The sequence below is a fragment of the Sciurus vulgaris genome, assembly GCF_902686455.1.
Source record: "Sciurus vulgaris genome assembly, chromosome: 1".
Classification (NCBI taxonomy): Eukaryota; Metazoa; Chordata; class Mammalia; order Rodentia; family Sciuridae; genus Sciurus; species Sciurus vulgaris.
In genome coordinates this window covers 43,193,016-43,457,540 of record NC_136461.1, presented here as the reverse complement: position 1 = coordinate 43,457,540, position 264,525 = coordinate 43,193,016, and the positions used below count along the sequence as shown (strand labels likewise).

Below are 264,525 nucleotides of genomic sequence, written 5' to 3'. Positions count from 1 at the left end.
CCCTTTGGTATTTTTTATTATGCTGATTTCTTGTTAACTGTCCTCCATCATCTGTGTAGCCATTCCTCCTCGTCCTTCAAGACCCACCCAAGCAAGTCCTTCCCCTGCCAGTTTTTCTAAAATAAAATGCTCGTTCTTTTATGCCACATAATATATCTTTTTGTCTTTGTTCTCATAATTCCCTACTAAATATTTTTTTGGGAGAATTGGGAATTGAATGCACAGGTGATCTACCACTGAGCTACGTTCCTAGACTTTTTTATTTTGAAACAGGGTCTCACTAAGTTGCAGAGCCTGGCCTTGAACTGGTGACTCTCCTGCCTCAGCCTCCTGAGTAGCTGGGATTACAGGTGTGCATCGCTGTGCCTGACTCCTAGTAAACTTTCTTCTTGTGCCTAAAAGCTTTGTTAGACTTGGATCTCCCGAAGGCACAGATATCTAATATCCAGGCTCAGTTAACGCCCACGGAATGAAAAAATGGGCACATTGGCCTGTCTCCACTCTACTGATTTGTCTTTATGTGCTGAGATATCTTTTCTCCCTTTTCTTCACGGTTTCCTAAAAATGACACCTGATAAGTGACTGTGGACATCATCTCTGTGGAAGAAAGCCAGCCAGGCATCAAGCATGCTACATGCGCATGTGAGCACACACATGCTCACTCAGTCAGTTCTAAGTCTCACGGTGTGATACTACCCTGTGCCCGTGAACTCAGGACACCTCCCCCATCCCCCAGGGTCAAGAGCATACCCCGAACTAAACAGACTCACTTTTAGATGCTGTACATCTTTGGCTTGGTGGAGGACACTTGTCCCAGGCTTTGGATGAGAATATAGGAATGCCTTGGTGATGTCAGACAGGAGCCTGGTGATGAAGGCTTGAGTAGCTAGACACACTCCATGTAAGGTCCCAAGTGTTCCAGTCAAGCGCAGTGGCACACGCCTGTCATCCCAGTGACTCAGGAGACCAAGGCAGGAGGATCAAAGTTTGAGCATGGGTGAAAAAAAAAGCTGCCTCAAAATAAAAATAGAAGGGGCTGGGGGTGTCTCCGTGGTAAAGTGCTTCCCTATCGGGGAAGGCTGAGTTCAATCCTCCCTCTAGAGAAAAATAGGAAGGAAGGAAGGAAGAGGGGGAGAGGAAGGGGGACTGGGGAGGAAGGAAGGAAAGAAGGAAGAAAGGACGAAGGGAGGGAGGGAGGGACAGAAGGAAGGAAGGAAGGAAGGAGGGAGGGACAGAAGGAAGGAAGGAAGGAAGGAGGGAGGGAAGGAAGGAAAGAAAGAAAGACTAACCATAGGTCTAGAGCCTATGAGGGATATGCCTATAGGCCCAGCTGAGACTCAGGAGACTAAGGCAGGAGTATCATTTGAACCCTGGAGTTTGAGACCAACCTGGGCAACATAGTGAGACCTTGCCTACAAAAATTTTAAATAAATAAGTAAAGCTTTACTCAAGGCATGGTGGCGCACGCCTGTAATCCCAGCAGCTTGGAAAGTTGAAGCAGGAGGATTCAAAGACAGTCTCAGCAATTTAGCAAGGTCCTAAGCAATTTAGTAAGAACTTGTCTCAAAATAAAATATAAAAAGTACCGGGGATGTGGCTCAGTGTTAAAGCATCCCTGGTTCAATCCCCGGCACACACAGACATACATAAAGTTAATCTTTAAACAAACAAAATAATATGAAAATGTTTTATTTGGTTTGCTCCCAGCTATTTATTTATTGGTGCTGAAGACCATCCCACACATGCCAGGCACACACTCTAACACTGAGCTACCTCCTAGCTACTCCCAACAGTTTTGAGTTCAGTCTCTAGGATGTCATGAACTGCATCCATTAGGGGTTTTGGTCATAAGCAACAAAAATTGACCATGGCTATTTTGACCCCAAAAGGAATCCACTGAATGGTGGTGGTCTAGCTTGCTCTTAATAAAACTGAGAGAAAGGCTGAACCATTAGGGTTTGGAAAGGAAGAGCTCTGGAGATAAGGCAGCAAAATATTTTTTAGTTGTAGGTAGACACAATACCTTTATTTATTTTATTTTTTAACGTCGTGCTAAGGATCGAACCCAGGGCCTCAAGCACACTAGGCGAGCACTCCACCACTGAGCCACAACCCAGCCCGTGGAGATAAGGCAGTAGCCCTTTTTGAGGCCAGTGTCAGAAGTCCTCCACCCTCTCAGCACCCCCACCCCTGCTTTTACCATGGTCTTTTCTTTTAGTTTGGGTTTGATGGGATGGGTACTAACAGCACTTCATCTCAAAATGAGAAGTATGGCTCCCTCTTGCTGCACCCAAGGTGCCTGTGGGTACCTACTGGGCACCCGTTTGTGGGCAATCCAGAGAAATGGTGTGTGCACCCTCCCCCCGGGGGGAAAAGAACCAAGTGGTGCAGGCCTCGCCCTCCCACCTGCTCCAAGAGTGCTGTTCTGACCCTCAGCTCCACTCTGCAGGAGGCTCCAGGGTTGCTGGAGCATCCAGCTTCATGATGCTGTGTTACAGTTCTCTTCCCTCTCTTTTCCCTGTTCTCTTTCTCCGACTTCCTGGAATCACTACCCAAATGCACTTCCTGTACATGAGTCCTTGCTCAAGCTCTAAAATTTGGGGAGCCAAGACTAAGACAAAACCCCACCTTGAGGATGAATGGATTGTCTTGTAAGATTCACAGCCCAAGGGAAAGCATCTTATTGATCAAGCTCAGAGCATGATCCACCCTTTGACCAGACAGATAACAGTCCTCCAAGACCTCGCTATCCAGTGGTAGGGGGATTGTTTCCCCAAACCAATCAATATAGTTACCAGAAGAATGGCCCCAGATGCTCATCAGCAGGGTTTCTCTGTGTCAGTGAGGGGTTGGGACACCTCCACGCATCATACCTAGACTAAACTCTGTTTCCTACAAAATCCCCTGGCATTCCCCGCTCAGGTCATGGTGCCTCTGTCCTCCCAATGCCCAAGCCTGAAACCCAGGAAGGAAACTCACCTCCTCTCTTCCCCATCATAGCCAGCTGATCACTCAGTTTGGCAACCCGGCCAACTTAATATTTCTTGACTCTCTGCTACTGTCCATCTCACTGTCATTGGCCCATCATCTCTCCCTGTGATAACCAATCTTCTAGCTGGCCTTCCTGAACTTCATCACTCTCTCTCTCTCTCTTCAAATTGTTCCCAGCTAGCAGAGTGATTTTCCTAAGAGACAAATTTGAACAAATCACTTTGTTGCTTAGAACTCTTAACCAACTCCCTATTTCCCTCCAGGTAAAGCCTTGGCATCTTAATGACATAATCTTGTTGTGCCCTGGCCCTACTGGCCTCTCCACTAGCAGTTCTCCACATTCCTCCTCCCCTGCCCAGCTTCTTCCTTACCCTGCTGTGCACAGGACACTCTTTCATTCCTTTTTGGACTTGGAATGCTCTTCTGTAAAAGTTAGGATGCTTTCATCTGCAAGGAACAGACCTGCCTGACTCAAACTGGTTAAAACAATCAGGAAACGAATTATCTTGCTTGGTGAGGCAACCAGATGGGCCCCAGGCACTAGACAATCAGCCCCTCAAAAATGCTGAGGAACCAGCTCTTTCTTGTTCCTTTTCTCTGCCATTCTTGGGAGCAGATTAATTTTAAAGTTGATTCCTCTCTGAGTTGAAAGAATATGGCAGCAGATTCGAACTTCACCCCAGACATGACAAAGTCCATAGGAAGAAAAATGGACCTTGTCTGACACCTACCACATGCTCAGAAACTTTTCTCAGAGCCCCCTACAACTTCCCCTCACCTCAATGGGCCAGGATTGGTCACATGCCCATTGCTAAACCAATGTGACGCAACTGAGATTATGGTTGGTGAAAGGGTTGCTGGGGTCCACCACCAGCCCTCTTCATTGTCTGGCTAATTTTTTTCAAAACTCAAGTCTATCTCCTTTGGAAAGTTGCCAAAGAGCAACATCCCTCCCACCAGACTGTCAGCAAGGGGCTGGTTCACTCTGACTTTGTGTCCCCAAGGCCTAGCTCGGGGCTGACACAAAGGAGGAGCTTACTGATTTTTTTTTTTTTTTTTTTTTTTTTAATAGTACTGGGGATCAAACACCAGGACTTCATGCATGCTAGACAAGTGCTCTGCCACTGAACTACACTCCCAGCCCAGTTTATTGTATATATTTGCAATTTAAAAAAATACTTGGGGGAACTGGGAATGAAATTCAGTAGTAGAGCATTTGCCTAGCATGTGCTGGGCCCTGGGTTCAATTTCCAGCACTGCAAAAAATAAGATAAATTAGATTGTATACAATTTCAATGTGTCTAGTGAGGCCTAACTAGCCCAGCCACAGGTTCAGAAAAAAACAAAAAACAACAATGAAAAAAAACCCTGAAACCAACAACTCTGGGGCCTGAGAGTGTGGCTCAGTGGTAGGGGACTTACCAAGCATGCGGGAGGGCCTGGGTTCCAAAAAACAAAAATTAAAAAATCTTTATGATGTCATATCATCTTTTTAAAGACTACATGATAAACTGGGCATGGTGGCACACACCTGTAAACTCAGTAGCTTGGGAGGCTAAGGTAGGAGGATCACAAGTTCAAGATCAGTCTCAGCAACTTAGTGAGACCCTAAGCAACTCAGCGAGACCCTGTCTCTAAATAAAATATTTTAATAAAGGACTGTGAATGTGGTTCAGTGGGTAAGTTCCCTGGGTTCAATTTCCAGTACCAAAAAAACAAAAATAAAAACTAAATAGTGGCTGGGTGCAGTGGTACATGCCTATAATCCAAGTGACTTGGGCAGCTGAGGCAGGAGGATTACAAGTTTGAGGCCAGCCTCAGCAATTTAGCCAGACCCCGTGTCAAAAGAAAAAAATTAAAAGGTCTGAGTATGTAGCTCAATGGTAAAGTGCCCCTGGGTTCAATCCCTAGCATCAAAAAAACAGAACAAAACAAAAACAAACAAAAAACCCAACATAGTACATATACATATATACTCTATACTCTATGTATACACTATAGGTATATATTGACACATTGTGCCAAAAATCATTCAACCCCTAATGATTGTCGCCATTTAGATTATTTTTCGTTTCTAAGCATCCTAAACAATGTTAGGTAGTGCTAATGCGGAGGGTGAGGCAGGAGTGTAACTTGAGCCTAGGAGTTCCGGGCCAGCCTGGGCAACAAGAGACACCATCTCGAAATAAATAAATAAACTTTAAAATAGCAGATGGCTGCAAATTCTTTGATGTGTCTTCCCTCAAGAGGTGTGGTCTGTAGGCTGGGCTTGTAGCTCAGTATAGAGCACAAAGCTAGCATAGGTGAAGCCCCGGGTTCAATCCCCAGCACCTTAAAAAGAAAGAAAGACCAGGCACACACCTGTAATCCCAGCAGTTCAAGAGGCTGAGGCAGGAGGAATTGCAAGTTCTAGACCAGTTTCAGCAATTTAACAAGGCTCTAAGCAACTTAGGGAGACCCTGTCACAAAATCAAATTGAAAAGGGATGTGGCTCAGTGGTTGAGTACCCCTAGGTTCAATCCCCAGCACCCCTGCCCCCTGCAAAATGTTGAAGGTGCCCCCTTTCCTGAAATTTGGTTCAAGCGATGCTGCTTTGTCCACTAAAATATGGCAGAGGTGGCAACATGTGATTTCTGAGGCCAGGCCGTAGAAGTTCATGCTATTTCCATCTCCTGGGTTTCTTGGAATACTGCCTCTCAGCACTCTTCCTATTTCCCACCCAAGGGTTCCATTGTACCACTTAGCTACATCCCCACACCTTTTTATTTTGAGACAGGGTCTCACTATGTTTCTGAGGTTGGCCTTGAACTCGTGATTCTCCTGCCTCAGACTCCCAAGTCATTGGGATTGCACCTGTGTGACACTGTATGCCTGGTTAGATTCTTCCTTTTGAATTGCCCCAACCGCCTGCAAAAGACACAATCCCAGCTGAGTCCAACTTTCAAATCATCCCCAGACCAGGCCCCAGATAGGTAAGAGCTAAAACCTCCAGGAGATTCTGGCTCTAAGCTCTTGGGGTCTTCCCAGCTGAGGCCCCAGCCAGCATGGATCAGAGAATTTCCATCCTTGCCATGCCCTGTTCAAGATCCATGGGATCTCTGAGCATAATCATATAGTTGTTGTTTACACCACTAAATTTGGGGTGCATGGTCATGTGATAATAGTATCTGTAACAATATCAAAGTAAACTACCTTTTAGGTAGAATAAAGAGAATTTCTTTTATGGAAACTATATACATTTTAAGCCTTTTGTTTCTTAATCAAATGCTAGTTAAAATGTTACAGCTTAATCCAAGAAAATGTTCGTCAGCTTTGGGAAATTACTCCCAGAACACAGTAGAGAAAGTGTGTGCCTGGGCTGTTACCTTGACTATTTCTTTTTGAACCTAGGGACTTGTTTTTTATCATTTATTTATTTATTTCCGGTACTGGGGATTGCACTCAGGGGCACTCTATACTGAACTGTATCCCCAGATCTTTTTTAATTTTACCTTTGAGGCAGGTTCTCACTACATTGCTCAGGCTGGCCTTGAACTTGTGATGCTCTTGCCTTAGCCTCCTGAGTCCCTGGGATTACAGGCATGTGTCACCACACCCTGGGCTATTACTTTGAACAAGCTTACTAACAAATCTGCTTTAGATCAGGTTCCTTGGAAACTAACCCTGATTTTGAGAGTTGCAGCCCAACGTTTACTGAAAGATGCGCCCCACAGGGTGTCCTCACCCTGTCACAGTAGCACCAGAGGATACCACAGTGGCTCACCTGAGCATGACAAGTGTTCTTTTCTGTTCTTGTATGTGTGTGTGTGTGTGTGTGTGTGTGTGTGTGTGTGTGTTTTACTGGGGCCACTGTGCTGGACTCTTTCTGCTATTATTTAGCCATACACCCTACCACCTGCTGAGGGCAAGGAGTAATCACTTCTGCCAGTGATTTCTTCCCTTGCCGAGAGTCTTTTAGCTCAAAGAGTTCAAAATAACCAGGCGAGCTAGGAATGGTAATGCACACCTGTAATCTCAGAGACTGGGGAGGCTAAGGCAGGAGGATTGCAAGTTTGAGGTCAGCCTCAGCAACTTGGCGAGACAGTTGCAAAACAAAAATAAAAAGCACCCCTGGGTCCAATTCCAAGTACCATAAATAAATAATAAAATAACCAGGCAATAGTCATAAGGTTCAATGGAACTCTTACTGGATCCGTAAACAGGAAGCTCCATTTTTTTTTTTTTTTTTTTTTTTTTTTTTTTTGGTACCAGTGATTGAACTCAGGGACACTTAACCTCTGAGCCATATCCCCAGCTCTTTTTTGTATTTTATTTAGAGAAATGGTCTCACTGAGTTGCTGAGGGCCTTACTAAGTTGCTGAGGCTGGCTTTGAACTCTGGATCCTCCTGCCTCAGCCTCCTGAGCTGCTGGGATTATAGGCATGTGACACCATGCCTGGCCAGGAAGCTCATCTTAAAGCACATACGACACTGAATGAAGTATGGTATTTCCTGGAAACCAAAGGCATCCCCAGGGAGGAATTCCTCTGTGAACTGTCAGCAGACAAGATTCCTAGAAGCCGATGGGTGTGTTCGATAGCGTCATGATGAAGTACCACTACCGTGTCCGCTGCAACATCTGAGACTCATTTTCCTTCCACATGGTGGGAATAGCAATGGCTTCCTGGCATGGACGTGGATATGGGAAGGAAGTGAAAGTGTATGTTAAAAATCCTGAAATGGGACTGGGCCCGTGGCGCACACCTGTGATCCCAGCAACTCAGGAGACTGAGGCAGGAGGATCAAAGCCAGCCACAGCAACTCAGTGAGGTACTAAGCAACTCAGTGAAACCCTGTCTCAAAATAAAAGAATAAAAAGGGCTGGGGATGTAGCTCAGTGGTAAAGCTCCCCAGGGTTCAATACCCAGTACCAAAAAAAGAGAAAAAAAATCCTGAAATAGTACTCAACATACGTTAGTTTCCATTCCCTTTGTGTTGACAGCTCTACACATGATCACATTTCCCTTTATGCCTTGGCCAGCAGGGAGCTTATAGCTTCATTTGGTCGCTCATTCACTGCAGACGCATTGTTCACTTTCATTCTATTCTTTTGTCCTTGGTCGGCCAGCCTGCCTGCCTGCCTGTCTTCCTTCCTTCTTTCCTTCCTTCCTTCCTTCCATCCTTCCTTCTTTCCTCCAGGGGTTGAACCCAGGGGCACTTTACTGTTGAGCTACATCTCCAGCCCCTTTTATTTTTATTTTGAGACAGGGTCTTGCTAAGTTGCTAAGTCACTGAGGGCCTCACTTACTTGTTGAACTTGCCAATTCTCCTGCTTCAGCCTCCTGAGTCACTGAAATTACAGGCATGTTCCAATGCTCTGGATCCCTCCTGATTTCCTTCCTTCCTTCCTTCCTTCCTTCTTTCCTTCCTTCCTTCCTTTCTTTCTTTCCTTCCTTTCTGCCTTCCTTCCTTCCTTCCTTCCTTCCTTCCCTTCCTCCCTCCCTTCCTTCTTTCCTTCTTAATTTCTTTCCTTCCTTTCCTTCCTTCCTTCCTTCCTTTCTTCCTTCCTTCCCTCCTTCCCTCCCTTCCTTCCTCCTTTCCATCCTTTCTTTTTTCTTTCTTTCCTTCTCTCCTATAGTAATGCTGAGCACAATCCCTTTGTTGCTCGCTCTCTGACTGGAATCATGTTTGCAGAGTGCTGAGAGTAAACACAGGCATAGGAGGAACTCGCTGCCCAAAGACAACTCATTTTCTGAGAAGTGACAGAGCCTCACCTGGCATGCGGGCCCAGCACCTTGCTTCACTTCACTTCTGGGTCTCGATTTGTTTGGGCACGAATCAACCAACTGGCCCTTGGTGTGGGACTCCTCTGTTGGAGGGTGACTCACAGCTCTAACAGGCTGGTGACATACCAAGCAGGCAGGCAGTGGAGCAGTCAGTGTTGGCTCGGCCACTAGCTGGGGGTACCACTGCTGATCTTACTCCTGCCCTCTTCCCAGAAGACTCCTAGCCTTCCACCCACCCCAGATGGCTTTAGCAGTCCCGCCCTGCTATTGGAATGCAGCCGTTTAGGGAACAGAACAGAGCATTTGTGGTCCAGATGCTATGACTGAGTCGGGTCCTCCCATTGCAGGCTGCCCATCAAATTTGGCCCCCACCCCAGGGCATGGACAGCTTAGTCATGGAGTCAGCAGACTCCAGGTGGCTGGGCTGGCTGCTCTGCCTGGAGATCCCTTCACTGACTGCAGGATAATCCTATGAGCTTTGGCCTCCACCTCCTCCCTCCCTCCACGAGAGGCCTCTGAGGGCCAATGGGGTGCAGTACCCCCTATTCCTGTTTCCAGGGTGATGTATCAGATGCACCTCACTCATGGACAACGCTTCCTGGGAAATATGTTAGCAGACACTCGTTGAAGAATTTCAATTGTCCCACTATTTGTGGTTCTTGGTCTCTCCATCCTTCTCCTATCATTTGTGGTTCCACATCAAGTTCAGGGACCAGAGGGTTAGAGATGTCTTGGATGAGCCCAGGAAGGCAGCCTGCCAGGCAAGGGACTTGCTCCCACGAAGGGCTTTCCCCTCCACCACGTCAATGCCCACCAAGAGTCTGCACGTGCTGGTCTTCAGAGAAGACTACCGGCTCGGGCTTGGCTTCTGGGCTTCAGGAAGGCTCTGGGAGGGAAAGAGAAGTTGAAAACAGTGATGGAGTCGAGTAAGGGATCGGACTCGGGATGTCCAGATTCCATCCTAACCCTGCCACCCACTGGCTGGTGACCTGGTAAGTCACTCTTCCTCTCTGAGCCTCAGCATCCTCCCTGGGAAATGGGTAAAATGGTGCCTACTTTTAGGATTGTCGAGAGATAGCCTTGAGAAAACTACCACCATCTACCTTTTCCTCTCACACCAGACCAGGCACTTAACTAGGCACGCTGGACAGCTATTATCTCACTTAATCCACCAAAAAGCCTAAAGAATTGGTGGGATGACCCTCGTTTTATAGATAAGGAAGCCAAGGTCCAAGAACAATGACATGGCAGTAAATGGCAGGACCAGACCTACACACTCAGGCTTATCTAATCCCAAGTTTGAGTGCTCAACCCCTATGTAAAACCAGCCTTTGGTCCTCGTACAGAGCCTGGCACATGACAGGCACTTAATTATCTGGACTCCGCTTCCCCTGGTAAACCCTGTGCACTGACAGAGAACTTGAAATGATCATCTGCTGCTCCACATTTTCCCCCAGAAGAATGGCATGATGATCCCCACTTTACAGATGAGGAAACTGGGGCTCAGAGAAGGTGAATACCTTGCCGAAGGCCACACAGTGAATAAGGGGTGGAGCTGCTGGATTCCCTATCTGTGTCCACACCATACTATACAGTCTCTCAGTTAGAGGGTTGTCTACAGGTTGGTACCTGGGCGTGTGGCATCCCTTGTACTCTTTCTCTGAACTTCCCAAATATTGCTACTTATTTTTTTTTTTTCCCAGTATGGGGAATTGAACCCAGGGACACTGTACCACCGAGCTACACTCCTGGCCCATTTATTTTTATTCTGAGTCAAGGTCTCACTGTGCTGCTGAAGTTGGCCTAGTATTTGTGATCCTTCCACCCTCAGTCTCCCGAGTAGCTGGAATTAAAGGTATGTGCCCCGCACCCAGCCCACCTCATCTAGGAACCTGAAATTCCTCTGCCTGGGGATAAGCCCATCATCCCCTCCCCCACACCAGAATAATCTGAGGTCCAGTGGTGGCTAGGGTCAACCGGCAGAGAGAGGCTGGCCTCAGGACCTTTTCCCAGGGCAGGTTATTGGAAGGGGCAGTTCTTTGGCCCTGGGCTCTGCTCTTCATGGCAGGGCACCGGGCAGAGGAAGCCAGTGACTCTGGAGACATAGAAAAAGCTGCTGACTTCCCAGTTTCACTGGGGCTTCCCAGTGCCAGGTCCGTCTGCAGTGGTGATGCGGGTGGCTAGGCGGCTGTCTGAGGGCTGGAGAGGAAGGCTTGAAGGTAGGTTTCCTAAACCCACGTCAGCCTGGGACACATTATGGAAAAGAATGCCAGAGATGGTTTCGTGTGTGCAGGCAAGTGTGAGCGGGCCCTGCAGAGAGGCAGAGCTGGGAGGCCAGAGATGGAGTGAAAGAGGCAAGAGACAAAAAAGAGGAGGAGAGAGAGAAGCACACGTCAGAAGACACACAGGGCAGCAGATGAGGCCAAGAGGGTCAGAGAGAAGGACGGTAGGCAGGAAGGGGAAAGAGAGGGGAAGGGAGGGAGAAAAACAGACAAAAAGAGAATTTGCCCCGCACATGCTCTTTGAGCATGCACAGTGGGTCAGGTGCACCCCAGGCACTGGAGATGTGACAATGGACAAAACAGAACCTCTGCCCTCAAGGGTCTTTCTGGAGAGAGAAGACAGAAACCCAGAGACAGGTGAAATCACAGAGAGAAGTGCACAGAAGAGTCAGAGAGGGAACAAAGGCGGGTCAGGGTAGAGAGGTAAAGAGAGCAGATGTAGATGACAGAGGTGAGGCCCAGGAGCAGAAGCACAGGGGCTGCATTCTGGCCGTGGGGAAAGGCACCGCTCAGCCACCGTCAACCTGCAGAAGCTCTTTTCCTCTGAGCCTGCCCTGTGCCACTAGACCAGTGCTGGTGAGTGGCCAAGCCCTCTCATTCTCTCCTCTCGACGTCTTCTGAGAGAGGACCCAGTCCTCAGTGACAAAGAAGTGGGTCTTGGGTTCCAGGGACATGAGCCTTGGAGGAGGTCGACTTCAAGATGGTGGGTGATGCTAGATGTTCCTGCCACTCCAGAGACACACTGTTCTGGGCTTATGGCCCTAAGCCTGCAGGATCCTGAGGGACTCACCAAGACTTGTTGACTTCGGGGCTGGGGATATAGCTCAGTGGGTAGAGTGCTTGCCTTGCGTGCACAAGGCCCTGGGTTCAATTCCCAGCACACACACACAAAAAAAGACGTTGACTTCGGGGACCACCGCCTTATTCTATGGGGGGCGGTGAGCCCAGGCCCACTAACGAGTGAGGATAGCTACCTGGGCCTTCCAGGTTGGGGTCAGCCTTGAAAAAGGACATGGCACTGAAGTGGAAGCTGGGACCCGTTGGCTCGGTGGAGGAGGGGACCTTCTCTAAGGCTCCCGCAGCCCCAACAATTGTGTTGTCTAGGGATCACGTGACAGTAAGTTTTGGAAGAGACTTGTGTTTGAAAGCTGGGACTGTGACGTTTGCCGATGTCTGTTTCCGTGGAAACAGGAATCGGAATCAGAGAACGAGCCTGCGAGCCGTGCTCTGGGTGCCCCAGATAGCGAGGGTGAGAGGGCTGGCAGCTGGCACGCTCCTCCAGCGGTGGTCTCTGGAGTCCTCAGCCCCACCGGGATCTGATGGGGAGGGAGGGGTTGGAGGCCCTGCCAGAGGCACAGCCAGAAAAGAGGTTTGGAACATGGGCCCCCCAGGGTCATACCCAAACTTTACAAAGTGGTGCCAGGTGCTGACCTTGGTGTCCCCACCCCTGCAGCACGCAGATGGAGTGGAAGGAGTGACTCAGTTGAAACCTTGCTATTTCCAGAACATTCATCCTCAGGATAGAATGATTCACTCAGGTTTTGTTACAAAACCTGCATCCTCCATTTCTTCTGCAGACATGGAAGCCAGTCCAGGGCAACAGAGGTGAACAGGAAGAATCTGCAGTTTCCCTCAGCATCCACAGGTGGCCAGGCTGGACCATAGGCCACGCAATGCCCATACAGAAGCTGCAAGGCACTCTCCAGTTGGATCTTCAGCCTTCCTGTCCCTCATACTTCCTGTGCCCATGTGCCACTCCCTGGACCCATGATGGGGGCTGTGACATGCGAGCCATCTCCTGCCTCTGGGCCTTTGCCCATGCTGTTCCCCTGCCTGGCTTCTCTGCCTGGTGCTCGCTCCTTCTTCAGTGCCGCAGCCCTGAGACACAGGCAGAGTCTCCTCCTCTCTGTGTGCCAGCTCCATCAGGGTCCCTTCCCTTGCCATCTTCTTGGGGCTTTGTGTTGAGGTTGTCCTCTCCCTGTCTACTGGCTCCTTCCAATCAGCCTATACGCAGGTTCCAGTCTCTCCTATCTTTAGCCACTGCACGGCAGAGCTGTCTCTCATGTTCACCTGTCCTCCACCCTCCCAGCCACACTGCTTGGAGGAGTTATCTGCACTTGCTGTCCCCTTTTGTCGACCCTCCACCACCGCGATCTGGCTTCTGCCACAGTGGTTCTCCCAAAACTTCTTCCACCAGGCCAACCATGCCCTTCACAGAGTTCTTTCCAAAAGCCATCTTACGTAAGCCTTCACTTGGCCACTCTCTTCCTGCAGTGCTGTCTTCCCTGGGCTGCCTCTCCCAGGATTCCTCTCCAAGTACCCTTCTGGGAAGTCCTGATCCTTCTTCTCCTTCACTGGCTCCTCCTGCATCAGACTTACTGCTCCTGCAGACCTGTCTCCAGCTTCTCCCATTACAATCTAGGGAAGGCTACCTCCTCCAGGCCCCTTCCCCGACACCGGGTCCAGCTTAGCACCCCACACCATGCCCACAGGGGCCTGTGCACTCCATCACAGCCCTGTCACATTAGACCAGAAGCCCTGGAGGAGCTGTCTTCTTCTCCCGTAATCTGCAGGGACCAGGGAGCAGGGCCCATGGCTCTCTGGTTCACACATCCATCCCCATTATCCAGAACAACCCCTGGAAAGCAAAGGAGAACCTTGAACTTTTATGCTGCGGAGCTTGGGCTTTACCCTGGGTGAGATGGGGAACCACCACTGAAGAGTTTCAAGCAATCACATGCCCAGGTTAAATCTGTGCCTTAAACACATCCCTCTGGCTGGCAAGGGAGGGTGGAGGAGCACATCTGTGGCAATCCAGGGCTGGACGGCAGCAGTAAGAGGAGAGGAGAGGGAATGTGGCCTGCTTACTAGGTCCAGCTGACTAACCTGGACACTGATTGGGGTGAAGAAGAGGAGGAGCAGGGACTGACTCCCAGGTTTCTGGTAGGTGGCTAGGGAGGGGTTGGTGCCACATGCAGAGATGGGGGAAAGACCTGGATGGGGAGAAAGAATGAGTTCACTTCCAGATGCATGAATTTTGGGACTGTGACGGGACATCCAATGGAAATGCCCTGTCACAAAACAGACACGGTGCTGGTGCCAGAGGAATGGATTCGCGAATCTCTGTTGTCGAGGTTCAGGAGTGATGTCCATGGGAAGATGCCCAAAGAGAGACATAGGAGCAAGGCGGAGCCTGAGAGAAGCCCATGTGTGGCAGATCGCATTTACTGTTCTGCAAACCTTTGACCCTCTTCCTGCCCTATTGATGTTGGACTTGGACATGTTACATGGAAGTGAGTGTGAGGCTTGGCTGGATTGGTTCTGCCTCTGGTACTCCTTTTATTCCTTCCTTTTTTTGTGGGGGTGGTACTGAGGAATGAACTCGGAGGTGTGTTTACCACTGAGCTATATCCCCTGCCATTTTTATTTTTTATTTGAAGACAAGGTCTCACTAAGTTGGTTAGGGCCTCCCTAAGTTGCTGCGGCTGGTCTCAAACTTGCAATCCTCCTGCCTCAGCCTCTCGAGCCACTGGGATTAGAGGTGTGCGCCACTGTGCCTGGCCTGATGCTCCTTTTAGTCAGAGAGGAACATGCCAGCCAGGCGTGGTGGTGCATGCCTGTAATCCCAGCCGTTCTGGAGGCTGAGGCAGGAGGATTGTGAATTCAAAGCCAGCCTCAGCAAAAGCAAGATGCTAAGCAGTTCAGTGAGACCCTGTCTCTAAATAAAATACAAAATAGGGCTGGGGATGTGACTCTGTGGTTGAGTGCCACTGAGTTCAATCCCCGGTACCCCCAGAATAAAATAAAATAAAAATGAAAGGAAGGGGCTGGGGAGATAGCTCAGTCGGTAGAGTGCATGCCTTATAAGTACAAGGCCCTGGGTTCGATCCCCAGCACCCAAAAAAAAAAAAAAGGAAAAAAAAAAAAAAAAAGGAAAGGAAAATGCCAGGCAGCCTCTGCCCTTGAGTGTGGAGACCCACGGGTCAAACTCCTGTTGCACCCTGAGGTGGGAGCTGCTCAGTTGACTACAGACCTGTGGAGGAGAGCTTAATGGTTTTTATTACAAGCCTCTGAGATTTGGGGGCAGTATGTTATATAACATTGTATCAACAGTAGCTTGACTGATAAAAATTTAAGAGGAAGCTGGAGAAAAGGAATCCTTTAGCCAGGCATGAGGGTCATGCCTGTAGTCCCAGCATCTTGGGAGGCTGAGGCAGAAGGATTGTAAGTTTGAGACTAACCTCAGTAATTTAGCCAGGTCCTAAGGACTTAGTGAGACTGTCTCAAAATGAAAATAAAAAGGGCTGGGGATGTGGCTTCGTGGTTAAGCACCCCTGGGTTCAAAAACCGGGAGAGGTGGAGCCCCCGGTGCAGTGGGAGGAGAGGGTTTGAGGGGCATGGGACCCGTAAAGCTCGGACAGAGGTGACGCGCACCGCGCTGCACAGGGCCTGAGCTCTGCAGATTCAATCTCACTAGCTAGGCTGGGGTCCTCTGAGCGGCTCCCCTGGGCTGGACTCTAAATGGCACTTGTTGGCAGCTGAGTCCTTAGGCGAGACTTCTCTTCAGTGTTGCAGACTCATCTACTGCCTGTCTTTGGGCTGTGTCCCCTGGGACAGCCCATGGGCTTCCAAACTCAGCCATTCACCCTGTCCCAGTCACCCTCCCCGCCAGACCTGCTCCCCTCCTGGGTTCTCTGGCTCAGCGAATGACCACCAGCATGGGCGGTCCCCCCACGACTGACCGCCTACCTCGCCCAGGACGGCTCATTCCTCTGTAGGTCTCCACACCGCCGCATGGCCCCCAAGCACACCTGCCAGGGGCTCCCTCCGGGCCGCCGTCTTCCACAGACCCTGTCTCGAAATAAGAATGGAGCTCTTGCCTAGCACGTGGAGCGGTCCTGGGATAGAGCCTTAGCATTAGAAAAGAAATTCTGGTAAAATATACATAACATAAAACTTAAAAGTGTAACCATTTTAAGTTTACAGTTCAATGGCATTGAGTGGCTTCACTGTTGTGTAACCATCCCCACCATCCCTGCAGAACTCCCAATTCCCTTCTGCCCCCAGTCTCTGGCAATCTCCTTCCTTCCTTCCTCCCTTCCTCCCTTCCTCCCTTCCTCCCTTCCTCCCTTCCTCCCTCCCTTCCTCCCTCCCTCCTTTCCCTCCCTCCCTCCCTCTCTTACCAGGGATTGAACTCAGGGGCACTCAACCACTGAGCCACATTCCCAGCCCTATTTTGTATTTTATTTAGAGACAGGGTCTCTTTATTTAGAGTTGCTGAGCACCTCGCTTTTGTTGAGGTTGGCTTTGAATTCTGGATCCTCCTTCCTCAGCCTCCGGAGCCCCTGGGATTACAGGCATGCACCACTGTGCCCAGTTACCATTCTATTTCCTGTCTCTCTGAATCTGACTACTCTAGGGGCCTCAGATGAATAGAATCATACAGTATTTGTCCTTTTGGGTTTGGCTTGTTTTATTTAGCATAACTCAAGGTTCATCCATGTTGTAGCAAATATCAAAACTGCATTCCTTTTTAGGGCTGAATAATATTTCATGGTATGCATACCACATTTTATTTATCCATCTATCTGTTAATGGACAGTGGGGATGTTTGCATCTTTTGGCTGTTGTGAATAATGTTGCTATAAACATTATTACACAAATATCTGGGTCCCTTCTCTCTCTCTTTTTTTTTTTTTTTTGTTGCTGGGTATTGAACCCAGGGCCTTGTGTATGTGAGGCAAGCACTCTACCAACTGATCTATATCCCCAGCCCTATCTGGGTCCTTTCTTTCAATTCTTATGTGTATGTGCCTGAAGTAAAGTTGATGGATCTTACGATAATTGTGTGGTTTTTTTCAGGAAGCTCCATCCTGTTTTCCACAGTGACTTTACCATTTTACGTTCCCACCAATAGTGTAAAGGGTTTCCAGTTTCTCCACATCCTCACCAGCAATTGTTGTTTCTTACTTTTGCTTGTTTTGTCTTGCTTTTTGGTAATAGCCATCCTAATGGGTGTGAAGTGATGGGCCCCCGCTGCCTCCAGCCATTGCTGTAGGGATTTGCCTCCTGCTGTGTTACCTGGCAGCCTCTCCACACTGAGCTCTTGTCTTCTGCCTTGGGGTTTCTCTGGTACGTTGGCAAGGGAACTTTCAGACATTCTGCTCCTGTCACAAGCATCAACTGTCAGTAACTCCGCCTGGCAGGGCTCCTCCCTAGACTGCTCTCCTGTGCCCAGAACGTTTCCCCTTCTCTATGAAGGTTCACTCCACTTCCTTCCTTTTCAGCTCAGATGTCACCTCCTCAGAGAAGCCCGTTCCCACCAGGCCTCCCCCACCAGATCAGCACCGTGTTATTTGTTTTAGTGCATTGCATATGGGAATGTAAAAGTGATAGCCTCTCTACAGTGGGGGAGAGGCCTCCTCTACAGATTGTTCTGAGCACCGGGCAGTCTGCACTGCTCATGCAGCTACATGCCTATAAAATTAACCGCCTTGCCAGGCGTGGTGGTGCACACTGGTAATCCCAGTGACTTGGGAGGCTGAGGCAGGAGGATTGCAAGTTCAAAGCCAGCCTCAGCAACTTACTGGGGCCCTCAGCAACTTAGTGAGACCTTGTCTCAAAATAAAAAATAGAAAGAACTGGGGATGTGGCTCAGAGTTTAAGCGCCCCTGGATTCAATCACCAGTAGAAAAAAATAAATAAATAAAAAAGAATTAACTGCCTTTTGCTGGGCGGTCAGTACCACATGGAAGGAGGCCTTGCTTGTCTTGTATCCTCAGCACCGACCATGATGCCCAACCCAAACCAGATGTTCAGAAAGCCCTTGCTGAACAGATTGTTTTATCAACGTGTAACAATTTAAAAAATGAGTACCTGTTTAAAAGGTGAAGATAAAACCCCCAGAGTGTTTAAATCCTAATGAGGGAAATAGGTAAGAAAAAATAAATACATACCATGTCAGGTGGTGACGGTTGCTATGGAGAAAAGCAGAACAGGACGGGGCAGCTGTCTTTCTCCAGAGGTTCCTTTGGGAGGGGCTGTGGTGAAGCCGACCTGGAGGAAGGCAGGGAGGGGAAAGAGAAGCTTCTAGCAGAGGGCCAGCAGCACCAACGGTGTGGGCCAGTGAGCACACGGCCTGCTGGCCCAAGGCAGGCTCTGGACTTGCCCTGTGAAGGGCACAGCTGCAAAGGGAACAGAAGAAGGAACAGCACCTGGGTGCTATGACACTCCGGAGGGCCTCCCAGTGGGGCATACAGGGAAGTCAAAGGACAGGACGTGGGAGGCGAGGTGGGGCAGCCAAAGGCAGCATCTCCCCCGCAGGTGCCAGTACATGGCCTGGCTTTGTACTTCCTGATACGTCCCCAGACCCCTGGCTCAGGGCTGAGCACACAGTAGGTGTTTTCAAGATCATACTAAACCCATTTTATCCATTGCCTAAAACCTGTTTTGCCAGGACACCAGTTCAGAACACATACGTGTCCAGCAGAAGACTTCTTTTTTGATACAGGGTGCTCTGCTGCTGAACTACATCCCAGTCCCAGTCCTTTCTATTTTATTTATTTATTTAGTACCAGGGATTAAACCCAGGGACGCTTAATCAGTGAGCCACATCTCTAACCTTTTTTTTTTTAGACAGGGTCTCACTAAGTGGCCCAGGCTGGTCTTGAATCTGTGATTCCCCCTGCCTCAGCCTCCCCGGTGGCTGAGATTACAGGCATGTGCCACCCACCCAGCTCTTAAACACGTTTGCTCTTAGACTTAAGTCCATCCGCCTGCTCTTGGCACCTCCATTTGCTGGCTTGCTGTGCCCGGAGTAATCATCTTTTGCAATTTATGGAACATTTCCCCAAACATGATCTCTGCTTAGTCCCAAACCACCTTCTAAAGTGGCTACTCTCCCATGTCCAGAGGTCGGCAGGACCGAGGGCTCAGCCAGGTTGATTGGCCTGCCGGGGATTCCCCATCAGTCCCATCCGACCCTTACTGCCTACGGTCAGTGGGGTATTAACACCCTCCCAGGACCCTCTGAGGCTCAGAAGCGCAACGTCACTGAGCCAAAATCTGCCAGCAAGGCAGTGAGGCCAGGCATCGAAGCCAGGTTGTTGGGTCCAGAGAGTCCCCTGATCCCGTTGGGGAAACTTCTGCTAAAACCAAGGTTGACCAGCCTGGCCTGAGCCTCCATGGGGAGCAGCCCAAGATTTTGGTCTGAAATCTTCTGCAATTCCAAGAAGGAGCCTGCTGGAGGGAGAAGGGGATGGGTGGGATGCTTAGCTTCCCCAGATAAAGCCTGCAGAGTGGGTGAGGGGAAGGCCAGGCCTCTCAGCAGCTGGGAGCAACTCTGAAATGGAGCTGGGAACCAGGCGGAGAAAACAAGATCCCCAGCATCACTGGCAGGCACAGACTCCTGGGTTAAGCCCACTAGCCTGAAGTCCCTCTCCTTCAACTGCTACCTTCTGGAAGCCTGGCCTCCACCAACCTGGCCCCAGGGACCAGGGTATCTGCTGCCCCAGTTTCTAGCAGCTGGGAGAGGAAGGAGTGGCCATCCTAGCCGAGGCTTGGCATTCGCCTCTCCTCCCTCCCAGCTCCCACCTTGCCTGCTGGTCCCTCCAATTTGTCCTTCTGTCCCTTTTACTATGTTGCTGAATACTAGAGGTCCCTAGAGGAATGACAATCATTCCCTGACCCCAAGGAGTCATATCCTCTTGGGGGAAATGCATAATGAACCACACTCATGTAGTGTGGCCAGGGCAACCAGCCCTGGTCAGGGAAGGCAAGACTGATCCCAGACTAGGAGCCCAGAAGGGGTCCCAGGAAGACCCTCTGGAAGTGAGGATGATGCTACTTGTTGGTTCCATTTTGGAAGTATTAGGAGGAGTGTTACAGGAAGAGGTCTGTGGCAGAGGAGTTGACAAGTGTAAGCTCTATGTGCTAAGGATTTCTGGTTTATTACTCAGGACCTAGACAGGGCTTGGTACATAGTAGGTGTTCACTAAACAGGTCCTAAAAGAAAGAAAGAGAAAAAGAAAGGGACACACACACACACACACACACACACACACACACACGGAGGAGAAAGGGAGAAACAGACAGGGAATCTGAGTCTAGGGTGGCTATGTGAAATGACTTGGTCATTCTGGGAACTGAAAATGCAGTGGTTCCAGGTGGTTGTGGCTCAGACGGGTGGGGCTGAGTGGAGGTAGTGACCTTATCTAATCCTGTTGAGGGTGGTATCTCTTTCTTATCTCCCCACAATGACCAGAGCTACTTGGGGGATGGGATGATTCCCTCCCCCTCGCCCCCCAAGTCCCCTCCCTGGGACTCCTAGTACCTGTGAGTGTCAATATGCACACAGGTATCGAACCCTTGCTGGGTGTGGGAGACACACGGATGACTCAGACTTAGATCCTGCTATCCTCTGTGGTGGGGGAGACAGACAGTAAACAGCTGGCTACATAATTGGTAGAATGGATGGACTGCTACTATGTAGGTTCAGGCACAATGAGACAAAAGCAGAGGTGACAGAGGAATGAATTTTGCTCTAGGAGCATGGGGGATTTTAGAAGATGGCTTTGGAGGGGGTCTGAGCCTTAAAGAATGATGTAGAGCTGGGCCTGGTGGCACATGCAAAACGCAGGAGGCTGAGGCAGGAGGACTGCAAGTTTGAGGTCAGCCTTGGTAACTTAGTGAGACCCTGTTTCAAAATTTAAAAAGGGACTGGGGATGTAGCTCAGTGATAAAGTGCCCCTGCATTCAATCCCCAGGACCTGGAAAACAAAATGATGGAACCGTGAGGGAAGGGGTTGGGACCAGACATCCCGGGACTAAGACTGAGTTCTGGGGAAGTGGGGATGGGGGGGGTTCTAGCAGGGTGGGGTTGGCTGGGGTCTGGAACATCATCCACCGATGCTTGGACTGACTGACTTACTTTTGATCCCACCACCATTTTGGATAACTGTGCCAGCAACCACACATCTAGTTGGGGTTGCCCAGTGGCCCCCGCTTTCAGAGAACCCATCAGTTTTCTCAGGTCAGTAGGCAGGGTGGTTAAGACACCGACCGCCTTGCTCCCTCTGCTTGGGTCCTCCCCGCATCTTTTTTAGCTCCACCAAGAACCCACATGGGGCCTCATTCTGTGTCAAGGCCTAGCAAAGGGCAGACCACAGGAATTAAGTGCCTGGCACAGGGTCCCCCAACCCCCATCCTTCCCTCTCCTCATACATGCTCTGGAAGGAGGGGTTAGTTCTTTTGCAGGAAAGGGCCAAAGAAAAAGAAAGAAGGGAAATCTTAGCACCACAGAACCTTTGTCACTTGACTGGCCCGCTTTGCTGCAGCCCCCACCCTGATAAGAATTGGCCAACCTGGGAGAGACTGGCAGTGCTTTCCCTCAGTCAGAACCCCATGGATCCTCAATCATCTGTGGGCCTTGCAGACACAAGATGAGTCAGGCATCTTGTGAGTCAGTGTGTTGACAAGCCATCCCCGGCCATTTCTAGTCCATCAAAAACAGGAGGTCCAGGGACAGGGTATGAGCAGGCCGATTTCATTAGTGTGGACTCTCAGGCACCTTAAGTTGGCTCTATTAAATTAAACCGCCTAAGGGAAAAATAACTGTAATTATTTCCTTCTCTCCCCTATCATGGTATTTCAACTCCTGATCTCCATGCTTCTTCCCTCATTGATAAAACAACCTTTAAACTAGGGGCTAGAACAGAGACACCCAAAAACTAGGGTTCAGTTTTCCCTTTTTTCCCCCCTTCCCTTGTGAGCTCTGGGTCCTTGGCTGAGCGGAGTGAATTCAGAGGAGTTCATAGGGCCCGGCTGTATTTTAATTTAGGGAGGCTGTTAGACTGAGCAGAACATTATTCCAAAAATGTACCCAGAGTCTCCTTCGTGAACCAATGCAGATCAGTTTGCTGCGGGGCATTTCTTTTAAAAGCCCCTTTTCTCTCTTCTACAGAGCAAAATAAGCAAACTTTAATGGTAGGGAATTATTGTTTATTTTGTTGAAATCTAGTTCTGAGTTTTTCTACTTGAAACGTGTTTTCCCCAGGACACTGACCTATCCTTTAATTGTTTGGTGCGAGGCATGTTAGGGGGAGGGGCGTTACTTGTTTATTGGAACAGCGCAGTTAAAAAAAAAAAAAAAAAAAATCAACCTAGGCTAACAGTTTCAAGGCTCCCCTAAAGATGTATCCAAACAGGCAGCCAATCAGCGCTTACACAGCTTTTTCTGCTTGACTCTTTTAAAGAGACAGTGCCGATAGTGTTTTATCACATTTAAAGAGAACCGCGCTCTAAAAACAGCCCGAAAATGGGGGAGCCTTCCCCTATTTCGCCGGTTTCTGGTTTTAAGGGTCTCCAATGAGGGTCACTCAGCGTATTCTCAAGGATCTTGGCGTGGACAGAAAGGAGTCAGTAGCAAATAGCTGGGTCACTCTGCCAGCCCCCCTCTCAATTTCCCATTGTACACCTGGGTCACTGACAATGGAAGCTTCCCCTCCCCCCACGCCTGACTCTCACCCCCCCACTCCCCAATTTGGCTTCATTTATTTGAAGTTTGCAGATCTCTGCGGCAAGCATTCGGAGTCGCGGGGCCCTCAGGTGACGCCCCCCTCGTTCCCCCAGCCCCGATCAGCACCCTTCCGGGTGGAGAAGGCGAGGAGCTAACTTGCCTGGGCTGGCAAACCTTGGAAATTTGGGAGAAATCACTCAGCCTCCCTTTAGATCAAGCCCCCCGTCCCCTCCCCCAAGGATCCCCAAAGCACGCTTAGGGCCATTTTCGCGCGGCTCCACTTTGGGGTTTTCCAAAGTATTTTAATGATCTAGTAAAGGAGCAGCCGCGCGTCTCGGCGCCGGCTTGAGCGCCCAGCTCTCAGCGTGGAGCCGGACCCGGCGCTCCAAAGCCAGGCTAGGCGCAAGGGGCCGGGGGGCCGGGGGGCCGGGCGGGGCGGCGGGCCGCGCTGGGTCTGAGGAGGGGTCGGGGTCGGACCTGGTGGGGGGGGTGAGATAAGGGTTGGGCGGGCGCCGGCCGCGGCGGGGTGGCGAGGCCGATAAGCAAAGGGCTGCGCAGGAGGGGAGAGCCCGCTCCGCTGGGGTCCGCGCCCCCTCCCCTCGGACGCCGCCGCAGCGCCCCCTGCCCCCGGGGTCCGCGGGGGGAGCGCTGGCCAGACTCCCAGCGCCCCCGCCCGACCCGCATCGCCCCCGCTGGTCCACAGAGCCTTCGCCCCCGTACACCCCCGGCCGGGCGCTGGAGCGGCCGCGGCTCGTGGAGGCGGCGCAGCGGGACTGCCGCGGCCGGCGCTGACAGGGCGTCCCTGCCGGCCGCCCGGGCCCACCCCCGCGCGCCGATTGGCCGAGGCGGCCGTCCGTCGCGGGGCGTTGCCGCCCGCCGCGCTCCCTGCCCGGGCAGCCACGTTCGGTTGAGCTCCAACTAGACCAGCGGCGGCGGCGGCGGCGGCAGCGGTGCCGGAGGCGCAGAGGGCGGCGCAGGCGGAGCCGGGCGGCGGGCGCGCGGGCGGTTGGGCGAGCGAGCGAGCGAGCGGCAGGCAGCCGGGCGGCGGCGGCACAGCGCAGGCCGAGCCGGCGCGGGAGGAGTTCCAGGGCGATGGGGCCGCGGCCGGGGCTGACGCTTTGACAGCTGGAAAGAGCGCGGAGCCAGCGCCGGGGGGGAGGGAGGGAGCGCGGCGAGCGGAGCGCGAGCGAGCGAGCGAGCGCCGGGAGGGGGCCAGGAGCAGGGCAGCTCGGCAGAACCGGACGGTAGCGGCGGCGGCGGCGGGGCTCGGCGCCCTCTTCTCTGCAAACCATGTTTGCCAAAGGCAAAGGCTCGGCGGTGCCCTCGGACGGGCAGGCTCGGGAAAAGTAAGCCTCCTTGCGAGTGGCGGCCGCGCGCCGCCAGGCTGCGGGCGGGCGGGTGGTGGGAGGCAGGTGGGCGGGCGGGGGACTGGGGGCTGCTTGTCCTCCGGCCGCGGGGCTTCGCCCGCCTGCTCGGCCCCTTCTCCTGGCCGCAGCGTGGGAGAGCCCATTGTTGGGAACCGGCGGAGGCTGGGGCACCAGGGAAGGGGCGGCGGGGTAGCCGCTGGCCAGGGGCACTAGGTGGCCTCGCGGCCGTCGGGGCGCCTGTGGTGAGGGGTGGGCGAGGTCCCGCAGCGAGCGGGTGCGGTGCGCTCGCCCCAGCCCAGGCTCTTGTCGCGGAGGCTGCACTTTGCCCACCCGGATCGGGCCGGGGGCGCGTGGCTTCTGCAGCCCCGAAGACTCCTTTTGTCCGCCCGCGGCGTGAGAAGTGCGTGCCGGGGGCTTTGTTCGACCGGGAGCGCTCTCCCTTCCCTGCCCGCGGCCTTGGAGGCTCCGGAGGGCGCAGACTGGGCAGGGACGGCGGCGCCGGTTTGGCCCCAGGCTTTGGGGATAGTTGTTTGGGGGTTAGTGGTGAGGGCGGCCCTTTGCTGCCCTCTCCAGAGCGTGCCGAGCACCCGGACCAGGACTGAGTCTGACCGGACCCCAAAGCTTGGGCGAGGGTGCCAGCAGGAGTGCGTACGGAAACGGAGGTTGGGTCGGGTGTCCTGCGAGTTTGAGACTTAGATGGGTTTGGCCCTGACACCACTTGGAAGTTCAAGTTTGGGGGCCGCTCTCCAGCCCCTGTGGCTTCAGGCAGTCGGTCCATGGTATCCACCCCCTAACTGTTAGCCCCGAGGCCCTGTCTGGGGTGTTAACTGCTCACCTCTGGTCCGGGCCACAAGGGGACAGCGCAGTGGGGACTCAGAGCCTAAGTAGGCAAGGTCCAGAGCGAGTACCCGGTGTGTTTTGACCCATTCCTCTCACTTTACCCCCTTACAGGTTAGCTTTATACGTCTACGAATATTTACTGCACGTAGGAGCACAGAAATCTGCACAGACCTTCTTATCGGAGGTGAGTGGGACTCCCCCAGCATCCAGTTTCTTGACACCCCCTCCTCCCCACTATTCTTAGAGCCTTTGTTTTCAGGAGCAGCCACTGTGGCCACCATTTTGAATTTTTATCACCTTTTGGCATTTATTGTTGGTGGGTCTTCACAGCCTTTTGGCTCTGGGAAGCCCCCCACCTGCCCTCCTGTCTACTTCTCTAAGCTGCCTCTGCTTCCTCTTTTCCAGATTCGATGGGAAAAAAACATCACGCTGGGAGAACCGCCTGGGTTTTTGCACTCCTGGTGGTGGTAAGTTTGTGTGATAGTTTTGAGTGTGTGTGTTTTGTTCTGAGCCCTGGGTCCAAGCAAACAAAGGCCAGAGGCTTGAAACAGACCCTCCACCTCTGCTTTACACTGATCAGGGCACCTCTGGCTGCTTAGACCAGGTCTGGCCAAAGAGAAAAGGGAAGAAGAGGCTGCTGCCTAAAGTTTTTTCCTGGTGTTTCTCCTCCTATAGAAAACCAACTAATCTCATGGGCTGGGTAGAAACTTCTTGCTTTTCCATCTCAATCCGGGGCACTAGGCAGGGGCTTGAAAAATCCTTAAAGGGTTTTTGTCAGTCTTGCATGCTGCTTTAATTAGAGAGGAGTGGGGGCAGGGCTGAGTGGTAGGGACACCATGTCTGTTCTACAACTGGTCTGTCCCTTGCTTTTTCTTCTATAAGCTCCAAACCATGAGAGGGAACATCTCTTGGGTCTTTTCCACACACTCTGAGAAAAAGCAAGAAAGAGTTGCCACTTCCTGTAATGATACTGATTCAGACTGACTGGACCTTCCTGTCCTCTGTGCCATCCCCACCCCCAGCATCCCTGAACCCACAGAACTTTATTTTACCAAGAACTTAAAACTGCCTAGAGGTGACCTGGTGCTTGCGGTTTGTAGTTAGGGGTTGTCTCCTTATCTGTGACTTTCCCTCCAGGCCTGTGGGTCTTGCTGCTCTGCTACCACAGCAGTCTGGTCTCAGCATGGGATTTGTGGCAGGCAGGAGGGAGGATTAAGGGTCAAAATGAGCAAGTTGTCATGAGTGTTTGACCTGGGTGTTTTGTGGGACTGATTGGTGGAGTCTTTGACATCCTTTTGAAAAAGAAAAGAAAGCAGAGTCGCTTTTGATATTTTGGTGGAGTTCAGGAAAACGGAGTGCCTCGTGGTTGGGATCTTAGCACGTTTACCTGACCGCCGGCTCGGGTTACTGTTTCAAGTCTCTTTGAACAGTGGGAGGATGAAGTGTCTGTTCTAACTTGTGCAGAGAAAATGAGTTTTTAATTACTTCTGCCAACCTCCCAACTGCCGGTGTTGGAGGCGCCTGATGTGGCGTAAGGATTCCACCTGTAGGAGCCGGTGATAGGTTGGCTGCGGTTGTTTTGGAGGGATTGTGTGGATGGGGTTGGTGGGTCTGACTGCCTGGATCTTGTAGAAACTTAAGCTTTTGAGTGAAAGTTACTTAGAAAGGCCTGAAAAGTTGGGAGTCTGAAGACCTTTTATGCTTGGAGGAGTTAATCCAATGTGCAGTTCCAGAATGCAGGAAAGAACATTCTCTAGCTGCCACTCCTGCCCTGCAGCCATAGAAATCCCTGTTTTCCTGTTATATCCAGAATCCCTGAAGCTTCTCCATCCTTGTCTCAGGTTCAGGAATGTGGACTCTGTTGTGCTGGGCTCAGGTCATGGTAGCTCTGAGTGGCTGTGGTCTGGTTTGTTAAAAGTTGCCTCCTTCAATTTGACCCTGAGCAAAAGACCACAGCTTTCTGGAGCCAGAGGAAGCAGTGGAGCTGGTCTGATGGGGGCAGGCTGCATTTATTCACACACTGTAAGTGTGTCTTGTCTGTTGACTGGAGCTGGCTGTGGTGGGCACAGGAGCACTGAACGTGAGTCAGACCTGGTTCTGGTGCCCACTGTACCCTTCAAACTGGTTCTGTCCCAGGCATTGACTCCTGATCTAAAATGTTTCTAAGGCCCTTTGTTAATTCCACGGACTACTCCGTGTTCATATGGCCTCCCCTGGTTTGCAGAGAACTTGTGCATGTGTTCTCATTTCATACCAAGTATTGGAGTGATCATATAGCATCACAAGTGTCACAAGGCTGAGGTGGCCGTTCTGGGTCTGCTTTCCCTCCCCAGTCCTCACTGAATGGATGCTTTCTGAAGAGGGCCCTGTTTCAGTGAGATGTGTGGCAGACCACAGCCCCCCTTTAGTCTGATTGGCATGTGTTTTTGGTGGGTGGGGGAAGTAGGGGTGTGGGCTCTGGGATTAAGAACCTAAAGGTTCCCTGTGTTGCCATAATTGCAGATTGCTATGCATGTGTATTGTAGTTGTGTGTTTTGACAACTTAGCCTTTTTATAGTATGCAGCCATTTTGTTTTGGGGTGGTAAAAGGGACACAGATGGGACAGGCATGGATTCCCCAGATTCCTACCTTGCTACCTATGGGTGGATTGGTCTGATTCCTCCAAACTTCAGTGGCTCCAGTGGGGAGAGGATCACTTCATTCATAGTACATGGTAGCCATGGGCAGTATCATCAGTGTGAGGCATAGTAGGTGCTTGGTAGGTGGGAAGTGTTACTCTTATTACAAATGTCTGCCTTGCCAGAGAGGTTGGATCTGTTCTGTTTTCTAGGCTTGAGTTTGCCCCAGGAAAGCTGGAAGGTGCAGTATAGCCTCGAGGAAACCTGGAGCTGTTAGCATTGTGCATTGTGCACTTTCTGTTGTATACACAAGTAACAATTAGTAACCTGATCTTATTTTATTTTTCGACTTACAGCGTATTTTGGGACCTTTACTGTGCGGCTCCTGAAAGGAGAGACACTTGTGAACATTCGAGTGAAGCAAAAGCCTTTCATGATTACGTGAGTAACAAATCTTTAATCCTGGCAATAATTATAGGGTTGGATAGCTCTAACTTCTTCAGTACCAAAAGCAAATATACAGCCAGTTGGCAGTGGTCTTTATTTTCTCCTTGCCTTTCTTTCCGTTCTCCTGCCCACCCACCTCCTCACTGCCCTCCCCTCATACCCTCCTCCCGCAGTGTTCTAACTTGGTGAGTGGTATTTCATTATGTTGTAATTATGCAAAAGAATGTAGATACCTATCTGGAGAATTGAACGATGTTGTGCAGGGCTCAGAACCACGTGAGGTTTGTGTGAAGAGTGGACAGTTAGCTGGGAGGAAACTGAGCCTGTTTGATGTTGGCCTAAGAGAAAAGTGAACACAACCAAAATGTAAAAAGCGAATGTGCACTTGGAATGGAAGGGATGATTGAATGGGAATTTGGTGGAATGGACACTGGGCTCTACTTTCCAGAGAGTGATCTTTCAAATTATGGAGTGTGCAGGTATGTGTTTGGTGGGTGGGGCTCAGACTGTGTATACTAGGATGATGTGTAGTCTGGGGCACTCAGCTAGTCCATAATCCTGTGCCCAAAATATTCTTGTGAACTAGTTAATTTGATCAAGTTGTGGTGCCTTCTACCCTATCATTCATGTTTTACCTTGGATGAGTTTCTTCAGAGTTGTGAAATTATAAGAGAGATGTCTGCCTTTTGTCCATCTCCCATGGTACTCACCTTCAAAAAAATAAGAACTTCAAATCTGCTTTACAGTCTCATGAAACAAGTTAGGATCTGCTAGAAAACAGAAAAGGAAGTGTCTGAAGGTCTTCCATGACCTCCTTCCATTTCTTGACCTCCTTCCAGTTCTTTCCTCTGGCCACATGGATGGTTGAATATGCGTGTGCGTGCATGTGGGTGCACACAGTAGGGGATCTGTTGAATCTTGCTCTTTGGCATGAGGTGGGTGGGAATGGTTCCTGTGTGCTGAGCGTGGAAGCTGGTTTCTTGAAGGTCGTCAGGTCTCATCTGCTTGTCCATACCATCTGTATCCTCTGCATGCAGTTTGAAACTGGCATAAGAACAGATCCCATCTGGATGAGTTTCACAGGTGGTCAAATCCCAATGTCATGAATATTGTCATGGTGGAAATTTCTCCTGTAATAGAAGGAGTTAGGGACTGAGCTGGGGGCTTGCTAGTTTTTAGCATATTTGATGTGATGGAATTTGTTATGACTGAAAAGTTAATGCCTGTGGAGTGGAATGCTGAGAAAATTGACTCGTTCCTGTGTCCTCCTCAGGGCTTAGAAAGAGAAACCAGTGAGTGGTACTTCTGGCCTGGTGTACTTGTAGTAGTAAAAGGGAGAGGTGACTATTTCACTTGTGATGTGGTTCTTCTGGGAAAAATCTTGTGGTGATGATCATAGGGTTTCCTGAACTGGAGTTAGGGGAGGCTAAGAGGTAGAGCAACCATATAAAAAGAGTTGGTGAGTTTGACCTTTCTACCAAGTAAAAAAAAAAATCTTGCTTTTTTTTTTTTTTGTTGTTGTAGTTATAGTTTTTTTATTTTTTAAGGTACTGGGGATTGAACCCAGAGTCTTGTGCTTGCTGGGCAAGCATTCTATCACTGAGCTACATCTCCTGTCTTTTTCTTTTTTATTTTGAGATAGGGTCTCACTAATTGACTGAGGGCTTTGCTAATATGCTGAGGCTAGCCTCGAACTTGAATCATTCTGTCTCAGCCCCCTGTGTCACTGAGATTATGGGTATGAACCGTGACTGGCTTTTTATTTATTTTTTTTTAGTCTGTGGACAGCCACCCTATATTGCTTGTCTTTCACCACTTTGCAAATGGCTTCATTTAGAGTGGGTGGATGAGTAGGAAGGCCCATTTCAAGCAGTCTCTCGATATAAGAAATCTATGCTATCTTTTACAGGGTACCTTTCAGAGAAGTTAATGATTTTCAACTAAGTTAGGTGCTCTGGTAAAAAATGTGAGACTCTGACAATTTGTCATGGTCTCCCTCTTGAAGCAGTGTGGTGGCTGGGAAAGCTTGCACATGGGTTTGTCACCAGTAACTTCTTGAGTAGAATGGCAGAAGAATTGTGTGGGACTGCTGAGGTTGGCACTGGCATTGAGAAGATGCTACTAAAAGATGAGGTCACATTGATCATGGTCCATGCTTCAAAGCTTTCAGAATCAAAACCATTTTTCCTAGATTGGGACCTTCTGGTGTCCTATAGCTCAAGAGGCAGGTCAGGAATGGAGTGATAAATGGGGATTTTAAAGAAATTAAGGGGGGGTGGCAACAACAACAGAGATCCAACTGGAAAATGAAGAAATACTTGAACTGGGTCTGTAGCTCAGAGGTAGAGCACTTGCCTGGGATGGGTTCAATCTCTAGCACCATGCACAAAAGAAATATATAAGAAAAGGAACTGGGTGCCAGGGTGCACACTTGTAATCCAGCAATGTGGGAGGCTGAGGTAGGAGGATCACAAGTTTGAGGCCCTGGCAACTTAGTGAGACCCTGTCTCAAAATAAAAAATCGAAAGGTCTGGGGATGTAGATCAGTGATAAAGTGCCCCTGCATTCAATTCCCAGCACCCCACCCCCCCCAAAAAAAAAAAAAAAAAAAAAAAAAAATTAAGCAAAGGAATCTTGTTTTTTTTCCCCTTTGTCTTTCTCAAACCTTCATATGGTTTTTTCCATTTCCATGCCTACCATCTAGTTAGCCTTCATTCTTTCTGCTAAAGTTACTGTGATAGTTTCTGGATTTCCCCCTTCTTACCTGGAATGCATTTCTCTTTATCTTCTCAAATCCTGTCCATCTTGTTCCTCTTCTTGGAGGACTTTTCAGTTAGGTTTCTGCATGTGGTGAACCAGTCCACCTTGGTGTTGGTCAAAACCACCTTTGCCAAGCTTCTGTTGGCAGCCTTCCATGTACTGGACTGGGTGTCAGCTGCTGTAGCTTTAGTCCCTCATTTCACCTGCAGACCCTGTGAGAGAAGGCTTGTTGCCTACTCCATTTTGTAGATGAAATGGAGGCACAGAGAGATAAATCCTAGGGACAGAGTCAGATTCTGGGGTACCACCTTGCCTGGCCCTGCAGGCCTCCCAGCAGGTGTCGTTTGTCTGCACTCTTCTGGCTAACTTCTCCTTTGGGTGGGTCTTTCTGGCTACAGCTTATTAATTCATCCCATGGCAGAGACCATGAGCTATTCATTCTGTAACTTCCATAATACGTGGCACATAGTAGGCATATGTGCTGACGGAGCAAAGGAGTTAAGTAAGGGTAAAAACTAACAGATAACCTGGGGTCAGGGTGTAACCTGATCTGTAACAGCCAACAGAATAGTGGAAGATGTTCTTTCAGTGGCTTAAATTCTGTGGGCGATCTTGAACAAGGTGGTCTTAATGTTGGTTAACTAGTTGCCTTAAGTTCAGAAATCAAGGGGAGTGTGAATTGGAGTGTCAGCTGGCCTTGTGTTTTCTGTCAAGGAGTTTCAAAGATTTTTACAGTGTAGGGAGTCTGTGCAGTTAGATACCAGACCCTGTCTTTGGTGGGTAGTGGGTGCTTAGAAAGGTACAGGGAGGAGGACGGGTCCTGGTTCTGGCTCTTTTATAGAAATGATACCTTGATCTTGGCAACTTGTCTTCCTTTCTGATGTTTGGGTCAGGGGTTGTCAATCTCAGAGACCCCCTTCCAGACCAGGCTGCCAGGCCTTGGAGTGGGGAGGAATTTAAACTATCCTTAACTTTGTGAGTTTTTTAGCCACTATTTTCTCCCTTAAACTTGTCCGCTTGGCTTCTCTTGATTCATTGTTTTTAAGCCCAAAAGTCTTGACATTGACCACACGTAACATGGAGCTCTGGGGACTCAGCATCTGAAGTGGACTTTTCTCAGAATTGGTTTGCCTGAAATGAGGCGAGCACCTGTGGCTGCAGGAGGGTCCCCAGTCCCTGGAATGCTTTCCCTGCAGCTCCCTCAGGCTGGAGTGGAACTTCCCATCCTGTTGAGGAGAGCCCTTAGGGTCCCAGTGGGGGTTTCCTCTAGGTTCTCTTCCACACTGGTCTGGTCCTGTGCTTCTGAGGAAGGGACACTCCCAGCTGTGGGCCCAGGGCTGTCCTGGCCACCTTCTCCACTTGGTCCTCCTCCAGGGCGGGTCTGTGGAGTTAGTGTCTTTTTGGTGCCTTCTCAGGCTTCCAGCAATTCTTTTTCCTCCTTGCGCCTACTTTTGTGTTTTCCTTTTGGAGGCAAAAATGATTGGAGTAGGGCAGCCCATAGTGCCCTCGAGCTGACGGTGCTAGAGACACTGATAGGTTCTGTCTGCCCTACTTTTCAGGACACGCTTTGACATACTTGATTGTGGTTGGGCCTCCCAACTGCCCTGTTGGTTGGAATTTATTATTAAATCTCATCTCCACTTTACAGATGAAGAAACTGAGGCCTGAAGTTTCTGTGGCTGATCCAAGGGCAGATAGGGAGTTTAGGAAGTGGCAGAGCTGGAACTGAAAGCTTTTTTATGAGACAGGGCCTTGAACTTGGGATCCTACTGTCTCAGTCTCCCGAATCACTGGGATTTCAGGTGTGCACCATCATGCCCAGCAGTTTCCCATCTTTTACATTCCACCTTTTACTCTTTGACAACACTCATTATAATGAATGAATCCCTGCAGAACATGGTTGGCCCAGAGTGTGTCTGGTACCTGCTTGGTGTCCACGTGTTCCATTGAAGAAATGAATTTAACAGAATTAAATGATGCTCCTGTGAGGTGAACTCTAGAGTCACTGGCAGAGGTGCTACCTGACCTCTGGGGAAGTAGTTTTGGTGCAGTGGCTATTCACTTTTGGCAGGGAAAATGTGATAAAAGCTGTGGACTTTCTTTTCAGAAAATGCATGTATCCTCCTAAAGGAGACTTTGTGCAGTAGGTTCACGGATGACTGCTTCAAACCCCAGGCCCTCCTCTGATCCCCAGTGAAGATCTGGGGAGTGTAACGCACACGGATCCTGTGGCCTTGGGGAACTGTCCCTGCTTGCCTCAGTTTCCCTGCTTGAACACCTGAGGCTGCTTTCATCTGACTTGCTGTCTTGGCCCTGTGCTTTCACCCAGCAAGGCTCTGCCGATCCCTCTCTGCACCCCCAGCTGTGAGACTTTGTCTCCAGGAGGATTGGTTAACATAGGAAAGTGCCCCAGAGTCATGGGCGTGGGCGAGAGCTGAGGTATTTGTGGCACCGTGGCAGGGGTCCAGCGTCCTTGGTGGGTTTGAAATAGCAAAGTGATATTTGAGAGGGCTCTCCTTGGATGTGCTGAGCTGAGGTTCCTGCCAGGCAGGGAATGTCTGCGCCTGTGAGAGCCCTTTGGGAGGAGGGGGACCAGAGGGTGGCAGTGGGAGCAGGAATAGGAGAGGCCTGCAGCTGGGCTCCAAGCTGCTGGGGGGGTGTGGTCCCCCGCGATAAGCCATGCTAGCTATCTGCCCCAAGGTCCTGGCAAGTTCATCGCTTGCCTCTGGCTCTGACCCTTGGCACCCTTGTGTGGCAGATTAAAAAAACAAAACATACGCACTATTTTTTTCCTCCCCCCCATTCTCCTTGGCGCTTAGACTTGTATCGAGTCCCCTCTTTGGGCTACCACCCTCTTTTCTGCAGTTCCTCTTAACCCCAGAGGCTGCCAGACTCCTTCATCGGTAGCTAATTAAACATTAAATGAAGAACTGGAATTGCATTTTGCCAAAATCCAGGCCATGCAGCCACCTTAATGGGTTTCAAGTGGCAGCAAGACCCCAAATTGCAAATCCTTGCCCTTTATTTCAAGGAGGGAGGTGGGGCGGGGGAGCGGTGGGGACCCAAACAAAGTTTTTGGCAGTGGTCACTTCATTTGAACTCCCAGACCAGCACTGTGCACCAGCCTTTTGCATAATGCCATCTTTGTTAGCTAAGCATTTGCAAACTTGGACTGAGAGTTAGCTCTGTGCCAGCCAACACTTGGAGGGAGCTGGGAGACACCCAGCTCTCCCTGTCCCTTTGGTCAGCTCTGTTTTGTAAGGGAGGCAGACTCTGTAGTGGGGACCTCAGGCCAAGGTGTCTGGGCCCCGTCTCTGGTCCCTCCTGCCTCTCTGTGAAAGTGTGTGTGTTTAAGTCTTAAGAGGGAGAAGTGCTGGGGGTGTGTTTGAGGCCTGTCAGCCAAGATAACAAGTGTTCCACTAGTAGTAGCCTTCATAATAGTGTCTGAGGGTTTAGAGTGTTTAGAAAAATTAATCTTTTTTAGCTTGGTAATAATTCTGACCACGGCACAAGTGCATTAGATGATTCACATAAACTTCTTTAATACACATTGCTGGGAGCTTACAGCAAATAGACAATCACCATTGTTTGTTTTTGATTTACCAGAGTAGCAGGCTTTTCTGCAGCTTTGTGAGATGAGTTTTGGCCATGTGTCTCTCGATGTTATGCTTTTCCTGTGCCTTGAATCCTCTGAATTTTGAAGGGTTTGGGCTCTGACTTGCCCAAACTTGACTGGGTAGACTTTAGGATCCTGTTTCTGCATCTATAGAAGGTGAATGCAGATTCTCTTGCATGGCTGTCGTGGGGGTCAAGTAATAGAATATGTGTAAAACCCTTGCTCTTTACAGCCCTAATGTTTTTCCAGAAAACTCTTTTACAAGCATATTTTTCTGGGAAAGCAGGTTGAACCTAGGGAAAGGACACTTGATTTGCCAGTGATGCCCTCCTGTGCTGGGCTTCCCTGGTGCATCGTGGGGTGCTCTCCCTGTATCCTGGCAGTCTTGCCTCACCCCGCACCCTCACAAGGGGCATAGCTGGTGGTCCTGCCACAAGCTGGCACTGATAAACGCTTCCCCATGATGTCTGTCTGTGTTGGATAGAGTGGTCCTGTGCCATGCTTGTGCGTGTGGCCTCGGGTCTGGATGGCAAACCTCGAGGGCTGTGACTTGGCGTCAGCAGGGATCTGGATTTAAATTTCAACTTCATAGCCCTTGTTGTCTGTGGGGCCTTCACTTCTGAAGATCCATCTCTGCTGTACGTATGCACAAGGGGTGACCTTGTGTTGCCTTCTGTGGGGATGCAGTGAGGATGGCAGGGAACTGCCCCCAGGAGAGTTCCTTGGGCTGTGAGGTGCCATGTAAACGTTAACAGGAATAAATGGATTGAAGGTCCCTAGATTAGGGGTTCTGTGTCACCTTCTTTGCATACCTTGCTTTGGCAGGTGCTCAGGCCTCACCTGATTTTCTGCTTGTGTGAAAGAGTTCCAAAATGGAGCCTTAAGAAGATGAACTGGTGAAGGGCATCATCGGCCATTACAGGCCCCTGGAAAGCTAGTTTTGGCATCAGCCTCTTTCTCTGAGGCTTCCTGGGGGTGAGCATGAGGCCTTGGTTAGTGGGCTCCCAGACCCAGGAGCACAAGACTGCCAAGTCAGGTTACCAACCACCTCTTCTGATCACAGTCTGTTGAACAGCCAGATATAGCCTGGGATGTGATAAGTGCTTACAAATTGTTGTGTGGAATGATCAGCTTCTGGGAGACCAGCAGGTAGTGATGGGATAAGGGAAGCAGGTAAGCAGTGCCACCCCTGTGTGGTGCTGGATGTGTTCAATGCCAGTACAGATCGTAGGGTTGCAGGTGGTGGAACTGGTGGTTATCTAGTCATCTTATAGGTAGGTAAACTGAGGCCCAGAGGGAAGATGCCCTGCCTGAGGTAACCAGAAGGACTCAGACCTGCAAACCCAGCCAGGGTCCAGGGCCCTCCTTCTGTGCTGCCTTGTTGTACTTGCCGGTGACCATGGACAGACACCTTAGTTAACCTCCATGCCTTAGTGTCCTCAGCTGGGAAAGAGGGTTAATAAAATTTGCTTATTTACCTCATAGGGTTGTCATGAGGATTAAATGAGCTTGTGTACACACACACACACACACACACACACACAGTATGTACATAGTGGTGCCTGGCCAATGTAAGTGCTACATAAACTTGTGCTGTCAGTTTTTTGTTTTCCCTGAAGTGGCTGGGATGTGAACCCAGGGGTTTGGAAGTCTTGCTTTCTAATGACCGGTGTCCCAATAACTGACACAAGGGGGGCAGTAGTGGAAGGATCTCCCTGTGAGAGTGTGCAGGAGCAAAGTATGACCCATTGCTGGCTTGCTTACCTGTCGATCTGCTATCCAGGTGCCTGGGTTTCAGGCAGCCCCAAGTAGTGGGGGTGGAGAGGTCACAGATGCAGCCTTCATACCAACCTGCTTCTTGTGAGGATGAGATGGTGCATAGATGCCCTTGACCTGTGTCAGGCCTGTATGTGTTCCACCAGAGCCCACTGTCCCCTCTTTAAGCAGTTTCTCTTATTCTAGGGATCAGATTTGGGCTCTTTGCTCAGCTGCTTCTGGCTCTTCCCATTGGGTGCCTTTGGTACTGTATCACCTGAGAGGGTCATTTTTGCTCCTCTGCCAATGGTCCTTCTGTAAAGCAGATGCCAGCCTGGATCGAGGCTGCCTCTCCCTGGCCTGCTAAAAAAATCCCCCCCCCCCCCCCCCCCCCCCGGAACTCTGTAACTCTCTTATTCTTGTTACTTGCTTCCTAGACAAGGGTTATTTGAATCAAGGTTGAGTCTCTTCTCTTTCCCCTTCTGGACCCAAAGCTTCTTGAGGGCAGAAGCTTTATCTTCAGCCTCTCTGCAACCCCTCTTGCTGGGGCCTGTTGCAGATTCATGAATAATCCCTGAGGTCAGTGAGCAAAACTCCGTGCCCTGAGAAGTGAGAAGGATTTGATCCCTGCCCAGGCATCAAGCGTGTTAAAGACATGTTTTAATGAAGATAGACAAGTGGTAAATGATGAAGCATTGTTTTGCAAACTTGTGATTTGTGACCCATTAGTGCATCATGAAATCAACTTAGTGGGTCATGACTGGCAATTACAAAAAAAGAAATAACTGTATCGCACAGAATAAACATAAGTATTGTTTCCAGAAATGTTTATTTTCGGTGACATATGAGTGCATGTAAATGTATGCGTGCCCTTTGTTTGCCATGTAAAATTTTTCTCATTGTGGATCTCAGTCAAAGTTTGAAAGCCACTGGCCCAGAGAGAGCTGAGGCTGAATCTTGGTTCTGTAGGTCAGATGGCTTGGCCAAGTGAAAAAGCAATTGCTGAACCTCAGTTTGCAGATGTGTAATAAGGAAATGATTGCCACTTGGAGAGTTGTTGGGGGAATCGCTTCCTGGGTGGTGCTGGTGGCAATTGGGCCCTTCATCTTAGTGGTTTGCTATACCTAGCATGCTTGTTGAATGCTGAGCAAGTTTTAGTTCTCACTTGGAGGGGCAGGATCATGACTGGGTCACACTCCAGAGTCAGAGTGGGAGGAGAGGGCAGAGAGGGCACTAGCGGGGTCGACATGGCTTTCTAGGAAAGACCTAAGAAGGATGCAAGTTGCCTTGCTCCCTTGCTGGCTGCCTGCAGGTTGTGAGGCAGGGAAAGTCCCTCTGCCTGTGATTGACTCCCAGTCCCACCCTGTGCTGGGTGTTGATGAACAAGGCTCAGGCCATGCCTGCAGTGAGAATCCTGAGAATACATTGCAGGGCATCCTGTCTGACTGAGATTGGCCCAACCTCCCAAAGTCCCTGTCCCCTCCAGATGACAGCTGCTTGCACGGTTCCTGGGGGAGGAGGCTTTGTGTCCCTGCTCTTTGTGTGTTTGGGTGAAATGCTGACATTTCACTTGTGTTTCACAGTCCTCTGACCTTAAGAGGCACGCTGCTCCCAGGGTTGGCTGTCAAAGGTTTTCCTTTGCGCCTCCTTTCCCAATCATAGAAGGCTGCTCGAGAGTGGAGGTTGTGGGGTGGTGGCCTCCCCATGCTGGGATGTTGACTGCGGCTTTGCAGACTGGACAGGAATGGTTGTAGGTTTGTGGATAGTATTTCTTGGGTGCCTGCTGCCTACTGGGCTCTGTGCTGTTCAGTGCTGCAGACTTAATGCAGTGCCATGGACAGTACACAGGATTTGGACCAGGGTGATCAGGGCACAGTTCTGATTCCTTCAGGTGACCTTGGAAAAGTCACTGGACTCCATGAGCAAGCCTTGGTTTGGTCGTGTGTGATATGCAGTGACTTGAAACCAGGGCTGGCCTTCCTTGAGTTTCCAGGTTGTTGGGAGTCAGCCGAGAGTGTGTGTGTGTGCTTTGTAAATTACAGTCACCTTTTGAGAAGGCTGTGTTGAGTTTGGACTGACCATCAAAATCATGGAATGTATTTCAAGAAGGAGCCTCTCAGTTTCCAGATAGAGAAACCGAGGCCTGGAACCGGGTGGTGACATGGCCTGTCTGTGGCCTCAGGGCTCCTGATCGAGTAGTAGTCACTGGCTCTAGAAAACCTCCCCTGAGAGGTTGGCGTCTGTCCCTTGCCTGTGTCCATGCTGTCCTTCAGGAATTTTGCAGCTTTCTTTGGGAGAGGCTGAGCACTGCCTGTGGCTTTGGCCACCCGGCCTGTGCCGAGGGGCAGCCGGCCCAGTGGGCAGGCCTGGTGTGGGGCGTGTGCGCACTGCTGGTCTTTTCTCGATGTCTTTTAGAAAGCTTCCAGTAGAAAATGTTATCCTCTCTCTGGAGGCCCTTCCTCTTGGCAGCGCCGGCAGCCTGCCCGCCAGATCCCGCTCCGCCAGCCCACTTGGGTTACACGAGGCAGTTCTGGCCCGCAGCTCTGGGCGCAGGTTTCACTGTGGATCTGCGAGCCGGTGAGCCGCTTCAAAAGGGGATTTTACAGCATGACAGGGATTTCAGCCACCACGTTATCTCGGAATTGGCCAATTGATGGTTTCAGCAGAGCATTTCAGCATCGGGGAAGCCAATACAATTTGAGTTAGTTGTGATGGCTGCCACTTTAAATACCGCAGTGAATTTCTGTCAGCGAGCTAATGCGTGGAATAGGGAATTGCAGAAAACTTGATCACCAGAGTGCTTCAGTCGATTCTGACCCCAAGCTACAGAAAATGAACTTAAATCTAGTTGACTCTCGCCACATACTTTCTTTGGCATTATTTTGCTAGCAGCATTTTCATCAAAGGGAACTTGGAGAGGGGAGACCAGGTGGAAATCAGAATGCTTGCCTCTGGCCCCAGGATTCTAGGGAGTGGCCACCTTCCATAGGGTGTGTGAGCCATGGGGAGTCAGGCTGGTGGTTTCTTGTTGAGGGATAAATTTCTAAACGACAGCATTTTGGTTCAATAATAATTAATCTCATGTTTAATGAAGGAAACCAACGTTTCTTGAATATGTACTGTGGACCCAGGTCCTTACAAAAGGGTTCTTATTCACTTCTCTCCCTTTTGGAGAGTATAGGGGATAGGACATTGTTTCCATTTTATGAAGGAAGAAGTAGTAATAATAGTGAGCAATTATTGAATGCTAACTGTATTCCAGGTTTTTTTTTTTTTTTGGTAGTACCAGGGATTGAACTTAAGGCCTTGTGCATGCTAGGCAAGCGCTCTGCCACTGAGCTACATCCCTAGATCTTTTGTATTGTTTTGAGACAGGGTCTTGCTAGGTTGCCCAGGCTGGCCTTGATTCGTGATGCTCCTGCCTCAGCCTTCTTAGTAGCTGGGATTACAGGCATGAGCCACCATACCCATCTCAGACATTGTTCTAGGTGTTTTGGGTTTTATCCTATGTCATACTAAATAGCCCTGTGGATTAAGTTTTGTTTTTATCCCTATTTTGGTAGATAGGGAAATGGAGGTGCTTGAAGAAATTCAGTAATGCTGAAGGTAGAACTCAGTCAGGTTTGTCTGTTTCTAATGTGCTCTTCAGTACATTGGTGCCTTCAAGTTTGCCATCTTTTCTACCTAATTAAGTGATAACCCACTGCCAGCCTGGGGTAGGTCCATGCATGACTAAGTGGGAGCAGGTTCTGAGCAAGAAGGGCAGGCTGAAGCCCTGTCTGTGGGCCAGAGGGTTCCTTATGGTGCTGGGCTTCTTGACTTCTCCACTCCTCTGCATCAGGGGACGGACTCATCTGGGAAGAAAGCGTCTTGCTTTGGTCCTGTGTAACTTACAGAAAGGATTCCCATCTCTTCACTCACAGGGCCCCCTTTGATTGGTGCCACCCTCTGTGGACTCCATGCTCAAAAATATTTTATTTATGAAGAGGTTGTATGCATCAAGTCACCATTAATTTTAATGAAGAAATGTGAAAAATAAGAATGATGTAGTTGCTGATTAGAGATTCTCAGTTCCTCAGGGAAACCAGTGTGAGCTTATCAGATTGGTAGAATTTTAACCAACAGAAAACATTGGGAATTTTGCCTCCATTTCCATTGAGGTAGACTTGATTCTTGCTGTACTTTTAAAAGTGTCAATGATGCCTCAAGTATTTACAAGAAAGTTTTCCAGAGACCCTGTTTGAATCCTTAGTTTGGGGACCTTGGCTTGTGGGTGTGCTTCCCCCAGCCACTTAGCCATATTGGTGGTGATGTCTGACTTTATTCTGGCATGGTTGGCCTCTGGGGAATGAAATTCCTCCTGTTCCCCTGGAGAGCCAGGATGTCAGAAGGCAGAGTTGTCTCTGGTGGGAATACCAAAGCCCTTGGTCAAGGTCACTACTGCTCCCTGGACAGGTCAGCCACCTCTGCTTTCTAGGCAGTGCAAACGAGACTTGGCTGTTAGGGAAAACACTGCATTGGGAGGAGGGGTCAGCCCAGGAGACCATGATGGATAGTTCTCATCTGCTGATGAGAGAGAATGCTGCCAGGTCCTCTGTTCCCTATAGAATTGCAAAGATAAAAGTCCCTTGTTCCCTGCTATTCTGAGTTGGCATCTACTGGTATACATGGATCCAGGAATCTACGACCCTTTGACAAACCATTGCCTTCTTTCTGGTCCCCAGTTTTCTAATTTGTAGCACAGGGACAGTGAGGGATACGAGAATCATTTCTGAAACTACAGTGACTAGCATTTGCTGGGCCTGCACTGTGCTCAGGAAATGACAGTCAGTCCTTGTAACGCGCTACAAGGCAGGGGTTGTTTGGATCCCAGTTCTTGGATGAGGAGACTGAGGATCAGAGACATGAAGTCAGGAGCCCATGGTTATGAAATCATTAAATAAGGGACCTGGGATTTGAGCCCAGAACCCCACTCCTGACCTTGAGCAGCATTGCTGTTTGGACAAACTTTTGGTTGACTTTGGGAGCTGGAATCTTGGGGGGAAATCGTACTTTGAAAAGAATTGGATCATTCATTATAGAAACCTGTAAATGTGTGTCTTAAAAAAAAAAAAAGATGTCAGTGACAGTTTGCTTCCCAGTGAGATGAATGTAGATAAACCTATTTTGACTGTTAACTTATTTTGTTGTTTAAAAGCCAGTGACACGTAGCGTTGAATTTATTTTTCTTCACAACGTTTATGTGTTTGCCACTTCTTGAGTGACGTGTGTGAATTTGGGAATTGCCTGTTCTTTGGGAATGGAGGTCGCTGCTTGCCCTCAAGTTTTTGTCTTAAGAGGGGATGGCAGGAAGGTTTGATGGGGCGAGTGGTAGCCGAGAAGAGGCCCAAGAACAGCGTGGGTACCTGTCTCAGGATCGAAGGAGCCAGAGCTTGTTGCTCTGAAGTTGGGGTCATGGTAGAGAGCCCATCACCAGAGTCTTTGTGACTGGAAGCCTAAATATTTATTCTGTTCTGTCCCTAATGAAAACAAATTGTCAACAGTTGTTCAGTAACTGACTAAATTAAAATCTGTAATTAGTCAATTAGATTAAAGAGTTGGCACAACCTGATTGTATCATGCTGGTTAGGTTATTAAGAGAAAGGGTGTGATTTTTAATTACTGAATGCTGATTTTGACAGTTTCAAATAGAAACAGACGTGGTTTTTCCCCCTGTCCCTAATTCTGAATGGTTTGGAAAGTAAAGACACTCAGTGTGTAAACCGCATTCTTTTGAAGGAAAATGCTGGGAGAAGGCCTTCTGTGGAGTCAAGGGGCTTGAGTGGAGAGTGCGCTGGAGGTGGTTGGGTGGCCGTTGTCTTCAGAGAGGCCTGGCGTTGGGCAGCGTGGCTTTCCCTGTGAGCGAGAGGGTGGATTTCAGCTTGGAGCAGTGGAGACATGGTGCTCTTCTTTAGGGTCTCCTGCAGGATTGCCCCTTCAGGGGATTTTCTGACCAACACCCTGGAAACCATAAGTAATAGCAGATTGTCCAGCGAGGGCATGGCAGAGATGCACGTGGAAATGACATCTGGAGTCTGTACAGTCTTTTCTCCTACACTGGGTGTCCCAATGAGAGGACAGATGGAGGGAAATTCTCATTTTGTGGAGTATTCTTTTCTTCATGGAAAGTTCTGTATGGAACATGAGTTTTGCTTTCTGGCTGAGGAGAGTTGAGGATTGGGGGGAATGAGGTGCCCAGGTGTGGAGGGTCAGGGGCTGGGGAGAGGAAAAGGAAGGAGGGGGGCCTCTTGCCTGAGAGGAAGATGGGATGAGGAGCAGGGCCAGTCTATGGATTTAGAGGCATAGGAACCTAGTCAGGAAATTTAGGAGAAGTGTGGTCCATTTGCAAATAGAGTATGTCCTTCTTACTGGTCCTCCCTTGATGCACTAGAATATGGTATGAAAGCTGCCGTGGAACTGGGGACAAGATAACCTGAGCTCTCAGACCCCAACACAGCCTAGACCCCCTCATTATCCAGGGGAGTCATCATGTCCCCCTTTCTCTCCTTCCCAACTCCTGACAGCCATGAGGTGACCAGCTGGAGAAGCTGTAGGTGCTGTGCAGAAGCGTCACTTTATCTGAAGGACCTCAAGCCTTAGAAGAGGCTGGGGCAGGACTGCATTCAGGCCTCACTGCCCCCCCCCCCCCTTTTCTCTTTTTTCGTGTGGGAGTGGGTACCGAGGGTTGAACCCAGGGGGACTCTACCACTGAGCTACATCTCCAGCCTTAGGGTCTTACTAAGTTTTCCAGGCTGGCCTCAAACTTGTCATCCTCCTGCCTCAGCTTCCTGAGTAATTGGGGTTATAGGCACGAGCCCCTCTGCCTGCAGTCCTTGCTTCTCGATCAAAGACCCATGGGAAGCTAGGAATGGAGAGGAATGAATGTCAGGCCTCTGACTGCCCCTTGGGCAGCCTCCCTGTCTTGGGAAACACGCTGAACAAATGCCTGTGTCTCTGGAGCCACACTGCACCACACCCACAGGGTTGAAGGACAGGCTGGACTTTCTTTCTGGATGGTTTTCTCATGACCGTGTCTTCATGATGCTTTTTGAAACACCAGTTAAAATGGCTTTTAGCTTTCAGGATTTCATATTTAACAGCTGTTGCTGATCCAGAATGAGTCATTTTCCTTTGCTTTTTGTGTCTGATAGATATAGGATTCTGGGAAGCCAAGGCACGAACAACAGAGGGTTTTGAAGGGGGCAGCCTGGGTTCTCGTCCCCACCAGGGCCTGTGCTCATGGTGTAAACTGTGCCACTTGCATAACTTCTGAGCCTCAGTATCCTCATTCATGAAATGGAAACTGCACTCAACTTTCAGTGCCATTTTGAGACAATGATAAGAAGAACCTTAGAAGATGCTAGGAAATATTTCCAGAGTGAACTGAGCACAGTGCAATACACCTGTAATCCTAGTGACTTGGGTGGCTGAGGCAGGAGGACCACAAGTTCAAGGCCAGCATGGGCAACTTAGTGAGACCCTGTCTCAAAATGAAAAGTAAAAAGGGTTGGGGGTGTAGATCAGTGGTAGAGTGCCCCCTGGGTTCAATCACTAGCACACCCCCCCCCCCATGGAAAAAAAAAACAACAACAACAAAACGCCAAAAAAACCCCAAGGAAACCCAGAATGAAAGAATCAGAGACTTAATAGGTAGCCAGTGATCTTGGGACGGTATCCCTACTTAGGGAGCTATTCCAGGGTATGTTTGGAAACATGAGTAAATGACGGGAGTCGAGTGAAAAGCGGGAAGTATTTACATGGGGTGGATTGGTTTGTGTGCTGAATTTGGGATTCCTCTTTCTTACCCAGGATCCACAGCCAAGGTTAAAGAAACCCATAAGACGTTGTGTGTGTGTGTGTGTGTGTGTGTGTGTGTGTGTGTGTGTGTGTGTGTGTGTGTGTGTGTGTGGGTTGTGGGGTGGGGGGTGGTAAAGAGAAGAAAGGAAGTGACAGCTGCAGGAGAGAGTTTGTTTTAAAAGCTTCCCCACTGATAGATTTGTAGCCCTGGGTAAATAGGGAAGCTTGTAAAACTTGATCCATCTTCTTCCTGAAGTCTGTTTTTGGTGGAGAGTAGCGGGGGATGGAGACAGTCAAGGAGCCAGTGCTTTCAGGTTGGAAGTGTTTGCATGTCCCCAGCACATGCTGTGTCCTTCAGGAAGGGCCAGTCGAATTGTGCTTCTGCCCCCAAGCAGTTTTTCCTTACCAAAGTGCCAGCTGCCTGTCCTGTCTCGGGAGTGCCCCTGGCCTGATGCTGGGCCTGTTGCTCATCTCATCTAAGGGAGTGAGGATTTCTGCACTCGGGATCACTTCCTATTTCCTTCCTGGCCTGTAGTTTGTTCTTTTTTTTTGATTAGGAAACATGTCTTCCCTTGTCCCTGATCAACCTGCTCTAGAGACTGATCCTACAGGCAGCTGGGAGTGACCAGTGGCCAGTGAGGAGCTAGGTGTGTCCTAAACTAGAGGCCTTGTGAGCTGTTGAGGAATTGAAGCTCCTGCTCTGGGAAGACCACTGCAGAAATGGAAAGGTGGCCAACAGGGAGAGATGACGTGATGGATTTGTATGCTGGGGGCAAAAAAACTGAGGGACTTTTGGATTTTTTTTTTTTTTTTCGGTGCTGGGGATTGAACCCAGGGCCTTGTGCTTGTGGAATGTTTCTGGAAATAAAAATGTGGCTATGTATTTCTGTTGTTGGGGTGCAGTGTGAACTCTGAGACTTAGGTAGAAGGACCAGGCTCCCTGCCTTTGCACAAGGCTGTTCTTTCGGATCAGTTTTCCTTACCCTTTCTTCCCTGAAGGAGCCCTATTCATTTTTCATGTCTCAATTTAGACATCACTTAATTTTAAGAACTTCTTATAATCATCTTTGAGCTCCTGGGGCAGCACCCATGGTGGATCTCGGTGGGTTTGACATGGGATAGATACCTGATTCACATTTGTTGACTGAAAGAGTGGTCAGAAGTGTCTGGCGGCTACCCTGCTCCCAGGGCCACGTGTGGGCAGTAGTGTCTTTGCACAGCTCCCTAAGGTCTTGTTGCCCTCAGTACAAGTCTAAGTTTGGCTGCTCATTTCGAGCCCTGGCCTTGGTGTCTTTCTTTTCTGAAGTGGGTCTTTGACATATCGATGTAGCTTCAGACGTGAAGTGTCCTCAGAGATGTGTAGGAAAAGGCTCAGTCTTTAGTTAGCTAGCCTTCGCCAACTTCGGATGCCTCTCAGGGTGGAAGCCCTGTGATCATTCCCCTGCCTAGTTTTTGCTTTTCGTAGAGGGGGTAGAGGAGTGGGTGGACAGAACTTATGTGTTCTGGAGTCCAGAACACCATCAATGAGCCCATGTCTTGGTGGGGTGCTAACCTAGGGTGACAGAAAGTAGCCCAGTTCTGATTCAGCTAACTCCTGCATATCTGTGTAGAAATATTTTATTATTTGGCCCCCTGTAATTCAGGGTTGTTGGCGATTTTATCAGACCTTACAAGTGTACAGTTGACCTTTGCATTATCTGAGAAGACTCCTGTTTGCTTAGCCACGGATAAACAGGATTCTACGGGGTGGCTCAGGGCTTGCGCCCTGGGTCTTGGTGTGCAGCCGTTGCTTCTAATTGTGAGCCGCTCTTATCTGTTCTTCAGGGAGGGTCCCACCACACCCTGATGGAGGAGCTTCTTTATTTCTAGTCTGGCCATTCAGGCTTTCCAAGTGCCTGAAATGCACTTGGAAACAACCACTTTCTATTAAGACTCCCAGTAGTGTCAGTTCAGAAAGACATTTTATCCCAAAATGTACCTGTGGGTCATGACAGATATTTGTTTTTTCTCAGATATTCATCTAGCCCGTCTAGTCTTTCTTTCTTCAAATATTTGATGCCTCTGCTGTGTGGCTACAGACATGAAGGACACTGGCAAATCCTTTGCTCTCACAAAACTCACAGGCCATTCTTCCTCTTTGTCAGGGGTTTGTGCTTTCTAAAATACTAACTGTGTGTCTTTAAATGTTTCATTATATTGTGCAGGTTCAGCATTCAGGAATGCTTCCTTGCCTTCCCACATGACCTCTGTCTGTGCCTGGGAGGAGCCTGCAAAGTTGTCCTTCTCAGCCTGTCCTGGCCCCCTGGCTCCACGGAGGGCCAGCTCTGTGATTTTGGGCTAGTTGTTTAGGCTCAGTAACTAAATATTCACTTCCTTCTCGTGAAAGCGGCGGTGATGCCTCTGGCCACGGCAAAAGTGTGAGCTGGCCTAGCTAAGCCACTGGAGGGTCTTGACCAGGTACGGGTGAGAGTTTAGACAGGGTCTGACACGTTCAGGGTGGTGTGGCAGGTACAGGTGGGAGTCGAGAGAAATGGTGGAAATTTGGAGAAAGTGATGCCGAAGCTGGAGATGCCATGGGACAGAAATGTCCTCATAAGCTTGTCAGTGTAGCACCTTTTTTTTTTTAATTGGTTATTGGAAGCCGATCCACAAGGGCCTCAATGAAAAGGATGATAGGTGTACCACTCCAAAGGAGGCTTTCAGAGGCCCACGTTTTCTCAGACTTTGGTTAATTTTTCTAGGCTTTACCAAAAACACAAGATCCCCACCCCCTCCCCCATCCATGGTTGGGGGTTGGGCATTGCATTCAGGCCCATGGGGCCACCTCTGAGGCACAGGTGCTGGCCACAGCGCCACCCTTCCGGTGAGTCAGCGAGTTTGTCCTGGAATATCCCTCCTGGTGGGGTGATGGCCAGGGTCATAGCCTGGGCCCCTGCGGGCAGCTTCTCAGGAAGCTGGTGCTCCCATCTAGAGCTGCCTCGCAGACTTGAGATACGCAGATGGCTCCTTCCCCTCCTGCTTTCTCTTTGAAAGTGTTTTTAATGTGGAGCATGTGTTGCCATGCGTTCCTTTCATGAGGACAGAAGCTGTCGCTGCACGGGCAGAGAGACTGTTCTGATCCAGAGCCGACAACGGCCTGATCCTAGGTCTAATTATTTGGCTGGCCGGTGGTTGCTGGAGCCCCATGTAGAGTGTGATCAGGACCCAGGCATTTGGGCCTGGGGGTGAGGAGGAGCCCTGGGGAGGGGGAGGAAAGAGGCTTAGCCTGTCCCCTCTGGAACTGCCATCGGAGGGAGGATCCACAGTGACCTTATGTGGGAGCTGAGGCCACCACCAGCTGGGCCTTACAGAACCAGGCCCCATGGAGGGAGGGGCCAGAGCAGGCGCTTGGTTAGATTGGCCACCTTTCATTTTCCTTTTTCTTTCCAGAGTCACCCACCCCCTCCTCGGGGGTTTTCTGGCTCTTTCACCCCTCCGTCCACAAGCTTCCTCTGCTGGCTGTGACCCACAGCGCCCCTTCCCAGTCAAGCACAGGTTAGCCCTAGTGTTGGGCACAAGGCTGGTGCTCAGGGGAAGTCCTGTGCTTTACATGGGTGAGTGGGAAGGACTTGGTACATTAGGAGTTCTGCTCTAGCAGGGACCACTCTGCCCTGTGCTCTGCCTGGCACATTGTAGGGTCTCAGATACGAGACCGTGGTGTCCAGAAAAGCAGGCGTTTTTTTGAGCAGGGCGGGGGCGGGTGGCTGGAGAGAGGGCTGTGGTCTATTGGAGGAGGCCCCGATGGCTCTTGGCTTTCTTCTGCTGGTGCTGACAGTCGGTCTCCTGGCCTTACCCTTAAACTGTCCCTTTCTTGGCTTGGTCTTGGACATTGATGCCGAATTTGCTTTGTTAATGTAAAATGTAATAGGAACATGTCTCTCTCTTACTAAAATCAAAATCAGAATCCCAGTTCATGGTACAACAAATTAAGAACCTCAGTGAAGACAGCCATGGTGTACCCTGCCCCAGACTGGGGGCGTCTTGGCTTACCTCACCCACAGTTTAGATTTGCATGTGTCCTCAACGAAGGTCTGGGGCAGGGACCCGGCACTCTCTGCTTTGTGGAGATCAGTGTCACAGCCTCCAACGAGGAAGGCAGTGGTCTTAAGGAAAGAAAAACAAAACAAAGGGCCACGCGGGTAGGATTTTAGAGAACAGCAGAGGTGCAGAGGTGCCGAGTGTGTCGCTGGCGACCTTCACCACCCCCAGGCCAGAAAACCTGCACTTCACCCTTGTGCAGCAAGTGTCCTGTCTGTCACTGGCTGACACTTGGAGAGGCTTTCTTTTCTTCAAATAAATAATTCTTTGTTTCTCTTCAGGGTGGCAGATCAGGCTGGAGGCAGCCATCAAAGGCAGCCAGGCTGACTTTGAACCAGTGGGTGAGGAGAGTCCTGGACAGGCAGGAGGGGTCTAGGAGAGCCAATGTCCAGCCCAAGTTGGGAGGGGTGTAGAGACACCTGGAGCCACCTCTTAACATGTGTAATGGCACATTTCTTGCCCAGGGAGGTACAAGTGAAATATTAGACTGAACGAGGAATTCCTTCCTCAGAAGAGAAAGCAAGCGGGCTCTCTTTTCCTGTCCCTTTGTCTCTCGTCCCCTTTGTCCCAGCCCTCCAGCTCTGGGCCTCCCCTCCCCCAGCAGTTCCTTCCTTTGTGCCCCGCTGGCCACTCATAAGTGAAACTTGACTCAGCCAAGGCTCCCAGTGAGACAGAAAGTGAGACACAAGTAGCTCCTAGGTCCAGGCCTTCTTGTCAGAGCCATGGACTTAAATGTCACCCAGCCTCCAAAAGGTAGTGGTCTGTTTTGATGTTTGGTGCTTGGCTGTTGGTAGCCCCTACAGAGGGAACAATATTGTTGGGGGTTTTTGCCCAGCCCAGAGGAGTCCAAGGTTGCAGCTGAGGTGGGGGACATGGCCTCGTACCCCTTCTTTGGTTTAGGGCCATGGGTTCTCCATCAAAGCCTCTTGCCCTGAGTAATTCTGGGTCCTTTTTGGTTTCATCTTCCTTATGCAACGCCTAGAAGTATAGACGTGCTAAACTCTTAACAGAGCCCAGCTCATACTTGTTATAAGATATTATCTTAATCCTCTAAGTAAGGGTCAGCAGTCACTGGGGGGTTAAGAAAAAGTCAGAGGAGAAAAGCAAAGTTGGGGAAAATCTGTCTTGAACTTAAGTTGCTGAGACTATGAGATTGCTGGGTTTGACTCCGTTCTTCATGATGAAAATGGGAATTTGGGACTCAGTTTCTAACCTAATGGGCAGAGGTCTGCAGGGATCTGCTTCCTGGGCTGTGTGACCAAGCTTGTGGTGTGAGGCCGTGAGCCCCAACCTTACAGTGGTTCTGCAGAAGCTGTGGATTGCACTGGGCTGAGGCCTGGCAGAACTGTGGTCAGTTGGTATGGCTTCATTGTTGCCAGAGTATTTTCCCCTGCTTACCATATCTGATTTATTAATTTAACTGTACATGTTTAAAATCATATGTTACAGAGGATAACATGTAATTCTGGAAATATTATATTCCACCCTCAACTTACACAAAAATTTTTATTCTAGGACTTCATATGCATTTTTGGCATCAGTGTCTTAAATGCTATCACAAAAGCCACTTGTCTTTGCCACCTTTCTAGCACATAGAAAGCTAACACTCTGCCTGAGCTGTTTGAGTTGTATTGTTTTTCAATTTTGTGTATGTTGCTGTCTGTAGGAATTTTGTCCCCAGCCACAGGGACACATCATTAACTTTAAGACAGTTGACTTTGTAAGAATGTGTCTCACAGGTGTCCACTGCTGGAAATGCTCTAGCAAATCTGATCCCCTTTTCTGATTTTGGAAAGTGGGGGCATTGAGTGTCAGTAGCCTCCGTGCTAGAGTTCCTGTTCCTCACCTGAGTGACACTGATACTTTTCCAAGCCTTGTATCCTCATCTGTAAAAAGCAGACAGCAGGGTTGGGTTGTGGCTCAGTGTAGAGCACTTGTGTAGCATGCATGAGGCCCTGGGTTCGATCCTTAGCACCACACAAAAATAAAATAAAGGTGTTGTGTCCGCCTACAACTAAAACAAAATAAAAAAAAGAAAAGAAAAAGAAAAAAAAAGCAGACAGCAGTGCTCAGACTCACTTGTCAGAGTTGAGTTTGTGAAGACTGCAGGACAGGGCGCTGTATACAGTATGTGCTGGGCATCTTCACTGTTGGAGAATGGGCTGGTGGGAGCATTCCTGTTCTTGTGGTTTATGGAGTAACCTTGAGGACTCATCAGGCAAGGTCTGGAGGCAGAGCTCATGTGGAAATTAGGGACCCTGGTGGGTCTTGGTGTGGGTTTTGGAGTGGGGAAACATTGCAGGGGAAAGGGGGTGCGTACTTTCAGCTGATGAGCACCCAGTAATGGGATGAGTTGAGTCCGGTGGCCCTAGCCATTTATTGATTACCTGCCTTTTAAATGCAGTGCTTAGGACCCGTCTGCTGGCATTCCCAGAGTGGAATGTTTTAAATGCTCTTGCTTTGGGGATGTGTGCCCAGGAGGTGAGAGAAGACTTTACCAGTCTCTGGAAAGGACTCATAAGAAAACATTTAGGCTTTGTCTTATGACGACGGGCCTTCAGAGCTGGCAGAAAGCTTCACTGGAGCTGCACCAGAGGTGCCAGGTTCTGTGTGGCAGTCATCATTGTCATGGCATTATTTATTGGCTGCAGAGTGACAGATGGCTCACATGACTGGTCCTCGATTGGGATGGAAACTCCTGGGATGAACAGTGGCAGAGGTGTGTGTCAAGGGTGTCCAGAACTGACAGGACAGATTTGCATCGCCGTTTGTAAATAAGTGCTGCTTTGAATATCCACCTTGGTGCGCCTCTGGTGGAGAAGCTGGGATTCCCAATTTAGATGTTTGATGTAATTTGAAACTGAAACGATCAAAAGTATATCTCATGAGAAAAGAAGAGTAAGGGTCATAAGAGTCCCTGGGCTGGAAGTTGTCACCTGGCTGAGACTTTCCATGTGGTTTTCAGGAGACCAGACCGACCACATGTCAGGGGCGTGGCCTCAAAACTGGTTTTTCCTTCAAATTATTGTATTGCATTGAGAGAATTAGTGAATTGAAGGTGAAACAGGTGGTAGGTATGTTCACATACCTTCTGAAGTTTAAGTGCTGCCTCCTCCTTCTGACCATGAACTTCATTCCCTGATTAACCATTGCCGGGTTGCTTAGACCAAAGTGATCACTGCACAGTTAGTTGAGAAGCAGCAGTGGTAAAACTAGGTCAGATGCATTTAAAAAATGGAATTGTTGCAGCATGCCTAGGGCCGGAAATCCCAGCTGCCTGGAAGGCTGAGGCAGGAGTATCACAAGTTGGAGATTGGCCTGCACTATTTAGGGAGACCTTACTTCAAAATAAAAAGGACTTGGGGTATAGCTCAGTGGTGAGCCCCGCTGGGTTCAAGCGCCAGTACCAGACCCCCCCTCCCAAAAAAAAAAAAAAAAGTGAGACTGTGTAGACACAAGAACTTTAGGAAGGGGCTGGGGCCAGGAGTAGGTTTCTTTTCTGGATGTCAAGATCTCATAGTACCCATGTGTATGTCACCTTCAAGACGGGGAGGGGAGGTGGACAGACACTGACAGAGACATACAAACACAAGGTGGGGAAGACTGAGGGAGGTGGAGGAGTCACCACATGCATAACCGATTGTTCTCCAGGAGGTGGGGGAGGCTAGCACAAAGGCTCTTTCCCTCTTTCCTGCTCCGACTTCTGTCCTCCCCCTCCATCTTTCCTTTGCCTACCTCCCTCCCCTGCAGCCTGGTCAGCATTGCCTCCTGACCCCTCTGGCCAACTGCTGGCCCTTGGTGGCCTTGTCTTTGCCTCTCTGTAGAGAGTCCACCTTCTAGCCCATGACATTTGCCTGTCCTGTCAAGATGAAGTCCAGGGGAGGGCTGTGGCTATGTGTTTTTCTTTAAAATTTGGCACTTTATAAGAAAAGGTTTCTTTGTGTTCCCAGTTATTTGCTTCTGACCATCTCTTACTTGTGGAGACTGGAGGCTCCGGGACAGAGACTGGCTGGTGGTCCCTCTTTTCTTTGATACTAGGGATTGAACCTGGGACACTTTACTACTGAGCTACATACTCAGCCCTTTTTAAAAAAATATTTTGAGACAGGGTCTTTTTAAGTTTCTTAGGCCGGCCTAGAACTTGCAATATTCCTGCCTCAGCCTCCTGGGTTGCTAAAATTATAGTCGGGCTGGTGGCCTTCCTTTGAGGTAGTTTTCTAGAGCCTTTCCCTGGGCTCACAGCTTGATACTCTTGGAAGTCAGGTGCCAATGACAGCTGCTGGAAATGAAGTGCCTGCCATACCATCAGCTGGTTCTTAATAGGAGTGAGGCAGAGGTGTTGTTAGGCTGGCATGGGGGCAAGAGTGTCTTGTCATCATAGAGACCTAAACAGTACCATCTGGTGGGCTCATCATGTATCTGCTAAATAAATGAATGGATAGTTGCTTGTACGCTGTGTGGCCCCGAACAGGAATGAATACTCTAAGTGGTTTATCATCCTCCTCTGGGCATGTCTGCCCTCAAGTTTTTTCCTTGGTAAAATGATGGTAACTTTCCTTGGTCAGGCTCTCTCTGGTTATTGGCATTACACTGAGTGTGTTAAAGTTTTACCAGAGGGTCCTGCCCAGCACCTGGGGACACAGGGATAGAGCAGGCCCTGGAGTCTTCTGCCTCCTGGTGGAGAAGGAGGGTGGCAGTGTGCAGAGTCGGCTCTGCTGCTGTTCGGTTTGCCACAGGACAAGTTCATCTGTTTGGAGAAAAGTCCTACCAAGGAGGAGTGGGTTATAAAGCTGCTGTTTATGTCTTCCCAGAGGGGCTGTCTTGGCCGAGATATGTCTCTGGTCTCTAGCTTCCCATCTACCCAAGTTGTGCCTGTGATTAAACCGTGTGGTCTGTTCATAAAATGAAAAATAGAAAATATTTTTAAGCAAATTCATGCCCTCCTGATCAGTTCCTTGATACCTCAGGTTGGATTGAGTGGGGTTGGCATTTTAAATTTGTAATTGCTTTTGGGTTTCTAAGGGGCCAGGGGCAGGTGAGGTGGATTTGCTCTGTATTCTTTCTGCCAGGCGGGGTGGGAACAGAGGGAGTAAAGAAAAGCCTTTACCACCTGGTTCATGCTTTATTCATTGCCTCACTTCTGAGATTCAGCTTCTTCATCTGTGAAATGGGAACAAGGTCGGTATCTGTCATTAAATGTTTAAAGGTGGTTCATGAACAAATTTCACTCTGGAAAATGTTAGGTATTTAGTGTTGATAGTTCCAGAAAAGCATGGATCGATACAGGGCTTGTGGATGGGAGGAGCAGGGCCAGTGTGCCTGGAGGAATTGATGATGCCCCTCGGTGGCTTGCTGGAGAGATAATGACTAAGACAGGCTTCCAGGTGTGTTTGCTCAGTGTAGCTCTCTTCTTGGATCCTGTGCCCCCTTGTGAGCAGCTGTGAGAGCCATGCCTCCCGTCTGCCTGGCTGGTCTGTCCTCTAGCTCCAGACACGCTGTACTACCCACCACCCGGCCTCTGCATGGGTTCTTGATGATCCACCAGCATCTTGTCAGCACTCCTACTTTGCCAAGCCAGTGTCAGTCCTGCTTCTCCTCTGTAAGCCCTCTTCTAGCGGTGCTCACTCCGAGCCCTCCTCAGCTCCTTGTGTTCAGGCTCTGGAAGCATTGGAACAGGTGGGATGAAAGTCACAACCACTGCAGCCCCTGTGGTCCAGAACCCACAGTTCCCAGGGTCATCCTGGGCCCTCAGCTCAGACACCCTCCTGTTCAGCCCAGGTGAAAGTGGGGAGCAGTGGGGGATTCTGCTGAGCTAGGGTCTGAGAGGCATTCCTGTTTTTTAAAAATCAACTGTTTGCCACTGCTCTAAGGCACACACCTGTAACCTCAGCTTCTGGAGAGGCTGAGGAAGGAGGATCACAAGTTCAAGGCCAGGCTAGGCAATTTAGGAGGACTTTATCTCAAATAAAAAAGACTGGGGGTGTAGCTCAGAGGTGGAGCACCTGTGTAGCATGTTGTAAGGCCCAGGATGCTGTCCCCAACAGCAGGTGGGGGTGGGGAAGCAAAACATAAAAAATAACCCTTTGCTGACCCATCTAAGTCCATCCAGGGCACCACCAGAGGCTCCAAATGTCTGGATTAGTCCTTCAACTGGAATCATGAAGGGAGGGCAGCACCCATTGGTTCTTTTGTTTGTTTGTTTGTTTGTTTTTGTTTTCTTTTTAGATGCTGTTAGGGATTGAATCCAGGGCTCATACATATTAGGGAGATGTACTATGAGCTACATCCCCACTCCTTTCTGTTTTTTTGTTTTCAGACATAACTTTGCTGAGTTGCTGGGGCGTGGCCTCAAATTCATGATCTCCCTCCTGCTTCATTTTCTCCAGGAATTGGGATTATAGTCCTGTGACACCTTGCTTGTCTTTGCACTTTTTTTTTTTTTTTTTTTTTTTTGGTGTGTGTGTGTTACTAAAGATTGACCCAGGTACACTCTGCCACTGAGCTGCATTCCTAGTCCCTTTTCGGGGGGAGGGGGTGGGTATCAGGGATTGAACACAGGGGTGCTCAACCACTGAGCCACATCACCAGCCCTTTTATAAAATTTTTGAGACAGGGTCTCTCTAAGTTGCTTAGGGCCTTGCTAAGTTGTCGAGGCTAGTTTTAAACTTGGCGATCCTCCCACCTAGCCCTTTTATTTGTTTATTTTACCATTTTGAGACGGGGTCTCACTAAGTTTCCCAGGCTGGCCTTGCAGTTGTGATTCTGCTGCCTCAGCGTCCCAAGAAGCTGGGATTATAGGCTTGTGCTACCACACCTGGCAGCATCTCCTTTTTATAGATAAGGAAACAGAGTCCCAGGCTAGGAAGATCCACCCTGATTGACAAAAGGGGCTCCAGACACTGTTAAAAGTTTCTCATCAGCCTCAGTAACAGACTGGTAGGTCTCACCTTGCTCCTTGCTAGTAGCAACCTACTTCCCCTGTTCCTTCTGGGGCCCTTGAGGGGAAGAAGGAAGAAGGTGAAAGCTGGACTGTCAGGTGACAGTTGAGTGCCTGTGTTAGTTGGTGACAGTGGGAGATGGGTGTGGGCACATCAGAGAGCCATCCATGCACAGGCCTGTTGGTTTGCCATTAATTGTTCCCAGTCATGGGGAAATTGTATTGCAGGGACATCACACTCTGCAAAAGCCTGCTGTTGCCTCACGAATAGAAAGAAAGAAAAACAAAGGAGGAGGATGACAGGACAGTAAGGTCTATTGGAGTCAGGTAGGCTTTGTTTTGTCCTGGCCCAGTTGTTCTCTAGCTGTGTGGCCGTGACTTCATCATCAGGCCCCTCTGGGCCTCAGTTTACTCACCTCTACAAGAGAGGTGAAGGGAAAAGAGGCCACTAGTAGTACCACTGAGCAGTGCTCAGCACTGGGCCTGACACTGGTGAGGCCCAGGCAAGGATTGCTGGTGCAGGAAAAGTTGGGAACCTATGGCCAGTGGGTTCCCAGGCACTTAGATACCAGGTGCCAAAGGTTATACTCCAAGAGGATGGAAAGTTGAGTGAGGGTTATGTTGACATTTTTTGGAAGCATGGACGGACTAATTGACAAAGCAGGTTAGGGTTAGTTCTGAGAGGGAACATGAGCAGAATTAGAAGGGAGCCAGAGGGGAGTTGCTGGCTGCGTCAGGAACTGGGAGGGCTTCCTGGAGGGGGCATTGTACTTAAGTTGCAAAGAAGGGGTGGGGTAGAGAAAATGGACGGCTGAGGACATCCAGGCAGGTGCAGATCCTGGTCTTGGAGGATTTGACCTGTGTGCATTGATAGTGGCTGACATTTAAAGAACTCTTGGTCTGTAAATGTGCCAGGCTCTGCTCTGTTTTTTGCGTGTATATAGTTTAATCCACATAACTAACGCTGATAGGCAGCTCTTATCCTCTTGCATTTGGAAAACTGAGCCACAGAGAAGCGAGGTAATTCATCCAGGCTCCAATCCCCCACCCCAGAGACGAGGCACATGCATAACCATTTGAGTCACTGCCTGGCCTGACAGGAACCCAGGTCTGGTTGTTGGGAGATGGTCATTAACTAGTGGGTTGGGTGAGTAGGTGAGTCCTCCTTACCTCAGTTTCCTTACCTGTCAGTGAATGTAACCCCCATCCATAAAAGAAAGTGAAGTTCTTGGGGTGGAGTTTGCTCTGTGGGTTGTGCTGAGAGAGTTCTTTACGGTGTGGAGAACTGCAGCGCCCCCAGTTCCTTTTAACAGGTGATAGTTACAGGTAGAAAGGTGTTGGACTTTAAGGCAGCCATTCCCCAATTCCTGCCTTACTTTTTTTGGTAATGGGATTGAACCCAGGGGCTCTTAACCACTGAGCCACATCCCCAGCCCTTTTTAAAGCAGTTTATTTAGAGACAAGGTTGCTCGCCGAGTTGCTGAGGTTGGCTTTGAGCTTACGAGCCTCCTGCCTCAGCCTTCTGAGCTGCTGCGATTACAGGCCTGCAACACTGCACTGTCTTTATTTTAGAGGCCAAGAGCTTGTTGGGCTTGGGTAGGATTAGATAAAATGTGGGCAGAGTGCCCGGCATAGCACTGGCACGTGCACAGCCCCTGTCATTTTCATTTTCATTATTGTGTCTTATCTCCTGATATTAGTAATTATTATTAATGGTCCTCTTCAACATTCCTGCAGGTGATTTTAGCTTCACTTTATAGAAGTGGAAACAGCTTGGAGGGTAGATAGTGCCAAAGTCCAAAGTCACCATAATTGGTAGATAAATTGAAACACCAAACTGGTGTGTCTCCAATTCCTATCCTTTTGTGTCACATCACAGGAAGGCTCCATGCATCATAAAACAGGGCCTAAAATTGCCCCAGGCTTCCTCCGAGACAGTGCCGCAGAGCACACTCGTTGTGTCATGGTTGTGTAGTGGAAGTGTGCTCTTGCACAGGTGGAGTCCACACATGTTCTTTATCCCACTTGGGCCTTGAACTGGAGAGTGTCTGCTCCGCCAGCAGTGAAGTGTTCCTCAGTGCTCTGGGGTGTTAATACACTTGAAACCTGCTCTCGACTCTGAACTCCGTTTTGCAAAAATATGTCCTGTGCAAAAAATACGCATGGTGACCGGATATTTATAACAGCGATACAGTGCAGGAAGTATCTGTTGCCTTGGGGTTGCCTGGAGATTCTTCTCTGTGGCCCTTCAGCAACATCCCTTTGGGTGGTCTCCTGGCAGCAGTATCGCTGCTCTTCTCCCACCTAGTATCCTGTAAGAAGGTGGTTGGCCCTGCCATTTCACTTTCAGGGCCTATTTGGTGGCATCTGAGCATTCAGGTCTCTATATGTGTTCATGGCACTGTGCCGAGCAGCACTGGAAAGAACCACTGAAGATGCAGGGGTCTCTTTATCCTGTTTGACAGGGGATCAGAAAATCAGGCTGAGTCTGTTCCCAGGTTTAGAATTGAGCTGAGCTGCACTGAGGGCTGCCACCACTCACAACCACTGCGCTCTTGCTAATTCTTTGTTGATTTGGAAGCCTCTTCAGGATTGTGTAGTGCCTCAGGGCCACTCTTGTGGAGAAGGACTGTAATCCCTTAAATATAATAACCCCCTGCTCTGGACACTTTATAGAGCAGTCTCCTGTACACCAGCTCCTTGGCACCCTCCAGCAATCCTGGGGGAATGACAGACAAGCCTTATTACCGTGCTTTTTGTTTTGTTTTGTTTTGTTTTGTTTATGAAGAGGCAGGTGACTTTAGTGACTTTCTGAAGTCACATGTCCAGTCAGTGTATGATGAAGCTAAGAGTAAAAATTCAATCTGAAGGCTAGTCATGGTATATAAGACAGATGGTAACTGCTTGGCACATACTCTGGCATTCCTCCCTTGCTCTCATTAGACATTACAAGTTGATCAAAGTAACTCTTTTCCTGCTGAACAGAATTATTTTCAATGTAATATTCCATTCAGCCTTTATCAATCAAATAACATTAGCATGAAAGATGAGTTGTCATCAGTGTCATATATCAGGGTGGAAGCTGGCCAGTGACGTGTGAGTTTCCTGGTTGTTTGGATTTCCAGATAAGTGAAAGTTGGATGCATACTGTAAATGAATTTCAGTTGGAAGCCCTATACCTGTCTGACAAAGCAAATGTCATCTTCCAGGAAGGCCTTGGAGAATCTGAGTAAGATGTGTGATGTTTGATGGTAGAAGGGCCACTCAAATTGAAGTGCCAGATGGTGATCCAGAAGGGTATGGAAGGTGGGAGAAGCTATGCTGAAAAGTGATTGAACTCCCCTAGTTTAGGGAAGCACAGAGGGGAAAACATGAATACCCTGCTTTTCCATACACATTGAGTTCTACTCTGTATTTTGATTTCTCTTGGGATGTTCTAAGAATGGCTTCTCTCCCATCATACTAGACCCACATGGCATGCAGGGATCTCAAGAGATGGCAGAGTAGAAAAAATTGAGAAGTCTTGTGCCCAGGACTCTGTTGAGGGTATCATCCTAGGGAATCCCCTCTTGGCCAAAAGGACAAAGTCAGATTCTTGGACTGGTAGGGAGTCTGAGTGTCTGATCCTGTCCTAGGCATCTTCACATACCAGGTTTGAGCTGGAGGTTGGAAGTTCTCATTCAAGTTGAACCTTGAGTTCTGCACCTCTCTGTATCGCCAGAACAAGAACAGAGGACTGCAGGTCTTTTCCTCTAGTCTTTCCTCCACACGGAAACCCACACAGGAACCATCTGTCACACTTACCTAACTAGTGACTCTCTTTTTTTGATCACGAAACTCTTCAAACATCAGCCGTTTTCTTGCTGTCAGCCTCTGTGTGGCTATTCTTGACCTTGGATTTCAAGGTGCCTTTTCATCTGTTCACCTAGCTACATAGTCCCTCTCATTTCTCTAGCCAGGTCACTCTTGACTTTCTGCCCCTCTGCCCACAGGCAGGCCTTCCTGGTTCAGTCCCAGTCCTGAGCCCAAGGATCCTCTTTGGAACATGTTTAGCTCAAACCCTCATCTTCTCCAGGAATCCTGGCCCACCCCCGCACTTAAGAGGACTTTTCCCACTTGAAATACAGACAACTCTGCTCTACCAGTGAGGAGGGACCCTATAGATGTGGGCTTCAGTCGTTTCTGACTGTCTTTTTTTTCAGTGAGATGATCAAACATATTTCAGTGGCAGGTCTGAAGCCAGATCTCTGGGAAATGCTGGGCAAAGCGACTTCTTTCACGTTGTCCTTCTCAAGAGTTCTTAGTGCCTTGGAGTGCATAGCAGATCTCAGCAGTGGAGAAGGGTTAGGTGTGGAGTGGTTAACAGTATGAGAGGTAATAATTCTCAAACTTCTTTGACTGTGGCCCTCCACTGGTGGAGGAATCCTGAAACTGTTTCAGAAATGCACCATACCCAGAGGTGACTGGATTGTGAGTTGGTACCCCAATTTTTCTCAAAATGTGGAGAACCATAGGTCTGCTTGGTGGTCTAAGAATTAGTCCTTTTGGGCTGCAGCGTAGCATCTCCATTCTTCAGAGCCTTCTGTCTTCCTTCATTGAGCACCTGTTCTGGTGTCAGGTGAATGCTCCCGTGGGCCTTTCATGTCATTCAGCATTTTTCATCTTTTTTAGTGAATACCAATTAAGCCTGCTGGATGTGCCGTATGTAGCTCATTAGTCCCTTACTATTTATTGTTTACTCCATTTAACTTGTTTCACATTCAATTCATTTGCTTCACAGTTTTCTCATATTGTAAATAACACTGTGATGAACATCTTCGTGGCTAATGTTGTGCATGTAGACATGATGGCATTCTTAGATTGTTGGGTCACAGGACACACAGAGCACACTTTGGAAGTAAAAGTCCATCAGAACTGCCAGCACACTGTGTAAGAGAACGATTTGAGTGTTGTTCCTGGCCAAGGTACTAATAGGCAATATCAGAAGGTTCAGCTAACTGGGACCTGGGAAATCAGAGAAAGACCTGCAGTTTGTCGTGCCACCTTGTCTGGCACTGGAGGGCTGGAACCCTGCTCCTCCTCTCTTCTCCACTTTCTCTTGGAGTGCTCTGAGCAGTGGGCTCTATGGGGACTTAATACATTTTAATTGATTTAGATTCGGATGTTTTTCCCTGTGTACAAGCTTAGTAGTGGAGACCCATTTATCTGAATGCTTTTCATGTCCCTGAAACCTTGCACGAGAGGCACAGATTGGACTAAGTGATGATGGGGCATCAGGGACCTTGCTCACAAGGAGGTTTCTGTCTCTGCTTTTATTGCCTAGGCCCTTCCTGACTCCTCAGTGGCTGCTGGTGCCTCAGAGGCGGCTCCAGGGGCAGGCTTTATGGGCAAGAGTGGTAGGTGGCTTTTTTTCTTCCTTTCTCTTATCCAAGTAGATAATTTTAAAGGACTGACTCAAGGATATCGACTAGGATTAACCCTTAGAACCCACTTAGGCGCTGGCAGCAGAGGGTGGCAGCCCTGCTTCTGGTATGTGTGCAGAGCGCTGTGTCAAAACCTCGTGGGCTACTTTAGGTGATTCTCAGGAAAATCCACAAGGTAAACAATGTTGTGGTTCCCTTCCAGCGTGAGAAACTTGAGGCTCAGTTGTAAAGGGGAGGGGGCGCTTACTGAGACTGGAAGCAGGTTTGAAATCAAAGCCAGTTCCTATCAAGGTAATGGTGTTATGGCCCAGTATGTGGTTTGGCCAAGTTGCCTGTGACTCTGTCCCATGTTGCAGATGGGGACAGGGATCATTAGTACTCTGCCAGTGGAGTCTTGTGGGCAATAATGATAAAAATAGCTGTGAGCACAAATCAGCTGTAATGCCACCAGAGAGGTGTTAGCAGCAATTGGAGCTCCAGCGTTGGGCTGGGGGTGCATGGGGACAGTAAACCCATACAGGGAATTAGGGAAGACTTTCACGGGAAGTACGCTCCAAGGATGGGTGGAGACCTTGATGAACTCATCTGAGCCCTGACTTTGTGCCGCCAGTGTTCTAAGTGTAAATTGGTGCATTTCACTTATGCTGATAACTGTGAGGTCAGAACTGCCAGTAGCTCCCCAAGAGCAGGGCCTGAGACAGAGAGGCAGATAGCCAGCTCAGAAGCGTGCAGCTCTTCAAGTGTCTGAGCCAGGACTTGAGCACAGGCAGCGCGGTTCTGGAGTTGGTGCTGGGTTGTACGACCCACCAGAACGAGAGAAAGGCAGGGGAACCGTGTGTGTGAGCAAGGCTGGGCAGGGCTGGCTGTTGGGAGATGGCAGGGCGTCCAGCTGAAGGGGAGTGGGAGTTTGTGACAGCAGGAGGGGTGGTTGCCAGCAGGTACGGGGCTCCTGGAATCCCTAGTATCTCTGATAAGGAGGCCTCCCCCACCCTACTTCTGCCTTTGGATTGGGAGTGCACCTGCCCCCACTGGTACCCAGCGCTTGCCTTGCCCATTCATCTCCTGCCTTCCTCTCACAGGCTGCTCAGGAGTGCAGAGGTAATCTTTGCGCTTAGTTCCCCAGTGATGCCTTTCACGGAAGTTCTCAAATTGCAGAGTAGTTACTATTATCAGCATTTTTGTTGTTGCTTTTTTTGAAGTTAATTTAAGAAAATCTGAACACTAGTCATTGCATTGATACACACGGGCACACAAGGGCGCACATACCTTCCCGGCAGGGAGCCATACTGGCGACACGACAGAGCACGTCCTCACCTCTTGTACCTGGGCTGCCAAGGGCCTTTCGACATTGTGTGTGATGCCCTTGCTCTGATTGCTTCACTCCACAGCACAAAGGAGCCTCTGTCAACATGCCAGCTAATTAATTTTAACTCTGTATGTTGTTTCATCTCCATGCACTGTTCACGATGTCTGGTGTCTTCCTGGTGCATTCTCAGGGAAGCTCTTCCATGCCTTTGTCGTGCTGGAAACAGAGAAATTGGAGTCTGATCTTCTCCTGGGCCTTTCGTCCCTCCCTCCTGTCCCTTCTGAGAAGGACTGGGTCCTTTCCATCCGCATGTCCCTCTCAGCCTGATTTTCTTTGGCTGCTTTGAGGGAAGTGCTGGGCCACTACTTTTGGGAGAGGACTTAATTACTGGAGTGTTAAAGTTTAGCACAAGTCTCACTGATTTGGACTCCTCAAGGGCAGGGTTGCTTGAGCACCTGAAAAGCTGACATTGCAGACAACTGGTAAAGAAAGGCTGTTGGGTTCAGTACTGCCAAGTTCACCTTGCTGCTGAGATGGAGAGTGGCGGGGAGGGTGGCAGGACTTGTAATGAGCACACATGTTTCGGGGTGTGTGGAAAGGCCATTTGCAGAGGTAATAAAATAGTCTGTCCTTTTGGGTATTAGTTTGCTTAGACTATGGCCACCCCCATGCCCCTCTCAGTTTTCACATTTGTGATGTTAAACCTGGGCCAGGCGCTGAGGTGTTGTCTGTGGGGTTTGCTTTTCCTCTTTGCATTTCTCCTGCTTCTGGTATTTTGTTCTGAGAGCCTCATCCTGACTTTGGTTAAAGAGTGATGGGTTAGAAGGCAGTTGGGCCCTCAGTCTTTCTAGCTTTCTGACCCTGGTAGGTCACCTCTCCTGCTCTGTGCCTCAGTTTCTTCATCTGTAAAATGAAGGTGCAGAACTAGCTGTCCTCATTTTTTGACCGGTCCCTATAGCCTTTGAAATGGGGCCAGAGAAGGTGGTTTGCTGAGCAGGTCACCACCTTTTTCTGGAAAGGGCTGGATAGTAGATACTTCAGGCTCTGTGGACTGCGTGGAGCTGTGCCATTAGAACTCAGAATAAGCACAGACAATACAGAAATGAATGAATGTGGCTCTGTTTCAATAAAACTTTATTTACAAATAGTGGTGGTGAGCCAAATTTGTCCTGCAGGCCTTAGTTTGCTGACCCCAGCTCCGGAGGACCGCCATAATGTCGTTTTATATACCACCAGGCTGGTATGCAAGGAAGAATTTTTATTTTAATTAGGTACCAACACCTGGACTGTCCTGAGGCCTGGCCTTGCCACAAATTTGCTTGTGAGCTTCCCCCTCTAGTTGCTGGGGAGGTGGCCCATCCAGGCCTCTCTAAGAAGCAGGTGTGCCTAGCTCAGTGCAGATAACCCTAGAGAGTTGTTAAGATTTGGTAAATGCCATTTTAAGTCTGATTAAAGAAACACTCTGCCACAAAATGATACACCTTTCCCTACATTATACTTGTCCTTTATAGTGGAAGAGAAAAAAAATTTAAACCTTGGTTGCTTGTATCAACTTGGAGATTTCCTTGTCTTCTGTTTTCACATTGGAAAAAACTGGCGGTGTAGAGGGTAGTTTCAGGGATAGTAGTGCTGTTCTTCACACATAAACAAAATAACTTTTTGGTTTCTAAGAGACTTTCTTTTAGGGCCAGAGAAGACTGATGAGGGTGGGGTAGAGGAATAAAGTATAAATGAAGGGTGGTGTGAAGCCCTCTCTTGTATTTGTCTGTTGTGGCATCAGATTGATGAGAATCATCTCTCATTTCTTGGAATTGTGGTAATACTTTACTTCGGGTAAAGAAATTTTCATTATTCATACCATTGCTGAAGGTTGCTTGGCTGGTCCTCCTTTGAACTGGTTGGTAGGGAGAGGAAACATTTGTCCCCGTTTCCCAGATTGGCAAAAAAAGCCACTTGGCAGTTAAGAGGTTTGCAGTTATGGATTGAAAATCTCATGTGCCTGCACCGTGTGAAAACTGGGATGTGGCTTAGCTAGCAGGACCTGGGCCCATCAGAGTTCTGTGCTGGGGCCAGCTTTCCAAGGCCTGGTGCCTCCTCCCAGGAATACCCTCCAGACCATGGAGGCTGGGAGGATGACAGCTCTCTTTCCAAGACCACCCCCCTCCGCGTAAATCTGTAATCTGAGTGAGACAACAATGTGCGGTACACCGGCTTGGAGACCATTTGTTTTCTCCCTGACTCCTTCCAGTCGGGTTGCTCTCCTGGAAAGCACGTGGCTTTTACAGCGTGGCTCTTACCTGGGGGAGAAAGAGGACCCACTACTGAAAACAGAACTAGCTCCCAGGGCAGCCTGCCATGTGGCTCAGAGGCTCAGACAGATGTTTGGACAGCTTAAGAAGGTAAACTAGACCTTATAGAAATAAACCAACTACCTGGCCTATGAAGAAAGTCAGATTGAGGCCTGCTGTTTCCTGAAGCTTTCAGGGCCTTATAGGCTGGCGCCATGGGGTTTTCCTTCCTGGATGCTTCCTGCCCTGGCCTGCAGGAGCCCACACCTGTGTAGTGACCACTGAAGGAGCATGTCAGGGTTCTCACTCACCAAGTAGACTGCCACTGCCCATGGCCCTCGAGGGGGCTTGAGCCAGATGCCCTGCCCCTACTCGTTTCCTATCAGTCTATGGACAAGGCCACTGGTCCCCACTCTTTGCCAGGCTCTTTTTTGGGGAAAGAGAGGACTGCTGTGGAGGAAGTGACCTGGGGTGGGAAAATTGCTTTGCCTTGAAGGGTCAGATTAGTGCCATGAATTTTTTTTGTTTAGAAAAGTTTAATTTTTGGGGGGGGCGGGTACTGAGAATTGAACCCAAGTTGTTCTACCACTGAGCTATATACCCAGTTCTCTTAATTTTTATTTTGAGGCAGTGTCTTGCTTAGTTGCTGAGGCTGGTCTCAAACTTGCAATCTTCCTGAGTCTCTGAGATTACAGGTGTATGCCATCATGCCTAGTGAGGTTGTTGTTCTTTTTCTTTTTTTTTATTTTTATGTGGTGCTGAGAATCAAACCTAGTGCCTCACACTGCTAAGCAAATGCTCTACCACTGAGCTACAGACCCAGACCCTAGGCAGTTGTTCTTAAGTGAGCACCTACTTGGTGCTGGTGCAATCGGAATATAGTGCTGGCAACAACCATCTAGCATGTGCTTGTGACCTCCTAGTCCAGAGAGAGGGAATGAATAAGTGGTGAGAAAAGGGAGGATATTTTCCCGTTGTTTGTGGTCTCCTATGCTGTCCTTACCATGGAGGTGAAGATGGGGATGAAGACCATCAAGATGCCAGACTGTAGATGAGAGGATAGATATTCTGAATTTTACCTTCAGCTACCCAAGAACCTTTGACAGGTCATAATTCCTTCTTCTTTTTAAAGGAGCTCTTTTAAGATGAAGAGAAATCCTGAATCTCTGGGAGGACTTTCTAGCTGGATCCTCTTAAGCAGTGAACCCCTGAAGGAAGGAGAGTGTCAGGGTATCCAGCCAGAAAGATATCAGAATGTGGCTCTTACCTGCTCGTGGCAATGCACGTTGCCCGTCGGCATCAGCACGGCCGAGTTACCTGGCACATGCAGAAGGTCGCATGTCTTGATTTTTGGCCATCACTTCTGCTTCCTTCCTTGAGAACAGCCTCTGTACCTCTTCTCTCAGGCTGCAAGCTCAGGACCAGGGACTTCCAGAATTCCCTTCAGCCTGGCAGGGGCTGCTCTGCTGGGGGCAGCATTTTTTTTGCTTATCTCACACCCATGTGAGAGGTGGGGGTTGCAGCTTTGGAAGAACTCTTATTTTTTTCATGGTTGGTTGTTCAATTTTCCAAATATTTCCCTTTCTTCCCTTTAAACTTGTGCCCTTCAGTTTCCTGAGAAGGGAGCAAGAAATAAATTGAGCTATATCAAATATATGCCCTGTTTTTTTTTTTTTTTTTTTGGTGGTACTAGGGATCAAACCCAGGGCTTCATATGTAGTAGGTAAGTGCTCTACCACTGAACTACAACCCCAGCCATTTTTGTTTAATTTTTTTGCGTGGACCTGTTCTCACTGAGTTGTCCAGGCTGACCTTGAACTAACTTATGATCCTTCTACCTCAGCCTCCTAAAAAAAATTCCATCTTATAGTTAGGCCAAGTTAGAGAATGCGGGTTTCTGTATGTGTTGTGAACTGGTCTTGAGTTTGGAGTCTGCAGTTGTGGGTACTGTGATGGAGAGGGGAGAACTGGAGGTGAAGCAACTCTCTCCTGAGGGAAGACCAAGATGGGGGTGGGGAGTGGGGTGACAAGGGGGTAGGGTGTGTACTTGCTGGTGCTGCCTGCTGTTGCAAAGTGCTTTTACATGCATTAGCTCATCATAAGGTTAACTAGACATGATCCCCCATTTTGCAGACCAGGAAGTTGTGGTTTAAGAGGGAGGTTCAATGACCCTGGGGTCATGTGTCTCCAGCAGATCTGGGTCTCAGCCTTGGACTCCAGAGCCTTTGCTCTGTCTGTGGCACCACACTGCTTCCTAGCTTCTTCCCTGTGGAAACAGGGGATGGGGGGTAGGGCAGGTAGCACACAGACAAAGGTCAAAGCCATTCCCAGGCCACCTTACCCATGTCACATGTTTACCAACACACTTGAACCGGACAAAGACCCCTGAATTCCCCAGCATTATCATTTTATACTTGAGAAAAGATGACCTGAAGAAAGAAGTGACTTGGCTAAGATCATGCAGTGCATTTGCTGATTCTTTTTTTTTTTTTAATTTATTTTTATTGTAAACAAATGGGATACATGTTGTTTCAGTTTGTACATGGAGTAACAGCATACCATTTGCATAATCATATATTTACATAGAGTAATGATGTTTGATTCATTCCGTTATTTTTTTCCTTCCCCCCCACCTCTCCCACCTCTCTTTTCCCTCTGTACAGTCCCTCCTTCCTCCATTCTTGTCCCCCTCCCACCCCCCATTAAGTGTCATCATCCGCTTATCAGTGAGATCATTCCTCTTTTGGATTTTTGAGATTGACTTATCTCACTTAGCATGATATTCTCCAATTTCATCCATTTGCCTGCAAATGCCGTAATTTTATTATTCTTTATAGCTGAGTAATATTCCATTGTATATATATACCAGAGTTTCTTTATCCATTCATCAATTGAAGGGCATCTAGGTTGGTTCCATAGTCTGGCTATTGTGAATTGAGCAGCTATGAACATTGATGTGGCTGCATCTCTGTAGTATGCTGATTTTAAGTCCTTTGGGTATAGGCCGAGGAGTGGGATAGCTGGGTCAAATGGTAGGTCCATTCCAAGTTTTCTAAGGAATCTCCACACTGCTTTCCAGAGTGGCTGCACTAATTTGCAGTCCCACCAGCAATGTATGAGTGTACCTTTTTCCCCACATCCTCTCCAACACCTATTGTTGCTTGTATTCTTGATAATCGCCATTCTAATTGTAGTGAGATGGAATCTTAGTGTAGTTTTGATTTGCATTTCTCTTATTATTAAAGATGGTGAACATTTTTTCATATATCTGTTGATTGCTTGTACATCTTCTTCTGTGAAGTGTCTGTTCATTTCCTTAGCCCATTTGTTGATTGGGTTATTTGTATTCTTGGTGTAGAGTTTTTTGAGTTCTTTATATATTCTGGAAATTAGTGCTCTATCTGAAGTATGAGTGGCAAAGATATTCTCCCACTCTGTAGACTGTCTTCGCATTGCTGATAATTTCCTTTGCTGAGAGAAAAAGCTATTTAGTTTGAATCTATCCCAGTTATTGATTCTTGCTTTTATTTCTTGTGCTATGGGAGTCCTGTTAAGGAAGTCTGATCCTAAGCCAACAAGGTAAAGATTTGGACTTACTTTTTCTTCTATAAGATGCACGGTCTCTGGTCTGATTTCAAGGTCCTTGATCCATTTTGAGTTGAGTTTTGTGCAGGGTGAGAGATAGGGGTTTAGTTTCATTCTGTTGCATATGGATTTCCAGTTTTCCCAGCACCATTTGTTGAAGAGGCTATCTTTTCTGCATTGCATATTTTTGGCACCTTTGTCTAGTATGAGAAAATTGTATTTATTTGGGTTTGTGTCCGTGTCCTCTATTCTGTACCATTGATCTACCTGTCTATTTTGGTGCCAATACCATGCCGTTTTTGTTACTATTGCTTTGTAGTATAGTTGAAGATCTGGTATTGCGATACCCCCTGTTTCATTCTTCCTGCTAAGGATTGCTTTAGCTATTCTGGGTTTCTTATTCTTCCAGATGAATTTCATGATTGCTTGCTCTATTTCTGTGAGGTGCGTCATTGGGATTTTAATTGGAATTGCATTGAATCTTTTGGTAGTATGGCCATTTTGACAATATTAATTCTGCCTATCCAAGAACATGGGAGATCTTTCCATCTTCTAAGGTCTTCCTTAATTTCTTTCTTCAGTGTTTTGTAGTTTTCACTGTAGAGATCTTTTACCTCTTTGGTTAGATTGATGCCCAAGTATTTTATTTTTTTTGAGGCTATTGCAAATGGAGTTGTTTTCCTCATTTCCCTTTCAACTGTTTCGTCGCTTGTGTATAAAAATGCTGTAGATTTATGTGTGTTGATTTTATAGCCTGCTATTTTGCTGAATTCATTGATGAGGTCTAGAAGTTTTCTGGAGGAGGTTTTTGGATCCTCTAAATATAGAATTATGTCATCCGCAAATAGTGACAGCTTAAGTTCCTATTTTCCTATTTGTATCCCTTTAATCTCTTTAGTCTGCCTAATTGCTCTGGCTAGAGTTTCGAGGACAATGTTGAATAGAAGTGGTGAAAGAGGACATCCCTGTCTTGTTCCCGTTTTTAAAGGGAATGGTGTCAGTTTTTCTCCATTAAGAATGATGTTGGCCATGGGCTTAGCATAAATAGCCTTTACAATGTTCAGGTATGTTCCTACTGTCCCTATTTTTTCTAGTGTTTTGAGCATGAACGAGTGTTGTATTTTGTCAAATGCTTTTTCTGCGTCAATTGAAATAACCATATGATTCTTATCCTTAAGTCTATTGACATGATGGATTACGTTTATTGATTTACGAATGTTGAACCATCCTTGCATTCCAGGAATGAACCCCACTTGATCGTGGTGCACAATTTTCTTAATATGTTTTTGGATACGGTTTGCCAATATTTTGTTAAGGATCTTTGCATCTATATTCATCAAGGATATTGGTCTAAAATTTTCTTTCCTTGATGTGTCTTTTCTTGGTTTGGGTATGAGGGTGATATTAGCTTCATAGAATGAGTTTGGTAGGGTACCCTCCTTTTCTATTTCCTGGAATACTTTGAGAAGTATTGGAATGAGTTCTTCTTTGAAGGTCTTGTAGAACTCGGCTGAGAATCCATCTGGTCCTGGGCTTTTCTTGCTGATTCTTATTAGGTGTTTGTTGAGTACATATTATGTGCCAGTTAGGGATAAAGTGATGGGCACAACACAAAAATTCCTACCCTTGTGCAGTAACTGAATTTCCATGCTGTAACTTTTCTCACTAAGCCTTTTGACAGTTCTTCTACCCCTCTGTGGATTCAGGGAATACAAAATAATGTAATGTTTTGAGTTGACTGCAAGGACATAAGTAAATCAGTTGGGAAAAAGAAGTTGCACACTTTAGTCCAAAACAGAGAAAAGATACTTGGTTTGCTTCTTTGTTTTAAAGATCCATTCAAAAAGTATCACCCACCCCCATTCCCCTTTCTCTCTTGGGTTCTGGGGATTGAACCAGGATCTAGTAAATGCTAGACAAGTGTTCTACCACTGAGCTACATCCCTAACATCCCTAACCCCCCGCCCTTTTTTTTTTTTTTGAGACACGGTCTTGCAGGGTTGCCCAGATTTGCCTGAATATTGAAACTTGCTATTGCTATTCTTTCTTCTCAGGTTCCAGAGTAGCTGGGATTGTAGATTTGTCACTGTACCTAGCTATGCAAATGATTCTTTTCTTTCTTTCCTTCCTGCCTTTTTTTTTTTTCTGGTACTGGAGATTGAACCCAGGAGCACTTTACCACTGAACTACACCCTAAGCCCTTTTTATTTTTGCATTTGAAACAGGGTGTCACTTAGTTGTTTAGGGCCTTGCTAAATTGCTGAGACTGGCTTCGAACTTGTGATCCTCTTGGGACGCTGGAATTGTAGGCATGCGCCATGGTACAGGTACTTATTGAGCATGTGTGATGTGTGGGTACTGTTTAGGATCTCAGAATTCAACAAGTGAGCAAAACTCTGAAGGAGTTGGCAGTTAGGATGTACTTTGAGTTTCACTGAAATCCAGTTGAGACAGGAGATTCACATTTGACTTCCTGGTGATCTCTGAACGTTTCTCCAGTGTAGCTGGGACTGTTACCTAATCATGGTTTTCCTTACTCCATCCTCAGCCTGCTAGTCTGGGTGATGCTGGTGAGGTCTACCAATGGTAGCACATCTCCTAAAATGATAATGCCCACCTGCATTTCTTATACATGGTCTGCTCTCTGAAATTTGTTTCTGTTGTCTGCTCCGCAAAAGTACCTTAAACATTTACGTTTTTACATAATGGAACTTATTTATCCAGCATTTCAGTGACCACCTGCAGCTTTTTTCACAAAAACACAGCGACCTCTACATCCAGGAAGAAGGTGGGTGGAGTTTGGCCAAGGATGCCAGGGAAACCTGATGTTTATAAAAAGCTCTCTGTAGGTCAGTGAGAAGCAGGCAAAAACCTTTCTATGCTTGTGTTAGGAATCCTAGATTTTTTTTTTTTTTTTTTTTTAAAGGAAAGGCTATTTTAAAACATGAAGGGCCTGAATGTTCCCTTGTCCCTCCACCCCCAGCCCAGTATTATCAATTGATGACCTTTAAAGTCCTTTTTGGCTCTCAGAGACTCTGGCTGTGGTTCCTGCTACAGCCTTTACCTTACTACCTCTAGTGATAGGGAACTTGCCACCTGAAAATACTGGTAGTTCATTTCTGTTTTAGGATGATTTGAAGTCTGTGTTGTAGGAATTACTACCAACAACTGAAAAAAACCGCACCCCCCCTTTTTTTTTTTGGTATCAGGGGCACTTAAACACCGAGCCATATACCCAGTCCTTTTTATTTTGAGACAGGGTCTCACTAAATTGCCAAGGCTGGCTTTGAACTTGTGATCCTCCTGCCTCAGTCTCCTGAGCTGCTGGGATTACAGGCGTGCGCCACCACACTGGTCTGAAAAAAACTTCTAGCTGTGACAGCTTTTAGGGGAGAGGTGATTATAACAACCCACACGTGTCTGTCCTTCCCGTGAAACTCCTCTACCTCCACCCGTGGGTTTCCATTTCAAGTTGCCTCAGTTCTGGAAGTCTGAACTGAGGAAGTCATCTTTCTGGCTTCTGGTTTTCCAATGTTCCAAAAAAATGTGGCTCCCAAAACTGACCTTCAGCCCTCACTCTCTGGCTTGACACCCTTGAAGTGTCTGTCATTGCAAGAGGGAGAGGAGTGACAGGGGCGGAAGATGCTCTAGTCAGGAGCTGGCGGTGATCCGCTTTGCTCTGTGGTAGGTATTAACTGCGTTCCCAGGCCTGTTTCCTGCTCCCAAATGCCAACATCCCTGCCTCTTAAGTGAGGTTTAGCTTAATCCCCGACCTTACCTAAATGTTACTTCTATTATTATTCAGAACTGTGGGCAGAATTTCCCTGTGATGTTGAGAGTGTAGGTGGGGAAGCATCGGCGGGATGCCTACTCTGCCTGGGATCCTTTTGCCTCATCCTTTGTTCCCTTAGCCCCAGCCAGCCAGGATGATTCTGGTCTCCTGATGTTCATTAGGCTGTCTTTAGAGATCAGACTGGACAACCCCCTCTTTTTACCAGAAGGGGCAGCAGGCCCAGGCTTGGAGGTCAGCCTACCTCCCCTTCTCCTGTCTCACAGCTGAAGCCAGGCTTCTTGTCCCTTGTACTGGTGTTCTCTCTGACTTGGAGTGAGGCATGAACCACAGCCTCTGAGAAATGGTCTTTCACTTATTAGCAGGTGTGGAATTGCTCATGAAGCTTCCATTGGGCATTTGGTCAACAGAGATTTGCACGGCAGCCCTGAGGCTGTATCTTTGCCTTCCTGTTCACCTGTGCTGGGTGGGGGTACACCTTAAGAGAACCCTAGAGTCCATTATATCCAGATGCCGAGGGTCTGTATATTCAAGTCAGAAACGGAGAATTGTTCAGAGAACAACATTTAGTTGCCAAGGTAAGAGGTACTCCTTGAGGGCAGACAGGTGTGTTAGTCTTAACTTTTGTGTGCACAGTGCTTGGCACATTATAAATGCCCAATAAAGATTTGTTGAAGAAGCCAGAGGATTTGATTATAAATGAGACCAAATAATGGATACGCCTGGTGGCAGCCTGCCCATCTGGTGGGTTAAAATGGAAAAAACTCATTCCTTTTTATCTTGAAAATGTTCTTGGAGTTCCTGCCTTGTCCTGGACACCTGCAGAGGGATATGTATGTGTGGTCACAGCCTTGCCCTCGGGTGACTTAGGGAAGGGGACCCTACTCTAAGAACACCTCACCCCTGTGCCTGAATGGTGTGGTAGGTACTCTGTGAGTGCAGATTGCCTGCTAGCCTTGACTCTGGGGAGTCCTCCCCTAGGGGTTCCTCCAAAGCTGCCTTTGTCATGGGCTCATGGGCAACACATGGACCAGTGTCCAAAGGCCTATTAAGTGTACAGGCTGCACATGATAAAATCCCAACAGAAGTGACCAACTCCCTGTCCCAGGGGACAGGTCTGCCTGTCCTCATCTCCACCCAATAGCCTCACTTCAGCTATTTAATCTGACTGACCATTCTGCATGGTAAGGGCCTGGGTACTGGGTGAGCACACTAATAAACCTCGTCACCCTCTCTGGGCTCAGGGCTGTTGGTGGTCTGTGTGGTTATTTACTAGCAAAGAAAGTAATAGCACTTTAATTCACTACTAGACTGAGTTTCCTCCCAGCTATTCCTTGTGTACAAGGAGAGGGGCTGGCTGGGGAGCAAGAGGATGAGGTGGCAGGGAAGTGCAGGATTGGATTTTCCTCCTTCTTCACTAGTAGATGCCAAGCATCCTGATGGAGCACCTACTTCAAGAATAAAGCAGACTTGCTGAAGCGTAGCCCACCTGGGCATTGCCCTTCCCCCACACTTGGAAAGCGAGTCTTTAGCTTTCTGTCAGTGGGAGTGTTGATCTGCATCTAGCACAGCGGCCTCACTCATCAGTGCCCACTGTAGGCCACTGCGCCAGGCGCTCCCTGCCCACTGCAGAGCTGTGCTCATAGTGAGTCCCAGTTGCCAGCTCCCTTCCTTGCTTCCACTGAGCTTTTCCTTTCCTCCCTCTGATCCCTTCAGCTTTGTGTCTTCTCACTGATGACTCAGTCCTCTTTCCTCACGTTTTCTTGGTCCTCTGGGGAGGCCACGCAGTCCTCTTGGTGGTCACTCACTGAGGGGAACAGGAACTCTGCTTCCCCTGGTGAGCGCAGTGCCCTCCACCCAGAGAATGTGGTGCAGGGAGCTGAGCCTCCCCAGGTGGTGAGACCATGGAGGGCCTTTTCCTGCCACCGTGTAATTTTATGAAGTCTCCCCTGTCAAATCCGAGGGGCTTAGGAACTCTTGGAGGATCCTATGAACCCTGGTGGCTGAAAGTAACTTGGATGGGGGTGGGTCTAGGAAGGTGAACCCTGACATGCAGGGAGGGCCTGGCTGCAGCAGCCAGGGAGTGGACCCTGGGGATGACTTGCAGATGTGGGTGGAACGTGGTGAGGGAGAAGCCGCCCGCCTGCCCGCAACATGGGCCCGCTTCCCGTTGGAGCTGGAGCCGCTGCTCCCAAGCTCTGTGTTTGGGGTGGGAGTGCCTGCAGGGAGGTGGGGGGCCTGTTTGGCAGCAGGCGCCTATCAGACAACTGGAAAGTGCCAGTGCTTGCGTGGCCATCTGTCCCCTGCGCCTCGCTCCCGGCCGCCTTCTGCTTACCACAGAAGGGCCCGGCGCTGTTCCACAGCACAAGGGCACCGAGCCTGGCCGGGAGGGGCGGGCAGAGTTCCATCTTGCCTTTGTTTATTCCCATCTCCTTTGCAGCTCCTGTGCTTTGGAGTTGTCAGGCCTGTGAAAAGTTTGCACGCCGTGGCCACGGTGGTGGTTCTGAGTAGGGCTGGTGGGTAGGAAAGGGGGTGGTGCCGGCAGCTTGTTCCCTTTCACTGTTTGCCCAGCTGTGGCCTCTCACCCCTCCCCAGGTGCTGTTTTTCCTTTTTCTTGCTTTAATTTGTAAGAGCACAGCCAGAGCAGGTCAACTCTGTGAGATTCAAGATTCAAGATTCGGGTTCAACAGCACACCACTCTCACCCAGCTAGTTAAAGGGTTAAAAATTATGGGGAACTTCAGCCGGCACTTGCAAGATATGGTTGCCGTAGCAACAGGCCTTCTAATCTGGTAGGTGACCTGAGAGACTGGAGAAGATGTAGGGGTTGGTTTGGCATTTCATTATTTCATGAGGCTGCCTCTCCAGCTGGTTTCTCTGCTGAGCTAAAGCTTGCTGTTCCTGCCACTAGAATTACTGGCACATTCCAAAACAACAGTGTGGATGGCATGAGCTGTGCGTTAATGGGGGCCTGGCCAGGCAGGGTGGGTGGAGAGAGGAGCTGGGATCCACGGCCCTCACTGGGACTGTCCTCTCGCACAGAGACAGGAGTCCTGAGTAGAAGGTGCACTGGGGTCTGCTCTCTGGGGTCTGGCACACAGCAGCCACCTTCTTGCAATGCCACCTCAAGTAAATGGAATTCTGCTTTTTTTTTAATTTTCAGTGTTCTTTAGGAGGGCTTTATAAGGTCCCCTTGAACTTGCTAAGAATCCTCTTTAAATTTGGGGGGCCTGTTTAGAGCTGGGGGAGACCCTGATTGTAATGCCTGTGTTGGTGCCCCCCTCTTCTATTCACTGCAGGTGAATCTAGTCCAGACATTTGGTCCAGCTGAGCACATCAGCCTCATGTCTGTTGTGTGCCTGGCAGAGGCACAGGACAGAGTGCCTGGTCACATTGACTCTGCAGCCATTCGTTGGATGGTACAAGTGGCTGGCACTGCAGAGAAGAGGCAGGCCACACTCTGTCCTGGCCTGAGAGCCTCCTAGCTTGTGGGGGGCCTTTGAAGCAAGGGTAGCAGGGAGGGAAAGAGTAGCCCAGCCTAACCCTCCCCTTGCCTTTAGAGGGACCTTATAGCAGAGCAGCCAGTAGTCTTTCAGCCTTGGGAAGGCACAAGGTATTCAGTTTTCATCCCACCTTTCTCTTTGCTCCAAACCTTTTCCTCTTGGTTATGATCCCTGGGAAGCCACAGGCGGGTAAATGGCATGTCTGGATGGTGTGCTCTAAAGCCCGCCCTCCCTGAGCACCATGCCCTATGCAGAGTTCTGTATTAGGTCAGAATCAGCTTCAAAGAGCTTTCCAGTTGGTTGACTTCCAGGCTTTCTTGTCTTTCTGGATTTCTTCCCTCTGGAGAGCTTGATGTTCCTGGGATCTGTGAGGGAGGAGGGGTGCAGGGTGGAGAATGGTTGGTAGGTCTCACTGGGATTTTAGAGTGTTTATTCCCTTTCTGCATTGCATGCTCTAGGAGGAGAGTCCTGGTGTCAGAGGGCCAGCAGGTAGTTAACAGAGGTTCTTTGCTTCCATTTCATAGATGCAAATGCAGAGGAGCAGAGAGACAAGCATAGCGAAGGTGACAGTGTGTACACTCTGGGATCCCAGGCAGGGTCTTGCCCCACTATGTCGTTGTTGGCCTGTCCACCTGCTGTGTGTGTGGCAGGTGCCTGGGAAAGGTTGAGCTAGAAGGTGGTTTCCGGAGGTGGGGGGAGGTACACTGGCACTACAGAAAGTAGAGTGGGTGTGCTTGGGAGACCTGAGAGTCCCTGGAAAGTAAGATGTGCTGGTTCTAGGCTTCCAGATTCAGAGGATCCATCAGAGACAGTGGAGCGGGACTTCCATCGCTTGTTGTGCATCCCCGTGCAGCAGCATTGGGTTATGGGACTATTCTTGGGAGGACATGTGGTCAGCTACCTGCAACCCAGAGTCTGGATTCATTCAGCTCAGGTTCTAGCCCCCTTCGTAATTTGGAGTCAGTTCCCTCTGCAATGCAGTCTTCTGAAAAAAATGTTAAAATTGTAAAATGTAGGAATTAACTGATCATCCATCCATGGTCCCTCTCAGGCCCCTAAGTCCTCATCCATGGATGGAAAGAAGTATTTCTGTGCCACTGGCTTCTCAGTACAACAGTGCCTTCAGGTTTGTTTAGCTTGGGAGCAGTTCTGCCCATTTCAGTGCAGCTCTGCAAAGGTTTGTGGGGTGCACCTCCCTTGCCTTGGACTGCCATATGGGTGAGATGGGGTCAGACCACATGCCCTGGGTAGGCCTGGGGTCTTGCTTTGGTCTGCCTTCCCTGAAGCTCTGAGAGGTGGTCAGAAGTGGGTTCTGAGTGTGCCTGGAGTTCACTTGGATACTCAGAACACTTGGAGGCTGTCTGAGTGTGGAGGATACACAGGGTCTTTAAAAGTGGAAGCAGAGAAAATGTGTTCAAGGTAAAGCATCTGGGGCCCGGCATGTGGAAGACACAGGATGGGGTGGCAGGGAGGTGTTGAACGGAAGGTTTCTGGGACCTCTAGGATGTTAAAATAGAGGTGACTTTCCTGTTTCCCCCATTTAGCTTGGATTTAGCTGAAATCTCTTCTCATGGTGGGCCTGATTTCTGTGGGAAGAATGGCTCTGCCCTATTCTAATTATGGACCTGAGACCTGGTTCAATGCACAGTAAAATCCCAACTGGTAGGAAGGCTGAGGCAGGAGGATAATAAGTTTGAGGCCAGCCTGGGCAACTTGGCAAGACTGTGTCTCAAAGTTTGAAAAGGGGCTGGGGATATAGCATAAAGGTAGAACACTACTCGGTTTAACCCTAGTGCCCTAAACACACACAACTGTGGATCCAACCCTGAGTTGTCTGAGGCCCTCTGAGGAGTGCCCTTCTCCTAGCAGTGGTGTGTGGGGAATGGTCTGCCCAGCACCTGTTGTCAGAGCTCACAAGGGCCATGCAGGGAATGGAGTGACTGCCCAGGGACACTGCACAACCCTTGGTTGTGAGGCCAGCTCCCTCTCTCATCACTGCCTTGCTTTTCTCCTGTGATTTATCAGGTTTGCCTCTCTAGGCCTGCTGAGGCCCAGTGTTGTCTGATGTCTTGTGGGTGTTGGTGGGTTTGTGCTTTTTGGTAGGGCACCTTAGTTGTTGAGCCTCAGAGGTCTTGTTGAAGATTCTTTTGCCATTAGTCATCTTCTGGTTTGGAGTAGGGGAAAATAGGAAAAAAAAAAATTTACTAACCCTGTATTGAAATTTCAGAGCAGTTGACTTGAGATAGTATCCTCAAATCTTGTCTCTTGCACACATTTCTGTTAGGAAGGGTAGTGAGGACAGTGTCAATCATGCTAGACGCTCGGGTGGTCAGAAAGATGAGTAAGACCCAAGAGATGGCAACCACCCATGCTTTCTCTTTGCCTGTGTTAAAGTCACCATAGTAAGGCCTGAAGTGGATTGCTTTCTACTTGGAGGGTGGGAAGTGACAGAGAGGGAAGAAGGGTTAGGAGAAGGTGTGAGGCCTCAGAAGAGGTGGGGTGACCCAGTACAGTTTCTGACAAAGGTTTCCCAGGGCTACTTTGTGGAGAAGTTTGACTTATTTCCACAATTTCACTTGAAGAAGCCATTTTACTTTATCAGCCAGAAAGTTTGGACCCATTTAGCTTTTGTGAAGAATGCCACTTCCTGGTGACATAGGATGTGGATGAGTTTCCCTTAGGTTTCCTAAGGCATGCCTGCTGGTTGCAGGTGCTTGGCTTCTTCCTTTTATATACCTCAAGCCCTATCTAGTGCAGGGTTGCATAGGCTCAGGGCACTTGCTATGTCTGCCTTTGGTTGAATGAGAACCTTTCGCTCTGTTGGGTGCTCACACTGCTGCTTGGCTCACCATTTCCTTCACGAGTGTGAACTTAGGAGATTGAGCAGGTGACTGGACAGGTAGGTAAAGGAAAGTGATCTGGGTGGGCCATCTGTGCTGGCATTTGAGGGCTTCTCCACAGATGAGTGTACAGACAGCAAACAGGTCCCCACGGGGACTCCTGGGACCCAACCAAGTTTCTGATACCTCCCTTAGAAAATCCACCAGGGGCTCCTTCCTTTTAGGTTGACCTGATGAGGAACCCTGTCTCATGTGATTATTCTACCCACCAAAGGAATATGAAATGTTGAAGGAAGATTGTTTTTAAAGCTTAATTTATATTTAGATTATTATACCATTACCCTTGAGGTCTGTGAATTTTAACATTTGGGGGCCCAACAGTTCACAAGTGACCAGAGTAATTTATAACCTTCCTGAGAGTAACTATGATCCCTACCTGAGAGACAGGTGGGCCCCTGAGCCACTGAGCTGGTGGACCCACCTGGTGCGCTCTCTCTCTCTGGTGCCCTCGGCTCTCAGGCTGCTGTTTCATATGTAATTTCATTTCCTCTTTACAGTATTGCTGGGAAGTGAGTGTAATTGGCCATTCTACACCTGAGAAAACTGGGGAAGTTACATGCTCTGTGCAGGTTCATTTTGAAAAGTAGCAGAAGAGGTAAAGTTTTTATCATCCCACCACCAGAACTAACTTTGTGCTGGATTTTTGTGTATTTCCTTTCAGACTGTGTCCCCTCTCTTCCACCTTTTTACATACCATGTTCTGGTCAGAACATTCTCATGACGGAAACCAGCATTTAAGAAGCTGTGTAGACTCTGTTTCCAGGTTTGAGTTTTTTCTGCGGTATGGTTTTTGAAGGGTCTCCATCTGAGTTTCTCTTTGCCCTCCCCTGGGCTGCTGTAAGAACGTTCCTTTCAGCTCAGCATCCTGGGCTCAGGCATTCAGACCCAGGCAGGGCCCTTTGTGTCTAAAGTGTCGTTGATTGGAGTGCTAATGAATCAATTAGAAAATTACTTGCTGCTGAGATCCTCAGCCAAACCAGGGTTGTGCACGCGTCTTAGCAAACCATCCGAAGGCCATACGCGGATAAATCTCTCTTGGCTGTGGCCCTGGTAAGTCGCACCACAGCCTTTCTTGGACCTGTTAATCACTTGAGAAAAGCAGGACTACTTGTGCTTTGCAGGGCTGCCTTGCGTTTGGCATGGTTTTCTAGCTTGCGCCTGGTTCATTCCTGTGTGGCAGACAGGAGGCTGGGGTTCTTGGTAACAGCACTTTTCCGCGCTTCACAGAGGCCTTCCTCTTGATCTTGCCTTTCGTCCCTGCAACAGTCCTGTTAGGCAGTACTGTTATCTTGAGGTCTATTTTTGTGGGTGGCAGAACTGGGTCTCAGAAAGCATAAGCAGCTTATGGGTTAAGGAGAACAGTGCTGGAACCTCAGATTCCCAGGTCTTCAGGCTGCCCCTCTACTATGATTCCTTTCTAAGTGGAAGACCCCTCCCTCTTTTTAGGTGGCTTTCATTGTCCCAGGTGGGGAGTGGCAGGGGAGCATGACAGGTCGAGATGGAGATGGTAAAGGCATTTCTGGTTAAATACTCAGGGTTGGGATGGGTGCGTTCTGGGGAAGAGGGTCTCAGAGTGGCAGCCAACAGCTGAGGCTGAAGGGACCCTGAGTGAGTGAAGTCCCAGGGGGCTCCAGACAGCCGTCAGTTTGTGTTGTGCGTTCCAGGACACTTGCCAGGTGTGTTTGAACCTAAAGTGGGAATGGGTGGAGGAGGGAGGGTAAAAAGGATGAAATTGCCATGAGTCCCAACTGAGATGGAAGCTAACTCTTGAAAAGACATCTGCAAAATAATGATTTAGTATGCTTCTCTGGCTCTTTCACACCTGTTTACTCATTGGATTCGTGTCCTCCTTTTATAGGGAGGCCAAGCCTAAGCCTTTGCCTCCTTGTCTCAGCTTCTCTGAGTCTGAAGCCTGAGGCAGCTATTGGCTGGTCTCCTCTTTTAATTTGGTTTTGTTCAGGAGAATCACTGGCCCCCATCCATTTTCCTCAGTGTGTGGGGGGGCAACCCCAGATTCTGTCCTTTTGTCCCCAAGATGATTACGTGTGTCCTGCAGTCTTGGTGTTTCTACATCCAGCCAGTGATGGATAGCTCGCAATTATTTTTTTTCATGTAACAAACACTTGAGCTCCTGTTGTGCACCTGACACTGCCGCAGGGAACAGCACAGAACAGGTGAGAACTCACCTGCCCTTGTGGAACTGACACTGTACTGGGTGGTCTCAAGGTCTCAAGCTCTGGGTTGGCCCTGCGTCATGTGCCCCACATTGTGCTGGGCATTTTGTATTTGTCACCGTGTTCCATCCTCAGAAAAGCTTCTTCAAGGCAGGTATTGTCACACCATTTTTGCTGACGAGGGCACATAGTAGGTGCTCAGTAAATCCTTTTTGAATGGATATTTGGCAGCAGCTGGGTTTCTAGCACAGCCCAGGTTCCCAGCAGGATATCGGGTGCCTCTCCAGCACTGCACCTGTCACTTTGAGGCCTGCATTGGATGTGGGTGAGTGCCAAACCTAGGAAGATTGTGGTACACGTTCCTGATCTGGCCCATAACCACCTTGGTCTCTGTTAACCAGCATTGCCACTGTGGGAGGATTCCTTTGTTTTGGTGGTTGTAGGAGGGGAGAGGAGAGGAGACTGAGAGGCTGCTGGCTTCAGTGTGTCTCTGGCCTCACTGCTGCCCTCTGAGCTGTGAAGGTGGTGGGGATTAAAATGGAACACACCTGCTCACTGCCCCAGGACCCCAGATGACCCAGGCTGGCACAGGTGGGGCACTATGTAGAACCTCAAGCTCCATCCATCCATCTGCCCAGCAAGCAGCTTGGCCTTCCAGTGTTGACTTGGCCCTACCAAGTTCCAGGTATTGGAAATCCAAAACAAACAAAGCCCAACCCCTGGGCGGAAGTGGGTTTACTTTCTCTTTGTGGAAGCTCAAGGTGCAACAGCTGTGTGGGTAGACGGCTCCAGCCACAAACCTGTGTGGCAGGCTGTTGTAGTAAAGTTCTAAAGCTAGTCGGGGAGGGAGTTGGGGGCTCATGACTGGCCATGGGGGTAGGGCCAGGGGAGGCCTGCTGTCTGCCTTTTCCAGTCCCTTTGACCCTCAAGCTCCATTTTATACCTTCTTGTCTCTTCTGCCAACACTCCTGATTTCCACTTGTCTTCCCCCACCTGTCGCACATCTCTGTTTCCTGATACCTCGTGCATTGCCTGGGACGCTTGTTGTCTAGTCTCAATCGGCAGGCCAAGGGGCAGAGTCACCCAGTATAGATGCCTTTGAGTTGCTGTGATCCAGATGACGATGGGAACTCTGGTATTGGTGGAAGGTCAATGTTGACTGCACAAATGTTGAGGTGCAGCCATGTCATTTTGGGTCAGGACAGTGCAGAGGAGGAGGAAAGGGGCAGGCAGCTGGTTAGATGAATGTGTTTAGAGGATTGGCAAGGCTGCAGTGACAGAGTACCATAAACAAGTGGCTTTAAGGAACAGAAACTTGTTCTGTCACAGTTCTGGAGGCTGGAAGTCCAATATCAAGGGCCAGCAGGGCCAGGCACTCAGTCTCTTGTCTTCTAGTGTGGCTGGCAACTTTTAGTATTCCTTGGCTTGTGTCACTCCAGTCTCTACGTCTGCTACCACATGGCATTCTCCCTGTGCCTCTGTGCCCAAGGTTCCTCATTTTATAAGGACAGCAGTTGTTGGATTAGGGCTCACTCTAATCTTATGTTGACCCATTTTAGCTTGAATACATCTGCAAAGAATCTACTTCTAAATAAGTTCCTATCAACAGGTACTGGACATTAGGACTTGAGCATATCTTTTTTTGGGTGTGGGGAAGGGTGGGGGGTTATGGGTCAACCCAAAACATAGGGTGATAGTGCTAGCCCCCAATCCAAGGGCCATGTTCAAATTCCTTTATAAGGGGACTCAAAGATCCTACCTCACTGTCATGTTGGTCAGGTCAGTAAGCACGTTAAGAATCTGCAGTGTGCCAGGCCCAAGGGGTGAGACCCAGCTTTGCATTTGGGGTGAGAAACTGCTATTTCTGTGGGTACCAGGGATCACCCCACCCCATACCAGGGATTGAACTCAGGGACACTAAACCACTAAGCCACATCCTCAGCCCTTTTTAACTACTATTCTGAGACGGGGTCTTGCTGAGTTGCTCAGGACCTCAGCCTCCTGAGCCACTGGGATTCCAGGTGTGTAACACACCCAGCAGGGCCAGGGATTTTTTTTTTTTTTTTTTTTTTAAGTTGCTGGTGGACCTTTATTTTATTCTTTTATTTATATGCAGTGCTGAGGATCGAACCCAGTGCCTCACACATGCAAGGCAAGTGTTCTACCACTGAGCTACAACCCCAGTCCAGGGATTTTTAAAGAAAGTGTAAAAGAAACATTTATGCAAGTTCTTGGGCATGGCCTTGGAAATACAGATGGGAAAGGCCTGGACCCCTGGATTTGAAGGCTTTTAAAAGTGCCCATCTGCTCCCTGTGGGACTTGGATGGTTTCAAAGGTGTGGTCCTCGGGTTGTCTGTTGCAGGCAGCCATGGTAGCTAGTAACTGTTTTATTGGAAGGGCAAATACTGTGTAATGTCAATAAGGATGTTTTTTATAGGGCTTCTGTGTTTTTGCTGTGGATGAACATGAGGAAACCAAGTGTGGTTTGGTGTCTGATGGGGGACAGCCTTCTGTCTTGTTGCAGAAGTTTCCTATCTGAGCAGAAAGAGTGGAGACCAGGTCCATCTGCCAACATGAGACTGCTTCTTGTAACTTTGCAGGCTCCCTGCATCTGAGAAGAGTTTCCTCACAGGTGATGGGAATGGAGTAGAAAGTCTGTAGCTATTGTGTTGGTGAAAACCAATGTAATGTAAATAGGAAGCCTGGATTATACATATTCTCAAAATGCTGCGACTGAAAACCAGCCACGCCAAATGCAATTTACCACCATGTGTGCATGGACTTCATAGTGCTCTCTGTGGGTAGCAGGGTCTTAGGCGCTAAAAGGACCTTGTTTCATATCTTCATTCCTCATCTCATCTCTGCTCTCCCCACAACCCAACACAAAGAGAAGAAAATTATGTGTTTTCTTAAATTCTCCCCAGCTCTCCCTCACTCGCCTTTTTTTTTTGAGACAGAGTCTCACAGAGTTGCCCAGGGTGGCCTCAATCTCATGATCCTCCTGCCTCAGCCTCCTTAGTCACCGGGACTATAATTGTTCCCAGTGGTACATGGCAGTTCTTTCCCCTTTTTAAAACAGACCATCACCACACTGAAGATGCTGTGTGTAAGAGTCCATCAGAGTAGCCTCCCTTTCTGAAACAGCCACCACAGAGGCAGAGCACATTTTTATGCTGCTAAGAAACCAGCCACAGAGGATTCAATAAATGTCTTGTGCATACTTTAATTTCCCTTTACTCTATCCCCCAAAAGACACCTTAGTTGGGAATAGCTTGGATCATCCCTTCCAGGAAGGGGACCTTCAATATCTAAAGACTAACTATGTGCACCACATAGGTATTTTTGTAAGTAGCTTAGTTTCGTGTCTTATTTCCAAAATGTGTAAACATGTGTTCGTCATGAAGGAAGTTAGATAAAGCATAAACAAAACCTCTGGTAACTCCTTCACCTGATTTGCCTCTTGTTGGTGTGGCCTTTATTCTAAACATGTCCTGTCCAGGGAGAATGTTAGTCCACTTGGTCTAATCAGAGGCTCCTAAAGTCATCGTGACCTTCCCTGCTTTTCTGTTCCAGATGCCCTGCTCCCTGCCACCAGCAGCTCTCTTTTGCCTTCCAGTCTTAGAGCCTTTGGAAGTGCCAGTGACCCTTACTCGGTTTGCTGGCTTGCATGTCCTCTTCTGAAACATGAAAGCTTGCCATTGATTCAGGGCTCCCTCATGGGAGGCCTGGCCACACAATCCCCTGCCACTGGCTCTCCAGCCCCTCCCCAGTTGGAAGCTCCTCATAATTGATGCTGGTTTCTTTCTCTTGGGGTGAGGAGGTGGAGTGTAGTCCAGTCATCACTCCAAGTCCTAGAGCCAGGACTGCTATGTGGGGGGGCGCATGAAGGGGTGTGTGTGGGGGAGGGGAGCAGACAAGATCATATGAAGCTCTGGCTTTTGGATAGGACCATCGTAGATCCTTGAGACTGAGTAAATAAATCCCTCTCCCCCTTCTCCAAACACTGCACATTCACATGTACAAATAACTGTGTAGAGGCCCAGGGGTTTGGGTTTGCAGACCTTCTGAAACTTGTTGCTGAGGCCCTTCAGAGGCAGACACGCTCCTGGCCGCTGGGTGGCCTGGACAGCTGGTAAGGCCTTTAAAGTGTCCATTTTTGGCTCTGTAGGATAGCTACAATGAGAATTACCCTATAAATGTACTGTTGTGAGGACAATGACAGTTAAATAGTGGCTCATGTCTACTGAGCTCTGATGTTCACTCTGTCTTCACCATGACCCAGTGAGGGGAAGATGCTACCATCCTGTTTGCAGACCCATAACCTGTAGATCAGAGAGGTGAAATAATGTGCCCAGGGTCATACAGTAAGAGCCAGGATTGGGACCCAGGCAGTGTGGTTTCAGACCGTGTGCCAGACACCTGTCTTCAGCAAGGAAATAATAGTAGCTATATTAAAAGCCCCAGAGGGTTGGGGTATGGCCTCCCTTCCCCCACAGGACTGCACCTGTCCTAAGTGTCCTGGTGCGGAATTTGGCTCTGGAGTAGCTTGTAGGTGGGTGGAGGCAGGCACAGATCCGCCACTCCTGGGAAATGTGTAAAATCCTGTTCCTGAAAACCGGCCGGGTTCTCAGAGTGTCCCGGCTGGTGTGTTTTGCTAGTCACGAAACATGATCCATACGCTGTATTTTAGGACTCCCCATCTGTCAGCACCGGGGAGGGTTTTCCCTGAGGGGGCTCAAAGCATGCCAGCTCATGGGGGTGTGGGGAAGGGGAGGTGGATGGGGGGTCTTTGACAGGGTGATCTAAGGGATTGGGATATGGGAGACACGGACTAGGTTCCCACTCAGGCCCTTTTCCCATTATTTCACTCAATGTGTGGACAGATTCCCACTTTTTAGTCAGGAAAACAGAGATGCAAAGAGATTACATTTCTTCTCACGCAGGGTTTCAAGGTGCCTAGAGGCTGTCTGGGGTTCTTTCCCTATCCATTCTGTTCCTCCTGTTCCTCCACTTCGCCCTGGCACAGGGGCATGGAGATGGTGAGACCTTGCCTGAGACCAGGAGTGGGCAGAGTCCAGCTGTGAACCTTGCTCTCCTGCCCACCTGCCCCCACCTGCTCCTCTGGCTGATGTTAGTGGCCCAGGAAGAAACGAAAAGGACTATTGATCTACTGCCTCCTCCCCGGGAGAGAGGCCACAGCATTTTCAAGGCTTTCTTTTAAAAAATGTATTAACCTGACTGTAAGCAGGCTCTGGTTTAAAAATGAACAAGAAAAAGAAGACAAGCAAATAAGTGGAAGTGGGGGGCAGGTATGGAGCAAACCTTGGGCAATTGGAAGGTCCTGTGGGGAGGGTCCTTGCTTCTCTGAGCACCTTTGAGCTCAGAACAGGAGTCTGGGCCTGGGTTCTTGAGCCTCCCGGCAGCTCTGCTCCCTCTCTTGCACCCTGGGCCGTTGGTGTCCGCCTGGTTTGGTGCATGCAGAGAAACCCAAATACAGAGGTTTGGGAAGACACTCAGCATGGACTTGGCCTCACACAGGTGCAGGGACAGTCCATGTTTGAAAGCCTGCCTCTGCTGACTTGGGTCGTTTGGTCTTGCTCTTTGCCCTCCAGCCACACTGACCTTCTCTTGGTTTCTCAGAAGTGCCAGGTGCGGGCCTCTGTCCCTCTGCCTGGAAGGCACTTGCTTCCCTTCCTTCCCCCTGCTTTCCAGGTTAGTACCTGCCTACCTCTCAGGTCTCAGCCTAGAGGTTGCTTCCTGGGGAACTTGTCCCTTTGTCCCTACCTGGGTCAAGCCTCCTGCTGTACACCACCATGGCTCCCAGGACTTTGCTTTTGTGACTCTTCCAAAGGTATAATAAAAGAATCAGCTCATATTTTACAGTAGGTAGCAGTTAAACTCCAGGAGGTTTTGTCCTCTCCTCTGTCCTGTGTGCCTTTGTATTGACTACTGTCAACTAAATATCCATTGTCAAGCCCAACCTCTGCTATCTAGGATCTTGGGAAATCCTTGTAGACTACAGGGATGGCAAGTCAGGATCTAGTCTGTTTGGCCCATGGGTGTGGTGTGGGTGAAGGTGTAGGGAATGACATTGAAGTTAGAATTCACTGTGATTTCCTGAAGGGTCTTGAGATGTGGGCACACTGAGGTCAGAATGTTTGCAGGGTGGAGTCCCCAACCTGCTAAAGGAAGGCTTCTGCCAACATTCAGTAGTCCAGGGTGCTTGGCACAACCTGGAGCAGGCTTCTGCCTCAAAGGTGTTTCCATCAGCCTGATACTTTTTTGGGGGGGTAAGACTTGAAACCTATAGAACAGAAAAGACTTAGTGAAGACCACAGAGCAGGGTCTTTGAAGGTATTTTTTTTTTTTTTGGGGGGGGGTAACTGGGGATTGAGCCCAGGGGCACTTAACCTCTGAGTCACATCTGCAGCCCATTATAGTTTTTATTTTAAGACAAGGTCTCACTAAGTTGCTTTGGGCCTTACTGAGTTTTTCAGGCTAGCTTTGAACTTGCGATCCTCCTGCCTCAGCCTCCTGAGCTTACTGATGTGAATTACTGGTGTATGCCACTGTACCAGCCTCTGAAGGCCTTTAGTTGGAACCCAGCTTCGTTGTGAAAAGATAATTCGTCAAGTGCCAGGTGCCAGCCAGCTTCTGCTGCAGGCACGGATGCATTTTTGCTCACAGAGCAACACATGTTTAGGGAGCAGAGGAGGGAGCCTGGGGGCTTAGGTTGCTGACTCAGAGCACAGCAGAGGTGGGATTGGGATCTTTCCGATTCCATAGACTCGTTCTTCCCCTCCTCCCAGGAGGATGGGGTGGAGAGACAGTTCATTTCTTGGTTGGCTGTGGTGCGGACCCTCTGCCTTCTGTTAGCCTGTGGAATTGTAGCCACTCATAGAAACCTCTGTTGCTTCGAAGCTCTCTGGGCTGGGGTTCGTGGAGACCAGCTTTTCTCCCCTATCTGGTTTTCCCTCCATCTCTCTCTTCCCTTCTTACCTCTGAGAGAGCCCCAGAAATTCTCTCTACCTGCTGCTGCCATTTCCCTGGAAGCCATTGGGGATCCTGGAAAGGTATGAAGGGTGATGAAGCAAAATTTGCACTATTCTGAGAGTGACTGTCCCTCATTTGTAGCTAAAAATAAATTGCGTACTTGCTTCTCCCTGCACATAGATTTTCTTCTGGGGTTCATGGGAACCATTCCCTCATTCCACTCTCCATCAGCAGGTGTGGGAATTCCCACAACTTGGGGACATGGGTGGGCTTGATGCTGCTTAGCTCCCTGGAGCACAGAGCCCTGGGCCTCTACCCGGTACTTCTGGTTCTCTGCAGCAACAAAGTGCCACTGTGGTGGCTTTGGCACACGTGGGTCACCAACTCCCTTTGCAAATATAACTGCAGCTGAAAAAAGACAGGCCACCTTGAGAGGACTTGGTGTGCAGGCTGTTTCTTTTTGATATCTAGAATCACAGAGGTAAGGGAGATAAAATTAGCTTGTTCATTTAATTTTGTAAATAGTGGCTGAACAGAAGTTTTATGCCAAGTCACATGACAGGGACAAGAGTGCTTACCAAGAGCAACAAGACACTGCCCCTTCTTTAAGGTGCTTATCCTGGGGGTGGAGGAAGAAGGCTTTAAGTGTTAAGACAGAGGCAGAGTGCAGAGCCACGGGGTCCTGCGCCCACACCACCCTTCCTGTCCGAATCAGCTGATGAGGCCCAGGCGTGTGTGTTCTCTTTTCCCCTTGGTAAGGCACTTGAAGTTCCCTCCACCAGCAGTCTTTTGTTTTTGCATTTTTTTCCTCTTCATGCTTACTATATACTAGGCCAGGGCTAATTTACTTGCATTGATTTCATGAACCCTACGTGAGCCTATGAAGTAACTGCCACCATCCCTGTTTTCCAGTTGATGAAACCAAGGCCCAAAAAGGTTAATTAACTTGCTCAAAGCCCCACAGCTAAAATGTTGCAGTCTGGATTCAAATCTATGCAGATTAATCCCAGAGTTTACACTCCTAACTTCATGCTGTTTAGACACATCCATACTGAGAATGTGTGTCTGCTAAGAATTCATTGTCTGCCCAGTGTAAATTATCCTGAATAGGTGCTTTCTCTTAAAAAAATCTTCACTACGCTTTTCTTTGAAACTACTTTAATATTCCTAGTTAGGCTGGGGGATCAGAAACCTCCCTCCACCCCGTTTTCCATTCTTTTTTCAACAAATTGAACCAGATGGTGATAGGTGAAGTGGCTTATCCAAGATGTCTGTAGAGGTCAGTATACTTTGGAAGATGGGATTGAACCATGTTCTTTTTTAATTTTTGGAGACAGCATCATGCTATATTGCCTGGACTGATCTTGAACTCCTGGGCTAAAGTGACCCTCCTGCCTCAGCCTCCTGAGTAGTTGGGACTACAGATACATATCACCATGCCCAGCTTTGAAACATGTTGTCTGTATCTCTTTTTAAAATATTTTTTTATTTGCAGATGAACACAATATATTTAATTCATTTATTTGTTTGTTTATTATATGGTGCTAAGGATTGAACATAGTACCACACATGTGCCAGGCTAGTGCTCTACCACTGAGCCACAACACCAGCCCCTCTTAACTCAGAGCCTGTGGGAGAGGGAAGGCCCATGAAAACATCCTGTAAACTGTAAAGCACTGCACAAAATGAAAGACGTGTGAGAGAAGGTATTTAAAAGACTACCTTGTAACTTGGACCTCAGGCATCCTATTTGGAGATTTTATGCACCAGTGTTATGATCTGGTTTCAGGTACCTGTGAAGAATTAATGGTAATTAAAATGTAATTTGGAATTCCGTGTTGGCCTATAACAGCTGGTCCAGATGTAGAAGGCTGGGGCTGTCCGTGCTGGAACAAGCTGAGGCTTGTTAGGGGTGTCACTTTGTTCTGCCCTTTGTGTTGCTGGGGAGAAGGGTGGGGGCAAAGAGATAGAGGAGCTATTTTTACATTGTTCACGTCACGTTCAGAATTACTGGATGTCTGTGGTTGGGTCCCTGTTTGGCCTCCGCCGAGAAGAAAGGACTCCCTGTGTTGCCTAGATCTGTATGGAAACTTGAGCTCATCCCCCTTGGGAATACATATTGCTGTAAAGGTGGAGGGACCCAAAGTGACTGTGCAGTCACCTGGATAGTTTGGAGTTGACTTAGGGCTTAAATTTCCCAGAGCTGCTTCTGCTTCTGGGCCTGTGGGGTGAGTGTGGGAGGCATAAGCAAGAGGCCATGTACTCATCCGTGCCCTTATTTATTTGACAGTTTTTCAGTTTGAGACACATTGTATCTTTTTCTAGGTATTTGCAGATTAAAGTCAAGTAAGGTGTTGTCCCTCGAGGATTTTATAGTCTAGTTGGGATAATGGAAAATAAACCTTCAGCTGATGGGTGCAAGCCAGGCCCATGTGCCAGGCTCTGGGAGGTGCTGGTGGGGCAGGGTCCCCATAAGAGGAGCTCAGGGGCTGTGGGGTGATGAGAGGTGACTTCCTGGAGGAGGCGCTGAGTGGCAGGAGCGGACTTAAAAGAATGGGGATAAGAAGTTTCAAATATGGGTGGGATGTAGAGCTCACTAGTGGTAGAGCACTTGCCTAGCATGTACAAGGCCCCCTTGGATTAAAGCCCTAGTACCACCAAAAAAAGCTTCAAGTATATACTTTAGGGTTATTTGCTATTGAGCATCATTTGTATACATAGATGTTGTTATAGGTGATTATAGTCATTATATCTTATTTAATTACTCAATGAATATCCCAGGATTTTATTTTTATACCCCAAAAGCTCATATATTTGAAAATTTTGAGAAAAAACTTCTTTGTGCCAGTCCAGTTCCAGATGCGTCAGAGGTCAGAGATGGGTGCTGCCATGGCCTTGGCCACACACAGCCTGCCTGCGAAGTCCGTGCACTTTTTTCTTGCACAGCAGAGCGTAAGGAGACCATCTACTCTCACTGTGGGTCCTGGCCCAGCTTGCACACCCTACTGCCTGAGCGTGTGAGAGACTGGGACAGCACGGGACCTGCCTGCATGCCCTGCAGAACCATCAGGATGGATGTGAGTGTGTGACCAGGGTGGAGGGGTGGCTGGCAGCTTCCTGTTAAGCCTTAGAGTAGAGTCAGGGACTGTAATAAAGCAGAAGGCAGAGAGGACGACAGAAGCACAGAGAAACCCAGCATTTTTCCTGAGACGGCACAGCAAGTGCATGACAGCTTCAGGGAGGGGACTCAGTTGCCACACAGTAGTCCAGTGTTCCTTCCGCATCCACTTCTTGTATATCTGCTGTCATCCTGAGTATATGCTGCTTTTTTTTTTTTTTTTTTTTTTTCAGCCACACCCTGGGCAAGGTTTAAGGAATCCTGTGAGTTAGGCACAGCCCTGCCCTTTGGGTGGCTGACCATCTAGGGTGGTCACTACACAGTTTACCTTCTGGGACCTGCACTGGAGGGTCCCCACTGCCTTGTGAGCTGTGTGCTGATGCTGCAGCACAGCAGGCCCTGTCCTTGGCATGGGATTATTCATAGTGAGTATTCCAAATGTCAAGTTCCCCTTGACTTAAGCTGAGCAGACAAAACAAAATGGCAGACACATTAGAAGAGGCTTGAGAAGCCTTTTAGGACTTGGAAACCTTCCTCTGTTGACTTTGAAAAGCTTCAGAACCATACCCATCTGCACAGAGGTGGGGAGCCTGTCATCTCTGTGGTCTTGAGATGTTCTGGACAATGCTGGCTCTTTCTTCCCCAGCTCCAAGTGCATGGAAGCCAGGGTGCCCCCTGAGCATGGGCAGGAATTGAGCCCAGTTGCTCTGCATTAATCTTGTGAGAGCCAGAGGGAGTGGGCAGGAACAGAGGAGATGGGGTTCTCTCGAAGGCTTTAGGAGGAGTTCAGGTGGGTCTCCCAAGGAAGCGGCCATGCCAGTCAGTACCTATTTAATCCAGTTTCATATTTACCTTGCTTACTGGAAAGATCCAGTTGGTAAAAGGAAACAAGATGGCCTGTTGAATCATAGACTCTCTGGAACAGATTGGGAAAGGCATAAAATGTTAGGGGTCATCAAAGGCACAGAGGTCTTGGATGAAAACTTTGAGTGTCAGTAGGAGAACCTTAGGTATGATCCTGTTTATTCCCTTCTTTCTACAAATATAGTAGCTGAAGCTCAGAGAGGTTAATTCATGTTTCCTAAGCCACACAGGAAGCGATCAAGTTGGAATTCAAGCCAGTCTCTCTGGCTCCAGTGCCCATACTTGTCCCATGACATCACATTGGCTCCTGCTCTTAGTCCTCCTTTCTTGTAAGACTCATTTCTCCTGCCCTTCCCCCCAACTACTTCCTTTTCCTGCCTGGATTCCCCTGGAATCCCTCAGTGGGTGCTGCCTCATCCAGCCTGGGAGAAGCAGGAAGAGATGAATGTCTGAGGGAGAACCCAGACCCGTGACTGCTTCTGTAGTACTTTGCAGGGAACTGAGTGCCTGTCTTACAGCATTGTGTATGCACACCTGCTTCATAAGGGCAGACAGAGGCGAGCCTCAGACCTTGTTAGGCCTCTTGGGGTTCTAGGAAGAGTTTGTGGGATGACAAATCTGGGCTCTGGGGAGATACATTTTAGATGACATGTGAAATTACATAGCTGGTAGCAGTCAAGTTGCAGTTCCCAGCCCTAAATCTGCTTGTCCGGGCAGCCATGGTGGACCAGGTTACATAAAGCCTCTTGACATGTTCTGGGGTCTCTGGGGCCTAGAGGCTGGAGGTGGTTTTGTTTTGTCCCTCTTTCTCCCTGCCCGCCTCCCTCTCTCTCTCCCTCCCCGCCCTTCTCTCCCTCTCCCAGCACTAGGGAGGGAACCTGGGGCACTTCACCGCTGAGCTGCATCCCCAGCATCTCCCTAAGTTGCTGAGACTGGCCTTACACTTGCCACTTTCCTGCTTCAGCCTCCTAGGTTGCTGATACTGTAGGTGTGTGCTACCTTGCCCGGCTTCTGCCTTTTCATTGTACACTTATGCACAAGTGCCTTTTGTACCCATAAAATGCTTTCTGAATTCACGTCTTAGAAATCTTGGCAGAGTGCAAAAATCTGATTGTGTTTATGTTGAAGAAATGAAACACATGCTGCCCAAGGAGTGTGCTGGAGGCCTCGAGTGGGACCGTGTTTATGGCAGCAGTTTGCATGTGTGACTTTATTTTTGAAAGTGAGGTGCTTTCCCCATCTCTGCAGGCCTCTGGGAACAAAAGTGGTTCTCGTGTCTGGGTGTTGTACAAACAATGGGCAGAGCTGGCTGAGGCTCTCAGACTGTGGCTGTCACTGTCTGTCTTAGTTCTGAGAGCTCAGCTGCACCAGACCCCTGTCATTTTGGGTGGTGGTAGCACTTCCAGGACAGCCTCTGTGTGCGCTGAGTCAGAGCTGATTAGCAGATCCTCCTGTTCCCATTTTCAGGTCCAAAACAACAGGATGAAATTTAATAGACCTAATTGTAAAGTCCAGCATGTGGGTTCAAATAATCAACTGCGTAGGCACAGGATGAGGAGGATTCATTCTAACAGCAAGTGAGATTCACCTGACGCTCGACTCTGTGCCAGCAGTCGGCCATCACGGACAGGAAGTAGCGCAGGCTTGCTGCACGAGTGTCACACCCTCAAGGAGAAGGCTGATAGCATTCTCATCGTGGTGGGTGATGATAGCTAGGCGTTCTACATGCACGGTCCCTCCACCTCGAAAACATCTTGGAGGTGGGTCTTATGGTCCTCCTTTCTCGGAAGAGGACTTGCCCAAATTACACTATAAGAAAGTGGCAGAATCAACTGAAACCCAGGTCAGACTCAGAGTCTGACCTGAACTAGAGGGTTGTGGATGGTGGAGGTCCTGAATGAAGAAATAAAATGCTGAGGGAAATGGCAGCATTTAGCCTGAAAGCAAATTTTTTTTTGCAGGGGAGTGGTACTAGAGATTGAGTCCAGGGGTGCTCTAGCACTGAGCTAGTTCCCAGTCTTTTTTATTTTAATTTGGGACAGGGTCTAAGTTGTTGAGTCTGGTCTCAAACTTGCCCTCCTCTTTGCTCAGCTTCCTGCGTATTACAGGCATGCATCACTGTGCCTGACTAGCCTGAGGGTCATTTTAACAACATCTGCTCCCTGTCCCCCACGCCCCATGCTGGAGATCAGATCCAGGGTCTTGGACATGCTGGCAAGTGCTCTACCACTAGTCATCCCCAGCCCGTCGCCTGTCTTTTATACAACCATTCCAACCAGTTTCTATGTGCCAACTTCATTACTATCCCCATTTTTAGAGATGAGGGAACTGAGACATGGAGAGTTGCCCAGGATGGCCTATAAATGGCAGAGCTAGGACTCAAACCTGGAAAGTGTGGCTTGGAGTTCTTAATTACCAGGCTCTGCAGTCTGGAAGAGGATCATCCTGGCCGGGTAGGTAGAGTTCTGACTGTACTCTTTGACAGGAAGATGACTGACCACTTTGGATCTGGGGCAGAACCACAGCCTGAGCACAGATGTGTAAATGTCTCTTTTACCTCTGTGCAAACCAGATGGCCATGGAGTAGTCTCCTTGAGGGAGGCAGTGAGCTCCCCATTGCTAGGTGACTGCCCACAGAGGCAGGAGTGTGGAACACCCTTAGAGTCTGATGTTATGACAGTCTCTTCTGTGTGGGGGATGAGAGGTTTCCAGGGCCCATCGTGTAGCTGGCTGACTCCCAGTGCTTTGTTGAGGACAAGACCAGCTTTCCGGGACCTCCCCCACCTCCATACAGTGGTGTGTTCAGCAATGATGGTCCCTGTGGACCATTGCAGGGGAAGTGACCAGCTATCTGCCAGGTCCAACCTAGCCCTATTAGGAAGCCTCGGTTCTCAGGCCCCAAAGAACTGCTGACGGCGGCACCAGGGAACAATGCTGTGTAGGAGGAGGCATGTATGAGTGTTTGCTCGCCTCCTGACCTGTGTGCCAGCAGTGACACACTTTATTTGTCCCTTTTGGTCCCCTGTGAGTGCTCAGCCTGACTCTTAATGCATTTGACTCCCACTAGCAGAGCTTCAGCTTTGACTGTGGGGCAGGCCAGCAAGTCAGCCAGTTTTGGTCTTTCTCCTGATGCCAGGGTGGATGTGGAGACCCCTTAGTCTTAAGTGTGACTGCCCCACTTTTTTTTGTTGTTGTTGTTGTTGTTATTGGTATTGAACCCAGGGGTGCCTTACTGCTGAGCTATACCTAGCCCTTTCAATTTTTTTTTTATTCTGAGACAAGTTCTCACTAAATTGCTCAGACTAGCCTTGAACTTGTGATCCTCCTGCCTCAACCTCCTAAGTAGCTGAGATTTCAGGCATACACCACCATGCCTGGCTTCAGGTGGCCTTCTTGAAGCCCTTGCCAAGGAGCACTGGGAACCTCTCATCTCCTTGTCTTCTTGTCTCAGGTTGTGTGTGGAGAGGTTAAGTGACTTACTAGAGTCCACCCTACCAAGTACAGGCCAAAGCTGTATTCAGGTGCTGGTGACTTGAAATGGGACAAGGGAGTTTGGAGATTATCGTCTTTGGCCCTTTCATTTTACAGATGAGGAAATGAGGCCCAAATTGGCAGCTTACCCAACTAAAGCATCTGAGGTCATCCATGGCAGAGTCAGGCAGGACTAGATCCTGAGGTTGCCTGACTCCAGATCCATGTGTTCCCTGCTCTACCCTCCACTTTAGTTTTCTTGTGTCTCATTTCTGCTGCTGTTTCTCCTGGTGGGTTGATGCAAATAACTGTGACTGCCACGTAGGTGTCCTTTCACCTGCCACCCTCCATGGGTACCAATATCTGATTATCCCAGTTGTCACTTCCTTTGCCTCCCATGAGCTGGTAGCAGTGGATGGAACTGAGTAGAAGGAACACAGGCTTGGCTAGGCAGCCTGGAATCCAGGGCTACCTCTTCCACTAAGGTGCTGTGCAACCTCGGATCAGCCATTTAACCTTTCTGAACCCTGGTTTCTCACTGGGGAGATCAATGATTTCAACTTGACCTCCAGTGGCCCTCTTGCCCTGCAGGTCTATGACTAGTGATTTTCATGCAAATGGTGAAAGCCATGCTGACCTGTGGTTGGGGGCTCTCAGGACGCAAAGGAAAAGCCCCACAGTGGGAGGCACAGACACAGGTTTCCTGCTGTAGCTTCACCAGAGAGCAGGTGCCTTGGCTTCGGGTTTTGGTGGGCGAGGGATTCCAGTGTCTTTGATTCATCCTCTGCCCTTTCTTCCTCTGCGCTGAGAGCATAGGCCTTGCTCTTTCTTAGTGGTGACTGCCAGGGTTGAGAGGCCGTTGGTGGGTGTGTGAGAAGACATGCTTGGCCAGCTGACTGGCATGGCCTTGGGCAGGGTGACAGCTGGGCACAGATAAGCGCCAAATCCTGTGTTGCCTCCTCTAGGTTGGGTGTCATTCCCATTATTAGGCCTGGGAGACCACATGCCACATTAGGTCACAGGTATGGGATGGAAGTGGCTTCGGAGCAAAACCAGAAGCGTTTGGCCTTTTGTCAGTGTCTTTAGTCTCCCTGTTATGTTAGCTGTTTACATGGTTTCATTCTTTGGTTTTTGCCTTGGCTGTGAAGTTGCACTATTTTCTGAACTAATCCTGTTTTGTGTAACCTGAACCTAAGTATCTTGACATGAAGGGCCAGCTTCTTTCTCCTCTTCCTTAACAAAGGATACCCTAGACCAAAGCATCTGGAAGTGATTGGGCTCTGGTTTGAGGCAGTATGTGCGCGTGCACACACTTCTGTAGCATGACGAGCCTGAGTCCAGATCCAACGCCTCTGTCTCTCTAACCAGGCATGTCACTGTGTTCATTTCTGTGTAGATGATCTTAAGTGGGGTTATTATGTTGGGGCATATGCTTATGTGGTGTACACATTTATAAATTTTTATTTCTACTTAGAATGAGGACATTTTCAAGAGCTTTATAGATATAAAAGCATTTGTAATGATGGCTGTTATCATAGTTTTCTTTACAAAATTTTTTTTGGGGGGGGGTAAGCAGGTACAGGGGATTGAACTCAGTGGCATTCAACCACTGAGCCACATCTCCAGCCCTATTTTGTATTTTATTTAAAGACAGGGTCTCACTGAGTTTCTTAGCACCTCCTGTTGCTGAGGCTGGCTTTGAACTCGCCATCCTCCTGCCTCAGCCTCCTGAGCTACTGGGATTACAGGCATGTGCCATTGCACCCAGCTTTATGAAGTTTTAATAAACCATTTAACAGTACCTTTAGTGACTGTAAATTAGCCACTTCCTCACCATTTCCAGGCTCTGCCATAGCAAGCACCACAGGACCACTAGAAGAGGTCCTAGTGACCACCCACTCCCCTTGGGGCCTGGGAGAGGCAGCTCCTCTCCAGGGTGGCCAGGTTTTGGCATGGGTCAGGGGCTGCTTGAGAACATTGCAGGCAGTCGTGTCCTTGAGAGTTCGGCCATGAAAGGAATTTTTTTGATTGCACGGGTCGAAGCTGTTGGTTATACTAAGATTTGGGCTGTGTCAGTAGGTGGAGCCGGTGGCCTCACCTTGGGGGTGACAGGCAGAGCAGGAGTGTCTCCATTCACATCTTATGGAGAATGGCCAGAGGGATGTAGTGGGTAACTAAGGGATGAGATGACTGATGATGGCACGAGGGATCAGCGTGGGCAGAGGGTCACCCTTGATCCTGTTTGCCCCAGGAGACTGCTGGTCGACTGATCAATAGTAGCATGTTAGCCTCGGGGCCAGGGAGAATTTGGTAGTCACACAGTTGCGTAAAACAGGAATGGATAGACACCTCGGAAGGGCTGGCGGAGACATGGGGCTGGGCTGGTGACTGCATAGCACTTCATCTGCTCCTTTCTGAACTGTAGGCCCCGTTACAGGGGAGCCGATTGCAGTCCCTCTCAGTTCCCGGTAGACCTCGTTGGCCTGAAACCAGTGCCCCTCGGTGGCAGTTGTATTTATTGACTTGTGGTCAGTATGCTGGGGTTGCATGTGTGTACCTGGATTGTCCAGGATGTACATTGAGGGCTGTCCTTCCAGCTGTGGTACATTGACTAAAATCTGCCCCCAATGCAGTCCAGTGTTCTCCCCTCCCTACCACAGCCCTAGCAGTCTAACATGGACTGTGGGGTGAGGAGGACAGCCAGCTGGCACCCCTCTACCCTGCCCATTCTCAGGGAATGGTAGCTGTCTTGTGTTGGGCACTAGCTGCCATGACATTCAGAGTCCCAGGAAGCAGGACTCCCTTGCCTGGGATTGTGTATCTTGGAACAGTTGCCTGGGAACTGAATCTGATTTAGAAGGAAAGTTGTCCTTTTTTGGTGACTTCTTACAGATTTTGGGGTCTCCTGGAGGCTTATTTAGCTCCCCTATAACCTGGGACCCTAGGCTGAGCACAGGGTCTGGGGAAGGAGGCAGAGGTTCTCACCATGGGTCATGTGTGGGTGTGAACGCCAGTCTGGCCGACCTTTCTGCACCTGCTAAAACGTAACTCAGTATTGATTGTGCTGGAGGCTGAGACTCGCACACAGTAATCCCTACTCCACAGAAGGCATGCTCCTTGAAGGAAGAAAGGAAGTGGTTTTGTCCCTGATCTAGCTTGCCTTTAAAAATGCACCTTGATTTAAGATTCAGCTTTTTGCAGCATATTTTAAAATGTCAAAAAGATAAATATGCAGCCTTCTTAATGCGTCTGCCTTGAGCAGCCCTTTAAAAAGTGTGTCATTCATCCTCAGGGTCACAGGCTGTTCAGCCCCTTTGCTGCCCCCCCACCGTTGTTCATAGTCTGGCCTCCTCTCCTTCGGAACAGAGATTTGGTGGGGACTGGGAAAAGGCAAACCACCTTCCTTTGTTTCCCTGGTTCTGAGCTTGGTAAAGCCCTGCAAAGGGTTCCTAGGATGTATTTTGGAACTCTGCTGTTGGACGTATGAAACAGGCACTTGGCTTCCAGTAACTTCCATCCTTGCACTCTTCCCACTTCAAATCAAAACCCCTCACTAACAGAGCATCAGAAGAAGGAAGGCGCTCACTCCAGCCACTGCCCTTTGGGACAGACAAGCACTGGCTCCCTGTTTTCCGATGTGACAGGAAGGATGTGATAGCCTGGGGCCAGGTGGGCTGTGCTCTTGTTGGGTACCTTTGGCCAGTGCTGTCCCCAAGGTTGGGAAAGTGGCCCCTGCTGAGTTAAGATCAGGTAGGTGTTGGACAAGAGGTGAGGGAGATGCCACTGGAGGGCAAGTCAGTCTGGGGTTTATGTCTTGTTGTCATTCCATGTGGCTTTTGTAAATATGCCCTGGCAAACCTGGCTGTTGATTTTCTCCCAAAATGAACTGGAAGGTTTTCAGAATGCGAGTGAAGACGGCAGAGCACTGCTCCACTGATCGAGGACCTTAGAAAGCCTGTGGACAAAGCAGCCCTAGAGGAGAGCTGCTGGTGAGAGGGAGGCCCCAGCTGCTTCGGCTACTGTAGCGAGGAATGGAGGCCCAGAGAGGGCAGGGACTTGGCCCAAGTCACACAGAAGATCAACCACAGAGGTAGGGCCCTTCCCCTAGGTAGATGAATGATTGTCTCCTCCACCTTCTGCCTCACTTGGACTGGGCTGGTGACTCAGGGTTCCTGGTTTTAACTTGTGAACAAGGCTCTACCATTCAGCTGGGTTATGCAGGGCCACCTGCCCTATTGTGAATCCAGGGGTTTTCATCTGTGGGGACTGTCCCTTTAGTGTGGTGAACACTCTGGAGGACAGGGTTTCTCGTTATTCCCTGACTGGGCCCCATGACCAACAGGGTGCAGGAAGAAGACGGGAAGTGGGAACATCTCTCAGAATGTGATCTGCCTGGGGATGGGGTCAAGAAATAGCTCCCATTCTTCCTCCCACTCCCTGTAGTCACCCTTCCTTTTCACCTAAAAACCATTTTGAGGATCATAACATTTATCATGAGCTTTATTATGGGAGACTTCTTCGTGGATAAAAATAAACGCTGGCTTACAGAACTATATTTGGTCTCTGGAAGTCGTTTGCATGTAAATGTGCTTAAAGGACAACTGCTGTATTTCACATGCAGAGGGAGCCCCAGCCAGAGGGGCGAGGGTGGGTGGAAAGGGTTCAGGGAGCACCTTCTGGGACAGTTGAGTTGTAGCTTTCAATCCTTCAGTCCTGTTGGATCTGTGGTCCTTTTCTCCAGGGACAATTGCAAAACAGAATAACTGGTACTTAAACATTCATAAAAAATGTTTCTTATCACAACGTCATAATTGTTCTGAGTCAGAAAAGTAGAATCGCCATTCCACTCCGCCTGTCTGTCCCCACTGTTGTTGCCTACCGATCCCCAGCAGCAGCTGCAGAATCATTAAAGAGAGAGAGAGAGAAAGGGAAAGAAGGAAAGGAAGAAAGAAAGAAATCCAGGGCACTGCTTTATTTATGTTAACGGTTATATTTGACTTGAAAATTCTGTCCCTTGAGCCTTAAGGTCAGCGCTTTGCCGAGTGATTGATGGCTGTCAGGAGCGGGCAGGGCAGCAGATTGCAGAGGGGAAGTGGACAGATGATGCCATGGCTTTCAGGGGCTTAGCAGACCCCGGGCCTTGAAAGGACATGATGGAAAACAAAAGCAGATGGAGAACTCTCCTTTGGCCCCTGCCTTTTTTCTTTCCTTTTCCCTCCTTTTTCTGTTGAGCATTAAGTAGTAAGGGAAGGGCATTCATGCCCTCAAAGGCTCCCAGAATGTATCACTTTTAGACATCCTGGGTAAGTTCCTAGAGATGCTGTACCCTCCGTGACACACCCCCGACCAAAATACGCCCGAAATGTCAGCTTAGAAACCAGGAGGGTGGGTCCTTTCCTTGAGTTGCCTAACCTCAAAAACCCCAGAGACATCATGGGCAAAATCCCTCCTACCACACACATACCCCTCTCCTCACCCCCATTTTCTAGGCCTGCAAACCAAGCAGCGTCAAACAGCTTCTGGGCTCTTCTCACAAATTGTCCCCACCTCATGGACTAGGCTACTTAGGATTATGTTTCCGAAGGGCTTTCTGGCTAATCCTTGTGTATTTTTGGTTGGTAGTAACAAATGATATCAGACTCACAGGCCTGTTTACAGATGGGAAGACACGGAAATGATGGAAGAGCTTTGAATTTTAAACATTAGCTAATGAAATTGCAGACGAGGGCACTGGGTGGAACGGCCTGGGTATTCCCATGAAACACACATTAGAGGCAGGGCGCAAGGAGTTGCTTGTCAGGGGGACAGGCAGGCCCAGCGTGCTCGTATGCTCCATAGCGAAGGGCTTATGGAACCTTTTCCTGTTGCCAGGAGCTAAGGAAAGCAAGAGCTTTGAGGCCTGCCTAGGGTGTCCCAGCCTGGCTGAATCGAGTAAACCCAGGGTCAGAAACTGCGGAGTGATCTGGTGCTGTGGGGAGGAGGCATGTCTGGTACCTGCAGAGTTGGGGCTCAGAGGAAAAGGAGGCAGACCTGGCTGAAACCCGCAGCGGGGCGGGAGGGCATTCCAGGTCAGTGCTGGTGCTACAGTTGTGCTGGAAAAGCTGGAGGTGAGGCTGGGGCTGTGTTGTCTCCTGGAACGGGCAGGACAGGACAGCTGGGGTTTCCCTTGCCTTCACCTCTTACTGCTGCGCTGTGTGCAGTTGTGTAGAGATGGGACTGGCTGTTCATTCATCTGCTAATTGTTTTGATAAGAGACTCTAATTATCCACTACGATCATCAGATTACCCTGAGCTCCAGGAGGGAGATTCGAGAGTTGGAGATGCCGCTGCTGCCGCTGCTGCTGCCACCACCACTGGTACCACTACCACTACCATCAGCACCATCATCCTGGTTGGAAGAGCCCAGCTCCTAGCACCTAGCCCACGGTGCCCCATTTGGCTGGTGGTTCTCACTGAGCCGTCATACAAAGGTGCCACAGGCTGCTCGTGAATTCCACCCGAGAGCACAATCCCCTGATAGCAAACAGGGTTTTCCTTTGATTATTTTTGCCCCACTGTGTTAAATCCACAGATAAGAGGTTTGATTCTAGGGATTTCAAAATGAGGAGAGGAGGGCAGAGGAAAAACCGCAATACCTCTAATGAATTGACGTCAGCCGTCAAGACAAATTCAGATGCTTTTTTGGACTGTTTGATTAAGTTCTACTTAATATGTTGATTTTAGTAGGAAGAGCACAAGGAATTGATCAAATACAGGTTTTTACATCAGTGGGAGCTACGAAATAAGGGAGCATTTCTTCCTGGAAGCCTGATTGTGAGCAGGCATGCAGTGCTTCTGACACCTGGGCCTCAACAAGTTTTGGTGTGACCTTTGCCTGCAGGGCGTGTTCCAGAGGAGCCTTTCTACCCTCTACTCCTGTCTCATCATTCACACAGTGCCTGCAAATCCTGGAGAAGTGGAGTTTCATTCTTGCCTTTTCCCGGGTGGCTTCTGAGCTGTGATTGGTAAACATGGCTCTTACAGAGACACACAGACCTGCCTAGGATTTGGAGCGGGGGAAAGGCACTGGGGTGCTTAGTGCTGAGTGGCTCTCCACCAGTGGCTGGTACTGGTTCTGGTGTCAAGTACTTGACTGCTTCATTTTTCCTATTGATAAAAGGGAAATGCAGTAGATGATTCTAGAGTTTGCTTTGGACTCTCTCTCCTAAGTTTCTTGATTCCAAACCCCTTCTTCCACAAAAGCAGAAAACCGGGGGACCATAAGTTCAGCTCTGTTCTTGTGCTGGCTGCTCTGGGTCCGTGCCTTCCGCTCTCAGCAGAGCCAGGCACAGTGCCGCTCCCCCATTGCCTTCACATTTGGGGCTCAGCTAGCTGGGAAGTTTGGCAACAAGTCAGGCCATATATCTTGAAAACCGCCCTCCAGAAACCACCTCGTTTAGCAGATTTACTGACATCTTGGACCTGCCTGTTCTTGGGGGCTGGCACACTAAATCACAGCAGGACCACGGAACTTGTACGCAGAACTTTTCAAAAAATTTCAGGCAGGATATATCACTGCCCCATTAACTCCCTGCCATTAATCTACTACTCCTAAAAACTTGGAGTTTTCCCAAAAGGACCCGGACATGGTAAAAAACAGACCCATTTGATAAATTCTGTAAATCAGGCTGGCTTTCTCCTCTGCTCATTCCCCAGTAAACCTGTACTAGGGCCTTGGTGGTGGATACCACATGGGCAGGAAAAGCTGTGACCTTGCAGACTTGCAAGAGGATGCCCCAGGGATGGACATTGGTCTCAAGGGGTGACTGCTCTTCATCCTGCTCTGACCTGAGTGAACAGTGTTCTCTAGAGGTAGAAATTGGAGCTGTTACCGGAAATTCGGGAGTGACTATAAACACTGTCGTGGGCCTTTCAATACCTCAGAGGCTGAGCTGTGTGCTGGGCTGTGCCAGGGACTGTGTGAAGGGACCAAACCTGCCCTCTGATTCTTCTGTTTACCAACAAGGGATTTTGTTATGAAAGAACTTTGTCCGCAGCCTCAAAGACTCTTGAAAGAATTCTTTCCTACTTCTGGTTTCCGTCACCAGAAGGCTTCCTCCTTTTGGAAGAAGATGCTGTCCATGATTGGGGCTGGATGTGAGATGCCACTTTTTTGTCACTAACCTCAGGAACTCAGGCAGTGGGCTTCACCTCCTGGCTCCCGCATCCCACGTCTATACGATGGGGATAAAGCATTCTCCAAGGATGCTTGAGGATTAAATGAGATAATCCTTGTAAAATGCTTAGGGTAATGCCTAGTGCAATGCTGGCTTTCTATAATTGATACTGAGTAAATCTTACAGGAGTGGGACACATACAGGATACCTGTTGCACCCACATGTACATCCTGCTCAGGTGGGACCCTGCTAGCCTGAAAGGGGAAGATTCCCTACCCCCACTTTTTTTTTTTTTTTTTTTTTTTTTTTTCTAGTTTCCAACCTCCCTCCCCAAACTTTTGAGCTCCACTTCAGGATAGAAGTAGAGTTGCTTGTTAGAGTCAGAGCATCTCCGTGGGTCTGAGCCTCCCTCTGCTCTTTCTGGGGTCAGTCTTATTCACCCCTGGAATGATGGGAATTCAGCCTTCATCAGAGTTCAGACTTTTGCAGTCTAAGACCAGCTTTCCCCCTGACCATCACCCCCATGCCCTCTCCTTGCCCTTTACTTGCCTGAAGGCAGATCACATGTGAGGTGAGGCCAGGAGCAGCCCCACTTGCCTGTTGGGACAGGGTCTGGCAAGCAGGCTGGGACAGGAGGCTGGGCAGATGGGGAGCCACCTCTCAGCAGGATGCCTCCTGCCCTGCTGGAGGAACTGGTTTTCAAGGTCTGACTCCCAGCCCAACTTGCTGGAGGGGGTCCTGGGATCTCTGAGGCCTGGGGCTGGAGCATGGATCTGTCTGTTCTTGGAGTTCACTTTCCCCTCTTTGGCAAAACTGATATCTGTGCATCTCTTGGCCTTTAACAAAGTTTAATTAAACTCTCAAGACAGAGTTTGGAGCCTAAATTCTTTACCCACAACTAACAAACACTTTTAGATGCTTTTGCTTGGGGGATGACTATTGGTTCTTTAAACTGGGAGGAGGGAGGGGAAGGCCCCTATTAACTTTCTGCTCCAGGAACCCCAGGAAGATCCTAATAATTCAAAAATATATCTGTCTTTTCTTTGTCCTAAAAACTTGGAGGCTTCTCCTGAGTTCCTTGAAAATATCAAGGAAGAGGTTTTGTGAACAGATCCACAGAGCGTAAATAATTGTGAGTGTTGTCCCAGAAGGCAAGGGTTCTGACTTTTTATCCGCACCGCGCCCCACCCCCCCCAAGTAAGGAATGTGGTGCATTTAGGGGAAACCAGTGCTTATGTGGGTATCTGTTTGGTTGGGTGCTGTGTTGGACTTCGAAAGATCCACCTAGTCATGCCAGTTGACTTAACCCCTGGGGCATAAGGGGGTTGTTGGTGTGCCTGAGCCTGGCCTGGTCGGCTGTGGGGGAGAGTGCAGGGAGAGGGCAGCTGACCTGTTGCTAGAGACCGTGGTAGTCCTCTTGTTCCTTCTTTTCACTTTTGGAGAAGTGCTTGCTTTCTGCATCCCTGTGTTTACACCCTGCGTTCCTGGTTGACTTGGTCCATGTGTGTCAGGTGCATCATTTGATGGTGGCCTGCCATCTTTGCCATTGTTATGAGGGATGGTCTCCTTGACCCAGAGTCAGAAGCTTTGTGTTGGGTACACATAAGAGAAGCCTGGCTGTCGTCCACACTGGTAGCTAGCTATTAGCCTGGTTGGCAGCTCATATACACCTCCACCCACAGAAGCCTTCTGCTTCTCCACGCCACAGTACTTTACCTGCATTGCCATGGTGGGCTTCTGGTATCTGAGACCCATGGGATTCTCTAGTCTTCAAAACCAAAACTGTGTTTTACTTTTTCCTGCCTCATTGCCTGGCCCAGAAGCTAGGCAGTGACAAGAGGACTAACAGACTTCAGACCAAACCAGAATCTTCATGTTTAGTGAAGATTAACACCTGGACCTTGAAAGGCTGGAACCAAGGCCTCAGTGGCCCTTTCCCCTCCCTGGACCTGCTGCCTTGGGTGTCATTTTCTTTTTTCTTTCTTTCTTTCTTTCTTTTTTTTTTTTTTTTTTTTTTTTTTTTTTTTTTTTTTTTTCTCCTTTCTGGTACTGGGAATTGAACTTGGGGGCACTTTAACACTGAGCTATATCCCCAGCCTTTTTATTTTAATACAGGGTCTCACTTAAGTTGCTGAGACTGGCTTCAAGCTTACATCCTCCTGCTGCAGCCTCCTAAGTTATTGGAATTTTGGGCATGTGCCACTGTACCCAGCTGGATGTCATTTTCCAGTATTGAAGTTTGGAAGGGCAAGGTAGAACAACATGTATTCTGTTTTTCCAGTCTTTCCCAACCAACTTTTTGTTTTTAATATACAAGCAGTCAAGCAATATGTGGAACATCGTGGCTTCTCCCTTTTCTTTGCCCACCCAACCCCTTTTCTTTATAGACCAGGAGGGCTCAGACCTCCTGGATGTTTCATCCATTGTGACCCTGGTAAACTTCAGCTTCCTTTTCTTCATCCTGCTGTAGATTATCAGAACAAACCCAGTAGACCTTCAGGTATCTTTGAGTGAGCGACACTAACCCACCATCCTCAGAGGGCTTAACTATTCGCAAGTCAAGGTACAGTCTTCACTTGACTGGCACAAATGAGTTTCTGGTTTCAGCATCAGTTCTCCCACTTCACCCAGGAGGAAATTGAAGCTCAGGCAGGTTACGGCCTCCTGGTGCCTGCGAGTCACACTACTGGTTTGTGCAGTTTCATCTGGGAAGAGGTTTGTAGCATTTGCAGAAATTTCAGGTAACGCAGTGAGAGCTTTCAGTATGGTAGCAGGGTGTGGCAGAGGGAGCCGTGGGACAGAATCCAGGGATGGACACCATCCAGCCATTGCACCTCAGGCAAGCAGTGGCCCTACTCCAGTCCTCAGTTTTCTTATATGGGAATTAGGGCACTGAGACGAATAGAAACTGCTCTAGAGCTTGTGCTCTGAAGTGCAGCTTTGGCCCCATTGCATGGTGTCTGCAGACTTGAGGGTTATCTCCTCTTCTTCAGAATGAAGCCCACACTCCCTCGCTGGGCTGGTTATGGGGTTAGTGTTCTTTCCCGTGGTGTCCTCTGCATGGATTGAAGTGCTCCCTGGACTTCCCAGGATGTACCTTGGTCCCCTAGCACTGTGCCTGTGCACTTGCAGTTCCTTCTGCCTGACTTACCCCTTGTTTGCTTAAAAGGCAAGTGTCCTTTTCCTTCCCTTTACAGCTGGTCACCAAAAAATCTTTCCTGACTCCTCAAATAGAACAGAGTGCTCCCTTTTTGGTACTCCATTCATCTGTTCCACAGACTCATTGGTCAGTAGTACTGTCTGCCAGGCCCTGTGCTAATCATAGAGTTGCCAACTCAGCCTCTAAAGTATACTTCTGTGGATTCAAGTGGTCCATGTGTTCTCTTTCCCCCTCTGCAGTTTTCTTGAAGTTAGGACCTTTTTCTGTCTGTCCCAGGTTCCTAGCACCTGGAGGATCCTCAGTACTGACTTCCTGCCTGACTGTCCATTTCTCAGGACTCTGGTGTTAACTTAAACCTCTCTTGGCTTTTTTGAAGTTAGGCCTCTCCTCACGTTGGTTATTTTTCTTTTTAGCATCAACATTTCTCATCTCAGATACTAACTTTTCTTTCATATAACTTTTATTCAATGCTTTTCTGCTCCTGGAAGTCACTGTGCAGAACCCCCCACTAAACTGGGAGCCCCTGGAGGGCAGGGACACTCTGACTCACTCCTGAAGTCCTTCTCTCACCCACATGTAAAGTGAGTGACCCCGTTGCTGCATTTCCAAGGCAGCTGGGGGCTTCAGGGAACCCCCTTATCCTGTCCAAACCTGAAAAATTTGACTTCTGTCCAAACAGTGAGTTTCAAACCATTTCCCTAGCACCAGTCAGTACCCCCCCCCCCCTTTTTTTTAAATAACCTATAAATTGATTCTGAACCTTCTTCTGGCCATTTCCCTGGAGGTGGTCATTGTCTCCTTGGAAGCTGGCACCTGCCTGGGGGATTAATCATTAGCAAATCCTGGGAGGGTCTGTGGGGAAAGCAGTAGTGCAGGTAGTGGGCTTGCATTGGAGTTTGAAGGCTTATACTAATTGTGAAGCTTAGCAAGGAGCTGGGCCACAAAACAGCACCCTCCTCCCAGGAGGACCTCTTTTCCTTTGACTACTCTATCTTGTATATTTGGAAGTGTCCCACATTAGGGGGAAATCCTTGAGGGTTTTTCCTGGCCCTGGTTTCTGCTTCCCTTCCCCAGCAAAAGCAAGTGCCTTGAGAACCGTTGAAGCTCCAGCTGGAGACCTGGCTGGAGCTGCTGAGGTGGTTTACAGTCCTGTTCTTGCAGGAACTGCCCATCAAGTAGTAGGGATGGGAGATGACTCCTGAGTGGTGCAGTGGGACTCGGAGCCTCACCATTCTCCTCTGTGGGTTGGAGTGAGGAGCAGTCCTCCTTCTAGGTTGTGTCAAGGCTTAGAAAGAATGTGCATAGACATGCCTGGCACATGCTCAGTGCTCCCTAATGGTTGGTTCCTTGCCCTTTCCTCTGCTGAGAGTGCTCGGTAGCAGTTGATGTGTGATGAGCCTGGAACACAAGGATTCAACCACAGGACTGCAGTGTTTCCAGGTCTCAACTTGCTCATCTGCAGAATGGGAATACCCACTTAGGAGGTTGCTGAGGGAAGACCATGAATCACAGGGCCAAGATGCCTGGTGTGTCCTCTCTTCCATCTGTCTGTCATAAGTTTTAAGGATGTTTTATCTGTGATGGGCAGGATGATAAAGGTAGTATATTCTAGTCCAGAAAATCTTCGCAGAAGCGGGAGATTCTTGGCTTGGGATGGGTATGTGGAGGCTCCTGAGAGTTGCTACCATCTCCTTATCTGAAGGAAGCCTGGCGGGCTGGCTGGGGCATCCTCTTCTCCTGGCAGCCCTATTCCTTAAAGCCTGTGTTTCCAGCTCCTCCGCTGGGAGGTGAGACTTAGCGGAGAGCTGCTTGGAGAGCTTTATCCTGTCCCAGCCCCCCAAACTCTGGGGGTGTGAAGATGAACTGGTGTAACTATAGCTTGGTGTTTTGGTGTCTGTGAGAAAAGCAGAATTGGCTCAAGCTGCTTTCTCAGTTAAGGGGATTTAAGAAGAAAAAAAATTTAATCCTATCCTGGTGATCAATCTGACACCTTCTCTTTGAGCCCCAGATGGCTGGTTGGGGTAGAAAGTTGGCCACTGCTGCTGTTAAGAAAGGGAATGGTATATCTATCTCTGTTGAAATTATGGCTCTCTGTACATACATGCACATGATATGTGAAGCCTGCTTGCCCGGTTTGGTTTTTTGGAGGGTATTTAAATACTCATAGAAGATTCCTTTTGGTGAAATGTCATTCTTGAAGTGTCATGTTAATGCTGCTTGAAGCTGTGTTCATTTGTCTTGATTTGGGGTGCCCCTCAACCTGTCCTTGTTAAGGGCTTGGCCTGGAGAACAGGTAAGTGGTTTGGAAAACAGATGGAGATGCAGGTGTTGCTGTTCTCTTGCCTGAAGTATGGTGGCCCCGTCTCTTAAGAACACTAGAGAAAGTTTGGAAAGTGAAAGGAGAATACTCCGTGTATTACTGTCCTATCGTATTTCCAGCGGTGGACAAAATGCTCTCCAAGTCTACATGTGTTTGTGGTCTCATGCTTTTTCTTTTGATACATGTTTCCAATTACTTATAATTATGGCTTCACAGGTTTCATCAAACCATTCCCTTATCATTGGCTCTTCCTTCCTGTCTCCACCTCCTACCCCACCATTATACACAACACTGCAGTGAACATCTTTGCTTTTCATTTTGGATCATTTTCTTGAAATAAATTCCCAGAAGTGAAATTATTGGACCAGAAAGTATGGGCTTCTTTCAAGACCCTCGAATCACTTTGCCAAATTATTTTTAAGTGGCTTAACTTGATTTATACCGATGTGGGCCATAGATAAATGAGTGTTTTAACTACACTTTTACTTGCACTAGGGATTATTAAACACGTTTTTGAGGAAGTTCTTCATGTACTCTGGATGAAAAATGCTATAACTATGACTTTTCTACTTAGTGAACCAACCTCCAAGTCCAAGTATTGGGCGCCTCCCTTAGCATCGAGTGGTGTGTGTTGCGCTCCCTGACCAGAGGCTGAAGGGGAGACAGGTGTGACCTTCGACTCCAGTGTGTGTGGCATAGGCTTCCTGTACTCTCAGAAGTTGAAGAAAGGAAGCTGCGTGACCGAGAGAGCCTTGGCCTTGAGGAATAGCACGACCAGGGCATGCTGTACACGAAGGCCCTGGGGGGACCCCGATGCCTCACTTTGTTCAGCAGCGTTTATGGGGCCTCCTGGGCATCAGGCTCAGTGGGGATTGGGAGATGGATAAGAGCCAACAGTCTCTCCAGACAGACAGAATCACACGCAGGGAATTTCTATATGATGTGACAGATGGCTGGATAGGGTGCCATGGATGATCAGGGCCAGAGTGACAAGCTCCGCCATTCTTTTGTTCTTGGAATTTTTAGTTCCCTTCCCTTTGCTGCTCATCAAGGAGAGTTGGGCACCATCCGAAAGTATTCCCTCTTTGTCCAGTGCTCATACCCAGGTGGCATTTGTCTCCATGGGCTTTTAATGCCCGGAAGGGACAGCTCCTTCTCCTAATCTGGTGAAACCAGCTCCACAGACTTTTCCTTTTTTTAAAAGGCCTTTTGAGGGCCTTTTAAAGCAGTAAGGATCTGAGGAAAAATTTAAGTTCATCAAGTTTTTGTCTTGGGAAGCAATATTGCAGTCTACCTTCTCATCTACTTATTAACAAATTTAGTATATCTTTTTTTAATTTCATGAGAACTTCCTTGTGTGTGACAGTGGAGTCCCTGCAGTCTCTTACTTGTGTGTCCCTACAGTCCTATTAAAATTATACTTGACAGATGGGAGCCTAGCTTCCCAGCCACAGCTCTTGGTCACATTTGTGTGATCCAGGAAGGGCCTTACGTCCTTCTTGTGGACCTGAAAGCTCCGGGAAGTGGCAGAGTATTCATTCTTTGGAGATTGTTCTACATGGTAGGTCCTCAAATCAGCTTTCTTTATTTATTTGGTGGTTCTAGGGATCGAACTCAGGGCCTCACACATGCTAACCGGTGCTCTACCACTGAGCTACATCCTCATCCCTAAAATTGTTTTTTTGGATATGTCCTCTTATACACTTGGTTGGTTGGCTTGTCTTGTGTGGTCACTCTTTCCCAGCCCTCCCAGACAACCAAGTAATCACGTCTTCCCTGGGAACTGAGCCTAAGGTTACCAGTTGAGGAGCCCCAAGTTGGGAAGGGAAACCTGGGTGTCGGCCCCAGCACTCTTCCTTGTTAACTGCCTGGCTGGTCCCTCTTGACCTGAGTTTTTTTAATCTCAACCACTCTGGTACTTCCTAAGGCCTGAAAAGTGAAAAATCCCAGGTTTCCCAATTCCCAACTTCCTGAGGTTTGGGAAGTCTTCACTCTCTTGATCCTGAGCAGCATCCCTTAAGGCTGCCGTACTGCCTTGGGGAGTACAGCACTCCCCAAGTGGGGAAGAGCACGATAGGCTCCCAGACTTTATGCAGAACCTTGACCCCAGAGTACTTGACTATTGATGTCCAAAGGTACCAGGTGCATAGCTGGGGGCAGGGAACACCCCTTCCCCCCGCCCAACTCCCTCGAAGAACAGGCAGGATCCCCAGACTGTCAGAGGGGAATCCCAGGACTGTGCTCCCACCTGCCTGCCTCCCATTGTCTGGGGAGCCAGAGGCTGAAGCCCTCTCCCCCAGGTCTTCCTTTGGAGAATAAACACGTCAGCAGGATTGATTACTCCGATTGGTCCCTGGGCAGCTGGCTTGGGCTTGGGCTTGGGCTTGCCTCTGGAGCCGATTTCTCCACCTTGTACACCCATTGTCTCAGATCACTCCCTTCCACAAATCAGTGGTTGGCTCCACCGCCTTAACCCTACCGCGACCCCAGATACTTGTTTGTCGGTAGAATGAACACTTCCTGCTCAATGAAGAAAAAAAAGCCTGAAGCACATGTGGGTAGCTCCAGAGCCACCTCCCCTGCTCTGATGCAGACAGGATGTTACTTCCCATCCTAGCCCCTCCCTGGCGTCCCGCCTGGGCCTGCCTTTCTGAAGTGGATTCAGAGTTCCAGGAAACTGGACCCCCTCACCCCCCACTGAAGGGTGAGCTCAGTGGGGAGGGACAGTCTAGAGGCCGCAACGGATAGGACACTGTGCTGTGTGTTCTGCTTCCCAGGCAGAGGCCACAAGGAATAAAACCTTGCCATCCCTGAGGCCTGGAAGGTCCCCAGCATAGCCAAGGAGGTCTAGTCTAACAGGGGCTTGGGGACCTGTGATAACAGGACAAGACTGCCTTAAGGGCATGGCATGGAAAGGGTTGGCTCTTTCCTTCAGACCCAGAGTAGGGCTGTGAAGGAGTGCCCAGGAACATCCGCTCTGGTCCTCTGTGACCCCCTGCATATTTTATTGCAAGTGACATGACACCCTCCTTGTGAAAGGAAGCCCTCTCTGATCACTTGCCCAGCCTCCCTGTCCTTTGAAATACTGTAGCACTCGGAGCTGGTGCTGTGTACTAGAGCCCTTTCTCCATTGGGCTGCTGCATTGTTGAAAAAGAATGAGAGAAGGCAGTCATGCTCCAGAGAGGCAGGGAAGGGTTGGGGCAACAGAATCTGTACGAGAGTCTCCATCAGCCATGGCTGTCCTGGGAGGGGCCGGACTCGCTGCTGTAGATGTCGTGGGCCTGGGGACACAACACCGCTTACTTTGGGTAGAATCTTACAAGGACTATTTTTATATGCACCTTCTTGCTTTTTATAGTGACAGTATTTGGCTCATCCTCTAGCTGAATGTGCAGGGTACTGGGTGGGACAGAAGGGGCTGCTGCTTTGCTGTAGTCAGCTGCTGTCTGCCTCCTGGCTCCCTCCCTGAGTGAGGGTGAGAGCACAGCCAGGGATGGCCCAGCCTTGTGGGCTGCATGGCCAGCTCACTTGCTTCTGAGAGCGCTATGAGACACTGGGTGACTGAATTTGGGCATCTTATGAGAATGGTCCTTTAACTGTTTTCCAAGCCCTCTTACCTACACTGTCCTTATGAGCCCCACAACAGGTCCTGCAAGTTAGGTAAGCCTAGAGAGCTCCTACAGGGCCTGGGGTCCAGTAGAGGTTGGGCTCAGCTTTGACTTCACAGGCTGTCCACATGCCTGGCTCCTCTCTGGCTTTTGTTTGGAAGCAGAGAGCTCTTCCCTAGAGTATTTTCAGCTGCCATGTTAAGTATATGAGGACCCTGGTCCCCACTCAAGGCTGTTGAGCCTGGAGGCTGCCTAGCACTAGTCCTTAGCTCTGCTGCCCCCTTCTGGGTTGGCCAGTTTTCTCCCCATGCATCATTCCCACCTTGTCACATCAAATAGGCCAATGTCAGGAAAACGTCTGTTAGCAATTGGTATCAGTGAAGTAGGCCCAAGCAAGTGTGGCTTGGAAGACATCAAACTTCAAATCTCTTATTGTCTGAGAGCCCAAAGAGATGTGCATGGGAACACATGGATCTTCCAGGTTCCGTTAGACCCCCATGGAGATCCGGACCTAAAAATAGGCAGGCTCTGTTGACAAACCAGTGTTCTGGGTGAGACCTGTCACTTTGTCTTCTAAAGCACAGGTGGTGTAGGTATTTCAGTTTGGCAGACCAGCAAGTGAAAAATACTGTAATCTCTGAAATTGAGGGGGGAGATCTGGAACTGCAAACCTTCCTAGTCTGCCTGAGTTCTGCCCACCCAGTCCCACTTACTTCTTGCTCTCCTGTGGTCTGCACTAGTATACTGTTCAGATTGCATCAGGGAGCCACTTACCCCAATTAAAACTGGGAGGGTCCGGGACGGAGGAAATGGCTGGGGTGTGTTGGAAGTGTTTTAGCTAATGCAGGGAGTGCTTTTTAAAAGGTAGGGAGAAACTTTTTTTTCTTTATAGATCAATTAAAACCCCTTAAAATAACCCCTGGGAACACGTGTCACTGGACTGTTTTCTTTTCTTTGTTTTTTACTTTTTTTAATGTATACCTAACTCTGTGTTCCCCCAAATAAAAAAACCCATGCTCTCAATGCCTTTAGAAATTTCTGTGAAAGATGACCGAGTGTTTTTAAAAAGAGTTCTCCCTGTGATAAATGCCAGGTAGTGACTGAGCCTGTGGTTCCCAGTCGAGAGAAGAAAGCCTGACTGAGCACTGAAGAGCCATCCAGGGAGGGTGGGGAGGCTAGCTGTGCCGCCCCAGGTCCACACGGCCTGCTGGCAGCAGCAGGCAAGAAGACGGGCATCTTGTCAGAGCCAGGCAGATGGTGTTCACCTGCTTGGGACACGCTCCCTGGTGCTGGGGCCCTTGGAGTTGTTTGGATAATAACAGACAGCTGCCAGCTCTGGACGCAGATCCACGGCCATTCAAAGACTTGGAAGTGTGCAGGGAGCAGGAGCCTGAGCAGGCCTCCCCACACGCCGTGTCTCGCCTTTTGTTTTGAGATTTGTGCATCCCCACCCCCACCAACATCCGAGCAACAAGAGCATTTTAATAGAAGACAGTTCTGTTTTGGAAACGACAAGAAAGCGCCTTGTTGAGTGTGACCTGGCCTCTCCTTTGTCCTGCCTCCCTGTCTTTGTGTGTGCCTGCAATGGGTTTTGTTCTAAGGGGCAAAGAAGTTAGACGTGGATTTGGTGTATTCCTGGGGGTTTTCTTTTTCTTTCTTTTTTCTTTTCTTTTTCTTTTTTTTTTTTTTTTTGGCAGTGGCTACTGCTTTGGGTTATTTCTGAGTATAGGGCAATTGGGAGTTAGGGATTCAGGACCACTGCAGGGTTTTTGAGTGAACCAAGTGGGGTCAGAAACAGTGACTGGCAAAGAAGCCAACTTTCCAACTGCCCGGCAGTTTCTCAGCTCATTGTATGTTTGTGTAAAGGACAAATATTGTCTTACAGTGCAGTCAGCCTCAAATCCTAATAGGAACACTTGGTGAAATATCGGTGGAAGGCCAGGCTGACTGTTGGTGACCCATCTCCTTTCCCTCTGTGCTGTATAAGGAAAGGGACTGGTGTTGCTACAGATGTACTGTTACTGCAGCTTGGCTTAAGTCTGTGCTGGCTAGTGTCAGCTTGCTCCGGCTGGATCTAGTATCATTGCTCTCATTAGGATATTTGGAAAATTGCATGTTGTTTGGGGAGGGCTCAGTTTGATGGGATCTGATAGAAATTTATAACCTCCCTCAGGGCAGGGCTCCTGCCAGACTCCAGTAGGCCAAGACCAGAAGGCAGGTTTGCCACGAAAATGTGTGATGCTAATAAGATGCAGGAAGATTATAGTCAGCTTGATAATTTTAAACTGCTCCAAATCAGAGTGTTCCATTTGCTTACCTGCACTAGGTGCACCAATGATAGATTTTTTCTCCCATTTAGTCACTAGAGCTGCATTCTGTGTGTGCCTCATGCGGTCCATCAGAAGAACATTGTGATTTAGTTATAGTGACAGGTCAAATCAGCATTTCATCTCCTGTTACTAATTATTCCAAACAGTGAGATTTTTCTTGTACATTCCACCAGCAGAGATTATCTTTTCTTAAGTTGTTGTCATTCCCCCCACCACCTCCCCCATGGCACTGGGGATTGAACCCAGAACCTGGCACATGTTTGGCAAGCACTCTAGCACTGAGCTACATCCCCAAACCTTAGGTCTGCTTAAAGAGCCTTAGTTTTCAGAAGTGTCCTCATAATGAATCCTTGGTTTCCTGGTGATGATAGCTTCTCTTCTTTTTATTTTAATTATTAATGAGTATCCCGATGACGGGTTTGGAGGTTGGTTGTTTTGGGGGAGGTATGCTTTAAGGCATAACAATGTATTCTACAAACACTGGGGATGCAAAGGTAAGGGAAGACAGTGTTGCTGCCTTCCAGGAGCCCAAGTCTAAAAGAGGCAGAAGAAGCATCAGACACAGTGCGGTGGCATAGGTTCCCTGCAGGGCCCAGGCACAACGGACAGGGAGAGGTGGGTCTCTCTGGACCAAGGGAGATAGAGTGGGAGTTGGTGGAAAAGGTGACTTTGGAGTTGCTTTGATAGCAGAGAGTGGGAGCTTGCTGGGCGGCCAGAATGGTGGGGAAGCCGTTTCCTTCAAAAAGGGCCAGAAAAGCAGAAGGATAAGGAGCACAGTATAACCCTGAAATAGGAGTGTAGGGGCCAATGTAGTAAGGCCTAGGTGGCACCTTGAAGCCCAGGCTGTATCCGGGAGCTATGGGACTGGAATACTGTTTGAGTCTTTATTGTTTGTCCTTTGGGACCGCCAAGGTTGAATGTCAAGGAAAGGAATGGCTGGTGGCCCTGGTAAAACAATTGTAGTCCAAAGAGCCTTGCTACCTGCATGTGACTTTCAGCATTCTAAACCTCAGTTTCCTGCTCCGTGAACTGGTTCTTAGAAAGCAGTCTTGCCTTCGGTTGGTATGAAGGAGAGTGGAGAGGTGATCACAGGCAGTACTCAGTACCAGTGTAGGCTATGTCGTCATCTTTCCAGAGATAACACCAGTGGCAGCTCCTGAGAAATGCCAGGGTCCTGGCTCTCACTCCTGCCCGCGGCTTTCCCACTCATCTCGGGGATGGCCAGGTAAGAGGGAAGGTGGCCTTAGGTAAGGCTGTGTTGTAGCACTGGCTTTTTAGCTCTTTTACACAGGCTGGTTTCAAATGACTTGGTGGTTGCCAGTAATGAGCCTGGTGCCCTGGCCTGAAACCCTATGCCTGTTCGGCCTTGTAGCCTTCCCCTCCTCTAGTGGATGAGCTCCTTGACACATGGCAGACACCAGCCTGGGGCTTATCACACCAGGGTGTGTGTTATCATATTCCTCCCGTTCTCTCACTCAGCCGTGGTGTGTCTCACCCACTTGCTCCTTGGGAGGCATCCTGTGTCTCTGTGCAGGTACAATTTGGTCTTTTCCTGGAGGGCTTGTGGCCCAGGAGGGAATAGGAGAAGGACCCACACTGCCAGTCTGGCCAGAGGTTGCCAGCTTTGGTAGTGGGGTGGAAGACGGGGTACCCTCAGTTTGGAGGCATCTGGAAAGGGCTACTGAGGAAGGTGGCATTCTCCAGGATTCTGAAGGTAGGTGCTGTCAGCACACAGGAGGTTTGATAGCAGGGTGTCATGGTAGAAGATAAACTAATAGGATGCAGCAGGCAGGCAAGGGCTGCTCGGCTTGGGACAAAACTGGCAGCATAGTAGAAAGTCTCTTAAATGGAACCAGACCGATGTTCGTCTTTGAGCCCCCAAGCATGGTAAGGGTTCCCCTCTACCTATAGTGTACCTTTTAGGAGAGTATCCAGACTTGAGTACCCTTACTTCAACTCCATGGCTTCCAGTCAATTGGCCTGATTAAGGAAGCCAGTGGCTTCCAGCTTGGAGCTTTCTTCCATTTTAAGAATGTCCCCTGGCAGAGGTCACTCAATATAGTAACTTTCTGCTCTCCTAAATTCCATCTCCAGCCAGAGATGGATCCTAAGTTGCTGTTTCTTCAGCTCTGACATCTGAAAATAGAAAATTTACTATTTATTGAACTTCTGCAATGTGCTAACCAGTTGTACTAGGCAGGTTTTGTGTGCCCATGAATAGGGAGGGGAAGCATTTGGAGGACCTGTGACATTAGAAGGGAAGGGGCTGTGTAACTCACAGGTACCAGTCGCTGTATTCCTCCCATGGCACCCGGGGAGGAAGATGGGGGATCCCCTTTTAGTTATAAAACAGCCTAGAGTCCTGTGCAGCCTTGCTTTTTTGTGGGGTGGTGGCGGCAGCACTTTCCTGGGCTTCGAGAGTGCATTTGTCTTTGATTGCCTTCTCAGTAGCTGCCCCTGCTGGGGCAGTACTCTTCTCGGCATAGGACAGCTGAGATACTGTGTCCCGGACCTCAGCGGCGTTTGCATTGGTGAGGACCAGTCCATCCTCTGACAGCTTTCTCCAGTCAGACTGAAGCCTGGCTGCAGCAGGATTCCACCTCGCAGCACATCCCAGGGTGAACCGCACTCTTCTGCCTCTCCTGCAGCTGCCCTCTCACCACCACTCCCTGTGCACAGGGCCTTTGCAAGCCGTGAACGCTTTGCCTAGAATGACCTGTCCTGCCAGAGCCGCACCTGCTCATTGCCTCTTCACCCACCCCCACTCCCTCGGCCCCACCTGGCCAGTGTCTTCCTCTGCGAGGATGTATTTTTCACTTAAAGCATATCTCTGTTTGAACCACCCACGTGTCAAGCACATGGAGCCACCTGTGGCTGGGTTGCCGTGCAGGACTGCGTGAGCACAGAGGTTTAAGAGGGCAAGGCTCGCAGGGCGGTAGGCCTGCTTTATGCTGCCTGTTCCTTGTGGCGTTGGGTGGGTGACTTCCCCTACTGACCTTATTATCCGTACCTCCTCGGGTTGACACAGGACTGAATGAGAGGGTATCTGCAGGGACCCAACCCAGGGACATGGGAGCATGTGGTATTGAGCAGTGCTGGTGATTGTGTGTATTGAAATACCAATCCGGAGCCTGGCTTGGTGCCAGGACCTGGCCCCTGTCCCTGGGGCTGGCAGTGCAGTGTGGTCAGGATCAGGCTGCCTAAACAAGGGCAGCAGAGCATCAGAAGAGGGACCATCTAGCACGGGAACCAGGGGCAGCAGGAGCACAAAAGAGGGAGTGGTAGTCAGGAGAACTTCCTGGCAGAGTTGCCCCACCCCAAGCTTACCTCTGGTCTCTTGTCCCCTAGAGCCTCCTGTGACAGCACCAGTGTCCCATGGCTCCATCAGCTCCCTCTTTGTCCTGTGTAATTAGTGCGGTGTGCCTCACTCTTGTCTCTAATTGTGTTGTACAGCGTGTACTTTATTATATCAGGATATAATACCGTTAGCTTGGCAGTTATCTTGTTCACTAATTGTTTCATGTGTCTGTCTCGGCTGCCCCGGCAGATTACCCGCTCCTTCTAAGCAGCAGGCACTGCCTTCTGTGCCCCTCATCTCCCCCTTGGGGCCCAGGTTCAAGTCCTGCATTGGCCAGGCGGATTGAGCTGTGGCCATAGACAAGGCACTCTCCTGGCTACACACAGGGGTTCAGCCTTCATGTTCTCTAGTGTGTGGATGAGTCTCTGTTGGTGGATCTTCATTATTCTTGGAGAGGCCCATGGTCACACCTTTGCTTAACAGTATTGATTAGGTGCCCACTAAGTGCTGAATGGTGGGAGGCAGCAGCCAGTGGGACACATGGGGTTTCTGCCCTCAGAATACCTAAGGGTTAGAGAAGGAAACAGACACGATAGGAGTTAACACAATAATATTGTGCTCAGTCTTGAGCTGAGTCCATTCAGCAGTCATTTGAGTACATTTTCCTGTGTCAGGTGGCGCGTTCTGCAGTGAGCACAACAGAGGTGCCCTGTTCCTACTGTCATGGGCTGGAGGGGAGACAAATGGACACCCACATGGGAAGACGTCATTGCACACATGGGGATGCTGTGAAGGAGAGCAGCAGGTACCAGGCTGGGAAGAAAGGGGAAACCCCCTCCCCTAGAGTCCTAAGAGACTGCAGAGAGGAGTCCCCCTAATCCTACCTCTGAGTCAGCATTCCTGCCTGTGAATTTGTGATTTGGGGGAGACTTGGGCAGGATTCTAAACCCAGACCAGATGAAGGGGGTGCCCATGGATGCCTGGGAGCATGCGACTGGATCACCCCTTATCATTATACCACTGTGGTGAAGGCCCCAGAACCCATGGTGGCGGCGGCAGCGGTAATGGTGGTGGACAGGCGGATGGCAGGCAGGGGATGTCCAGCTTTCCATCTGCTCAGCGCTGCTCGGCTCCAAATGCCTTACTCTGTTTGGGTTCGAGCTGACTGATGGATTTTTCACCCCCTCCTGGTGGTGGTTCTCTCTCTGGCCTGAGTGCCTGCTCAGGATTATGCACCTTAGGAGCAGAGAAGTCCCAGTGTGGAAGGGAGAATTGTGACGTGGTCGTTATCCAAACAAGAGGAGGACTCGTTGCCCTGTACGTTCTTCTGTGCCTCTGGAGAAACTGCAGTGTGACTTGGGGGCTGTAGGGGGTGTCGAGACCTCACAGGAGGGGGAAGGCGGGGTCCCTCTGTAGAAGCTGGGGTGTCGTATGGCCTGTGTGAGTGAGGACCATCTGGTACGGTGTGCCCCGTCAGTTAGTTTGTGCTGCTAGACAAAGGTGATGTGATGCTGGCCTTTTTAAGCCGTACTTTCTTGCAGATGGGATTTCTGAATGGGTACTGATTCTTTCCTGCCAGATGGTCCTGGTGAGACTTCTGTTACAGAAGAACTGATGTTGCGGGCGATGTGATGTTGTAGAAAATTGGGTGAAGGTCTGCCCTGACCTTGACAAGCTTCAGTTCCCCCAACCTGTCACATGCGGCTGTTCATTCCTGACTTGCATGGTTGTTGTGGGGGACGTAGATTAGGTGGTAAAAGACCCAGTACCAAGCGATGGGCACTGGAAGTGTTCAGTAGAATTTAAGAGTGCCCACCTCAGAAATGCCACACCAGGCACATGGGGCACATGGGATGTTGGGAGTGCCCTTGGGCACTGTTGGATTTCCTGAAGGGGTTCAGGCAGCTTCAGCAGACTTTTAGGAAAGCATCTTTACCTTGACCTCTTCTTTGAAATAAAAATGTGTGGTCCATTACTCTCAATAAGGTCCCCCAGTATCTGCTGGGACTGGACACTGGGGAGAGGGCTGGAGAAGGCAGGCAAAGCAGCCACAGTCTTGGCCCTCCCAGAGTCAACATTCTAGCTTGAGAATCAAATTTTCGCACATGTGGAACAATTAGAGAAAAATAGCAGATGGTGTCTGATCAGATGTCACTGCTCTGTGAAGCTGTCCCAGACTACCCCACCCTTCAGCAGAAATAATCCTTCCTTTCTCTGGCATCCTGGAGCCGAGTACAGGCCTCCACAGTACTGTGCACTGCAGAGGTTTGTAACTGGTCATTGGTGCCTCCACAGGCCACATCCTTAGTTCTTTCCTTCTCTCATGTCCTCATTGAGTACTCTTGCTGGGCACCGAGCGGAGTTGACTATGGACTCTGCACTCTCGGGGCTTCCAGCCTGGCCATGCTTTTATTTCTGCTAGTCTTGGAAACCCCCAAGCCAGCTCCTCCTAGGCTGCCTCTAGACCTCCCTCAGGAGGTAAGCTCTCTCCTGAATTAAGTCTTTCTGTGGGCTGGTGGGTTGGAGGATGGTCTTCAGAGCTTTTTTGTCAGCCAGGAGCAGTCTGTGAAGAGAGCCAGACTCTAGTGCCTCACTGCTGACCAGTACTGTATCTGACACTCCCTTGTCCTCTCTGGGCCTCATTTTTTTCAACTTCAGAAAACTAGGATTGGATTAAATGATGTTTCTAGCATTGATTCTGAAACTTTTAAGTTTCTTTCAGAAATGACATTGGCCTAGAAGTGGCTTCATGTGCCAGGTGCTCTGCTGGGTGTTGGAGACCTGCCTTCTGGGAGGGATCTTACAGTCTGGTAGGAGAGACAGATATGAGCAGATGCTGGTGATCTACTAGGGACCTAGTTGCTGGGCATCCTAGGAGAGGACCTCACTTGCTCTACCCAGAGGGCCTCCTGGCCAGGTGACACTTTGTGTGGGCTTAAAAGAGAAAAAAGAAATACAAGTTGGTAACTGAAAGGGCAGCATGTGAGGAAGACATTCTGGGGTAGGGAAGAGTCCGTACAAGTGCTTGAGAGTTTGAAGACACATGCCGGGCTTGGTGGGGAGCGGTGTGGGTCGGCTGGAACCGAAGCTCAGTTCAGGCCAGGTTATGAAGGGCCTGGCCAAACTGCTGTGCAGCAGGAAGCAGAGAATCCTCTGAGGTGGTGAGCAGGCTGTTAGTGGCCTGGCTCAGTTCTGTCTGGAAAAAGGAATAGGGATGAGGGGAAGGAAGGAGGTAGATAGGCCAGCGAGAAGACTGACTCAGTGGTCCTGGCTTCAGGTCTGCATCCAGAGGGCATGGAGGTGATCATGTGGAATCTGGAAAGTTGGGCTAGCCCATGGAGAGCTGGCATGACTGGGAGGATTTCTCATGGCCCCCTTGATCCTTAAATATTTTCCTAATAATTTGATGCCCTTGTGCCTAAGAGAGTAAGCTTTAGGGGTGATTGTAAAATAGCCTAGATTTGCTGAGTATATTGAAGTGGGCCAGGGGTTATCTCTATCCAGATCTAAAGGATGACAGAGTGGTTGAATTAAAGTCATCCTGGCCAGGTTGTGGGTATGTTTTTTCCTGCTTTGGGCCTTAGTTTCTCTTTCGGTGACAATGGCAGCCAGTGGGAGCAAATCAGGCCGGTGCTAAGGTGTGCTTGCACACCCTCATGACTGCCGCCTTTGTTTCCAGGGGTTGGAGGAGCAAGCACTCAGGGCAGGGTGGCTCCATTCTTGGCAAGTGGAGTGGAAAATGTCAGTGTCTTGCAGTGATCCTAGAGGGTGTGGGAATGGGTGTGTGTGTATACTCTGCTGGGTGTGCCCTCTAACGTCTCCCTTGGATAGGGCATCTGTGCTGGCCTAGCTTGGAACCCTCATCAAGTCTCTTCCCTTCTAAAGTGTTGTCTTCTCCATTAATATCCATAATAACAAGCTTGAGCTGTCAGTGGCACGGAGTCTCCATACACCTTGGGTGTTGTCACCTATAAGTGTCTCCATGCCTGTCCTAGGCCCAACTTGGTACCTTTATCAGAAGTGTGTGTGTGTGTGTGTGTGTGTGTGTGTGTGTGTGTGTGTGTGTTGCTTTTGTTAATTTGGACCCACTGAAGAATTTCTCACTGCTGCCAAGTTTTTTCTTGGGATTATATTTAGACAAAGCAAGATGATGGAGTAGGTGACGTGTGTTTGCACAGGGATGTTTGTGCAAACTGTGAACTGTGGTATTTTCAGAGCCCTGTCCAGTAGCTGGGTCCTTTCTCCCGGTACACTTGTGGGAGAGGGCTGGCAGTGTACTTCCTCTTGGAGGGGCGGAGAGGCTTGCAGAGAGGGCGAGTGGCAGGAGGAGCCTTCTGCAAACATGAAAAGCAGCTGTTGGAGCCTACACAACATCCTCTGCTACCACCTTCCCATCCTGAGTGAAATAGGCATCTAAAGCTACTGAAGGAATGAGTAGGAAGGGAGGTAGCTAGAAGGGCAGTGGTCTCCTGGGGTGGGTGGACTCTGGTATTGCCCCTGATAAGATATGAAGTAAAATTACTCTCTCATTTTTTCTTTTCTTTTTTTTTTTTTTTTTTTTTTTTTTTCTTCATTTTTTCTTGAAAGTGTTGAGAACAGCAACAGTGCCCCATGGTGGGGTAGGTAGATGTGGCCCTGCACCCACTGGAACGCCTCTTCCAGCCCCACCCCCTGTTGATGTGTCCCTTTTCTTGAGTCTGAGTTTATGCCATCCATGTGGCAGCACAGTGTGCTGAGGCAGAGAGGGGTCCCACTTGGGCCTCCCAGACTTAATCAGTTTACAGTGGGGCACAGCAGTGCTCTTATGTTATTAAATTCAGGACCTAGGTCTGCATGATGGAGGCAGCTTTAATGAGATTAGAAAGCTTAACCAAGAGGCCAATTAAATCTAGGCCTGTACCTGTTTGGGCGGCTGTCTAAGCCCTGACCTGTACCCGGAGGCATCCTGCAGGCCTCCCAGGAGCTTGGCTGGGGAGGGTGAGGGGGCAGAAGGAGCCTGCCCATCTGGTCTAGCCGTCCTCAGACCTGGGGTCTGTTTCCCTGCTGGGGTCAGGTCAGAGGCAGGATCTCCGAGGGATCTGATGGAACTTCTGGTCTAGAAGTTTCTAAAAGCCGGATCCCTGCACCTTCCCTGCAGCCCAGGGAGCACAGGCAGTGAGTAGTTGCAAAGTTCCTTGGTGATTTTGATGTGTAGCCAGACTTGGAAGCGAGAAATTGAATATACTCCCTTCATTTTATAGGGTAGGGCAGCCAGCCAGGCCTGACTCCTTGCCCTGCGCCTTGGTCACTGTAGCACCTTCTTTTCTTTCCCAGCTCCTTGGATTGCCCATGTGGAGGTGGGGTGTTGCCCTCTGTTCACAGACTGTTTTTATGTTTATTTCTTCATTTCGTTTTTCATATCACTATGTGGAATAGCCCAGGCAGGGTATGGATGGGCAGATGAAGGTTGAAGAGGCCTTCCCCAAATTTGTGCCCCAACCAGAGGGCTGGTCCTCAGGTTAAGGTCTTTTCTTTCCGTAATTTGAGTCTTCTTTTGGTTCCCACTGAGGGGTATTTGTGGAGGTGGGGTGATATATCTGGACCCAGCCAGGAGGACAGTCTTAGCACTTGATAACTGTGACCTCACGTAAGACATTTGAGAAGTTCTGGTCCTCACTGGGTCCATATAATAAAGGAGCAATTACCCACCTCAGGAAGTTGTTGGGGGAGTAAGTGAAGCCAGCCTCCCTTGCTGCTGACATAAAGTCTTAGGATATGGGAGCTTATGCCATTCTTAGGACACAGAGTCAGGAACCTTTGGGCCAGGGATAAGAGTGTTGAGGCTCTGCTCCCCGGGAAGCAGTGCCTGGCTGGTCCCCACAGGGTGGGGTGACCCGTGTCCTTCTTAGGAGCACCTGGATGTGTCTATTTAATCAGTATTCTTGGGGCACCTGAGTGATAGGTGCCAGTCAGGTTCATCATCCCTGTTGCCTAGATGAGACAACTGGAGCACAAACATTTTGGGAAACCCAGGTCCCAGACCTGTCTTGCCTTTGATTCTCATAGGTGGGCCAGAGGAACTGTGGGACTCTTCCTGTTCTAAGGGCCTCAATATTCTTAGGGCCCAGCATTGCCTGAATTTAATTAAAAGTTTCTCTCTAGGGTGGAGAAGTCCTAGATCATGGCCTTTAGTAGGATTAGGAAAACAACAACAACAACAAACAGACTACTTTACACTAGATTTGCCACAGAGCAAGAGATTGGTCATCTGTCAAGGAAAGTCCTGCTGTCACTGTCTGACTTCCTAACAGAGCTATGACTCAAATTTGAATCTCTCCAGAGGCTGCTGTGTTTCTGTCCTCCCAGCTATCGACGGTGTGAAGAGAGAAACATTGACCTGTGGGAGTTAAGGCCCCATTTCGCCCCTTTTAACATTTGGACTTATGCAAATCTGTTCTGTTCTTTGATGCTCCATCTTAAGTACTTTGGTTGTGGACATGTGGTGCAGAGGATTGCACTCAGAACCTCATGCATGCAAGGGAAGGGCTCTGCCACTGGCTATGTCCCCTGCCTCCAAAGTTCCGTCTTTATAAAGAGAAGAACGAGGAGGAAGGGAGCAATTTCCCAGAAGGGCCAGCCAAGCCCAGCTTTGTTCAAAAAGCTCTTTCATAACCACTAGTAATTCTGTATTTGTTATTAGACATTGCAAACGTCTGGGTTCTATTTTTTCAGAACCAGCAGTTTTGTGGGGAGAGAGCCTTTGTCTACCCAATAAGGCCAGGTGTAGGAACTGCTGAAGAGTTACAGGGAGAGGCTCATGTGCATTTGGAAGGTGAACAGATCATCCTGCCCAGTGCCTATGGTAGCCTGAGAGATGCACTAGAATGATGGAAGTTGGCGGGGAGCCAGTGCCAAGGCTGGGGACCAGCGAGTGTTTCTTGTGACTATGAGAAAAGAGTGAGGATGGAATAGAATGAAGAGAGAGGTTGAGATAGGACCATAGCCCTTCGTTATATTGTTTCTTTAATTCTCATGCCAACCCCAAGAAAGAATATCCTGTGTTACCAGGGCATGTCTCATGTCAGGGAGCTGGGAGGTGAAGTTTCTGCCCTGAGTCCAGTGCTCTGCTCTATCTGCTTACTCTGTGACACATCGGATGTTCGTGGAAGGGACCCAGGTGGAAACCAGCATCTTCTAGTATTAAGTTCTGGTTATGAACCTACACAAGGCCTTTTTTGTCTGTTCTGTCCAGGGAAGCAAGGACACTTAAGCTGGGCATTGATGGATGACAAGGAGTTCTGAGGGTAGATAAATGGAAGGGGATCGGGGGAACTTGCTGATCAGAGAAAGTAAAAGTACATATAGTATTTCTCAGGGAAGGGGACCTGAGACCTGGTTTTTGAGGGACCAGTATCATTTCCAGGACCCGTTCAGCACAGGGAAGGGTCAGTACAAGGTATATACAGCCACAGGCCCTTCCCTCTTCCCCTCTCAAGCTCGCCTGTTGTGGGTGAGGAATTGAGGGTGGGGCACTCCAACCAGTATGATGCATTCCTCCCCAGTGAGCTCAGGGCTTGCTCTGTGGCTTGTCTCTGCTTCCAAGAACCACGTCTCATAACGCTGTGGCTTGGAGGGTCCAACTGTGGATGGCAGTCCCCAGCTTGGCAGGAGATTCCTTTGTCAGTGGGGTACCTCTTCTGGGATATAGAGAAAATCATCTCTGGATGGGGCCTGTGCCTGGCCATCCTGGCCCACAAGTGACCCCTGCCCCTCTGCCATCTCCTAACCCCATGACTAACATGTGTTCTCTGGGCCCCTTTCCAAGTCCTATGGAAAAAGTGGTTCTTTGGGCCAGTGGAACAGACAGCTTTCTTCAGAGAGGCAGAGCTGTGGCATGGACTCTGTCTGAGGATAAGCAGCAGGCTGTGAGACCACCACGTTCCCTTCCTGCCCCTGAGACCCAACTTTGATTTCTTCCAGAGGGGACCGACAGCAGAAGTCCCTGAGGCCCTCCACTCAGGTGCGTTACCTGTCAGATATTTTCCCTGGATAGCAGCTAGCAGCTGTCCTCACCACTGCCTTGGGAGAGGAGGTCTATGATGCTCCCCACCCACTGTACTGTATTGATGTGACCAGTGGCTCTAGGGAATGTAGCAGTCATTTGACTGCTCGGCACATAGGCTTCTTCAGTGCCCAGAGCTGGGGTTTCTAGGCAGAGGGAACAGTGTGTCCTCAGAGATGCATGGGCAGGGTGTGTGTGTGGTCTTGGGGGTTGCTTGGAGGGGAGGGCCTAGTTGTTTGGATATAGCTGAATGGTAAGTTAGTGGAAGGTCACTGAGTTAGCTAGTCTTGGAATTCGACCTTGTAGACGTGGTGACTACTGTTGAAAGGCAGGATTTCTGCAAGAATTTTATTCATCCAGTGAATATTTACTGAGCCAGTATCTTCTCTGTGCTTTGCACACCACTCCAGCCCCATTTCTGGGAAGACAGCTGGCTAATTTAATAAGGAATTAACAGTCAGGTGTGACAAGTGCCTGTGATGAGGAACTCAGAAAGGACAAAGAAGTATCACTCAGGCCTGAGAGGAGGAGAGCGGGAGCAGCCTATGTGAAAAGGTGGCTGGACAGATTCTTCAAGTAACATGTAAAAGAAAGGCCTTCGCCTGCTGGCGCTAAGTACTAAGTACATGTAGTAACAGCAGGTTATTCTTTCTCAAATAGGACTCAGAGTCTCATTAGTTGGACCCTGAGGTCAGCTTTCTGAAGACCTTCCTGTGGTGTTGGTACCAAATGTATCGATGAGGGGAGGAACGGGGTTGGGCCTTTTGGGGAAATCCTACGTCTGCTTTACGAGCCAGGCTCGTGTCAGAATTCTCAGCTGGTGCACTTCTGAAAGCCTCTGACTGGCCACCTCTGATCCCAGGCTGGTCCCCTGACCCACCGCTTTAGCAGATTCTCAATTGGACCCCTAAAGGGTGTGTGTATTTGAATACTCTCGACTCATCCTTGGGGATTACCAACAAGAAAGCCCTGCCCTGTGTGCCTGGTAGAGCCCAACAAATGCCTGTGATGGTGGGCTTAAAGCGACAGCCCCCTTCCCCAATGTGGGTTCTAGGCCCGGATGATGCCAAGGACTGAAGAAGCAAAATGCAGGCTGATTTCATTAGATGCCTGGCCCACTCTATCCCTGCTCTGCATCGCTTTGGGAGCAAATCAAGCAGCACCCTTTGAGAGCATCCTCAAAACTGCCAGGAATGGGCCGTTGTACCGTGCTGCTGGGCGGCCTGCGAGGCCTCTGGGAACCAATAACAGTTCAAAATAGCAGAATGACTGGCTCTTAGGGAAACCAGGTACCAGAGCTGTTTAGACAGACACAGGAACAGACAGGGACACACACCCAATCTGTGACCTGGCCAGTCCTGTTGTTGAAAATGTTAATATTCCCCTCAGCTCAACCATTCCCTCTCATGCCCCCAGATCTGCTGCCCTGTGGCTGGGTTCACGATCTAGTCATGCAGCAGGGAAACTGGTGGGACTGACGGAGCACTAGGATATTCACAGGGAGCATTCATGTCCATGGTGTGGCCATTGCAGTAGGAGGAAGAAGGGACTTAGCTCTAGAATCTGATCCACCAGTGTAGCCTCAGAGATCAGCCACCTTAACCCTGTCCTTTGTAAATGAAGAAACTGGAGTTCTTGGAGGGAAAGGTGGGCTAGCCTTACCCTTCATCTCCTGCCTGTTTCTTTCAGGATTCTTGTGGGGCCAAGCTCTAGGTATTGGGCCCTTTTGTGTAAGTGTGGAGAAGTAGAGGGGAAGAAAGGTGGGCTTTGAAGCCAGGGAGCTTGTGTTTGAGTCCCAGGACTGCCACTTCCTGGCCTGCTGTGCAGCCTGGGGCAGATCAGCTCTCTGAGCTTCAGTGTTCTCTCTACGCAGGGAAGATGATGCCACTACCCGTAGCGCTGTTGAGAGGATCAGAGGTCAGTACCTAAAAGGCCAGGCGTTAGGAGCACCTGTAACACATCAACTGTTGCTGTCTCATTGCTCCATGGCAGTGCAGGAGAGAGAGGCCATGGCTGGAGTACGTCATCTCCAGGGAAGGAGCCCTCCCTGGCTTCCCAGAACCCTGGTGGGCCCAGCTTCAGCCCCAGCCATTGCAGCTCAGCAACCTGGGGGTTTGGAGCAGTGTTGGCTTCTCTGTCCTTTTATTTAGTTGCTGGTGCCAATGTCTGGCAGGTGCCCAGAAGCCAGCTCTGGGAGGCTTCAGTGTCCCTCACCTCTCATATCTTTGGCACACTAGCACCTGCTCAGGAGACAGGTGGGTACCTGGATTTCAGGAAGGAGGACCATCTATGCTGTCCCTTGCCTGACAGTGGGGAGTGGCAGGCTGCTGGAATGGACAGCGGCAGATACTGTAAGTGCCCAGCTCCTTGTGGCGTTGTTTGGTCCAATTTCCTTTGCATTGTGACCTACATCATTCTTTATTTGCTAAACCCTCTGAGCAGGCAGCAGTAATAAATCAATTAATGACTCCGATGAATCGTTTAATGGCTGACAAAATAACACTAAAGCCAACAGCTTGCATCTCTCCAGCAGTACCAGAGGATGCTGGTTGACTCGGGTGGGGGACGAAACAGAGACTGTTAGCTAAATTAGTGCAATTAGTGCGTGCTTTAAAGGCTTAGGCGGCATCTGCTCAGCTCTGAGCCGGCATGTCGGGTGTGCACTGGGGATGACTGTGGGAACCGCGGTGGGCAGCTACTCGCTGGCTTCCCTCCTGGCTTGTCAAGAGAACTCAAGGACTTCCAGCCCATTCCTTTACTCAGAGGAGGGTGTCGGGTTTGAAATATGTGCCCCTTCCCTGCCAAGTGTAAACTTCCCTGGCTTTGATAACAGGGGACCCTAGTGAGCTTTTCAGACTGCTCACATTCCTCATAGCAGAGGATAAGGTGAGGGAAAGGGACTGTCCCTGCTTACTTGGAGGCCAGCTGAGGAGGTGTGGGCTCCCATCCTCGGTCCTTATGATTTCTTCTAAGCTTAAAGTTTCTCAAAGCGATGACTTTCTGTTCTCTGCACACCTCCGTCCTGGCAGGATTAAGTTGTCATTGGAACTGAGCATGTGTGCGGGTCCACGCCAGGGAATTTTCCACTGTGCAGAAGCAACTGCCAGTGTTCTTGTTAAAGAGCTGTCACTGGCCTACTATGACACGTTGTGGTTGTAAGTAGCTTCTTAAGACAGTGGGATTCGTGTGTGTGTACGTGTGTGTTTTGCTAACGGTATAAACCAGGACCTGAAGCTCATCTCTCTTTATGAAGAAAATCAGTGTAGTACAAATAGCCCACTGCTGATCCACTCCTCGGTGCTCATCTGTGAGGGACCACTCACCCTTAATCTCTCTTATCTTGCATGTGCACACCTAGGACCCAAGCCCTGTGCCGAGTAGCCCAGCCAGGGAGGTTTGCACATGGAGGAGGACGCCCTGGCCAGGATCCGTGGTACAAGTGAGGTATTAATTACACAGGACTCCACCTCCACTTCTTAACCAAATGTGCCCTTTGATCCAGTTCCCAGAAGACTGGTGCTACCTGGGATGGATGGGCAAGTGCTGTGGTCTTCCCTCCCCAGCCCAGGGAAACCAGTTCCTCTTTCTTTTCAAAGTGTGTGACTGGGGCACATTTCTTTCATCCCCCGCACCCCTGGCCTTATTAGTATTTCTCTGTGGTGGCCACTGAGAAAAGAGAGGCTATTTCTCAGAAGAGTGTCTTCTGCTCTTACAGTTCTGACACCCCTTTTACCCCCTCCCTACCCCAACCTGCTCTATGTCCTTAGAATCATAAAAAGTAAACATATCTAACCAAGTGCAGGGGCACACACTTGTAATCCCAGCAACTTGGGAGACGGAGGCAGAAGGATCACAAGTTCAAGGCCAGCCTCAACAACTTAGTGAGATCCTGTCTCAAAATTAAAAGGATTGGGGGTGTTGCTCAGTGGTAGAGTGCTCCTGGGTTCAATACCTAGTTCTGTTGGTGGATGGGAAGCTAAGCATGTCTGTTGCCACTCAATGCTGTGTCATTGGCTCAGGCTGCCATTTTCTGAGACCTTCTTTGTCTGAGCCTGGTAGGGTGCCTTATCTGACAGTTGTGTTTAAGTTCCTCACAACCCCACAGGCAGACTCTGAAAGGTTAGGTGAGGTACCCAAGCTCCTGGTGAATGGAAAGTCTACGGCTCGACCCAGACCTTTCTGTTCTCAGGTGACCACTGTCGCTAAATGTCCATCCCAAAACTTGGACCAGAGAAGGTGGAACATGCCAAAGGCTGGGCCGGGTCTGTGGTTTTAGCAGATCAGCCCGCTCTGAGCTGTGTGACTTTACTCAAGTTCTTTCACTTTGTGGGGCCTCTGTTTTCTTGTGTGTGATGACTGCGGGTTTTGGGGAGGATTGGGAGAAGAAATAGCAGGGTGAACAGGCTCAGAAGTGACAGCCCCTGGGATGGAGCCCTCTGAGCCTGGGCAGCCTGCTCCCCTCTTGTGGAGGGAAAGAAGCCCCACACTCCCGGCCTCCCACCCCAGCCCAGCCCTGAGATGGAATGGGCAAGGGGCAATGGAATGGGCAAGGGGCGATGGAATGCTGCAGGAATTTGTGCTCTGAAAGAGGCTGTCGGGAGGCCCTGAGCCAGGAGGGTTGAGATGACAGCAGTAATCTCTCAGCCCATATCTCCTCCTGCATCTCCCAGTCCTGCGTCCTCCAAGGTCTTGGCTTGAGAGCCACCTAGTCATAAAGCCTCCCTGATCCCCTAATCCTGCCTCACAGCGCCTGCCTGGAGCACCTTCCCACATCCCCCAGTTCTCTGTCACCACGAGTCATTTCATCCTCCAGACCTTCCGGGCAGAGCTGTGCCCTGTCATCTCCTATCCCAGCAGGCACAGCGCCATCGGGCGTCCCCAGGAGCAAGTGTTTGCTGCATGCTCCCGATGTGTATCAAGTCCTTGTAACCTTTCTACAGCTCCCCCTACTTCGTTCCTTCCTTTTCATCCCAGGGTTATTTGCCAGTTAGGTGCAACAGACTCGTCAGTGGGATCTCATTCCCTGACACACACGTACACACAGACACACTCACACCCCACCCCCCGGTGAATGCCAGCTCCTTGAAATATTTGTCATAAGGAGCCAAGTAGAAGGTCAGCCTACTCAGGAAAGAGCAAAACATGCAGGCGATCTCAAACACAGGGAAGGAGTTAGGATCGTCACATGTGTTGAATGATCTAGCGCTTGTTTCTTTTCATGATTTGAAAAGCACACAGCTTTTCTTGAGAATTGCAGGTATTGATGAGAGGGGACATTATTTGGACTTCTAAGGACAGTAAACTGAAGTTAGAGCCACTTAGCCACAGGGCCTTCAGATAACACACTTCTTTGTACTCAGTTTCCTTAGAGTTAAACAAAAATGACATCTTCCCTGGAATGTTGGGGCCCAAATGTTCCCCTCCTTCCCCTCTCCTGGTTTATGAGAGCAGAAGGAAAAGATCATTGCTTCTCCAGCCCTGTGTTCCAAGGTGATCCTGTCACCCAGGGGGCAGAAGTAAGATTGGGCTTTGTGAAAGAAGTGCAGGTGCCAGGACGGACCCTGGGTCCCAATGACTTGACTGAGGCAGGGTGGAATTTTGTTGTCTACACGTGACCCTTTTTCAGGTCACTTGGTTGAAGAGCTCCAACACCCTCAGTGTCGTTGGAAGCAGAACCTCAGCAGACCTGCTTGCCAGGTGCCTGAGATTGGGAAAGCCTGTCCAAGGAACACAGTCCGTGGTTTGCAGCCAGGGCTGAACCTGATCTTGGGACCCTAGGTGCAGGGCTCTTCTCGTAAGGGTGATGGTAGGTAACATAGCAATCTTCTTTTAATGTGGCTTTTGTCGTGTCTCTGCTGTGAGCACCCATAATTATTGGAGCCCACTTCCTTCAAGGCAGATGGTTCTGAGACTAAGATCAGGGAAGCTTTTTGTATCTTAGGACATTTACTGTTGGACCCAGAACCATTCTTATGCATTGGGCATACTCTAGCCCTCCTCCCATGTGATGCAGCTCCCTGGCTATTTGAAGACGGGGATCCTGTGTCACTGCCTAGTATCGTTAGAACCTATTTTTTAATACCAGCTGGTCGGTCTCTTCATTTGCAGTAGCTGTGTTTTCTCCCAGCTGCAGAATCAGAGTCCCCTTTCTCCCGTGCATCCAGTCTCCTGTGTGTAAGGCTAAAGGTCTGTGTGTAAGGCTAAAGACCTTTCTTTCCTTTTCCTTCTTTGGACCCCACTGCTCTAGTTTTGGCCTTTCTGTCTGGGTGATGACATTCTCTACCTTCTTTCCATTCCTGCATCTGCACCCTCAGCATGTTGATGCTGCTACAGTTCTTCTAGGAAACTAGAGAGGGACCAGAGGGACCAGGTTACTCCAGGAATTCAGAAGCCTGTCTTACTGAGAGTGGTGCAGCCATCCCTCCCTCTCTGGGACCTCAGACCCACATCCTTGCCCTCCTCCTGTAGTCATCATAGGAGGCCCACCCTGGAGGGCAGCCTCCACTTCCCAGCCACATGCCTGCGGCCACACTACAACTAATGCTTTGCACTCCTGGTCCTTTAGCCCTTGGCCACATGGCCTCAGCTGAGTTCCAGTCAAGAAAGGCTGTTCTTGGTGGGTGTGCTTGTGACCCGGGCCATTACACACTGAGACCTGAGGATTGGGACAGAGCAAGGAAGGAGGAGATTTGCAGAACAAAGTACAATTTTTGCAATCTTATAAGTTGACCAGGAGAAGTTGACTGACCTGGCAGGAATCCCCTAGTTCACTTTTGAGCATGTGTTTTTATTTATATACAGAACTGTTTTTATTTTAATTTTTGTTTGTTTATTTGTTTTTGCAGCACTGGGGATTAAATCCAGAGGCACTTTACCAGGCTGGCCCCAATTGTGATTCTCCTGCCTCAGCCTCTAGAGTAGCTGGAATTACAGGCGTGCACTACCATGCCTGACTTAGAACTATTTTTTAAAAAATATTTTTTAGTTGTAGATGGACACAGTATCTTTATTTATTTATTCTTATGTGGTACTGAAGATCGAATCCAGTGATTGCACATGGGAGGCAAGCACTCTACCACTGAGCTACAGCCCCAGCCCTAGAACTATTTTTGAAAGATTAAAAAAGGGACAGGGAGATGTATGCTCATTTGTAATGAAGATAACTGGGGCTCCTGGGGCGAGGTCAGAGATGGCATCTTGTAGGGACTGTCCCCAGCCCTCGAATGCAGCCCTGTTGCAAGGTACTCTTCCCGGGGAGCGGAGAGGCTCCTGGGCATGTGACCGCCAGGTCCATGTTCTGTGGCCTTGGGTAGATTGTGTCGTCATTGTAAAAGTGTGCTTGGCACAGAGTGAGGTAGAACAGGGGCTTCTCAGAAGTCCTTCTACTTAGAAATTATTCCCAATGTCTGAAACTGAAAGTCCTTTCTTAGCCTGGCTTCACAGGCTTCTTGTAGTCACTTGGGCCCCCAGTTTGAATCTTGCTTCTCTCTGTGAAGGGGGTAGATAGGGGGTGAATATCCTTCTCCTTGGGCGGGTCTGTGGTGAGGTGTTCAGGGGTCTCCTCGCTATTGAAAGCCCACAGTTATGGATAGCAGGGGATGCCTGAAGAGGCAGTAGTGTGTGTCCCATTGGGGCACAGAATGGAGGGGAGGGATGGAGGGAACGCCTGATTCCAGGGGTCGTGATCCCATCTTGGGATCCTCCTGCCTCAACCTCCCGAGTTATTGGGATTACAGGGGAGTGCCACTATATCTGGTGACACCCACTCTTGTGGGATACACTCTCCTCTGAAGCCTCCCTGGCTGGGAACAAAAGTCCCTTGCAGAGGGAGCCTCCAGCAGCCCTTGGAGGGTTCCTCCAGATTTTCAGTCTGAATACCCCAGGCTTAGAGGAGCCAGCTGGCCCCAGTGGGCCACATGCGCCTGTGAATGACCTTTGCATCATTTTTACAGAAGAGCAGATTACACTGGGTATGTAGCTCTGTGGTAAGGCACTTGCCTGGCATGGATGAGGCCCTGCATTCAATCCCAGACCCTGGGGGAGACTAAAATTACATGACTACATACCCAGTTCGTGCCTTTTTTAGTCGATGTTTGTACACGTACTGTGGACCCGAATGTCAGCCCAGAGTACTTGCAGACTCTGGTGCTTTTTTAAATTAATTAATTAATTAGTTAATTAATTTGTTTTTTGTAGTTGTAGATGGATGGAATGCCCTTTTTTTAAAAATTTTTATGTGGTGCTGAGGATCAAACCCAGTGCCTCACACATGCTCGGCAAGTGCTCTGCCACTGAGCTACAGCCCCAGCCCCTCTGGGTGCTTTTTAGTCTTTTGTCTCTAAGTGTTTTGTGAAGAACAGAGATGAGTTGGAATTCAGGGTCCTCTGGAAAGAGGACTGCCTTCCTGCTCCTGCAAGAGCTGCTTTTTCCAGCCCCTAGTCCCTTGAGTTTGTGGGCTGGATTGGACTGGGCCCTTGGATGAAGGGCCTTAGTGGTCACCTCTTCTAACCAATCACTGGCTACATGGGGAGACAGTTCCCAGTGAGAAGGGACCTTTCTACAGGGTCTCACCTAGGACCTGAGCCCATGTGTGAGGTCTGTGGCCTCTGAATCCAGTGTTCTTTCCTCTCTTATTTCTTTTTTTTTTTTTTTTAATCATACATTTTTTTTTTTATTGTAAACAAATGGGATACATGTTGTTTCTCTGTTTGTACATGGCGTAAAGGCATACCATTTGTGTAATCATAAATTTACATAGAGTAATGATGTTTGATTCATTCTGTTATTTTTTCCCTTCCCCCCACCCCTCCCACCCCTCTTTTCCCTCCATACAGTACTTCCTTCCTCCATACTTGCCCCCCTCCCTAACCCTAACTCTAACCCTAACACTAACCCTTCCCTCCCCCCCATTATGTGTCATCCTCCACTTATTAGCGATATCATTCGTCCTTTGGCTTTTTGAGATTGGCTTATCTCACTTAGCATGATATTCTCCAATTTCATCCATTTGCCTGCAAATGCCATAATTTTATCATTCTTTATGGCTGAGTAATATTCCATTGTATATATATACCACAGTTTCTTTATCCACTCATCAATTGAAGGGCATCTAGGTTGGTTCCACAGTCTTCCTCTCTTATTTCAGTGGGGAAGTTCCATCCTGTATACCTACCACACTCTGGCATGCTGTAGGCCTCTGTGTCAGGGGGTTTGGCTTTGGGTTTGGGATTGGGTTTTGTGATTTTAGAGAAAACTCATGAGATACCTTGCTGAGTGCCTTAATGGAACTCTAACTCAAAGCTGGAACCACAGGAAAGGCTGGTTCCCAGCAATCCAGAAGGCCTGGGCTCCAGATCATCAGGTTTGAGCAGGTCTTTGAATAATACAGGTAGCAGTCATTTATTGAACACCTGCTGTATGCTTCATATTTTTATGGGTCTTGGAGATGGGTAAAACAACCCCTGCTATTAAACTACAAGAGGGCCCAGTGTACTGTTGACGGATGTTCCTGGGACTGGGTTTTGTGAACACAATTACTTCTTAGTCCTTGCCAGCTTCTTACCCTTTTGTCTCCCCATCACACTGGTTGCTGCTTTTCTGGCCTTTTGAAAGTTTTCTGTTGAGAATACATGTCTGCTTCATGGTCAGAGGGGAACAGCAGTAACTCATAACCCACGGCACAAAGTTAGGTGCCACAGAGGTCTGTTTAGTTTTGCTGCTGGAGAAGGTGTTAAATGATAAAAGTCATCTCCTTGGCTTTTGCCACATTAGACGTTGCTAATGTGTCCTACACTGAAGGATAACAAAACTTACCCTTCATCTTAGATTTCAGCGAAATACTCCATCTCTTTACTAGGACCATGTTACCTTGATCATTACATTCAAAGAAACAAAGACCTCCCACTCATCCGCAGTTCCTCCTGCTAATTGCATAGAAAAACCGCCTTTTAGAGTGAAGGAGTCTCATAAGTAATGCATCAGTGCTCTCACAGGCTCAAGTTTCATTTATGTTGTCGTTTTTTAAATTTATAACATGCCCTTATCCTGTACTTTGATACATATGGTCAAATTCCCAAGTAACAAAGGACATAAATGTCTCACCATAAAAGTAGATTTACAAATGTCCAATGTAAACTTCAAAAGGCAGTGATCATCTGGGTATGGTAGTGCACACACGCAATCCCAGCTACTCAGGAGGCTGAGGCAGGAGGATCACAACCTTAACACCAGTCTCTGAAAAAACTTGAAGAAAATAAAGGTAGATATTTACGGTTTTTTTTTTTTTTTTTTTTTTTTTTTTTTTTTTTTCCTTGCTTCTGTTATAGAGGAGTAATTTTCCATGGCTAATCACAAAAAGTTACATTTTCACAGAACCACTAACCTCAGAGAAATAACAATGTATGTAATAAACAACCTAGCAGACTCCCCATGTGGGGTAGACCTGGGGAAGGAGCCCTAGATCCTGAGTATTTGGGGATACTTGAAACTTGTAAGCACACTGCAGAATGGTTGGGAGAATCTCTTTAATTACAGAGGGTGTTTACCTGTAGGCAGACTCATTTTGAAAACAACCTGCAGCTAGCCAACTCTCTTTGCCTGGGATCTGCCAGCTGCCCCCTACATGCTGGTACTGGGTCTCTGGTCCCACAGTCAGCACTTTCCAACTTATAGAACACAGCCCATTCCTTCTCTCAGTCTTTTGCAACCCTGTTGCAAAGGTGGAACAGTGACTACCCTACTTTTTACAGAAAGGGGATTCAGAAAGACCAAGTGGCTTGCCCATGGACCACTTGCTTAGTCCAGATGGCAGCATTGGTGACCTGATGTCGGTCCTTGGTGGATTTGTTTTGTTGCATGCAGCGTGTTAGTGGGAGCCTCCATTCCCTCCCTTCAGAACAGGAAGCTAGGGGCTCTGGTTCCTTTTATGGATGAGAAAAAGGAAGGAAAAGTGATTTCTTCAAGGGAGTGATGGGATGGAGGCAGCGTTTATGAGACGGAATTAGGCACTCTGTTTCCTTACCCCTAGGGTACTCACTCCTGTCCTAGAGAGTAGTCAGGACCCTGGGAGATGATCAGTGAGTAAGTTTACATTCTTGGTCATGAAGGAGTTTGGGGACCACCAAGGTTGGTTAGAGGTAGGCTTCTACAGGAGGAGCAGCTGGAGGTTTAGAATCAAGAGGAGGAGCAGGAAATGGACCAGGCAGTACGATCAGGCCTGTGACTTCCTTGGGGCCGGGGCTTGGGTGTCTCAGCCTCCGCCCTGCCTGTGTGAGCAGAGCCAGGCATAGACATGCTGGCTGCTCGAACAGGTTGGATACAGATTGTTGGAAAGAGGCCAGGCAGGGGGAGTGACGTCTGCTCACCCCTGGGAGGCATTTGTTGAGGCAGATGTACCAGGTGGATGCCAGAATAGCACATTTAAAGAGAAAAGTAATGACACGCAGGACCCTGCAGGGGCCAAGAACACACCAAAATTTATAAATCACTTCACCTACCCTCAGAAAGCTTTTTGGAACAGCAGGTAGATAAGGCACGGATCTCATAATGCCAGTAATAGGAAGTGTTGGCCACCTACAACTGCTCTGCCAGGCACTGTAGGATGTACCACTGGCTACATCTCTTGTCATTATAATGGCATCCCAAAATGGGCATTGTTCTCCCATTTTAAAGATGAAGCGGTGGAGCCTCAAGAGTTCATTGCTTGCCCAGTGAGTAATAGTCGGAAACTGGGTTCGGGTCTGATCATCAATCCTATACCCATGCCATATCAGTGAGATGCTGCTTAGCTGGGGGACTAGAAAGGCTTACTGAAGAAGGTGGCCTTTGAGGAGGGTCTTTGGGGGAAGACAGTGGGTGTGGGTGGGGTGAGGCTGGAGCCCTGTCTGGTCGGGGTTTTGGCCATTAACCTCTACCTCATCTCTCCGCAGAGTGCAGCAGCTGCCCCAAGCCCTGTGCTTGGCAACATTCCCCCCAACGATGGGATGCCTGGAGGCCCCATCCCACCGGGTTTCTTTCAGGTATGTGCTGGGCGGTGGGTCTTGTCCTCCTCTTCACTCTGTTCTCTGGGGCGGGTGGGCAGGGCTGCTTGGAGAGGAGAGAATAAGCACAGCTCAGTTTGCCATGGTCTAAATACAGTTGCTCTGTGCTGGTTGAACGCCTTCCCTTCCCATTGCTTTCTCTACCCCTTCCAAAAACTGAGAAGGGGAAGAAAGAGGTGGGGACGGACACCTCCTGCATCGTGTATGCTTCTTCACTCTGGCTTGGCAGACGACACTGTCATCCCCTGGTTGGGAGGCGGCAGGGCTGCTTCCAAGCCACTGTGGAGCTTTCTTGTAACAAAAGGCTTTTTTCTTTTTATTTCTTTCTTTCTTTTTTTCTTTTTCTTTTTTTTCTTTTTTTTTTTTTTTTGAGAGTAAACTGTTCTCTGTTTCTGTTTTGTTGCTGCTGTCATTGTCATTGTTTACTTTGCCTGTCCAAACGACAAACCTTAGGCATAATCTAAAAAAAAACAAAAAACCCACCATCCTGGCAGGTCTCAGAATCCCTTCCCTCTGGTTAACCGCTTGATTCTTTCCGAGTGTGATCACAGACGGCGCCTTGTGAGCATCTGCGCCTGCGCTCTGCCCGCCACAGGCAAGAGCAGATCCCACGTGGGGTGGGAGCCAGCCTTCTCCAGGACACCTTGTTGGGCTTTTTGGGGGGTGGGGACATTAAATCAGGCTTTCTGTCTTATCGAGTTTGGGTGTGGCTCCCATCCCACCCTCTCCTCCTCCATCCCTCCCTTCCCTACTGGCAGCTCATTCCACTTCAGCCAGGTCGGGACTGGGAGATGCTGACATGGAGAGACATCAGTGTGCAGGGCTGTGAGGAACTTGAGGATGACCCTCTTGATTGTGACATCACACCTGTCAGGAGCAGAGTTAGAGAATGCACCTGACTCTCCACACCTTCTGAAGGGTTGGTGCTTCCAAGGAAGAATACAGAAAGCCACCAGGCTCAGTGGTGCAAGCCTGTGTCTCAGTAGGTAGGGGGCTGAGGCAGGAGAATTTGAAGTTTTAGCTCAGCCTGGGTAACTCGGTAAAACCTTGCCTCATAATTAAAAAGAAGAAGAGGAGGAATACAGAAAGAGCAGCTGTGTAGAGAAGAGGGCAGAGATTTCTGTGAAGCCAGGGATTCAGAACTAGAGTCAGTGAGGCAAAGTCCCAGGAGTCTTGGGCCTGGTGTAATCCAGAATTTATGCCCATTTATATCCAGTAGCAAGACAGGCTGCCCTGAGAGGCAAGGAGCTCCCGGCACCGGAGCGACAAAAGCCTTTGGGGATGTCAGGGTCTTCTCCCAGGTAGGGGAGACCCTGGAAGGTGCTTCTGTGCTGCAAGATTTCACATTTTGGTTGATATTATCTCCCAGGAGGGGTGACGAGGACATTTTTTTTTTTAAATTTTTTTTAGGTGTTGATTGATCTTTATTTTATTCATTTATGTATATGTGGTGCTGAGAATTGAACCCAGGGCCTCACACATGCTAGGCAAGTGCTCTACCACTGTGCCACAACCCCAGCCCTGTGATTAGGACATATTGCTCACCATTATGCCAGTGAAATCTGGGTTCCCCTAAAATGGAAACAGCAGGTTCCCCATGAGAATGTTGGTAAGAGGAGAGAGAAGTTTGCAGGATTGCAGCATCAGATGTCCATGTACCTATCCATGTGTGTTCCCAGCACGCTCCCGGAACTAGGACCCTGTCCAAGGTATGGAGACATGCATCACCCAGCAGTCTTGAGGTGCGTAAGGCTCCAGATCAGGCAGGGCTCTTGGCTTGGGGTCAGACTTTAGATAATGTAGACAAAAGTTCCCTGGAAAACATGGACCCAAGAGAGGCTGGAGCTGAATCAGCTGCTGTTCTTCACCAGAAGGAAAGCCCAAGGGGTTGCCGCCATTGGGGATCACCCATACCATGGGCGACCATCTTCCTCGCCACTACAGATGGGTATTCTGCACCCATCTGGCGGCCTTTCCCATTGGTCTTCTCTCCCTGCTTGCATGTCCTCACCCTTGATACCATGGATGCCTTTGATCCAGTGCAGGTGTGACTTCCTACCTGGTGGACAGAGCCCATCCAGGTACCACATTCCACCTCTATGCATCCTTTTTGAGACCACTTGCTGGTATCTGGGTGTGTGCTGTGGGAAGAGGTGGACAGTAGTCAATTGTGTTTTAATTTTTCACCTGGGTCAGCTCTTTGGGCCCGAGTTTAGGACAGGGAACAAGTCTGCCTGATTTGTGAGCAATTTCCAACTTCCTGCTTTGGTATACTTGTTCAGGGTTAAGGCCTAATTCCAGACATATTTTTTGAATCCACCCGTGTGATGCTTGGGAGATGCTTGTGGTCAGAAAACCCAATCTGATTCCTGTCCTTATTTAGCCACCACTAGTCACCATAACATGGAGGTAGCCCCCTTGACTTGAGGTCATTTCTGTTCCCTTATTCAGGGTGAACTGTACAGACTGGCTGGGACATCCAGTAGGAAGCCATAAGCCCTGGCCTCTCCGCTTCCTGGATGTCTCTGGGTGATTCCTTTCTTTCACTCTCCAGCATCACCTCCCTATCAGTCAGATGAAAGGGAAATGGGGTATACCAGGTACTTGGCTTGGTCCTTCCTGGCCGTGATGCTGACCATTTGGCCTGGGTCCCTGCCAAGGGGAAAGGGTATCGCTCTGGAAGGAGGTAGTGGCAGCCCATTTCCGGAGCAGGCCAGCCCACAACAGGAATATTAGCTATTGATTGCCAGCCCTGCCCCTCACTCATCTTCTAGGCAGCCATTCTGATATTAGAAGGGAAGTAGAGATGGTATTGAGAATTTTTATCTCCTGTGGACAATTGCACTTCTTCCCTTCTTGGCTGCAGCCTGGGTGGTAGCTCAGCTATAAAAACACTTTTGCAGGGAGCCAGCGTGGGGTAACTGGACCCAACTCTAGCCAGACTCTGTCCCATGGTGGCCAGCCAGATTTTCAAGTCAGGTCTATTCCACCAGTCAGTCCTAAATTTAGAAGCCAGAGGGGCTCCAGGATGGGTGGGAAGGAGCATCTGTCTACTTCTCATACCAAACCCTTAGAAAGGAAAACTTGCCACTTCCTCCTTCAGGCCTTTGACTGCCAGGCCCCAGGTCCACTCCTACAGGCAGAAGGTTGGGCCATTCACACATTAGGCTTTGCTTTTTTTTGTTTTGTTTTGCTTTGTTTTTTTTCCAGCACTGGGGATTGAACCCAAGAGCACTTTACCACTAAGCTATACCCTCAGCCCTTTTTATTTTTTGTTTTGAGAAAGGACCTCTCTAAGTTGCTGAGGCTGACCTCAAACTTTCAATCCCTTTGCCTCAGCCTCCCAAGTTGCTGGGATTACCAGTGTGCACCACTACACCTGCCTTGTTTGCTTTTTCTTCTTTGATATTCAGGTTTCTGAGATGGGCAGTGTCTGTGATAACGATATGATGAAATGTGTGTGATAGCAAGTTAAGGGCTGGGTGAGAACTGACCTGATCATGCTTTATGGTTAGGGAATAGGGGAATAGTATGGGACTCTTGGGCAGAATTTAGCAAGGGCACTCTAATTCTGTTCCTTGTTATTAAAAAAAAAAAAAAAAAAAAAAAAGTCCTAATTCTGGCATCACCAGCACCTGGCATGTACTAGGAAGACAGTACATGTTTGAACTGAGTTTATTTTTGTTGCTCATGTTACAGGAGAGGAACCTACCCAGCCCCAAAGCACTAGATCTGGCATTTGGACTATGGAGGGTCTAATAGAAAGCCACCTTGGGAATCCAGGACTGGTGTTCTGGAATGAGAAAGGCACAGAGGATTTGGCCATGCACTTGCTGAGTGACCTTGGTCAAGTTGCTTCCTGTCTCTGGGCCCCAGTTTTTTCACTAGTCAGTGGAGCAGGCTGGACCAGATGGTCCCTTCCAACTCTGATTTTCTGCTTTGGATCCAGATGGATTTTACATAATCAAGCAGTGGCATTTTCCCCCCTTTCATGCAGCTTAACTCTGGCTGCACATCTGGCAAACCCAGTTTGGCATCAGCCAGGCCCACTGGTCTGGGTGGGTCTCTTAGTTCCTTGGCCCCGAGGGGGCACCATCCAATAAGGATTTCTAGGTCCAGAACTGGGGAATTATAGGAGAGCAGGAGTCATGGAGAACAGAGCATTTGGTACATATTGTTTTTGTTCTTGTTTTGCTTTTAAATTCCAATAATTGTCTGCAGTTATGTAGCTTTAAAACATGCGGCTAACTTTCATTTTGTTCACAGTGTTTGTGCAGAGAAAGCATGACTGACTGGGAAAGCAAGACTTGGAAAGGTGAACGACCTTCCCAAAATCATCAAGCCAGGGCTGCAATGGAAGTCTGATCCATTGGGTTTCCCAGTTCTCAGCCTACTGGTCTTCCTTAGCATTCTGAAGTCCAAATGTAGATACATGTCTAAGTGTCTAGAGGAAGGAAAGAGAGCAACAGTGGCCATTTTCTCTCAAAAGTAACAGATTTCCATTTAAATGCTGATTGGGGCTGACTAGTGGTGGCTGCTAAGAACATCATATTGAGAATGATTCTGAAGCTATGTCCAGGCTCAACAGCTACTGATTGGCCATGTCTGCCATTAAGATGGACATGGGGGACTGGGGATATAACTCGGTGGGTAGAGTGCTCACCTTGCAAGCACAAGGCCCTGTGTTCAATCCCTAGCACCTCCAAAAAAACCCAAAAAGGTGGAATGGAAGTACATATCCTGTGTATTTGCCATCCCAGTCTAGCCTAGATTTCTCATTCATAAATGTGGAAGTGGAATCCCAGGGAGATGGAGTTAGTGATAGTCATCAGCCACCTCTGACGTACTGGCTCATGGCTGGGTTCTGGGATGGAACTGAATCGGCCTACCCACTAGCCTCCCAAGGAGACGATAGGTGAACCATGCCCCGTAGCAGGACAGAGATGCCTGCCTGCCCAGATGAGACCAGGGACAGCTTCTGGTAGCAGTGCAGACCTGGCTGAGATGGCATCTACAGTGAGGTGGGTGTGGGTGTTTGGTGGAAGGCTGCACAGGTTGCCAGGCAGTTGAGATGACCCTTGTTGAAGAGTGTGGGCTTCGTCTGGTGGGCAGCAGGGAACCCCTGAGACACTCCAAGCTGGCTAATGACACCTGGCTAGTTCTGAATTCCAGAAGAGTTACTCTGTAGTTGCCACAGTGGCTCTGTGGGTACCATCCAATAAGGATTTCTAGGTCCAGAACTTGGTGCTATAGCTGGTGCTTGGGAAGTACCTGACCACATGAATGATGGATGCTGGCCTTGCAGAGATCACAGGGTTAAAGATGTACTTCTCTGGAAAAGAGAGTCCTGGGCCAGCAAAGGGGTCTAGTTCTCTTTGCCAGAAACTTAGCCTATCCTGATCTGAACCTCCCCAGATAATCTCTACTGTGATGGGAAGGGTAAAAAGTGATTGATTCATTCCCCCTTCCAGTGAGTCCTTGTTCCTGCCAACCAAGCCCACTGCCTTGAAAAGAGGTTGAGGTCTGTCCCCAGAGAACCCTCCCCATCAGTTCCCATAGAGAAGACCAGAAGGAGCAAATGATGCATATAGCCCAGAAACCAGAGAGATGACCCAGCGAATAAGAGGAGAGTGACACACATGACCCTAGCCCTTTCCTACTGTGATCATAGGGACAGCTCCTCTCCTTCCTGTGGCAGATGTGGCTGGGGTTTCCCAGGAGAGAGGCAGCCTCAAGAGAGCTCTGATGGCTGTCTAAAATATCTGATGTATACCAAGTAGAAGAGATTGAGCCCTGCCTCTGTGAGGCTTCAGCCTCAGATCCCAGGTCTTTGAGAGAAAAGGAGAGGAAGGCCAATTGGAGTCTTTGCATGGAACACATTTCTACCATCTGCCAATTTTGTAGTGAAGTAGTGAGCTGCTTGATAGTGATGGTAACCAAGCAGAGATGAGACACCCTATTGAGAGCCTTGAGGTCTGTGAGCAAATCTTTGGGTGGGTAATATGTTTCCAGGAAGGCCAAGGTCTAGTACGTTATCACATGGTGATAGCACCTGGGGCAGCCTCTAAGATTCAGGTGGTGCTGTGGAAAAAGGAGGGGAATAGAGGGCCAGCAGCAAGGGCTGCCAGAAAGCACTGCAGCAAGAAAGGCTTCTCCATGCAGATTAGGACAAGTTGGGGGTGGGGGACCTGGAAAGAGTGTGTTTTTATGGTTTTCTCCTGCTGGGGAGGACTTGGAGGCTGGGATCTCCATCTGACAGATGGTGAGGCAGTGCAGGTGAGGGAGCTGGGATCTAAACCATGCGAGACCTGCCAGGCTTGTTTGCTTCTCCCTTAGCCATGGGTCAGAGGTGGTCCCTAAGGTGCAGGGACATTTGGTAAGCACCACAGACCAAGAGAGGCAGTCAGGGGCCCTGCCCTTTAGGGCCCATGATATAGTAGAGACAGCAGGGAGTGACTTCATGGTGGGAGATGCCACCTGGGGGCAGGGTTTACAGGCAGAGTGCCCTGAGGGCTTGCAAGGCCCCATCCTGCTTGTCCTGAAGACTGCCTAGGGAAGGGACTGGTATTTGAACTGAGACCTGTCAGGGAGAGGGGAAGGGCAGGAGGGGGAGCGTGCCAGAATGCGAATGTGAAAGGGCAAATTTGGGAAGGCAGAAGGCATGGACTGGACTGGAGTGTGGGGGTAGATCCAGAAGGTGAGCAGAGCTGGCCCAAGGTAAGCCAAGGATAGATATAGGAAGGATTTATTTGTTTATTTATTTGTTTATTTATTTTTGCCGTGCTGGGGATCGAACCCAGGGCCTCATGCTTGGGAGGCAAGCACTCTGTCAACTGAGCCATGTCCCCAGCCCCCAGAAGGAATTAACTTTAAAGATGGGGGAAGTCCCAGGAAGGGCACCAGTGACTAGAGGAACCTGACTGTTAGTCAGTTGGCCAATGTGGAGTCATGGTCATATCTCCTTAGGAGGTAGCCTTGGCCTGTGGTGACGGGGTGATGGTGGTGGCCTCTTGGTGGAGGTTGGAGTTGGGCAGGAGGCAAGCCTGGAGGAGGCCTAGGCTTCTGGCCTGGTCAGGCATTTCTGGGAAACTTGTGGCCGTGGGGTAGGTGGAGAGAGCAGGAGGCGGGTGTGGGCTAAGAAGCTGCATCTGAGTGCCTCTGCTCCTTCAGACCCTTCCCTTCCCTGTAAGGTGGAGGAATGAGGGCTCTGGCTGTGGTCCCTGCCCACCTCTGCCCGTTCCTTCACACCCTAAGTGGAACTGTCTAATTCTTCTTGGAATTGGGCTGGAAGTACCCTCCAGATGGGAAAGGTGTCCACGTGCCTTCTGTCATTTCATTTGACCCTGGAAGGTAGACCCAGGAGCCAATAGGCCTTCTGCCTGTTAAATGAGGAAACCAGACTCAAATTTGAATGAGGCAGTAAGATCCATATCTTCTTTATGAAATACCTGCCCTTTGGGAAGTGACCCTTTTTTCTGGGCCCAGCCCTCTGATCCCAGCCCTTGCCCAATATGTGTCCCTGTGGATGGAGGGAGTCTGCCTGTGTGAAAGAGACCAAAGGGGCTGGGTCAGGTTCCTCCAGGGGACAGAAACACCCCCAGCCCTCTCTCTGCGTGCCTCCAGAAGGCTGAAGGATTAGATAGGAGGTGGGACACCCCAACTACTGGTCTCCAGGCCACAGTTGGAGGTGGGGGAATGCTGCTTACCCAGCCCCACCTGTTCAAACTAATTTGGCTCTGAGAAGGGCAGCCCCTTCTGATTACTGTGAGGGAAGACAGCTGGAGGCAGAGTCCAGCCCAGGGGAGCTGGACACCCTGGTTTGAGTCTATCCCTGATGCGAAACAACTGTGTCCTTGAGAAGTCATCCTACCCTCTCCGGCCATAGTTTGCCCCATCTGAGGGATACTGAACACTCCCAAGCACTGGGGGTGACGCCCCACCAATCCCTACCCCCGCAATCGCCTGGCCTTTGCACAGAGGCCTGGGGCAGGAGAGAGGGAAGAAAGCCTTCTTTCCTTGCCAGCACCACCTCCACAAAGGTCAGGCTGTACTCCTGCCCAGCAGCCAGCCTGGTGCCTCGCGTCTGCCCAGCAGCAGATGACCGGCACCAGGGCTCCTAGCAACAGTGGACAAAAGGTTATTCCTGACGTGCCAGGCTGGCTCAGCCCCTCTCCCAGAGGAACAAGAAGTTGTGGCCTTGACTGGTGCACGTGCCAGTGTGCACGCTGTGGACATGTTTGTGTCTGCACACTCGCGCTGCCTCTCCCTCCTCCAAAAACGTGCACTCCACATGTAGCGCCCTAGCTCTCACTGATGAAATGGAAAGTTGAACATAAATCAATGTCTGCCGCCCAGTTAGCTATGCCTCAGCAGCCAGTGCCTGGGAGATTTGCTCAGTAACAAAGCCCCCAGCGGCTCCGCAGGCCTCGACTGCCCCCTGTTGCGGAGCCAGCCCACACCGCGAAGCCCTGCGGCTGTGCACCAGCTCCACCAGCATGCCTCTCCCCCACACCCTCCTCCCTGGGTCTCTCCCCTCCTGGGTGGGGACGGGGAGTGGGGGAATCTTGGTGCTGCTGCTTGCTCCTCTGTGGGCCTGCCCGTCTGACTGTGAACGGATTCCCAAGTCTGGTATTTGTAGATCTGGTTCTGGAAGGATTGGTGTCAGCAGTGGCCTCACCTCTTCGTTTATTAAGAGCCTGGGTTGTTTTATCCTCTCCCCTCTGGACCTGCATATGCTCTTGGGTTTCTTTTAGCATTGTTTTTTCCCTGAGCCTGGGAGCCACCCTGCCTTGCTGCCAGCTCACCCAGCACTGTGCTGCTGTTCCCCCTTCCTCTCATGGAGAGGTTGGTCCTGGGAGGAGGCAGGGTGCTGTTCTGTTTTGTTTCTGAAGGGAGGGCAAGGTAGACTCTCCTGCTTCTACCCCACCTTCATCTTAGCAAATTATGTTGAGGTTTTTTCTCCTTTAAAGAAAAAAATTTTTAAAAAGGTCAAATTCCTTAGCCCTTGTAGCAGAAGAGGTCTGAGGAGGAGAATTCCTGCACAGTCCTGTAATAACACGCCTCAGAAGTACACAGATCAGGATGGCCCCTTGAATCAGATCATGCCAAAGGAAACTGTCCTTTGGGAGAACTGGGCCAGGAGCCCTGGATGGGGATCAGAGGCTGTCATGCATCTAGTGTAGAGTGAGGCACTCAGTTCTGAGTACCAGGGACATGGCAGGGGCCCACCCTGTGAGTTTCAGGCTCATATCCTTTTCTGTCTAAATTCATTCCCTGAGCAATTATGCCATGAAGATCTGCCTCACCAAATGAAGGCCTCACCAAAAGGAGTAAATGGAGCCTCTGGGCCAGGCTCATCCATGCTCCTTTGAGCTTCCTCCCAGAAAAGCTCCTCTCTCTTCCTAGAAACCTGAATGGAGGGAGAGATGCTGGGAATACTGGCAACAAGCATATCCTTCATGAGTGCAAGCTCTGTGCTGGGTGATAGGCGTCCCAAGGGTTCCCCACCCCAAGGGATACCACATCCCTTGTGCAGCCCTGTGCAGTACAGAAAGAGAGGCAGTGTCCAGCTGGGGTTAGGAATACCATGAGTGGCCATGAACAGGGGCTTTGGAGCATGATGCCCCCCCACCACTTCCTGGTGGAGCGACCTGGTCAGCCACCCAGCCCCTGAGGCCCTCATCCTCAGCCGTGCTGTAGGAGTCTTACTCCCTTCTGGCGTAGTGGGAGGACTGACCAGATGCATGAGTGTGTCTTCATGCTCCGTAATGGGTAATTACTGCTGCCGGAAGACGACCGGCTGACTTCGGGATCATGCCGACCAGTGGGCAGAAGCCCAACAGCTGGACCTGGCACTCCCAACACATTAGTCGACTTGTCTCCTTCCTCTGTCTGGGTTGTCCCTCCCTCACTCTCTGTGAAGGCCGTCCATTCTTCCTGACAACTCAGGGGGTCACACAGCCTGGGTGGCACATGGGTTGCCTTAAGAAATTTAGTTAACCTCTCTGAACCTCAGTTGCTTCATCTAATAATTTGGGGTGATGAAAGCCATGACCTCTTAAGGCATTTGTAAGGGTACTGTGAAATGATGCACATGAAGCCCTGCCTGGGGCTGGTCAGTCAGTGTCTGTTAGCTTTCCGACCTTTGGATCATTGCTGTGTGCCCTAAGGCTGTTTTTGTTTGGTTTGGATTTGGGGCGGGGGGGGGGGGGTGAGGGGAGCCGGGTTTGTTGTTTGGGGTGTTTTGTTTTGTTTCCTTCCCTTGGAACTAGAAACCAGGGTGAAGCTAGGTCTTCCAGCTTATCCAAGAGCAAGGACCAACACTGAGTTTTCTCCTCTTTCAGAAGGAAGTTTTAGGGGCTCAGCACATCCTTTAATGGCATTGATGTGGGAAGAGGTTTGGGGGATCTGTTTTTTTTGTTGTTGTTGTTTTGTGTGTGTGTGTGTGTGTGTGTGTGTGTGTGTGTGTGTGTGTGTGCGCGTGCGCTTAATCCTTGGTTTGACAAACCTTGGCACTTACTAAACAGTAGGCCTCATTTGGCCTGTTAACTACCTCACTTAATCCTGCTCCGACTTGTCTCCTTGGACCCTGCCACCTTGACTGCTCATTCCCCAACAGGAGCCATTGTAGGGCAGTGAGGCAGGAAGCAGTTTGCATGTCCAGGAGCATTGGGCTCTGTTCCTAGCAGACCCAAGTGAGCTTGATAGAGGACTGCTCTCTGACCCAGGGGCTGGGTCTTTGCCTCTGTGAACTCCTACACTGGAGTTCTCTCACTGGTGAATTGCACCTCAGTACATTTGACATGATTTGGTTTGGTTTTTAAGTGGGATTCTCACTAAGTTGCCCAGGCTGACCTTGAACTTGGAATCCTTCTGCCTCCAGGCTTTGGAGTAGTTGGGATTACCTGCGAGTGCCACCATGCCTGGCTTATTTAAGCATCATTTGAGTTTCATTTTTCTCAGCCAGTAAAATAAGAGCAGCTCCACCTGCTTCACCAGCTATGAGTCATACCAGAGATTGGGAATGTGCTCAGGAGGGGAGGCAATTTGGAATTCTGCACAGGGCTCCTTCCCAGAGGCCCGCATTCAATCATTCATTTATTCAGCACACATTTATGAGCATCAGCTTCCTGCCCAGCCCTGCTGGGCTCCCAGGGTTGGCAAGCAGAACAGTGCCTGGCCCCAGGTGTTTGTAGTCCACAGGTCAGACTCCAGCCAGCACTGCTAACTCCAGGTCAGTGGATGGCATTCTCCTCCACCAAGTATTCTTCCTGTCCATGTTGTCGCTTCATAAAAGAGTAAAGTCCACAGTCTTGGTTAGGCACTCAGATCTCATTGTAGTCTAGCCCTACTATTCTCACCCCATTTGTTGGGCAAGCTTTTGGTCCCCAGGGCAAGAGCTGGAGCTGTTGCTATCACACAAGGCCTTTGTCCCTCCATCAGTCTACGTGGATTCTTTTCTGCTGCAGAATTCTCCCCTCCCCTTCTTGATGCCTCTTAAGTTCTTAGGTCATTTTTATTCAAGAAGACTGAAAAAATCTTGCCTTAAAAAGGATATACCCAACATACTGACCTGATTAATAAGTTCCTCTTAGGTTAAGAGAACGGCTCTCTGATGGTGGGGTGGGCTTTGCCTGTATGAACTCCGTCTCTAGGATTCTGGGGAATCCTTATCCTAAAACCTTGCTATGAAGTTATAGAAATGGTCTAATAATCTTGGCACTTGTAGTCTGTCTAGGGAAGTGGACTTACTTTCTGGGTCTCAGTCCCCAGCAATGTTAGAGAGAGTGGACGTGGGAGATGCAGTGGTGAGTGAGCAAATGAACCCCGGCCTCTGGCCAGACTGTCGAAGGCTGGGATGGGCTTATTGGTGTTCAGGTGGGATGGAAGGAGCCACTTGTAAATGAGATTTAATGGGTTTCTTTATCCCACCTGTAGTGGGAGAGATGAAAATCAGCCCCCAGTCAGCTGTCCACTCAGTGTTTTTCCATGACTCCAAATCTTGATTTCTGACTTCCGAGAAGGTATAGAAACATCTTTGAGAAGAAACAAAATGGGTATTATTCCCGAGATGTGTGTCTGATAGCCCCTTCCTTGCATGAGCTTCCACCAGTTAATATTCCCTCCTCAGCCTGACTGTCCCAGCCCAAGATCACCATCTTGTACGTAAGTTCCTCCAGAATCACACACTGTCCTGCCTTTAGGCTGCCTGGATTCCATCCTTTGGGCCCAGAATCTCTGTCCATCCCTCTGTGAGAAGACATCTTTCCATTCCTTCAACGGCCTGCCTAAAATGTCCTCATTCTCACATGTGATAGTTATTCCCGCCCACCTAGACGCCCAGTGCCTCTGATGTGTTGCCTTTGCAGTGTTCTTTACACCTTGATCTCTCCTGCCAGACTGGGACTCTTAGGGAAGGCAGAGTGCTACTTAGTCATGTCTCTAGCTTCGAAAATACTTAGCCTAAGGGACTGGTACCCAGTGGTTGGATGTCCTGATTGCCTGGTAGAGGTGGGTTCTGCCTATTTGTTCTAGATACTGTTGCATTTTCCTTTGACCTTGAAAAGGGTATCCAGTTTGTGTGTGTGTGCGCGCGCGTACACACAAAATCTTTAGCAGGGAGGTCTCAGGTTTAGTGGTCCCCCAGAGTAAACCCTTCTTTTCTACCCTGACACATCCCAACCACCGCTTGGGAGTCAGACCCCTTGAATGTTTATGTTGACAAGCGAAGGAAGGGCTTGTTCCCCAGCCTGGTTCCCCAGCCTTCCCAGGATGAAACTGGGAAGATTATTAGCTATCTGGGGCCACTGGGCTCCACCTGAATGCTAATTTTTAAGCTGAGATGATCAATTATCATTTGTTCAAGAGTAGTGACTAAGTAAATCAGGATCATGAGTGGTCATGTGCCATGTTGGGGTAAGACTCAGAATGCAGATTTGCCGACCCCTGGGCCAGTGCTCATTCTGTTTGTCCCTGATGGGATAAACCTTGGCTCTTATAATACCTTAATGCCACTGGACTTCACTTTTCTCTTTTGTAAAATGAGGTTAATTTTTACTTCATTTGTCTTATGCTCTCATAAGACATGGTTAAAATCAGAAAGTAGGTATAGTACTACTACTCTTAGATTTTTCTAAGCCCTTTTGAGAATTGAAAAGACCCAGTTTTTTCCCCTCTCAGTCTCAAGAACATTATCTGGCTCAGGGTTCTGCATGTGCTTACAGTGCGTGGTCACTAGTAGACGTTTCAGGCGGTATGAGCCATCTGGTCTCTGTTGTTAACTGCTCGGCTCTGCCACTAGAGCGTGAAGGCAACGGTACACAAATGAGTAAGACTGTATCCAAATAAAACTTTATTTACAAGAATTGCCGGCAGGCCAGTTTCACCTCTTGTTCACTGTATCTCAGCATGGTGGCCATGCCTTGGGGGGTCCTTGTGCTACTGCTGACCCCAGCCTCCATTCTGGCTACACCGTGTGGTGCAGGGGGCTGAACCTGACCCCTCTGTCTTGCAAGGCTAGGGCAGGTCTGGCCCTTCTGTGTCTGAAACCAGAGAGCACATATCCCTGAAGCTCAGTCTTCCATCTGTGTCATGGCATAGGCATGGGTCAAGGGCTGGAAGAAGAGGTGGTGAGCTGTGTGTAGAGGAACTCTAAGGTAGATCTTGGACACTACCTGTATTTCATTTGCTGTTTCCTCCCTTCCTTTGGAAAACCATTGCCTACTGATTCTGTGCTTCTGTGGACCAAGGATGTGTCTTGACCTATTGAGCAAAACCTTTACTGAGTACCCCCTTGGGGTGTCGTAGCAGGGCTGCCCAGGGAAGCCAGATTCACACTAAGGGGCCTTCTGTCCTGGTCATTTTGCCCAGTGCTGTCCTGGCTTCTTAGAGAGATGGGCAGGAGGAGGGAGTTCAACTGGGTTTTAGTTCAGGTAGATCAGTGAGCTACTGCTCACTGTTCTTGCATGGAGTGGTCTCAGTGGTGTGAGGACCCCTAATATTGGCACAGAGGTGACCCAAAGGGGAAACATGATATATCCTGTTTCCTCTAAGTGATGACTTCTCCCCCATCCCCGGGAGATGGATCACTACTACTTGCCAAGTATTTAAACCAACCCCCTTGTCCTGTGCCCGCCAAGGGTCATGGTTGTTGTGGGTGTACCTGCTGTGCAGCCAGGGAGCCCCACCTGACTGTGAGCTCTCTGGGGACTGTGCCCAGCTCAGCCCCCACAGGACTGACTGTGCATGTGCCAGGCCCATGCTGGGTATATACACACTCATACCTCCTCTGAGTTGGAGCTGGCAGCCTCAGACCCAACTATGGCCTGTACCCCCCAGACGTACCCATATATAAATATGTCTCTTCTCAGGAGACAGATTCAATCAGGGTAGGAAGACACCTCTCCAAGCCATGCCAAGCTCATTTCCACGGATTAAAATGGGGAGATAACCTTTCCTCCATTGACTACCCCACCCGACTAGTGGTCATTCTCCCACTCGAGGAGGCTGTGGGTGAGTCAGAACCATGCCAACAGATGCCAGATGTCCATGGTTCACAGGACACCTTAATCCTCGCCCCAGAGTGGGCTTACAGCTTTTTCTGTCAGCATTTGTGTTCAAGGAGCAAATTGGATTGTCTGTCGAATGCCTTTTGCCATGTGTATAATCATTGCAATTTTATATTCACTCAATTAGAGCAACACACCCAACATGCAGATTATACCAGCCACCAATATTACACACCAACTGTGTCCTGCTGCTGGTCACTAAACCCACCCCTTCAGCCTTGCCAGACAGTGGCCACTGCCACAAGGAGTCTGGAGGTGGGGAATGTGTGCAGTATTTTATCTCTTGGATACCTAAAACTTCAAGCCCCCCTTTCCCAGTAGCATTCTGTGAGGAGAAGAGGTAGCTTTGGCCTAGATGGTAATGGCACAGCCTCTGCAGTTTACAGAGCACTCTCCTGGCTCTTGGGACCATGAGGAATGTATAGCCTGGACTTCTTGCCACTGTATGAATGACTGCCCAAGGCCAGGACTCTAGCTCTAGTGTTTCCGGCTCTCACCTCCGGCCACAGCCTGTTTTCATGCCTGCCCCGCCAGGCTCACCTCCCTACCCAGGAGGCCTGGATTTAAGTCTTTGCTGTTTCTCTGTGAGTCCATGATTTCCAGACAGGTGCAGGTGGTCTTGAGGAATGCTGGGCAGAGGCTGAGGAAGGAGCAGTGAGTTTGAGGAATATTTTACTTAGCACATAGGTTCTCTTTATTTTAATCTGATTTTTGATCTTAAGGAACTATCATCCCTCATCCTCTAGTCTTTAGCCCCCCCCCCCCTTTTGTTTTTGGTTACTGTGAGGTTGAACCTGGGGCATTCTACCGCTCTATCACTGAGCTGTTACCGCCCCCCTCCGTCCCCAACTCTTTTTTATTTTATTTTATTTTATCTTTTTTTTTTTTTTTTTTCCTGGTACTGGAGAACCCAGAGGCAGTTACCCCTGAGCCACATCCCTATCCCTTCTCATTTTTATTTTGAGACAGGATCTCACTAAGTTGCTTAGGGCCTTGCTAAGTTGCTGAGGCTGACCGTGAACTTGGCAATCCTCCAGACTCAGCCATCCTAGTCACTTGGATTACAGGTGTACACAGCATGCCTGGTAAGTCTTTAGCTAGAGGACCAACCTGGCCAGCCTGTTGGTATTAACTTGTTTTTCTGAGTTCCTTGAACCCACAAGTGTTAAAGGGGCCAACCCAGGACTTATTGGGCCATCTGTCCCTTGACATGGATGTATGGTCTACCTCTGGCTGAGCCTTGCTGTTAAGTCTAGGCCCCGCCTTGGATGTACCCCCATGGATGGGAGTGAACAGCAATAGTTGCTATCCCTGAAGGGCCCACACATTCCCCGATAAGGCAGAGTGTCTGGAGGAGACTCAAAGGATGGTGTGTGACTTTGAAAGGCTGAGGATGTACGCAGGCCCTGCACCTCCCAGCAGCCAGAGCCAAGCCAAGCCAAGCTAGGGACTGGCAGGTCAAGCCTCCACCTTCATGTAAGTGACTCCAGGAGTTGGAGGCTAGGGCACCATAGGAGACTGGGGCCCTCTGTGCACCCCACAATGCCAGCTGGACCACCTCCACAGTATTTATAGAATGGTTCTATTTCTCTTAGGAGGCCCAAGACTCAGGGCCATTAGGGAACTGGATTTCCTGCATGCACTGGAAGTTCTGGGAGTGGATCCCAGGCCTGTGTCACTTACTGCGAAGATCTTCCCATCATGCTACAGCCTGTCTCTTAGGGATAGCTTCAGATGCAGTACGGGGCAGAGCCAGAATGTGACGCGGAATCGGAGTCGTGAAATGCTTTTCTGAGGCGATCTCTGATCTGCTGTGCTGTGGGAACACTGCTCCCCACCACTTGGATGTTGGGAAAGGCCTTTCACTAAACCAGCTGTCCAGACTGCAGGATTTTGTGAAACAACCAATTATTTGCCCTGCCCACATGACTCTCCAAAACTGCTGTATAATATAACACTACTCAACACTGAAATTACAGTGAAAAAGAATTAAAAGAAGTACCCGGGTTAGATATTTGCAGTCAGAAATCTTTGGGCCATCTGAGACAGAATGGCAAGAGCGTTAACATGGTCTGGGGCAGTGTGAAGGCTGCACAGGGCGAGGCCGCCTTTTCCAAGACTCAGGAGCAAGGATTCCTCCGACTCACAGGGGCCTACCATCACCCTGCAGCAACACTGTCATGATAGAAGGAGTTCTGGCCACTCAGGTAACCCTGGTTCCCATCCCAGCTCCTTGATTCTCATCCGCCCTTCAGCTCATGGGGGGACAGGGCCTATGTTCTGCAGCCACTCTGACCTCAGTTTACCTGTCTGGGAAATGAGCAGAAGCTAGGCTTCTGCTAGAGCACCTGGCAGGTTATGCCACCACTCAAGCTTGTTTGTCACTGGGTCTTTGTCCTTCTTCCCAGCAGTCTGGGAGAACTCCAGAGGCAAGACAAGTCTGATGTGCTTCTGTGAGCCCACATGGGGCTGACTGGATGCACGTGAGGTCAGAACCCACCGTCTCCATGTGCCTGCCAGTCTCCCAGCCTCTAGGAGTCCTTCCTCTGCTCTCTGCCCTGACACAGGACACAGAGGTGCTTCTCCTAGGCTAGCAGAACGATGGTTACCCTAGGATCCTCCTCTCCTCCCAGGCTCCAGAATCAGACTTCGAATCCTGGCCCCATTGTTTAGTGACTGTGTGGTCCTAACACTTCCGAGGACCTTACCGTGAGGAGCTCAGAATTAAGTTAACCGGCAAAGTCCACACTCACCATAGGTATTGTCATGTTTGTTCCCTTTTCACCAATGAGAGGACAGAAGAGCTGTCAGTGGCAGAGCAGGATTTGAACCCAGTTCTTTCCAAGCCTAAAATAGATGTGGGCCAGGGATTGAACTCAGACACTCAACCACTGAGCCACATCCCCAGTCCTTTTTTGTTTACTTAAAGACAGGGTCTTACTGAGTTTTTTAGCACCTCACTGTTGCTGGGGCAGGCTTTGAACGTGAGATCCTCCTGCTTCAGCCTCCCAAGCCACTGGGATTACAGGCATGCGCCACTGCACCTAGCAGGATATGTTATCTGGAAGAGAGCCCTGGCTAGAGTTAGGAGATGTGGCTTGGTTGCCAGCTAGTTCTCTGTGGCCTTAAACAAGTCCCACCTCTGTCTTGAACCTATTTTCTCTAAAAATGACATTGGAGGAAGGAATGACAACCTGTCAGATCCACCCAGCAAACAGATGGCTGTTGGGCGTAGTGGTTCCCCCTTAGCTTCTAGTCAGGCTGTTTGGCCACCCTAATCTGGCCCCAATATTATGTAGCACCTATGACAGAAAGCCCCCAGAACCCATGTGGGAAGACCATCAAAGTGGAACTGGGTCCAGAGGCTTGTCTTGGCCAGTCTGGCTTCCAAATACTTACAAAACTTTTGGGTCCCTCAAAAGCTTTCAGTAGGACTAGGGTGATAGATCAGTGGTGGAGCACTTGCCTAGTGTGTATGAGGCACTGAGTTCGATTCTCAGTACCACATGTAAATAATTTATTAAACAAAGGTCCATTGACAACTGAAAAAAAAAAAAATTTTTTTTTGAAAAGAAAAAAGCTTTCAGTACCTTCATTCCCAAAAGGCCTATGGGGGAGTTATCCCACATAGGAAAACTGACCAGTGAACAGCTTGGGGACTTCCTCCTTCTCTCATCTCTGCCACAGTCCTCTCCACCTGCCTGCCCCATCTGTCCAGACTTTAGGGATGGAAGATTCCTATCCCCACAGAGGTCAGAATTCTCCAGCATGATCTGGATGGTTGGTTGGTTTTGGTCTACTTCCTGTGTAGTATTTTGCCTGTATGGGTAACAGATCAAAAAGACAATGAAGTCCTTTTTCTCTAAGCCTACCTGTAGGTTGTTGTCAAGAATGCTGGCTGGGAGGGAAGACTAGTCTGCCTGTTTGTGGCCCCTCAGACGTGGGACAGTAGACCCCTTACTTCTTGGTGGAAACAGGCAACAAGCCTGTCATTTTTCTGGCAGAAACATGTTTCCCTGATCACAGCTCTGTTTTTTGCTCCTGAGGATGTGCCTGGCTGGGCCAGGGTCCTGCTACAATGCTGCGGACAATCTCAGGGGCACAGCCCAGACCCAGAGAATATAGTGTCCGAAAGCTGCAAGCCGAGTGCACGCAGTGGGGAGACAGAAGATGTGGGTGGCCCTTTGAGAAGTTGTGGGTTGTTGGCTCCTGGTCTCGTGTGCTAGCTCCCAGAAGTACCAAGGGCTGAACTGGCCAGAGCCTGACTAGCACCTGACAGGGTGCGGGAAGGAAGCTTCTTGCCCTGGGGAGGGAAGTCCTGAGCTTTATATTCACCTGGTCAAGGTTGTGGTGGAATTTTCTCTCTGGTGACCTGCTGGCCTAGGCCAGGATTCTCTGGTCATAAGTGTTCCAAACTCCAGCAACAGTTCCACTTCTGAGCTCTGCTTCTCCCCATGTTCATCAGCCCATCTCCTCACAGTCTACTATGGAGCATCTTGGGCCCGGGCCTCACTGAACAGCTTGCTGCCTAGGCTTTTATTGAGCAAACTTACCACCCCAGCTCATTTGGGGACCAGTCATGAGTCCAACAGGGAGCTTCTGAGGGAGGCACTTCAGGGGCCCTCTTGGGATGTGGAGCCCTCAGACCTCCTCAGCAGTAAGGCAGACTCAGGTTTAAGTATTGACTTGACTGCTGTTGGTCAGACGCCGGGTGAACACCAACTGCTCTTGGGTGTGTCAGATGAGGGAGTCGCTGCTGCTGACCTGCCTTGATAAGTGGGGCGCACTGTTGTAAGGGGCTTGCCCAGAGCCGCGGCTTGCTCCGTGAAAGCGCTCTGTGTGACCAGGGAGAGGCGAGGACTGTGAGGGAGGAGGCATTCCCACACTGCCAAGAGCCAAGGAACTGACAGAAGGCCTTTTGCCCCCTCTTGGCAACTGGACCTCACCCTTGAACCCTCGTCCTCTGTTCTTTTTATTTTTCTTTTTTTGGGTGTTGGCTTCAAATTATCTTGTTTTGTTTACATTACACCCAAGTTTCATGGTACAAAAGACTTGCAGGTGCAAATATGTCCCGCCTTCATTAACTTCCCCTCCCTTTTTAATTCATGTGATTTCAATTTTCCTTCCCTGTGCTGTTAATTAGGGGCCCTCTAATCAGTGCCATTATCGCAGTGGTATTCATGTTTAGGAAAGCCGCTAAACAAATGCTCGCAAAATTGCTAAATGGCTAATTAATGTCTGTTAATTAAGAAAATTGCTCATGGTAACAAACCATGCCGTTGCTGGCAGCCGCTAGAAAGACACACACTTGTTGAAATTAGTAGCGTGGCAGGTAGGGGAACATCTGCTCCTCGGAGCTTTCCGGAAGTGAGCAGCCCCTGGATTAGCCAAGAAACTCCCGTGCCTGTAGCCAGTGGTGCCCTCAGGTTCCTGTGCAGTCCTCTGCATCTTGCTTCGCATACCTCTTCTGTCTCCACGCCACCGTCTGGCCCACCCTTTGCTCCTCCCCAGGACTGGGCTGAGTCCCCCTAGCAAGCAGAGCCTGGTGGTTCAGCTTTGAGGAAGAAGACTGAGGATGAGAACTCTACCCTTGCATCCCCCATGCAGATTTTGAATTTTTCTCAAAAATGACTTCTACAGCTAATAGCAGCATCTGGGTGGAGATAAGTACATTGGGGTGTGGCTCCTTGTCCCAGCACCACAGTCCAGCTCCAGGTAGGCCAGAGGATACTTCACACTTCTGGACTGAACCACCATCAGTTTCCTCACAGTAGAAAACACTTGGGATGTGTCCTGGAGTGAAAAACACACACTCACGTGCTTACATATACATGTAAAATAGAGAATAGTTCAATCCCTTGGTACCAGGGATTGAGGGGCACTTAACCACTGAGCCACACCCCCCGCCCCGCCCCCCCCCCCCCCATTTTTCCTTTTGTAAAAATTATTTTGAGACAGGGTCTTGCTAAGTTACTGAGGCTGGCTTTGAACTTTCGATCCTCCAACCTCAGCCTCCCAAGCCACTGAGATTACAGGCATGTGCCACTGCACCCAGCTAGATACCTGTCTTAAAACACTCTGATTTTTTTTTCCAGTTTCAGATTTTTAAAAAAATGTAGTTTGCAACCCACTAAATTGATTTCACCACCCACTAATGAGTGCAACCTGTAATTTGACCAACCTCATGGTTTAAGAGAATTCATCTCCCCATTTCTCCTAAATAGGGAGGTCAGCATAGCTAGGGCTCTGGGTCAGCTTGAAACTGCAGGTGGCTCACCACCAACTGGTATGGAAAGCCCAGACTCAATCCACTGACCCACCCAGCAGTCAGGGGTCTCCAAGCCTGCCCTCAAAGTCCCCTTGACCCTGGGCTGCAGGGGAAAAGGTAGGTCTTGGGACCATTGAGCTTCTCATTCTGGTGCTGCCATTTACCAGTTTTGTGGCCATGGCCAAGTACTTTTATTTCTTGAGACTGTTTCCTCATCTGAGAGACCCCACCATACAGGACCATTTTGAAATGGAGGCAAATTCATGAACCGAAGAGCCCAGCACTGCTTGCACGGAGTGGTACTTGTTTGTTATTTCATTACCCCATTGGTTCAGTCTATGGGGCCACTTTGTTCCTTCTGCCTCTGTCCTTGTCTGTTGATGCCCCTGTGGCACGCCCCCTCAGTGGGCATGGCCTGGGCCTCTCCCTAACCCATGATTGTTCCTGCTTCAAGTCATCCAAGTTACTTTGTCCTGATCCCCCAGACTGTGAGCTCCTCAAGGGCAGGGACCTCCCCTGATTCTTTCCCACATCCCCTGCAAGCGGCACGTGCACGCTTCGCATTTGGGTCCAGTGGCTTCTGGGCAGCCTGTCTGCACATCATTGTACCCTCTGAGCCCATCTCAACCAACGTATTTAACATGGCAAACTACGCTCAGATGGTAGACTGTGTCTGGACCTTGCTCCTGTATGCTTTGACGGAGGTGCTTCATTTTATTTTTCTTTACTTCTGAATCCCCCGTGAATGTATTGACCAGCTTCCCTCCTGCCCGTTTTACACCATTGAGCCGGCGACCTAAGCAGCAGCTCCACCACCTCCCGTCAGCCAGAGCCCCCACCTGCACGCCCGCCGCCACCCTGCGTTTTGGTTGAATTTTTGTTCTTTTAAGCTTCTGCGCTTCTCCATGTGCTGTGATCTATAACCTGCCTCTACTGTCTGGCCTCACAGGGTCCTCCGGGGTCACAGCCCTCGCCGCACGCACAGCCTCCACCTCACAATCCCAGCAGCATGATGGGACCCCACAGTCAGGTAAACGCACTGTGGCTCGCCCGCCCGCCGGGGGGCGCGGGGCAGGAGGAAGGAGAGAGCCCACAGAGGAAAAACAAAAATCAAAACGTGCTCCAGCCATTGCCTTCGAGTCTTTATGGACAAATTGAATTTTTTAAAAAATTTTTTCTAAAGATAGTCTACATTCCTTGGACATCACACCCAGCTTGGATATGAAACCAAGAGAAAAGAAAAAAATATTTCTGTGACCTTGTCGGTGGCCTTTGCGTTTTTGTTTTTTCCTCTCTCACTTTTGGTTTGGTTTTTGAGTTTGGTTAACCATTCGTTTGTAACCGAAGCTGCATCCCTAGCCTTTTCTTTGTGTGCTCTTGCTGCTGAGAAAGCTTTCTCGCCCATTCCCCTGCACTGAGTTGGGGCGCCCGCTGTCCCCTTATCGTTTTCCATTGCGTTTCCCCCTCAAACCCTCGCTCCCTTCCCGTGGCTCCCTGTCAGTAGTTTCTCTGTGTATGCACATGTGTGCGCACGCGTGCGTGGCGTCCAGCTTTGTCTGCAGACCCTGAAAACGTTATGTATGAGACCTTTTTCTTACTCTTTTATTTGCCCTTATGGAGAGCAGAGGTGTCCTCCTTTGCCCCTCGTTGATTTAACTGTTCTGCATCCTGTGCAAAGTCCCAGCCGCTGCCCCTTCACCCAGAGTAGATCTCCGTGGACCAGTGTGGAAACATTTGTTGGTGGATCTGTTGTTTCCTCTGCCCATGGGAAGTTTTGCCCAGAGGGAAGAGGCTACCGGGAGGAAAATAGCTTAGAAGATCACTAGTTGTAACAAACTGGACTTTGTGGATTGGAGAGCATTTGTGTTTGTTGCTGTACAGTAGTGCAGGCTGTCATTGAACTAATTCCCTGTAATTGCAGCCTTTTATGTCACCGCGATACGCAGGCGGCCCCAGGCCCCCGATCAGAATGGGAAACCAGGTACTGTACCTTTTCATGTTCTCTCTCCCCTCAGTTAGCCACCTTGGCCTTAGGTGGACTTTGACTCAGATCAGTATTTGGGAGGAGGATTGAGGGGTACAGGGACAGGTTGTAAGTTGGCGGGGGCGGGTTGCTTACCAGAGAATCTTCTCTGGACCCATGCTGCAGCGTTTGATCTGCCTATCCTGGCGGGATTCAAGCATCCAGTCCTAGGGTTCAGAGGGCAACAGCAGTGGCAACCTGAGTGGGATTGTAGGGTCTCGCTCTTCTAGAGAAGGTGGTAATGCCCATGCCCCTCCCTTCTAGCCCTTTCTTGGAAGAGGGTCTTCTTCCTTAATGAAGTTAATTGACAACGTGCATTTTTTCCTGGAAGCTTTTGAGAGTTGCCAAGACTGGTAAATATAATCCTGCTCTTAGAAGAGAAATGGCCCGTAGGAATGCTTACAGCAGGAGCCGGGGTGTAGCAGAGCAGGGCGTTTGAGTTTTTAAGCAATGTCTGCTCACTTCCCAGACTCGAAACAAGGGTTTGTTCATTTAATTGGAAAAGTGATCTGCTAACGAAGAGGTTTGTCAACCTGGGTTGTTTGCCTTACTCTGGCCGATGAGGGCTGTCAGTTCTAGGTGGTCTAGGTGGTTGAGCCCCTCAGGGCGGGAGGGAGCTGGAGAGGTAAAGGTGAATAGATGATGCCTCTTTTGAACATAGACAAAAACAACGTTAAAGGAACGTCAGGGAGATAACTTTTGTGCCAGAATATTTTTTTAATGGAATTCTTTCAGTGACTTTGCAAAAGTCCTTCAGAAAAATCTGACAGCAGCTCCAGCACATCCAGCCCTTGTTGCCATCAGAACTGGGAGTTTAATCACCAATCACAGTAGCGTTATCTGAATGGGATTCTTTCCGTTCTTGAGGCCCTGCAGGAAAGCCCCTGAGTGAGATGATTCAGGGACTGGAAAGAGACTCACATGCAGGGGCCTCTGATTTTAATGTGAAACTGTCTATCTGGCTTCCACCTTTATATTTCCTTTTGCAGTGTCCTTTGTGTTCTGTTTTTTTCTGACACAAAGGGAACAGATTTGCACATGAGGACAGACCTAGCCTTTTGAGAAAAAAGGGATCCTTGGATACGTTGCAGATGTGGCAGGTCAGAGTGCAGGAGTGACTTTCAGGCTCACAGTGAGCTGGGCTCCAGTTTGTCCCCAGCTTACAGCCCTCGTTGGTTCCACTCTGCCCCACCCACTCAGCTTCCACAGTTGGAAGTGACTTCCCCTGCCTCTGTTGACACCCTATGTCACCAAGTGAGCTCCTTTACCATCGCACACATGGACCCCAGGAGCAGCTTTCCCTCTTGCCCACTTGGTGGCTCTCCTTGGCCAAAACTGGCTACCACCCTAGGGAGAGAGTGAATGCTTCCTGATGGTAATCGTGGCCCTTTCTCCAACCATTAAGAGAGATGGAGAGGGCTTGTGGGTCTTCATTCAGCCATTAAGTGTGAGTGGTCCGCACCTTGCATTGCAGGCAGTTTTCCCAGCCTTCCTGCCACCCTTCATAAGAAATCCACAAGTTTTCCAATTTCCTGTGAACTCCAGAAATCTTTGTCTTCCAAAGAGGAATGGGCCCTATCCACAGCTATCGCCTCTGGTGGTTTCGTGGCGAGTCCCCCAGTTGGGGCCACCCAAGTTAGCTCAGCCCCCCTGCTCTCAGTGGAGGAAACAGAGGCAGGGGTCCTTGCTTGGGCTAAGAGGGCTATTAGGGGAACAAGAAGCCAGTGGTTACTCACTTGGCCCTGAAGCTCTGCAAGGCCAACCTCCCTGGCTAGAGGTTTAGGTCTGTATTTTTAGAGTGCTGCTATTTTTCAAGCCAGGGTCGCTTGGGTGGTCGTGAAAGTGGAATTCGATAGATTTAGGAAAGGTGGTGCTGAAATCTGGGTTGTCAGATCGCTCTCCCACACAGACCTCCACAAATCCCCCTGACTCTGCTGGTGTCCTGGTGGGCAGGTGAGTGACCTACAGGAGCAGCTGACCATTTGTCCATTTCCTGGACAGATGCTGCCTGTGCCTCACTCTCCAGTGCTGTCGAAGAGCTGACCTACCTTCGGTAGCCTGTGACAGCCCCAGAGCACCTCTCCTCTGGGCCCTGAGGGGGTGTGCGCAGCAGGATCATAGCCCCATCTACCAGCTGCTGCTTTTCTGCTTGCTTCTGTTTGAGGGCCTCCGCCTTCTCAGTGTGAGACCTGTTTTCTTCAGCCATTGCGCTCCTTCCTTCCCTGATATCGAAGAAACCCAGGCTGTCCTGTCCCTATTACAGGGTTACCAAGTGAGGGAAGTGAGTCTCAGGGCTCTCTGAGCCTCTGCATAGCCTAGCTTTGCTCCTGGAGTCCTGACACATATTAGGTTTGGGGGAAGCCAGAGAAGAGCTTTCTATAAGATCCGATGGTCAGTGTGGGCCTATCAGCAGAGGGAGCAATTGCCTGTCCCCTGTGGCTGCTCCATCAGGGTGGGTAGGGTGTTTGTGCACTGGGTAACTCAGGACCCTGAAGGACTCCACATCAACCTCCTGGGCTCTCCCAATCCAGCCAGCCTCAGATGCAGGCCTTCTTGAGTCCCGAGTCCTATAACCCGGGTGAGCAGACCCAAGCCAACCAAGTGATCCAGAACTTGGGAACTGGAGGCCAGGAAGCAGGGAGAAAGCCAGGGTTGGAACAGCTAAAACCCAGGGCTGGGGAGAGCCTCCAAGCACCCCCGGCTGATGGGAGCTGCAGGCACCGAAAGCCACTTCCTGAGCAGGAGGTAATACCCAGGTTGGAGGGCTTGTGTGGCCACCCTGCAAGCCCCCAGCCACACCCCTTCCATTGTGAAGCTTTGAAAAGCAATGAAGGTCTGTCCCTTTGTTTCCTACCACCTCATTCCAAACCTGCTTGGAGTTCACTGTTGGGCCAGAGACAGATGAGCTTCCCACTTGGCTGGCCCCACTGCTGCACCAGGGGTAGACCTCTTGTCACAGGCATCCCATCCTTCAGAGGCACTGGCACCTGTAGCTGGGAGAAAAGCTGCCATCACCATAGACTTCCTCCCAAAGGAGAGAGATGGTGTTCTAGAGTGGGGTCCTAGAAGCACACTTCCCAGCTTACATGGCTCTTTTCTCCAATTGTAGCTAAAATAACTTTAGTCCCCAGTAAATCATTTGTATAGGTTATCACAGCAGGTGTGCCGAGCACTCCCCCAGGAGCTCTGGGCACCCTGTCTTACCTTCTTGATAGCAGTCCCATCAGTGCCACCTGCCACTCGGCAAGCTTTGACAGCAGGCTCTGCTGCAGCATCCCTTGCTCCTCTGCCTGCAGCCCCCTTGTCATCCCAGGGCTAGGAGGCCTAGTTACTTGTCCTGGCTTTGCTGATAAATACATGGCTGAGGGCCTCTAGGCTGAGGCCTAGAGGCCTCCCCATGTAAACCTCTAAGACCTTGTTCTAAGGCCTTGTTCACCTATAAAAGGACTTCCCCTGGTGATATGGTTTTAGCCAGTGGATCTCAGTCCCCATAACCCAAAGCTGGAGGTATAAAGAGTTGCAGCTCTGTGAGAAGACTTACACTGCAGCATCCCAGTATAGACGCTAGGAAGGAGGGAATTCTGCCACCCCGGAACAGGTGTGAGCAGTGCATTCTCCAGCATGACCTAGAGAATGCTTCTGCCTCCTTCCAGGGCTCTGGCAGGCAGCGCAGGTTCTGACAGCCGGGTAGGGCGATGGTTCCTCTCCTCCTGCCTACCCCCTTTCCTTACCCTCCGTCCATTCCCCCACCTGGTGTCATAACTTGAACAAATGCTTGCTGGAGCTGATTGTTTTGTGCTGGGGGACCCTTCCCAGTTGACAGGCAGCAGAAATAGTCTCAGGGTGGCTGTGAATGATCCCAGATGGTAGGTGGGACAGGCAGATGCATCCCGTGCATCCATCAGCTCCAGGGAACAGCTCCTCAGCTTCTGTCTCATATGTCTTTCAGCCTCCAGGAGGAGTTCCTGGGACACAGCCATTGCTGCCCAATTCCATGGATCCCACCCGACAACAAGGTAGAGAGGGCAGGGTGGGGCAGGCAGCCTGTGGCACCAGGAGGGCTCCTCTTTGCCCTGTCCTGCCAGTCCCTGGCTTACCTATTCTCTTTTGCAGGCCACCCCAACATGGGAGGATCAATGCAGAGAATGAACCCTCCCCGAGGCATGGGGCCCATGGGTCCTGGCCCACAGGTAACCAGCCATCTTTCTGTCCATCCATCTCCCTGGCCATCTGTGTGCACCCGCCTTCTCTCCTCTTTCCACCGTCTGTCAGTCTTCCCATGTCTGTGGCTCACAGGGGTAAGAGGGCAGGTGTGTCTGGGTCCTTAGCTTCCTTCTCTGCCTGCAGTGGATTGCCCCGGAACACAGCCAGGAGCATTCCCTGGGTAGGTGGAATTGAGGTACCTCAGGGAAAGGGGACATCTGAGAAGTGATCCTAGACTCTCCTGGGGTGGGGTATCCTAGCATGGGATTGAGGAATTTGAATGGCATAGGGGCCTCCAGGAATCCCAGGGTCACTGTGTGCTGACCCACAGGTGAGCATGTGAGTGGTATCCTGCTTCTGCCTGCCACTCACCATTTGTCTATCCTTGGATCATTTGTATATCTGGGGATCCAGTAGGCCTCAGTGTCCCCACTCTATCAAACGAGGGGTGAGTTTTTATCCATGTTCTTAATGATAGAAGGAGGCCAAGGTGCCATAAACCATATTAACCCCAAACCTCAGCCAACTTCATACACCCATTTCTGCCCAAGATTCCTTTTGACCAGAGGGCTCCTTACCAAAAGGAGCAGTTCAGAAGTTTCTGTAAGAAATTATTTTAAGTGCCCATTGTACCTCTTCATAATTACAAATGCAGTTCCCCCTCTGACACAGCTCTATGTGAGCTGTGAAAGTACCACGTGGGCAAGGGTCTGACGGGCCATTCCTGCTTTGAACCTTCTCACAGTTGTTCCGCTCCTCCGAGTATTTGAATGTGAGAGTTTGCTGTGTTCCACCCTCCTTGGGCGTTCTCTGGAACCTGACCACCCACAAGGAGCTGGAAATCTGAGTGAGAAGTAGGAGAGTAGGAGGTTTCGTTCCAGGGTATTCCTTCCTTTCGTTCCCTGCCTGGGAGTCGGTTTGCCTTGTCTCTCCCTGCCTTGATTGAGGTGTGGGGATTCCCTGGACCTCCTCCACAGGTGTCTGCCTGCCCGGGGGGTGGAGCAGTGGCCCCCACACATACACACCATGCTCCCTTTCCCTGGAATCGCACGTGCAGCAGTCCAGCTGCAGCTTCTCAGTGGGGAACATCTGTTGTGTTGAAAGATTTTAGGGAGGGCTTTATTTTCTGTTGGTCCCGTAATCCTAAAAGGAAGCAAGCCCACCACAATGGCAGCCCCAGTGTTCTTGTTTAATTGTTCCTCATATCATCCAAAGTTCATGTTTTCACCACTTTCTTTTAAGCTCCCGGGGTGGCCCTCTCCTGCCTGGCCACTGCCTGGAGCTGACCTCTGCAGGGCCTCCTGTGGGAGGGACAGAGAGGGTAGGGGCTGAAAGCAATATCTCTTCTCCAGAGCAAGAAATGGTTCTTGATTCCCTTGGCTTGAGCCACTTAGTAGTCACTTCCTCTTGGTGCGGTGTCAGCAGTGGGCTCTAGGCAGTTCAGGAGGGTGGAATCAGGAGGGAAAGTTAATTCCACCACCTACCTGCAGGGGTTCTGAGAGGCTCCGCAGCTGCATCTGTAAAATGGGAATGAACCTAGTATCTGCCTGTGGGGTTGCTGAAAGAAAGGGTCAGGTCCTTGTATGATGCATGGAACTCAGTAGCCCCACCTAAGTAATTTGTTTTCCAAATTTGGGGACTTAAAACCATTGTTTGGGTTTGGTGATTGCTATTAGGTTCTATTTTGTTTTGTCTCTTTCCTGGTGAAATCATCAACAGTTTGTTAAACCTATAGTGAGATTGAGGTTCTAGAAGCTGGAAATGTATGTTATCAGAGTGTCTGCGGCCATGTTCCGGAAGTGTAGGACTTCCTCCTGACTTAGTGGTTTTCTCATCATGTCATTTTAGCATACTCCTTTGGGCACACCCTAAAGGTGTGAGGGTCCTGGAGGCAGGGTGCAACATTGTGCAAGGAATGGAGCTTCCCAGGTCCTGAGGACTGTACCCTGAGGGAGGAAGATGCAGCCCTTGGTTGAGATGACACCCCCCCCTGCCAATCTTCAACCTTAGGAGCTCTGAAGACATCTCCACTGTGCCTTATTAATTTATTGTATTGATTATAGAGACCCTCAGGAGGATCACAAGTTCAAGGCCAGCTTGAGCAACTTAGTAGGACTCTTATCTCAAAATAAAATAAAAAGGGCTGGGGATGTAGCTTAGAGGCCCTGATTCAGTCCTCAGTACAGAATGAAAAAGAAAGGAAAGGAGGGAAAAGACAGTGGAGACCCTAAAGTGCTTTGCCCTTGTCTCCATATCCCTCTGAGTAGGGTGCAGTATTAAATCTCACACAGCTTGGAACATCTGTACCCCATCACTGGGAGCATGAAGGCCAGACCCTGGGCTGGCCAAGGATGGTGTATGGGATGGGTTAAAGTGTCTAGGGACAGCTAGAAAGTAGGCATCGGGGCTCTCCTGAGCACAGCAGAACCTGGAAGCTTTGAACTCTTGAGTCTGAGAGTGGAAGACTTCCCCCAGGCCTGTTTGTCTCCTGAGAGTGCTGCTTGGGCTTTCCCTGTGGACAGGAGAGGGGCGAACTCAGAACTTGGTACTAGAAAACTCAGTTCTGACTACAGCCACCCTGGGTTGAACCTCTAGCCCCTCGTTTGCAAAATGGGCAGCCAGGTGATGATAATAATAATAATACTAAGCTCACAGGGCTTATTGTGGGTCAGGGTGAGACAGTGGCTGTGAGCACCCATATAGAATTTTTGGATCCTGTCCCCTTCCTATAAGAACTGAGCTCTGCCTGTGCCACAGCTCAGGCTATTAGGACAGCCAGGGCTGTGACTGTGGCTTGGTGGTGGAGCACTTGCCCAGGACGTGTGAGGCCCTGGGTTCAATCCTCAGCACCACGTATAATAAATAAAGACAGCCAGCCCCTTCAGGAAGCCCAGTAAGCACCACTGCATGCACAGCGCCCTACTGAGATCAGACACAGAGGTAGGACGCCATGGTCTGTAATTCCCAGTAGGGAGTTAGAGTGTGTTTAGCCAGTGACCTCTCCAGAACTTTCTGAGCAGAAAACAGAAGAGTACAATGTGGTCATGGAGATCCTTTGTAAATTTCAGAATCTATCAGAGTGATACTTCTTGTTTTGAGCTACCTCACATTTTAGTCTAAACATCCCAAAGGGGCCAGCTGCCCAGGTGTTGCCCTGCCCTTTGCCCTCAGAACCTCAGACAAATTTTACTCTGCTTTGTAAAATGACCAAGTATTGCTAAAAAGAAGGCAATACTCCACTTAATCCATTTTTCTTAAAAAAAAAAAAAAAAAAAAAAAAAAAATGTGTCAGTGTCACGCAGTAAGCTTGTGTCCAAGTGTTTGGAAAGTGAATTCTCTTAGCTGAAGCTCACACTGCAGGGCTCCTGGTCAGACTCAGGTAGAAGAGTGTAACAGGACCCCATATAGCCCCTGCAGATTGGATTCCCAAAGCTGCTGCTCCCTCAGTGATTCTGGTATTCAGGTTGGGGCTAGAATCAGATCACTGTCGTGGCTTTCTGCATTTGAGAAAGTTCAGATGATGGAAAATCCATTGATCTTTAGGGGTAATCCTGTGCACCTGGAGAAACTGTCTCTTCGGGCCCCTGCTGACTCAGGGCCAATCCAAGCCCAGTGCCTCTAAGCAGGAACCATGGAAAGTAGTGCAAGGATCGATCATCGAGGTTCAGAGCACCGGGAATTGGGTAAAGAGGGCGTGGGACCCCTGACGACCTTCCAGTGTGGGGTGGTCTGACTCCCTCTGCCCAGAAAACTGCCTAGACAGCGTCTGGCCCTCCCGACAGATGAGCCTGGTGCCTCGATGGCTCTTCCCCTATGGTAAGGTGGAAATGGCCCCGGGTGGGCCCGGGAGGCCTGTGAGGGCGTTGCAGGAAGCACAGCCTCACCTGCGGACCCCTGCCTGCTGCTCAGTGCCTTCCTGTGTCATTATGGACCATCAGACCACAGAGGCTGAGACCCAAAGGTTGTGGGAGGGTATGTTTTCTTTATAACTGTGGATCAGACCCTTCTGCCCAGGGTCTGGGGCACCTGAGTAGGTGGAGGACAAGGAGTGAGGGAAAACAGACCCCCATGACCTTGGCCTCCCTGTCCCTGCAGACAGTGCTGATCACAGGTGAGAGGTGTCCTGGTTAGTGAGCATGCCGCCCGCCTGCAGCAGCCCAGCTGTGGCAGCCAGGAGTCAGGAGCCAGAGCCCATTACTCCTAAGTCTCTGCAACCAGGTGCTAAGCTTTCAGCCCCACTTTTATCTTGATGTATGGGGTGACCTTGGACAAGTCTCTGGCCTCTCTGAGCCTCCAAGTTATCTTCTGTGAAGTGAGAGGTATGAGGGGCCCCCAGGGTTTATCTATAGAGCGAGGCTTCACAGGGCAGCCTTTCTGGCCCAGTGAGGCTCCTGTAGGTGGGGCAGGGTGGGAGCAGAAGGGTTGTGCCCTGGAACCCTCCAGCCAGGAGTTATCTTGCTGTCCAGCCGTCTTTCTGGAGGGAGTGCTGCCTGAGGCCTTTCCCAGGGCTAGCAGAGGGGTGGGCTATAGCCACAGTCCCTGGGGTTGTCACTTGACCTGGAAAACCTTTCCAATGGGCCAGGCTGTGCACAGTGGACAGTAAGCTGCCTGACATGCAGTGAGCTTCCCATGTGGGGCGGGGGCTGAGCTTTGTGGAAGAAATCTTATAGCAGTATGTGGGCCCTGGGAAGGGCCTGTGACGCCCGTGCTCAGTGATGCCATGGCAGCATTGAGGGCTGTCATGTTTGTTCTGTGGCTGCCATCCCAAATTGTCATGCATCACCTAAGTTCACAGAGCACTTGAGGAATGTCACTTCACGATCCACCTAGGGCCCCATAAGGTTGCAGCTTCATGGACTCTGTCCCCATTTTACAGACAACGCATCGCAGCTGAATTGTGGCCAAGCTGTGGGGCTGTGACCCAGCTCAGCTATACACAGCCGAGCCACAGGGCTCACTCTGCTTCAGCTCCTCAGTTTTTTTAACCTCTAAAGCAGGGTAGTAAAGGGGTTGGCATGACCATTAAATGGAGATGATACACATAAAGAGTATAGCGCAGTCCGGCACCAAGCACGCATTTTTGTTATTTGTGTAATGTGCTAACGTCACCAGCACATGGCCAAACTTGAGGCCAGCTCTCCTGTGTGCTGACATGAGTTCTCACTGCATCCTGTCCCCACTGACTCCAGGCCTTGCTCTGCCCGCCAGCCTGGTGCTGTTCCTGCCATTGTCTGCATCCTGTCTAGGCATTCTTCTAGGTCCAGGCCTTGTGGGTGACCAGACAGCAGGTGGCCTGGAGGCAGAGAGATTTGGGGAGCCTCATGTTGCCTGCACACTTGTCAGCTCCACCTCAACCTCCTGTTCAGTCCCCTCCCACCAGAGGCGAAGCTAAGAATGCAGACTCAAGGCCTGTAGGTCCAGGTCGAAACCCAGCTCTGCCATTTGCAGACTGTGACTTCAGACAAATCTTTATCCCTCACAAAATGGGAATAATACCAGTCTCAAGGACCAAATTGGGGACTGAGTGTAAAGTGTAGTCTGTGCTTAGTGAAGGGCTGCTCATGCTGGCTGTTCTTTTGCCATCAGAATTCCACCAACCTGCTTCTTCCAGATTCCCCTGAGGACAGAGCTTAGGCTGCCACAGGGCACACGTTACTTCCCACACAGTCACTTCTTTGATCCCTCCCCCATCCCTTCAGTGTCAGCCAGTTGGGCACCCAGTTTGTGCCAGCCATAGCATGGAGTGAGGGCTGTGGTCACTGTCCCCACATTGAGAAGGCATTCAGGCTCCAGTGAGAGCTGACCATAACTGAGGGCGGTGTGGGCCTTTGGGGTGGGAGATTTTAAGGCACTCAGGGAGTAACCAGGAGGGAACAGCACACTCGGGCTGGGGGGACAACATCACAGAAGCACTGCTCTTTGACACAAGAACCCTCCAAGTGGAGATGGGAGGCAGGGCAATTATTTCTGTAAAGAAAATAGCTCTCAGAGAGGCAGCATTAGTCACGATGAGGGGAACAGACTGAGAGACCGGGTGGTACCCGCTCTGCCTCCCTGGCTTGTCCTGTGCTGAATCTGCATCCTGAGAACTTCGGGGTTTTGTGTACTCTTCGCTCAAACTGAATGGTGGGGGAAGTTGCAGAAGAGCCGCTTGCTCGACAGCCACATGTTTTTGAGAACGTCATTAAGGCCCTGAAAACACATTGAATGTCGTGACTGTCCCTCTGTGCTGGCTTGTCATTGTCCCTACCACTTGGTCCTTGCCCTATCCTACCTTTTTTGAAAGAATGTATTATTTTTCTCATCAGGTCCTTTTCACTGACTAACCCTCTCGCTTATATTCTGTCTGTTTCCCCTCCCTCCTTCTCTCTCTGGCTCCCCTTCTCCTTCTCATAGACTGACCCTTGGTTATCATTGCAGAATTACGGCAGCGGCATGAGACCACCACCAAACTCCCTCGGCCCCGCCATGCCCGGGATTAACATGTAAGGCAAAAGGTCTTGGCCGGGACTCAGAGCCATGGCTGTACCCACCCTATGCTGGCACCCTGAAAGACTTGATCAGAAATCGTTGCTGGTACCTCTCTGGGCCTCAGCCTCCTCATCAGTAGAGTGAGGATGCTGACGACCTAGGATGAGCGCCCAGCTTCATGCCGCAGGCACCGTTCTGGGCACATTCCAGGGCTTGGCTCACCTAGTCTTTCTGATAACCCTGCAAGGCAGTTCTTACCACTTGCAGTGAGGTCACTGAAGCACAGAGAGGTAAAGTGACTTGCCCAGTCTCACACGACTTTTATCGACTGAGTCAAAATATGGACCCCTGAAAAATAGCCACTGTTCTCCAGTACTTCAGTGATTTTTAACTTTCATGTGAGACCATGGATGGCCTATCTAGGAAAATACACATGCAAAGAAATTTTTTTTATATTTCATTATGATTTTATAAATGTAATGTATTTTTCAAATTTTATATATAATTTAAAGGAGTTAATGGATTTCCACCTATCAAACAACCCATTCCTACCTCAGAGCCAGATAGCCTCTAAAACCCTAGGGCTGTATAAAGGACTTCCTGTTACTGATGTCAACCCTTTCCTGCCCCTGCTGGCTCAACCCCTTAGAGTCCACAGCACTATTTTCATTGTCTCTGTCTTTCTCCTTCCCTCAGGGGCCCGGGAGCTGGCAGACCCTGGCCCAATCCCAACAGTGCTAACTCAGTGAGTATCAAGGTCAGGTAGGGTGATGTTTACCAGGGAAGAGGTTCTAGGAGCAGAAAGGTTCCTGTCCCCAGGTAGAGGTGTCAGGGAGGGGGAAACACAGTAGGATCCCACCTGATGCCTCCAAGGAGAAAGTTATGAGAGGTAAAGGTCTAGGAGAAACATGTTGGGTCATCACAGAGCGGCCCCTGCCCTGCCCTGCCCTGCCCTGCCCAGGCCAGCCCTCTGCAGAAGCTCCCAGGTCTAAGCTGAGAACCTGGGTTCAGAGAGCATTGTTCAGGAGGAGGCCCCTGTCCATCTCCAGCAGGGCAGGCTTCCAGAGTTCAGAGGAAGGAGTGGGTAAGTGGGTACATTGCAGATAGTCCAGCTGTCTCTCCTCCCTCCCGCACTAGAGGCCTCCTAGGCCCATCTCCCAACTCCTTCCAAAACTGGGAAGTAAAGAGTAAGGTGTGTTCCCTAGTGGGTTTGGAAGGAAAGGGGGCACTGCCCATCAGAGGAGGTGACTCCAACACATGGCTCCTCCACATCTTGTTTCCAGATTCCATATTCCTCCTCATCACCCGGCACCTACGTGGTAAGTGTGTGTGGGCTGGGGTCATTGCACGTCCAGTCAGTGTGATTGTGTGTTCAGAAGAACTATTTCAGGGTCCCTGTCTCTTTCCCCGTCCAAACGCACTGAGCAACAGTTCCCAAACTGCTAGGACTTGCCATCCGTATTCAGGCACCTGTGCAGGCCTGGGGTGGCCCAGAAACCCCTCACTAAGACCGGGAGTAGTCTCCTGGGGAGCTGCCCTGCTTGGCTGCTGAGCTTCCCATGGGCCTCTGCTGTCATCCGCTGGCCTACCCATGAGCATGTGTGCACACGTGTGTATGCCACAGGTGCAGTTTGTTGGCTTGAAGTGAGGAAGCAGGGTGTCCAAACCCAGCTCCCCTCAGGCTTACAGGCTTTGGCGCTGGGTGAACTGGAGGTCCAGCAGATGAACGCTGGGCTGCTGGGAGAACATTCTGGCCTCCCACAGCCGTCACCACTATGGGTGACTGACATAATTTTTATTTCATCTTAGGGACCCCCTGGTGGTGGTGGCCCTCCAGGAACACCCATCATGCCTAGTCCTGCAGGTAAGAGGGTTTGAGGGGACAGGGCCCGGTGGGGCTGGTGGTTGCTAGGGAGTCTTGGAAGGCCTGGTACAGAGCTCATCCAAACAGCCAGTCCTTCCTGGGCAGTGTATCTTCCACTGGACATTGTGACAGCTGGGGACCTGCGGGGCTGTGACATAGGTGACACCTAGTCCTCTTCTCAGGCACTGCTTTGTAAAGAACAAGGCCAAGCAGAGAAATCTGGAAATGGGGTCTCATTGCCCCAGTTCTCTCTTGTGAGGGAGAGCCCTGTCCTGGGTGGGCATTGCCCTAGATGACTCAGAAAGGGCTTTGGAACCTGGGGCTATAGCTCAGTGGTAGAGTGCTTGCTTAGCATCACAGGATTGTGGGCTCAACCCCCAGCACCACCAAAAAAAAAAAGAAGAAGAAGAAGAAGCAAAGAGACTTTAGCACTCTGGCATCCTCAGGACCAGGGTACTAAGCATGATCCCTCCAGAGTTTCCAGAGCTCTAGGCTTCTGGTCCTTTATGTAGGAAATCCCTTCTCTAGTTTTCTTTAGTCAGAAGATGCATACACAGTGTCACAATTCTGTGTCAGCTAAAAACAACACACCAGCCAGCCAGAAAGGGGTTCAACACAGTCCCTACCTACCACAAAATAAAAAGTGAGAGAGGTGGTCAGGATGTGTGCCCGAGAAATGCTGCCTGCTAATCTTCTAAGCAGATCTTTCTGGCTAAGTGGGGAGATTGAGGCAACCCTCCCCCACCTGCTTCTCACCTCCCCATGCAGGGAATGTGCTCAGCTGCAGGGGTGGCACTGGCGGTGGCCATGCTCCTCGGCTCCGCTCAGCTCCCTCCTCCACTGCTGCATCTTGATGAGCTGCGTGACCTACATTCTGCTGGGTCACGTTAACCCACTCTGTGTGTTCATGTGTCTCCAGCCCCAGCCCCGCCTCTCCTGTCTGTGCTCTTGGCTCAGCAGGGTGGCCCCTGGGTAATTTGCAGTGTCTCCCTTCCCCTGATTTGATTAAAGCTGCTGGGCAGGGTTGGGGGACACAGATGTTGCCTTGCTGCCCCCCCATTGTCCTGTGCAGTGGGGAGATGAGGATGGAGCCTATAACCCCCTGTGCCATATCCATGCTACTGTCCAGACACTCTGAAATTCTTCGTTTCGTGGTTGAGTGGTTTTCACAGTTGAATTTTCTGTGATTAAAAACTTTGTGAATCTTCATTAAATACAAATTAGCCAGAAAATGGTGGTACTTAGAGGAAATTTTAGGTGATAAAATACAAAAGAATGAGTTCAAGTGCCACGAGTTTGTTTTAATTAAGAAATGAATTAATCACCTCGACTTGTGGGTTTCCACTGTTCTACAGATTCAACAAATTCCAGTGACAACATCTACACAATGATTAATCCGGTGCCGCCTGGAGGCAGCCGGTCCAACGTAAGTCTGCTTTCTAATAATTTACATATCAGATACCATAACAAATCATAATTAACTTCATCAGCTGAGGGGAAAGCCAGTTTAATTGATTTCAGCCATTTGTTACCAAAGATGAATAAAATAAACCGTCAGAAAAGTGATTAACTCTTGGGCAGCTCAGCTCCCATTTCATAGCTGGCAAGGGTGGGAAAGAAGGGGCTGGGCAGTTCCCACCTTCTGGTCACTGCAGGGGCACCAGACCCTCTTCGGGGACCAGAGCCGTGTGTGGCACTAGGAAGAATAAAGCACCAGTCTCTAGCGGGTCTGGGCTAGTCCCAGACCCGCTCTGCTGACTGGTGGGGCCATCTGGGCAATCCCTTCTGCTGTTGGACCTCTTTCCTTAGCTGTGGAAACCCCACAGGAACCTATGGCTTGTTTGGGGGCCTGCCTGCCTGGCCTTCCTGCCACAAGCTCTGACCCCTATGCCTGCAGCTCCTTTTACCTCTGCTCAGGCTATGCTCCTCTGGAAGCCACTCCCTCCCGCCTGCCCTTAAAGTTTCCACCTTTGACTGATGGCACAACTCTGATCCCACCTTTGTGAATCCGTCTCACCCCTCCTCCTGCGTTCCTAACCCACTGACGAGGACTTATCTGCACAACTACCTCTGCTTCCTACACCCACCTGGGAATTCCCTGGGGACTGAGCCTGGCCTTGTCCACCTCTGCAGACAACCTCTGCATGCCATTCGTGCCCTCTTTCTCCTTACGCGGGAGGTGAAGTGATCAGGCCTCGCCCATCAGGACAATCGGGTCTGGAGAGCATCTGGGTGCTGCAGTGCCTGCCAATGGGCTTGGGCCACATTCGTGTTCAGCCTGGCCAAGTGGACAGAGTTCTGAAGGCACTCTGGTTTTGTTGGCCCAACTCCTGAGGTTGAGTCCTAAATCACCCCACTCGTTACACCCTGAGTGTGTGCTGCCCCAGGCTGGTACCACACACACCATAGGTTGTGGTGCTGGGGGTGGAACATGCTGAGCCACACCCGTCCCTGGGTGTTGCATGTATTTAATCTCCTCTGCTGCCCTCGCCCTCGAGGTCAGGCTCTGTGGCTGGCCCCCTTTGCCTCGGGTCATGCGACTCGCCTCCCTCCCCTCCCAAGCAGCCAGCACCTCCCACCATTCCAGCTTCACTGCCACCTCCTCTCTCCGGTGACCAGTCATCTAGGTTTCAGCACTAAGAGCTCTGCATCCTGAGAAATCCCAGGGCACGAAAAGTCCTGGGTTTTGGCATTGGCTGCAGAGGATTGGAGAGAGTGGGGAGAGTGCAGAACTCTGCAGAGGCCCTGGAGACGGGATGGAGAAGGCTGTTTTTAAAGTCAGGTGAACGTGGCGTGGCTGAGGATCACTACCCCATGTTTCCCCTGACCACAGATGCTGTCAGTCGTGGCTCCCCGGGCAGGGACCTCAGGGTACTGCCGTCGTGGGCCTCAGCAGTCTGCCTCTGACTGCTGCAGGTTCCCTCCTGTGTGTGTCCATGGCGCTGGCTTCATTTATCATCGTGAACATCAGGACCGTGTTTCTAAAAGATGACTGAAGGAAGCATGGTGACAGTGCCAGCACCAGCATGACCCAGACAGCATGGAGGACAGCTGGTGACCGTGTTTATAATAATAGGTTGAAGTTTGCACAGCAAGGTCAGGACACAATGTGCAGAAAAGAATTGGGGATTGGGCGTGGCAGGGAGAGGGTGTGGAAGCACAGTGGAGACTGGATCTCCCCAGCGTGGGGTGAAGCACGTCCTTCTAAATCAGAAGTTCCTTTTGTCCTCCAAAGAGACACCAGAACAAGTGAAAAAGAGCGGCCGCTGAATTAGCTTGGGCATACCCTGGAATGAACGCCATTATCATCTCATTCCCTTGATTGCTCTGTGAACAGGGAAGGTTACATTCCCTGATTCAGAGGTTGCAACTAAAAGTCATATTTGTGAACAGGGAGGGGGAATTTTCAGCATTGGCCCCTTAAGTAGAGCTGATTCTGTCTGGTCTTACTAACAGCTGTGCTCTCTACAGTGTGTCCGGTGCGTCCTTCACTCTGGAGCGGAGTGGGGATATAGCCCCATGGTGAGCACTGGCCCAGCCCATGCCTGATGTATCCCAGGTCCTGGGTTTGATCCTAAGAACCAAAACAAACAAAAAAACAAATTCCCGCTAGGTCTTACATGTGTTGATTTGAAAACTAGAGTTTTAAATGGACTTGATTTCTGTGAAGATTTTAATGAAGATGCAGAAAACAGAAGATTATTGTTCTCTTGACCATGTACAAACTAGACTTGGCTTATCTATCTGCATATTTGGCAAAGAGTACACAATTAATTTTGGCAAATTTTATTTCGTCTATAAGCTTTTCACCAAAGAAGTGAAAACATCTTACCTGGTAAATGTCCTGCACACCTGCACCCACTACTGCCGCAGGGGGGTGTGCTTTGCCTGCCGGGGATACCAGCTTTCATATGAAAGCTTTTGGTCACTTTTTTAATTTCCTCAAAGCATGCAGATCCTAATGAGATCTTCGACTTCATAGAAATGGAGAACGCTTCAAACACAAGACCACAAGATGACTGTTATTGTTGCTGGCCGGAAGGATGTTAAAACTTTGCCCCCAGACTCATTTTTTAAGTCATGAAACGAGAAGGGTGTGCATCTCTGACTTGGAAATCCATCGAGGTGAGAATGGAAGCAGAAATTGCAGGAAGAGAGGTGTCCACTATTCCTCCAGGACTGTGCGATCATCTCTGAAGAGACCACAGGAACCCAGAGGGGCTGAGCCAGCCACACCTGGATTGTTTAGTGTCAAGTGGAGGTGGCAGCAAAATTTCATGCCACAGAAACAACGACTTTTTTTTTTTTTTTAAATGAGACTGCTTGAGAACAGTCAAAAAGTGTCACAAGAAAGGGCAGCCAAGTTAAGCAGGACTTTTTCAGCTTATTAAAACTTACTGGAATCCAGCTGGGATCTCACAAGTTCAAATTACCTCTCACCTTTAAAACCTTTTTTCCTGAGAAAAAGAGGTTTCGTGTACAGTGATGTCCATCTCGTGTGCTTCGTGGCATTGGCAAATGCTGGCTATCGTAGGTAGGGATAGCCCATCTGCTGGACTTGCAGATGCAAGGCTCTGGTTGATGAGCAGCCGATCCAAGCCAGCCTGCAGACAGAAAGTGGGTGTCATCTTAAGGAACTGGAGGTCACTCCTGCAAGTCCACAGACCTGTGCGAATAAGCGAAGTTGTAAGTGCTCAGGCTGTGAGGAGTTTGTGGAGGAGGTAGTTCAGTGTCATGCTGGACTGACACGGGAATCAGTGTGACATGGTCTTGATAAGAGCACAGTGACAAGGCAAATGGATGTAAAATTCAGTTTTTAGAGATGTAACACCGGGAAAGGAAGCAGAGCAAAGTCACCCTACTATATCAAGGGCCAGAAGGAACAGTTACATTGTTGACTGTATCCTAGGACAGAAACATAAAAATGTTAGTTTTTCACATTTCTCATTTAGTGAACTAGTTCTCTGAACTGATGGCTACTATTAACTAGTCCTGCTGTTGTTTTAAGTGGTAGCATTTACATAATAGAAACGCAAATAGTTCAGGATAAGTAAACGGTGCTGGTAGAACCGAAGATGCAGCCCAGTGAGGTTGGAGTACTTCCTTACACCTGTGCACAAAAATGTGCTCAAAGTAGATCACAGGCTGAATAGCAGTGGATTAAAACCCTAAAACATTTAGGGGAAAATATGGGATAAATCTGGTGACCCGAGGGATTCAAAGTCTTAGGTACAACACCAAAACACAAGCAATAAGAGAAAAAAGTGGATAAATTGGATTTTTTTGTGTTTCAAAGGAAACCATCAAGAAAGTTAAATGGGGCACAGTGGCACGTGCCTATAATTCCAGCTACTCAGGAGACTGAAGCAGGATCAGTTGAGCCCAGGAGTTTGAAGCTTTCCTGAAAACACAGTGAGACCCTGTCTCAAAAGAAAAAAGAAAGTTAAACAGACAGCTCACAGGATGGAGAAAATGTTTACAAATCCTATATCTATAAGAGACTTGAATGAAACTTATATGAAGGGTCAGGGGTTGAGGCCCAGTGGTAGAGCACTTGCCTAGCACATGTGAGGCACTGGGTTCAATTCTCAGCACCACATATAAATAAATTTAAAAAACAATCCATCAACAACTTTGAATATATGTGTGTGTGTGAAATATAATAAACTTATACAAAGAACTCTTACAGCTCAATAATAAAAAGACAACTCAATTACAGGTGGAGCAGGTCAACGTGGCACATGCCTGTCATCCCAGTGGCTTGGGAGGTTGAGGCAGGAGGACCACAAGTTCAAAGCCAGCCTCAGTAAGAGGTGCTCAGCAACTCAGTGAGACCCTGTCTGTAAATAAAATACAGAATAGGGCTGGGAATGTGGTTCAGCTGTTGAGTGTCCCTGAGTTCAATCCCCGGTACCCCAAAAATTAATAATAATAATCTTTTAAAATGGGACAAAAATGTGAGTAGACATTTCTTCAGAGAAGTACAAATAGCCAGTAAGCATGTGAACAGATCCTAACATCACTAGTCATTAGGAACTGCAAATTAAAACACAGGTACTATTCATACCCACTAGAGTGGCTGTAGTCAAAAAGACAGTGACTGGGGCTTGGGAGAGGGTGGAGAAATTGAAGTTCTCCTACATTGCTGGTGGGAGTCTCTGCTATGGAGTGGTTTGACCCTTGCCTGGAAAGTTAAGATGTAGTTACCTGTGGGCCAGCAGACCCACTCCTAGGTATCTGTCAGGTGAAAATGTGTATCTACGTGATAATTTTCACACCAATAAATTTAGTAGCATTAGTAACAGTAACCAAAAGTAGAAAGAGCCTGCACTTACCATCGGGTGGTGAATGGCTAAGTAAGATGTGGGATTGCACACAGGGGACTTCTGTTTTCCATAAGAGGGAATAAAATGGTGATTCATGCAGCAATGTGAATGAGCCTTGAAAACATGCTAAGTCAAAAAAATCAGCCACGATGGGCCTGGGGACATAGCTCAGTTGGTAGAATGCTTGCCTAGCACGTACAAATCCCTGGGTTCAATCCAGAATAGGCATTCATAGAGACGATAAAGTAATGGTTGCCTGAGGCTGGGGGCTAGAGGGGACTGAGGAGTGACTGTTCATGGGTACAGAATTTCTTTTTGGGTGAAAGAAATGTTCTAAAGTTGATTGTGGTGATGGTTGCATAACCCTGTGAACAGACTGAAAACCACTGAATTGTTTCCTTTAAATGCATCAGTTGTATGCATGTGAATATCTCAGTAAAGCTGTTACAAAAGTAAACAAAAAGTACACAGTAACATAATTTCAAGTCGATACCTGGTTTTTATATATTTATGTTAAAGGAAGACTTTGTGTGTATAAGGACACATTGTTAGCATGTTTGGGGGTGTCTTTTTGGTCCAGTTGGCTTCCTGAAAGTTGGTCATATCACTCATATCACTTGGACTAATGAGTTTTGTTCTCAGAGGCAAAATGTGCCCCGAAGCCTGTGAGCAGGAACCGGGGGGAGACAGGAATTGAGTGGCCCGGGAGAGTGGCCTGGCCCACGCACAGTTGAGTCTGGGCCGTTCTCCCACTCGCTGTGCTCTGCTCTGCTCCCCTTTGCCATCCACTGTGTGGCCTTTTGTTCACTCAAGAAGCCTGGAGTGGCTTCTGTGCCCACTCTGCCTGCCCAGATTTCTACCTTTCATTTATGGTTCCCTGCCTCCTCCACACAGTCTGTTCTCATGTCACTACCTCCGTCTGAAGTTTCAGCTGTGCTGTATCTGCCACTGTCTTTGGAACTCAGCACCTCTGCCCTCTGTCCTGTGGGCTGTTGGGGTGTCTCCTGAGCTCCTCCTCCCAGCCAGGGTGCAGGTGTTGCTCAGCTCCGCGTCCTCAGCCCTCGCCAGGCCAGGCCCAGCAGTCCTCCGTTCCACCAAGTCCATCCTCTTCCCAGTATCCAGTCTGCCTCCAGAGGGGGCTCAGCCATCCATCCCCAGCCTTGTGAATTGCGGCTGTGGGATGTGACCTCCCTGGCCTTTGCTTCCTTTCTGAGTTGACTTTGGTAGTTCCAGACTGCCCTGAGGATGGGGCACAACTGACTCCCTCTGACGCTGATCTGCCTGCTCCGTCAGGTCTGCGTGGATCCACTCACAAGCCCTCCTTCCTGCCAGTTAGCAGACCAGTCTCCTCTCTCCTGCCCGTGGAGCCCACACCTGAGGAGGGGCTTGGAGAAGGCTAATGTGACAGCCCCAGGGTCAGGCTCCCAGGCTCCATTGTTAGCCTTTGGCCTGGGGGACCCCAGGCAAAGCACTTCCTGTGCTCCACTTGATTATTTTTATTTATTTTTTTAATATGAAAAACATAAATAGTTTTTGGTCCTTGGGTTGGTATGGTCAGACTTCTGTGTGCAGTTGTGACTGGTAAGCCTGGCACTGTGCCTCAGGGGTGGAATAGGCCTCGCAATGGGACCAGGAGGCTGTGGTGCTGGCTCTGTGGCTGTAAGCAGGTCTCTGGGTTCATTCCCTTACCCAGTGCATGGCAACAAGGAGCCTGCACCAGCCATCACTGCCCAAGTGGGTGCAAGCAGAGCCCACCAGAATGGAGGCTCCCTGAGGCAGGAACCTTGTGGAGCTGTGGCCCAGGGCCTGGGTCCTGGCGGGTGTTGGCTAACTTTGTTGACCAGCTGGTTGGGCAGGGAGCCTGTGAGGGGTGCAGAGTGTCCTGTGCCCGCTGAGCCGTGGTCTGTGCTTCTCCTTCAGTTCCCGATGGGTCCTGGCTCAGATGGCCCAATGGGAGGCATGGGCGGGATGGAGCCACATCACATGAACGGATCGTTAGGTAAGCTGGCACCTGCGCCCTGCCCTGCCCTGCCCTGCCCTGCCCTGCCTGGACAGCTTCCTCTTGGCCTCAGCTCCAGGCTCAGCTCAGCCTGCTACACAGCCTAGGCCTTGTCTGGGGGGACAGAAAATTCTCTGCATGAAAGTAGCTTGGGGTGTGGATGGAAGGGCTTTGGAGCTCAGAGAGCCCAGGGAGGGAGGTCTCATGTTGGAGGCACCCCCAGTGTGAGCAGGAAACTGAATTGGAGCCTCCTTTCCTTCCAGGGTCAGGCGACATAGATGGACTTCCAAAAGTGAGTGTGCGCTCGTGGTACCTCCCTGACAGTACCTATCCCTGAGGGCAGGGCAGGTTGTTGGGGACAGGCTCACCTCTCCTTTCTCTCTCCACAGAATTCTCCTAACAACATAAGTGGCATTAGCAACCCTCCAGGCACCCCTCGAGATGACGGCGAGCTGGGAGGGAACTTCCTCCACTCCTTCCAGAATGACAATGTAAGCCCAGCTCCTTTAACCCCAGGGTCCTTCTCTTGACCCGTGGCCCAGGAGAACTCAGCTAGCTGTGGAGTCTGCTGGCAGCTGCTGCCTGCTGTGGCTTTTCACCCATTATTTTTCCACTCAGTACAGCGCCTCGTCACTGCCTCTGAGTCTGCCTGCTGGCAGGTCCTTCTTGAGGGAGCACATGCAGGCTGGACACCCCTGGCACTGATCAGCTGATATGGCTGAAAAAGCCCTGGGCCCAGCTCCTGGGTGGGGGGCAGGGAAAGTTCTTGCAGCCATAAGGGCCGGCCTTCCACTTTCCCAGTGGGCTTCTGCTTTGAAGAAAGCAACTTTGAGAAGCGCAGATTGGCCCCCACCCAGGGCCCCTCACAGAGCTCTGGCTCTTAAACCCCACTTTCTGCAGTCCCAGTTGCCAAAAGGGGGTGATTCAGAGAGGAAGGAACAGGAAGGCTGCCCTGACAGGCATATGGGCTGGCCTAAGAGGTGGCCCTCAGCTCCACCCCTTGTCCTCACCTGGCCCTGCTGGTCCCCATCCACCAAGGGCCACCATGCACCCCAGCCTGGCCCTGTCAGCTCTGTGCCACCCAACCTCCACAGACTAAGGTCTCTTCATGGTGTCCATTGCCTCCTGACACCCCAGGCCTTACAACGTGCCCTCTGCTCTGCCCTTCTAGTATTCTCCAAGCATGACGATGAGTGTGTGATTCCCCCTTCTCCAAGACGCTGAGAGAGCCGGCATTGCAGGCAGGAAGATGCCAGAAATTATGCAAGAAGAAGTGAGGTGTCGTTACCAGGAGCTGGCGGGGGGTGTCTCCCCGCTCCCCTCAAACCTCCCCCACCTTTTCCCAATTTTTAGTTTCATGCAATAAAAAGGCCGAACTTTTTATTCCATAAAACACGAAGGACAAAACTCAAAAGTAAAAATATATTTCAAGTCAATTACCAGAAAAATCCCACCCCTTGCTCCTTCCCAAAAGGTCCTTTTCTGTACATGACACTTTTTTGTCTTTTTGTTTGTTTGAGGTTTTACCATTACTGGGATTTTAAAATTTGTTTTCAGGGGTTGGGGGTGGATTTTTTATTAAATGGAAGCTTCTAGCAAGCCCCCAGCCCCACCCCAATCAACCTCTTTGCTTTCTTCTTTAAAAAAAAAAAAAAGAAAAAGAAAAAATGAAATGAGAAAAGATTTTTTTTTTAAAGGAAAAAAATACCACAAGCCCTGCAGTCTGCCTACCCCAAGCCCTTCTACCAGGAAAGCTAGTCTAGGTGTGACATGTCACACTGTCTCTGTAGCCATCTAAAAATAATAATAATAAACTGGACAGTTTACAATTGGTGGTTTCTTTCAAAAAGCCGTTTTTGGAAAGAAAAGAAAGGAAGTCACCCTTCCACTTAGGGTTTATTTGTGGGAGGGACGGGACCTGCTTTGTTTGGCATGGTCGGCGGCAGCAGCCCTCCCGGACCCCAGACCCGCCCCGTCGTGTGGCCAGAGGGGCCAGACCACCCGACCCCGTTCCAGGATTCCCCACAGCCGAGACCGTCGCTGTGACCCGGCGCCTGCACTGTGTTCCCAGGACTGCTTCCTCTCCTGGACCTCTCCAGCCCCTCCTCAGCCCCCGCCCGCCTTCCCAGCGAGACTCCTGCCAGCGGGGTGGCCGCGCCCCGGGACTGCTGTGAGCTGGGGCGTGGACCCGCGTTCCAGCCGCGATCCTCGGTCCTCGTCGTGCGCACGGGCAGGGTGGCTGGAGTTGGGTTTTCTTTTTCTCTACTCGTCCTTCGTTTTCAAAGATGGGTATTGACCAGAATTGCTCTGTATGTGCTTGGAACTGGATGGAGAGACTTTGGCATTGCTGGGGGGTGGGGGGACCAACAACCAAACAGACGTGTTTCCGGTCCTGTTTTTATTTTCAAAAACCGACAAACCCGACGTGGAGCCTGCCCCTCCTAGGAGGGGTGTCTCATGGCCTCCCTCACCTCACCCCCATGGAAACCTTTGTGTCTTGCCCTGGAAGACACCCAATTCTTTGTACATTTACACGCCCTTCTCCTGCCCCTCCCTCCCTGTAGCTGGTCTTTGTTTTATTACCTCCCTTTTCTGATCCATGTATATCATATTATGTGAGATACCATCTGCCTGAAAAAAGACCTTGTGCGGATTATTGGGAACATTGTAGCTGTTGCTGTGTTTTTTCTTACCTTGTAGTCTGGTTCTGAATTACGAGAGGAAAAAAAAAAAAAAAGTAATTATGATACATTGTAGTTTGTGTACGATATATGTTGATAACGTTTTATTAAAGGGACATCTTTTTTCCGCAGCAGCCCTTCCTGACATGTTTGGGGGAAACGTGGGTTGGAGTTTATTATACTGATTACAAAATGCAAGGTGACTCCTTGGATGCAGTTTTTGTTCTGGAACATAAGATAAAATTGTGTTGAAGGCCTCCACCTTCTCTTTCAGGGGCATATTTGTTCTGTGTTTTTGTTTTTGTTTTGTACTGATGATTGAACCCAGGGACACTTAGCCACTGAGCCACATCCCCAGCCCTTTTTGTGAGACAGGTTCTCACTAAGTTGCTTAGGGCCTTGTTCAGTTGCTGAGGCTGGCTTTGAACTTGGGATTCTCCTGCTTCAGCCTCCCCGAGTCCGAATCCCTAGGATTACAGGCCTGTGCCACCTCACCCAACTTTGAGGAGAGTCACAGTGGCCTTTGGGGGAGCTATGCTAGGGGAGGAGAATCTCCCTTCAAATATCTGGGGAGCTGTGGAGAGCTAGCTAGTGTCAGTGCCATCCAGTGCTGCAGAACGTTGCAATTTGCTCTAACATCTTCATGCTTCTGAATGTAGAGAAAGACCCCTGGTGCCTATCAGTCTCTATGGGTCAGCAGCCAAGATGGCCCTGACTGCAGCTACACTGCCTTCTCCCCTCCAGTAGCAGACCTTGCCTCCCCAAAGGCTCCCAGGCCTCATGTGCTTGGGACTACAGAGTTGACCAGGGCCACTGAGAGGTCGATCTTTTTCTTAACCTTGAAGGCAATATGGAGACCCTGAAGGATCTTAAGAGTAGGATAAACTGCCGGGTGTGGTGGCACTCGCCTGTAATCCCAGCAGCTCAGGAGGTTGAGGCAAGAAGATCAGGAGTTCAAAGCCAGCCTCGTAAAGCGAGGCGCTAAACAATTCAATGAGACCTTATAGCTAAATAAAATGCAAAATAGGACTGGGGATGTGGCTCAGTGGTCGAGTGCCCCTGAATTCAATCCCTGGTAGCCGCACCCCCCGCCCCCAAAAAAAAAAAAAAACAAAACTAGTATAAACTGTCTTGAATCTTAGAGGACTTACCAGATTGGCCTGGACAGGATGTGGGGCAAGCCATTGCCAGTCATTATGTAGTCAAGAAATGCTGAGGCCTGGGAAAAGGAGAGCAGCAGGCAGGGGGTGGGGCAGGGGCACTGATTTGCAGTGTTTAGGAAGAGCTGGAGCTCTGGGAACTTGGTTGCAGGCCTGCCATGAGGGGCAGGGGAGGCAGTGCCTGAGCAAAGTGCTGAGTCCTCATTTACTGGGATCTTGGCCTTTTTTTTTTTTTTTTTTTTTTATACTAGGGATTGAACCCAGGGGCGCTTAACCACTGAGCCACATCCCCATCCCTTTACTGGGATCTCCTGGGACCGTGTTGCAAATAACCAGGCCCAAATCTTGTCTTTGCCACAACTAGCTGTGTGACCACAGGTAGGCCTCTGTGCTCAATTTCATCTGTAAAATGGGGATAGTGGCTTACCTACCTGCGGGGTCGTGAGAGTAGTCAACATTTTAAAGTGCCTACAAAAAAAGGCACGAGAATGCCTTCCGTGCAGTAAGAGCAGTATGTGTTGGCCACTAGTGTATTGGAGAGGGTAGGATGGGGAGACACTGGGGAGATCTAGACAATTCCATTTGGCCCTTGTCTTCCCCCCTTGGAACAGTGTTTCTTGGACTTTTCCTCAGCACGGACACCTTGGAGCTACTGGGGAGACACTTTCCTGTGGACAGATGTGTAGGCTGTGACTGACTAAACAGACTTTGGCTGCCACTTGTGCACCAATCTGCCTGCAGGAGCCCTGGAGGGGGCACTGGGCAGAAGGGCAGCCCAGTTACAGCAGCTCTGGTAGAGGACAAGAGGGACCGCCATGAGGCACCCCACTGCCCACCTTGCCTTGCAGGTCCGCGGCACTCTTGCCACCATCTCACTGCCTGCCCCTCCCCAAGCACTCCCACTGTCCCCGCCACGACACAAACCACCCTGTGAGGGGCAGCTCAGGGTTGGCTATTCGGGCCCAGTCCTCGAAGAAAGGACATGTCCTTGTTCACCAGTGCTTTCACTGCCCTGCCCAGCCCAGGCCAAAGATTTGCACTGAGCCACTGAGGACCCTGAAGGGCACAAGGAGCCCATCCATCCTCCCCAGGCAGGCTCCCGCTCACCACGGAGAGGGTAGGAAATGAGCCAGGCCTAAGGTTCTGGTTGGCACAGCTGCTGCCTTCCTGCTAGCTCTCACTACCTCCGAAGCACCTATTTCTAGGGTCCAGCCCACCAGGGGACCCGGAAGCAGGACAGGCTGGCCAGGCCGGAGACCCAAAGTGCATTCCTTCCCTCTCCCTGCTGCACACCCCTCCCCAAAGCAGCAGCACTCCAGCCTACACACCCCACACCCGCCAGAAAAGGAGCCCAGAGGCAAATCAGAGGGGACAGCCAGAGGAGGCCTTCCACTGGGACTGTGGCCATCAGCCGAGGAACCATGCCCAGCCTCTTCTGTCCTTGATGTGTGTACAGGGCAGGAAACTCCCAAGATTCCACAGACTCCAGGAGGCAGAACTCGGGGCACCCCTGAGGTGCAGGCTCTGCCCCAAATCAGTAGAACTGGGCTTGCTTGCGGGGCTCAGGCCTGCCTCCAGACCTCTCTGCAGAGATGGGGTCCTCAGGGTTGGGGCATAGGAGCTAGCAGGGAAGGATGAAGGGCTAGAGGCACTGGACCCTACTCTGCCCAGCCCTGGGCTTGCTGGGTACAGGCACTGCGGGCCTCGTGTTGGGGCTGGGGTTTGGAGAGAAGATTAGATGTTGGGGGCAGGGCAGGCAGGGTGCTGAAGGAAGTGAGTCCATTCTGTCCTCTGCTGTGGCTTCTTCCTATCCATTTCCAGAAGGCTGTGGCGTCCCAGTCCTGGCAGCTGCTCTCTAGACATCCATTCCCTGCCTCCATCTCAGCCCTCCTAATGCCGTGAAGCTTTTCTTGCTCTGAGTCTCCGCTGACCCTTCTTTTGTCCATTCATCAGGTGTTTGTTGAGCCAGAGACTGTTCTAGCACTAAGGAAACAGCAGTGTACACCTGGAGGGATGGTGATGCCCTTCATGAAGGAGGGCAGGTGGCAGAAAGAGCTGCTTGGACGAGTTAAATTGGGGTGCTGATACAACATGCGGTGAAGACGGCAGGTGGCCAGGTCTAGGGGAGGCACACTCGGGAGCCATCAGCATCTGAACGAAGCTGGGTAATAAGTGGCAGGCTGAGATTATGAAGAAGGGGCAAACAGGCGTGGGCCCTGTCTGTCAGTAATGGGAAATCTGGGAAAGCTGCAGGGACCAGCAAAGGAAGCAGAGACGGGAGAAGGAGGCAGGAATGAGGTGCTTCAGGGACAAGTGCAGGAAAAGGTGCCGGGGGGGGGGGGGGGGGGGGCATATGCCTCAGGCCACACCCACCAGGGCCTTGGGCTCTGGTCCAGACTTACTTCTGGCCCCTGCAGGGCTGGCTGGCTCCACAGGCCTCCTGCCTTTTCTTGCCCCTCTGCACTTCATCTCGCAGCTACATAGAGGGCTGGAGTTTTGTCCACCCAGGGCCTTCATCCTCACTGTGCCCGCCCCTCGGTCACCTCTTCGACTCACCCTGGAGAACCTAGCTCAAATGGCCCATCTGTCAGGAAGGCTCCTGGGCTGGGTTAGCTCTCTGGATCCAGGGTCCCTGTACAGTAATGGCTCATCAGGCTTGCCTCCTTTAAACCAGGGACTGTCTGTTGTCTGTCCTCAGAATCACCAGCACAGAGCTTGGCTCCTGGTAGGTGCTCAGTGAGGGCAGAGTAATGATGTTGCTGAGTAGTCACCCCTGGAATGTGCTCAGTGGCACCTCTCCCCATTGCACGTTGTCACTGTGGGCCAGTGCTCAGCTGTGGGTGAAGAGGTAGCTTTTACGGCTACCTGCTACTGCAGATCCAAAGGAGACTGGTGGCCGTCAGTGTCCACCAGGCAGACTGGGGACTCCTGGGGGAAGGGACCATGTCTGTCATTATCTACTCAGCACAATACCTGGCAGACAGTAGGTACTTCTAAAATGGTCTGAATGGTCCAACTACCTGACCCTAAAGAAGGTCTGTAGTGGAGAACCTCAGGGCCTGGTCCCCAGTAGTGACCTATTCTTGGGTGCCATCATTAGCCTGCCATGGGTCATGTGTGTGTTGAAGATGAGGGGATGTGACAGCTGGTGGCAGGGGGCAGGGCCCCCATGTTCTTGACAGACTGGACTTAGACTCTAAGGGATGGAGGTCCTGCTCTGGGCTGCAACCCCTGGATGCAGGTATTGGGCATGGGGAGATATGGCCTAAGGTGTCTGGCATGGGACAGAGGGTGTCAGGGGCAACAACCAAGGTGGAGTGTCTAGGAGAGGAGCTAGCTTCACTCTGCCTGCCCTTCTTGGCCCATTGAAAAACGGGGTCCCCTGGGCCCTGCCTCTGTGGTGTGGCCTGGATCTGGTGGCTGAAGCAAGTCATGGATAGAAAAGGGATGGAGGTCAACAGGAGGTGGACACTGGGTTATTTGACTCTAAGTCACATAATCCCCAGCCTCCAGTCTCTATGAAGAAGTCTCCTGACTGGGAGGATGCAGAGCTGGCGTCCTGGGGTTGAAGCAGCAGGGTGGCATTTTTCCTGAGATGGGAGACACTCAGCAGCCAGAGCTGCCCGAGTGAAAGGGGCTGCCTCAAGAGGCAGTGAGTCCCCAGCTCTGAAGCGTGTAAGCAGACTGGAGTGGAGGAGAGGTGGGAACGTGTTGGGTGGGATCCCGGGTCAATGGCAGAGGGGAAAAAAAGCCAGGACCTGGGGACAGGACTGGAATTAGAACCAACTCACTGGGACCTCAGACGGGCCTCTCCCTGCTTGAGGATTGCCACCTCTAGGAGAGGTCCCTACAGACCTGTGATGAACTCCTCCTTTTGCCCAAGACCACCCCAAAGGCAGCTCTGCACATAACACAGAGAATGGAGGGCTGGGAGCTCAGCAGGTGCGGTGGGACGAGGTCCCCATGGCGGAGCCTGAGCTCCGGCAGTGCCTCCCTGGTCCCTGCACTGTCTTGAACAAGCCCGCATCTGTCTCCAAGCCACAACACTGCCTCAGTTATCTTCCCAGCCTGCTCCCACCCTTTATGCAGATTAGTCCTGAATGTCAGTGTCTCACAGAGACCCTCACCCTGACCTTGGTTACCCAGTGCGGCACCCCTTGTCCTGCAAGGGAAGGGCCGGCACGCTCTTCCCAGATGCTGATGGCCATAGCTGTGCCCCTCCCTCAAGGGATTCACTCCTCCCAGGCAGTGGCCAGTGCCCAGTGGCTGGTGTGCTTCAAGGTCCTGCCAACTTGCCTCCATCTGGGACAGCTCTGAAGAGCCATCCTCATTCCGGAGTTCTCTGCAGGATCAGCTGAGGCCTTAACTTCTCCTCCCACCCAGCTGTGCCTCCTGGCTTCCTTGCAGGTGTCTCTGGACAGCACTCCCAGTAAATGTCCCACCATGGCTCTCCGTCTCAGCCTGTTTCCAGGGACCCCCACCTAGGACATCTGCTTCAAATTTCTTCCCATCCCTCTATCACATACTTCTTCATTCAGGGTCTCTTCCCACATCAGAAGGTAAACACCAGGAGCGCGGGGGTGTCTGCGTCACTGCTCTGTACACAAGGCCTTGCGTGAAATCTGACGTGCACTAGATGCTCAGTGAAAACTCAGGATGAGCACTCTTCCTGAGATAAGGAGCAGGCACTAGGATTGACTGGTTCCCAGACACACCAGGGGAGGGTCCCGGTACCAGGGTGGTCTTCCAGCAGTCATACCATCTGAGACACTCGGGTCACATGCATGCTTCGTGGGACTTTCACTTGCTGTGAGAGGAAACAGGGAGATGCTAAAATGCCTGAGATGACCTTGCCTGGCTCCTTCCCAGCTGTGGGCCTGCAGCGAGTGAGGGATGGAGCCCTGCAGATCCAGTTACAGGGCCAGCCTGAGCTGGTATCAGGAGACAGCAGGCTAAAGGGAGGCCCCCATGTGAGCCCTTTTCACGGGGCTTCTGAAAACTCCAAATCCACCTACTTAAGACCAGTTGGTCAAATGCAACCTATTTAATCTGCAAGTGGGGAAAATTAGAAAGGGAGAGGCTTTAGCCCCATTTTGTAGAAGAGAAGTTGAGATCTGAGGGCGATTGGGTATAGGAGTTTCAAGGAAATGGCTTCCTCCAGGCCAAATTTATGATTTTCTTGCCCTGAAATCTAGGAAATGAACAATGAATCAACCAGACACTTAAATCTATAACACAATGAGAAATGTGTTCAGGTACAAGTTTACAATGGGAAACATTTTGGTTCCAAAAATGTCTTGCTTACAAGTCCCCATAGTGAGATTTCCATACTAAGTGTGACCCTATGCCCCTCCCCGCCCCTCTCCCCAGTGTTCTGCTTCCTTCCCAGCACAGGCTGGCTAGCTGGGCTCCTTGTTCTCAGGTTTTAAGCCAGACAGGCCTTAACTCCATTTCATCAGGAATACAAGGTGGTGGGATGAGGAAGGTGGGCATTAGGAATACGTCTTTTTGACGGGAGCAGTTATCACCACATATGGACTTCCCAGCAATTCACACCACATTGTGGTTTGGATATGAGGTGTCCCCCCAAACTTCCCGTGCTATTGCAGAAATGTTCAGAGATGACATGATGAGATTATAAGATCTATAACCTAATGAGTGGATTAATCCCTTTGATGGGTTAATCATTTGGAAGGACAACTGTACTGGGTTGTAACTGTGAGCAGGTGAGGTATTGGAGGAAGTTAGGTCACTGTGAGTGTGCTTTTGTGGATTCTATTTTATCCTGCACTCTTGCTCTGCTTCCCATCTGCCACGAGTGGAGCAGCTTTCCTCTGCTGTGTCCTTCTGCTATGATATTCTGCCTCATCGCAGGCCCAGAGCAATGGAGTCGACTGACTCCATTGGACTGAACCTTTGAATCTGAGCCCAAATAAACTTCTCCAAGTTTTTTTTTTTTTTTTTTTTTTTTTGCGTTTTTTTTAGTTGTTGATGTACCTTTATTTTATTCATTTATTTATATGCTGTTCTGAATCGAACCAGTGCCTCACACATGCTAGGCAAGTGCTCTACCACTGAGCCACAGCCCCAGCCCCTCAAGTTTGTTCTTGTTGGGCATTTTGGTCACAGCAATGAAAACCCAACGAACACACACTACATCATGTGGCTTCTGAGCCTGTTTCTCCATCTGCGTGGGGAGAATAACAACCACTGCTACTCCTGCTTCACTGTGCAGATCACTTTGCGCTGAATGCAATGGGCTGCAGGCCCAATTTACCACCCAGGCTAGCTGGCAGGGCTGTCCTAGTTTGGGGGGTTAGGATGCCTAGGCTACTGGCTGCCCTGCAAAACCAGGTCCACCCAGGACTGTCTCAAGCTGCAGGGTCTTAGGACTGTGCTCACTAAGCCTTCATCCCACTGGCCTGGGGCTCCAGTTCACTTCACCCTTTCACTCCATTCAACCCCTAAGGGACTTAGTCTGCTTAGAACTGCACTGGCCTCCACCTGGACCATTGTCCTGCCAATTCGTCCTCTGCATTCCCCGCAGTGTTCTTTAAAAACTCCCATGACTCAGCAATCTTGTGGCTAGGAATTTACCCAATGGCTATGCTGGCAAAAGTACTCTAAGATGCATGAAAATGTATGCTGCAGCATTACTGGTAATAACTACTAACTGGAAATAACCTGATGGTCACCAGTAGATAGTAACAAGCACAGGTGAGTGTATGTGCTGATACGGCAAGATCCTGCGATTCCCAGAAGGAGGTGGCAAAGGGCCTATGAATATAGCTAATGTGGTGGCAGGCTGGAGTCCCAGCTACTAGGGAGGCTGAGGCAGGAGCATTGCAAATTCGAGGTCACCTACAGCCACTTAGTGAGATCCTGTCTCAAAATTAAAAGGGCTGGGGATATAGCTTAGTGGTAGAGCACCCTGGATTTGATTCCTAGGACCACCAAAAAAATAAAAAAGCTGTAACTGGGACTATGACTGGATGACACTAAGTAATGGGCAGATGCATTTATGACATGTTTTACCATGTGGTACATGAGACACTGAGTAGTGGTTATTCTTTGGAAAAAGAACGGGGGATTGCCTTGGGAGGGGTGACAACTTTTGAACCTTTCTGAACTCTCTGATTTCTCACCATTTACATGTAACTTGTTTCATTAGGTAAAATGGGCAACAGGGCTCGCCGATTCCCCTGGGTCCACATCAGCTCCTGTGGGAACCACAGTGCTTGGCGTTCCAGGTCCCCCATGAGCTGGTCACCCCAGCCTCAGACTCACTGGCTTCACACCTCTTGCTTCACATCTAGGAATCCCAGATGCTGCCCCAGCCCACCCCATGCCTCGCCTGAGATAAGCTGTCAAGTGCAAAGAGCTGGTACAGTGGTGCTCATCTGTAGTCCCAGCTGCTCAGGAATTTAAGATCAGCCTGGGTGACGTGGTAAGACACCCCCTTTTATTTCTGACACCGGGTGTTGAACCCAGGGGTGCTCTACCACTGAGCTACATCCACAGTCCTTTTTACTTTTTTTATATTGAACAGGGTCTCACTAAGTTGCTGATGCTGGCCTCGAACTTGCAATGCTCCTGCCTCAGGGGCCAGAGTTAGGATTACAGGCGTGTGCTACTGTACCCGGATGAGATCCCCTCTTAAAAAATAAATTTGTCTTGCATGCACAAGGCCCTGCGTTCAATCCCCAGCACCACACACACCAAAAAATAAAAATGAAAATAAAATTTGAATGTGAAGTGGAAAGTGCACAGCCTAGGAGTTGGGCACAGGCTGGAAAGGGCTTTGCCGCTTTCTGGCTATGGATGCTGCAGGCTCCCAGGTCTCTCCAGAGCCCCTCCAGCCAGGGAAGCCCTTTCCCAAGGTCACTCCCATAGAGGTGAGGAGCAGTTATCCAATGACTAGCGACAGGTCAATGGTGTCTGCAGGCTCAACCCCCTTGCATCAGTGGGTCAACTCTGGCCCCAAGGTATCTGTGGACCTGGGAGGGACCTTGGGTGTGAGCACACTGGCTCAGTCCTTTCTCCCCAGTGCTGTCACCCATGAGCCCCAAGGTGCTGGGCCTGAAGTGGTTCCCCAGACTCAACCAAATCTCCTCTCCTAGGGAAGCAGACCCAAAGCACCAGCTGTGGGGCCTTCCTTGCATTGTTTCCTCATCTTTAGGGCAGAGAACAGGGTCTCACACCTTAGGTACTCAGCATTTCTCCTAACTTTGGAAATGACATTTCTTATGCAATTACTCAGCAGGGCTGTGTGAGGATCGAATAAGGTGCAGTGTACACGGCACCTGGCATGTGGCAGTGTCTGACACAGGGGAGAACTTGACATTATTTGAATAAACAGAGGCCAGATGACCCAGAACTGTGTGGCCCATCATCCAAGAAATCCACAATGGACACGCTATTCAGATTTTCTACAGTCACTGGAATGTGTGTGCAATGTAAACAATTCTGGGAGAACCCAGCACCTACGCAGAGCATCTGCCAGTAGGCCCATATGACAGACAAAGAGTCTTCACAACAATAAAGGTCCTTCATCTTTCAGGTGAAGAAACTGAAACAGAGCTAGGAAGATGCTCACCATAGCCTGAGTCTAGGGCAGGGCTGGTGGAGACTGAGGCTGAGGCTGGCCAGGCTCCAGGGCCCACACCTGCACAGCACGATGACCCAGGGCTGCAGTACCCACCAACAGCACCATCACACCAACACGGGCTCCAGTACAATACAGAGTTCTTTACTGTCAGTGAGATCAGAGGCTGAACAGGAGCAGAGGCCCTGGCTCCACCCAGGATGAAGGCTCCTCAGAGGGGGCAGGCGGCGGGGGTGGGGATGGGGCTCAGGCCTCAGAACCTCCTTGGCTCACACGGCACCATGCAAATACAGAGCCAAAAACTTCCTGAATGTCTCTGGATTGAAACTAGTTGGTCCGACAGGTTCCTGGAAAGAACATAGTCCATTAGGATCCTGCTACTAGACTTAATGGCAGCAATTAAAACAAAGGCCCGTCTTCTGTAAATCTTGAGGTCCTGGGTCATCATTGTTTCTTCCCCTACTGACTCTCAACAGGACTAAGAAGGGGTTACTGGGGAGCTAGCACTGAGGAGATGCCTGAGGGGGGTGGTAGTGAGAAGGCCGGGAAGCTTCTGTTGACACCGTCCTGCTGCTCCCTAACTCCTCTCGTCTCAACCACCAGGAACAGTCTGTTGCCTCCTTTCATTCAAGGACAACAGTCCCTTGCTCATTCCACCTCCATTTTTCAGGGGCCTGCTATCACTGTATTGGGCTGTGCCCAGGGCTAGAGACCCAGCAGTGACGTGGATTTGGTGCCTGTCCTCAAGGATCTTACAGTCAGGTGTTCAAAGAGTGCTAATAAAAGGTGACAGACCTCATTGCAGAAGCAGAAAAAAGGTACTAAGAAAACAGGGGAAATGACTTAACTCACCGACTTACATACAAGGAAGGAGTAGAATGGTCCAGAAAGAAAAAGGAGAGGAAGGAGGCTTCAAAGAGAACAGCATATGCAAAAATAGAGTACAAGAAAAGGGCCAGAAGGGCCAGGGTGAGGGTGAGGCTGAGGCCCAGGCCCCGGTGATGGGTGGAGTGATGGGAGCTGGCAGAGTGGAAGCTGGCTCACCAAGACAAGGGGCCTAGTACTGAGTCTGCTCTGGAAGGAAGAGATTAAAGGAAGAAGGTCTGAGCCACAAAGGGGATGGGCCAAGAACAGAGATGGGAGGTGGCTGGTGTGACCGTGCAGGTGAGACAAGGTGGTCTGGAGTCAAAAAGAAGGGCTCATATCCAGAGGACGTTTCAAGGGCAGAAATGGACATGCTGGGAGTCAAAGAATGTAATCTGTCAGTAGGCCCTGGGTGGGAACCAGCTGTCACAGACCTAGCAGCGTCCTGGTCCGCTCCCTCTCATCCCCTGATCCCGCTCTCTTCAGAATGCTCTCTGCTGACTGGTTCTTGTGTCAACTGACTTAAGACATCATTGCTGCCTGCTGCAGAGAGCAGGCCTGGACCCTGTCAGATGATCCCTTGGTGTAGCAGTGACAGTGACATGGGAGGAACTGTGTGTCAGTGGAATGAAATAATACATTGCTCACAGGCCCTGCCCTCCAGGAGTGTGGAGCTTAGTTTAGAGAAGAAAAACATGTGAACAGATAACTACACTGAGGCACTGAAGTAAGGCAGAAGCTGAGGACGGTGGTGGGAAGAAAATCCCATGGTAAGAAAATCACTAAACCTGGAAGGACTGGTGAAGGACGGCCAGATGAGAGAAAGGGGGGGTGGGGGGGAGGGAGAAGCCTCCTATACAAAAGGAGCAGCATTCCCCCAGGCCCCAGGCCTGCTTGATGCTGGAAGGAGTTGGGTATGGCTGGAGGCAGGTGCAGAAGGAAGTAGGAGCTGAAGAAAGGGGCAGGCAGACGTTCTGGGTGCACAGTCCCTAGAGCCAGGTTCTCTTCCCAGCCCTGTTGCAATCACCAAGCAGGAAAGAGCTATACTTACCACCACCACCTTCTTTTTGATTACTGGGAGACACCAGAAGTGCTGATAGAGGAGCTGATCCGAGTCCACCCAGACTAGATTCTTAACCCCCTCATTAGAGGCCAGATCTGTGGTGTTCAACTGGAACACGAGAAACTGGAAGACACGTCCATCTGTGCCCACACTCTGCACGACTATTGGATGCTCCAAGACCTTGTGGTCATTCTGAGAGGAACAGAAGACAAATCAAATCTATCTCTAGATTCACGAGAGTAGAGGTGAGCTTATGAAAACTGGAAGTGCTGGCACTCAGAAGGCCACCGAAATAAGAGGTTTAAGTAGTAGCTGTGAAAACCAGGAGGTGCCAACTGAAAGCTCATCAGCAAGTGCGTTGCCTGGAATGAATGTGGCTAGAGTGGACTCTCCAGGAAAGGGGCGTGTAAGAATAGCAAAGACCAGGCAGCTTCTAGTACTGCCCTTCAAAACGCCCAACTCCTCCCATTTAATGGTTTTTTTTTTTAAGTTGTAGATGGACACAATGTCTTTATTTATTTTTATGTGGTTCTGAAGATTGAGCCCGGTGCCTCACACATGCCAGGCGAGCACATTACCACTGAGCCACAACCCCACCCCCCTAATGGCTTCATCTTAGGGCAATTAAAATAGAATGGAATTCAGGGCACAGTGAGGGAGAGCCAGGCCTTCCCTCACCTCTCTTGCCTGGCCACCCCCCATCCCGTTGTTTGTGTCCCAGGGAGTCTAGTGCTTGAACTTGAGCATACTGAATTAATAATTCCCACCACTGAGAGGCAGTTACCTGGTAAGTCACAAAGTTCAGGCAAGTGAGCTGGGAGTCTAATGACAGAAATCCCTTGAACTCATGGTATTGCCTGATGAGGATAATAGTGACATCAGCTATCAAACCTTAACCTGGAGAAGTGGGGAACAGATATGATGTCATTTGGTTCTCACACCATTCAACAGAGAGAAGAAAATAGACTCAGCAGAGTATACTGACTTGTCTGTGACTTGATAGTCACAAAGAGGGTGGCACCAGTACCCAACATGGCTCTTGCTATATTAGACCATGTGCACCGTCCGTCCACTCCTGCCTTGATCCGAGGGCCTGGCATCCTGGACTGCCTATGCCAGCAGTCACCTTAGCTTCATGCTAAGGGCATCACACTCTCACTGCAGCTTCAGCGGTGTCACACCAGGACTTTACCAGTTATTTCATTCGCTGATGATCTTTTTCAGTTGGCACCACATGGTAATCATAGTAATACTAAAACCACTTTACTGAAGGCCTCCTGGGTGCCAGGCATCTTGGCAATTTTTCATAAAATCACCTCTATGCTCATAAATCTAGAGGTATAGTCCCACTTAAGAGATAAGAACATTGGTGTAATTTGCTCCAAGTCACTCATGAGGTGGGAGTCAGGATCAAACCCCAGGCTGTTAAGGCATTTAAAACCTTGTTTTGGTTTACACCCAGTGTCCCAGTGTACATGACAGCAGCACCTCTTTTTCTCAGTAGTGTCCCTGTTTGGATGATAAATCATATGGTCAACCTACGGAAACTGCAGCAATCCAGTTTGGTGATTGCTACTTGTTGGACAAAGATCCAATAAGCAGGTCCCACAAAGCAGGGCATCCTGATTCAAAAATGCTGCTGACACCCTCCAGGGCTGGCTGATCTGACCTCAGCAATAGCTAATGGCAGACCTCAGTGTGGGCCACTGGGGTTGTTGGCCTTAGAAATATCTGTTCTTAGCTGCATAAAAAAATAGTACCTGTAAGTGATAGCTGAGAATTCTATATCGACTCTTACGTCTCTATAGATCAATAAAACTGCAGGTAGTTACATAAATTTCTCAGCAATTTTACCTTTTACCTAGAGAGTCTTCCCATAATTCCCATAATCAACTTCACATCTCCAGGTATAATTTGTACATGGAGGGGTTGGGGAAAGCCCCCTCTCCTGTTCACCTGGGTTGCAATTAGTGGTAGCAGGCTCTGCTGGCAAAAGCTGGCAGTTGCTACAATGAGCTGGCAGGCCTGGGACATGACATGTGACTGCCTCCTTCCATCCTTCAAAGATGGAGTGATTATGGATTCAATCCTTGCTTCCTTAGTCATTAGATGTGGGATCTTGGAAAAATTACCTAACTTTCCATAGCCTTCAAGATGTACACAGTTAGAATGGGGATAAAGCTAGCCTTTCTCAGACTAGAAAGACACAAGGTCACATAAAGGTGTGACAATAGTTTCTCTTTTTTCTTTTTTTTTTTTTTTTTTTTTTTTTGTTGTCCTGGGGATCGAACCCAGGGCCTCACGCATTCTAAGGAGGTCCTCTACCACTGAGCTACAGCTCAGCTCACTTGCTAATCTCTTATGTGTGCGACCTGGGGGAAGTTACTTAGCCTCCTGAGCCTCAGTGTCACCTGCCAAGTGAAGCTAACAGCCTCTGCCACATGGGGTTGCTATAGGAGTGAACTGTGCAGTTGTCCTCAAATTTTCATGCAGGGTTTTCAAACTCAAGTTTGCATTGGTTTCATTCACCTGGGAGGTGTGTTCAAATGCTGACAGCTGGCCCCAACCCCAGGACTTCTGACTCAATTGGTATTGGTCTGAGAATATGCATTTCCAACAAGCTCCCGGAAAGGAGCTCATCCAGGCTATATTTTGAGAGCCAATAATACAAGAGCCCTAATCAATGCCTGGGAAGTAACAGATGCTCAATATGGGCACCATCCATCCCACTCCCAATCCATGTACCTAGTCACGCCTCCCCAATCCTGCCTAGTGCCTAGACCAAGTAGGACAGGAAACTACAGAATTTCTTCACTCCTCCAAGAGGCACTTAGGCTCTAACCAAGACCTGGTTACCTAGCAGCATCTCTCAGAAGCCCTCTACTGCACATACAAAAGCCAGGGACCTGATGTCTGAGGTCTGCTTAGGGTTCTTATGTGACCCTCGTCTCCCTGGAGGCATTTGCTCTGGTGCCCCCTATCTTGGGACAAGTGTCTGTGACAACCACTCATCCTCCATTCTATATCATCGTGGTCTCTGGGACCTCCTCATAGGATCTAGGAATTGTAACCACGTGGTACCCTGGATCCCCAGAATCTACTGTGAGCTGGCAAGCTAGGCTAGGTCATCTCCACTGCTTCACTTCCTTCTGCCTGCCTCGTGGAGACCTGGGCTCCAGTTCTAACACTGCAAAGTAGGGTGGTGCCCTGGAGCACAGAGACCTGAAGGTTTCGGAGCTGGGGGCACTTCATTCCAATCTTTTCCCCACCACTTACTGTTGCAGAATGCTGGGCAAGCTACTTAGCTCTCCATGTTCCTGTGGAATACTTTTGAAAACAGGGATCCCAATGAAACCTCATGGGCTACTGTCTCTGGGTAAAGTGCAAGCCCCCAGCTAGCCCCCAGTGGAGGTCAGTTCAACCCACAGGGCAAGAGGAAGTGCCTCTCCCTAAGTTTCTCAGTCAAGCCAGGAGTTCCCACACTGACTTCTTCCTTTGAACAATGTCCTTAAGATAGGGACATGATACCAAATAAAGCAGTTCAGTGGTCTTCTCTACATACATACCCCATAGAGTCGACGGGCCTGGGCCAGGGCATTGCCAAAAGCAAACAAAATCATCTTGGCCCGCAGTTGTTCTGGACGAAATCGGTGTGGCCGTATCTTGGCTGTCTCCAGGAGATACAGGGTGTGGGGAAAGCAATAAGGATAGCCCTCTCGGAATCCTGCAAGATATGTAATCATGTGGAGGAGCAGAAAAGATTAGCCAGCCTGCCAGAGCCTCAGGAGAGTCACCTCCTCAGCTCAGGGGCAAGGACTACCAAGACATTGGAGGCATATACCTGCTCAGAATGGCCACAACCAGCCTGCTGCCTGTTTTCCATAAATAACTTTCCTACTGGGCCACATCACACTCAACTACATATGTCTACTGGGTAGCTATGACAGAGACCATATGTAGGTTGCAAAACTTAAAATGTTTACTATCTGGCTCTTCACAGAAATCGCTTGCCAATCTGTTATAGGTGCTTCTTGTGTGCTTGCTCTGACTCCACCCTCTCTCTCTTCTTCAAGTCCACAAATGAGAGTGATATCAGGAGAGAAATAACCTGAAAGCTGTGGTAATTATTAAAAATAAAGCAAATCATTGTGGAATTCAGTACTTTACTATTATTCAGTACTTGAATGTTATTTGTTGCTTTAATATTACTAAAAAATGACTTGTCTCATATTTCACAACTGGTCAAAATTTTGCATTTGCTCATCTTAGCCACAATCTGTCAAGTAAGGATCCTCTTCTCCTGCAAAGCTATGAATAAACCCTTATAAGGCTGGAAGCTTCTAGAATAAGTGACCTGAATCAGTGAACATGGGTGAAAAAGAGAAAGAACAAGATATAGGCTCTGAAAACCTCTGAGTAGAGTACGAGCAGAGGGATGTGGCTTTCCTGCACATATAAGTACCTAATACACATGTGTTGCTAGATGCTAAGATACAAATCAGGAGCAGAGCCCAAACGGAGCCTGCCAATGCCTTTGAGGAACTCACAATCTAAAGGGGAGAAACAGAAAAACCGATCATGTCCAGACGGAGGGACATGTCAAGATCCAAAGTGATTTAGGAACTGGGTACAGTGGTACATGCCTGTAACTCCAGTGGCTCAGGAGGCTGAGGCAGGAGGATCTTGAGTTCAAAGCCAGCCTCAGCAAAAGTGAGGTGCTAAGCAACTCAGTGAGACCCTGTCTCTAAATAAAATACAAAATAGGGCTGGGGATGTGGTTCAGTGGTAAAGCATCCCTGGGTTCAATCCCCCTGTACTAACAAAACAAAACAAAGTGATTCAGGGATGAGGAAGGAGAGATAAAAGGTCCCTGATGAGACAGAAATCTCTGGGAGGAAGTGATCCCTAAGACAAACTGTGAGCTGCAGATGAATGGCCAAGGTTTCTGTCAAGGAATTAGAAAGTACTGTGGTGAGAAGGGCATGAGGTATGAGGTATGGACAGTGGGGGTGGGGTATGATGGGGAGAGGGGGCGGGAAGTAGATGTGAAGGCCCTCACTGGAGAATATCAGGAGAACTACTCCACAGAGGCAGTAGGGAGGCAGCATGTAGGGAGATGAGATTAAACTGGGGTTTCAGAAAGTCTCCTCTGGAACTATCAGCTAGATGGACCAGTGAGAAAATAGTCTGGGGTCACGATGACCAGTCACGATGGCAGAGTGCAAGGCACTCTGGGGTCCAGCAGAGTCCGACTGCTGAGTTTCTGTTGTGGCTGATGGAATCTGAGTTGGTGCCTTGTGAGATGGAATTTGGATAAATTGCCCATTGAAGGCCCATGGAGGAAGGCTGAAGGAACTGGCAGTCTACAGGATGAGCTGTAAGAGGGTGCCTGTCAAAGGATACATGAATAAAGGAAAAGCCTGGTCAAAGGCCCCTTAAGACAGACATGGTGGGGCACACCTATAATCCCAGCCTCAGGAAGCTGAGGCAGGAGGATCAGAAGTTCAAGGCCAGCCTCAGCAACTTAGCAAGACACTGTCTTGAAATTAAAAACATAAATAAATAAATAAATAAGGACTGGGATGTAGCTCAGTGGTGGTTTGGGTTTAATTCTCAGTATTAAAACAACAATAACACCTATAATTCCAGTGGCTAGGGAGGCTAAGGCAGGAGGATCACAAGTTCAAAGTCAGCCTCAGCAACAAGGCACTAAGCAACTCAGTGAGACCCTGTCTCTAAATAAAATACAAAAAAAAAGGATTGGGGATATGGCTTAGTGATTGAGTGCCCCTGAGTTTAATCCCTGGTACCTTCCCCACCACCCCAAAAAAACCCACCACCAACAACAAAAAACACTGAAGTTACTCATTAACATTCTGATATCAAAAGTTATTACTCAGGGGTAAAATGCAAAGTCAGCCTTAAAACAAATCACTCAACCTCCCTGAGCCAGTTTCCTTGCCTATGAAATGGGAATAACAGTACCTGCTGCATGGGCTGTTACGTGGATTCTAGGAGACAATGCATGTGAATTCTTAGCACGTCCTTTTCCTCTAGATAAAGCACATCCCTCACCTCTTCACTGCCTACAACTCAAAGGCTTTGCTTCTCACCTGTGTCATCTTTCAATTTGTAGACACTGCATTCCTGAAGATCAATAGTGGGAGATATGGGATAGAAGTTCTCGAGAACATGATTCTTGGTAGCTTCAATCTCCTCTCTGGAGGCAATGGGGGGCAGAGGATCCTTGACACTCAGTCGGGTGCCACTAGTACCACGGACCTGAAGGAGAACAGACTCTGAAAGAGGAAAAAAATGTTCAGTCCAAACTAGTATAAAATCTTTCATCTGTTCAGTACAGTCTAAAGCCTTTATTTCCTGTGCACCTCAAATCCACTATAGTCTAACCACAGAACACAAAACCTGGGATTAGGATGTTAATACTGGGGTCCCTGAGAGGGAGATGAGCTAGTGCACTCTTCTTACTGTGTTCCTTTCCTGACAGATGCAGAGACACGATGGTCCAGTGCATGCCACACAGATCTTTCCAAGCACCAACCATAAGCTGGGAACCCAGCTTACCCTCTCTGTTCAAGGAGCTCACCAAACAGGAAGTGCTGTAGCAAAAAGTATGAACCAGACTCAGATGCAGTCCAAGAGGGAAAAGTGACTTCTCTGGGAGGTCTGGAGAGCATCTTGAGAAAAACAATGCCTTAAAAGGATGCCATCTAAAGGATGGAGAAGATCAGGACTTCTCAACTTCAGCACAATCCACATTTTGGACCAGATAATTCATTGGTGAAGGGGCTATCCTGTATTTAGCAGCAGCCCTGCCTCTACCCACTGGAAGTCCCTTCCCATCCTATCCCTACCCACCCAAGTCATCACAATCAAAAATGTCTCCAGACATTGCCAAATGTTCCCTTGAGGGCAAAACTATCTTCCAGTTGAAAATCACTGGTTTGGAGTCTATCAGGTAAGAAAGTGTAAGAAAATTGTTCCAGTTAAGGTGGAATAACATGTGCAAGGTCACTGGAATATGTGACTCTATAGTGAAACACATCCAATGGCTAAACATGGTATGGTAGCGAAGAGGGATAAAGAGCAAGAAGCAAAAGACCAGAAGCTAAAGACACTGATCAACCCTGGAACAAGGCCAGGTGACCCCAACAACTGAGAGTGAAACACCAGGTCAGTCAGAGAATTTCATGAGTCAGACTCACATATCTGCTGTGAGGAACACAGATGATCTGAGGAAACAAGCATGCCTCAGATTGACCAGTAATCTGCATAAACATGTGCAGTTGCCCTTCATAGTAGTCCGTGGGCAACCACATGCCACCACCAGATGAAATGCACCTGGAAAGGCTCCTTGAGCCTGGGAAACTGAGGGGACTCCAAGGAGGCACACCTGCTTCTGCAGGTCCTTTGGTTTCCGAAATATAGTCAAATCACAGCATGTAGACAATGTGGCAAAGTTGTTTTTCTGCTGGGTGCTGTGGAGCATGCCTGTAATCCCAGCAACTCAGGAGGCTGAGGAAGGAGGATCACAAGTTCAAGACCAGTCTCAGCAATTTAGCAAGGCCCTAAGGACTTAGTAAGATCCTGTCTCAAAAAAGAAAAAAAAAAAAAAAGGGATGTGGCTCAGCAACACTGGGTTCAATCCCTAGTCCCCCCGCCCCCCCAAAAAAGGCTGGTTTTCTTATAGTTCTAACAATCTGTTTGGTCAATAGCACTGACATTTAATAAGTATGTGGTCTTCCTTACTGGGTATGTAAAAAAACGGATACTACATCTGTGGATGCATAAACGCTGATCAGTTTGTTAAAGTATATCATAATAATACCTCAAGATTAGTTTCCTAAAACATTTCCTGTTTCCTCACATATAACCTGCAAGGAACAAAAATGTGCCTGGACCTCTCCTAACCCTGGGTTTTAGATTCTCCCCACAGACCACTCTAGTGTGGTTTCTAATTCAATTCCCTCCACATCCCTCCTCCAGTGACAGCTCCAAACAGGGCAGTTTAATTAGAGGTAATACTTGATGATGGGCCAACAAGTACTCCTCTATTAATGAGGCTCACTAATTTCCTTAGTGGTGCCATTACCTCTGCAAGGCTGACTCCCTGCCAGGAAGTCCATATGCAAAGGGCAAGCTGGAGAAACCTGACCAAACAGATGTCCTCAAGTGCCAAATTATTCCCTAGCTGGTTTCCCTGCTCCAGGATCCCACCACTTAGAACACCTGTGCCCTCTGACATCCCTGCCTCAAACACCTGAGAGTTGGTATCCGTTCAGATAGCTGCAACATACTGTAATAAGTGCTATGAAAGTGCTCTGATAGCATAATGAATGTAAGGAGCACCAAGGAGGGACAGCTAAACCAGCCTGGACTCACAAAGAAGGGGCTTGGGCTGAGCACTACAGATAAGTAAAATAGGGTTACATGAGGAAAGTAGAAAAGAGCACTCCAGACAGAATGTACAGCAAGTATAAGGGCACCAAGGAGGGAATGCTTGACACCAAAAAGCTGCAAGTGGCTAATTTAGGGAAGCGGGTAGGGGAACAGGACAGTAGTGCAGGAGATAAGACTTAGAAAGACTAGGCGAAGGTCATATCATAGAGGGCCTTGTACACCATGATAAAGGGTTCAAGCTACTAGGAGGCAGGATTTGAAATAAGGGAGAGAGACATTAAAAGAGTTGTATTGACCCTGTACGGTCATGCACACTTGTAATCCCAGCAACTCAGAAGGCTAAGGCAGAAGGATTCCAAGTTCAAGAACAGCCTCTACAACTTAGCAAGACTGTCTCAAAAATTACAAAAGGCTGGGGATGCAGCCAGTGGTAGAGCACCCTGGGTCCAACTCCAGTATGGGGGTGGGGCAGGGTCTTTCTGTAGAAAGTGGTCTACAGAAAGACCGCTCTAGCAGCTATGTTGAACCCAGATTTGGAAAAGTAGAGAAGTATGAAAGGGCTAAGGCCATTGCAATAGAACATGAGTGTGGTGAGGACAGAGACTCAATGTGCTTTATCTCCTCATCTTCAGCACTTAAGCACTCCCACGCACAGTGTGGGCACTTACCAGATATGGCTGGCTATTAATGGTCTTAGATAGGAGTGATTAAAAACAAAAAAGGCTGGACTAGGGTTGTGGCTCAGTGGTAGAGCACTTGCCTAGCAAGTGTGAGTCACTGGGTTCAATCCTCAGCACCACATAAAAATAAATGAATAAAATAAAGGTCTACTATCATCTAAAAAAAAATTTAACAAAAAAGGTGAGGCTATACTAACCATACTGATGATGTGCCTTAGCCTACAAAACTGGGTCATGAAGAGAGTGAAGATAGGCATTTGGGTAAGGTAGGGTGGAAACAGGAAGGATGCAAGCTAATAGTGGGATTGAGAATACAAAGATAAAAACAGCTCAAAGTTCTCTAGTGTACACGATGACCAACCTCGATTCCAGGTAGCAGATAATGAGTAGTTTTTGGCACAGATCCGCCTGGCCAGAGAAGGATGCTTGAGAATCTGGGATTTACACAGCTGTATCAGACTGTCCACAATGACTGGGCTTGAAGAAAAGCAGAGACATTTGCAGACTTAAAGTAACAGGTTGGTTCCAAGATCCATGATTTGGAAATCTTATTTACTTGGGGGAAACTTACCAGTAGGTCTCTCTCTTGGGGATATCCTCAGTGGAGTGCCAGAGACGGGCGTGAGAGATGATGTTTAGAACCTGCTCATCTTGGTTCTCTATGTGGTTCCTCGGATCCTCAACAAGGCTAAGCACTTTCTCAGGAAGGCCTTCTATTAACTTGCTCTTGGTCAGCCAGAGGGCCTGTTTCACACCTTTGGGGTAATCAACATAAAACAATGAAATGAGAAGTTGTTTCAGGAAAAGTTGCTCATGTCTGCTAGGCAGCATAATGGAGAAAAGACTGCCTTAAGAGAGGGCTACATTTGTCCTGGGACACCTGGGAAAGAACTGAAAGTGAAGAGTGGAGGGTAGGGGAGCCAGATTTCATCTCAACATCAGGAATGACCATCTACTTCAAGGTCAACAGCTGATTGTGGCTAGAAAACTGAGATCATAGAGCTGAATCCTGTTAGGACAGTGAGATCCAAGGCTATGGGACTACATCAACAGATGCCAATCCTTCACTTAAGATCCCTTCTCTTGCTGGGCATGGTGGTACACGCCTATAATAATCCCAGTGGCTCAGGAGGCTGAGGCAAGAGGATCCAAGTTCAAGGTCAGCCTCCACAACTTAGTGAGATCCCGTCCCAAAATAGAAAAAATAAAAAGGGTTGAGTGTGTAGCTCAGTGATAAAACACCTCTGGGTTCAATTAAATCCCTGATACAAAAAAAAAAAAAAAAAAAAAAAATCCCTCTGTTAATCTACACCTTACCCCTGACACAAAAAGATCTGTATCTACCAAACGTACATTACTTATTAGGTAGAAACCCAGGAATAAATTCATGCAACCTTATCAAGGGAAAGCTGCTTTCGGAAAAAAATGGGAATAACTTTTAGAAAATCATGAATAACTTAAGGAGCCCTGAATTTGCTACCACTTAAGCACAGAACTTTTCATATCTTGCTTAAATTCTGTAATGATATTGCTTAAATTCTGATATTCTGTAATGAGCTATATTACCCTTCCGTAACGGGGATTGAACCCAAGGGCACTTAAGTACTGAGCTACACCCCAGTCTTTTTAATTTTTTGAGACAGGGTCTCATTAAATTGCCAAGGCTGGTCTTCAACTTGCAATCTTCCTGCCTCAGCTTTCCAAGGAGCTGGGATTACATGCATGTGCCACCATGCCCAGCTCAGATGAGCCTAATCTTAACTTCTCAAGCACTGCTAACGCCTTCATTCACTGAGTTCCATTACCAGAGTCACTGAAGGGTGCCATGTCTTGTAATACCCTTCATAGCACCCTTTAAGGACACTGAAAGTGTTTAATGGCTAGAAAATCAGCTTGCAGGGAACAGAGTAGCTTAAGAGGCTGGCCAATTAACTTTCTCAAATCTGGGATTTTTTACTTGCTTAGGCCCCAATGTCTGCCAAGGATCTTTCTTTCCTAATTACCCCTTGGAAAATACTGCTCCCACTTACCTCAAGCATTTTGTTTTTTGGATCTGTCCTATTCCCATCCTGATTTTGATGGGAAGACTGAGGAACAAGGAAAGGAACTCTCGATAAATAGTCACCTCCCCACACCACACAGGGACTCTAGATGTTTGTGGTGGGGGTGGGTTAGAGATTGAACCCAGGTTCTTGAATACGCTGGGCAAGTGCTCAACCACTGAGCAACATCTCCAGCCCTTGATCCGTTCTTTTTAGTGAAAGTGACAGAGAAGCACAAATGGGTAGAAGTCTTCCAGGTTCAAATTCTCTCATAGAAAACATCTGGACTCTGACTTTTGACAAAAGGCACTGAAAGTGGAATTGGGGATCTGGCTTCACCATTACCCATAGTGCATCTGTGAGAAAATCACTTTTCTGCTACAATTAATAATTCTGTAATATGAGGTAACAGGCCAGGAGATTAAACACTCTTTCTGCTCTCTTTCCACTGTAATCTCCCTCCATCTATTTCTTAAAAGTACAGTTAATCGGGCCGGGGAGATAGCTCAGCTGGTAGAGTGCTCACCTCATAAGCACAAGGCCCTGAGTTCGATCCCCGGTACCAAAAAAAAAAAAAAAAAAGTACAGTTAATCTCCAGAATGTCAGAGCTAGAGGGGTCAGTGAGTACTGTCTAGTCATCACCATTCATTTCACAGGAACGGGAGGCTCAGGAAGTTTGGCCACTTGCCTGAGGTCACAGTGTTAGAGACAGGGCTTGGTTTAGAAACCAGGTCTTTTCACTTTGTCACTAAAACTCATTATTCCCTCACATAATCATAGCTGTATTACATCCCACTTAATCCTGGTAACTTCCTGAAGATGGGAATCACTACGGTTCCATATTTCAGACGAAGAAACCAAGACCCGCAGAGCTTCAATGTTTTGCCCAAAGCAACAGAAGGTCGGGGGTCAGTGCTGGGCAGAGGAACTAGGCCGCCACCCGCCTGTCCTGGGTCCTCACCCTCCACCAGACGGCAACGCTCGTGGAATACGTAGCAAGCCTGGTCCTTGAACAGTGCATGCTTCTGAATCGGGATCGAGGGGCGGAACTTTGGGTGCGTCCAGCCAGGGTCCCACGGCGGGAAAACCGGCCGCGCGAGCCCCGGCATGAAGTGCATCTTCCCCGCGTAGGTGATGGGCTCCAGTCCAGGGATCTCGTACACCCTGTCCAGGGGAGGAGGCGGGGGCTTCCGCGTGGAGCGTACGCCCCACTCGTAAGCCCCGCGTTTCGGGGTGCCGCAGCCTCCAAGGCCGAGCCGCCCAGAGCCAGCTAGCGCCCGCTTTGCGGGCCCAGACGCCAACGCCATAGCCAGCTCTCCTCAAGACCTCCACCTGGACGCCGCCATCTTTCCCAGCGCAGGGTCTGCCGGGAGCTTAGGGGGCCGGACGCCGAGACTCGTTTTGTGAATGACAGCCACTTCAACCAGTCACAGTCAGGATATCCTTATCTTGCCCCACCCACGAGCCGTTTTCACTATCTTATTTGTTGATTCTGAAAAGAGTTCCCCGCCTCCCCGGAGGTGGGGGAAATCTGTGGGATCCTCACGTGAGTGGACTTGCTGGAGCGTAGGTGAGTGCTGGTGAAGGTGGTGGGACGCGGGCGGGACGGTAGGAGCCCCGGGACCTCAGAACCACATCTCTGACCAATTACGAGCAGCTGGAGCTTGGCCACGGCCCCCTGCCCCTCATTGTAAAAATAGGGATTGAAATGCCTGCGCTGGCGCCCGGCACGTAGTGGGTGCCTGGAAAAGTTTACTTTCCTCTCCCACTGCTGCGGGGGCTTTTTTCGCTGCTCCTCCCCTGTGCCTGAGAGTGGCCCAGTCCACCCCACCAGCTTCACCTCCGACGGCTCATACCGAAGCTCTTCCCCAGCACCCGGCGCCCGAATGCGAGTTACTTTGCTCTGTTCTGGGGATTTCCTTTCCGCCTCCTAGAGGCAGGGCCAGAGCGGTGGAACGTTCCTTTGCTCTTTGCTCTCTCCGTTACTTACAAATGCCTGCTGTGTCAGGCGCTGTGCTAAGCACCGGTTTGGCTTTGGTGAATAAAACATGAGATTCAGAGTTTACGGTTTAGTAGGAGATACATATGCAGGCAGATAACATATAGCAACACTCACACGTCCTATCCCTTCTCCCTAGTTATTTTCTTTCTATCATACTGTTTCCATTTTGGTTTTTTTTAATGAATATCTTTCCAATGAGTGCAGGGGTTTCTGCTTCTCCACTGCTGTATCCTCTGCATCTTGAGCAGTGTCTGATACATAGTACAAGCATGTTTAATGAGGGAACACATACTAGACACGAATAGAGTGCTTAATAGAAAGTGACCAGGGGAGAGGTTCAGGGAGGACCTCTGAGGGGCAACGACCTTTTAGCCAAGGCCTGAGGATGAGGAAAGACATCCAAGCAGATACAACATCTGTCAAGGCGGAATTTAAAGATGGTGTATCAGACTGAAAAGGTAGAGGCGGAGTTTCCAAAATGTTTTCTACCAGTTTCCAAAAAGTTTCTACCAGTTTCCAAAAAGCAGAAAATTTCTACCAGTTTCCAAGAAGCAGAAAATAACAACTGTTAAAACATGGAGAGGATAAATTTAAGGCAGAGACTGATATGACTAACCCACACACTGAATAGCAGTTTACAGTCAACAGAACTCTTTCACTTACCTAATTTTAGCCCCCAAAAGTGCACAGAGTAAGAAATTGGCATAAAGAAGGGACCACACCTCATTCATTAATAATACATGCTTGGTACATGGCATGCAATAAATGGATTGAACTGATGTAACACCATGCTAGGTCTTAGAGAGATAGGGACCATGGTCTTCTCACCTGTGTTGCATCCCAGCACCTAGTGCTGGGCCCAGCCCCCAGTCTGTACTTGTAAAGTGAATAACCTCTCACAAATTACTGGGAACCTTCCACATGCCAGGCTGTGCTTGGTGGAACAATGTAGATGAAATAAGACATGATCCTTGTATTTGTGGGTGTCCCAGAAAATAAAACCTTCCTGAAGTAAAGCTCATGCACAGTAGAACCAGGTTTTCTGAGGCTGAAATAGAAAAAAAAAAAAAAAAAAAGATTTATTTTACACAGAGGGAACTGCCCTTCTAAAAGCAATGGTAGGGATGGAGCTATAGCCTAATGGGTAGGTAGAGCACTTGCCTAGCATTCACTAGGTCCTGGCTTCAATTCCCAGTACTGCAAAAATAAAATTAAAGGTGTCTTAAAGCAATGGTAGTAAGTGTACCCCATCCCCAGGGTTTGCACAGAGCCTGGCACCTGCAGACTGGTGAGAATGGGAGGAATAGAGGAGACCAGAATATAACCCCCATGTTTTCCTTCTTCCAGGCCAGCAAGGGAGGGGGAAGAGCACCTTGTTATCCCTCCCAGGCTATGCAGGCCTCACTGAGAATGGGCAACAACGAGGAAGAGGACACTGAGGAAACCTGGCTACAGCTGCGGCCTGTGGAGCCCTCTCCTTCCCAGTGCTGTGGCAGTGGCTGCTCACCCTGTGTGTTTGACCTCTACCACCGAGATCTGGCAAGGTGGGAGGCAGCTCGAGCTCGCAATGACAAGAGCCTGTTGAGTGGGAAGCAGTCACAGGTGAGGAGGCTGCTGAGACGACTAGGCCAGGGTGGTGGAGTTTACCTGGCCTCACCCCTGCCCAGCAAACAAGCTCTGGGAAGACGTGACTGGACAGCAGAAAAGAGTGTGCATATGGAAAACAGAATCAGGGTCAAGTCCAGGCCTGGAACAAGCTTTTTAGCAACTGTGGGACTTTAGTCCTCTGAGCCTTAGTTTCATCCTCTGTAAAATGGAGATAAACATTTGTGATGTTTAGCACATATTCTGACATTTATTTCAGGTAACAGATATTTATTGAGTGCTTGTTATACATCAGGACCCACGAGCCACTGAGGATTTAAGAGGGAACAAAACAGACACAGTTCTTGCACTTAGAGCAAAATAGTTTATAGTATATATTAGGTAAATAGAGGGCTGGGGACATAGCTCAGTTGGTAGAATGCTTGGCTCACATGCACAAGGCCCTAGGTTCAATCTCCAGCACCATTTAAAAAAAAAAAAAAAAAAAAAAACAGGAGCTGGGAGATAGCTCAGTTGTTAGAATGCTTGCTCTAAATAGAGAATGTTGTTTTTCCTTCTTATCTCACCTTTTTTTTTAATGGGAGAATTATTTTTTCTTATTCTTTTATTAACACCTATGAATTGTATATACTAGTGGGATTTGGTGTGATATTTCCATACATGGATATAATATGTACTCATCAAATGCAAATTCCCATTCTCCCCCTCCACACACAACCTATTAACCACTGTCTTACCTTCAGGCCAACTTTTTTTTTTCTAGCTTCCATATATGAGAGAGAACATGTAATACTTTCTGTGTATGGCTTATTTGATTTAACATAGTGTTCTCCACTTCCATTCATTTAGCTGCAAATGACAGGATTTCATTTTTTTTTTTTTTTTTGATTGAACCTAGGAGCACTTAGCCACTGAGCCACACCCCCAGCCCTTTTTATTTTTTTATGTTGAGACAGGGTCTTGCTAAGTTGTGTAGGGCCTCACTAATTTTCTGAGTCTGGCCTTGAACTTAAGATCCTCCTGCCTCAGCCTCCCAAGTCACTGGGATTATGGGTGTATACCACCACACCCATGTATCTCTTAATGATCACTTAGCTGATTCCACATCTTAGCTATTATGAATAGTCTTCCCCTTACTGACTTTCCCCCACTTTTTTGAACTCCTAGACGACTTCATTGTTTGGACTGAGCAATTTAGCCCTTCATTGTCATGTTTGGGAGGGTTTCACAGAATTTAGATGTGAGAACACTATAGTTCAATTTCTGTTATACAGATAATTGAGGACCTATTCACTCTGACAGTGTGCATAGACCTGTTTTTTTTTTTTTTTTTTTTTTTTTTGCGATGCTGGGGATCAAACCCAGGGCCTTGTGCTTGACAGGTAAGCACTCTGCCACCTGAGTTATCTCCCCAGCCCTAGACCTGGTTTTGAATCTGTTTCTGCATCCTGGGTTTCCCACATCTGAACAAGCTTCCCATTGTCCGTGTGCCTTCTAACGATTGTGGAGGAGAGATATCTCCTATTTCTGCCTCTTAATATAACCTGGCCTCACCATCTCTTTTTAGACAACTCTTCCCCATTGTTGGAGCCCAAACTGAACCAAAGCTCAGTTATTTTTACACGTTTTTCCTAAGCTATAGATCTTACATCCTGAGCAAATGTATTATTTTTTCAACTCCAAAACATAACTTTGTATCTATCGCTGTTAAATGTTTCCTTATAGTTCTGCTCCTGGAAGGTGGTAGTGGAGACCAGAGCCCTCTTCCTCTGACAGGGACTGGGGAATGTTCATGACAGCTAATGTTTCTTCCTTCTTTCTACCCTCCATCTCCACATGGATCATTTCTTCACTTCTTCTTCTCTTTTTTTTCTTTTTTTCTTCTTTTTCTTTGTGTTGCTGGGAATCAAACCCAAGGCCTCATACATGCTAGGCCAGTGCTTTACCACTGAGCTACAATCCCAGTCCTCCTTTCACTTCTTTCTGATGTCTGCTCAAATTTCATTTCTTAATTCTCAACACCACCTTCTAGATGTACTTGTTTATGTGCATATTATCCATGTCTCTGCTAAAATGTAAGTTCCATACGAGGGAGTCTCTGTCTTGCTCACTATTCTGTCTTCTGCCAGCAGTTCCTGGCATTACAGGCAATAAACTTTTGTTAAGCGAATGAATGAGTTTCTCCTCGGTCTACTGAGTACCATGTCCTATGTTTTAGGCACAAGGAGGTTAATGATAAAAGTAAAGGTGACAGGACACCAGCCCTCAATAAACTCCCCTTGTAGAATAGGGACCAAGAACCATAAAGATGTAACAAAGTAAGAGCTGAGGCCTGGATAGGCCAGTTAATTGTGTGGTGTTGGGCATGTCACTTTAGTTTGCTAAATCCAGTTTTATCTGAATAATGGGGATATTAATGCTTCAGAGATTATTTTGAGGATTTCGTGGGATAAATAAATAAAGTACCTGGCATATGATAGGTGCTCAGTAATAGTACTTGTCATCACCTATAGTAACAAATGGAAAGTAATGGAAAGTTAAATGAAAGAAAATTGATTTGCTAATCTTGTAAATCAGTGTATTTCAACCTAATAAAAAATTTTACTTATTTATTTTAAAATTTTTTTGGTACCAGGAATTGAACCCAGGGTTGCTTAACCACTGAGCCACATCTTTAGCCCTTTTTTATTTTTTATTTAAAGGCAGGGTCTTGCTAAGTTGCTTAGGGCTTCACTAAGTTGCTGAGGCTGGCTTTGAACTTGCAATTCTATTGCCTTAGCCTCCCAAGCTGCTGGGATTACAGGCATGTACCACCAGACTGGTGTAAATTTTATTTTTAACTTTTAATAGTCATAGTAACAGATTTTATATTTCCTTAACAATTACATTGTATGAAACATTTTTATATTGTGCTGGGTGTGGTGGTGCATGCCTGCCTGTAATCCTGGCTACTTTAGAGGCTGAGGCAGGAGGATTGTTCAAGTTCAAGACCAGTCTGGGCAACTTAGTGGGATCCTGTTTCAAAATAAAAAAAGTAAATAAAAAGGGCTGACTGTTCTCAGTGGTAGGGTGCCACTGGGTTCAATCCCCAGTACAACAAAAAAAAAGTTTTATATTGTTATCTCATTGACTGGACCCTTGAGTATAGGCTAAGGAATCTTCATTTGATCCTGGGACTGATGGGAACCGTGGAAGGTTTAAGAGTAAGGCAAGCTCATATAAAGTACTCTCACATTCTTAGATAAAAGGGAAATAAGGTAACCCTGCTCTCTGTTACACAGAAAACTTATTCACCAAGACAGATGTCCTTGAAGAACTTGGGAAGGTTGTTTGTGTGTCCCTTGAACCCAGCCTCTACCTGTCAGGTCTTTTCCGGTTGCAGAGCTGCCCCTCCAAGCTGAGCCCAGAGACCTTCCTGGCTTTCCGCATCAGTGCCATGGACAAACTTACTAAGGACACCTACCATGTTCGATTTGCACTACCTGGAAACAGCCTACTTGGCCTGCACCCTGGGCAGCACCTCGTCCTACGGTACATTCAGGTTGTGGGAGGACCAAAGCCTTGCTGCCTGCTTGCCTTGTGCTAACTGGTGACCCAGGGCAACTTGCCTGACCCCCTTTAAGCCTTCATTTGTCTTCTTCAGAATAGCAATACATGACTCAGATGGTCTTCAGATGGACCTAGATAATGCATTTTCATGATAAATAATAATACAAGCACTTTAGCAGCATTTATTATCCAAGGCACAATCTGTGCATTCATATGTGTGAATTCATGTAACCCTCACAAAGTCCTTTGTGAGTAGTTGCCACTATCATCCCCCAGGAGAACCTGAATTCAGAGAGATCCAGGAACTTGCCCAAGGTCACACAGGTAGGTAATGTTGGAGCCAGGATTTGAAGACAAGCGATCTGTGTCTGTGGTTTTAACCTAACATGATTAGTACCAGTTGATAGAAAGAACACTGCCACTGAAAATAAGAAACTTGTACAATATCACATAACTGAGAAGTCATGGAGCGAGGATTCAAACCCAAACAACCTGGCTCCTGCATTACATTCTTAGCCTTCTCTCAGATTCCTCCTTTGGTGGAATCCACCTGGATTCCTGCCCCCATTTTCCAGGGACAAGACCTTTTGGAATAACCAGGGATAGGTGTCAACCAAGAAGTCAGCTGACTGGGTTTGAGGCTCAGCAGAGAAATCTGAGCTGCAGGTATGAATTTGGAAGTCATCAGCACATACCTGGATAGCACTTGGGAGCATATGTGTGTGTGTGAAAAGAGGAAAGAGCATAGAGTTGAACCCTGAAAACTCCTGGAATTTATGGGATCAGCAAGAGATAAAGGAGCTGGCAAAAGAGATAGAAGGTGGAGTCAGAGGATAAGATGGGAACCAGGAGAGAGCTTATTGCTGGTCAGACTCCAACTGTGTGTCTAGCTGCTTCTGGCCTATGGTCTGGCTGGCAGTCCTTGAAGCTCACTGTTCCAGGAAGCAGGAGGAACCACAGGTCACAGGTCACAGTCTCATGCAACCTTTAATCCATAAGCAGGTCACAGCCTCATGCAACCCTTAATCCGTAAGCCAGGGATGACCAGAACCCTTGCCTCTAGGCTGGCTTCCCTTCTTCATCCTTCTTACTACTCCAATGACATTCCTAACATACCCAACTGACCATATCACTCCCTGTTCACTTTCTGATGACCTCAGTGCTTCCATGATGACATCCTAAGCCAAGGCCTCCAGCCTCCTTTCCCAAGTCCTTCCCTGTCCCCCACTCCACATGTGTCACTCATCTGAGCCTTGGCATCCCACACTAGTTGCTTAGAGCCACATTGTCCTGGCTCTAAGCTTTCGACTGGGCTACTCCATACGTCTGCAGTTACTTCCCTTCCTGTGCCCGCTGTGTCCTGTCAGTGGCCTTCAGTACTCCAGATTTCTGAGGTTCTGTAGATGAGAGTGATGCTCCCTCTGTCAGCTTTACCTTTTGTTGCAGCAGATGTCATGGCTTTTGCATCTAAGTTATCTCATGTCTCATCTCCTCATTTGTTTCATAAGCATTTATTAAATATTTTGTTTAGTGCCCTGATTTTGGCACATTGAGTCAGGGCCTTTTTAACTTGCATACTTCAGAGAAGAACACTTAGCACATGGCAAGCCTGGAGAGGAGTGCTGGGGTGCTCCTGTGAGGAGTAGTGGTGGGGAACCTGGCTTTGGAGTTAGAGTGGCAGTTGAATTCTAGCTGTGCAAGTGACTTCTCCAAGCACAGGATTCTGCATTTGAGTATCATGTGAATGAAATGAGATAGCATGTGTAATATGCTTGATACATAATAGGCATTTAATACAACATGGCTAAGATTGTTACCGATGATTGCTATCCTGACCCCACAATAATATTGTAGAGAGGATTCATGTGGAGGATAGCCTAGTGCTCCTTTGAGAATCCTTCTGGTTTTGATGCTCTGGGCACATGATAGTGTTTCATAAATCTAAGCAATTTATTTTTAATCTTTATCATCACTACATAGTTAAGAAGAGGTTAGGAAAAACCACGTAAAGTCCCTCAAACTGCTTACATCATCAGTGCTTTTAGAAGCACTCCTCAGATGTAATTCCAGTGGAACCACACAATCAGGACAGAGATGGCCGTCCCTGTTTTGCAAAAGAGGCAGCTGGAATAAATTACCTGCCTGTCACAACCACCATATGGCAGTGGATGAGTTCAGTGCTCTTCTGCTGTACCTTGCCTCTCAGTGAGACCTCTGGACCCCACCCTTCAGATTCATCAGCCTAGAAGAAAAGGTTCTTGATAAGTATTTATTGAATGCCTGGCTGACCATTGACTATGTACTTCTCCTTCCCAGAGGGATAGTAGATGACTTGGAAATTCAAAGAGCCTACACACCCATCAGCCCTGCCAATGCAGAAGGATACTTTGAAGTTTTAATCAAGGTGAGTTGACTCTTCTGGAGGGTGCTCTAAGCTGCCATGAATTGGTACCTCCCTTGCCAGCTTGGTTGGGATGGTACAGTTCCCATCCAGTGTCCACATGGGAAGAGGCTGACTTACAGGAACAGCTGGGCCAGGTAAAGAGAGCCTTCTCTCCTCGCCTCTCTCCTGGGGAAGGGCACTGCTAGACCACTGACAGAGGCCATATTCTCTGTAGATTTCAGGGAAAACTATTCTTTTTCACCTTTTTACCATTAGTGGAGAGTGAGCACAAAACTGGGAAGTGGAGGGGAAGCATATCCCCACACCCACTGTGTGCTGGGCATTGGGTTCAAAAGTATGTCAGATGTGGTATCCATCCTCAAGGAACCAACCCTGAGACAAGGGCAAAGGAGTGATGGAAAATGTGGGAAGGAGCGTCTGCAAATAGGATTTAGGGAAGTAAGTTGTTCATCCTAGAACAGAAGGAGGAAGAGGATATGAGTTGAGAGAATCAGGCATAAGGTGGAACATGGAGGACGTTGTGAACTGAACTAACTTGACATCACCTCTGGATAGGAGGTGGGCAGAGGCAGGGCCTTTGATAGCCTTGAAGAAGTATGAATCGATGGTGGCAGGGAATGGCATTGAAGGCCAATTCACGGATAACCAAATGTAGGGAGGGATAACACAGAATAGTCTTCTGGCAACTGTACCCTGCCTAAGTGGCAGGAGGAGAGGGTGCTTACAGGGTAGCCAGGGCAAGTGGAGGAGTTGGCAGAGATGAGATGTGCAAGTGTATCAGATGCAAAATACCCTGGAGAGCCAAGGGGTAGGCAACAAATGTACAAGGACTCATGGAGGTCCAATTATGCAGATAAAATAATTAGATCGAACTACATGAAATTGCTGACTCTTGACATTTTTGATTTAGAGATAGCACTTCACATGGGCCAACCTCAGGTAGAGCTCTAGCCTATCATTCCCAGATGGAATCCTGGGGAACACCAATATAGAAGAATAGCTTTCCCATCCTAATCTCCCTCCTAAGACATGCATTATTATTCCTGTTGCATTGATTAACAAGCTGAGAACCAAGGGGACCCAAGGTCCACAGCTAATAAGTGCTACGGCAGGTGAACCCTGGCCCCTGACTCAAAGACACCAGTGCTATCTCTGCTCCCACTTCCTTGCCTGCCCTGCCTGTTTCAGAACTTGAATGTTTATTCCCTCACACATAATCCTGGATGGGATCCCTTCTGCACGCTGATGTTTGTCTGGGAGATTCTGCAAATCCTCTCCAAATGGCCTGCTTCCCTGCGCTGCTTGTCTGGGTGTGTTTCTGCTGAGAGGATAAGCCTGGAGACAGTTCTCCAGAGCAGCTGGATCCCTCCCAGCTGTAAGGCTGATTTTCTCCTTCGTTTGCTGGAAAGCCTCTCTTTAAAGAGGCACCTCATTATCCCTAAGCCACTGGCTAGGAAGAGCCAGAAATGTCTTTGCAAATTGGGAAGGCAGCGGGGTTTTCCAGTTTACCTCCCCACGTAGAAAGGAGGGAGGCCGCGCTTCTCAGACACCTGCAGGGCATGGGGCACTGCTTCTGACTTTGTTCTCTTTTCAACCTTATAACCACAAGTAGATCATATTATCCCCATTGTACAGATGAAGAAACTGAAACTCAAAGGCCCTCACACAATATGACTCCAAGTAGAAGGACAAAAACTCAGTGTCAGTTTTGTTTTACAGTACATGTTGAGCATCTACTCCATGCCAGGTTATGTAGAGACTCAGAAGAATCCTTCCTTTCTCCCTGGTGCTATCTGTGCCATAGGGCCTCTGAGGCCACAGCTGGGGTTGTGCCTCCCACCAGACTGGGGAATTCAGAAACCAGTGTGCTCTAAGACCCAGCCTCCAGCAAGACAGGAGCAAAACCTGCCCTCTTTGGTGGTAGAGCTCAGTAGTGGAGCCCTTGCCTGCCATGTAAAGCCCTGGGTTCATCTTCAACGCTTTAAAAAAAAATTACTCTTCTTCCCAGACCTCTTCCAGGTAAGCCAAGGACTTCCCCCACCTTTTTTCCTTTTTCTCCTTTTTTTTTTTGGTACCAGGGATTTAACCCAGGTGTGCTTAACCAGAACCCACGGTCTTAGTTGCTTAGGGCCTCACTAAGTTGCTGGCTGGCATTGAACTCATAATCCTTCTGCCTCAACCTTGCCAGTCACCAGTCGCTGGGATTACAGGTGTGCCACCTCACCTGGCAGGACTTCCCCTTTTCTTATGCAGATGATGCCCACAGAAGTCAAGATGGTATCCAAGGTGGCTCTGGGTGATGGAAAACAGGTTTGGAGACCAAAACCCAGTCTTTTCTTTAAGCCTGGCTATACTCTTCTAGCACTTTATGCTTCTCATGGGGAATTAGGTAGTCTTTGCTTGGTGTCTGAATTGTAGGTCTCTTCTAGATTGTGTGTGTGGTTAGTGATTGAAGCCAGGGCCTCATGTGTGACAGGCAAGTGCTCTACCACCAAGCTACCCCCGCAGTCCTAGATTGTATACTTTTAAGGGGAGGGCCTAAACCTGGATTGATTGATTAATTCATTCATTGAGCTATTAAGTCCTTTTCATGGTTCAGACACTGGCTGCCTTCATGGAGCGTAAGGTCCAGTTGTCTCCCCTGTGGTCCCAGCACGGTGGCACAGAGTGGGCAGTACCCAGGCAACACAGACTGCCCACCTTGTATGGAGGAATCCCTTCCACAGCCTTCATTTTCTCATCCATTCAGCATATGGTGTAGGATAATTCAGACGTTGCAGATGTGTGGCCTACAAACTAGATGTAGACCACAAATATATTTGATTTTGGCCTGCACAGTGTTTTAATTTTTTTAATTAATTACTGACATTTCAGAATGGGAGATTTTAAATAAAAATAGAGATTTGCTGCTCCTTTTAGAAAATCAGGAGATTTGGCATCATCAACCCCACAAACTATGACTTGGAACCTGCAAAGTGGCTTCCTCCTTAGAAGGAGCACTTGCTCACCAATTTATCACAGTTCCTACCATTCTCTACTGTCTCCCTGACACTGAAGTTGCCATTAGACACTTGGTTATGGGTCCTTGTGGGCATTGGGGTTGAGATCCTGGTGAAGGCTACAGTCCTGTGGATTTGCATCCTAGCCATGCCACCTACCTCTGTGTGAACTTCTGGGCCTCATCTGAAAATCAGGGATGACAGTACCAACCCGTAGGCGTGGAGGAGGATTAGATGGAGAACATATGTAAAGCCCTCAGCATGCAGGAAGAGCTCCACACTAATGACAAATGTAGTTTGTATTGGCAGCATATGCCTTTCCCACTGAGCTCTCCCTGTGTTTGCTTTCAGTGCTACCAGACCGGGCTGATGTCCCGGTGTGTCAAGTCCTGGAGAGTGGGAGACATAGCTTTTTGGCGAGGACCTTTTGGAAGCTTCTGCTATAAACCAAACAAGGTCAGTGCCAGCACCCTGAGTCTTTAGGAGGTGCCCCTGGCTTACCTCCAGGGCTGTGATGCTCATATTTTAGGCCATAGAACCTCACCGTGCCTTTGTTCATGAGCTTAAACCCAATCCTGAGATTGAGGTTGAGAGGTCCTTAGGGTTGAGAAAGGGAGGAGATGTAATAGGCACTAATAAATAAAACCAGAACTATCCATGGCTACCCATTGCTTAGAAAATCAGACTCATTTACTTGGGGTTTAAGACCCTATACCACCTAACCCTCAAGCCTCAAGTACTATTCTGTGTATTCCACTCACAAGACCAGATACAGCCATGGTTTCTGCTTGGGAGCCCATTGCTTCCCAACTTAGAAGACTTTTGCCCTCGACTTCATGGTATGCTCATGTCCTTCCCTGACTTTCCCAGGATAATTAGCAATTCCTCTTCAGTTGGTACATATCTGGAGAGCAGTTTGGCAGTGTATACCAAGATCTTAAGAGCCTTTAAATCCTTTGGCCCAGTAATTTCATGTCTATAAGTCTGTTGTATGGAAAGAATCCAAAATGCTGATTACTTTGCACGTATTTATGGCCTTTTTTTTGTAATAAAAAATTGGAGACAACTGAATATCCAACATTAGAGGAACAGTTAAATATGCTGGGTTACAGTATACAATGTGCAGATAAACTTGATAGAGTATTATTCTGGGTTTTAAAATTTGTTTATAAATGATACATGCTTTATGCTATAAGATCAAGTGATAAATATTAGGTACAAAACTGAATATACAACAGGTTGAGAAACTAACTGGAAAGGCACAGAAGAAATATGAAGGGAAAATATAATGCAATGTTAGCAGCTCTGAGTGGTAGAATTATGGGTGATTTTTATTTTCTTCATTCATTATATGTTCCAAAATTATACATTATAAATTTTCTGCAGTGAACACCTATTACCTTTATAATTAGGAAAACAAAACAAAACAAAAACAAATGGGAAAGAATGAATCGTGCTTGCTTCTCCTTTCTTTTTGTTTAATTTAAAAATAGCATTTATTGTTTTTTTTTCCTTATTATAAATGCAGTATATATTCATTACCCCAAAAAAATGAGCTATAGCTATGTAGAGACAAAAAGAAGAAAACAAAAATGAGCTGCAGGCCATTTCTTACTACCTTGGTATATATTCTTCCAAATCCTCTTTCACAAGTGGATGTGTTGGTACATGTACATACATACACATGTATGCATACTGAGCACATGTACATATGTTTGCATAATCATACCAGCAGGGACAGAGTGTAGTTCAGTGGAGAGCACTTGCCTAGCATCCATGAGGCCCTGGGTTCCATCCCCAGCATCACAAAATAAAAGAAAAGAAGTAAGTAATATCATCAGATACATATTTGGCACCTTCAGTATGCAGGTCTGACCTTAGCACTTGCTATATGTGAACTCAGTTTCCACAACAGCTTTCAGGTGCTTCTGTCCCCAGTTTACGCATCCACATGTACATGTTAATGCTCTTCCACAGCATTCCACAGGACTCCCCTAGAACTAACTGCACTCAACCCTGCATTTTAGCTCAGTGTGTCCCTATGTCCCCCAGACCCTTGAGAGCAGGGCATGTGAATTGTTCCGGTTTCCTTCTCATGTGGGGTGGACAACAGATAAAAGTTTGTCTTGACCACTTTTTCTGGGAGGGAACTTTCTGATGCCATGTACCCACCACACACACACACGCTCAACAGCCCCTTCATTTATTTATCAGTTTGTTTTTTTCAGTACAAGGGGTTGAACCCAGGACCTGGTGCATGCTAGCACTCTACACCTCCAGCACTAGCCCCTGCATTTCTCATCTGTGAGGGTATAGGGCCCAGTAGTGAGGGAAAGGGGATATTGTCTCAGGCTTTCCTTTTGGCCACTGGAAGCTTTGACCAGGGCTGGCTTTGCTCCCATGAGAATGCTTGGGTGCAGCTCCTCTCTTGTCGGCCTGCTTTGCTACTCTGCATTTGTCTTCATTATAGACAGATATGGTCTCAGCCCTGAGCTGACACCCAGGCATGTATGTGTTCATTCAATAGATGAATACAAGTGTCCTTCCAGGGGCCAATCTGATGGAGGAGACAAACACATAGATGACAACAGTGTTGTGCCACAGGAGGCACAGGGAGCTATGGGAACACAAAGGAAGAACTCTTCCCTAGCCTTGGCTCAAAGAAGCATCCCAGAAAGACAGCCTGAATATTGAGGAGAGGAAGGAGGGATGAGGTAGGCTGAAGACCTGGAGGTGGGAGGTTGCATGAACACAGGACAACATGACATGGCCAACAACAGTAGGTAGGAGGGCATCTAGAGACTCACAAAGGGAAGCAGTCTAATTGCACTAAACCTTGGCTCCTCATCAGGCACGGCACTTTACTTCATCTCTTGTAAGCTTCACAACAGTTTTTTTTTGTTTTTGTTTTTGTTTTTTTTTTGGGTGCTGGGGATCAAACCCAGGGCCTTGTGCTTACAAGGCAAGCACTCTACTGACTGAGCTATCCCCCCAGCCCCTTCACAACAGTTTTGAGATAGGTGTCATTATGAGGAAGTACTGTTATCTTTGTGTATCTTTGTGTGTATGCATGTGTGCTACTGAGGATTGAACCCAGGAGTGCTTTACCACTACACTCCCAACCCTTTATATTTTTTATTTTGAGACAGGGTCTCACTAAGTTGCTGAGGCTGGCCTCAAACTTGTGATCCTCCTACCTCAGTTTCCAAAGTAGCTGGGATTATAGATCTGCATCACCACCCTGGCTTATTTTAATTTTTTTTTTAACCAGTTAAGAAACTAGGCCCAGATTGATTAAAATAAATAAATAAATAAATGCTTGCCCAGATCACATGGTTAGGGATTTATACACAAGGCCTGTTGTCCAGAATGAGGAAAGTGAATACCTCTCTGCATGGGTCAGGCACTAGTTTTTACGGCATTCACCTTACAAAGGCTTGCCCCTCTTTAAGAGGTCTAGAGCCAAGAAATTTTTTCAGTGAGGATGAATTGAGGAAACTAGGCCTCTTCAGCAGGAACTCGCCTTTATTGCATGACTTTTTTTGACCAGTGCTGAATTAGACACTTGCATATATTATCTTAGTCTAGAGAAGGGCAGGCTCTAGGGTCCAATCTGGAGCCCAGAGATCTCTTCAGGGCTGCCCAGGACAGAGGAAGTAGCCCAGAGTAGGGCTGCAATGAAGTTGGGTGTGGGCAAGGCTTGGTGGGAGGATGTGAGGTGGAGAGACCTCCCTAGCAGGGGCAGGTGGCCTGAGATGGAGCAAGCTGCCTTGGAGGCAGTGAGTTCCATGCTTTAGAAGGCAACCAAGCCCCTTTCAGATTGGGCTACACCACTACGTTCCCTTTCAGCCTCAAGATTCCATAATTTCTGTTGTGCACACCTCATGCCTTTCATAAGCCAGGATGACTTCCTGGAGGAGAAGAGAGGGGGCATAGATGGATGGACACCCAGGAAGGGTACTGCAGCTGGTTCAGGCAAGACCAAGAAAAGGCAGTACAGGTGGAGTGAGACCCTCAGTCCACTTGTTATGCCCATTCTCCCCAGTATGGTGAGCTCCTCATGCTGGCTGCAGGAACAGGTCTGGCCCCCATGGTTCCCATCCTAAAGAGCATCACAGACAGTGCAGATGATGAGACCTTTGTCACCCTGGTCTGCTGCTTCAAGACCTTTGAGGGCATCTACCTGAAAACCTTCCTCCAGGAGCAGGCCCGTTTCTGGAATGTCCGCACTTTCTTCGTACTCAGCCAGGTAAGCCCAGGGTGATGACTTCCCTCCCTGAGACTGCTGTCCCCTTGTACCCATCCCAAGGACCAGCCTCTTTGCCCCTTGCTGTGCAAAAAATCCCTGTCTCTGGTGGTACACCCACCAGGCTCATGGCATAGAAGGCAGGTGTTCCCATGGCCTTTTTGTCAGCACTAGGGATTGAACCAGGGACACTTCACCACCAGGCTATATCCCCAGTCCTTTTTATTACTTTACTACTGTGCTACATTCCTAGTCCTTTATATTTTTTAAATTTTGAGACAGTCTCACTAAGTTGCTAAGGGTCTTGCTAAATTGCTGAGGCTGGCTTCAAATTTATGATCCTCCTGCCACAGCCTCCTAAGTTGCTGGGATTATAGGTGTGTACCACTCTGCCCCGCTATTACCATATTCTTATGCAGACTAGAAACAGAACTCATTAGTGAAGGCCAGTTGTGTCACACTATAGACAGGGTTGAGCCAGGATTCGATCCCAGGACTTCCTGAGCTTTAGCTGCTTCCACCATCCTTTGCTGCCTCCCCCACCCTCTGGCATCACCAGCTATGTGACCTGGGACCACCTGTGGAGTCAAGGCAGTCTCAGTGTGTTCAGTTCCTTGGGGCCAGGACCAAGTATCTGGGCCAGCACTATTTGTTCAGGGATTAATATACCTGAGTAGAGACTGTCAGCAACTGATGGTCCAAACTGGATCCAAGTTCCCTCCATTTAGTAGATTCCCTATCACCTCAATTTGTCTGCCCATGAGACTCACCAGGCTGCAGATTCTCTATCTGGAAGCCACTCTGCCTTCTGATACTGCCTCTCTGGTTCTCCATTCACTCTAGTGACTCTTCCTGGATCCTCCCCACTATAGCACAGAGGACTGACTTTGTACTATGTCTCAAGCCAGGTCCTCAGCTGCCTTTGTTCTTCCACCTTCCTTGGTCTGTAGCATTAATTTTCCTTCTGGCACCTGCTGGACTGAGGGCCCCTCCTGGGGTCTCCAAGCATTCCTTGTTGCTTAGAGTTGGTCCTCGTACCCTCCACTGTGGACATACCTCTCATTAATTTCCTCTTTGAGCAGCTATCACTTAGCTGGTCCTCAGCCTTGTGGTCAGAAGGGTGAGGGGTGGGTTAGGAAACTGGATTGCCCTTCCCCAAACCAGAGTTCCTGGCTTCACCAATATTCTGTCCATGGTCAGAATACTCAGTGGCAAGAACATTGAGAGGATCATGCTTGGTGAACATTAGTAGCAGCAGAAAGTACCCAGGCAGGAGCACAAAGCCAGAGGCTTGTGTGCAGCCTGAGGGAGTGGGTCCCTGGAGCTTGTCCAGGACAGTGGGGAGGGGTGCAGGAGGGTGCTACCTGGCAGAGCCACCCTGAATGCCAACCAGCTCTCCTGTCCTCTGTCTCCCCACCCACATGTCTACAAAATGCCAGGATGCAAAAATGCAGATGCCCCACTTGCTGCCCTGCAGGCACTCACTTGTGCATGGGGACATGGCACAGGGATGGCTGATAAGGACCCCCCTTCATTGAGCACTTTCTCTGTGCCTGGCACCATTTGAAGCACTGTGTGTATTAACTCATGTAATCCCCCTAGAGTCTCATGGGGCTTGTGCTGCCATGATGTCCCTTTTAAGATGTAGAAACTGAGGCATAGAAAGATTAAGAACAAAGTAGCCCAGACAGCTGCTGGAGAGCTGGGGTGGGCCAGGTGGTCCTGCGCAGAGGCCTTTCTCTTTGTGCTCTTCACTGAGATAGCCCAGCACAAGATGCTGAGAGGATGGTCAGGATGCTGGCGACCAACAGGCAGAATCAGGAGGGCTTTGCGGAGCAGGTGACATTTGAGCCTAGCCTGAGGGTTGCATTCAAGTTCATCTTTGGCCCTGGGCTGGGGCTTTGATGATGCCAAGGCCTAGGATCGGGCAGAGGAGTGAGCTGCCCATTGATGGCAGGGGCAGGTGAAGGGGGCTGAAGATGGTGACTCCTGTCCCCCTATACTCCCTTGACTCAGGGCTCCTGCTCCCCCCTGGCTGGGCCCCAGAAATAGCTTCCTTAAGGGTCTCCTGCTCCAACTATTCCCTGCCAATTTGTTCTTTATTCTGCAGCCTAAATGACAGATTTTTTTACCTTTATTTTATTTACTTATTTATTTTTCTTTGGTGCTGAGGATTTAACCCAGTGCTTCACAAGTGCTAGGCAAGTACTCTACCACTGAGCCATATCCCCAGCCCCTAAATGACAGATTTGACCCCACCACCACTCTGCCTCAGCCCTTTCCTGGCTCCCCACTGCTGTTAGGACAGTGTCTAAACTCAGTAGCCCTGGCAGCATGTACAGCCTCACCTCCTGTCCCAGCCTTCCTGTGTGCTATGTCTGGGTATCACTGGTCTGCTCAGTGGTACAAGTAAGCTCTGCTTTCCTGGCCACTAGGCCTTTACTCAAGTGGTATCCACTGCCAGGGGCACTATCCCCCTCCCCCTCCTAACACCTGCTTACTCTTCACATCCTGCTGAGGGGAGTCCATCCTGGATGTTTTCCCAGAGCCCTGGGGGGTGCTGGTGTTCTGCTCTCATAGCCCCCCTCTCTTCCTTCACTTGCCACATCATCATTGCTTACAGGCCCCTCCCCACCTGATCACCAGCCAGACCCAGTGCGTTTGGGGGTGTACAACTAGGGCAATGACAAGCAGACCCACTGACCTGAGGGAATTGGGCATTGGGAAGGAGAAATGAAGCCAGTTGGCACTGTTGGGCCCTGCCCTTGAGGCCCTTTAGGGTAGGTCAGACCATGGAGGGAGTGTGGGGAGATTCCCATCATCAGCCGGGGCTCCTCTACTCACCAGTACAAGTGGGCCTTTGGGGTCAGACAAGCTCTGTGAGGTGGGGTTAAAAGCCCCTGTAACACTGGAGGCCTCTGCTTCTAGGCCTCTACAACATTCCACCCTTGTGGCTTACCAGACCATGGTTTTCCACAGCCTGCACCCTCATTCCATAGCTCAAGAGAGGTCAGTTTCCCAGGAAATGGCAGAGGAACTAAGATTCCAACCCCAGCCCCCTCTCTCCATCCTTCTCTCTGGCCCCAGGAACTATCAGCTGGCCTTCATAGTTCTACAGAGTGTCAGTTCTGCCCTGGGCTTGGTTGAGTGCTGATGATATGGTTTCTTCTCTTTATTAAAGCTCTTCAAATTGCATACACGTAATAATTTGTACACTTCTCCATGCGTATGTCATACTTCAATAACGTTTACTTAAAATAGAAGAAGAAATTCCTCCGAGTCAGCTGGAGGTGGAACATTCACTTCGTGGCCCTGAGGATAGCTGTGAGCCAGGGCTGGAGGGCAAGAAGAGGAGGAGCCTAGGCCTCTTGGACCTCCTTGTGAAGGATAAATCCCCTTTTGTGATGGTGGCTCTGCTGCCTGGGACCTGTATTACACACAGCCAGGATGGGACAGGGAGACTGATCTGTCTGAGCAGCCACCATGTCCGCTACATCTAGTACCATCATGCCTGGCATGAGTGAGCACCTGGCAAACATCTGTCAGATGAACTGGAATTCATTGAAACCTTAAAACAAATGAACAGATGTATGCCCTGAGGTGATAATAATGGATTGCTCTGGAGGGCCTCTGGGAACCCCTTACGTACTGGGAGAACCACTCCCTGCCAGTGACAGGTGCAGGGGAGGTGAGAAGTGGTGAGACCTGAGTTCTGCACTTTCCCTGGGAAGCCTCTGCTCCTCCCCGTACCTCCCTGCTCTAGGGGGTCATAACTCCCAAGGCTGCTGCAAGGGTAATGAGGATGTAGGTTCGCTTCCCATCTTCTCTGCCTCCATTTCCTCATTAGGCAGAGAAACTGGCAATGTGAACTCTGAGGAACCCCTGGTAGTCAACCCCACTCTTTCTGGTCTTCCCAGGAGACCTCCCCAGAGCAACTTCCCTGGAGTTACCGAGAGAAGACCCACTTTGGTCGCCTGGACCAGGACCTGATTGAAGAGCTGGTTGGTTGTTGTCGGAGAAAGCCATTTGCCTTGGTCTGTGGCTCCCCCAAGTTTACTGAGGACATGGCCAAGTACTTGCTGTGTGCAGGCCTGACCAAGAACTCCTACTTCCTCTTCTAGCTCTGGTCTCTTTCCAAAGCCCAACCAGGGGCTTGCTACAGGGACGTGGGAAGAATCTCAGACTAGAACCAGAAGTCATGGCGTCCAGGCATGGCACTGCTGCTCACTTGCCATGTGACCTTGGGCAAATGTCTTCACCTCTGAGGATTTCTATTTCTTGTCTACACTATGGGGTTAGTCATTTCCTCCTGGCATCCTGCTTCATGGAGGGAGGACAGAGGCTGTGGGAGCCCTGAGGCAGCAAGCAGCCAGCCTTGGAGTCAGGGAGGACTCCTCCAAGGAAGCCAAGTCCAGGATAAGTAGCAGTTGGACAGGAGAAGGGGGAGCTGCCCTGTTCCCTCCAATTATAAGGCCCTTTTAGGAGCTGTAACTGTGGTGACCAGCTCAGAACACCTAAGTTATCCCTCAGTGTTTCGGGAATGACCCCAGGAGAAGTAATTGCTCTTTGGAAAAGGACCTTAACTTACATACCTTATGCACTGAAGGCCTTGGATTCTGGCTTGCCAGCATTTGTGGAGCAAGGCATTGCCCTGGACGACCTCTGTCTTGGCTCCAAGCCTGTCCCACTGCATGAGGCTTTGCACTGTCTCCCTTCTCTGGCTCTAGAGCCTGGCCAGCCCAGAGCCCTTTCCTCAGCTTAAGAAGAGGCCCGGAGGCAGGCACTTTCCCTCCTCCCACAGATGGCTGGCTCAGCCCGAGCCTTCAGCTGGGTGCTCTGGTGACGGTTGCTAAGGAGATCTAAAGATAGAGCAGGAGACCTGGGTCCCTCTCCCAGCTCTGCCCACTGAGTGGTTGCTGATTCATTTCCCCCCAGCCCTCCCCATCCCACTCCCTCCATCCTGCGTAGGGCATGCCCCCTTCAGGGAGCCTGGTGCCCCTGGGCAGTGCACTGCACTTAATGAACGCTGCTTTTTGCAGTCTGGGTTCCAGTGTGCTGCAGCCACGCGGGCTGGCTACAGGTCATCCCCAAACTGGAATTCTAAGCAGTGGAAACTTAGCCATGGTACCTTAAGAACTAGGCTTTTGCAGTCATAAATTTCTAGTCCTCATATCAAAGCTGACAGTTCAGGATGCTAGAAAACATCCAGTCCAACAGAGTGGTATAAATGGGGAAATCAAGGCCCAGTGAGGTTAAATGACTTGCTCAGGGTGAAAAAGTTAACAGCAGAGCCGGTGCCACAAGTTTCCTCATCACAACCCTGTGCTCAGTTCTCCACCAGTGGTTTTCAAAATGGACTCCACAGGGCTCTTGCATAGATGGCAGCAGTGAAGAGATGGCCAGAGGGATCTCCAGACCCCACTTCAGCCAGAGCCATTCTATTTTTATCCTATTTATATACTGGGATGTGGAGTAATTTTGTCAGAAAGGATTTTCCTGTCCCTCCCCAAAAGTTGCAACAAATGTGCTGTATCACATTCACCAAATAGTCTTGATAAGCAATAGAAGGACGCACAAAGGGTTCACACTGTTCCACTTCACAGGAAGTGATTCTGTGCCAGGTGGAGGAGGGGCTGCTGGTGTGACCTTCTCCCAAGAACCATGTGCATGTGAGCATATTAAAGGCTTCCAGAAGACCATGCGTTTCATTTGGTTTAACCCAGAGTTTCTCAGGCGTTTTCCTGTGGAACACTTCTGTGGAGCCAGGCCCTCCCCAGCACAGTGTGATGAAAGGAAACCTCCTGCCAGTGTCATCCTCCTGCTGCCCTCCGCCAGTACATCCTATGGGTTCTGCTCGCAGGGGTTTCTGGGGGCAATTATGAGCTGAACTCTGTTTTAGATCTTAGGAAACAACAGTGGGCAGGTGCTGCCTTTCTGTCAGGAAGCTCCAGCCTAGTCTGGAAGGCAGGAGTTAAACTTGTAGATCTGGAAGAAATGAATGTTATAAAAATGGAGTGTGGAGTACTAGGGCTACCTAGCCAGAGGCGCCCAGGGACATGCCACTGTGCCACTGTGGATGGAGAATACTCTCACTCAAAACTAGGGGTGGAGTTGGGGTCCTCACTTAAAGAGTAAAGGTCTGGGGCAGTTCCTGTATGTTTTTCTTTGTACCATTTTAGAGATTTGATGTTTAGGTATTAGTCAAGGTCACATAGTGGTCAACAGCCCCTCTTGCCCTAGAGTGGTTATCCTTCCCCTCGCTCCACATAGAGTCTGGGTGCTAGTGGTATCACTTGCCATGGGACATTGATGTGGACCTAGCCATGCCTGTCACCAGACACTTGAGAGCTTGTATCTGGTGTTATGTCTTGCAGGGTGCCAAGTGAGCCCCAGAAGAGGAGGAGTGGTTGAGATGTATAAAAATAGACCTCTTGGAATTGGGGGCAAGAGTCCAGGCAGCTGCCCATTCCTCCCAGCTCTCCTGTTGGTGCCCCGTGCAGGCTGTGGGAGGCATGCTGTGGGTACCATGTGATGTTGCAATGGGAGAAGGGAGACTTAGGAGCACAACATCACTCAAAGGCATCAGGAGATCAACAAAGTGTCCACAGTTCTGTGATCAGACAGGTCTCAGACTTGCCTCATGAATTCTGAGCTTCAGGAACAGCCACCAGCTCTAGGCCCGGGCTCTCCCCTCTGGACCCTGCTCCACACTATAACCATCATTTTCCTAATGTGCAAATCCAAGCCTGTCACTGTCCTACTTAAAGTCCTTCCATGGCTCCTTGTTACCTTCAGGACATGGCATCTCAGTTCTGCTTACCTCTCTCGGCCTGTCCTGTGCTGCCGCCTGCCTTGCACCCACCTCTGACACTCCACAGGTGTTCTCTGGTGTCATTGCTCCCTTCACGATGCTGTTCCTGCCTGGCCAGCCTCCTGACTACCAGTCTCCCACTCTCATTTTTTGCCTCCTCATCTCCTGAACTCCTGGTTCAGCATCTCTTCTTTGGGAAGCCTTGCCGCCTTTTCCACCCCAGACTAGAGCAGTGAGTGGAGACTCGAGTCCCTCCACTGCCAAACCCATCAGTGAGCACAGAAAGGCCCTGCATCACCAGCAGAGATGGTGCACTGTACATCCTGAAGGTCCAACACCTGAGTGATGAGCAGTATTCATAGAGCAAGTGACAGGTGACAGAATGCTTTTCATCTTCAGCGAAGCACAGAATCTTCACAAATATTTATGCTATTTGGTTATCCCAATTTACAGATGAAGAAACTAAGCTTCCAAGTCATCAGGCAATTCTCCAAGGTTATGTAAGGGACACAAGTTCCAACCTGTGGTGATGGTTATAAAGGTCATATATGACACATGGGTACACCTGGATATGTGTATAAAGATTTTTATTGCTGAACTGTTTGAAACCCCAAAAGCTAAAAACTGTATGTCCTTGAAGAAAAGAATAAATGAATAGTTCCTCTTTTTCATTTGGTCCTGAGGATTTTTCCCAGAGCCTCATGAGTGCTAAGCACACTCTACCACTTGACCACCCCACAGCCCCAACAAATTGTTCTTATTCATCCAGTGGTACACCAGACAGCAGTTAAAATGAATGAACTAGATCTACATCTGTCAACATAGACAAAATCCTAAAAACACAATAATGATGTGAATTGCATGTTGTAAAAGGATAGGTACAGTGAGACACCTGTACTTTGGAAACTGTTAAAACCCAAAGTGATGCTGCCTGTTGAGGATTTGAGGCACTGGCTGCAAGCACAAGGCTGGCTCTGGTGGTGGACGGGATAAAGGGTTGGGCGGGGGGCTCGGGCTAAATCTGTGCTTGTATTATATTACAAAACATTTGAAATGAACATTGCAAAGTGTGAACTGGTTAATCTGGGCAATGGGTTCACTGATGTCTGCTAATATTTTCTAATTTTTTTCTGTGTTTGAAATAGTTCTATAATTTAAGATGTTTTTTAAAATATCAAATGTGAACCAGGAATGGTGGCGAGGCACAAGCCTGTAATCCTGGTGACTCGAGAGACTGAGGCAAGAGGGTCATGAGTTCTAGGCCAGCCTCAGCAACTTAGTGAAACCCTGTCTCAAAAAATAAAATGGATTGGGGATGTAGCTTAGTGGTAAAGCACACCAAGGTTCAGTCTCCAATTTAAAGTATGTGTGTGTAAAATCTCAAAATGTGGCTTGTCATTGCTCTTCTGAAACTAGGATAAAAACATCTACTCCCTCTTTCCCACCTCACACTGATTCTGTGACCCACAGCAAATAACTTGGCCTCTCTGAGTCTCAGTTTGCTCCATAAGATGGTGGAAGGTAGCACCCTCTCCCAGGTCATCTGTCCTTCATGCCAGTGGGGATGAGGGATACTTGAGTGCACCTAAGCACAGCATTTCAATGTGAGGCCCAGTCCCCTCCTCCTTTTTACTCTTGGGTTGCCCTCCCCAGCAGTACTTGGTTCATGACTGACAGCATTTATTCCCACTTTTCACTGTCCAGAATTCCCCTGCCCAGCATGGTGGCATGCGCCTGTAGTTCCAGATGTTCAGGAGGCTGAGGCAGGAGGATCACTTGAGCCTTAGGGTTCATGGTCAGCCTGAGAAACATAATAAGACCCTAACTTAAAGGAAGAAAAAACTCCCCTTTTTATTATTTTTCCCATGCCTTGGAAGATTCTGATCCCAAATTGCATGTATTAAGTCATTATTAATTTATCTCCCATTTTTTATTAATCAAAGACGTAGATAGCTGTGGCTCAGAGCTTCTGATCTGCACACCCAGCTGGGAGCTGTGCGTGGCTGACATGATCCCAGCCAGAGGCAAGAGGCATCAACAGTGTGTGGTCTGGCAGCTTGCCGAGGGGTCAGTGGAGACGCATCTTGCTCCCGTTAGTTTCAGTTGCTAAGGGGTCAGGAAAGCTGCTGGCCTTGCCCAGGTGGCTGCTACACTCACAGGTGGTCACTGACTGGTGGGCTAAGAACTGAATTTCCGTGCCAGACCTTAGTATGGGACCCCATGTGGATCCCAGGCCCTCACTTGACAAGGCTCAATCCAGATAGATGGCATGCACCAGTGCCACACAGAAGAGCGTGGGGTTCACCTTGTAGAAGGTGGCAAACCTGTCTGCATGTGGGTCCCACAGGCTCTGGCTGGAGACACCACATCATCATGCCCCTTACTCCCAATGCTGACAGAGCACACTTGCTTGTAGCGGGGTGGGGTGACAACCTTGACCAGGTCCCAGATCTCAGCACTCAGGACAGCAGCCAGTGGGCACCCCAGGATGGATGGTAGGCCACACCAGCCAGCTTGGAGGGTAGGTGGGCCTGCATCAGGTCCTGTCTGGACACAGGGCAACTTCACCTCTGGCCTGGCTGACCATAAGGGAACCTGGAAGGAGGAGGGGACGGGGGTGAAGGGGTATATTTGCAACAAACAATTTGGGCTTAAGGTCAGATATGCCAGACATAGATCCTTGAGTTGGAACGTGATTTGGAACCCTGGTATGGAAAATGCAATGCAGAATCTGGAACACAAGAAACAACTTTATAAACTGCATAGTGCAGTGTGGATGGGAATATAAAAAGGGGCTTCCAAGGGGCTCAGTCTATAAAAAGTGTTTTGGGGCTCACGACCTGGGCCCCCTCCCTCTTGTTGCACCTCCAGGCTGCTGACCCATACCTGCTCCTGGATGGTGCAGATTGGCCGATGGTGATGCAGTCCTGGTGTGTCCTTGTAGATGTCCAGTTCTGTAAAAATGAGGACAAGCATTGAGGTGAACATTTGCTAAAAATCGACTGCCTGGTTTGTCCCAAAGGTGATTATGAGCAAGGATTTGGGTACAAATAGTTTATATGGGAGGTGGTTCAGGGAAACGTGGTGAGGGAGTTGGAAAGGAAAGACAATAAAGGGTGTGTGAGTGGACAGGTTACCCCTGGTGACACCTGGAGCTCCTCCTGCTGTGGTACACACAAGAGACCCATGGAGCACACCTTAACAATCATCCCACCGAGGGACAAGGAAGCTGGGCATCTCTCCACCACAGCTGAACCCCCTTACTGGATGAACAGGCCCGTCTGGCCTCTCCTGGGTAGCCTCAGTGTTAGCAGCCAGAAAAACCCTCAGGTAAGAGACATGGAGCCAGCGGTGCCTCCAGGGTGGGCAGGGTGACACCGGTGCCTATCAACAGTGTTCACTGCAGCATCTCAATTAATGCTTAATCTTTAGAGATCAATAGCAAAGAAATAGATGCTGGAGAGGTAAACAGCTAGTGGAGAAAATGGTGTTATTGCCTGAGGCTAGGCGCAATATGGTGTCCCCTCTCCACACGTCCCCCCATCTCACACAGTGGACAGTAAGTGTTGCCATGGTGACTAACTGTTGAACGAATAAACAAGCTGATGGAATCCACAAGACCATGGATTAGTTACCACTCCTCTGTAAAACAAAGGTGGTAATTCCTTTCCTCCTGGCTGGTTTGGAGGAGTGTGCGAGACTGTGTATGTAAAGTTGCTCAGCTCAGAGTCTGGCCCACAGGGAGCATTAACCAGGGTTAATTCCCCTCCTCTGCCCCTCTAAGGAGACCAGTCTTTACAAAGAGGCAAGCCTTGGGGCTCAGGTTAGTGGTTCCCTGAATCTCTGAATAAATGGGTCTTTTCCTCCAGGGACTCTAGAATCTCTCTACTGGCTCCTTCCACTAGCACTGAAACCTGTCTCGGTTTCCCCCATGCTCATGCAGCAAAACAAGCAACAGCCACTTTACCTCCATGTTATCCCAGTGACAAATGCTCCCCTCCTCTTTCCTTGGAGAGCTGCCCACAACCTGCATGGCCTCCTTCTTCACTTCCCTCTACTTCTCACACTGCTACCATCTGGCATCCACTCCCCTCCCCACCCCCAGGTGCTCCTGGTCATTCTCAGCGGCTTTTGAAGCTGTGATCAGTTCCTTCCTTTTTGAGCCTGTCTCCTCCATAGGATGATTATTCTTATCTTCCCTGATTATACCGAGGACTGTGTGACTCACTCATTTGGGTATTGAGCAAATATATCTAAACACCTGCTTGTTTTCTGCTGGGTTCTCGAGGGCCCTGACTCCAGAGTGTGTACCACCTCCTGGGCCCTGCAAAGGCTGTTATAGCAATGTGCAAGGTCTTGCACTCTGCCTGCTGCACAGTGGGCACTTGGTGAGTGTGGGGATCTGTCTTTTCCTTCTACTCCCTGTGGGCCTCAGTTTCCTCACCCGGAAAATGGGCAGAAGAGGTGGGCTTACTCTCTGAAGTCCTCTGCATTCCCTCTGGCCCCCTCCACTGGGCACACTTCTGCTCACCTTGAGTGCCATTGTGAGCCTGCATGCAGCCCAGATGCCTCTAAGGCTGAGTGTGGCAGCTTTGGCCTTTGGATTTGTGGGAGTTCGGCTGGCCCCTCTTCTTTTTTTTTTTTTTTTTTTTTTTTTTTTTTTTTTTTTTTTTTTACATCACAACATGCTTTTAAAGACACTTTGCGTTGTGCTCACATTCCCTTAAATGTTGTTCCCAAAAGTGCTCAGCCTTTAGCCCAGCTGGAATCTCTGGGAAGAGGCAGAGACAGTTTGGTGAAAAAGACAAGGGGGTGGGGGTAGAGGGGGTGTTGAAAGGAGAAAGCAGCCTTCCAGTTAAAGATCAGCCCTCAGTTTCAAGGTCAGCTTCAGGCTGGCTGGCCTCAGGCGAAGTCAGGGTCAGAGGGAGGAGCAGCAGCAGGGCGGGACTGGGGAGCTCTACATCTCATTCAGGTCAAGCAGAGTCTGGTCCAGCATCCTTTGTGTACAGAGGTGCTCCTCTTTGGTGCATTTCAGCTTATCTTCCAAATCATCAATTGTCTTTTCCAGTTTGGCTACTGATCTCTCAGCAAACTCAGCACGGGTCTCTGCCTCCTTGAGTTTATCAGTAAGAATCTTTATTTCTTCCTCATATTTGTCTTCTTTTTGAGAGTACTTTTCTTCAGCAGCATTCAGACACTTCAGGTTCTGGTCCATCAGTCTGATCTGCTCATCCATCTCTCGGCAACGGGACTCTGCCAGCTCAGCTCGTTCCTCTGTGCGTTCCAAGTCTCCTTCAATAATCACTAACTTACGAGCCACCTCTTCATACTTCCTATCTGCTTCTTCTGCAATGTGCTTAGCTTCTTTGAGTTGGATTTCCTGGAGTTCCATCTTTTCTTCATCTTTTAGGGCCCGGTTTTCAATAACCTTCATACCTCTCTCACTCTCATCAGCAGCTTTTTCTGCTTCCTCCAGCTTTTGCAGGGCAGTAGCTAGACGCTCTTGAGCACGGTCCAGCTCCTCTTCAACTAGTTGGATCCTACGGTTCAAGGAGGCGACCTCAGCCTCAGCCTGTTCCCGGGCCCGCCTTTCTCCCTCAACTTCCCGTTGGAGGCGCTCAGCCCTCTCCTCAGCATCATCAGCTTGCTGCTGCAGAACCTGTATCTTGCGCTTCACCGCCTTGACGGTGGTGATTCCGGCCATGGTGCCCACCCAGCCGCTCCTCGATATCCGCCTTCTGCCTCCTCCGCTCGGCGTTGCAGCCGCTTCTCTGGCCCCTCTTCTTGATGAAGGACCTGATGACGGAGCACTGTTCCCCTGACCATCTTGACTGGCAGCCTGAGGAGACATGGGTGGACCGAGTGGAGACAGGAGGAAGCTAGGGCACTCAGTGAAGGGGTCTATAGGGTCTTGGTCTCAGTTACCTGCCAGCACAGACATCTACATCACCCTGGAGTTTTGCACCCCAATTCAGACCTCTTCTTCCTTTCCATAAATGGGATTCTGTGTGGGCAGAAGCAGCACCATAGTAAGAATACAGGCTCTCAAGCTAGTCACATGGCAGGTTCAAACCTCTGCTCTGCCACTGAACAGCTGTGTGATCTTGGGCAAATCATTTCACTTCTCTGAACTTCAGTTCCCACATTGGAAAACTGGGAATATTTTTATTCCTTTTCTCAATAGCTATTTGTTGCCCACTTAACTCAGCACCACAGGCTGAAATATAGTACTGAACCTAACAGGTCTCTGCTCTCTTGGTGTTCATGTGTTGGCAGGGAAGATAGTAACCAGCCAGGGCTGTTAGCCATGGTAGGACTGCCCACAAAGGGGTGTTTGGAAATATTGGGGGATACTAACACCTCACACAGCTGTGAGTATTAAACGAGATAATGTGCATAAAGTTTCAAACCTGGCAGAGTAGGTGCTCAATAAATGCTTGTTGAATTAATAAAAGCAATTCTCTCTGAACTCTACTCACCACACAATTAAATGGAGCTGGTAATCCTTACCCTGTAAAGTTGTTATAAAGATTTTAAAGTTAATTTAAATGAATGTGTAAATATAGCTTATCACATGGGTGAGTACTCTTTTTCTAAACCCTTTGCAAATATTAACTCATTATTCCCATTTTATAGACAAGGAGACTGAAGCATGGAGGGAGGGTTAAAGAACTTGCCCAAGTCCTTATAGCTTGGATATATGGCTGCAGATGAATGTGCCTGGAAATCAGTGGGAACACATATATAGTTGCTTCATTGTGGAGCAGGGAGTGTTCAGGCTTGGTGTCCAGTACAGAGCACATTGGAAGGTTCAGCACAGGGCTGTTCTTAGTCCCCGAGACCTGGTTGTGAATGAGTAGCTGAGGAGCAGAGGATGAGAAGGGGTGAGGACAGGAGGGCTCCCGAGGGGTGAGAGGGGGCAGCAAAACCTTCCAGACCAGTGTCGACTGTCTGGAGGCCACAGTCCTGGAAAGGCCTCCCCAGCAGGCTCCCTTGGGTCAGGAAGGGCATCAGGGAAGCTTCCCCTTATGTAACCATGACTTCCTCTGCTGTACCTTGGCTTGTTACTGGGCTCAGCTTGGCCAAAGAAGCAAGACTAATTAGTCATCGAAGGAGGAGGCGGAGAGAGGCTGGACCAGCAGGGGACTTTCTTTGTGTGTCTCCTCACCCCCTCTGCCTTCTGGCCCTCTGTAAATCCTCTCAGGACCCCCTCTGTCAGGCTTCCCTGGTGACCCCATATGGTGGCACAGAGCTCCTGTTGCAGCGAGGAAGTCCCAGGTTTGAATGCTGCCTAGGGGCTGTGGGAACCTGGGTGGCAACTTCACCCCAGCTTCTCAGCTGTGAGGTGGGCAGTGCCGGGGCCTCACAGCCACGGCGAGCCTTAAATGAAGCCCCCTGAGCAGCGTGCTGGCAGAACCCCAGCTCTGGACGTGCTCACTCGAGTTGTCACCCCAGCTGCGGTTAGAGCCAACGCAGACAGGTGTGCCATGGCCCAGCACTGCATCATCTTGAGTCCCTCTATAATCATGCGGCTAGTCCCCAGCAATCCAGGGAGGTAGGGTGACACTAGGAACCCCACTTCACACACTGTAGAAACAGGCTCAGAGTGGGAAGCAACTTGCCCAGAGTTGCACAGCACATCAGATGTAGAACTAGAATCTAGTTCTGGGAGATTCAAACCCAAACCATCACTCTTTCCACTCAACCATGGGTGACAGCAGTGACCCCTTGCAGGGGAGCTAGCTTCCCCAGGAGGGGGTCTATTCTCTGCCTGACCCCCCAAACTCCTCCTGTCCCAGAACGGCGGCACTAGCTCTGCGCAGCCCCAGCCCTGGGAGCAGGTCATTTGGTTGCTGTGCCTTAGTTTCCTCGTCTGTGACATGGAGACAGGACCTCCTTCCCTGCAGGGTGGAATCTCAGTAAAGAAGGGGGCGGGGTGGGGGTCTGCAGATGGCAGCAATTCCAGCCCCCTCCTTACTTTCTTCCCAACTGCCCAGGAATTGGAGGCCAAGAAGGTCACGCCCTTGTTCCGGGGTTCTTGGGAACGCTTGTCCTTGGCCCATCTGGACTTCTGGGATGTCATTCCTGTGTGGTTTTCACACCCCAGCCGCTGGGATCAGGAACAGGACAGAGTGACTGTGAAAGAACAATAGACTCAGAGAGAGGGGATGTGTCTCCCAGGGGTGTGAGGACCTAGCCTGACCCCACGGGCCACCTTCCACCGCCTGGGGATCCTACCCCAGCCCACCCCATTACCTCCCTTGCTGCTAGCTTTCCACCTTTCTCTTGGACCTGCCACTTCTCTTTCCTGTATTCCATGCCTCTTCTTTCCCTCCTCCATCATTTAGGGACACCCCTGTCCCTGCACACACACTCCCACTGTGAAGGCCCTGTGGCTCCCTAACGTTCTCCAGTAGAAGTGTGGGGTGTAACATGCCCCTCTCCCACCAGGCAGGGCCAGATTCTACTGACCAAGGGAGCAAGGTGGAAGCTGCTCCCTGCTGTTCCGACCTGCTGGCCTCTGCCACAGGGCCACACTCATAGGAAATTCTCCCAGGTTCCCCTGACCTTTATTAAGGGGGAGATGTGGCTCCTGGGACCCAGCGAGGAGTCTCCAGGGATGAACAGACTCCCTGCCCCTGTCCTCTGCCATGCCCTCTTTACTGGTCCAGTCCTCTGGGGAATAGGGAAGGCATGAGGCAGCACCCTTGCTATCCCACAGGCACCATTCTTGTACCCAGAAACCAGTGGCAGATACAGAAATGAAGACAGAACTGATGCAGAGCGGAACCTGGAGACCCCTCCCCCTCAGAGATCCACACTGACATGCACGGGGCAGCCCTGAGCTGTGTGAACATGTGCGCTCATAGCTATGTACACCAGGCACAGATGTGCACACTCGGAGACACAGAGCTGTACACCCGCAGCAGCTGCGTCCCCGTGGGAATAGATGTGCATGTGGAGAGGCGCATCGTCCCTGGGGGAACCATGCACACACACAGCTATGGCATTTGTGCTGAGACATGGATGTATACTCAACGAGGACATTCACTCAGAAATCTTGGTATATATCCAGAGGGGGAATAGACATTGACAACTGCATTCATGCAGATCTAGACGCAGAGCCATAGATAAACAAACAGAGACAGCGCTGCATGTGTGATCCACGGGTCTCACAGAGATGGATTTGCGTGCAGAGAAACAGATAATGAATGCACAGCAATGAGTAGTCACACAAAAGCCTATTCACACTCAGAAAAGGACACTCACACCCAGAATCTAGTGTACATGGTGCCCGTTACATAGATATTAAAGTGACTCACGTACCCAGGAAAGGGTGTGCCTTGGTGATGACAAATGTACACCCAGAGAGGTGCACATGTGTGCACAGCGACAGAAATGGACACACATGGCATTGGTCCCCCTCCCTTAGATGGCGTACTCACAACCTGTGGAACTTACACCCCTTCAAAGGGATCCCCTGTATCCCCTAGCTCCGGGTGCTGTAGAGCCAGACGTGGAGCGGGGGTCATCTTATGCCAAGAGACCCCCTAGAAGTTTAAGAGTGGGTTCTCAGGGCTCAGCCTGTGGGAATTGGCACAACAGGGTCCCAAAAGACACCCAGGCACCCAGGGTGGACTGTTGTGGGTAGCTTGGGCACACCCTAATGACCCTGGCAGGTGGCAGCCTTTGTTCCTTCTCTACCAACTCCCCTGGGGACCAGGGCAGCCAGGCAGGAGGAGGCCCCACCCAGAGGTGACTTCAGGGAGAAGTGGGTTAAAATGAAAAGTACGAGAAGCCTGAGGTCTGTGTAGCATTTGGAGTTCATACAGATAGAATGTAGGATAAGGGAAAGCACGCCTCCAAACTCCCTGTGCACCCCTACACCTCAACCCATTCTGTGGATGCCACTCTCCTCATTTCACCGATGAGGACAGAGGCCTGGAGAGGTCAAGGGACTTGTCCAAGGTCACACAGCTAGTAACTCCCAGACTTGTGACTTGAGCCCATGTGGTTCTCCATTCTAGCAGCTTCTTGCTTAACCACTACACTCCACCATCCTGGACTCCAGTAGGAAGCCACTGTGGTCTGAATGTTTGAGTCTCCCCAAAATTCATGTGTTGAAATCCTAACCCCATGGCCAATGGTATTAGGAGGTGAGAACTTTGGGGGAGACCAATCAAGATTAGTGCCCTTATAAAGGTGACCCTTGCCCCTTCCATCATGTGAGGACACAGTCTAGAAATGAGCCCTCACTGAGCGCCTTGACCCTGAACTTCATGCTTCCAGAACTCTGAGAAATAAGTGTCTGTTTTTTATAAGCCACCCAGGCTATGGCATTTTATTATAACAACCTGAATCAGCTATGAGTAGTGCTAAAACATCCCCAGCCCTTTCTATTTTATTTTTTTATTTTGACATAGGGTCTCACTAAGTTTCAGAGATTGGCCTTGAACTTGCAATCTTCCCGCCTCAGCATCCCAGATCTTGGGATTACAGGCCTGCACCGCTGTGCCCAGGTTAGCATTGTGCCTTTGAGCAGTTCAATCCATAAATGGCCACTGAGCATTAGGACATGCCAGGTGAGGTGGTGGGACTGAGGCAGCGTGAGCAGATGCTCTAGGCTTAGCCTGTGCAGGGCACTGGATGAGACTCCAGAAGACATGAGGTGGCCTCAGAAAGCCAGAGGGCAGGAGTCCTCTCTGTTGCGCCTAGTGAGGTGGTCTCAGGACAACACCCTGGAAGAGGTAACAAATGTTTTAAAGACTGAGTAAGAGTCTACCCCAGGAGGATGGTGCAGAAAGAAGAGTGATCCAGGTTCAGGGTGCAGAATTTGCAGAGAAGTGAGAGAAATGGCAGTGGCCAGATGTGCAGCTCAGTATGGGGAAATGAGCTAGGAACACATCCTGAAGGACTTGAGATTTCATCCTGAGCAGAGGAGTGACATGGTCCTGTGAGCATTCTAGAAAGATTAGAAAGTGATTTGGGGGTGGGCAGGGAGCAGGCAAAGGTGGGGGACCCACGCCAATGAGGAGGCTGTTGTAATACTGCAGGAGAGATGGCAAGCCTGGGTCACCGCCGCTTTGGAAGTCATTCTAAGGGACAAGAGGGGACAAAGCTCAAATGTGACCAGCAGGTAAGTGGGACAGACCCAGACATTTCTGTCTTGGTGGATTGGTTGAACTGCAACCTGCAATAGGAAACTCCAGAGATGCGAGTTAGGTCTTGGGATGCTGGAGAGTTCAGTTTGGGAACTATTGATCTTAGGGGACCTAGAGTCACTGTGGTGGTGTAATTGACAAGGTGGCCTGAGAGTACCAGGAAGAGAGGCAGTTGTTCTAGGGCATGGGACAGACGTTTCAGAGGTGGGGTGACAGATATTGAGTGCAGGGTGTAGTCACAATGATGACAGCCTTTTATCATGGGCAGCTCAGTAGATGCTGCATGGCCTGCCCTTATCCCTGGCCATTCTCCGTTCCCTCTCCACCGACATCCCTAGGGTTTTGCCTCAGCTTTGGGCCCTGCACAGGGGGCTGGACATGCCTGGGAGAGAACGTGCCTGTCCAGCCTGTAGCCAGTGGCAGTTGGCAGTTGGTACATGGGCACGACTTCTCACCCCTCAGGTGGAACGACTTGATGACATTGTCAACACTGTCCTGGAGGTGCCCCTGGGGTTGGACCCTGTCTCCACGGTGGCAACCTGCCCACTCCAAAGCCTGAGTTGCACCCACCCCTGACTTGTGCCGTCTCATCCTTCCCTGTGCTCCTTAGGATCACCTCCCAGAGTTCCTGTCACAGGGTCTTCCCATGGAGGAACTCAGCCCAAGACTCGGTGCCTATCTGATTGGGGGTGCATGGCAGGCTAGGGAGGTCAGAAGCCTGCAGCCTGGCCCCTGGCAGGGGCTGGGTGGCCTTCTTCCTGCCCTTCTCTCGTATCACCGTAGATAGGTGTGTATGATAGAAGCTGAAGCCTAGCCTCAGACTGCCCAGAACAGTCAACCCTTTCTTTTCTGCCAATCAAGGCCCACAGGTGAGCCAACCCCTCAGGCTGACCACTCCTGATGCTCCTTGCTGAATACCTTCTAGGTGGCTTCCTGTGCCGGCAGCCAAGGACTCCCTGGGAACTTCCTGACAGAAGGATGGGCCAGAGGCAACAAGTGGTCTAGGAGATGGACATCTGGGTTCCTCTAGGGTAAATAAAAAGTGTCTTCATTGGTTTTCACAGGGCCAGGATGGCTGAGACATCCTTTATGTGATCTCATTCAATCCTCCCCACAAACTGCTGGTGGCTGCTACCACCACTCCTTCCCCAGAGAAGAAGCTGGGTCTCCAAGAACTCAGGTCACTTTCCCAGGCCCCCTCAGCCAAGAAACTGTAGAACCAGGATTCAGACCTTAGTCTGTCAGAAACCAGAGCCCAAAGGCCTCTCTGGAAAGGTAGGCTCGTTTCCCTCCACAGCCTAGGCTCTGTGGAGATGCAGCTTAGAAAGGCATGTCAGACTGAACTGAATCACATGGACAGACTCCCAGAGGGAAAAAAGACCCTATTTCCTGTTGGACACAGAACTTTGAGGGCATTTCTGCAGCCCCAGCTCCTAGCCCAGGGCCTGGCTCTGGACATAGTGATGTTCAAGCAAGGCATATGGTTCAATAAAGGAACGAACATTTAATACTGTTGGCCAGAGTTTCCACTGTGGCCCAGAGCCGGTTTTGCGTGAGGAGTTGCACCACACAACTCAAGTTCCAATTCTGCCATTCCTGCTGCATTCTTCCATCAGAAAAACTTCCCCTTGTCTCCTTCTGCTGTCCTCCTCTCTCCTTTTGTGTTTAATGCTCATATCTGAAGGAATCTTGTCCATTTGTCCCACACATTTGAGGCTCCTTCTGGTTCTCTCAGGGATGGAGAATGGGAAAAACAAGTAGTAAGTGCCTACTGTATACTTCAGCTCATGTTCTCATTCTGTTTTCACAATGGTCCTAGAGGCAGGGCAGAATGGACCCACTGGACTATGAGAAGAACAAGATCCACACAGGTTAAATGACTTGTTCAAGGTCACTTGTTCAACTTAGAGGCTGAACTGGGATTGATCCTGCATCTGCCTGGTCCTGAAACTTATGTCCTTTCTCTACCACCCAATTTCCTACCAGGCCCAAGCTGTCTCCTGACAGAGTCTAGCCAGTGCAGATCTCAGAACGTGTCAACCTGGTGATACTAGATCCGTCACCTTAGAGTGGAGTGAAGAAAGCACCTGGGGATCAGCTTACTAATTCGAGGGGCCTATGAATTATTCATGTCACCATTAACTTGGAGGCCCCTTCAGCCTCACCTCTCTTTCCCCTGCTCCAGACCCTCAGATCCGGGCCTACCTGAACTCTGCAGCCCTGTGGGGACGCCTGGTGAGGAGATGCTGACGGAGCTGGGGTCCTGTCTGCTGCTGGCCGTGGCACTGCTGGACCCAGGCCCCAGGGCCCAGGCCATGAAAGGTAGGAGAGCACCTGGAGATGTCAGAACCAGAAGTGGGGAGCCAGGGTCTCCGGAGGTTTCTATGTGAGAAACCAGAAAGCAGGAGGCCCTTTCAGTGGGGACTGGCTGAATTGAGGATGCTTCCTGGGGAAGAGAGTATTTCTTTAGTGCCTGCTGTCTGCCGGAGGCTTTACATGCATGATTACATTTCATCTTTCCAACCAACTCAGAGGTGATATTAGCCCCCCATCTTACAGGAAACCAAGGGCTAGCCGTGCTAAGTAACCCATCCAAGGCCACACGATCACCAAGGCCAAAGTAAATGGCCTAGAGAACTATTAAAGTTTCCTCACAGGAACGAGTCTTTGTTCTCCTGAGGGCTGCTGCATTCCCACTGCCAGCGTGAGCGTCAGTGTTCCTTGTCATGCCATTCAGTGCCCCTGGGTGCTGGTTCTGTTCTGAACACTTTTGGGACTTGGTTCCCTGCATCCCTCAGGCATCCTGTCCTCCAGCAGGGAAATCACAGCCCTTTCTGGGGATGCTTCACCCCCCACCATATACACACCTGGAAAGGAGTCGCTTTCCAGGAGTCCCTGGAAAAGATAAGGGTCCCTGAGAACATCTGGCTCATCTTTCAAGCTTAGGTCCAATGACGCCTTTCCTGTGAAGCCATCCATATCCCTCTATCAGCCTCAGATGCTTTCTTGCTGGGTCTCCCAGAACCCCCTGCCTGCACTGCTGTCCTGGGTGGCTTTATGTGTGGCTCTGACTCTCCAAGCTTTGTTCCTCTGTCAAAATGGGGTGATAGAATTTCACCCTTCTGTAATGGATGCACAGAGGGCTCAGCAAACAGCTATTAGTGCCCCCATTTTCCTCAAGCTCAAAGGGAGTCAGTCACTGCATTGCTGGTACAGATGGGACAGGCACTCAAGTTCTCAGCCGGTGGCTATGTGGCAGGAGGAGCTAGTCGTTCCCATTTTCCATCCACCAGGCCTCCAATGGCCTTGGAGTGACCCTAGGGTTCAGCATGCCTGGCCGGGTCCTGGAGGACAAGGCCTGAGTTGTCCTGGTGCCCTGGGCCACCTGAGCTATAGGAATTCTGCTCTGATGCTCTCATGGCCCTTCCTGCCCTATGGGCAAGACTGGGGGAAGGAAAAGGACAGGCACTGGACATAATATCTCTTTATTCTCTTGCCATAAAGGCATGAACCAGACACTGTTCCTGGCACTGGCCTGCCCAGGGGTCAGGCAGGGAGCTGACAATGTGACCTCAATGTGCATCTGTGTAGCCAGCTCATAGCCACCCAGCAAGGAAAGCAGCAGCATTCCCATTTCATATGCATGTGACTGAGGCACATGGAGGTCAAGAGATCATGGACATTTCCTCCCCTAGTTTTCCCCAAGTAACAAAAATTCCTCCTTCTTCTTAGTCAAACTCAATATCATCTTCTCTGTAAATCTTGCCCTTCACCTAATACTGTTGTTTCCAGATAGATCGGCTCCTCTTTCTCTGGACCCCAGAGCTCCTGGTGGCCATAGCAGTCATACTGTGCTCATTCACCTGACTCTCTTGTGCCCCCGCCCTGCCTCCCCGTGCCCACCACGAGCTGCCCAGAAAGCCATCACATCCCTCCTCAGCCTCAGATACTTTCTTGCTAGGGCATGCACTTGCTGCCTGTGTCTCTCCTTTGGGAACTTTGGTCAAGTGTATTCTTCAGGACACCTTTGGTGGCAAGCAACAGAAGGCCAACCTGGATGAGTTAAGCAAAGCAAAGCAGCATTGGGATTGTAACCAGGGAGGAGGGGTGTAGCTGAGCTGGGCTCAGGGAAGCCAACAACCAGGGCCTCGCAGTCCCCGGGCCAATTTCACTTTTCACATGGTTCTTGCCATCTGCCACCAGGAGTTTTTCATAAACCCCAAGTCTGGTCCCACGCAGGGCTCCCACTCCTAGCCTAGAGACTACAAAGGAAAGGAATCCCTTCCAGATGTTCTGAGCAGAACTCTGGCCTGGCCTGGAGAACAGGCACACCCAGTAGGCCGGCCCTATGCTGGTGGGGGCCCCCAGGATTGCCTTGCTAGGCTCATGTGTCTGCCCTCAGGACAAGGAAGGGCAGCGGCCAAGGGTGCAGGAGGTGGAGGAGGGGTGCTGAGCAGACCAAAGCAAAGATGGCTGCTGCAGTAGTAGCTTCCCTCTGGGGCTGTCTTCTCCTATGTAAGATGGGATCAGTGGCACCTCCCTGCCTCTTTCATGGGCTCCTGTGAACATTATATGAGGTCATTCATTCACTCATTCATTCTGCAAGTAGGCACTTGTACTAGGGTTTGGAATACAGCAGGCAACAAAAGGGACCATAGTCCTTGCTCTCACGCAGCTTCCATTTTTACGGAGGGAGACTAGCAATGAACTAAGTAAGTAAGTAAAAGTGTGTTAGATGGTGATGCAGACTAAGGAGAAAAATACAGCACTAAATGAGAGTGGGGTGTAGAGTGGGAGTGGGTCTTGGTGTCCCCCGAAATGTCATAATTAAATTTTTGAATTACAAAAAATTTTGAGCACAAAGTAGAGAAAAATTGTATAATAAATTCCTTGATATCCATAAACTGACTTCCAATGGTTAACATTCTACTTTTCTTGTTTCTTCTATCACACTCCCATTTTGACTGTTCTAGAGGAATCTAAAGCTGATTTCAGATATCATGTTCCACACAGTCCGGATATACCTCTAACTGCGAAAGACATAAAGCTATATGTAATCCCAATATCATTATAATGGAATAATTCCTTTAAGTTTTTAAAAAATGTTTTTTAGTTGTAGATGTACACAGTGCTTCAACAGAGCAAAGCAAGTGCTCTACCACTGAGCTACAACCCCAGCCCCAATTCCTTTAATTTTATCTAATTTCTCTTCATGCCCAGGTTTCCCCAATTATTGCCCAGAGAAGGCTTCTTTACAGTTGAGTTGTTCAAATCAGAATCCAGAAATGTTCACACATTGTATTCAGTTGATATTTGACTCTTTTAACATAACTATCATGCCCCTCATCATTTGTTGCTAAAATATCCAGGTTATTTATCTTACAGAACATCCCACATTCTGGACCTGGCTTAATGTATTCCTGTAGCGTCATTAAAAATGTTTGTCTAGGCCAAGTGTGCGTGGCTCCTAGCTTCTCAGGACGCTTGTGGGGCAGGGAGCCTGGGCATTGCCTTTAGGACCAACCTGGGCAATACAGTGAGACCTATGGAAAGGGACCTCCTAACCTGGTTCGTTTTGTTAAAGAAGTTCCTCTAGGGCTGGAGATGTAGATCAGTAGTAGAGCACTTACTTAGCATGTGTAAGGCCCTGGATTCAATCCTGAGCAACACACACACACACACACACACACACACACACAAATCCCCCTCCATTTCATTCTATCATTCTAACTTGTAGATAGATCCAGAGACTTCATTAGATTCAGGTTCCTTTATTATTTTTTCTTTCAAGAAGACTTTATAGATGGTGGTGTGCATGGATTACATATTATCCATTGTTCCACCTTGATAATAAGATTCATTAGTGGGTTTAGGAGTTATTAATCTGATTCATCCATCACAAATTTCCCTATTAAATTATTTTTAAGGACTAGGGATTGAACCCACTGAGTTACATCCCAACCCTTTTATTTTTTAAAATTTTTTATTTTGAGACAGGATCTCACTACATTGCTGAGGCTGGCCTTGAACTTGTAATCCTCCTGCTTCAGCCTCCTGAGTGGCTGGGATTATAGACACATGCCACTACACCTAGCAGCTTTGGGTATTTTTAAATTATAAACGTTTTCAAACAATTAGCAAAGTCAAAAGAACTTTATAGAGACTACCTATATACCCAACCATCTAGTTTTTACCCCTCATTGACTTTTTACTTAATGATTAGAATAGACATTGATGATGTTTATAGATCCAGTATTTCATTAAGATTTGCAAAACTATGATTTTTCTAATGCTGTTATTCTTTATGCAGCCTTCTATAAAAACAAATTTCCCTCACCAACTCTTTGGTTGTTTGAAAATCCAGTCCATATAGGAATGACAAAGTAGAAGCTTTATTTATTTCCCTTTCTACCTCTCAATTTTCAAAAAATAAATTAGTGTCTCAACAATCTCTAAAAGAAACAAATGAGTTTCTTTTTAATTTCTTTTGCATCACATTATGAATTCATGAGTTTTTATATATTTGATAAATTTCAATCTACTGTAATAATTATTCTTTTTTGATGCTCAAATTGTACCTTCTTTAGCCTTTGGCTCCTATGTGCTTTCACATAATCCCAGCAGTCTTTGGTACCTTCTTTGCTGTTTAGGACAAAGCTATTCAAATATATTTTATATATTTCTTGTACTAGACCTGGTACCAGCCATTTCTCTAAGGAGCCCTGGTTCAATTGGGCATAAGAATCTTAATCTAAAGTCTAGTGGTATAAAATAGACTGGAAATATCATTGCTTCTAGGTCTGTTTAATGAACAGAGATAGACTATTTTTTTTAAATAAAAATAAATTTTAAATTCAAATTGATATTTCCAATTCATATTAAGGATACAAGAATTTTATTTTTTTATTTTATATTGTTTGGCTCTCTCATCTCTTATCCTGAAGATTTTGCATTGTATTGACATTAGCATACTTATTTTTTGTTCTAATATGTATAATAACTTTAATAATATTTAATATTATTACTAATAGGCTACTGAATATGGTTTAAGATTTCTTTGTGGTTCATTTTGACCTCAGGATATATCCTACTAGGCAGGTGCAATCAAAATTAATAACAACAACCCCTTCAGTGAAAATGTGCAGTCTTAGTATTCCTAAGTCATTTGTAATTATTTTTTTCCATATGACCTGACATAGGTTTGCTTCCAGTGGGGATGTTTAGGGGTTTCATTAATTTTTTTTGATCTTTTGAATTATATAAATTATTTTCTGTGATCACAAGTCAAAATAATGAAACAAGGTGGGTGTCAAGAGGTCTGGCTGTCAGACCAGTTTCCTGCCTTTGGCATCCTTCCTCTGACCCGGAATCATTTTTATTAGTTTCCTTTTGTATTCCTTTAAAAATACAACAAGTGTGTATGTGTACCTATTCCCTTGAATGCTGTAACAGACTGCACATTTTCACTGAAGGGGTTGTTGTTATTAATTTTTTTTCCTTTTTAAAACATTTGCTCTAATTAGTTCTAGATGACAGTAGAATGCATTTTGGCACATCATACATAAATGGAGTATAACTGCTCATTCTTCTGATTGTACATGATGTAGATTCACACAGGTCATGTAGTCATATAAGCACATAGGGTAATAACGTCCGATTCATTCTACTGTCCTTCCCACCCCAGGCCCCTCCCCACCCCTCCCCTCCCCTCCCCTCCCCTCCCCTCTCTCTAATCCAAAGAACCTCTATTCTTTCTTAGCCTCTTCCTGCCTTATTGTGAATTAGCATCCACGTATCAGAGAAAACACTGGACTTTTGGTTCTTTGGGATTGGCTTATTTGACTTAGCATGATATTCTCCAGCTCCATCCATTTACCAGCAAATGCCGTAATTTCATTCTTTCTTAAGGCTGAGTAAGTTTTAAATTGCCAGCAGCACACAGCCAGGGCCTGGCACACAGTGCAGCTTAGCCAGAGTCAGAGGCCCGGCCCCACACTTCCTTCCTCGCTTGCTTTGGTTCTCCAGGGCACTCATCACATCTCATATTTGGCTCATGTGTTTTTTCTGTCTTTCCCACCAGAAGGGAACTTCTGTGATGACAGGACTTTTTGTCTATATTGTAACCCCAACATCTAGAACAATGCCCCAACATCTCAAAAAACATTTGTTGAATAAATAAAAGCATGCTTAACAAGTATTTGAAAAATATGTAACTACATGAACAAACACACGAATACGGGGACTGACTTGGGGCATGGCCTGCCTGCACCAGGACCCAACCTCCCTTGCCACTCGAATCAAGACCCCAACACCGACTCTGAGCCATCCTTCTCTCTTGCCCCAGGTGTCAAGTGTGGGGGTGTGCTCTCAGCACCTTCTGGAAACTTCTCCAGCCCCAACTTCCCGAGTCTGTACCCCTACAACACGGAATGCAGCTGGCTGATTGTGGTGGCCGAGGGGTCCTCTGTGCTGCTCACTTTCCACACCTTTGACCTGGAATACCATGACACCTGTGGCTTTGACTTCCTGGAAATCTACAATGGAGCCTCTGGAGACAAGGGCAACTTACTGGGGAGGTTCTGTGGCCGGGTGCCCCCGCCACCCTTCACCTCCTCCTGGCATGTCATGGCTGTCGTCTTCCATTCAGACAAGCATGTGGCCAGCCGTGGCTTTTCTGCAGGCTATCAGAAAGGTCAAGGGGGCTTTGTGGTGGGAGGATGACCCCAGACTGGAGATGGGCGGAGGGTGATGGGGTTCAGGTGAGGTCTGCAGGCTGCGCCTTAGTGAGGAAGCTGTGCTGTGACCTTTGACTCTAATCTTGTGCACCACTGTAGGCCAGGGCAGCCTCCTCAATGTGCATGACCTCACTGTGATCTGGTGGTCGTGGGCTCCCATGCTCATGGTGGTACTCCATGCCTCTCTCTCTTGCTCCTGGAGCCCCCAGAGGGACTCATGGCATGCAGGAATGAGGGCTGTGTGCTCTCTGCCTTGTTCTTCTTGTTCCATGTCAGAGCACCATGCTGCAGGACACCCCCTCCTTTTCCTGCTGCTGATGCTCCACCATGTCCCACTCCTTCCTAGTGCAGGGCCGCCCAGGGCCAAGGACAGCCACATGAGGGTCTGTGTGCAGCAGCGATTCCCCGCTCCCAGGACCTTTCCTGGAACTGGCCAGTGCAGGCTGGCACAGGGAGCCAAGGCCTTGCTCCTCTCACCTTTCTCCTTGACTCCTTCCTCCTGTCCTCAGGATTCTGTGCAGACGCAAAGCTCTCCCTTCCTCCAAGGCCAAGACCAAAAGCTCAGTCAGGTCAGCCCAAGCAGCAGACAACCACAGAGGCTTCTGGTCCACAGGGTCCACTCACAGCAACACTGGGGACTTGGGTGGAACACCCAGTCCCTGCTGAATTTAGAGGCACAGAATTGTGGAATGCCAAAACACAAGAATCTTAGACTGTTATCCTGCCAACCTGTTATCTCTGAGGGTTTTCTCCGAAGTTTCAGCAGGTCACCTGAACCCCATAGCCCTCATCCCGGACTCTGGGAGCTGGTGTGTAAATGTCCCGTGCATTATGTCATTGTCATAAACTGTGCCCTCCTGGCTAAGAGTTCCTTGTGGGACTCAGCAGCTACCTCTCCATATCTCCCCTCCCTCTCTCCCTCCCTCCCTCCTGCCTGTGCTCCCCAGTTCTCTCAAATAAACTCCTTGCACCCAGATCTTTGTCCCCAGGTCTATCTGGGTGAACCCAAACTCAAGTGAGTTACTTAACTGCTCTGCACCTTGATCTTCTCACTTAACCTGGGAAACAACACTACACGCCCCCTAGTGTGAGGGTGGAGATTTTAAAAGGTGGAGTAGGTACTGAGTGCTGGGCCCATGCCTGCTATGTACCAAGCTTTCAGTGGGTGGTGATGAGGTTCCCGGGACATCCCTGTGGGAGCAGTATTTGGGAGCATCCAGTTCCCAAGAGAGGAGGTTGGGAACTGTGGGGAGGGAAATTCAGTTCCAGTGGATTCCCTTGCAGATGTGTGTGGTGGTGTCCTGACCGGCCTATCAGGGGTCCTTACCAGCCCTGAGTACCCCAACAACTACCCCAACAACGCTGAATGCCACTGGGTGATCCGGGCCACCGGGCCCACTACCATCAAGCTGGTGTTTGTGGACTTCCAGGTGGAGGGCAGCAAGGAGTGCACCTATGACTACGTGGCTGTGCTGGGGGGGCCTGGTCCCATCCAAGGGCACCATTTCTGTGGTGGCACCAGGCCCCCCACCCTTGTGTCACTGGGCCATGAGCTGCAGGTGGTCTTCAAGTCCGACTTTAACATTGGAGGCCGGGGCTTCAAGGCCCACTACTTCTCAGGTAGGAGAGCTTCATGCCGACCCTGTGCCTCCCCATGTGCCTGTGGGGGCTACACTTTCCTGTCCCCTTGAGACCTTAGGCTTTCTGCACTCTCTGGAATACTCTAGCGCACACTTCCTGACCAATAGTAAAGCATAAGCATGTCACCTCCTCTGTGAAGACTCCCTGATTCACTCAGAAAGAATGAATCCCTTCCTCAACTCCTTGGTGAAATTTTTTCACGGTGATCTCATGCTTATTCTTTGCACATGTCGTTTCTATGTCCATCTCCCCCAGCCTCACTGTGAGTTCCTTATGGGTTTATCTTAGTATGTAGCATATAGTAGGTATTCAATATGTGTACAAAGGAACAAATGAACCTTTGGAGAGTCCACAGTTCAGTGGGTGTGATGGCTAAGACAATGATGACCCACTGCGACATGTGCTAGCAGTAAGAATCATGGGGGACTTCCCAGAGGAGGAGAGAATTGATGAGTGCCTTGAAGGACTTCACCAGAGGCAGAAGGAGGGTAAGGGTGTTCCAAGCAGGAGGAAAGGGTGTATGAAGGACAGTACTGGGTGTGCTCATAGTAGTGGTAGGTATTGGTAAGGCTATAATGTAGGGGTGCATGGGTGTGTTAGCTTTCTATCACTGTGACAATTTATGAGGAAGAAAGGTTGACTGGGACTCACAGTTTCTGAGGCTTCAGCCCAGGGTCACTTGGCCTGTTGTCTCTGGGCCTGTGGCGAGGCAGACCATCATGGCCGGGAGTGTGCAGTAGAACAAAGCTGCTGACCTCATGGCAGCCAGGAAGCAAAACAGAGAGACAGGAAGGGGCCTGGGGCCAGTATCCTCTTCAAGGCCCTGTTCTCAGTAGCCTAACTTCCTCCCATAGGGGTCACTTACAGATTCTACCACCTCCCACCAGCACCACAGGCTGGCCACCCAGCTTTAACAAACGGGCTAGTGGAGGACACTTAATCAATCCACAGCAATGGGTAGTGAGAAAAGGGCAAGGCCGGGTCATGAGGTGCCTTGTCTGTCTAGCCAGGGAGCTTAGGCTTAACTTTTGAGGACACATTTCGTTTGAGATGTTGTAACTTAGTTCCTAACAGGACCAACACTCTTGAAGGAGTTGCAATTGGAACAAAAGCCCCAGCTTTCAGCGAGTTTCAGCTTAAGCAGACTTCAGGATCACTTGTCTGTTTTGCTGGCTGTGGTGCCCACACCTGCCAGTGTGGTCACTGTGGGGCTCTTGCAGTGCCCCTGCCTGAGCTCTCACTGCAGAGGGGGCTTCTCTACCCTCCTCCCAGCTCCTCCCACCCTACTCTCCACCCGCCCCCAGGAGAATGCCAAGAGGTATACATGGCTGTGCGGGGCAACTTTTCCAGCCCCCAGTACCCCAGTTCCTACCCCAACAATATCCGGTGCCACTGGACCATCCGCCTGCCTCCTGGCTACCGGGTCAAGGTGTTCTTCCTGGATCTGGACCTGGAGGAACCCAACAGTCTGACCAGGACCTGTGACTTCGACCATCTGGCAGCCTTTGATGGGGCCAATGAGGAGGCACCCCTTCTGGGAAGTTGGTGTGGTCACCATCTGCCACCACCCATCACCTCAAGCCACAACCAGCTCCTGATTCTGCTGCACACGGACCGCAGCAGCACCGGCAGGGGCTTCTCTGTGGCCTACATTGGAGGTCAGCTGGGGCTGAGGGTGTGGGTGTGCTGCTGGGGAGGTGAGGCTTGCAGCCGGCTGTGCACAACCTTCTGCTTCTAGCTTCCTGCCAGCTTGCTCTGATCCCGTGGCTGACCTCCTCCAGCCCCTTCTTGTTGACCACACCACTGCCAACTCCTGGGAGCTTGGGACATGCGAGGATGACTCTTGCTTCTTTCTACTATGGAAGGATACTCCTCCAGCTCGAAACACCATGATCCTAATTCCTCCCCCCTGGCCCCTTCTTTCGTGAAGCCCTGGCCTCTCTCTTCCGGTGGTTGATCCCCTGTATGCAGGGGTACTACACAGAATGTGGCAATACTGTTTGTGGAAACAGTTGGTAGAGCCATGGAGATGCCTACCAGCCCTGCTGTGATCATTTTGAAATACTGACGGAACAAATGGCACTAGTTTTTCCTCACACAAAGAGAAGTCTGGAGCTAGGCAGCAACCCATTGATCCAGGGACTCAACACTATTCCTAGAGCTATTTCTGGGAAACTCAGCCTCGTGGTCACAACACAGCAGCCACCAATATGATGCCAGGCATCATGTCCATGTTCAAGGTTGGAAGAGGGGAGTAGAGGTACCAGCCGCATGTCCCAGGAAAGCAAAAGCTTTTCCAGAAACTCTCACAAGACTTTCTCTTGTGTCTGATTGGCCTGAACTCAGTCAAATGGCCATACTTTGCTGCAGAGGAAGATGGGGAAGCTGGTATTGGGGTTGGTTAGATTTGTCAGTGAAGAGAGGCCACTATCTCCCTGCTCCTCCCATCGTTCTTCTCTGGCTCATGGCCCCGGAAATGCCTGCACCCTGGACCCATGGCTTCCTCTGCCTGGCCCCACAAAGCTCCTCACTGTGCAGATATGGAAAGGGAGGTGTCAACAGGGAAGGGACTTCACTTCACTTCACTTCACTGTTGTCCTGCGGGCAGCCCATGGCACAGCCAGGACTAGAACCCACTCTCCTGCCTTTGTGTGTGTCTGAGCAGGACATGGGGAGGGACTCCTAGGACTGAGCAGACCAGAGCCACCTCCAAAGCTGCCATTTACAGATCACCCAAGTGGGCTCCTCTATGAGAGGGGTTAATGGATGCCCTAGACACCTGGCTCTGAGGGCATCTTTCCCTCAAGGGTCTCAGACCTAATTCAGCATTCAAAGACCTTTTCTCTTTCTTTACCCCATACAACAGTGGAGTTGGGGGCCCTGGCGATGGAGAAGGAAATAGAGCTGTAGCAAGCTGGTGGTTGGGAAGTGACCTTGGGCACACCAGCCCCTCTGGGCCCAGTGGTCTCATCCCTCTGGGCAGGACAGGGTGATCCCCTTTCCTGATTCTGCACTGGGGGGGTGGGGAGGGCTGCCACTGGGACTCTGCCGCAGGGAGCTGGCATCTCCTTTCCTCTCTGGATCTCAGTTTTCCACTTACAAAATGAGGACATTGACTAAGGATCTTTAGAGTCCCTCTTGCCTGTGATAGTCTTATTTCAGTCCTGAGCCCTCTCCCAGCTCTGTGTGATTTAGGACAAATCACTTGCAGTGCCTCCGAGACTGAAGGTTGGAGCAGCTCTAATCCTGGCTTCTGTTCCAGGGACTTCAGTGGCAGGGATCCCCCCAACCCCCGCCCCCATCTTCTTCCCTCCCCCCCAGATCCCTTTGGGAGCCCGGGTCAGACTGGGGTACTTGTGCTGGGCCAGGTTCCAGATGGGGCCAGACTGCGGGCGGCCTCCCTACTGGGAGGGCAGCCGCAGCATCAATCAGGGGTGACACACAGTTCAGCGCCACCAAGATCATCATGGGAGACAGCAGGCCCATAAATCCCTGACTGCCCAGACACCAGAGGCTGAAATGTGTCTGAGGCATTTCCCGCAGAGGCCTAAGAGGTCCAGGCGCTGCCTGCGGTCTCTTTTCTGCCCACCAGCCACTGCCTTCCCTTCCCCTCCATTTGCTCCTGGCCCCACCCACACACATGTGCACATGCTCACACTAACCCAGATGCTCAGAGTCACACACACAGTGCTGGCCAGGAGGAGTTCAGGGGGCTGTCAAGTAGCGGGAGCCCCCGAGAGACACAGACTTGGGAATCCTATAGACCCCATGGTTAGAATCCCAACTCAGTCACCCCCGTAAACAACTTCACCTCTCAGAACTTCAGTTTCCAGAACTAAAATGGCTTTAGTGGTGTCCACCTCATAGGGTCATTGCAGGGAGGGACAGTGGGGCTTCTCTCACCACCCTCTTCAAAACCTCAACTCTCAGCTGCCGATGCAACTTGGCAGCAGAGCGCTCACCTAGCATGCACGAGGCCCTGGCTCCATCCCGGTACCAGGCGCACACAAAAGCCCGGCAGCCCTCCTGCCTCCTCCCCATGCTGCCCTTCCTGTCTTCTGTCCTTGCTTGATTTTACCTATTTATTGCCTCTGCACCAACTGGAATGCAAGCTCCACGAGGGCAGGGGTTGAGTGCTCCCCCACCCCCCACTTCTGTACCGGTGGTGTTCAGAACAGTGCCTGCACATAGTGGGCAGTTTTTGTTGAATGACTGAATGAATGCTTGAATGAATTGGGGGACACGTGGCAAAGCAATTAGCATGAGTAGTTTTTATTACAACTGAGAATTTCCATTCGCTCACTCACTCCATCATTCATTCAGCATTCTCTGGCCTCAGCCCTGCCTGGGCTCAGAGGACTGGAGGCAAGTGTAAATCCCGGACCCGGCGCCTGCCCTCAGGTGCTCCCAGGCTGATGGAGTCACTGGAGCAGCACGTGTGAACACCCCATGCTGTGCCCATGGGACTCCATAGGAGCCTTCCTCTTCCTGGGCTGCTGTTTCCCCATCCATTGCCCTTTGGGAAGGGTGGGGAGGGAGGGGTCAGACTGCCTGCCCCTAAGGCCTTCAGCTCTTCCCTCTGGTTTCCAGTGGTGCCCATGAACGTGAGCTGCTCACGTACGGACTTCCAGATCCTGATCTCTGCGCAGGCGCTGGCCCCACTGGAGCGGACCAAGGTCTACTTGGGCAGCAGAAACTGTGCTGCCCAGGAGGTAGACAACAACTTTCGGATCCAGGCTCGCTTCGACACCTGTGGCACTGAGTCTCAGGTAGGAGTGAGGTGGGAAGGGAAGAGGGGAGGAGTGCAGGTTCGAGGGAGAGGCTTCGGCCCCCACAGAAAGGCACCTGCCGTGCCTCAGCTTCTCTGGCTCTGGTGACTGCACAAGCCTAGATGCGGAGCTCACTCCTTCTTGGCTTAATTTATCCCAACATCCTCGCTTAGTGTAGACACAGCAAAGAACTTAAACAGGGAGATAGGAGAGGGGGTCCTGCCACACAGCCCAGCAACAGCTACAGCCTCCACTGGCGCCGCTCTTGGAAGGCCTTGGAGCCAGACATGGTGGTACACGCCTGTAATCCCAGCAGCTTGGGAGCCCGAGACAGGAGGATCGAGAGTTCAAAGCCAGCCTCAGCAACTTAGAGAGACCCTAAGCTACTCAGTGAGATCCTGCCTCTAAATAAAAAACCAAAAGGGGTGGGATGTGGCTCAGTGGTTAAGTGCCCATGAATTCAATCCTTGGTACTTTAAAAAAAAAAAAAAGAAAAAGAAAAAGAAAAAACGCCTTGTTGGTGGACACCACTACAGATCTCTGCTGTTCCTCCCTTCTCCCTCAGAGTCCCCAGGCACCTACCTAAGTCCCCATTCCTTTAGTACACAGAACTGTCAGACTCGCCTCCTGCCCACCTTCCCCAACCTGGGATCCAAATCCTCCCTGGGCTCCACAAACAAAAGCATCTTTCTAATAACAGGATCCACTTCCCTCCAAAGGCTGTGAGGCTTACAAATGAAAACTTTCTACTATCCTTGGATTTTGAAGACCATGAACCTAGGTGTAGGGCCCTCGGAAAGTCACTGGCTAGTGGCCCAAGCACCCTCCAGGAAGAGGTCAGGAAAGACAGCAGGGAGAGAAGGAACAGTGGCCTCTGTTGGAGAGACTCCCCAGTCCTGGAATCTGGGCATTTGCAGTCTGGCTTTGCAGAAATCATGTGCTGTCCAGCAGACACCTTTTGTCCTGCATCAGTAGCCACATGTAGGTCTCTGGTCCCTCCAGTCTGCTCCTCTGCCTCCTGGTCCCAAGAGAAGTGCAGGGGGTTGGTCTTGGCTGCAAAGACATTCTGCACTCACCCTTGCTCCATGCCCTGAATCCCCTGGGAGTTTTCTTTGGAACAGAATCACATTCCACAGAGTCATGGAATGATGGAGACAAAGAATCCCAGAAGCAGGGATTCATAAATCCCTAGAACCACGGACAGATTCAGAAACAGAACCACCTCAGAACTCAGGGCCACAGAACTGTAGAATCTGGAATCAGTAGCTTGGAAATGTAAAACTTGAAATCCTTGGATCATAAAAGCTTAGCCTAACCCTTACCAACCCCAGACCCCTGAGGGCCAGTCTCTACATACAACTGCTTTCGAAGAGGCTCAAATGGCCAAAAGCAATTAGAAAAAAAAAAAAAAAAAAAAGACCAATCTTTCTGTGCTCATTTGAAAGCCAGAGACTTGACTTCCCTACCCAGAACGCCACATCCCCTTCCAAAGTCTCTCACTCTGAAAGACGCCCTTGCTTTCCCTGTCCTTATCGTATGTGATTTTCCTCTCCCTTCTTTATTATGTAGATTGACCTCAGCCTTCTTATTGGGTCCCTGTTCACTCTTGGGTCCTGTCTTGCTTTGCCTCATGTCCCCAAAGCCCAGGACACAAGTGCCCCTCAGGGTGGGGAGGCAGACAGACTGAGGCACAAATGCAGGAGGCTCCTTTGGGGACATGGAATCAGGGTCCTTTGGAAGCCCAAACTTGGAAAAGACCCCTGGAGTCACCTAGTCTGTAAAACTCCTGATTGTCACACCCTTCCCCCCTTCCCAAGGGGCCGCCCAGTCTTGGAAGATGGGCACTTCCTACTGCCTGTGCTGCTACCTGTTTTAGGCAGCTTCAGTTTTTAGGCACCCCACCTCAGCAGCAGCCCCTTTGGAAGGGGCAGTTTGGGTGGCCTGAAGAGTCTACTGCAGATGTGGCATGGTGGGTGGCCCTGGGTCACTGCAGCCCTGACCTGCAGTCCCCCCAGACTGCCCCCCAAACTGCTGCCCTGCAGGCCCTGAGGCCCCGCCATCTCAGGGTACCTTGACCCCTGCCTCCCTCATCATGGGGTGGGGAGACAGCAAGCCCCCCAACATCTCACTCCACAATGCCCCGTCCCAACCCTAGGGTGGTGTCTCTGGGAGTCCAGTGACTTGGCAGCAGGGACTCCTTCTGCACACACAACTGGGAGAGAAGTCTCCAGAAGGAAGGCTCCACAACCCCAGGAACAAAACTGCTAATTGCGAGGCATGAGACTTGCTTCTGAGCCTCACCCTGGGCCAATTATTGCCCTCTCAGCCTTGGTGGTCACATATGTAAATTTGTCATGGATGGGGACTAACTAGATGCATTTTGGTTTGAGTAGCACAGTTGAGAGTTGAACAGTTCTGGTGAGAATATGGTCTCTGTATGCTGCGTGAGCCCAGTTGAGAAGGTTAGTCTCCGGGCCTCAGTTTCCTCATGTGTAAAATGGGGATATTCATGAGAATTATAGGAGATAATGCACTTAAGATCCAGAGGCTGGAGCATGGTAAATGAGCCCCACGTGTTGGCTGTTGTTGTTGCTACTATCATTCATCCACCCTGCCTCATCAAATCTGATGTTCTCCTTCCAGACAGCCCATGCTCCTAGTGCCCCTTTTCTGGACGGGACACCAAGACTCCGAGTGGGCAGGGAGTGGGTGGCTGAGCTAGGACCAGAACCCAGGTCTATGTTTGCCTAGGAGAACAGGGACAGCCTGTGCTCCATCAGGTGAGAGCCAGTGCCCTGTGACCCCGCAGAGGAGGAACAACACCTCAGTGATCGTCAGCGTGCTGTACATCGACTTCTCGGTCCCTGGGCGGGAGGACGTCCATGAGTACGAGGTCCGCTGTGAGCCGCGGCGCAAGGAGGCTTCTGTCCACCTGCTGTCCGGCTCCGACTGGCTTGGGCCTTACGCTGCCACTGCAGAGCACCTTCAAGAGGCACCCCCCAGGGATGAGGCGGAGGCTCTGGAGGGCCCAGTGACCATGGTGGCCCAGGACACCAGTGACGTCGTGTTCCTGGGCCTCTGCATCCTGGCTGGAGTCCTCATGGTCACTGCTATCGTGGTCCTGATGCTGCTGTGAGCAGGCAGGGCAGGGCCTGCGTCTGGCCTCCTTGGGGGGCAGCTTGGGGACCCGCGACACAGTCAGATGGCTGACTTGTTATTAGAAGTCAGGTCCCTCTGAGCCTCCACTTCCCAGGGACCACCACTCTGCCTCGCTGTCTCACGGGGCTCGGGTAAGGCTCAGGACATGAATGGATGAGGGTTTTGTAAACTGTAGCCTGCCACACCTGTGGGCACAATCATGGTTATGATTAAGGTTAAAGATAATCTGCTCCAAGGATTCTTCCGTGTGTGTTCCTTGTCAGCTTGGACAGCTGTGGTCACGTGGGAGCGGGGATACAGTGGATACATTCTCTAACTTGCATGAGTCCTTCACCATCCCGGGGCACCATTCATTGCTCACCCCAAGTCTTCACTAGGAGGAACTCTAGCATTTGTCCAGGGTCTCCACCCTCCTGAACTGACCAGGTACCTCGAGGACCTCCTCTAAAGCAAGCCAGCTCTGCTGCCAGACCTCAGGGACAGGGAGGGAGCCGAAACCCCATCTCGTGCTGTTGTTTCAGCCCCTGCCACAGGGTGGTGGTTAAAGACAGGTCCTGCACCTCCTCCTGGATACTGGTCAACCAAAGTGGCGATGGCCTGCTGGGTCAGAGCCCTATGGAAACCACAGATAGACCCTGTTCTGGGCTCAGGAGGATCACAGGATGGAGAAAGAGGACAGGTGCTAATTTGTCATGTTGGAGTTTTTCCTTAAGTGTCTTGCGCTCTTCCACCAAAAAGCTCATTGAAGTCTCATGTGTGTCTGCCCTGGTCCCTAATGCTGAGCTCAGACCACCAGTCCATCTTGTCCTGTAGACCTCTGCACCTTGTCTTTGGGCTTCTTGCAGAGCCTGTCTAGTTCATATTAAACTTAGAAGATGTAAACTTTTTCTTAGTTTTCATCACAGGGGTTAGAATCCCAGCCCTTCCCAGTGGGAAGACCTCTGGGATTATTATGCAAATCGTCCCACCCTTCTCAGAGCTCTGCTGGATACCAAGAAGTAGAGCAATCTTGTTAATGAGAAATAAACAAAAACCATGTTTATAATACACTACTTTCCCCTGCTCACTTTCATATTTGCATAGTGATTGCTCGAGAAGTTCTACAATAACTCCAAACTGATCATGGTGACCACTGGTATCAGGTTTTAAAAAAAAACCTGCCCAACCAGGTGCAGTGGCACACCGTAATCCCAGCGGTTCAAGAGGACCAAGAGTTCAAAGCCAGCCTCAGCAACTTAAGAAGGCGCCAAGCAACTCAGTGAGACCCTGTTTCAAAATAAAACACAAAAAAGGGCTGGGGGTGTGGCTCAGTGTTAAGGGTGCCTGGGTTCAATTCCCTGTAACAAAAAGAAAAGAAAGGAAGGAAAGAAGGAAGGAAGGAAGGAAGGAAGGAAGGAAGGAAGGAAGGAAGGAAGGAAGGAAGGAAGGAAGGAAGGAAGGAAGGAAGGAAAGAAAAGAAAAAGATATTTAGAGGGGCCAGGTGTGGCGCACATCTGTGATCCTAGCGCCACAGGAGTCCAAGGCAGGAGATTCACAAGTTCGAGGCCAGACTGGGCAACTTGACTAGAACTTGTCTCAAAACAAACAAACAAACAAACAAACAAAAAAAAAAAAAAATGGAAAGGGCTGGGGATGTAGCTTAATGGTAGAGCACCCCTGGATTCAATCCCTAGCACAGAAAAAAAGGTGTTTTGGTATGGCAGAGCAGAATTGGGGAGGGAGGGGGAGTAACTTGAAGAAGAGAGAGAGAAAGGAAGAAATGAATGAAGCAAGCAGGAAATGAATCAAGCAAGGAGAAAGAGTTCCCTGGACATTGGGACCTGAACTGGGCGGAAGTCCACACTCTCCCACTATTGTGCAAACCTGGTAAGTCGCTTTGATTCTGGGAGCCTTGATTTCTCCATCTGCAAAATGGTGCTGCATATGCTCTCTTGCTGTGAGGCTGTGCAACATGGTGAGTTAGGGGGTCTGTGTGCTGCAGGAGAGTCCTGAATCTCCCCTGGGTGTTGTGGTGGGGCCCCTCCCCCTCCTCTCCCACTTCTCTCCCTGTCTCTGAGCTGGGCGCCTTCCTTCGCCAGGCCACTTGGTGGACACCTCACAGACTCCCTGGGCCTCAGTTTCCCTGTCTGGGAGAACTGGAAACACACTGGAGACTTCCAAGGATGCTCTAGGGTTCTGCCTTCTGGGCTTGTGAACTGAACCTTGGGGGCAGCTGGTGGGGTGTGGGGTGCAGGATGCACATCAGGCCTTGTCCTTGTCGGTTCATCAGGTTGGGAGACAATGGCCCAGCCAGTGCCAAGCCAAAATCTCAGAGCTGTGCGTGTGAGCACCTGTGGGAAAGGTGGGCTCCATCTCCACCCAAAGCTGTCCTTATGGGCAACTGCACAGAGGCTGGAGCTCTGGCTCTGTAGCCAGACCACCTAGGGTCAAACCAGGGCTCTGCCACTTGAAAGCTGTGTGACTTTAGGCAAGTCACCTCACCTCTCGGAGCCCTGCCTGTTTACCTGCAAAGTAGGAAGATAACAATGCCTACTTTGTCAGCACTCAGAGAATGAAATGAGATAATGTGTGGCCGTACTCCACAGGAAGGGATTCAGTAAGTCATTACTGGGGGTCTGTGAGTCATACAAAATCCCCGACATGGAGACCCAAGTTCTAGATTCAACTTTGCCATCAATTTGCTGTGTGACTTTGGGGAAGCCTATTTCCTTCTCTGGCCTCAGCTTCCTTATTTGCAAAATGTGATGTAATTACCACCCGCAGCACCACTGCTATCCTAGCTGCTGCCTCCCAAGCACCCACTACAGGGCAGGTGTTTAAAAGGTGTCATCTCACTTAAGCCACCTTGCAAGGTAGGCACACTTGCCCCTATTTCACAGTGAGGAGACTGAGGCTCTGGGTGGGAAAGTGCTGTGCCCAAGGCCACATGACTCTGAAATGTTGAAGTGAGGCTGAGAGAAGATGGTCCTTCCCTGAGCTGGGGGGCCGTGTGGTGAGCTGGGGCTCCTGGGATCCCAGGGCAGTGCCCTCACACGCAAGGGCCAGGGCTGGCGGGGAGGGCCTGGAATGGCAGAGAATGAGAAGATGATTTTCTCTTCGCAGACGTGCCCAGAGCCTGCCATTCCCGGCCCTCCAGGTGGCCCGCGTGTTGATTATCTGCGTGAGCTGCGGGAAATGACAGTCTTTATGGCAGCACAGTGTCTATTAGAACTGAAAGGGCTGAAATGATACCCATTAGCCACCACGCCTGGCCCTGCAAGAGTGTCGGGGCATGTGGGCATGGTGCGGTTTGCCGGCTCGCCTGCCATGCTCCCTTTACAGACAGCGGAGGGCTGTGGAGGGAGCTTGGCTTGAACCCCAGCTTCCAAAGCATGTGCCTACCCCTGGACAGAAGCCCTGGGTCCTGCTACCAGACTGCTCCTGTAAGGCTGATGTCACTGGCCTGGGGGTCCCCTGCAAATGGGTGCACTAGAGTTGGGAAATCACCTGCTGGGCCCCGCGGTTCAGGCAGATCTGGGTTCCTTTCCAGCTCTTTCCCTGACTGTGTGGCTTTGGGCAGATTGCTTAACTTCTCTGAGCCTTGTTTTCCTCACATGTGGAAAAGAGGTAGATAATTGTGAGGATTAATTGGAAGAACATGGAGAGCATCCCACACAGGGGTTTCATCTGGATGGATCCAGTAATTTGTTGGCTAGTAGGCCTGGCCTGGGCAAGGGCTTCCCTGAGGAGTCCTGGAATCTCAGAGGTAGAAGGGCCTCACAAGAAAGTGGAGTCTGCCCACCTCCTAGGTCATCCGTTCATTCACTTTGCTCCAGCCTCCCGTCGTCCTGCCATTCTTCAATAGAACAACGTCCTTCTGCCCACAGTCCTGCATGTTGCACCAGAGCTACCCGGACTCGGCCTCACCATGGTCTTCCCTGCCCCAGTGGCCCTGAGCCCCGCTTTCCTTCATAGCGTTTATCTGACATGATTCAAGTGCTTGCTTTTGCTTTCATGTGCTGCAGTCTCCTCATCCAGAGCCAGCCCCACGAACCCGTCCATTCTTTGTCTTGTTCGCCCTGCCAGACGCCTGTGACTATGTGCCGTTCAAGGAGCACCTGTGGTTGAATGGGCGAGTGAGTGAGTGGATTCAATTCATGCAGCTCCACGTGTGTGGGATCATTATAATTTGGTGCAATCCAAGTCAAGGACATTTCTCAGCTGTCCTCCCAGTGTCCTCTTTCTGCATTAAGAAGCAGACTGGCTCAGCCGGGGGCCCTGCCCCGCCGAGCTCACTGCCTAAGGGAGAAGGATACTCCTGAGGACCAGTGCGAGGCACCGGATGCTGGAAGAGACAGGTGCCTGTCAGGGTGGCGAGATCAGGGATCTGGAGAGGCTCAATAAAAGGACTGTTCCCAAAGGTGCGGCAGGGTGTGGAGAGGTCCCAGGAGAGAGTGCCGCCCTGGGCTGTGACAGTGGGGGTCGAGCAGGGGAGGAGGGTCTTTCCAGGGGCACAGACAGGACGGGCGGGGAACCTGACCTCCACCCTCTGATGCAGCCTCCCCAGGACACAGAGCAGGCCCACAAGAGTGAGTGCACGAGGCTCTCGAGCATCCCACGGGTGACAGTAGATCTCCCGTGCAAGCAGAGCTGTGCGTGGAAATAAGCGAGTGCTTTCCTCTCAGACACTTAAGGGACCAAGACAGGGTGGGAATGAATGACAAGGTGTGCAAGAGCTGGCAGAGGACGGGGACACTAAGACTGCCAGGACACTCATCAGGCAGGGGAGGGGGAATGGCATCCCAGGCACAGGGAACAGCATGTGCAAATGCGTAGAGGTCTGGAAGAGCTCGTCATGCCCGGGAGCTGGGAGAAGGGCTGGGTGGGGGCTCAGTGTTGGAGGGAAGCGGGAGAGGACGTCGGGAAATTATTATTTAAGGTACCACAGTGGGACCAACTGCTTCTAAGCAGCCCCCTGTGTCCCTGGCTTCAGAGCGGAGGCAACCCCTGGACCAAGAGGGGCACGTGAATATTCTCTTCTGTGCTGCTCTCTCC

At 49.4% G+C, this 264,525-nt stretch overlaps 5 protein-coding genes and 1 long non-coding RNA gene across 21 annotated transcripts; 3 read left to right on the top strand and 3 right to left on the bottom strand.

Annotated features, from left to right (window-relative positions):
• Positions 1–23,763: 23,763 nt before the first annotated feature.
• On the top strand, positions 23,764–183,707 carry SSBP3 (single stranded DNA binding protein 3). 6 transcript variants are annotated; one of them, XM_079101537.1, is made up of 18 exons: positions 23,764–23,899; positions 24,872–24,944; positions 25,166–25,227; positions 27,736–27,820; positions 137,064–137,153; positions 158,959–159,039; positions 159,931–159,990; positions 163,982–164,048; positions 164,146–164,222; positions 170,656–170,720; positions 171,403–171,451; positions 171,990–172,025; positions 172,516–172,570; positions 173,926–173,996; positions 180,817–180,895; positions 181,159–181,187; positions 181,285–181,386; positions 182,067–183,707. In XM_079101537.1, the coding sequence occupies exons 1-18, from the start codon at positions 23,844–23,846 to the stop codon at positions 182,094–182,096; spliced, it is 1,167 nt and encodes a 388-aa protein (XP_078957663.1). In that variant the 5' UTR covers positions 23,764–23,843; the 3' UTR covers positions 182,097–183,707. The 6 variants fall into 6 exon arrangements, with proteins under 6 accessions (XP_078957663.1, XP_078957662.1, XP_078957665.1 ...); XM_079101536.1 differs by having other exon boundaries at positions 170,632–170,720; XM_079101539.1 differs by lacking the exon at positions 158,959–159,039.
• Positions 183,708–190,861: 7,154 nt separating this feature from the next.
• MRPL37 (mitochondrial ribosomal protein L37) lies at positions 190,862–207,789 on the bottom strand. The gene is made up of 7 exons (XM_079144559.1): positions 207,371–207,789; positions 204,938–205,121; positions 204,728–204,843; positions 201,382–201,567; positions 198,835–198,992; positions 195,257–195,460; positions 190,862–193,688 (listed from the first exon to the last, which is right to left on the bottom strand). Exons 1-7 carry the CDS (start codon positions 207,714–207,716, stop codon positions 193,611–193,613), a joined length of 1,272 nt encoding a protein of 423 aa, XP_079000685.1. The 5' UTR covers positions 207,717–207,789; the 3' UTR covers positions 190,862–193,610.
• A 90-nt stretch (positions 207,790–207,879) lies between these two features.
• CYB5RL (cytochrome b5 reductase like) lies at positions 207,880–230,696 on the top strand. Of its 6 annotated transcripts, none has more exons than XR_013764589.1 (8): positions 207,897–207,979; positions 209,759–210,013; positions 213,399–213,547; positions 215,882–215,969; positions 219,320–219,424; positions 223,014–223,217; positions 226,476–227,215; positions 229,589–230,696. XR_013764589.1 is itself a non-coding variant. In XM_079144568.1 (8 exons), the coding sequence occupies exons 2-8, from the start codon at positions 209,804–209,806 to the stop codon at positions 229,598–229,600; spliced, it is 852 nt and encodes a 283-aa protein (XP_079000694.1). In that variant the 5' UTR covers positions 207,899–207,979; positions 209,759–209,803; the 3' UTR covers positions 229,601–230,696. The 6 variants fall into 6 exon arrangements, 5 of the variants coding, with proteins under 5 accessions (XP_079000696.1, XP_079000693.1, XP_079000694.1 ...); XM_079144568.1 differs by having other exon boundaries at positions 207,899–207,979; positions 227,132–227,215; XM_079144567.1 differs by lacking the exon at positions 229,589–230,696 and having other exon boundaries at positions 226,476–227,275.
• LOC306663958 lies at positions 211,185–213,388 on the bottom strand. The gene is made up of 2 exons (XR_013764597.1): positions 211,440–213,388; positions 211,185–211,329 (listed from the first exon to the last, which is right to left on the bottom strand). It is a non-coding gene; the product is annotated as an uncharacterized lncRNA (long non-coding RNA).
• CDCP2 (CUB domain containing protein 2) lies at positions 213,847–260,489 on the top strand. 5 transcript variants are annotated; one of them, XM_079144507.1, is made up of 8 exons: positions 213,847–213,889; positions 215,882–215,969; positions 243,373–243,509; positions 249,532–249,879; positions 251,207–251,542; positions 252,868–253,221; positions 256,154–256,332; positions 259,142–260,489. In XM_079144507.1, exons 3-8 carry the CDS (start codon positions 243,431–243,433, stop codon positions 259,466–259,468), a joined length of 1,623 nt encoding a protein of 540 aa, XP_079000633.1. In that variant the 5' UTR covers positions 213,847–213,889; positions 215,882–215,969; positions 243,373–243,430; the 3' UTR covers positions 259,469–260,489. The 5 variants fall into 5 exon arrangements, with proteins under 5 accessions (XP_079000633.1, XP_079000632.1, XP_079000631.1 ...); XM_079144506.1 differs by lacking the exons at positions 213,847–213,889; positions 215,882–215,969 and adding exons at positions 232,822–234,413; positions 242,113–242,218; XM_079144505.1 differs by lacking the exons at positions 213,847–213,889; positions 215,882–215,969 and adding an exon at positions 235,803–242,218.
• LOC306663954 (tropomyosin alpha-3 chain-like) lies at positions 234,706–235,794 on the bottom strand. 2 transcript variants are annotated; one of them, XM_079144608.1, is made up of 2 exons: positions 235,598–235,794; positions 234,706–235,463 (listed from the first exon to the last, which is right to left on the bottom strand). In XM_079144608.1, the coding sequence occupies exons 1-2, from the start codon at positions 235,663–235,665 to the stop codon at positions 234,983–234,985; spliced, it is 549 nt and encodes a 182-aa protein (XP_079000734.1). In that variant the 5' UTR covers positions 235,666–235,794; the 3' UTR covers positions 234,706–234,982. The 2 variants fall into 2 exon arrangements, with proteins under 2 accessions (XP_079000734.1, XP_079000733.1); XM_079144607.1 differs by having other exon boundaries at positions 234,706–235,794.
• Positions 260,490–264,525: the final 4,036 nt, after the last annotated feature.

Excerpts from the sequence above, each read along its gene's own strand:
- MRPL37 (XM_079144559.1), bottom strand. The coding sequence starts at position 207,716 with ATGGCGTTGGCGTCTGGGCCCGCAAAGCGGGCGCTAGCTGGCTCTGGG. Across the intron at positions 201,568-204,727 it reads ATCTGCTACCTGGAATCGAG|AGTCTGTTCTCCTTCAGGTC; the intron begins GTTGGTCATCGT and ends TTCCTCTTTCAG. Across the intron at positions 198,993-201,381 it reads CAAATTGAAAGATGACACAG|GATTCCGAGAGGGCTATCCT; the intron begins GTGAGAAGCAAA and ends CATATCTTGCAG.
- LOC306663954 (XM_079144607.1), bottom strand. The coding sequence starts at position 235,729 with ATGGCCGGAATCACCACCGTCAAGGCGGTGAAGCGCAAGATACAGGTT.
- SSBP3 (XM_079101536.1), top strand. The coding sequence starts at position 23,844 with ATGTTTGCCAAAGGCAAAGGCTCGGCGGTGCCCTCGGACGGGCAGGCT. Across the intron at positions 27,821-137,063 it reads CAAAAGCCTTTCATGATTAC|AGTGCAGCAGCTGCCCCAAG; the intron begins GTGAGTAACAAA and ends ATCTCTCCGCAG. Across the intron at positions 171,452-171,989 it reads ATCCCAACAGTGCTAACTCA|ATTCCATATTCCTCCTCATC; the intron begins GTGAGTATCAAG and ends TCTTGTTTCCAG.
- CDCP2 (XM_079144506.1), top strand. The coding sequence starts at position 242,196 with ATGGACATCTGGGTTCCTCTAGG. Across the intron at positions 243,510-249,531 it reads CAGGGCCCAGGCCATGAAAG|GTGTCAAGTGTGGGGGTGTG; the intron begins GTAGGAGAGCAC and ends CTCTTGCCCCAG. Across the intron at positions 253,222-256,153 it reads CTCTGTGGCCTACATTGGAG|TGGTGCCCATGAACGTGAGC; the intron begins GTCAGCTGGGGC and ends TCTGGTTTCCAG.
- CYB5RL (XM_079144566.1), top strand. The coding sequence starts at position 209,804 with ATGCAGGCCTCACTGAGAATGGGCAACAACGAGGAAGAGGACACTGAG. Across the intron at positions 219,425-223,013 it reads TCTGCTATAAACCAAACAAG|TATGGTGAGCTCCTCATGCT; the intron begins GTCAGTGCCAGC and ends CATTCTCCCCAG. Across the intron at positions 223,218-227,131 it reads CTTTCTTCGTACTCAGCCAG|GAGACCTCCCCAGAGCAACT; the intron begins GTAAGCCCAGGG and ends TGGTCTTCCCAG.